This window comes from Anguilla anguilla, chromosome 11 (genome assembly GCF_013347855.1).
Source record: "Anguilla anguilla isolate fAngAng1 chromosome 11, fAngAng1.pri, whole genome shotgun sequence".
In the NCBI taxonomy this organism is placed as follows: domain Eukaryota; kingdom Metazoa; phylum Chordata; class Actinopteri; order Anguilliformes; family Anguillidae; genus Anguilla; species Anguilla anguilla.
In genome coordinates, this window is record NC_049211.1 from 38,613,406 (window position 1) to 38,901,763 (window position 288,358).

The 288,358-nt window shown below is 42.4% G+C and overlaps 3 protein-coding genes across 10 annotated transcripts in view; all 3 read right to left on the minus strand.

Annotated features, from left to right (window-relative positions):
- Positions 1-464: 464 nt before the first annotated feature.
- LOC118207480 (transmembrane protein 263-like) lies at positions 465-12,790 on the minus strand. Of its 3 annotated transcripts, none has more exons than XM_035381104.1 (3): positions 12,703-12,790; positions 3,729-3,804; positions 465-1,885 (listed from the first exon to the last, which is right to left on the minus strand). In XM_035381104.1, exons 1-3 carry the CDS (start codon positions 12,724-12,726, stop codon positions 1,599-1,601), a joined length of 387 nt encoding a protein of 128 aa, XP_035236995.1. In that variant the 5' UTR covers positions 12,727-12,790; the 3' UTR covers positions 465-1,598. The 3 variants fall into 3 exon arrangements, with proteins under 3 accessions (XP_035236995.1, XP_035236996.1, XP_035236994.1); XM_035381105.1 differs by lacking the exon at positions 12,703-12,790 and adding an exon at positions 7,036-7,336; XM_035381103.1 differs by lacking the exon at positions 12,703-12,790 and adding an exon at positions 5,954-6,200.
- A 5,561-nt stretch (positions 12,791-18,351) lies between these two features.
- Positions 18,352-232,048, minus strand: LOC118208131 (copine-5). 2 transcript variants are annotated; one of them, XM_035382495.1, is made up of 22 exons: positions 231,989-232,048; positions 228,384-228,557; positions 171,001-171,041; positions 169,808-169,854; positions 154,592-154,695; positions 152,865-152,904; positions 151,908-151,922; positions 151,573-151,649; positions 105,989-106,052; positions 83,719-83,822; positions 77,918-78,022; positions 71,094-71,135; positions 70,576-70,651; positions 57,544-57,597; positions 56,430-56,491; positions 40,109-40,155; positions 39,298-39,479; positions 37,995-38,122; positions 36,497-36,599; positions 25,912-25,969; positions 22,841-22,914; positions 18,352-20,581 (listed from the first exon to the last, which is right to left on the minus strand). In XM_035382495.1, exons 2-22 carry the CDS (start codon positions 228,491-228,493, stop codon positions 20,393-20,395), a joined length of 1,722 nt encoding a protein of 573 aa, XP_035238386.1. In that variant the 5' UTR covers positions 228,494-228,557; positions 231,989-232,048; the 3' UTR covers positions 18,352-20,392. The 2 variants fall into 2 exon arrangements, with proteins under 2 accessions (XP_035238386.1, XP_035238387.1); XM_035382496.1 differs by lacking the exons at positions 151,908-151,922; positions 231,989-232,048 and having other exon boundaries at positions 228,384-229,444.
- A 27,304-nt stretch (positions 232,049-259,352) lies between these two features.
- Positions 259,353-288,358, minus strand: part of LOC118208123 (kinesin-like protein KIF21B) — an 89,086-nt gene continuing 60,080 nt past the window's right edge. For 4 of the 5 annotated variants that reach the window (XM_035382469.1, XM_035382468.1, XM_035382470.1 and 1 more), the window contains 7 exons: positions 281,140-281,276; positions 279,316-279,496; positions 276,385-276,549; positions 275,571-275,688; positions 275,174-275,344; positions 263,768-263,967; positions 259,353-260,856 (listed from right to left, as the gene is read on the minus strand). In XM_035382469.1, coding sequence (XP_035238360.1) covers positions 260,808-260,856; positions 263,768-263,967; positions 275,174-275,344; positions 275,571-275,688; positions 276,385-276,549; positions 279,316-279,496; positions 281,140-281,276 — 1,021 coding nt within the window. In that variant the 3' untranslated portion in view covers positions 259,353-260,807. Of the gene's footprint in view, positions 260,857-263,767; positions 263,968-275,173; positions 275,345-275,570; positions 275,689-276,384; positions 276,550-279,315; positions 279,497-281,139; positions 281,277-285,567; positions 285,955-288,358 lie in introns of those variants that run through there. The other variant, XM_035382471.1, reaches the window with a different exon arrangement.

Here is a 288,358-nt window from a genome sequence, read left to right on the forward strand (position 1 = left end):
AATTCACGACATTGACAGCCAAAAGTCCATGCACCTTGTTTCCTAGACCTAAACTTGCTGCCGATTGAAAAGAAAACACAAAAACCTCTAGACACAGCAACCCTCCAGAACTGGAGTTAAATCTGCAGGCGCTGCTTCCCTCCACAACTGGAGTTAAACCCACAGACACAGCAGCAGTCCAGCACTGTTGATCAGGGTTGCACAACAAGGACTGATTAATTTCAGAATTTTGTGCCAACTTCTGCTCACAATTATTTAATTGGCTCAATCGTATCTTGATCTGACATTTGTATCAGTGCCAGCTACAGCCACAGGCTGCAAGGTGTATCCTTACGCTTTTACTGTGGTCAAGAACAGGAGTGTACCAGCACTGTTTATACAGCGGTCAGAACACTGAAACTAGAAGTAATTGGTTGGAACAAAAACCAGCACGCAGACCTGCCCTTCGGGACCGGAGTTAACTTAAGCACCCCTGCGGCGGACTGACTCCCCGGGTCTTGGAGGAGACAAACCCCAACATTTGCACTGAAAAAGCAGACTGTGTATGGAAATCTCAAATACAAATATAATGGAAAACATGTCAGTTTACCCTGAGCAGGTCTGCACGAGAAAAGCCTGAAATTATTTCGCTTTGAGAATAATAGTATGCCAATCCGAGATGCTAAGCTCACGCAGTCAGCAAATAAGCCGCTGATCCAGGAACAGCCACACCACGCAAGGCCTCAGCTCTGCTCTCTCCATTTGGCCACTGCTGATGAAAAGGGCATAAAGGAAACGGGGTCCTGTCTGTTCATTTATTTACTGATGGGTTTCTTTATGAGAGAAAACACTCCCTACGCAGTGTCACATGTAGATCACTTGGCTTTTCATTTTAACATGTACCATGATGTGAAGCACCAGCAGCACCAGGCCAGGTCAGGTCAGAGCTAGAAAGGCGTCCAGGGTTCAGAAAGTAAAAGTCCTGCCGTGCGTTTCTTCCTCCCATGAACTCACTTCAACCATTGATTTAACCAATTAGTTCCACCTCCTGGCTGAAGAATTGAGCTAATCCAGTTGATTGGAACAAAATACTGGGTATGACTTTATGACATACTGAACCTCACCTCTGGTCAGGCCCAAACGCACAGAAACCCCATTAGTGTCCAATTAGACCACAGAGCTCACATCTGTGACTCACATCCATAGCCCGAAGCTCACATCTGTGACTCACATCCGTAGCCCAGAGCTCAAACATCTCGGAGATGAGTAATCAGATTGCACCTCTGTCGGTTGCTAACAGGTGTTTGTTTGTTGCTGGGAACGAATGGCAGTGAATTATGCATATAACTCCCATATTGCACAAAAACAGTCAAAGCCGCCTTTGAAAAAAATAACACACAGACACACAAACTGCAGGGGAGAGCGACTGCATGAGCGCACACACACTGACACGAACACACACACGCAAACAGAAGAGTTCTGCTTCGTTTCTGATTGGTTGCAGAGAGACCATGAGTCTTAAGGCACAGGAGACTGGGGGCAGGGGGCAGGGTGCTGGGGCAGGGGCAGGGGCAGAAGGCTGAGGCAGGGGGCAGGGGGCTGGGGCATGGGGCAGATCCTCACTCTGCTTTGTCCTTTGCTTTTTTTGTGAACGGAACCTTGTTGGCCACCGTAGATCCCACCGAGAACACGCCTCCTGCCACCGCAGACACGCCCCCTTTCACCAGGCCAATCCCCACGGACGGAGCGGAGGTCACGGCTGATTTGGTGATCTCCAGGCCCTTCCCGCCCAGCCAGGCCACGCCGCCCGCTGTGGCGCCCACCACCCCCTTGGTGGCGCTGAGGAGGCCGCCTGTCACTCTCCAGACCACGCCCGGCGGCGTCTGAGGGTGCTCCTTCCCGTCATCTGCACACAGACAAGCGGACACCAGGGCTAAGGGCACTGAATGCTACAGACAGGCGATGGTGGCAAAGCTCGTTCAAAAAATGATTTTGGAACTTTTAATCCTTGTGGCACGCAAGCGCAGGGCCACACCTGATTAAATTTGCATGTTTTGCCGAATCTCTGAGTGAAAAAAAAAAAAAGTTAGAACCTCTGCAGAGTAGAAACCTAAACATGACATGTTTCTACAGATTTTAATGCACAATTGCTGTTTATTTGCCGGATCAGCAGTTTTGGGAAAAAGAAAAACAGAAAATGCGGAATGTGCGGTTTAAGCACCCTTCCAGTTGATCCATTAATGCCCTTTTTTAAGGCCTCAAAACTTGATTGATTCCAGTTTAGGTGTTAACTTAAGCCAGGGGAAGACTCAATAAATTCTCTGACTCTTCTGGCCTCTTGGTGTTGTCCTTACTCACAACAAACATGGGCTCCTCTAAGCACCCGACCGCAAGCTTGAAAATGAAGATAACTGACAAAGGACGGGAAGGCTATAAGAAGACGCGTAAATTCTTCCAGCTCGGGATTTCCACGGACTGAAAATTCAGTGGAAAATTAAAAATTGCACGTGAAGGGGAACTGTTGAAGTCTAGGAAAAATGTGGAAGACCAAGAAACAGACAGAGCTGCTCGTAGACTGGCCAGGTAACGCAAAGAAAAACCCACACATCCCTGCACGGGCCCCGCAGACAGGTCAGCTGACCTGACTGCACTGGTGCACCAGTCGGCGGTGCAGTGTTGCGTACACACAAAAAAAAAAAACACTGGCGTGGAAGAGTTGGCAAATTTTCACTCTGAAAATCAACAAAACATGACATTTGACCAGGGGGTGCCCGGACCTGTGCACACCACTGTACCCAGCATCACAGCTCAGCTGGTGAAAGGCTGGTGATGCAGGAGGACAGACAGGCCTGGCAGAGGGGTGACCCCAGCACGGCCCCGCTGTACAGGATAATCTCATCGGCTGTGCCAGACCCTGTATCCCTGGTTTCCCAACCTAATCAGTAAATGCCCTCCGTCTGGAAAGACCGTGTGGCAAAGTCCGTGGAGCAGCCAGCTCTCATACATGAATCTCCCATATGGCCAGGTGTACAATTACCATGATGCTTTCTGTACGGTTATCCCACCTCTACCTGTAACCCTCTCTGCTTCCCTTTGAATACAGCGAGAAAAAAAATATAAGGAGGGAAGACTATCTACTACAATACACAAACAGCACTCTGTTAAAGACAAACGTTCTAAACTGATTTTCCAGATCACTTTAATTTGTAAACTTGTTCCTGCAGGATTATTTTCTTGCTACGTCTGTATCTGGGCGAGAGTGCGTAGAGAATCATTAGACATGTTATATTACTTTGCATTTTGTAATTGTTAGCGATATAATTCCACTCCTGGCCAGCCCTCAGCATACACAGATCCAGCACAGACTTACGCCTGTGATTTCTGATTTGTGGCTACAGCAGGTTGAGTAAAACCAAAAAGCATTTTGCAGGACTGTGTCACTGCACTTTCATATGTTGACCACCAGATGGCGCCCATGTATTTGGAGACAAATTAATTTGTACACGGCTTAAAGGGCTCACTCGCTTTCTGTACTGACCCAGTGTAGCAAAGATGTATGCACAAAGTCAAAAATAGCTCCCATAAAGGGCTCACAGAAACACTGCAGTTACATATGAAGGGAGTGCCATTTGCCCTGGAATACCAGCTGCAATACTGGATACGGTAAATGTGATGAGAATGTTTTCAGTAGTCAGCTGTAATCAGATTGCCCTTCTGAAATTTACACCAGCATATAAAGCACACATTACCTGTAGCTTCACCAGCTGACATCTCAGGCCCCACTTGAGTATTACTGCTTCCGTGCTGAGTATCTGCGATGGCGTTCTGAAAAAATAAAAAAACCATGGATGTTCCACAACACACTTTCTCCAACAATATGTCCGCATATGAAGCTGAAGAATTCAACAGCGCTACTAACTTCTTGGTTCATACACCCACTATGACTCGTTTTTAGCTGGCACAGGTTTTCCGTATGTTGACCATAGGGGGACGCTATTGCATGACGAGGTATGGAAAAGTAACCCTTCCTCCCTGGGTGACTGTGGCCAGCCATGTAATCAACCTAAGGACTCAGTCCCTGTGGGGACCCATGCCACAGCTGGAACTGGCATGGTAAGGACTCAATCCCAGTGGGGACCCATGCAACAGCTGGAACTGGCATGGTAAGGACTCAATCCCAGTGGGGACCCATGCAACAGCTGGAACTGGCATGATAAGGACTCAATCCCAGTGGGGACCCATGCCATTCAAGAGCCTCTAACTGGATCCACCAGCCATTCCACCCTGTACACTTCACCTGTTTTAAACTGCTCGTGCTAAACAAGCTGGCTCTTGATTTGGACATGTAATCCCTGGGGCAGCTACTGCTAAAGCAGGTCTTGGTGAGCTGTGCTGTGCTGTGCTGTGCTGTAGAAGGCATTACTCTGTGCAACATTAAACCAAGGTCCTGTCTCACACTAATATCCCATGACATGCAGAGACATGTTAACCACATTGTCCGGGCAAATGTTCCACAAACAGGCTCTGTGCATGGTCATATTTATCACATATATATGATTAATTAGCATATTATTATATGCAGTTTTCATCACACACTCTTGAAGTTCTTGTAAAACTTTCAATTTTTGGTGAATTTCTCATAGTTCAATACATTGGATGATGTTCTATCCTAAAGATAACACAATAATGAACTCCCCATGTCTAAATTGTATGGAAAAGTGGGTGGGTTTGATTGTTTTTTTATGATACCTAATGTAAGCAACCAAGCATTTAATAAAACCTGAAACAAGTAAGAGGGGGGGCCTTTAACTCACCTAGTGCCTCAGGTTTAAACCAGGCGTGAGAGGGGAAGAATGGAAACCAGCAGTACTACTGGCTTCAAGGGCCAAATTTGAGTATCCTTGCTCTACATTTTACACAATGCAAATATTTATGCGCTGCAATAACTATTTCAATATTAACAAATCATTCTTTTCTTAATACAATACTTGAATCAATTTTTGGCCCAATCTGACAACCCTAAATCCAACAGAGGCTAAATTTCAGTGTCTTTCTTTTCTCTCAAACAAATGGTTGTATTTAGCCATTTGCCAAGATTCCTTTCATCTTGGGAGTCAAATTAAAACTCTTTCCTGGCCCTATAAATAACTGCCATCTTAAATTGCTACATTTTTATTTACATTTGAAATATTTTTGGTACAATATTTCTAATATAAAAATAATTTTTATTGGCATGTATCAAAGCTGTGTCATACAACCTGATCAGCCTGTAATTCTGTCTTCAAAAAGCAAGATGTCAACAGAGCCATCTTATCAAGTCACATATGTTCACTGCTCACTAAATGTTTGTAAATTTGTGATTGCTTGCAGTTTTATCCATGGTGTTAAAATACATACTAGATCAAAATGGCCAATGAAAGAATAAAATATTTGAACATTATGCTTTGAATAACTATATAATTAAAGTACTGTTAAATGAAATAGTCTACTTAATATATTCTAAATCAGTCAAAAAAAAAAAAAAAACTCAATAGGTAGGCTATTTTTGTTCTCCCTTGAACATTGAAACATTCATGCTTTCCTGTTGATTACAGTTCTTAAAATCCCTCCAGAAACAGAATCCCTCAGAACCTATTTCATAATTGCACAATTAATTAAACTGATGCACTACTGTTTGGTTAACCCATTGTTCTGTGGCAAACCAGCATCAGTAGGCTACCAGACTGATAAGGAAATTTGTGTACTGCTCACAGTACTACACTCTCAGAAATAAAGGTACAGTTGGGGTACATTTTTCTTCTTTAAGGAACAAATTTTCCAAACGTACCCTTAATTTACAATAATGTTCTGTTTGGGTACTAATAAGTACCTTTTACAAGCGAAAAGGGTACAAATTAATTGAGTAGCGTACTGCAGGTCAGGGATACTATTTTATGTACTTACAGGGTACCACCCCAATGACAAATGTTGTTACCTTTTTTTGGGACTTCCTGCACATTTTTTGTTCTGAGAGTGTCCTCCACATGTCGGTATGTAAAATCATTCACTTCACTGAATAATTTGATGGATTGCTCGAAACCATTATGATCCTCTTGATAGTAATGAAGGATTTATCTGCGCCAGTCGACTGGTTCTGTATTCAGCAGGAATGGCTGAACAAAAACACGAAGTATGCTACTTAAGAAAAACTTAGGCAACATTTGGAAGTGAAATCTGACTTCAACGTGTCCCCCCACGCCACGTAATGCACAGTTTATAAAGAATAGATCGCCTACTTCTGGGGAAGAGAAGCCATCTTAGCAATAATTACACACAGTGAAATCGCATTTATTCTAAAAAGCAGCCCATGTCCGGGGGGATAGACTACTTAATGGGACCATCTATTTTCATTATTAAGCCTCTGTAAGCTTTCGAAAAGTTATCCTCAGTGTTCAGTTAGTTTTCCTGTTGCTAGGTCTCCAAAGAAACAGACCATCTCGTGATATCTCATCCCGCAGTGTTAGCTATAGGCTATGTTCGTTTGCTTGCTGAAGCAGTTAATTCGGTCATCTATGAAAATATACGACCACACAACTATACACTGAAATCTTAAAATACGAAAAGACAACCACCTCCATTATGAATAGTTTGTACAATTACGCCCATATAGATTATCGGCAAACTTTTTTCTTTGATCTATCTTCATAATGGTGTGACGTTTTAACATTGAATTAACAGGACGGTCTGATCATAAAATGTGAATAACAGCTAATATCGAGAATGAGCCAAATAAACGAGGTTCTAAAACAATTAAGAATTCAGTATCTCTGTACAGCCGAACGCCGACGTATTTCACGCAACTTCAGCCTTTTCGACGTTAGGCTACTTTTCTTTATTTCGTAAAATTGAACATGCAAGTTCGAAGATCAATATATTCTATGCTAGTGCAGATAATTTCGGTTATTTCAGGTGAATATCCTAAGGCCACCGCAAGAACACTTTAGAACAACTACAACGTAGCAAAACAATTTCGATATAGTAGTAGAGGAATGATTAACGTTAGTATCGAGCTCCTACCTTCACCATTTTTCAGGAAATATCCCAGCTCAAACAGTGGAGACAGACAACTACACCAAACTCTCACAAATGTTCCAAATAAAGACAGCACCTCTACACTTAATGCTGCAATCGAAAGCTAGTTTTTTTTTTTTTTAAGCTAACCCAACACGTCAACATTCAATGAGTCTCTATTTATCATCACAGTAGGCTGACTATCCACTCTGCCGACGTGGCGCTGCAACTAGGGGTCCCGGAGATTGCTACCACGCTCTCGTCTATGTTCAATCTTGCGTCACACGGGAGTAGCCTACTGAACGAACTCACAGTAAATAACGAGGTATAATTTCATCAGGCTGTCCGTTTGCTCTTGTTTTATTTGCCCTGTTTATTATTATAGTTTATAGGCCTAGGTTATTTCTTTTAGAACTCAACATGTATTTCGCTCGCTCCAATTAACCGCAAGTATTGACATACTCATGTTGATCATTCACGCAGGCAATCTGCACCTCATGTGCTCTGAGTGCGATTTTAAGATTAAAACGTAACCATGCTTCATTGTGTTCATTTGTTCTGGGTCCACAGCCAATTACCCACACGCGGGAGCAAAATTCTTAATATGACTCTGGATTTTCCTGGTATTACAGTAAATGTCGTCTCACAGTTGGCACATTTGTCAGACATAGGCTAAACTAACTGGAACTTGCAATATTTGCACATTTTGCATGACAAGCAACTCTCAGTTCAGGGAAAACATGGACATTTCCGCTTTTTAATTTGCATATAATGTTGAGAGTTTGGGGAATCATGATTTTCCATCACATGCACTCAGCCATAATGACTAAACATTGAAACGTGGCAGGACTGTTACGCACTCCAAAAGCTATGACTTGATACTGCTGGAATTTTCTGGGGTCACAAATGCTGAGGTTTCTTTTGCACGTGGAGTTAATGGCACCTGCCAATGTCCTTTCAGTAAGCCAAACTTACTCACAAACATGGCAGATCCGATGCGATCAACACAATCATTGATGTGTGTCAATGGAAAACTGTCAGGTTTTGTGACTTCATTCTGCTTCCGATAGTCTGTACAGAAACTGAAACTACCATCAGATTTATCAACTAGGAGGGAGGATGAACTCCAAGCACTACAGCTGGGATCTGCTATTGTCAAGCATGTACCAAACTGCCAAGTGAAATTAACTGCCAAGGAACAAACCAAAACAGAACTAAATGGCCCACAAACTTAACGTTAACGCTACCCCATAGTAGAGGACTACATTGGGGTGGGATACCTGTGGGTCCTGTGGGACTTGTAGTAATTTGTGCAGCAGCAGGCAATATTTAGCCTATAGCAGGGGCGAGTGAGCAGTTAGTAAAAAAGCTGCAAGTACCACAACCATGGAAATTGCACTAAAGCATGGTGAATAGCATGCAGTCACCAAAACTCCAAAGGGGAATTCAGACATTTGGAAATACTTATAAAACACCCCCCCCCCCCCCCCCCCCCAAATGTAAATCAGAGACAGTATACACATTGGATCTTTAATCTGATTGGTTATCGTACCATGATCCCCGTCTACCCGGTAGCTCCAACCACTAGCCACAATGGCTGGTGAGAAAAATAATTAATGTCAAGCCCTGGTTACGTTTAATGCTAGCACCGGACCAGTTTCTGCTAAAACTCTTTGACCTGCATATTTTCTATAGTGCCTCCTAATGGCGGACTGATCTCAAATTTTACATGGTGGTACCAAGTCAACAAGTGTTATCCTCACCAAGTTTCATGATGAGTGGCCATTACTAAGCCTATCAAATGGCTGCTGATAACTGATTGGATTATGGTGGCCATGTATTTTAAGATAACTTTTGATCTTGGGACCCTCTATTGGGTAATGTCACAGATGTAGTATAGTAAATTTCAACCTGATTTGTCAAACAGTTGAAGAGTTATAGGCATTTAAACTTGTTACAGCACCACCTATTGGAAGAGAGGTGCCAACACTTATGTTTGCTCTCAGAAATGAATACCGCCATTGTTCACCAAATTTGGTGAGGATTGGACATAGTGTTCACAAGTTACAACTGTTTTAGTAAAAATGACCACACCCACAACAATTAATTGACATGTCATGGACAAATGGTTTGAAGTATCAAAAAAGAGGTGAAAACTTTTTTCCCGCTTTCGCTAGGCATGCTCTGTTTGGTGACGGGGACTAATTCTGCTTACTGGTTCCATGGATTCCTATGGGAGCTGCTCGTTGGCACATGAAGCCAATTCATGGAGGCTACCATGACTGTGGGGTTTTTTAGCCCCAGAGCATGCACACCTGGGCACCTAAACATGAAGGATCATGGGAAACGCAAGGCAATGACGTTAACTCGCGGGGTTACGCTCAGCGAAAGCTTTCAAATGGGTTAAGAAACTGTGACTTTGCTGGCTAGCAACAGGTCTATTCGTTTTCTTAGGTAATTACTCAGTCATCATCAACACCATCATCATGTAAAGACAGAAATACAGTAACTAATAACATTTTGATGACTGTTGGCTACTAGTAGCAAATATCAAAATGACAATGTAGTCAAAATAACATGGTGGAATCAGCATAACAGCACCTTAATTTAGGAGCTACATATGCCAGCTTTATTACTTATTATATCTCTGTCATGATTCATCACCATGAACAATGGGCACAAGAAAGTAATGACAAGTAACATTATTCTTAGAAATATTAATAGTAAAAATTAAAATAATAATGTAATCAAAACAATAAGGACGGCGGATTCATGTAATCCTAGGTCGTGGTTTAATACTCTACATATTCTGATACATCGGTTTAGTGCAGGCAACTCTCAGTTCAACAATTTTCTACATGGATGAATAAATCAGAGCCTCATACTCGTTCATGCGCAGGTGTGCGCATGTAAGCAGTTGCGCATACTGTCATCTAAAACCATGCAGACTAAAGTGGAATTAAATAAATGTTATATTTTCTTCTGTGGTGCCTGGAGAGTGATTCGTTCAGTGTGAAAAAACTGTAAATAAAACTTTAAAAGTACCAACTAAAATGATTTAATTTGGCCAGTGTGAATTCGTAATTTTAAATGGAATTCAATGGGGAAATTTGCTGTTCGACACAAGACGCTTAATAAACTGCAATACCCCGAGTAACCACTGGAGTCTATGAGCTTAATGGAGAATGGCAATCTGTTGAATGAAGTGGAAAAAGAGATTTTATGTGAATATTTCAATAGCTTGAGGAATGAGGAATTTCAATAGCTTTTTGAACAAATTACAGATAACAAATACTTTCAATTTCAATAGCTCCCAGATAAAATGACCTAGGAACGTCAAACCATTTTTAAATTGTTCACACACAATGAACACAGGTTGCACAGCCTTTGCTTTGTGCATTTTTACCTCATGCAATTTTATATGAATATTTCAAATTAGGAATTTCAATAGCTTTTTGAACAAATTGCAGATGACAAATTCTTTCAATATCAATAGCTCCTAGACAAAAGGATCTAGGATCCATCAAACCACTTTTACAAATTAAAGATGACAAATGATTTCAAGTTCAATAGCTCCTAGAGAATCAGACCCAGGACCTTCAAACCACTTTTAAATTGTTCACAAACAATGGCCACAGGATGCACAGCCTTTGCTTTGTGCATTGGTACCTCATGCAATTTAATATGAATATTTCCAAATAGGGACTTCAATATATTTTTGAATAAATTACAGATGACAAATGGTTTCAAATTCAATAGCTCCTAGAGAATAGGACCTTGGACCTTCAAACCACTTTAAAATTGTTAAAAAAAAATAAAATAAAAAAGGATGCACAGCCTTTGAGTTGTATCATTTTTATCTCATGCAATTTTATATGAATATTTCAAATTAGGAATTTCAATATCATTTTGAAAAAATTACAGAAGACCAATTCTTTCAAGTTCAATAGCTCCTAGAGAAAAGGACCTAGGACCTTCAACAACTTTTAAATTGTTCATAAACAATGTACACAGGAAGCACAGCCTTTTTGCTTTGTGCATTTTTACCTCATGAAATTTTATATGAATATTTCCAATTAGATATTTCAATAGATTTTTGAAGAAAATACAGATTACAATTCCTTTCATGTTCAGTAGCTCCTAGAGAATAGGGCCTAGGACCTTCAAACCACTTTTTGAATTGTTCACAAACAATGACCACAGGATGCACAGCCTTTGCTTTGTGCATTTTTACCTCATGCAAATTTACACTAATATTTCCAATGAGATATTTCAATAGATTTTTGAAGATATTACAGATGACAAATGCTTTCAAGTTCAATAGCACCTAGAGAATAGGACCTTGGACCTTCAAACCACTTTCAAATTCTTCGCAAACAATGGCCATATGATGCACAGCCTTTGCTTTGTGCATTTATACTTCATGAAATTTTATACAAATATTTCCAATTTGGTAATTCAATAGATATTTGAGTTAATTACAGATGACAAATGCTTTCAAGTTCAATAGCACCTAGAGAATAGGACCTTGGACCTTCAAACCACTTTCAAATTCTTCGCAAACAATGGCCATATGATGCACAGCCTTTGCTTTGTGCATTTATACTTCATGAAAGTTTATACAAATATTTCCAATTTGGTAATTCAATAGATATTTGAGTTAATTACAGATGACAAATGCTTTCAAGTTCAATAGCACCTAGAGAATAGGGCCTAGGACCTTCAAACCACTTTTAAATTCTTCACAAACAATGGCCACAGGATGCACAGCCTTTGCTTTGTGCATTTTTACCTTATACAATTTTACACAAATATATCCAATTAGGTATTTCAATAGATTTTTGAAGAAATTATAGATGACAAATTATTTCAAATTCAATAGGTCCTAGAGAATAGGACCTTGGACCTTCAAACCACTTTAAAATTGTTCAAAAAAAAAAAAAGGAAGGACACAGGATGCACAGCCTTTGAGTTGTGCATTTTTACCTCATGCAACTTTATACGAATATTTCCAATTTGGTATTTCAATAGATTTTTGAAGATATTACAGATGACAAATGCTTTCAAGTTCAATATCTCCTGGAGAATAGGACCTAGGACCTTCAAACCACTTTGAAATTGTTCACAAACAATGGCCACAGGATGCACACACAGCCTTTGCTTTGTGCATTTTTACCTCATGCAACTTTATACAAATATTTCCAATTAGGTATTTTAATAGATTTTTGAAGATATTACAGATGACAAATGCTTTGAAGTTCAATAGCTCCTAGAGAAAAGGACCTAGAACCTTAAATCTATTTTTATATTGTTCACAAACAATGGCCACAGGATTCACAGCATTTGCTTTGTGAATATTTACTTCATGCAATTTTATACGAATATTTCCAGTGAGGTATTTCAATAGATTTTTGAAGAAATTACAGATGACAAATGCTTTCAATTTCAATAGCTCCTAGAGAAAAGGACCTTCAAACCATTTTTATATTGTTCACAAACAATGGCCACAGGATGCAGAGCCTATGTTTTGTGCATTTTTACAATGGCATTGCTGTTAGCTTGTACACGATACACAAAACCGTTTTTTAAATAACTAATCAAGCATCATTTTTTAACAAACTACGTTCTAATATATTATCTTTAACATGTCTAATGTCAAATAAATCAACTTACAGTATTGCCTCTATGATGCTTCATAGTGGATGGAGTGGATTGCTTTCAGAGCATGCGCCGCACGTCTGTCTCTTTCTTCTGGTTGCTAAACAGGAAGTCACTATACAGGAAGTGACTAAATAGGAAGTGACACCATCACCATTCCAGTGATGAGGGAAAGTTAAACAAATGCCTTAAAGGCAACACAATAGGACCTACACTATAAAAAATGATTCCGTGGTCATGTAGATTTTACAAAAATATAAAATATGTAAAATACATTCAATTGAATTGTGTACATGATTTTGTTGCAATGATTTGTGTTAATACAAACTACTTTGTCCTTACGTTTTGGGATAAGACAACACAGGGTGCTTTTTTGTATAATAATGTAGCGTCAGCGATGCTGCGTGTACTTCCGGGCTTGGTTTCCCAGCATGCCTTGCAACTGCTCTAAAAGAGACTGTAACAGCGATTATCACAGCTGAGAGAGACTGTAACAGCGATGATCACAGCTGAGAGTGACTGTAACAGCGATGATCACAGCTGAGAGCGACTGTGATGATCACAGCTGAGAGAGACTGTGCCAGCAAAGATCACAGCTGAGAGAGACTGTGCCAGTGATGATCTCAGCTGAGAGTGACTGTAACAGCGATGATCACAGCTGAAAGTGACTGTGACAGCAATGATCACAGCTGAGAGAGATTGTAACAGTGATGATCACAGCTAAGAGTGACTGTGACAGGTGGGAGCGGGGGGATGTTTTGCAATTGCTCTGCCTATCCAGAGGCGGTAAGGAAGCCAAGGACACCTCCGGGGATGAGTGGGGGGAGCAGCTGGGCAGCACTCAGGGGCAATGGAGGCAGAGAGGAGCCCACACTAGCAACAGCAATAGCAGAACATTCACGCTCATCCAGAACACAAAATCTGTTCCTTAGCTGGATATTCTGAGGAGAAGGGGGCCTACTGGAGCGCCATTTGCCACGCTTCCCACCAAGAGCTATGGACCATGGCTTCAGGCCAGGAGAGCTGGAACGTGCTAGGGACTGTGCCACCACAGTCAAGCCAGGAGGCGGCTGCTAGAGACGAGGCAAGCTCAGAGACCAGTGGCATCGGAAGCAGTGGCAGTAAAGAAGTCAAGGACCTGCTCATCCTGCCTCATCTGATGGAGGATGGATATTTGAATTTCCAATTCAGCGATCCTCTGGCAGCTTCATGGACTGGTAAATGGACTGCATTTATATAGCCCTTTTATCCAAAGCGCTTTACAATTGATGCCTCTCATTCACCAGAGCAGTTAGGGGTTAGGTGTCTTGCTCACGCCCAGGGCGGGGATCAAACCAGCAACCCTCCAACTGCCGGACAACCGCTCTTACCTCCTGAGCTATGTCGCCCCTATGTGGTAACTCACGCATTCAGGATGGGAGGTGAGTGGTGGTCTGATTGGCTGGCTGTTAGTTAGCATCCTGCTGTTTAAAAAGCTCATTTAGCAGACAAAGGCAGCCAAAATGGCAAAGATGTCCTCCTTGATATGTATATATTATATATATATCATTTCTTTCCACTCCACCTTTGCCTGTGCCATATTTTTTATTTTGTTATATTCACATTGGTCATAATCGACAACTGTTAGCCTTTGCTAATTCTCAGCATATTTGTATTGGGATCATCTCAGGTAATGGCTAATCACTGTTTCTGTAGCTCATGTTATGTTAGATGAACTGATTTTCTGTGAAGTTAGAACATTGGCAGCATTTTCCTGATGGTGGAATATTATCTTTTTATCGTACATAAGGTAGACTATGTGGTATTAGAATCTCCATGGGCGTGGAAAGTACTTATTAAAATTTACTGTGTGCTGATAAGCGCTAGATGAATATAAAATTTCCCTTTGACTGATTATAAATAGCAACATTTGTGAAACACACTACAGAGAAATGTCATCCTTGGGCATGCAGAGTACAAAAGAGTACATGAGTGTACTGATGAAAAGTAGTAGTTTCCTCTTGATAAGGATGTAAAAGTGAGTCTCATGAATCAAAACTGTAGATTCTTGTGATACCTTATATGAAAGGTATACCTTTAAAAGGGTGGTCTGAGGCACTCGTAAGCTGTCCCTTAGTGATGCGCTCCGCTCATCCTGCCACAGTTTTAGCCTTTTTATGCCAACATTTTGCTTTTCAAATTGACAGTTGTACTACAGTGCGGATCTAGTAGCACATCTGCATGCGAAAATGACAGATAGTTTAATATTAACTTTACAAAAATTAAAAAAAAGAGAATACAATCCCACTTACCTCAGAAAATCTGCATTCTGGGCAGAGGCCATCAACAGTCTGCCATTCAGGCAAAAGAAATGTGCCCGCTGCTCTAGAGTGTGGGTTGCAGATGGGCGCTGTCTGGGTTCACTGAAGGCTGTGCTGTTGTGCTGCAGTCAGACCAGATGAGGGCACTGAAGACTACTCATCTAATGAGGATCCATTGGGTTGGCAACAGCCCAACCACACCAGCCTATTCTTTGTGCAAGAGCATTTGTTAGAATAGGCTGTGTTTGGCATTACAGTGGCAATGTGGTCTTACACAACACAGCTGAATTTACATGACGGTTTCAACATTTCACACAGAGCAACTTGATTTTTTTGTGCTTAAACAGAGTTCTGCACATTTTATACAATGAAATATTGGCTTGGTCTAGAATTAAGGCAGAAAGGCCAGATTCAGCAAATGGGGTTCTTCACAATAAAACTGCACATGTAGCTTTCTGTAAAAGTAGCCATTTCTTTTTATTAATTTTATTAATTTAATTTAAGGCAATCCAATACAAAGCATTTCACAACCCACCATATGACGACAATAATGTACAACAAAGTTTGGTTTGAAAAAATTCACCATGCAAAATAGACTGAGAGAGGTAAATGAGCAAGATGAAAAGGAAAGGAAAAAACTATTAGATAATAACAAGGAAAACAATAAATGGTAACTTAGACATGCTGGGTGGCTACAGGTTTCAAATAGAATAATCTTTGTCATAAACAAACCAATTACTCAGCGTATTGTAGGGCATAAGTAAAGAGAAATTACACAGTCCACTGAACTTCCTGCCTTTTTGGCACTAACATGCACACTGTCCAGATGGGAGGATGTTTATATGTTACAGATGCTGGCACTGGATACTGAGCGTGCTCTTCACATATGGCTCCATGTACACCATGTACAGAGCTCAGCAAGAGCCTTTAGGGGTGACACTGTCTACTATACTTTTCGCATACAGTTCCAAAAAGAAAAAAAAATCTGCCTAAAAAATTCAACTATTAACTAGTACAACCAGCAGATGCTTCACTTATAAACAAACGATTGCTCTGTTTTAAGCGGTTACTATGGCAACAGAGTAGAATGCACATGGAAAATGGTGCACAGCATAAAAGCAGGTTCAAAACAGCTGTGAAAATTTTCAAGTACTATAGATATTAGAACAAGTAGGACAGGTGCAACTTAATGACATCCTCTATTGATCAGCAGGTTAAAAACATTCCTGAAAAATTAAATCTCTCGATGGATTCACATTTGTTTCTTGTATAGGGTGTTACTAGCAGTACCTCAATCTGGGGAAGGTTGTGTGCTCTTGAGTCCAGATCCCTTAACCCTTTAAGGGGATAGTTCACTTTGGTATAACAAGTAATTCTGTGGTGGTTACCCTATTGTATTTGCATAGCATGCATATTATTAATGACATTGCTGTTCCTCTCGGTTTTCAGGTTCCCAATTCTCTCCCATTCATTTTCAGGACCTCACCAAAATTCATAGTTTTAAAGCACAAACTAACTATGGAGGATAACAGATTGATAAGAGTACTTGCCGCAACAATGGGACAAGTGCCACAAAATGACTTGTGTTATATCAAAGTGGATATCCCTTTAAGGTCACAAGAAATCACAAATATGTGAATAGAACAACAACATTATAATGCTGATGTCACCATCACCACTGGTATAAACAATGCAGTTATAGAACAATGACTTTAGAAAAGAACATTCCAAAATACCTACTCTTCAAATGGTTAAAGAGAGTACATTAGCAAAGATTTTTGAGTGCATTTCTTTAGCCAGCAACCATTATCACTTTTTGCTGTTACCCTTTTGAAATTATACCCTGAAATAACCTGACAGAGTTACATGGATAATGACTTTCCAGAAACTATAAGAAAGAATCAGTTGATCAAGACTGATCAAAGTGCCCAATAGATCAAGGAAGTGAATGACCAGTTGATACCATCTTTCATTAAAATGTACTCTTTAAGATGCCAAATAGACAAGGCATGAATAAATCATTGCAGTTAATTTTCATTTTGGCAAAAACCCAGATTATTTATTCCTGACAAATTATTCCTGAACTGAGGAGTCATGCTAAATCAGCAAGCTTTTCAAAGTGTTGCTTTAATAATTATTAATTATTTAATAATTATCAAAGCAACATTTGAAAAGCTTGCTGTTTCATCATCTTTAAAACCATTCAAACAGATCAGTTCCCTTACTCAACGAGAAAAGGAAGCTTGAGAGCTATTCCTGTCAACTGCTTGTCAGCCCCCTTTCCCTCTTCTGTGGCTTCAGCGGGCTAGGTCACCACTCCTGTAACCCAAAATGCACCAGTAGAAAGATTCATTTAAATCAAGTCCGTAAAAATCGCACCATCGCTTGAAAACACAGGAAAGAACAAATATGCTAATAAAAATAGAAAAGGGGGGGGGGGCATTGTGCCCAGTTTTCTGGCTAAATACCATTAGTTTGTTCACAATTATTTGTTTCATTAAAGATTTAATACATTTAGAAATAAATGCTCCGATAGAAACAGGCCCACCTTGGAAACTGGGCATATCCCTCTGCATATTGGATGAAAGAAGATTGCAGTGTGTGTGAGCTCAACCTCATTGAAAATGATTGCCTGTTAGTTCCCTTCAAAGATTTGAAAACACCATTAACCCCTTTGCACAAGCCCCCTAGTGGCCAGAATGCCGGCATGAGTTTCATGAATCAAAACAGTTGATTTGTAGTGAAATATATTGTTATGTTATGATTTACAGCAATGCTCAATTTAGACATTTTGGATAGATTTGGAGACACTAAGGGACACCAGAGTATGCTGATCGCTTATTGTTTCATAGATCTTTAGTAGATCTGAGCATATCACCCTCAGATTTTGTACACTTGTGGTCAAGGAGTTTATGATCCAGAATCTATAGAATGTATAGTTTTATCAGTTATACTATATATGTGATTTCAGTATTTCATTTCAAAGTGAAGAGAACTTTTTCACCAAGATACATGTATGTGCATTTGTGACGCTTTATATATACCTATATCAGGAATATAATCCAATCTAGATAGTTGGTTTGATTAGTAGTAGTTAGTATTGTAAATAGTACATATGTCTTGCTTCATTTGAGCCATTTTCAAATTCTCTGTGATGTTCACATCTGGATTTAAAAAGCCTTAAATAGAACACCCCCTAAATGGATAAAGATTGTCCAGATTTGGCAATCTGTGCAAAGGGACTAACATGCTCATCAAGTCTACACAGAAGAATACATGGGTTTGTACTAATACACAATGCATATAAAATGCTCCAGCAAGTAACCATCACCATTTGTTCCTCTTCAACTTTCTTCTAGTTATAGTTTCTCTTTGGGGAGGGGGGGGGGGGGGGGCTGTACAGACAAACATGCTTGGTAATGCAGTTTAAATCAAGCCCCCAAGGAACAGCAAGAAGTTTAAGTCAGTTAAATTTTCACAGCTTCAGCAACAATGGGACTAGTTGAAGGACACTGCAATTTTTTTCTCTTCCAATCGTCTTCTGACTAACTATTCCAGCCACTACGATTCCAAACCAGATGTGGGCCAACTATTTCAACTAAGACGCTATTGAAAGTCCATTTGAATTGTTCATGAAACGTTATTCACCAGATTGTAACAATCATACAAAAGAAGAATTCTGTTCAAAATATTGTTAAAAACGTCCACACTCCGTGGGGAATTTATCAATGTCTGATGGGTGTGATAAACAAACAAATAAAAGAGAGTCGATATAGTCTGCATTCTCTAACACAGAACACCTTTAGTTAAAACTCCCAGATTTTCTTAAATATGAAAATACAGAGCAGCAAGTAGTGAGGTTTCTATCAGAAAGTGAGATGGGGAGGGGGCATTTTTAAATGAAGTGTGGTCAGTATTAGATGAAGCCAATTTTGGTTCCCCTACAATGTTGTCATTGTCGAGCCCCATGTAAACTGGTTTGGTATATCTCAGAAAGAGGACATCAAAATTAATTTGGATTCATTTCATTTGTGAAATGGAAAAGTGGTAGCCACAAAGCAGAACAGACACACGTCTAATGTTCTCAGGATAAAACCCATAAAAGCGTGGCAGAGCAATTTGCATGGCCACGTAGCCCAGTGCAGCTACCCAGCTCAGCCTGGCTATTTTGGTTTGCCTGGCGTCTTAGCCTAGTTTGGCCTCTTAGCTTTATGTAATTACTTAGCCACTCAGGCTAGCCATTCCCCAGCATGAAAGCTAACACAACTTATGGCATCTCCTGTTTGTGCTAAAGGCTGGGGAAAGGACTGCCCACAGGGCACAAGCCTGGTTCTCTGTCCAGCAATGCAGGTATTGTGGGTCCAAAATGTGGCAGAGCTTTTCATGCTTTCAAATGGAGGGGTTGGGCCACTACAAGGCTTGCCCTCAATGGACTAAAAGGAAAAACAGCACAACTAATTTCCATGCTTCTACAATTGTACCTCAGCTTGCAAAGATGGATACACACTATCATTAATCTAAATCATCATTGTGCCAGCTGCTGGTTTGGAATATTCCCATTATAATGCATGTAAGGTTAGGTTTGTGCTTCTCATCTCAGTCAGTGTGTTCTTTTAAGTCATCTTCAAAAGGGCAAAATTCACTGAGGTGGACAGTAAAAATATTCACAGCTGGTTTCCACCAGAACAATTCCCTGTGCTGTGGACTTCGCCTTTTGTCCATGGAATCTAAAGACAAAGGCAAATATGTACTGTATACAAAAGTAGGAATTTCGATTCTACCCACACCCTCATGCTGTTATATCCATGTTATATATGGAAATAAAGATAGCTCACTGACAAAAAAGAAAGAGCAAAGACCAAAAGCTATGATGAAAAACAGACCTGCACTTCCCCCACCCCCATAATAAATAGTTTATAAATTTGTAAAGTCATAATGTGGACGCTTCATAAATTACCATTCAGAAAGTTATCTAGAAACATCACCCAAACGCACACGCTCTAATACAATGAATCTGCTTGGAGGAGTCAAGCAGGGATGCGCCACCCAGGACATTTAGACGACCACAGACGCCACAACTCTAAATCGCTAATACCATTCTTCTTTTTCATTCCGTTCTGGTGTTCCTCTTCTCTGCATGCACTTCACCCAGGAAAGAATACTAAAGGAACCTCTCCACGGTCCTGGCATCTCTCAGCTGCACATCAAACCTCTTTTTTGTTTCTTTCAACCGAGAAAAACAAAATGATTGTTAGAAACAGAAAACCGTGCCTTTGGATGTTTAGGTCAGGCCAGAGTTCAAGAAGGCAGGAACTTGTTTTCAAATTCTGCAGTAAGTTCAAAAGTAGTTTCCACCCCCCATTGCAGCCCTGGGACCTCCCTATTGCCAGTCCCGATAGGTGGGCTTAAATCTGTGTGTGCATGGTGTGTCCTGGGGGTGTGTAGGGGGGTGGGGCTGGGTTGGGCTTGATGCCGCGTGACTTCATGTAGGAGATGAACTGATCCGGAATCTCAGCAAGGACATCCTTGGCCAGTCGGGCCATGCTCAGCACGTGGTTACCTGTCCGGTCCATGTAATCCCGAAATGGAACAAACTACAGGGACAGCAAGGAGAGCAGTCAAGGCATCAACAAGCTTAAAAACAGACGAACAAAGTAACAAGATATAAATACACAAACAAATGAACAACACCATAACACAATAGGCACAAGGTAAGTATATTAGGTAACACAATGTGATCAAGTTAATAACAAGGTAACAAATAAGAAAAAGGAAATGAGATAAGGTAACCAAGCAAGAACAATGTAACAACACAAGGTATCAACAATATAAACAATATAACAATATGAAAACACAATGTAACAAAAACCAATGTCACCACACAAGGCAACAAGATACGAACAAGGTAAAAGTGTCAGTTAACAATATAAGAACAAGTTGACAACATAAGTAACGCGATACGAATATGGTAACAAGGTCATGTGACCATCAGCGATATAAAGTGGAGTTTTGCTGTCCCTTTGGAGTTTAGTGAAGGTGATAAATGTTAGATAATTAAAGACCAATAAACCAAGGACACTGGAGGACACAATCGCATTGTTTTTAAGTAGTGAAATGATGCTTGTTGTGGAGCTACTGAACTCAAATCCATAAAGCACTGCACGTCCCTGCAACCCTGGTTCCTAATGACACTGCTTGCACACCGCATGGATCCATTTCTCATCAATACTGAATGAGTTCCTGTTGTTCGTTTCTTGACTCTTGGTGCTTGTACACTATCGACGTCCATGTTGAATCACACAGTCAATTTGCATGAGTTAATCTGGAAAATCCAGGCTGTGAGGTGTCAGCTCTCACTGTGGGGGTGCGGGGGGGGGGGGGGGGGAGGGTAATTTAGACAGGACTGGAGTGCACAGAAGAGGAGAACAAGCCTTACCCAAGAAGGGTGCAAGCTACCGTTCCAGCCTGCCGCTAAAACATCCAAAATGACTAACCATTTTCTTTTTTTTTTTTGCTCTAGCTGGGAAAGATAAAAAGCCTGCATGCATGCCAGCCCTTCTCAGATAAGACTGGGTACCCCAGGGATACCACAAATGAGCCATTCTACCATTCTTTCACAGAGATGTTCTGTCCCCCCCCCCCCCCCCACTCCCACCCCACTGCCTAGGCAACCAAGAAAACATGACACAATGCTATTGCCCTGGGGAAATGGAAGCATTATTCGTGAAATGACTGCTCCAAAATCCGCTGGTAAAAAGTTTGACCCGGTTACTGAAGGTACATTTCAAAGCTGAGATAAGCTCTTAGATAAATGAGCCAGCCTAAGAGCTCCCAGCCGGGAACTCCCCTTAGTAACAGGTTTATAATTTCAAGGTTTTAATACTATTTGTGAAGTGGGATGAGAAAACAATTAGAAAAAGTACCGCATGAAATCGGCAAATGTTCATGTTCTGTATATTTTTAAGATAAATATATGTCCCATGTCTTGCATACATCTTTGAAAAAGAAAATACAGTGTAACAAGAGAGTTATTTATTAACATTAACTCTCACATGGCTTAAAAACTGAACAGTCGCATTTTGTTTTAAACCAGCCTCAAATATGTTGGTTTTGTAACAAATCTGATGACCTCATGTCCTTCATGAGCTCATCTGCTTGACATTTGCTGAGCCCAAGAGGGAGCTTTAAATAAGTCAATACAGCACAGTTCGACTAACCGACATCATGCCTTAGAGTAAGATTGAATATTGTTGTTCAAATAATGCTTGTGATAACTGGACAGCCAATACTGCACATTTTACAGGTGCCATGACATTTTGCTATGAACAATCTGTAAGATATTTTGTAAACTAAACAACAAAGTTACACTTAAGGTGATGCACAGAAACATGCACCTGCAAACACTAAATAAGTATCATATATAATCATGCCGGGGCGACATAGCTCAGGAGGTAAGAGCGGTTGTCTGGCAGTCGGAGGGGTGCCAGTTCGATTCCCTGCCCTGGGCGTGTCAAAGTATCCCTGAGCAAGACACCTAACCCCTAATTGCTCCCAACGAGCTGACTGGTACCTTGCATGGCAGCCTTTCACCATTGGTGTGTGAGTATGTGACTGAATGGGTGAATGAGAGGCATCAATTGTAAAGCGCTTTGGTTAAATGCGCCATATAAATGCAGTCCATTTACCATTTACCATGCCCCAATGAGGCCCTTGCATGGTACGATTGCAATGCTTCATTTTTACAACCACATTCATTTAAGAGTCATTCTCAGTCAGCCAGTGGTAGTGGTCCATAGATTTGTACCGGCCACATGCTCATGTCGGCTAACCCAGTGGACACTCTGAAAATTCACCTGGACGATGTCGCGCTCCGCCAGCTTCCCTCGAGAGGAGATCCTCACATCATCGCCATCCAGCTCCACCATGGCTGAAAAAACACAAGACACCATGTATATTAGCCACCTTAAGGGCAGGTGCCACTACCGTGACTTCTGCCTCAGAAACAGACAGACTTTGGTCAAACAATTATTTCAAATACTGAGATAGCAGTAAGATTTCTGCAGACTACTAACAGCTCTAAAAGGAACATACTGTATTTTTTTAAATATTCAGAATAAAATTTGTATTTCATGTAACTGTGCCTTTTGATTGGTTTTATTGAACATTCTCAGTGATCTGTGGCAGTGGTTTCAAATTTTGCTGACATCTCAATATTTACCAAGAGTTGAAGTATTTCAAATACACAGCCTGTCTGGAAAGCATCATGTCTGTGTCATGTCTGCACCTCATCTTTGAAAACATGCAAGAAAACACCTGTGTAAAATCAAAGCAAGCAGAAGGACTGAGATAAAGACTTGGGCACACCCACAGACTCTCAACAGCAGCTGCGAACAGTTGGTCTAAATTCACGTCACGAAACGTGTTCGAGGCGCATCACTGGTGGGATGACATCCGTTTATTATCCAGACAGTTTGGCACTGATAATTACTCTGCACCCGCCAATTAACCCCAGCCACTCTCACCAAAATCTCCCAACTCCAGACCCCCCCCCCCCCTCCGGGTCCCCATGCATCAGCTGAGGGTATAATTACAACAATGTGTTGATCTGGTTCAAACCCTGAAAAAGAGGAGTGTTCAACACCAGAGTGGAGTGTGGAATGGTTGTTCTGGCATGAATATGTATTTCACAGCATTAAAGTTGTATTTTGTGATAATGATGAAGTTGTAAGAATATATATGTGAGCTAACTGGTATGTGATGAAGATGTTATGATATGTGAGGAATATTTAGCAATAAAATATGTGTGCAGCACAAATTGTGATAAAAATGCTATATGTTGTGACAATGTGTGATGCATATGTTTTGATATATGGTAAATACATGGGGTGTATTTTGTGATATAAGGAATATATTAGAGGTGTTTGCTATGGTATGGATATGTTGTGATATAATGTACATACATGGGGTATTTTGTGATATAAGGCACATATTAGAGGTGTTTGCTATGGTATGGATATGTTGTGATATAATGTACATACATGGGGTATTTTGTGATACAAGGCACATATTAGAGCTGTTTCTTATGGTATGGATATGTTGTGATATAATGTACATACATGGGGTATTTTGTGATATAAGGCACATATTAGAGGTGTTTGCTATGGTATGGATATGTTGTGATATAATGTACATACATGGGGTGTATTTTGTGATATAAGGAATATATTAGAGGTGTTGGTTATGGTATGGATATGTTGTGATATAATGTACACACATGGGGTGCAATTTGTGATATAAGGAATATATGAAGGTGTTCGTTATGGTATGGATATGTTGTGATATAATGTACATACATGGGGTGTATTTTGTGATATAAGGAATATATTAGAGGTGTTTGTTATGGTATGGATATGTTGTGATATAATGTACACACATGGGGTGCAATTTGTGATATAAGGCATATATGAAGGTGTTCGTTATGGTATGGATATGTTGTGATATAATGTACATACATATGGTGTATTTTGTGATATAAGGCATATATTGGAGCTGTTTGTTATGGTATGGATATGTTGTGATATAATGTACATACATGGGGTGTATTTTGTGATATAAGGCATATATCAGAACTGTTTGTTATGGTATGGATATGTTGTGATATAATGTGCATACATGGGGTGTATTTTGTGATATAAGGCATATATCAGAACTGTGTGTTATGGTATGGATATGTTGTGATATAATGTACATACATAGGGTGTATTTTGTGATATAAGGCATATATCGGAGCTGTTTGTTATGGTATGGATATGTTGGGTCCAGAAGGGATGAGACGGGAGCAGACGGCTGCTCCTGTGTGCTGGAGGGGCACTGTCCGTTCAGCACCGCAAGAATTCCTGACAGACAGAAGAGCTGCAGGACCATGGACAGCGACACCGCCACTCTCTGCAGCTACTGTAGCTCTTCCCTAATCACCCAGCAGATACCCATTATACCAGGACAGGGGCCTCTATATAAGACCTTGTTTTCAAGTCTGAAGGGGGGAGACCTTTTTCCGTTTTGCCACCATATGCCCTGGGTCGTATCTGTCTGAATTATTTTTGTAATGCCTTTATGTTAGCAGGGCCTGTTGTCATTTTGTAAATACCTTCCCTTGGTTTCCCTGAAAGGGGCTAATAAAACCACCAGCTAAGTCTCTTCCTGGAGGTAGTATTTTCCATTCATCACATGACAGTGACCACCCCTATGTGACCATGCGATGTTACAATGTATAGAATGTATTCTGTGATCATTTACAAGGGGAAGCAACTGTTGAACAAAGGTCTGTGGTGACGGAAGATGAAATACAAAATTGTTGTTCGCTGTTCAATGCTATCAATAAACAATAAGTACCCAAGGAAGTTGGGTACACAGTGAAAGAATTTAGCTACTTAGTCATCTGTCTGATAGCCTGCAGGGAGAGCTTTAATGCAAATATGTACTCTGGGTAATTTGAAAAGGAAAAGCTCTCTCGTAGAGGGTTCTATCAACTCCATTAACAGACGTTACAATGGCGAACATGACTCAGGGGCCCCCATTAACAAAACAAAGCCTTTTTTGTGAGCATGAACTCAACCTGGGGTCATCATTCTTTTCATAAAGCAGAATACAAAAATATCCACACAGGGCAAAGGCCAAGGACACCACCCACACAGCGAGAGCACTGGTGCGGTACAATGGCTTGGAACTCAGAGGTTGTCCTTAACTGTCACTGTAGCCTCGAGCAAAGTACATACAGAATTGCTTCAGTTAGACATTCAGCTGCATAAATGCCTTGCGTGAGTGGCCCTGGATAAGAGTGTCTACTAAAGGCCCACATGTATATAGTGCATTAAGTCAGGCTGAAGCAAACTGTGTCAAGACGATTTAGAGGATCGTCTCTTACCATCAAACTCAGCCTGGCCAACTCCAACAATGATGATCGACATCGGAAGCTTAGCTGCCTGAAGGAAAGAGAAGAACAACGTCCATTAAGTGCAGGAGAAAAAAAAGTTGAGACAGCTCGTGTCAGCCTTAAAAAGGAAGGAACATGTCTCTATTCTAGCTGCGCGCCCCAAGTGTTCTGACATGGACAATCAGGAGAGAGCTGTGGTCCCATGATGGTGCTGTTGCCAGCTCTAAAACCACAAAACCACAAATGCTTTAACCAATCGCTGATCCATATATTCAATTTATCACCAAGGACACAAATGCACACTTGCATACTAAACTGAGTATGCCCTGACATGCTGTAGAGACAAGCTTCCATCCTCCATGCTGCACATTATATACTGCATTTGGCTACTGTCACATTTTAGTGTGTAATGAAGCTATGAAGAATTTATATTCCAGTGTCACATGACGGGGATAAGCAGGCACAGAGATGAATCAGTAATCCCTGGATAGAGAGCGACTGTTCTGTCTACAGTGTTTGTGTGCAGGACTCAACAGGCAGACAGACAGACAGACAGACATGCAGACTCACGAGATACACAGCTCTGTTGCATGTTTACGAAATTCTTTAAAGGGTAGGATGGCACTAGGGCAATGGATGTTCCAAGATGTAATACAACACTGAAGACTCATGTTATGAATCTAGAACCTCCTATAGTTACGAAGCAGAGAACATGGAAGGAACTTATGAGCTAAGGTAAATCTATTGAATCTGAGGCCTTTATCACTTTAAAAGTTTAAAAACCCAGTTTAGACTGACAAGACTTTCACATTGCACTTCATTCAGAATTCTGGATAGGGACAAATCCAGGGCTGCAGTATGAGTGCTGAGGACGGGGCGTGGGGTGTGGCTTTGGGCTGGATTTTGTTTCATTTACTGAATGCGTTCTTCTTCCAGCTCTGTGGATGACTGGCTTTGGTTGCTGAGCTGCAGTGGAAGCATTGCTGTAACAGGTCCAGGTGGAGGCACTGCTCTCCCTCCAAGGCAGCCATAACAGGGTCATAAGGCTAAATTTATAAAGCTGATTTGGAGTGGGAGTGGCAAGCCAATGATGGGGCTCGCCAGACACTCCCACACCCTCCTTCACTTCAGGACTGGGGAAGTTCAGGACTGGGGAATGCAATTCCGATGGGAAAAAAGCATTGGAATCTGCAGAAGGAACCCATGGCGGAAGAAACTTCCAAGTTGGCCTACAAAAAGACCTCATCGCTGTAACACTCTACTGCAGACTGGGGGAGGTCTGTGTTGAACATCTAATAATTACACTTGAGGGAGGGAGGGCTGTTGGCTAGGTCGTTGCTCAGATGGACGCTCTTATTTTCTCTGGATAAAAGTACCATCTCCTAAATGAATGTAATGCAATTTGCACATCTGTTCAGATCTGGCTTTTAAAATCCTCTGCGTGTCTTCCCTCTTCTGCTCCAGGCTTTCTCAGAGCTGGGGGGGGGGGGGGGCCGCGCTGCAAGGGGGGAGAAAGCCACCTGTCTCGCCTCCAATGAGCCAAAAGTGACCACACCTCCCAGCACCGCCCAGCACCTCCCAGCACCTCCGCAGAAGAGCCATTCCACAAACCCCATGCAGTAATTAATTATTCAACCACCCTGCCATTTGCATGCCCGTCTCCCACTGTGACTGGCAGCCCAGATTTCCAGTGGATAATTAGGAAATGAAAAAAAGACATGCCTTTCTCTGTGGAATACTGCAGTAAGGCGACGAGCTGGGGCATCCGCGCCGGCTCCAGACGTTACTCTGAACTGGCACACGCTCACAGCGTTAGCTTAGGCACACCTTCCTGGGGACGACCACCTGAGCTTTCAAAGGTCAACTGACGCGATGTACCTTGACGACATTTCTTATGATTCATTCATTTGAGCAAACCTCAGCCACGTTTCCACAGACAGGCCTGCCAGTTTGAGTCAAAAGCTCAACCAGGTTTGTGCATAGGGCTTCAAGCCGAAGACTCAATCTGCCAGTCCGTTTGCTTATCTACTGCATGAAGCTGCATCAAACGGATTACCCCCCCCCCCCCACAAAGATTCTTTCATTAAAGGATGGGGGCTCCAAAAATGCACTGATACTGTAAAAGAAGAGTGCGCGTTTGTATATCTGGTGTGGATGAGGACACTGAGGAGGGGTGAGCAGGGAGCTAAGCCCATAATCACGGCAGGTGACATTTGTTTCAGCCACCGAACTAATGGGCCGTGGCGGATAATCCTTTTGGTGGGAAACAAACGGGACTGGCGGACTTTGGGATGGTGTTCCGATGGAGGGTGGAGCCCCCCCCCCCCGTGTAAGAGAGCCACAGCCAGCTTCTCAAGAGCAGGGGTGAAGGTTCAGGGGTCAGGGGCCAGACTCTATGTGTTTCAGCACCTAAGAGATTCATTTAACCCTTTAAGGTGTAAGTGTGTTGGGGGGAGGGGGATCTGAAAGCTATCCACATGGGGTGGAGTAACCACAAGCTCTCGAAAGACTAGAGGAAGGGGACAAAGAAAACAAACAGAAAAATAAATACTCCTAAGGGAGAATATCCCAGGTATACAGGACTAAGTAGACTACCCGTGAAAGGGTGCTTAAGGACAAGGAGTATTCAAACTGGACAGAACAGAAAAATATACTCCTCTGGGCGATAAATCCTGCCGTTAAATACTAACAAAAAACTACCCAGCGAAAAGGGCAAAACTGAACAGAAAAAAGGAGTATAATAAAACTGTCTCATAAAAAGAACTGAGAGTGTAAAGAAGGCGAAAACTAAAGAAAACAGCCCTCAAACGAGGATCGATAGAAAAGCACCCAAAATGTAACGCCGAGTAAGAGATTACTGTGCAATTTTAGCGAATAATCCCTCAAGTCTGAGCATTCAATACAACAGAGATCTCTTCAAAATAAGAAGAGAGACTGTTACAGCACTGAAACGTTACAAACACACTGACAGAATACCGGCTTAGGTGTAACAAAAGTTGACACAAAAGCATTAACTCTCAGGCCAGCAAGAGCTTGAATAGGCACTACAACAGGTGAACCCAATTAGCCCAAACAGGGGAACTACAGCAGGTGGACCCAATTAGCCAAATCAGGGGGAAGAAGTGACAAGGATAGCCACTACCACCCAGAACCATGACAGTAAGATCATAAATATGTCATTAGAATGTTCTTAACTGAACATTCTGATGCTGATGGTAATTGGGAGCAACTGAGTTCTAGAATACTGACTAGAATTTTGAAAAAAAAACCTCTTCAAAGCTTAAATAAGCTTTGGAATCTTTCGAGTCCACACAGCCTGCTTCCAAAACCTAAACTCATTCCCTGCTCTAAATGATATAAAAATGCAGAGGTACTGCACCAGCCAGGTCAGGGAGCTCAGGTGCGTTTGGGTTCATGAGATAAACCACTCTTGATCAACACTGGTGAAGATCAGGGACAGTCAGAATGCTGCTGACCTGCTCCAGACACAAGGACCAGGGCACACTGGAGGGGTGTGAGGGCACAATGAGGCCACAGTGTGGAGACTACTGAGGAGCCCTCTGAGATGAACAGTGGGGTCCTGCACTGCAGAAAATTCAGCTTGTAATCAGATCTTATTTTTGTCTCACAAGTAGAAAATATTAGCTTGTTTTAAGTTACTTTTTCTTGTCAAGTGAAATTGTCTTACCCCATTGGCAAATCTTGAAATGCGTAGAACTGTCTCACCTCATTGGCAAACGTTTTGACTTATTATGAAAAAAATATAATAGAGTCTTAATATAAGGCTAAAATACTTATTAAGATTGACTATTGTTGTGCAGTGTGAGCAGACATGAAGAGGAGAAGGGTACTGGTCAAACTGGACTAAAACCAGTACACTGAGTGCCTGTGGGAAAGCAAGCGGTCCGTGCCCCTGGCGGTAGTGGGAGTGGGGATGGCCCATGGTCAGTGTCACACTGCCTGAAATAAGCAGACGAGCCGATGCAGGGCTGGGGCAAGTGAGGCCAGGAGAAGGGGGCCAGGCTGGCTAACGGCGGCTGGGGGTTTTCTAACGGCAGGCAGGGAGAGAAGTGTGCGGCGGGCCGAAATGTGCCAGGATGGGGGGAAAGCAGGTCAGCGTTCCTGAAAAGGCAAACACTAGGAGAGGCGGAAAACACACACACGTTCACTACGCGGCATCTGCAACATGCAAGCCAATGCACATGCAAACATACACACAAGGGCACACACACTCACACGTGCACACTCACACACACAAACACACCTAGGACAGACATCAGACCTGAGCCAAATAAAATGCTTTAAATACTTTCTCCACAATTTATTGGCTAATTACTAGTTACTAACTAACTACTAATTTTAACAGTGTCACCTATTTTCACAAAAATTCTGAACAAAATTCTCCTTTGTGCAATTTGTGTCTGTAATATATCGTCTTTAAAACTCTCAGGGATTTATACGAGAGTTTTCACATTTTATCACACAAAGCCCAATATCTCATTAATTCATAGTCACATCAGTGTGTGTTAAGTGTGGATATGTACACTAAATCATCACGGAGAGAAGAAATGCAGCCATGCTTGGGCTACCCCTCTAATAATATAACCGGCTGCATTGCTAAACTCTAGTTTCAGTCATGCTCATGTGCAATTATTCTGTGCCTGATACCTACAACGAAGTATTTATTGAGAGCCATTGATAGTGACAATCCCCCAGAGAGGATAAAACCTGTATTGGGTTACATAACATGAAACTGAAAGCAGATAAAATTATCAATTACTATGCTGTGTTCAGTAATTGAAACTATGTAGTAGACTGCAGTCACATACAGTCAACATAATTACCAAGGATTAGTTATACATTACAAGGCATTGCCCAGTATTAAGCTTTTCAGCATTAACGATAGGATTTATTTATTTATTTAGGATCCCCATTAGCAATACACAGTGTGCAGCTAATCTTCCTGGGGTCCGAACATAAAATACCTACAATACATACAAGATTATATAGTGAGACATAAAATCAAACAAACAGACAGAATAATACGAAACAGTAACATTAGAAAAAATAAATAAAAATAGTAATAAATGAAGAAGAATAATAATTTAAAATATATATATATACACTGTTCAGATGCTTACACAAGGACAACTGAGTTAAGCCACCTTACGTAAAAAATCCGTAATATTTATCCTATTATAATAGGATATCTTATGATATGTTCCACATAAGCCAATGTGTGTAAAAAGATAGACTAGGTCGTTCCCTGCTCTGTAAATCTACACAGTAGAGGGGACTCCTCCAAATAAATATGTATAGATCCCCTTTTTATTGAAAGTTTGTGTGCATGTTTGGCAAGAGTGAGTATATGAGGTAGTATACTGTGTTTCCCTACAGGGACTGCAAACATTACCCTGAAATGAAAGAAAGCTCTGGTCAACAGTTGAATTTTCATTACACATAGGAATTACAGAAAGCCATTCTGCCTGTCCAAGCGTTTGGTCTCTGGGGAAATCTGGCTCCATAATTTATAGGTGTGAGTGCACGGTTTTTAAGGGGACCGCTCCCACAGTACGTGAGGAGAATTCAAGAGTCGAGCACTCCGTTCTCACAAAAATATCAAAGAGGGAGACCCTTTGATCAGAAATTCAACGCATGCATAGTGACTACCCACTTAGCGCACACTTGGTCTGACCCACTGGGGATTGAAATAAGCCTCACATTCTGAACACACAGGTCCAAATCATAGACTTCTTTTGATGAAAGTGAACCATCAGGAGCTATGGAATTCTACAGTGCAAGGAAAATGCTGCCATTTGCTCCTACTCTTTAAAAAAAAATGCAAATTACACTTTAAATTCAGGGTCACTGGAGGGAAGGAGAATTGGGCCAGTGCTGCGCTTAACTCTTAACTGGTTGTTCAATTAATTACTCGTGTGTACTCTTTACAGTCTTGTCCATAGCACTATGAGCTCGCTTGTGTGAATGTCAGTGAATAAAATCAAACTGATCTGTATCAAGGAGGCATGACAAAATAATTACCCTGAGATGATGAGGGTCCATGCCAAATCTTTTCGAACTCGTCATCTACTGTTAGTGTGCCACCACTAGTGTGCTACCGTTAGTGTGCCACCGCTAGTGTGCTACCGCTAGTGTGCCACCGCTAGTGTGCTACCGTTAGTGTGCTACCGCTAGTGTGCTACCGTTAATGTGCTACCATTAGTGTGCTACAATTAGTGCGCTACCGCTAGTGTGCCACCGCTAGTGTGCTACCGTTAGTGTGCCATCGCTAGTGTGCTACCGCTAGTGTGCCACTGTCAGTGTGCCACTGCTAGTGTGCTACCGTTAGTGTGCCACCGCTAGTGTGCTACCGCTAGTGTGCCACCGCTAGTGTGCTACCGTTAGTGTGCTACCGCTAGTGTGCTACCGTTAATGTGCTACCATTAGTGTGCTACAATTAGTGCGCTACCGCTAGTGTGCCACCGCTAGTGTGCTACCGTTAGTGTGCCATCGCTAGTGTGCTACCGCTAGTGTGCCACTGTCAGTGTGCCACTGCTAGTGTGCTACCATTAGTGTGCTACTGTTAGCAAGGACCTGAAGATCTTCGCAAAAGAGGAGTGGTCCAAAATCCCAGTGGAGACGTGCAAAAAGCTTGTTGGCAATTATAAGAACCGCTTGACTGCTGTGATGGCAAATAAAGGCTTTGCCATTGATTACTGAGAATAATTTTGGACATGGAATGTTTTGTTATAATGTTAAAAAAAAAACATAAAAATAGGTAATATATTTAATTAATAGCTCTAACACAATGTCTTACCGTCTTTTGTCACCTGTCACTTCCAGCCAGAAGCAACCTATTCGTCAAATAAAAATGCGCTATAACTCAAAGCCGCAAACCACCGTGCTGCCAGATATGCAGTAGATACTACAAGCATTGTTTGTCCTGATTCATTTTCCTGTTGAACTCAATGGAAAAAATATTCAGGAGACACAATGCTTGTAATATCTACTGCATAGCTGGCAGCAGCACGGTGGTTTGAGGCTCACTTGATACCTTGGACCCTTGATGACTTAAAGCCATTTAGCCAACAAATGTGTTCCATACTGTATCAGCATAATTTACAGCTGAATCTAGTCCCACCCCCCAATTCCCATAGAGATCCATTCGAATGCAAAGAGTATTGCTTGTAGGACAACCTGAAAATAGGATATCCAGACTCTCATGATGTTAATAGGTCACAGACATCAGGAAGAGATTGCATGCAAATGATATGCAACCAAATACAAAACATAAGTCTTTTATTTGACATTATGTTAATTTGTCTACTGCATAAGTGAATTTCCCTGCTTCTAGCTTTTCCCCGAACAGTCCACTGCAGCAAAAGTAAATGAGCAAATGGTGGCACAGAAGGTCTCAGGAGTGCATTTGTTTAATTCTTGCTAATTTTCTGACCAATGATTTGTTGTTAAGACAATTAAAAGCTTAATATTTAGCCATTTTGGGCTTGGCCCATTTTTTCCCCCAGGAGTGTGTATATATATATATATATATATATATATATATATATATATACACTCACCGGCCTCGTAATTAGGTGACAGGAGTGGCACCCGGTGTGGTCTTCTGCTGCTGTAGCCCATCTGCTTCAAGGTTTGACGTGGTGTGCGTTCAGAGATGCTCTTCTGCATACCTCGGTTGTAACGTGTGGTTATTTGAGTTACTGTTGCCTTTCTATCAGCTCGAACTAGTCTGGCCATTCTCCTCTGACCTCTGCCATCAACAAGACATTTTTGCCCAGAGAACTCGCTGGATATTTTCTCTTTTTCGGACCATTCTCTGTAAACCCTAGAGATGGTTGTGCATGAAAATCCCAGCAGTATATCAGCAGTTTCTGAAATACTCAAACCAGCCCATCTGGCACCAACAACCATGGCACGTTCAAAGTCACTTAAATCACCTTCCTTCCCCATTCTGATGCTTGGCTTGAATTTCAGAAGATCGTCTTGACCATGTCAACGTGCCTGAATGCACTGAGTTGCTGCCACATGATTGGCTGATTAGATATTTGCGTTAACGGGTGCAGTTTGCAGTTGAACAGGTGTACCTAATGAAGTGGCCAGAGAGTGTATACAGTCCCCTCCAAAAGTATTGGAACAGCAAGGTCAATTCCTTTGTTTTGCTATACACTGAAGACAATTGAATTTGAGGTCAAAAGATGTACATGAGATGACAGATCCGAATTTCAGCTTTTATTTCCTGGTATTTTTTTATCTAGATTTGTTAAACAACTTAGAACATATCACCTTTTGTATCAGACAACACAATTTTTAGGTGAGCAAAAGTATTGGAACATGTGACTGGCAGGTGTTTCTTGTTGCCCAGTCCTGTTAGATTGAAGTCCTGTTTGTCCTGTTAGATTGATTGGTTAAACAATAAATAGTTCTGAATGTCTGCTCTTGGTTTTAGCCTTGGGTTTTGCCTGTGAAAACTGCATTTGTGTTATAAAAGATAAACTAACATGAAGACTAGAGAGCTGTCTTTGGGAGAAAAGCAAGCTTAGAAAAGAGGGGAAATTGATCAGAGCCATTGCACAAGCATTGGGGATAGCTTGTACGACAACTTGGAATGTCGAACAGGTCGACCAAGGAAAAGTTGATGACAGAAACAATGTTAAAGTGAAAGCTGTGAAGAAAAACCTCAAAACATCAGTCAGTGACATCACAAACAATCTCCACAGGACAGGGGTGAAGGTATCTCAATCAACTGTTCGAAGAAGACTTAGAGAACAGCAATATAGAGGCTACACCACAAGATGCAAACCACTCATCAGTGGTAAGAATCGGAAGACGAGATTACAATTTGCAAAGAAGTACAGAGATGAGCCACAAAAGTTCTGGAACAAAGTTTTCTGGACTGATGAGACCAAGATTAACCTCTACCAAAGTGATGGAAAGGCCAAAGTGTGGAGAAAGAAGGGATCTGCTCATGATCCAAAACATATAAGCTCATCTGTGGAGGAAATGTCATGGCTTGGGCTTGCATGGCTGCTTCTGGAGTGGGCTCACTAATCTTTATTGATGATGTAACTCATGATGGTAGCAGCAGGATGAATTCAGAAGTCTACAAAAACATTCTGTCTGCCAACTTACGGAGAAATGCGTCCAAACTAATTGGGAGGAACTTCATCATGCAGCAAGACAATGACCCAAAACACACTGCCAACACAACAAAGGATTTCATTAGGGAGAAAAAGTCAAAGGTTTTAGACTGGCCAAGTCAATCACCAGACCTTAACCCAATTGAGCATGCATTTCACCTCCTGGAGAGGAGATTGAAAGGAAAACCCCCCCGAAACAAACGACAACAGTAAAAGCCTGGAAAAGCATCACAAAAGAAGAATGCAACAGTTTGGTGATGTCAATGGGTCGCAGGCTTGATGCAGTTATTGCAAGCAAGAGATATGCTACCAAATATTAAGTGTTATTTGCTTTCATTTACTTAAATACTCTCTGTTCCAATACTTTTGCTCACCTAAAAATTGGGTGGTCTGATACCAAAGGTGCTATGTTCTAAGTAGTTTAACACATCTAGGTGTAAATACCAGGAAATAAAAGCTGAAATTCTGAACTCTTGTCTCATGTTCATCTTTTTATCTCAACCCCAAATGTATTCAGTGTATTGCAAAAACAAAGGAATTGGCCTTGCTGTTCCAATACTTTTGGAGGGGCTGTATATATATATGTATATATATATATATAATCTTGCACACTCACAAAAGCAGCTACAAACAGAAGACAGACAAACAGTAGAGTACATTTAACATTGTTAACCGTCTGTGGAGCCTGACCAGGGGGAGATAGAGCAGCAGACAAGATCTTAAAAGGAAGGTGTGGCTGTTCTAACAGTTTGACTAACAGTCGCAAATTCCCTTTAAATCCAGTCTGCTGTGTGGTCGCGGCCTGCGGCCGGTGGAGACGCAACGCTGGCGGAGTGCCGGAGACCTCCGGAAGGGAGAGAAGCTGCGGGTGGGCCGCACGCCGGCTCGGGGCAAGCGGCCCACACATGCTCACAAAGACTCTGGAAATACAAAGTGCGCAGCCGAGCTCACTGTCATCAGGGAGTCAGCAGGACTCCCAGCTCACTGGCTGCACGCTGGTAAAGAGAGACATCGTTGTCTTTGGTGGATATGCTTTTAAATGCGATAAGGAAGGAGGTTTCAGCGTAACGCCCGCAGCAACTCAATAAAGAACTGCAATTAAAAAATTCAATTGAAAATTTTTTTTTTCAAACGGGGAAACATGAGTCATTCTGCATTGTACTTCTTGTTAGAAGATCAAGCATTTATTAGATCTTTAAAAAAACAGAATCTATTATGAGTCACATAAAAAAAAGAGTCAACTGTAAAGCAGTTGTGTAAAGACAGTTGACACTCAAGACTAACTGTATTATGATGTGTAGCAGTTAACTAGTGATTTTAAATGGCTGTTCTTTCTATGCGGAGAGGGAGAAGAGGTACACCAAGAATGATCATTTTTGTTTTCCCACTTTGCATTGTCCTGTTTCCCCAACACTCACATTCACGATGGCCTCCTTGGTCTGGGCCATGTCTGATATGACTCCATCGGTGATGATGAGGAGGACGAAGTATTGTGAGCCGTCCTGCACAGCAGCCGCGTACCTGGGAGAGAGGAGAACGTCGGGGTAGTGACATTTGGGATTCAATCAGACACGGTGGACATCAAAGATGGTGGAGGAAATGACAAGATAGGCATGTGAGGCAAATCAATGGCATGCTGAAGTCTGGAGTAGTCCACTGGGGAACTCAATGGACATGTTCTGAGATTATTAATGACTACAGAGAGTCAGGACCTAGGTATTAAAATCTCATCCAAAGAAAAGCTCGGTCTACAACATTGTCCCCATTCACTCTGTTGGGGCACTGGGGGTAAACTCGGGGCATAGAGCAATGCTGATCAACTGAATCCTCGTTGAAGTCTTGCCACTACCGGAATAAGAGGCACCAGGCAAACTTCAGAAAGACCAACCCATCCTTCATTACAGGTGTTCACATTCACACATTGCGCAGGGTGAGGATGATCCTTTCCCCCTTTCTAAGGGCTCAAGCTGCTTGTGCTCCTCCCTGCCACCTGGTGGCTTGGGAAGCAAACTGCGCTCATGCTTAGCAAGTCTAACCATGTCAAAATGGAACTCCTAATTACCCTGGAGAATGACAGAGTGATCAGATGGAGAGAGATTCACTGCAGTTTGCACTAAAGAGGTGCCCTCTTCTTCATGCAAACATAGACCATGCACTTAGGAGTCAACAAGTATGTACACATACACACACACACACACGTACACACACACACGCACACACACATACACACACACACACACACACAGACATAACACACACACCGACATAACAGTCACATATGCATGCATTCAACATACACACACACACACAGACCACACACACACACACACGCACACACATGCACACACACAGACACACACACACACACACACACGCGCACACACACACACATGCATTATAAAGTTATTGGGAGTAAATTATAATGTGATGGGGCTGTTCTATGGTCAAAGCAATATGAGGACATTATCAGAGATCAGATATATTCATGTTTATTACTAACAATTTTAGCTACCACGAAACATCAATTTTCATATTCATAATAATAATCTTCCGTAGTGATTGCATATTATGGCCATTCTGGAATATTTTCTAATTTTTCATTTTACCAGCATCTAAAGAGTTATTTAAAAAGTATTTTAAAAATGCACATCTGACACACAAACCCACACTTCACACACACACACGCTGTGCCTCCCACACAAACACACACAAATACCTCAGGCTACCAGTGTGAAGCAACCTTACTCTAATAATAAAGGTTGTTTTCGCGTTTTTATCAATATCTAAATAACTGCATTCCAAAATACATGTTTGCCCCACATTTGGTAGTTATTGCGCTTTGGTACAAACTATGATCTCTTGTGGTTGAAGGGAATTATGGGAAAAGGCACAGCATTGGTGGTCTGGTGATTGTACCTGGCCACGTGATTGACGACTGGGGCGAAATTGGTCGGGCCGTAAAGCTGAACGGTCTTCAGGCTCTGGTGGTAGGCCTCGAGAATCCCCTCCATCCCATTGCAGTACGGGTTTTCAATATTGCCATTCTGAAAAAAAAAAAGTAAAATGACGCCTGTAACAATCCATCACTTCAGTACACTCTGCCTTAATAATGAGTAACGTTTTATCTCAGCTTTCAATTAGAAGGAGCTTCTTTATGAAAAGCCTTTCCAATTAAAACTATTGCACCTCTTACTGTAGAATCCAACACCTGGAACAAGGTTGAGATTTGCTGCATTAAAATCTAGGTCAGGCAGAGATGTGGAAATGATGACTGGATTCCCGCAGGCCCAAAGGGGTTTTACTGTGAGAAATGCAAGCGGCAAATGAGTGATTGCAACGAAGAGCAATGGGAAGTCAGGCAGCTTGGAGGCTGTGAAAATATCAATATGAAGATACAGGGTGCAGACTATAACTGGCAGTTTAACAGCTTATTAGTTCTGTACAGTGGCCAGCAAACATTCTGCTGACTGAGAATAATCAGACTGAGAGCTTAGAAGAACCGTGCGCTCCTGGGAAAGGCAGCACGAATTGGGCTTTAGCACAACAAACTGAAAAGGCTGTGAGGCTTAGGGCATCCAATTTACACTTCAAAAATAAAATGTGAAATAAGTTTCAGCAGGATTTAGCCCCTGATTTATAACCAGAAACACAAAAGCCAACGCACAAACATTCACGCTGATTCATGTGAATGGGTCAAACAAACACCCGTAATAGACAACTTTTCCTCCTGTTTTCTTGTCAGGATCTTCAACATGTACAGTATTTGAATTTTGGTGTGAGAGAATTCCTGTTCTTCCCAATCAGATGGTGCATATCTTTCCTGTATCTCTGGCATTTTGAGGGGGGTGGGGTGTGTGTGTGTGTGTGCTTGTTTGCGTGTGTGTGGATGCCTGTGTTTGTGTGTGTGTGGGTGTGTCTACGTGTACATGCATGAGCATTTGTGTGTGCGTATGTGTGTGCATACGCATAGGTGTATGCATTTGTGCATGTGCATATGTATGTGTTCAGTACATGGGTGTGTACTTGTGTGCATATGCGTGTGTGCGTGTGCTCGCCAGAGATGCAGGAAAAATATGCACCATCTGATTGGGAAGAACAGGAATTCTCTCACACCAAAATTCAAATACTGTACATGTGTGCGTGTGAGTGAGTGTGCTCGTGTGCACACGTGTGTGTGTGTGAGTGAGTGAGTGTGCGTGTGTACACAGTAGAGCGTTACCAGGGGGAATTCGTGTGAAACACGCCCGTCGGGCGGTAGCTTTGCACCAAAGCCGAGCGCGGGGAACATCTTGTCGCTGTCGTAGTCCTGGATGATCTCGCCCACTGCCTTCAGCGCCATGGCATAGGCGTTCATCTGGTACGGGTTCATATAGTGCAGCGACGTGGACTGGGATGGATTACCTGTGGGAGGGCAAAGGTCAGGCGTCAGGGGTCAACAGCTAGGGTCTGATTGGAGTAAAGATACAGATGCCGGCTTGAAAGCACTAAGCCAGGCTACCTGATCAGGGTCGTCTACACGGCATGGAGTCCTCAGGGGTGTAAGAGTCAATGCTACAGAATCAATAACCGATAATAGTTCAGAAATTCCATGGTGGCTCTGATAGGCACAAAGCCCTTCCAGGTATGATCACCCATATCAGTATTGCGGAAGGTAATTATTATTATGTGTAACCTTTCAAACCACTGGAATGGCAAAAGGGTTTAGATGTCTCATTTCCTTTCCCGGAACCGAAAGGTCACTGGTTTCATTCCCGTAGCAGGACATGAGCCCGGTACTTAAGCAGCCCTATTTCCATACCCAGCAATATGGACGCTCGCTAATGAATGTCACCCTTGTTAAGGGCAGCTGCTAAAGCAAACAAACAATTTGAAGTATCCAAGAGTGCCTGTGCTGGTAGCACAAGAGCCCACTGAAACAGTGAGGGGAGAGATTGGGAGACAGAGGTGCCTCTCCCTCAAGCGCACTTGTGTGAGAGTCGAGAGCCATTGTGATGCTTTTATTCTAACAGTGCACGCGAGAGAGCACTCACCGTTAGAGGCGGTGAAATCAATAGCCACTGTGAAGTGGATCTGGGTCCTGGAAGAGAGGAGAGAGGCGACAGAGAGGGAGAGTTTGTTTGTGGGTGTGTGTGTGCACCCATTCAGAGGAAGGTCTTGGAGGAGAGTGGTGGAATGAGGGGTGTGCTCCAGGGAGGAGGGTTGTGCTAGCTGCAGCCGCTAGCACTGCACAGGCTGAGCAGAGGGCTCACACAAGCTAAGCCATAGAGAGCCCACTCGCCTTCTGTAATTAGGGTGCTGTAACATTAGCCCAGCCGCTCCACAGAGAACCCCAAACCAGCCCAACAGCTCCACAGAGAACCCCAAACCAGCCCCACAGCTCCACAGAGAACCCCAAACCAGCCCAACAGCTCCATCCACAGAGAACCCCAAACCGGCCAAACAGCTCCATCCACAGAGAACCCCAAACCGGCCCAACAGCTCCACAGAGAACCCCAAACCAGCCCAACAGCTCCATCCACAGAGAACCCCAAACCGGCCAAACAGCTCCATCCACAGAGAACCCCAAACCGGCCCAACAGCTCCACAGAGAACCCCAAACCAGCCAAACAGCTCCATCCACAGAGAACCCCAAACCGGTCACACAGCTCCATCCAAAGAGAACCCCAAACCGGCCAAACAGCTCCATCCACAGAGAACCCCAAACCGGCCAAACACTCTCAGAAAAAAAGGTACCATTAAGTACCTAGAAAGGCACAATCGCTTGTCACTAGTACCTTTAGACGTACAGTTTTGTACTCGTACGGAATTTGTACCTTTGTGTACCTTCATTTCTGAGAGTGCACAGAGAACCCCAAACTGGCCCAACAGCTCCACAGAGAACCCCAAACCAGCCCAACAGCTCCACAGAGAACCCCAAACCGGCCAAACCATCCAGCTACTCCACACACCTCGCCATCCCCTACAGGCAGAAAGTGCCAGAATCCCCCAGCTCCACAGCGCACAATCTGCCCGTCAATCACGCCGGACTCTGCCTTCTCTCCTCCACTGCAAAACCTTCCAAACACCAGGGAAGAAATAATATGGGTGAAAGTTGTGTTGAATATTAAAAGCTAAATATGCTAAAAGCTAATTACACTTTTTATGGAAAAGAGGCTTTTATAGATCCAGGGGGAACGGATGGGGCACTTTTGCAAGTTGTGCAGTTATACAAAATGCAGTTTGTTTAGTGCTGATGCAATGCATTTACTGAGCTTATGAAGATGTACATTAAACTCCATCATATACATTTGTAAATCACACAAAGTTCATTCTGGCAAAAGAGTGCAAGATATTTTTCACGAAGAAACTTGGTACAAAAGAGAAAAAAAAAATACACACAAAAGCACACAAACACATAAAAAAGAAAAAAAAAAAACACAATGGCTATCACTGCAGGAATAGTTTTGAGACAGTGAAGAGAATAATGTGCAAAACAAAAACATGGTCTTTCTTTAACCCTAAAGCTGCATTGACCTGAGTGGCTTTATTTGCATTCATTCAGTTTTTTTATGGAGAAATTTTCAATCAGTCTGGTCACACAATATACCTTTACAAGTGTTAAAGGTCACAATTTTACTGTTTTAGAGACAACGGTTCCATATTTTGTAACATGGGGTGGCAAAACATGCTTGGGGTCCTCACCTTCTATTCATTTTGGAAATCCACGGACATGAATAACTGCAAAGTCAGTGTTTTTATCACAGCAAGAATCCAGAAAACAAAATCCACAGCAATTTTTTATTGGAGAAGCAATGATAGAATGTTCATTGTTTACCTAGCAATTCTCCTGAGGAATTATCGTTGTTGTCCATTTCACCATTATAAACACGCCAAAAGTATTGTGTACATATGAGTGTTATTTTCTCCGGTTCAGATAGACCCTGAAACAAGATGAGTGCACCTACAAGCTTCTCTGATTGAGTACTGGCCATGCAGTTTCTCAGTATAGCCGATGGGATCCACCATGCACCAGTAATGACTCAAGCTGGACAGTGTAATTTCTGTCCAGTACATAGCCAGCCAGCAGTGAGATCTAGTGCCAAATGAAAAGCATTTTGGCTAATGAAATTACATGTCAAACGGTGTATAGTTTGTTAGCCTTGCATGGAAGGACACGTATTGTTTCTCCTATGTAAACAAAACATAAGGTTTTGAGTATGCAAGCTGAAAATGTTATGTACAGAAAGATTCTTGAGGCTTTATGCCTAAAAAGGTTGTTGTTTTATAACAAGTCTAGAGAGAAGACGAAAAATTTGGAGCTAACTATTATGAGGCCTTGGAAGAAATCACTTCTGTGAGTAATTTTTTTCTGAGGAGGACAGTGTTCTGGAAGTTCCCAATGACCAAATTTGCTGTTGATATCCTTGGACTACTTTCAGCTGCCATCTTTCTTTTTCAGAAAAGGTAGTACACACGCATCAAACTCCCCTTTCACTTTTTATTGGTCTTGTTTCCATATTGTCTTTTTTAGGTTTCTTCTTTTTTCTCAGTGTCCAGGTTGTTTTATATTTCGATATCTTCACTGGCCATAGTGACCTTTACTGACATTTTCACTCAGATGAGTTTTCCCACAGACTGAAAGATACCTAGTAGGAGAGTGTGTTTGCGAGCCCCTAGGTGAAATCTTGAAAATGGGCCCCAAAATGTTAAATAAAAAAACACCACAGGAGCCTCTTAACCACGATGGGGCCCCAGGCCCTAACCCTAACCCTAAGTGGTGCCTATGATGGTGCCAGATGAGGCTGGAAAGGAAAGAAACAGAAACATGCCACTCTGCTCAGCGGAGCTCAGTCAGGGTTAGCTGCAGGACTGGGAAAGGCCTGAAGGCAGCCAAAGAGACCGCGCTGAGCTCCTACCAGCTCAAAGGCTAACAGATACTTCAGACAAATGCACCAGGCTTTGTTCCCAAAACTAAAATGTGTCATTTGAATTTAACTCTTACGTAACTGAGTTTATATGAGTCAGAGGGGCCTCAAATGCATTCGGTCAAAGTCAAATGTTCTCTGTCAAGAATGTATTTATCACTAAACATTTTACTATGTACCATCAAACTGTAACTGCAACAGAACACCAAAACTAAAATAAAATGACAGATCCTTACAATGCTAACTATTACGATTATAGAAACTTCTAGAACGCATCGCTGAAATGAGGTCTTTACCAAATTAGATCTATTGTATTTAACATCTAGGTCAAGATACTAAAAAATTGATTTGATCCCTGAAGGCTAAAATGGGTTTTAATGGGGGAAATGAAAGACATGAGTGAGTGAGGGATGAAATTCATCGAGCTTGACAGCTTAGAGGAAGAGAAAATATTAATGTGAAGTTGCAAAGTGGAGATTATTGCCAGCAGTTTAACTAAAAGGACCACAGGTCTGAGACCGGGTAAAACCGATGAATTCTTATTTGGAAAGTGACGGAACTGGGCTTGTACCTCAGTGGTTTGCTTCCCAGATGGGGCATAGCTGAAATACCCATGAGGAAACTATGAATAGACTATAAAAAACTGCAGCAGTTTTTCACTCTGGAGAAAGATGCCTGCCAAATAGCTAAATGTATGTGAATGTAATAAGCTCAGCCTGTATTTCCCGCACAAGCACATAAAGGCACCACACAAAGACAGCACTGAGAGCAGTAAAATGCTGCGCCTGCCTGGCTTATCAGAAGCGTTGATGGCGGTTTTTTTTAAGGAGATAAGGAGAAAATCTCCATGTTAATGAATAAGGCAGTGAGGAATACAGCATAAGCAGCAATGTCTGTTCGCCATTTCAGTTCAGCCCAAATAACTGTGCTGTGAGTCAAGTCAAAATTATTTGTACCCCTCAGTATTTTGTCTTTCCTTCATTGTCATGAGTTTCCATTCCGGATATCCATAATCAGTAAATAGCATCACGCCTCGCCAAAGAAAACCTCCGGCCATATTTTATTCATGAGAATTTAAAGAACCAAAACCAGAAGACCTCGAGGCACAGCAGAATGAAGACTTTCACCCCCTTCAAAAAAAAGTGTGTGTGTGTGTGTGCACAAGCTGCTGCAGGCGTGCATGTGCACGTGTACATGAGTATGTCTGAGCATATGTGTGTGTGTGTGTGCGCCTGTGGATATCTGAGTGTGTGTGTGCGTGTGTGTCTCTCAGCACAGCCAGGAATATGCGCTGTAGCAATATATAGTTTAAGACATAGATAGAACAATCTATCTGTGCTTTGGTTAAAACGAATAGAGGTGAAGGATTGATATTTCAATACCCTGAAGTTCTGAGTCTACAAATTCAAATGCAGTTTGAATACAGGTGAATAATATGTATCTTAATGTGTAGTATACTTGCCTAGTTCCAGGGATCTATATTTCACTGTGGATTACCAGTTGAGCATGGCTATTTTGGGCTACCTTTGAATAGTACTACAAGGCAAGGTGCTTATGTCAGCCCCATATTATAGAATAACAGCAGCACAGAGCCTGCTCAAAAACAATAATACCTGCCAATGACAGATCAGTACTCTTTCTCTTTGGACCTCCCAGTGTAGCCATGCAGGCATGCTCACATGCACATATGTGCACACATACACCCCCACACATACAATCACACACACCCACACACTCCTACACACAAACACAGTGCACACACACCCGCACACACACACACCCCACACGTACAATCACACACCACACATACACCCCCACACGTACAACCACACACACACACCCACACACATACACCCCCACACGTACAATCACACACACACCCACACACATACACCCCCACACGTACAATCACGCACACACCCACGCACATACACCCCCACACGTACAATCACGCACACACCCACGCACATACACCCCCACACGTACAATCACACACACACATCCACACACACACACACACACAAACACACAAACACACACTCTTACACACACACACACACACCCACATGTACAATCACACAAACACCCACACATACACACACACACACGAACACACAATCTTACACACACACACACACACATACACACATACACACACGAACACACACTCTTACACACGCACACATACACCCCCACACGTACAATCACACACACCCACACATACACACACTCCTACACACACACACGCTCACACACACACACTCCCACACGTACAATCACACACACACCCACACACACATGAACACACACTCCTACACATACACACATTGCACACACACCCGTACAGACACCTCCATACGTAAAAACAGGCACACGCATGTGCACACAATCACACACACACATAAATACATGTATACACACACACATACACAAAAACACACACAAACACAGACACGTACATTCATGTACTCACAGGCATTCAATATAACATGCAACAAACACACAAACACAGAGGCCAAGACAAACAAGCATGCACACACATCGAAAAACAAACACATCTGTATTTACACATACACACATGCACACCAACACACACACACGAACACACCAATTCTAAACTAGAACCAGAATACATAAGAGCTCTTTTAACCTCCCCACCCTGTGAATTTCATCCTGATGCTGGCTTTAGACATCGATACACTCACATAACCTCCTGGTCATACACACTGTACTGATGAGAGGTCTTATTTGCTACAGTGATGCAGCCTATTTCACAATTAGTATTCCTAGTGGAGCTACTACGCAGATGCAGCATCGTATCATTTATTAACAATGAAACAGCCTGCACCACTTTGCTTTAATTGTTTGCATGGCAGACGCTTCCTGAAAAACTACTTATGAAACCCTGTCACCGAAGCACATGCATTAATAAAGGGAAGGATGTCAGTGCAGAGTAAGGCTGGCACCTCTTAGTCTTGTTAAAAATGAAAGCTACAGACCTGTTATATGCTTGCACTGAATGACCCAAGCCGACATTATTAAAGCAGCTTATTATATCAGGAGCATGTTCTCTCTGCCCCATTAGTGTGAAATCACCAGTAATGATCTTTTTCTCCACAGACTATCTGAGCAGTTCCTCCTCATGTTTACATTCCAGAAAAGTATGATATGTCAACTCTGCTCGCCCCTCTCTCTCTCTGATACACTGCAGTGTCACACAATTTATAAAAGATTCATTTCCAGCCACAAGGGAGAAGACTGCCATTATCTGCAAATTAACTTTAGCATTTAAAAAACAATAATGACATTTTCTGCTGAGGTTAATGACCCATTTATATCAAAGCCCGCTGTCGTGCACCACTCATAATAAACTCCAATGCCAGATCCATGCATACACTCCAGCCATCCCCCTCAATCTCCAGGCCCTGCTGACTGACAGGGCCCAAAAGGATGGAGGGTTGGGGGAGGGGGATGGAGTACTGGGGGTCTCAATAGATATGCACGTAAAGAATGCACGCAGGGCTAATTATGAGTAATGAGAATGTTCTTAATTAATGCCAAAGCCTTTAAAGTGAATGATAATCTCATTTTCTCAATTGGAAAACATCCATTTCTTGATCCATGAATCATTAATAGCACGCCTACTGCAGCTTTGAAAGAACCAGGGCCTGGGGCACATTCATCTGAGATTTCATTAAAAAAATATTTGATATACCTTAATGAAAAGGTGATAAATTTTGCATTAACCTTTCAAATTGTGGAAGTCTTCGTGACTTCTGCCCTTCGCTGACCTGGTTTCCATTACCCCCCTAAACACATCCTGTAAAAATCCATGAAAAGCAATTCACCCAGAACCCTATAAGGATGCGCCAATTAATTCACAGAAAAATTCTATTTAATCACAATTCAGGAAATCATAAAAAAGGTTCATGTTACTTTCATTATATTTCTGACTGTATGGCAAAGACTCAATCCTGTTAGGAAATAAGTATGGTATGCAAAATGAATCCTAAAAACCTTCAAGTAACAACGAGTCAGACTCTCTGGCACCATGCCTTTCAGACCTGAGTGAAATAACAATCCATAAGACACCCTTACGGAAATGTAATATAACATGTATACATGGACTTTTTTTGAAAATGTGTTATATAATAAAACATATTTCACATATTACACACACACACGCACGCACACGCACACAAACACTTTTTATCTGAAGATACAGTATCTTATTCTGGTTTTATCTCAGTGTGAATTCCATTTCCATTTCCAAACATTTTAAAAGATCTATTTCCAACAATACTCAGAAAAAAATTATATATATATATATATATATATATATATATATATATATATATATATAATTTTTGTGCATTCTAGTTAGCAAAATGTTTCACTGCTCTGTGAGAAGTAAGACTGTTTTCATTTTTTTATGGACGTAATGCATTTCAATGTGTACTCGACCCAGGTCTACTGTCTAAGGAAGCACAGGAAACTGCATCGTCCGGGGACCACCGTAATGTTGTCACTCACATTTGCACTCCTCAGAGAGATGGCAAAGCACCTCAGCTTCCAGGATATGGACTGGGGGGCAGGGCTCAGCCTTGTCCGATAAGAGTACGGGTAGAGCCCAGGCCAGCCAATGATTGTCAAAGGAAGTAGCTGCCACAAACAATCTAGCTCTCATTCATCAGGCCGAATGTGAAAGGACCACACCCCCTCACACAAGAAATTAACATTATTGTCTCATTGTCCAGAGCCGGGAAATCACACAGATTGTATAATGAGCCAGGCTGTGAATCCGTCTTTCTGAATTAGCATCAGTGCCCTCGCTCCTGGGTTTTTGATTGTAAACCTTTTTTTTCTCTCATTCTTTAGGTCTATCAAAATTAAACATTAAAAAAAACGGTGAGAGACAAAAACTGCTAAATAATTCCAATAATGTTCACAAAAATGAAAAAGTGCATCCACTTTTTGTACTGATTTCCATATATTTAAATATTGATACTGCGATAGTACTATTATACTATTTTAATTTAAATATTGATACTGAATTATTTAATGCATGACAATACAATGTGTTTTTCTTCATACATTTTGTTTAGTCATATTCAAGGAAGCTGAGATCAAATAATTGATGCATTGTATATAATTATGGATTGTATCTCAGTTATGAAGGCAGGGGCAGTTATGAGGTTTGAGGCAGTTATAAAGTCTGGGACAGTTATGAAGGCTGGGAAAGTTATGAAGTTTGAGGCAGTTATGAAGGCTGGGACAGTTATGAAGTTTGAGGTAGTTATAAAGTCTGGGACAGTTACGAAGGCTGGGAAAGTTATGAAGTTTGAGGCAGTTATTAAGACTGGGACAGTTATGAAGTTTGAGGCAGTTATGAAGTCTGGGAGAGTTATGAAGTTTGAGGCAGTTATAAAGTCTGGGAGAGTTATGAAGTTCGAGGCAGTTATAAAGTCTGGGACAGTTATGAAGGCTGGGAAAGTTATGAAGTTTGAGGCAGTTATGAAGACTGGGACAATTAACTCCAGTCTCTACAAAACAAACAAAACAACTTTGCCCTTCACCCTCATGGGATCCGGTTAAAATATAATAAAGCAACACAACAAACTAAAATAACAAAGACAAAATAACCAAAACTACAAAACATTTTCCAGCCTTTTTTGTGCCGGTATGTTCCTCTCAAGGATTAAAAATAAGCATACAACTCATGTGACAACTCATGTGCCCAGCACTACAGTACTGATTCTACAACAGCCACTAGCCATTCATCCAAGCATCCATTTTATAAACCTCTTATTCCTAGTCCGGGGCACGATGAGGAGGGGGGAGGGGGGAGGGGGGAGGGGGGGAGGGGGGGATCTGGAGCCCGTCCCAGCAAGCATTGGATGAAAGGCCCTGGACAGGTCACCAATCCATCAAAGGGCCCACACAACATGCTCTCACACATGTACACTCTCCTATTAAACCAACAAGCATGTCTTTGGACTGTGGGAGGAAACACATGTGGACACAGGGAGAACATGCAAACTCAACACGGAAAGGTCCCAGGCACTAGCTGTGTTTACTCATTTCTGATTACTAATGTGGGGTAATATAGTGCGTTCAGACGCCTCTTGCCTTCAGCATGGAACGATCAATGGATGTTTGCGGCCATATTTCAATGCAACTAAGCAGGCACTCTACGGACGGGATTCACAGTGACTGCAGCACCGAGGCACAACAATGAACAAGCCACTGGCCCAGCAGTCTGAGTCTTTGGTGTTAAACGTGTAGGCACAAATTCATTCAAGCTTCTGGTTCAAGCTGGACGGCCTGACTGTGGCTAATGTGGCTAATGAATCAATTCTGTGTCAAAGATGGTCCTCTATTGTAACAGCAACCTCGTTTTCTACAGAAATCAGGGAATCACAGAAGAACAACAAGAGTAGGCAGAACAATGCTATGGACCTCTTTTTAAGATGAGGCTTGAATAAAGTTGAAATGAAATGAATGAAAATCAGGAGCAGAAATATAACCTTAACTAAACTCCCTTGTCACCGTCTGGAGCAATGACAAATATAGCCCCAAGCGGCGATGATCAGGGTCCAAGCAGATTGGGAGCATTTGGATGCTTGTTTGTTATTTAATTGTTAATGAAATGTGGTTTTCATGAATGCAAGCTGAAATGACGAGACACAATCAGCCCAAGAACTTGAAGATTTAGCATTAAGACCAGGTGAAGTAAGGCAAAGGCAGGGTTTGAACCCTCAACCTTTGGATAGGGAAACAAAGTCCTTTTCACTGAGTTACTGGCAAAGTCAGTGTTGAGTGCATGTATGCATGAACAAAAAATATGAAAGTGTATAATTAAGCAAGTTTTTGAAACACATGAGATACATTATGAATTGAATGAATTTTACAGTTTAGATACTTAGGTTAATTGTATACTTTTAGCACAATTTGATGCAATTATTTTAAAATAGAGATGAATGGAGCATTTCTTAAATTGTCTGTATTCATTCATGTGTTCACTGGAAAGGTCTTAAATATTTAACAAATTAAATGATATGTATGTACATGTATGTCTATTTATTTATTTTACCAAGACAAAAATACTCCAAAGGACCATTTCCACATTCAGTAAGCTATTACTGCTCTTTAATCACAGCAAAATGATTACTATGAAAATATATTTAGTTTACGAATTCACACACTTAAACTGTTGAATTGTCAAGGCTCCAAGCAATGTAAACATTTCTTAAGAAAAATATTAATAATAAAGGCAATGAATGATAACTATTAACAAACATCTAACAATTATGATGTCGTACACCTTTATATTAAATAACATGTTGATTACACATTCAGAGTGGCTTATTTAGCCTACTGAAAATTAATTGCCTCATGACAAAATTGAATCTGAAAAAATATGTCAAATGGTTTGACGTATCCAACTTTCTTTGATAACTTTTGGTAAGCATGGTCTGTAGATGTTTCACACTGAATTTCAAAAGAATCTGACAGGTGAGATGATAAAAGTAGGTATTTCAGACAGTGTGAATAGGCAGGAAGACTAACTTGTAAAAAGTCAAATTTATGATGCAAATTGATAAAAGTCCATTGTAGGAAATAGAATAAAAAGGAATTTTGAATTTAGGTCAAGTAATTCCTGAGATACAGGCTAAAAGGTAAACATCCTTGCTGTAGCGCCACCTTTTGGCTGTTTGCTCCAAGATTGTACACCCCTTCTTCATGATGTCATAAACGTCTGTACCAATTTTCATGTCGATTGGACGTTCACAATGGAAATTAGAAGCTGCTGAATTTTGATTGGCTGCTGGCAGCCACATTGATTAAGTTATCAAAGCAATATTTTGACAAAAATGTTACCATGAGCCACTGTACCAAATTTTAACATTTCCTGAAAATTTGTCACCGAAAAAAAAGCAGTTTTTAGTTATAGCACCTCCTAGTGGTCTGTTTGTATGAAATTTGGGGATCGTCCACAGAATGTAGTGAAGATCGTACGTGTGAAGTTTTGTGAAAATTAGACAATGCGTTGACGATACGAAAGACATCTACTGCACTTAGGCATTTTGATAAAAATTGATTGGCTCGTATATTGGAAACGGATTGACGTATCAAAATTTCTTTAACAACCTAAGATCAGGGAAATCTGTAGATGATCCTGACTATGTTTTGGGACGATTGGGCCAACGGTTTCTGACGAGATGTTGAAAATATGTTTTTGAGAAAATTGAAAATAAAGTTGCAAAATTTGACATTTTTAGAGCAGAAGACCATTGGAGCAAAGATGCACATGACTTGAGAGATTGACATGAAGAAAAGCCACACTGTTCTTGAGATATGAGCCAAAACGCAAACTTGATTATTACAGCGCCACCTATGGGCACAGTACATCAGGTTTTGGGGCTTGAGTAGCCGGGGGAATTTGGGACCAAGTTGTGAAGTTTCATGTTCATACGTCTTACGGTTTTTTCTGCACAAACACTTTTAGGGGAGAAAAATAAATAAGAATAATCGGAACAATAACAATAGAGTTCCCACAGCTTCGCTGCTTGGACCCCTAAAAATGAGTACACACTGTACTTCGTTATTTATCATTATTACAGATGGTTAACCATGGCATCTAAGATGAATTTTAGAATCTATGCAAATCTCTGTACAAGCCTCATGCAAATGAGGAAACTGCAATTAGCCAACAGCAATCTCACTGAGCATTAACTCACTGAGCAAGTGATGATGTGCTTGTGCTTGCTCTTAGCTCATGATTTTATCCTAGTGGCCCCTTTGTAATTAGCAAAAAGCAAAGAGACAGAATCATCACCCAACTTGCCCCCCCCCCCCCCAAAAAAAATAAAAATAAAATTAAAAAAATTAAAAGCAAAATGAAAATGAAAAACAATCATAATGAATGTCAGCATGCAGAGGCAGGCAAAGACAAACTAGGGTAGCGATTACTTTTCAGCAGGATAAGAACAAAACAAATGCCCTCAACAAGAGTGGTTGTTGGAGAGGAGTGGGGCTAATGCACAGACTAGGCCCAGAGGCAGCACTGTGGATGCGAGTGCTCAATCAGGCCTGCTGGATAAAACAAAACAACGGATTGCTTATCTATTACAGAACAAGGAAATCCCATTGAAACCATTATTATTATTGATATTTTGGCCAAGACAGCAGTAGCAAACGCATTATAATTTCAGTCAAGATACAATGCAGAACTGCAATATGTAATATTCCAATATACAGGGAACAACTTCCTGCTGAGGAAAATTCAGCATTTTAAAGATTTATGTTTCACTAAAGCACAAAATAGAACAGAATGAAGGTTCAAAACAATGCATTAGAGATCATTCCTTCATTCCGATTTTTAGAAAAGTGCCAAGTGTACAAATGTTTCAGTCAAACAACTTCCTTCAGAGTCCCCACATCACTACCGCACATGACACACATTTAGACTTATCCAGTGAGAAGTACAAGTGTAAGAGACCATAAGTGAATGCAATGAATTCAAGTACTTTTTCAACAGTGCCAGAACAGTGGCCATCAGTATTCACATTGTATGTACAGCATCACTAAGCTAACTTAAGCCAACCTAGGACCATAACACAAGTCACAAATTTAAAAAAAGGGGGAGGGAGGGTAAGGGAGGGGAGTGGAAATCCAGTCTGACAAGGTGGGTTTTCAGTCTACGTTTGAAGATGGCTAGTGATTCTGTTGTCCTGACCTCCATGGGAAGTCCTTTCCACTACTGTGGGGCCAGCACAGACAGATATTATATTTGGGGGAAGCAGCCATGCAGGGAGGGGGTGGCCAGTCACCCTGAGCTTGGAATACAGGAAGATCTGGCTGGCTTGTAAGGTTTATGGGCATATAGAGGCATGGTGGGGCTATTCTGTCTCCTGCCCTGTAGCTGAATACCAAAGTTCTATTCCCCAATAACACCCCCCACCTCCCCCACCATATCACCCTGCATTGTCCTCTCCCTGCCCCACACTCGCCTTTCTCTCACCCCGGCCTGCCTGCATGTTACCCCACGGTTGCCCCAAAGGTGGCAACGGTCTCTCCGGGGAAACCAACAGAAGCACCCAACTGAGTGCACCTTAAAACAACACAGCCTCCCTCTGTGACCACACTGGCACCCTGCCCTCACAACAGACCTTAAGCTACGGTGGCCTGCCCCCCCCCCCCCCCATCCTCTGTGGTGTGTATAGGTGGGGGGGACAGGCTACCGTTTTGAGGAAGAGCCTCGCACCTGAACACTATTGTAATGACACATGAGACCAATAGTACAGAGGACTTAAAGGTCAACTCTGTCGTGTTTCATGAAAAATTAATAGCAGCAAGGCCAGGGGCTCTGTTCCCCCCACCATAGCTTAAGGTGCTGTTTGTTAGCTTTGCTAGGTTCCAGAACAGAGGTTTAATAACAGTGCACCATAAAGAGACAGTATGGCTGCCTCCCTTTCACCACTGCTCTTTCTGCTGCTCCTGTCACTCTAACAAGACTCTTCAGGTGCAGAGGCATATTCACATGCACAGCGTATAAATACCAGAGGGAGTGTAAGATAAATGCCCTCATCACATACTGTATTCAGAATGCAAGTAAATAGCATAAAAAATAATACAGTGTTCAAATGGGCGTTCTTACAGCAGAGCCACAGTGTTCGACCTGTCCAGTGCTCAGTATCTGTACCTGTGGTTGCGATTAGTTCTGCAATTTGTCCGTGGAAGGTAATGCTGATAACCATATTGTGATTTAATTCCCTACTCACACTAAGTCAACAGGTCACATAATAAAAACACTGTGTCAACTGGTCACGTAGTAAAAAAATGAGAATATTCAGTCCAGTAAGCAACCCTGTACAAAAACTTCTATACCAAATTATTTACTGCTAACAATAGCTCACTGAAGCACCAATGAGCGTGGAACAGTAATACTGGTACACTCATTTAAATGTTAGGGGTACATGGTTTTTTAAAATTTTTTAATTAAAAAAAATTAAACTGTTTAAAAATTAAACAGGCCTCAACTGTTTTTCTAGATCAATGCAGCTCTCCAGAGGAGTTACTGGTTTACTAAAAATTAAAGCTGCTGTAGGTGAAAAAATAATAATAAAACAAGAATACACATCAGAACATTGGCTGTTGCAACACATGCTCCGCCACAAAACTGTCTGACTTGACAGCTGATTATAAAATTACAATAGCATATGAAGTTTGAAACATAGAGTAAGTAGCCACTGTAGCTGGTAACCTACAGAAACACTGTGCAGTGTCAGGAAGTCCTGAGTATACTGTAGGCCCAATTCAGCAGTCTGCCAGACTCTTTACAATAGGACCCTCCTGAGAGAACCTTCGCCAGCAGTCGCCTGCTGTCAGAGAAGTCCTAGTGTAAACTGTCCAGCAGAGTACCACACTGGGGCTAGGAGTATCTGGGGCTATGAGTACTAAACTGGGGCTAGGAGTATCTGGGGCTATGAGTACCACACTGGGGCTAGGAGTATCTGGGGCTATGAGTACCACACTGGGGCTAGGAGTATCTGGGGCTATAAAGCAGCTTTAGACAAGCAAGTGAACTTACTGAAACCATCACTTCATTAGCCAACAAACTCAGTGACTAAATGGAAAATGTTTTATTGTGTTACCGGTAGGCTGTGAAATAACAAAAAAGATTCCACTAGTTTTATCTGGACTCTTGTACCAGACATTTTTAGTGTTTAGTGCAGCTGACATCATGCCAGTCAGTCCTGTAATCCTCCTTGCAGAAATGTTTATTGCGCCTTCACAACTCGGTGTGCGAAGAAGCACAGGGGGTGAGAGAATCTCTCTTTCTCTGTGGGCAGGGCCAACGGGTGTTATGATTTTAAAAATATTTCCTCAACATTGTTACCATTACCTACTGCAGCATTAATGAGCATAGTAAATTTATGCGCTCAAACGTATTTCATCTCAAAAGTATTGTACTCATGGCTGATGTCAAAATTCAACAGCCCTAAATCATTTCCAGTATGGTGAGCAAGCATGTGACTCACTGGATTACACTGCATCCACTGCCGACCCAGTCATTGCAATCAACTCCTGAAGAGTTCAGAGAGGGGTAAAGCCTGCCCCCTTCCTCCTCTTCTGGGTGATATCCATTTCTATTTTACCTGTGCAGCAAGGTCACAGATTATGAAGTCTTACCCAGCCAACTCTGATAATGAACATAATGTTGACCTCGAATGAGTAGTATGTTCTTGGAAGTGTCCTCATCTTTTCTGTTCCTGCACTTCATTTAAACCCTTTGCAGTCATGGGTTTCCCCACTTAATTGCAGCCACAAGGGAACTGGAATGATAAGGGAACTAAATTCACAATAAACTCCTTAGGGATTAGAATGTGACTCACAGAGAAGGGAATGTTTCAATGGTGCGTAGAGGTCAGCATCCTGAGCTGAACCCAACGGGCCTGAAGGTATGCTGTGATGTTTTCAGGTATCAGGCCTATTTTTAGCTCAGTGACATCGGGTCAAATCGAGCACAAACTGGCTGCCATCCTGAAAGTTCACAAATAGTCGTGTAGCAACACTTCAACCAGCTCTTAACAATGATTGGCAACAATGGCACAATTCTTCCAGTTTTTGTAGTGCACCATAATGCTCAACTTGCAGATAAAAACTGCTGTATTTGACTGCACAAGAGTGGCAAAGGTATTAATGTCACATTTAAAAAAAGAATAAACGGCAATACATATATCTAGCTAACCTGTTCTTATTATAAATGATTAATTATTACACCATTTTACGAACATATGTTGTGCAAGCACGTTCTGAAAGAGAAAGTTGCTCCTGTGTCATTTGTTAGTGCAAGCCACACACTTAACTTCAAGTAAACAGAAGAGAAATTACGTGTGAAAACTGTTTTATGGCTGTTTTAAGTTTCTAGGTGAGCATAACAGTAAACTAAAAAAAACTGGAAGCTTTGGTTTGTGCTGCCAGAAATGTTGGTCAGCACCTTCACTAACAGAATTCCTGCAGGAAACACTGCATCATTTCCTATTGTGCTGTATGGTGTGTTTGGCTTGTTATTTCAGCCAGCCCCAACCTCTACACACAAACACACAGCCTCACCCCCTCTTTTACACACGCATATGCAAACACACATACAATTGGATCTTTAATTGGAGGTTTATAAAGGAACTGCGGGGAGACCAGATCCTGAGGAATGGAAATTCAGTGTCTATTTGCTTATTTATATAAGAAGAACAATTCATTGTAATTCAGAACACAGATGGCAAAACGCTTAGCCGATTAAAAGCATTAAGTCCATGCTGGTGTTTACAGATCAGACAGGCACATTTGATTGAGCTGTTGAGTAGTACATGAATAGTACTGCGTGTGCACGCGCGTGTGTGTGTGTGTTTCACAGCTGTAATTGTACGAGGCTTTTCCTACTCACCCTCCTTTGATGTAGTCGAGGAAAGTATATTCAGATTCCACAGTAAATGACAATAGAGTCACCTTGGGAATAAATAAATGACTGGTTACCAACCAAACAGGCAGCAAACAGCAATTTGGACACAGCGCACAGGCCAAAACATGCATTATGAGTCTGCTTTAATTTCAATATAGAACAGCTCATTCAAATACTGTACAGGATCATTTTTACCCACAGCCAAAGGACAAATACAGACTTGTTCATTAACATCTCCATCACATATTGAATATCTCACTCTGTGCACTGATAAAGAAGGATGATTGATTTCTGCAACAGAATTTTAATCATGTACAATATAACAGAGCATTTTCTCTGCTTTCTCTGGGAGTACCTGGAGGACAATAGAATCTCACCTACTCGTAGCACCAAAAAAGCCAAACTTTTGTTTTCTTGTGAGAAAGTGAACTGCTTTTTCAGGTTGGGTGTAGTTTGTGCTCTGATATTATTTGCATCTAAGGGAGAATAGGGAATAGATGGCAGAGGCTAGACATATAGTAGCTCACAGAGAATCCGCTACTCAAGAGGAATGCTGAGCCTCTCCACTAAATCAAAGTGTTTTGAAAAACCATTTCTCGATCAAATTTGACAAACTTTGCTTGTTTTTCAGTGCATTATTTCAAAACTCAGATGCTGAATTTGGTGCATGGTGCACATAGAGCACTCTAGGCTCTGATGTGAGATAAGTCATCTTGCAATTCAGGGGGTGTGCTTTACTAAAAAATCAATGACCAGTTCATTCTTCAGGAAAATTTTGAGCAGGTGCAGCTCCTATTAAGCATCAATGCAAGCCAACTCAATCCATCACCTATTACCTAACACTGGTCCAATCCTGGTAGATACCATCCAATGCAAGATACTCATTTTGGAAACTGTAGCTCTCCTTTCCATAATGCGAGACTACAAGATCTATGACCTTCATGATAGGATCATAGCCTTGTTTATGAACCCCACTAAGAGGTGGAGCTATAATGCGCTAACCAATAAAATGCATTGAATTCAACAGCATGATTCCTTGATTTGTCAAAATCGGTGCCACTGAAAGCATTATGATTAATCTGTGCTGATGGTCACTTACCGTTCCAGAATTGACATACTTCTTTTTCTTCATTTTCTTTTTAGGATTCACCACCTAAATCCAAAAACAGAGATAGAAAAGCAAGTCAATGAAACTCAAACTCCTCAGTCCAAACCTTGAAAGAGAGGAACAAGCAAACTGGAATTTCAAAACATGGTGGTGGAGCATGTTTGCCTTAGGAGATGCAGCAGAGGCACAAGACAAAGGGACCAGGGCATGTTTTACATGAATTAAATGGTGGAAATGGTGGAATGTGGTTATTACACTGAGCGTGGTACTGGCTCAGGGTATCTTTGCATTTGTAAGCTCTCCAACGTGAACCTTGATATTTCACATAACATAACATAACAGAACATAATGATGGGAACAAGCCAGTCAGTCCAACAATGCTTGCCATTTTCCTGACTAAATTACTGCTTTGATTACCTACAAACTAGACAGTATCTATCACCATATCAAGCCTAGTTTTGAAAACCCCCTGAGTTTCTGCCTCTACTACATTACCTAGCAGGCTATTTCATTCACTGCCTACTCTCTGCGTGAAAAATTCTCCCTAATGTCTGTACAGAATTTACCTTTTGCTAATTTCCATTAATGTCCCCTCATTCTACTAACAGAACTCAATCTGAACAATCTCTTGAAGTTCACTTTGTTGATCCCCTTTATGAATTTAAAAGCCTCAATCAATTGACCCCTGACTCTCCTTTTACTAAGCTTGAAGAGATTAACACCTTAGGTCTTTCCTCATAGTGTTTATCTTCATACCAGGAATCAATTTGGTTGCTCTTCTTTGAACCTTTTCTAGAGCCCCTAGATATTTCTTGTAGTATGGTCCCCAGAACTGCACACAATAGTCTCAGTGTGGTCTACCAAATGTATTGTACCAGATAAGTATAACTTCCTTAGATTTCTACTGAGTACTTTTGGCTATACAGTATACCCAGCATCCTGTTGGCCTTTTTTACTGCTACAGAACCTGAACGGCTTTGACCAACCATTACTCCCAAGTCTTTTTCAACATTCCAAATAGGGATGGGAATTGATAAGATTTTATTGATACCGATTCCATTACCGATTCTGCTTATTGATCCGATTCTTTATCAATTCCTTTATCGATGCCTGATACATTTTCTGGGTGTAAAAAGAGTAGGCCTACATTGTTTTCAGCATCAACTTACTTTATTTTACAGCCTGAAATACGATCGTGTCATGTAACGTGCAAGTAGTTGTCCATGGATATGAATGAAATGTTTTTAACAGAAAATAAAATGACTGTGATTTTATCCACAAAAATAGCTATACAAAAAGGCAAAATAAATGTTGTGGTCACGATCGCCGTCGTAGAAACCTTCAGTCAAATGAATTTGCATAATAAAATTAACCAAACACAGGCTTACATTTTCTGAACCCCGGTGATATAGTGGCGATATAAGCAGACTATTTAACAATTAGCTAGTCTAGCACTAGCCAGCGGTACACTTCTATCAACACAACGCACACAGCACTCGTCATACACTGATATGCACTTATAGCTAGCCACCGCTACAGCATTTTCCGTAATATGGGAGCATGCAGCTGAAATCCTCTATGGAAAGCATCCTCACAGCGATCTTATCTACAATCAGTAGGCAGTGTTGTGCATATCCCGCTCTTACAGCTTGTTTCCAGCCCAAACCACTGCAGAGAGCAAACTTTTTTTTTTTGTCAGTGACATTTCCTTCTGACATCTACGATGGCAATCGCAACTACGACATTTATTTTGCCTTTTTGTATAGCTATTTCCATGGATAAAATCGCATTTATTATTATAATTTATCGGTAAAAACATTTACTTCATATCCAGGGAGATAGCCAACTACTTGCATGTTACATGACATGTGTAGCCATTTAGTAATACAATCGCATTTCAGGCAAGAAAATAACCTGTTAATCCAGAGAAATTGCTGAGTTGTCTTAGAATCTTTATCGCAACAGAATGTATCAAGGCTGGCAGTGTCCGCATAGCAACGGACGCTGTAATGACACTTTAAGTACGTCACAATGGGTATAGCAGCTGTTTTAGAATGTCAATGTCACCTGGACCATTTTTGCAGCCCGAATCAAAGCGTTATGTCATTGTTTTGCAATGCGCAGCTATCATAAAAACATGCTGGCATCGATAAGCGGAATCGATAAGCTTGGAGACATACGATTCCAATAAATAAGACAACTTGGAACCAGTTCTCAATGGGAACCGGTTCTCGATTCCCATCCCTGCCATAAAGTAATCCTGTTTTTATTTCCCACATGCAGAACCTTACATTTGGCTATATAAAATTTCATCTGCCAGGTTTCCGCCCACTTCTGTATTTTATTTAGTAGCTTCCAAACTATTAGCTGGGCCTCCCAGTTCTGTATCATCTGCAAATTTGATTAATGTACTTCCCACGTCCCTGTCAAGGTTGTTCATATATATGAGTAAGAACAGTGGTCCCAGCACCAATCCTTTTGGGACTCCACTTCCAACAGTTCCCTTCTCAGAAAATATACCTCCTACTACTCTTTGTGTTCTATCCTGTAGCCAGTTACAAATCCATTCTGAAATAGCTCCTCTAATTCCTACTGTCTTCATTTTGCTAACAAATCTCTCATGTGTTACTAAATCTAAGTATATAATATCATAAGCCTTGATATAATCAAAACACTTGGTAGCTTCTTTAAAAAATACCAGAAGGTGTGTCAGGCATGACCTTCCCTTGAGAAACCCATGCTGGATGTCGCTATTTTCAAGATGTTAAACTGACAGGCCTGTTGTTTTCTTGGATCATCACGGCCCCCTTTCTTATATATTGCTATTATATTAACTTGCTTCCAGTCCTCAGGTATTTCTCCAGTTTCTAAGGATTGTCTGAAAATATCTGCCAGTGGTTTAAAAATGATCTCACTTAACTCATTTAGTACCCTTGGGTATATGCCATCAGGACCTGTTGCCTATACAGACTTTTACATGCAAACGAACGAACAAATGGCCAAATGCGTCTCCTGGTGTTGAGTGTACCCCCTTCAGCATGGTGAACTAATATTATCTTTTTTTTTCAGCCTAGATTAGCTACCCAGCTCTTTTGTCAAAGATCTGTGCTGATACACCTTGATGGAGAGCGAGCTGATGTTATCGTTAGGTCTGATCAGTTTATTCACCTTTCTTTTGAGACCTTTCAGCAAATGCAAAACATTTCACTTAAAATTTAGTTTTTTGTGATTAATTATACATTCAGTGGTGGACCGTGTAACATGGCATGCTCCATTTGTCAGGAAAATTAACACATTTATGTCTCTAGCCAGAGAAATAATCCTTTCATGGGAGGCCTCTAGATCTGCATACAGCATGTAAAAACATTACAATGGATCCAGAAGGGCTTATTGAACATTCCTTCAAAGAGATTTACTAAAATTAATGAGCCTCGTAAAGTTCTGTGCTCAATTTAATCTCAAAAGTATTGCAATCATGCCTGATTTTATGCCCACCCCCACCCCACCCCCATGCCCGCATGCACACACACACACACACAGAACTGCATACACACACACACACACACACACACACAACACAATCCCATATACAAATAATAGCCCCAAATAAAGCAGCTATGCACCTGTAGCCCCAAATAAAGCAGACATGCACCTGTAGCCCCAAATAAAGCAGCTATGCACCTGTAGCCCCAAATACAGCAGGCATGCACCTGTAGCCTCAAATAAAGCAGACATGCACCTGCAGCCTCAAATACAGCAGGCATGCACCTGTAGCCCCAAATAAAGCAGCTATGCACATGTAGCCCCAAATAAAGCAGCTATGCACATGTAGCCCCAAATAAAGCAGACATGTACCTGTAGCCCCAAATAAAGCAGCTATGCACCTGTAGCCCCAAATAAAGCAGGTATAGAATCTTTAGCCCCAAATAAAGCAGGTATATAATCTTTAGCCCCATATATAGTAGGCATGGATCCCGAAGCCCCAAGTAAAGCAGTTTGACACCAGTGGCCCATATAAAACAGGTATAGAACCTGTAGGCCAGACAGAAGCAATGTATGGAAAACTAAAGAATGGCTCATCCTCATATACATGGAGAAGAAACAACCTAATAGTCTGAAAGAATCAGACGTCAGCTTATCTGAGCCCATAGAAGGCCCACTCAGCCCTGTCCTGTGGTCCTACTGTGGATTCCACATGCAATCCCAAATGCTTTTAATTAATCACGTTTGACTTTGCTACTAATTGAATACTGATCTGTATTTAAATCTTGACAGTTCATCAGCTTCAAGTCCCATGGGTAAAATAGATTTAAGATGTGTTTTTGCCGGTCCATTTATAGACATCATGGGTACCATACAAGCTTAGTCAAGATATTTTTTAATTTTAAAGCTCAATTTCTCTTGGCTCGAGACCAGTTTATGAAACCACAAATTAATCTTATTAAGTTGCATGCCTGGTTGTTTACCAGTCAGTTTCTCCAGCAATTTATGCACCCCATGAGTGCTTCTGGGACCATGGTTGAGAAAAGAGAATTCACCTGACTGTTGAAGCCTATTCTTGAGCATTCTGAAATCAGCAGACCTATTAGAATTAAGGAACAAAACGAAACAAAACGATATGTTTTCTACATGACATATGTTGCCAGAGGCTTATTGCATTATACTCTACCATAACAAACATTAAAATTTCAAATTAGCATTTGCACAGCGTTCTTGTTCATGTATATTCCTAGAGACTTCCTCCGACTGCCAATGGTGCTTCCCATTCCAATTTATTTCCAGAAAGCCCATTAGCTACCAGCCCTGATGCACAAAGCGAATAAACATGGAGAGAAAACTATTTCCTCATCCACAGCAAGAGAACTCGGTGCCACCCTAAAGGCTCACATTCACAGAGTACACGGCCTGGTTGGCTACAGTGTGAGCGTGCGTGAAGAGTCAGAAGAGAAGGGGGAAAAACACAGCAGCAGCAGCAGCAGCAGCAGCAGCAGCAGCAGCATGCATTTCTCTCTTTACAGAGCTGTACAATAATGTACTCAACCCATGTAATAATGTGCAGACAAATCCCAAGGTCCCTCGCGGTAAATTTCAGACCAGTATGCCCCAGGTCTTTTTGTAGTGACATGTTATTTCACCTGTCATGTGACCGGCAAAATTACCGCACTAATCTCTCTCAGAGTCTCTAAAAGGTTAACACCTCTGAATAACGGAATTAACTAGCAGCCTTACCTACACCAAAATCTGGCTCTTGGGGGAAAACACAGATGCAATGAAAAGGAAATTCCAGTCAGAAGGAGGGTATTATGAGAATGATGAGAATAAAGAGGTGCGGCTTACATTACAACTGGGGGTACTGAGGGATGGTTCTGCAGGCTAATAGCTAGACAGGTAAAATGGCATTCATTTTCAGAGCAAAAGGAATATGACAATTCTGTAGAAAATACATGGGAGAGTGGAGAGTGTGTTTATTGATTTCTCAGAACTGTCACGTTTTTCACATTCATGCAATATTCCATTCTGAGCATCAGTCACAGCTGCTAAAGGCGGAGTTCAATCCACCCTGCTGAAATACTTGCCCATTAAATTGGTGCAACACCTCTCTCTCACTCACACACACGTACACATGAACACGTGCACACAGATACGCAAAGAAACACACACACAGGCACACGCACAAACACACAGAGATGCACACACAGGCACACACACACATGCACGCATACATGCAAGCGCACACACGCACGCAAGCGCACATGGACAAACACGCACGCACACACACACACATACTCACAGGCACACACACACACACACACATACAGACGCATGAACACACACACACACACAATAAATCCCACATGTTGGAGTTCTTTTAATGGTATAAAAAGGCAATCCAGTTCAAGACAAAATATGTTTTTAGAGTGAGGCTTATCAAAAAGCAACGAGGACAAATCATGTGTTGATGAGAGCACTTGTTCCAGAGGATTCGGCACACATTGAAAATGTGATTAAAAAACTCTCCAGCCATCAGATGGACAGCTAACATACTTCATTCTTTAAAGTCAGTGACACACAAGGGAAGAAATATCACCTGTCCCACTCTATTCCACAAGAGATCTCAACCCCACTTTCTAATGCCATGGAGGTGACACCCTTAATCTAACATGGTACGTGCTGCAGAGTAAAGTGAGTAAAAGCTTTCGTTGAAAGAAACACCATTCCTCTGGCCCCATTAGCGGCAGACTTGGCTCTAATACTTTATTTCAATTGATTTCCTCTTTTAAAATGAGGAGAAATTATTAAATCAGACGGATCATAAGTAGGAGGTGTGATGTGAGATCTTATACTGTCAATCTCATCAGCAAAGAAGTTCAAAAAGACTTCACACACCTCTGGAGTTGGGTCAGGACAGGCAGTGACAACAGGGTTAATAGCTTTGTTGATTATGCTAAAAAGAACTCTGGGACTATGGGAATTTTTAGAAATAATATTAGAAAAATATATGGCCCTCGCTGATTTGACAGAGTGCTGGTATTTAGCTAATCAGTCACTTAGGATTTCATAGGACACTTGCAGCTTGTCTTTTTATCCATTTATGTTCAGATTTCCGGCACGAGTGGCCTTATTTAGCCAGGGCTGAGCTCTAACTTTAGGTCTCCTAGTTTTTTGCGGGGCAACACAGTTTAAAATATCAGCACAGGTGGAATTAAACAGAGTGAACATCTCTTCTGTGCCCAGGCAGGGACACACACACACACACACCAGGCAGACTGTATCCCGACACACACACACACACCAGGGACAGTCGGAGGACAGTCTGCTTGGTGTGTGTGTGTCGAAGTACAGTCTGCCTGGTGTGTGTGTGTGTGTGTGTGTGTGTGTGGGTGTCGGGGTACAGTCTGCCTGGTGTGTGTTTGTGTCAGGGTATAGTCTGCCTGGTGTGTGTGTGTGTGTGTGTCAGAGTACAGTCTGCCTGGTGTGTGTGTGTGGTTGGGGGACAATTCTCAAGCCAATCAGCGTGCAGAGTGGGGGGCGTGGGGCAGAAGTGTCAAACAGCAACAAAAAGGCTGGTGTCTCTGCAGCGGCACTTTCAAAACATACAGTGATCTGACTGGGTGGTGCTGTGTTGTCTCCTGTTGCCATGGCATTTTGGATTGAGGACAGAGAAGACAGGTTGGTGTCTCTGATCGAGGACAGGACACCATTGCATAATATTGAAGACTAGGCCAACAGCGATAAGACGATTCGATCCAGGCTGTGGCAAGAAACAGAGGAGGCTCTTGGATGTTCGGGTCGACCCTAATCCTGGTGTTTTCTGGTGATAATGGGATGTGTCCACCTCCACATGAATTGCTTGTAATGTAACCTTGAGCAAAGAATGCAAACAGGTGTAGTGGGTGAATGCAGTGTGAATACAGTGTGAATGCAGCGTGAATGCAGTGTGAATACAATGTGAATGCAGAGTGAATACAGTGTGAATACAGTGTGAATGCAGAGTGAATACAGTGTGAATAGTGTGAATGCAGAGTGAATGCAGAGTGAATACAGTGTGAATGCAGAGTGAATGCAGTGTGAATGCAGAGTGAATTCAGTGTGACTGCAGAGTGAATGCAGAGTGAATGCAGAGTGCAGTGTGAATACAGTCTGAATGCAGTGTGAATACAGTGTGAATACAGTGTGAATGCAGAATGAATGCAGTGTGAATGCAGAGTGAATGCAGCATGAATACAGTGTGAATGCAGAGTGAATGCAGAGTGAATGAAGTGTGAATACAATGTGAATGCAGTGTGAATGCAGAGTGAATGCTAGGGCTGTGCCATATCGTATCGTCCATGATATACCGGTACAATTCCTCCCCGTGATAAGAATTTGTCATCCTGCGATATTGACGATATAGTTGATGACGTGTTTGGGCATCTCACCATCTAGTAACGTTAAGCAAACTCCTTTAATTCAGAAGGGTATTGTCAGCGCGTTTGCCAGTGGAACTCTCTATGATAAAAAAAAGTAAACGCTGCAACGAACTGACGGAGGTGGTGGCATTTTTCTTAGCCAAAGACATGTTGCCAATCCAAACTGTTGACAAGGAGGGATTCAGGCTAATGATCCAGAAAATGGACCGTAACATTTTGATTAATAGAGGACGGGTTGCGGGTGGGTGAAATAATACATCATTAATGAGGAAAATATTAAATACATTCTCTAAAATGTGAACATATTTTAAGCTTCATTTTTCGTCAGGCATGAATTTGCAGACTAGACTCTCATTGCGCCAACTGCGGCGTCCATTTGTCTTAAGCAGCAATGGAGGCAAAAAAAGATCCGAGAGAAAATTCAAAAAGAAGAATTAAAAACAAACAACAAAAAAGGAAGGGCAGAAAAGTTCCGTGTGGGAACGATTCAGTGAAATACTTAACCATGACGGGTCAAGTGCTGGGTATGTCATATGCAACAGCTGCGAAAATAACGGTAATGTGTGATAGGGTGCGGGTCTCTAAATCGGAGAAAATAATTTGTTCGGGTGGGTGGCGGGTGGATGGTTTATGCGTACATGCGGATTCGGATGATGTCAGAGCCGATCGGCGCATCACTAGTAGACACAACGTGCCGTCAATGAAATATTTTTCAAGAAACAGCCCTGCCAGTTATGTACGAAGACAGAGGGTCACGGTAGGTTACAAACAACGCTGTTTACAGTGGAGTTTTATGCCTCAACCACAGGCATGCGGAGTAGCCGAGTGACGGAGCCATACATTAGCCTCACGTTCCACTACATAACCAGCGACTGGAGTATGAACAGCTCTTGCCTCGAGACAAGTTTTTTCCCAGATGATTTCCCAGAAGTGTTTACGTTTTCATTTGTTGTACGTAGTTTATGGATAAAGTCAGAATCGGTGTTTACATTTCAAACTTGTACTTGATTTAAATCATTATTGTGTTTATATACTGTTTTGATGTTTTGCAGCAAAGTATTTTTACAACATTTCCATTTGTTTTTCCAGGGTTAGATTATGAATCCTGCGAGTATTGGTGTTTGCATTTTCACTGGAATTTTAATTTTCATATTCTATTTTTTAGCCTACTTAATTGGTATAGTTTAGTATTTGATAGTGGTCAGGATTAAGTTTTGCTTTTTTGGATCAATGTTTGTGCTTGCACAGCTCTCAAGACTGTATGCTGATGTGATTTGTGGCCAAAAAGATAGTGTTGAATGGTACTATTTTCATATCGCCATTTATATCGTTACCGCAAAAAATACCATGAAATATCATGCTATAGTTTTAAGACTATTTCGCCCACCCCTAGTGAATGCAGTGTGCAGTGTGGATGCAGAGTGAATGCAGAGTGAATACAGTGTGAATGCAGTGTGCAGAGTGAATACAGTGTGCAGAGTGAATACAGTGTACAGTGTGAATGCAGAGTGAATGCAGTGTGAATGCAGAGGGAATACAGTGTGCAGTGTGAATGCAGAGTGAATACAGTATGCAGTGTGAATACAGTGTGGATGCAGAGTGAATACAGTGTACAGTGTGAATGCAGAGTGAATGCAGTGTGAATGCAGAGTGAATACAGTATGCAGTGTGAATGTAGTTCTTCAGAGAGTTGGGAAAGATCACTCCTGATCAGTGCTGATGGGACCCCCCCCCTGCTGGCTGTTGTTGGCAGACTATCGAGTGTCTGTCGGCTTAAAGCTAGAAAATACACTTCAGGGAACTCAAAGGAGCTTGGACAGCGATGTTATTTACCATGAGGCTGTATATACCAACAGATACATTTAACAGTGTTTGTTGAAGCCATTTTGCAGATTTGCCTTATTGATTCATAATTATGTTGAGAAATCATGCATTTCCTGTTGTGAATTACGCTGATCATGTGTTGGAATGTCCTGTGTTGAGGTTTTGTTCTTTTGTTAGTTGTTGCTATATATTGTGATAATTATGATGATCTGATGTCTGATAGGGTGACGTGATCTGCAGGCGTGCTGTGCCCTTTGATTTAGGACAGGTGAACCGGTGTTGACGGAAACGGAAGGGCAAACGATTTTCAACCGCACAACTACGAATCATTTGTTACACAGGGTACGAAACGAATCCTTTTGTTCGAAGTTGAACTTATTTGTTTGTTTTCGGTTCGTCCTTCAATAAAAGGCCGAATCGTGACATCGAAAACACGAGAATGCGTGTTGATTTACTGACCGCTCCTAACAGTGTTTGTTCACAATTACAGGTATCTGTTTTTATATCACGTCATGGATGTAAAGTTCTTTCATTCTCAGCTGGCAAGCAGCGCGGGCTCTTCACTCCCAGAGAGCCGTGCTGCAGTGCTGAAACAGGAAGCTGTGCCACACTTTTCTTCAGCACAGCACTCTCAAGTTGTATGAGCCGCAATTTCCAACAGAAAATAAGATTAAACCACAGCCCCCGGAGGCAGAAAATTGCTGCACAAGCTTCTTTGGAGTTTCCTGAAGTGTGTTTTTTCTCGCTTTATGCCACAGTCACCCAAATGCTCTGACGCCAGCCATTGTGATGTCAACATGTCATCAGAAACTTCTGTAAATACAGTATATATATTATCTACTAAAAAAACAGCGTGAGCCAGTGTAAAACACACACTAAAATTAAAATAATAAAACAGATAACTTTGTGAAATTTAAGTGAATATCAGTACTAGTGCTTATTGATTTCAGATAATAAAAAAAGCTTTTCACAAAACTTTTGTCTGCCTAACAGCGCTTGCCATTTTCCTGACTAAATCACTGCTCTGATTACCTACAGACTAGATAGTATCTAACACTGTATCACACAAGTCTAGTCTTTAAAATTCCCCGTCTCTACTATGTGACTTGGCGAGCTATTCCACACATTGACTACTCTGCGTGAAAAAATTCTTCATAATGACTGTATGGAATTTACCTTTTGCTAATTTCCCTTGTTCTGCTAACAGAACCTAACCTGAAGAATCTCTTGTAGTTCACTTTGTTGATTCCCTTTATGAATTTAAAGGCCTCAGTCAAATCACCCCTGAGTCTCCTTTTATACTTGCCAGTGATGATAAAGATGAGTAAAGATGATTACACCTACCTCTTCGAGTACTCCTGGGTATATGCCATCAGGGCCTGTTGCCTTATTTGTCTTCAGTTTATGTAATTCATCCAGTATTTCTTTATCTTCTATCTCAATATCTGATAAGACATTCTGAGTACTGAATATGCCTTCCAGTCTATTAGTAACCACTTCTCTAGTAAAACTCTCCACAAAATCACTAAGAAATCAGCAATATCTTTATTCTCAGAAAGCAAGGCTCCTTCTTCATTCCTGCTGCACCTGATATCCTCTTTGACTTTTATTTTCCTACTGTTGTATTGAAAGAAACGTTTAGGATTACTTTTTGCAACTTTGGCAAATTTAACCTTCAATACAGCAACTTGGCTTCCCGTAGTTCTTTTTTTAACCGTAGCACGCATAATATTCAGCCTTATTACTCATTTTGATATATCTTATACAATTTTCTTTTCCTCAAAGTCTCACGTATGGCTTTTTCATCCACTGGGGAGACCGCTTCTTCAACTTACTTTTCCTTCCCTTTGAAATAAATTTATATTGTGACTCAAGAATAACCCTTTTCATTGACAGACTTGCAGTTCAGAAGTTGCACCTAGTTAATATTACTTACATTTTCCAGCATCTTGTTGAAATTGGCTCGTCCAAAATGAAAAATTCTGGCCATAGAGGAGGCATTGTTAATTTGCCACAATACATCAAAACTAACTGCAGCATGATCACTAGACCAAAGTGGCTCAATTATCTCTATGCTACAAATTCTGTTTGGGTCATTACATAGCACCAGATCCAGAACTGATTTCCCTCTTGTAGGCTGACTGACAGCCTGTCCCAAAGGGGAGAGGGTTTGTATACTGGCAGTTTTCAGGGATCTGCTTGACTGTTCAGAATTTACTGGCAGTATTTTAAATACACATTTATCCCAGGTATGATCAGGATATGTAGTAAATAACCACCATCTTTATCAATCCCTATTATGGTGGGATTGATGGCGGAAATGGGGAACAGGCATGAGGAATGGAGAATCACCAATGGGAGTTGGGGCAGAGTGCATGAGGAATGGAAAACTGGAATTGAGATTTGACACACAATGTACAATCTGATACACACCTGGTACACACTGAACTGACTCAGCCCACTAACCCTAATGGGTAGGCCTACTCACCTCACACACACTGAAGTGATTCCCTCCAACCCTAGTGAACGCTCACCTCACACACACTGAACTGACTCCACCCCCTAACCCTAGTGAACACTCACCTCACACACACTGAAGTGACTCCCTCCAACCCTAGTGAACACTCACCTCACACACACTGAACTGACTCCACCCCCTAACCCTAGTGAACTCACCTCACACACACTGAACTGACTCCCTCTAACACTAGTGAACACTCACCTCACACACACTGAACTGACTCCCTCTAACACTAGTGGACACTCACTTCACACACACTGAACTGACTCCACCCCCTAACCCTAGTGAACACTCACCTCACACACACTGAACTGACTCCCTCTAACACTAGTGGATACTCACCTCACACACACTGAACTGACTCCACCCCCTAACCCTAGTGAACACTCACCTCACACACACTGAAGTGACTCCCTCTAACCCTTGTGGACACTAACCTCACACACACTGAACTGACACTGCCCCCTAACCCTAGTGGACACTCACCTCACACACACTGAAGTGACTCACTCTAACCCTAGTGAACACTCACCTCACACACACTGAACTGACTCCACCCCCTAACCCTAGTGAACACTCACCTCACACACACTGAAGTGACTCCCCCTAACCCTAGTGAACACTCACCTCACACACACTGAACTGACTCCCTCTAACCCTAGTGAACACTCACCTCACACACACTGAACTGACTCCCTCTAACCCTAGTGAACACTCACCTCACACACACTGAACTGACTCCACCCCCTAACCCTAGTGGGCACTCACCTCGTACACATTGAACTGACTCTGCCCCCGTGCCAGCTCTCGGTAGCTGGTGGTGAACTCCCCGATGAAATCATGGCTGAAAACACACAAAATTACACACACATCACAATACAGAATGTCCACAGCCAGATATGACTGCACTAAATAATAGTCTCAAGAATAATCTGTAGTGACAGGCCCCATTGGCCAGAAGTAAATCCAGACCAGGCCAGTGGGGTGATACAGATTTGGTCTGCCAGCAGGATCCAGTCAAAGTGACTGATCAGCTCAGCTGTAGGACTGCAGAGCAAAAAAAGAAGATTCTGGCCAGACACTGTTTGAGGATGCGCCTGACCCCATCCCAGAGTGGAGGACAGCACTATGGATGAGATGCTGTTCACATATTCCAAATAGAATAAAAAACAAAGGGGGGATCCAAAAGGTTGTTTAAAAACAAGAATAGACTGCTGGGTTTTACTAAACCCAACCACAATGGCTTAACTCAGTCACACCTCCATCTTCACATTCACACCCCTCACCTGCCATCACGGTCCCAGTCATACACCTCCACCTTGATCGTCCTGCAAGAGAGATGGACAGAGAAAGCGTCAAAACCTGACCTGAGATTAACCTCTTCATCGTGGCGCGCTGGGCGGCCCGCCAGTCGACTAACTTAACACTCTGCATTCCTCTGGGCTCGATTCAGTCAGAAGCGTTTTAATTATTTGCAATTAGCCGTTATTTCGGACAGATCCACTATCATTCGTGGAAAGAGGAGACGCGTCTCGACTGCTCAACGGAACCTGAAGCATGAAACGTCCATTAAAGCCCATTACATGACATTAGAGGACATTAAAAACCTCCACCGGAACAGAGCAGCCAATGACTTACAACAGTAGAGTCACTGACCACTTCAGCATTGCACTTCATCGAGACAAGTTGAAAACAAATACATGTACAGATAGATGTTTGAAAAGTGAGGGAATTAATCATCATTGAAAGATATATTGATTTATTTACATGAATAATTTACTAATCTTTATTTACCCGGGAGATCAAAACAGAACTCAGATCTCATTTCCAGGGATGACCAGATCAAAACATGTAGGATATGTCTGGAATTGTGTGATTAACCATGGTAGAGGATAATTAGGTAGCTTGATTAAGAGAGCTGGGTAGGGAATTTGAGTAGAACAGCTCTTTCATAAATTTCTTAGGGAATCTATAATGACCACAGTGAGTCAGGACTTCCGCTCAACGTCTCATTGAATTCATGGGTCACTAACAGCGAACGAGAAATGAAACCAAACACTTGAAATCACATGAAATCGGACTGCTTTCAGTAAATACTAGTCAAAACATGTTTAATAACATATTTTTGGGGGGACATCTGTCATGCTAATTTCTTTTCTAAAATAAGAAAATCTGTCCCTTCAATAAATCTGGGATCGCATAAATTAATCAAACAATATACATGGCCTCACTGAACAACAAATTGCTATAAATTAATTAATGCAATTTAAATAAAGGATCTTACATGTATGCAAGTAATTCACACAAACAACTTTACTTTTTATTAATTTTTACCTAAATCCCAGCCACTGGTACCTGCAATAATGAACTAAAATTGGACCTCCGTTACTTTAAGCGGTGCCAAATCCAAACGAGTATCCAATTAACAGCTCTGTAACACTTCATTTACATAAATAACTGAGACCTCAGCTGAGGGAAAACTGTGCGCTCCTAGGACCAGGATTTGGAAGCACTGAAAGAGCCAGATGATGTAATGAGAGAGTCAGGCATAATAAACCGCAGGACCTGTGGAGCTTCCGCCCACTGCACAGTGCAATGACTGATTTTAAAACCACAAAGATTATGAAAAATCGGCAAGACCATTAATTCCAATGTGGAAACACATATTAAACAGGAGGGGTTTTCAACTGTGTCATCAAACATAATTTGTCAAAATTTTGCTTTCTGTCTTGCACTGTACATCATTAATCATCTGCATCTAGCACAAATTCCGTGTTTGTTGCTTTTTGGTGAATGCGTGCTCAAAAGGCAGCCAAAGTCAAACTATGGTGTAAATCATGAAGCACCAGACAGTCTGGCATATATTGAAGATTTGCATAACATAATGAAGAAATTATGCATGCTAAAATGAAACCTTTCACTACCAGATGACAGAGCTTATGTTACGAGCATAGTTTATCATTTTTTTTTTGCTGTTGCCATTTTTCTCCCATTTTCTCCCCAATTTAGTCCTTATACCAATTCCCCGTGTGTATCACAGTCCTGGTCGATGCGCTATCCTCTGTCGGTCTGGGGAGGGTGTAGACTACCACATGCCTCCTCCTATACATGTGGAGTCGCCAGCCGCTTCTTTTTCACCTGACAGTGAGGAGTTTCACTGGGAGAGCGTAACGCATGAGGAAGTTCACGCTATCTCTCCCAGATCCCCTCCCTGCTGAACAGGCACCCCGACCAACCAGTATGTGTTGCTAATGCAACGATCAGCACTAATACCCTCACCGGCTTCCCACCTGCAAACACTGCCAATTGTGTTAGTAGAAATGTCTGACCAAGCCGGGAGTACCGCTGCCGGGGATTGAACCCGGGTCTCTGCTGTGGTAGGTGAGTGCTTATACTTCTACACTACCCAGACAGCCCTATAGTTTATAATTTAAGGGAAAACTGGGTCAGATGTGTCAAAAACTACAAACTCTAATGGAAGGAAGTCAAAAAAGTTTGCTTAGCTCTGAGGCGTGTTATCATCAGAAATCTTCAGACATTTCCCTTCAAAGCCAGGAGCTGGCATCCCCCGCACTGAGCGCGGTGTTAGACTCACAAACATGCACACACACACACACACACACACATGCACACACACATACACACAAACATGCACACACACACACACACACACACACACACACACACACACTCACAAACATGCACACACACACACACACACACACACTCACAAACATGCACACACACACACAGACACACACTCACAAACATGCATGCACACACACACACACACACACACGCACTCACAAACATGCACACACACACACACACACTCACAAACATGCACACACACACACACTCACACACATGCACACACACACACAAACATGCACACACACACACACACACTCACAAACATGCACACACACACACACACACACAAACATGCACACACACACACACACACACAAACATGCACACACACACACACACAAACATGCACACACACACACACACAAACATGCACACACACACACTCACAAACATGCACACACACACACACACTCACAAACATGCACACACACACATACACTCACAAACATGCACACACATACACACACACACACACACACTCACAAACATGCACACACACACTCACTCCCACAAACATGCACACACACACACACACACACACTCACAAACATGCACACACACACACTCACAAATATGCACACACAAAAACACACTCACAAACATACATTTGCACGCACACACAAAGTCACAAACACACGCACACAAACATACATGTGCACACACACACACACACAGTCACAAACATACACACACACTAACAAACGTATGCAAACACACAGATACACACTCACAAAAACATACACACTCACACCCACACACATACACAAACATATACAAGCAAGCATGCACGCATGTGTACACATATGCACATGCATGCACGCACATGCATACATGCACACACGCACGCACAAGCATGCACAGGTGAAGAAGAGTTTTCCACACCGGATATTTATATTGTCCAATCAGTACCACAAACAGGTACTGTACAAATAATTAGAAAACCAGACAGTCCAGACCAAGACCGGGCATCTGGCAACCCTGGTATGTGTGCCTGCATCAAAGAAGGAAATTGCATCAATCTTTTCAAAGCTTCTGAGCTAACAGGTGTGTCAGAAGCAATTTTTCACACCCACACTGTGTGATGCAAGACTACATTTACACAGACCATACAAACATCCACTTAACTGCAGCAATATTTATTTTAAGTACTTTATCAATGGACATATAGTATGGACATTAGGCCTCTTTCTAAAGATGATTCAGAATTGAAAATCAGCATCATATCCTTCAACCCTGCCCATGTTGTACTGACAAAAGTAAAAAAACAACCACTTTTCCATAGCTGTCTGTAACCAAGGCAACCAAGCACAGCAGGAAAACAGCATGATGAAGAGGGGGGAGGGGAGGAGGGGGGAGGGGTGCATTGGGATGGGGTGAACGTAAGGCCAGAAAATATTGAAACAGACACAAAGATAAAAGGGAAAGGAGGAGTGGCTGCAACCTTAATCAAACCGAAGCTCATCTGTGGTGTGTGTTCCCAACCCAAAATAGAACACAAGGCGCTCTGACTGGCGTGTTAATGGAACGCCAGGGTGCTGACCCATAATTCCACACTGCCAGAGTCAATGGGGTGCAGGGAACTGGCAACCGCCTTCAGACACCCTCTCAGGAAAGGCTGGATTTAGCTGCAGCTATTTAGCCGTCAACCAGACACAAGCCACCACAGCTGTGTAGTACGTGAAGAGAGACAGAGAGACAGATGGGGGGTGGGGTGTCAGTGATAGAGAGAGGAAGAGCGCAAAGGGGAAAAACAGAAAATAGAGATTGAAAGAAAGGAAGAGAAAAAGAGAAATAGATATTGAAAGGAAGACGGAGGAAGAGAGGAAAATGAAAAGAGATGGAGAGAGACAGGGAAAGAGGAATGGACAGAAAAGAGGATACACAGAGAGAGAAGCCTTCTTTCACCAGGACGTTTGTGGGTGTTTTCCCTTCTTGTTCTCCTGCTCAGTCTGCGGCCACGGTAGCGCCCTGCTAAATTCCCCAGGCTAGGCAGCGAACTCGGAGATAAGACCAGCAGTGCGGGAGAAGGGAATAAACAGGGTCTGGTCTTCAGATTAACGTGAAATGACTGACTGGCGAAAGCGAAGATCGCTTGATGCATTAACACTGTTGGCAGATCCTAATTTCAGAACAAGGGAAATGCAGGTCACCACCAGGTGAATGGGTCCAGGATGAGCTGAGACAGCGTGCTGATTGGTTAACGCCGCAGAGGGAAAGAGCCCTGGGAAGGATTTCCCCGACTTGTTCCGAGCCCGTTCCCCATTGCGGCGCATTTGTATAGCGCAGTGCCCGTGAGCGCGCTCCGAATCCTGCGCCTGCCACATCACGTTACCCTGTTTGAGGGGAGCGGCAGGACATCGCACCGGGGCGGACACAAACCCTCAGCCCTGATTGGACCTGACAGGACAGTCTGGACCGCCACTGCCCACGTCTTCTCTGTGAAGACCCTGGGGCTCCTCATTGCTCCCTACAGAGGGTTTATCCCCATATGGGGGAGGGGCCCCTCATTGCTCCCTACAGAGGGTTTATCCCCATATGGGGGAGGGGCCCCTCATTGCTCCCTACAGAGGGTTTATCCCCATGTGGGGGAGGGGCCCCTCATTGCTCCCTACAGAGGGTTTATCCCCATATGGGGGAGGGGCCCCTCATTGCTCCCTACAGAGGGTTTATCCCCATGTGGGGGAGGGGCTCCTCATTACTCCCTACAGAGGGTTTATCCTAATATGGGGGAGGGGCTCCACATTGCTCCCTACAGAGGGTTTATCCCCATATGGGGGAGGGGCTCCTCATTGCTCCCTACAGAGGGTTTATCCCCATATGGGGGAGGGCCCCTCATTGCTCCCTACAGAGGGTTTATCATTTTATGGGGGCCCCTCATTGCTCAGTGGTTTGCAACTTTGAATACAACGTATAGTGCTAATTGGTGAAATAATTCTGTGGAAAAGTTGTAATCTCCATTTAGCCCATGGGTTCAGAGATTGCCCAAGGGGGCACAGGTTTTGTACCTGCAACAAGGTACTTCACCTACACTGGCTTGGTTCATCCTGCGGTATAAATTGATGGCACATAGGAGAAATCATTGGAGAAAAGCATCTGATAAATGTGAGCATAACATTAACATGCTCAGGGCAAACATCAGACGTGGGAGGTGGAAGGTCCATTTCTATAACCATAACCATCATAGTCATTATAATCATAATCATCACCCTGGACCTGTAAGTCAGAGGTTCAAAGCCCAGGTGAGAAACTGCTGTTGTAACCTCAGGTCTGAGTTACTTTGTTGTGAACAATATTACATTTAACATGGCATCACAATATAATGCTGTGGCTCTCCATTACATTACTTTGCATTCCCTTAATTTATCAGATGCTCTTATCAAGAGCATCTGAAAAGACAAGAGAAACTGAATTGCTCTCATCTTTCTATTTTACTAACAACATTACCAGAACAGCGAGTAAAGATGCAACTGTTAAATACACTAAATGAGGACCAAAGTAGAAATTCTAAATTCACACAGACTGCATGGCAAGCCCTAAGAAGAGAAACACAAAACCATGAACAATGAAGCCTAAAACCATAGAAATGCCAGCACAAAACTGGTACTGGTACAAAAGGAGGGAGTGCTATGGGCAGGAGAAGCAGTCTGAGGAGGTGGGTCTTCAGTTGGAACGTGGCCAATGAGTGCTGTCGGACCACTTTGGGAAGTTCGTTCAGTCACCGTGAGGCCAGGAGAGCCCGGCATCCTGACCCGGAAAAGCGAGCACACAGGTATGTGAAAGCCGGTCCCCCCCAGGCTGCGGAACGGAGAGGTCTGGCTGAGGTGTAGGATGTGAAGTTCGGTTGAAGGAGTTCCATTAACTTCCCTGAAGGCCAATACCAAGATTTCAAACTCGATGCAGGATGCAATTTATCGCACAGCCTAATTGTTTTCCACCTGGTTCCCACAGAGGACACAACTCAGATAACACGTCTTCCAGTACCAGGGATTAGATACTCCATACAGGTGGCAAATCAGCATTTTATCAGGGACGCTCTTGTTCGCCACACAAATCGATGGCAAGGCAGGGGCCTCCACCATCAGCTCACTCAGAGGTTGCACTGTGACCAATCAATAGTGACCCAATTAAGCCAGGCTGTCCCTGTCACTAACCATTACTGCACACTCGAAGGGGACATGTGCCTAGGGTAGACGGCTGTGTAAGGTTCTTCGCACCACTGTTTGAGTGTGTTTCTCATTCCCACTGGGGAGTGGGATGGGGCTGTCGGGTGAACGTGTGGTGTAGGTGGGGTGAGTTTCTGGGGTGAACGAGAGGTGCAGTTTGGTGGGGGTGGGGTTCTGGGGTGAATGTGTGGTGCAGGTGGGGGTGGGGTACTGGGGTGAATGAGTGGTGCAGTTTGGTGGGGGTGGGGTACTGGGGTGAATGCCGTGTCAGCAGGTGGAGAGGTGAAGCTTACCTGTCGAAGTCTCCGTTGCAGAGCGCCCGGACGGGGATGGAGAAAGCCTGCCACACAGGGTTCAGTGTGTTCTTCACCACCTCTGTCTTATGGCAGATAGTGAACCTGCTCACAGAGTGGGAAACAGAGAATAGAGAGATTACTGTCTATATCCACACCTGCAGGCACACACACACACTCATATACACATACACTCATACACGCACACACTCATATACACATACACTCATACACACACAAACACACACATACACACACACACACACACACACACACACACACACACACACACACGCACATACACACACACGCACACACACACATACACAGGTACACACACACACACACACACGCACATACACTCATACACACACACACACACACGCACATACACTCGTACACACACACACGCACATACACACACATGCACATACAGGCGCACACATACACATACGCTTACACACACGCACAGAAATCATGCACACACACACACACACCTACACACACGCTTGCACGCACACAAGCAAGTGCACACACACACTCATATACACACACGCACGCCTACCTACACACACGTGCACCTACACACACACATGCAAACACACACACATGCGCGCACACACATACAATCTTATACACACAAACACATGCACACACACATTCACACACATGCACACATGCAAACACACACACACACACACACACACACACGCGCATGCACACACACACATACACACACATGCGCACAAACACACACATGCGCAGTGTGTTTCCCTCTCTGTGAGCAGGTTCACTATCTGCACACACGCAGCACACACACACACAAACACACACACATGCACGCACACATTCAAATACAGACACACACATGAACGCACACACACATTATGCTATATGTAACTCTTCTCTGCCAGTAGCAATTGGAAAATAAGACTTAAGAATTTTCAACAAATCATGTTGCCATGTCTAATCATGTCTAATCAAAATGTTTAATCAAAAATGTAGAAAATTACCTACCCGCTAGGGGTGGGCGACATGGCCTAAAAATAATATCACAATATCTAAAATGTTTTTATATTGTCAAGGATATGCATGACAATATGAAAATATGCTCAAAAATATTACTACTTCAAGAAGTTTTATTCACGACTGCAGGTGGTTGTTTTATATACAGTAAAATATAAAAATAGAACAACTGCCTGCTTTCAAGCTACTAAGGCTACGTTTTCCCTTGAAGTTCAATTTAAGTAACCCCTGAGAAAAAAATGAGTTGCATATAATCAGCCGAAGTGTTTCCATAACATGATTGTAAGGAACCTTTAAGGTCAGATTTACTAAGCCTTTTGCAGCTGGTTTCGTGTGCAGATATGACACCAGAATCATGTCTCATGCAGGCGCATGGAGCTGGGAGCACAGTATGTGCATCATCTGCATGAGTCACCCCAAGGTGCACTTCTCTCCTTAATGCTTATGCAGGAGGAGGAGGTATTGAAATAACATATGTAACTGTAGCAACACCAAGAAGTGCCTGAAGTTTCAAAAAATCAGTGGGCAGTTTCTGCAAGTAAAAAAAAAAAAAGAGTGAATGCATTGATAGGCTGGTGGATTTAATTTCTTTTGGCCATCACAGAAAGACCTTTTTTCTGCCTTTAACATCAGGCCCTTATTCCCTATTCCCAAGTGTTGTTATGCCTGGCGAAACACTCCCCCATTTTAAGGTTGCCAACCTATGTCATTTAGTAAAATTTAACAGTAATATTTTCATATTTTGACAAGCTCCAAGCATTCTACAGCATTTCTTGGGTAGATTTTTATTGGTTATTTTAAGCCATTTCTATGGCTGATGAATTTTTTTTTGTTTTCTGGCCTACTCCTAAGAGTATTCCTGTCCTCCATCCAGAAACCAAAGTGTTTCCTTTTTTCTTTTGTTATTATCGTTTTTCTCAATTTTTAAAATGCGATTGGCCTACTTTGCAAAAGCTAGACTATATCAAGGGGATTTAGAGATTGTTGATATGTAAAATAGAGAGGACAGATGTGCTCGACTCAAAATAGCCTGTATATAAGACAGTCTTAAATAGCACAGCAGCAAATAAATCGTACACCAAGGGCTAAAACGCATACTTCTTTGCTGCTTTGTGTCTAAAATATATAGCCTAATATCGTATGAGAGTGGATATTTTTCTGCAGGTGATATGTAACCACAATATCCAACTGAGAGGCTTTATGCATCTCTCCTAAAGATCTCCCTCACCTTAGGGAAATAGGATATTTGACATGAGTGACTAACTTCAGTTTGAATCACAAGTTGTTTTACGCAACCAGGCACAGAATTTATTTAACGGTTTATTTTTAACCTACATTGCGTCAAAAGCAGTCTTACCGGTATTTCCATTAACAATATAACATCGCACACCGCCCACTATCGGCAGGCGTTTTTAAGGTGTCTAAAGGGTTGCAGCGTTTCCGAAGCAGAAATGATTCGATGCAGGTCTGACGCACACGCACAGCACACCGCAGCCGTTTGCACCTCCGTCTCAGCGAGGGGGAGCCCTGTCTGTGCTCTCTCCCTCCCTTGCAGCAGTGAGGCGTGTGTTCCTCTCACCCTTTCACCGGGGCCAAATCAGTAAGGATGCAAATTAACAAAGCCCTCCCGATCGCTGGGAGGCGGCTGCAGACCTCAGGGCCGTGAAGCGAGTTGAATCTCCATGCCGTCCACACAGAGTTACAAAGGACAGATCATACACGGCTAACTGCAGGCAACATCAAATATTCATAATGGTGTCACAGTGTCAACAGGGCAGAGAGAGAGAGAGAGAGAGGTGACAGAACGTGAGAAATAAATCAGCCAAAACATGAACACTGAACTGAGCCTCCCCCAAATTACATAGGAGAGGACTGAATCGTATCGCTAATGTGGGCTGAGCCTAGCCAAGCATATTAGCACACATGCTGTGTATACACCACGGCACACACAAACAAGCTGAAAGGTGATATCTTTACATCAGGCCTCACTACAGTCTCCTACAGGGAAACAGGTGAGGACGGGGGCATCAAGATACCGCTGCAAAACTGCTGCTCATTTGCAATTATATTTTGTTGGACCGTGTCTGGGAAGGAGAGCTAGTCATGGGGTTGATTAGGCCTGCTCATTCATTACCCGGCAGTGGGCTAGTTGCTGTGATACAGCTGGTGGAGTGCTATGATACAGTCAGCGGGTTGCTATGACCCAGTCAGCAGGTTGCTAAGATACAGTCAGTAGGTTGCTGTGATACAGTCAGCGGGGCTGCTATGATACAATCAGAGGATTGCTATTGCAGAATTCAAACAAATGACTAATAACTGACTTTGCCGTGCTAAAATTAATTTACCATTTCATTCATCTAATCTGGTGTGGTTGTCACACCTGACATATAATGACTGTCTAGAATTTCATTCTAAATATGGCCTGTGTGGGAAATGAAAGGAAAAGGAAAAATCCACTATATTAAGACCAATGAACCGCCCAAAGCTTGACTGTACAAAAGTTGGAAGACTGCAGTAAAACTGAGTAAACACAAAACACATTTTATTTCATTTATTTAATGAAAAAAGTTATCAAACACCCATTAACCAATTAACCAAATTTAATTGATAATTGTATTCAGCTGACTGAACACAGCCAGGCTTGATTGCAGCCAGCCGTTTTGAATCTAAAACTCACTCCTACTGAACCATGCCATTACAGTGAAGTAGTCACCACAAAGTTTCTATAAGCACACTAAGCCACGATCAAAGGAAATTCCAGAAAAAATGTGAAAAAAAAGTTGAAATATATCAGTCTGAAATGGGTTACAAAGCCATTTCTAAGGCTCTGTGACTTTAGTGAACTACAGTGAGAGCCATTATCTCAAAAATGAAGAACACTTGGAGCAGCCTTCCAAAATTTATCCAAGGGCACAGCATCAACTCATCCAGGAAGTCATAAAAGATCTCAGAAAGAACTGCAGGCCTCTCTAGCCGCAGCTGAAGTCAGTGTTCGTGACTCCACAATAAGAAAGAGATTGGGGCAAAAATTGGATTCATGGGAGAGTAGCAAGGCAGGAATCCAGTGTTAACCAAGTGAAACATCAGTGCTTGTCTCACAGTTGCCAAAAAATAACTGGCTGGTCCCCAAGTCTTTGGGATAATGGACAGATGAGTTAAAAGAGAAACTTTTCAGAAGACACAGGTCCCATTATGTCTTCTGTAATGCAAATACAGCATTTCACAGTGAGAAGAGCATACCAGCAGTCCAACATGGTGGTGGTAGTGTGAGCTACTGTATATGCACCTGAGATACTGAATGTGCACCTGGGGTATATGTACCTGAGATACCGAATGTGCACCTGAGATACTGAATATGCACCTGGGGTATATGCACCTGAGATACTGAATGTGCACCTGAGGTATATGCACCTGAGATACTGTTTGTGCACCTGAGGTATATGCACCTGAGATACTGAATGTGCACCTGAGATACCGAATGTGCATCTGGGGTATATGCACCTGAGATACTGAATGTGCACCTGGGGTATATGCACCTGAGATACTGTTTGTGCACCTGAGGTATATGCACCTGAGATACTGAATGTGCACCTGAGATACCGAATGTGCATCTGGGGTATATGCACCTGAGATACTGAATGTGCACCTGCGGTATATGCACCTGCGATACTGAATGTGCACCTGAGGTATATGCACCTGAGATACTGAATGTGCACCGGAGATACCAAATGTGCATCTGGGGTATATGCACCTGAGATACTGAATGTGCACCTGAGATACTGTATGTGCACCTGAGGTATATGCACCTTCACTTCAGATACAATCGTGACTCTGAAATGATCTAAATTGCCAAATGAAAATGTGGCTCAGAAGAAACAATGGGCCCAGGCAAAAGCTGAAGCATGCATCTTACAAGCCACTATTTAATTTGGGCATTTAGGATACGAAAAGGAAACAAAAATAAGCCCTGTTCACTGGAAATAGACATATACAGTTAATGGAAATAATTGTGTAATTTATTTCCAGAGTGAAAGTGTGTTGTCTTTGCAATGATCACACTGGTTTTACTCAACTGTCATATTTGTTAATCAAGCAAATGAAACACAAACATGCAGAGAACATTGAGTCTTTGCGGTTATTTTTGCAGATATCATAAATATTTTAAAAGTGTTGGGTTTAATAGCATTCACTTTAGAAGCTGGCCAAATTAGGCTATCAATGGCACCACTACTCAGTGCTATATATCCATATAAATATACACGCTTGGTTAATTCTGTTGTAAGCCAAATAATGATGACAAAGAAGGAAATGAGACAGAAGCACAGAAGAGCTCTTAGTGCTGGCGTGAACAGCAGCAACACTGCACGTTTTGGGTCATACCCATTAAGAGAACTATGAATGTGCTGATTAGATTCTAGGTTTAAATGACAGAAGCGTATAATATTTACCACTGAACAGTAATGGGCTACCACATGTGCTGAAGTCAAAACATTTATTAAAACACACTATTTTAATTTGGCTTTGTATTATTCACTGAACGTAAAGAACCAAAATTGCCGTAAACTGACATTGGTTTGAAAAAATCAGTATTACATGCAAACTCATGTCATCCACTGATAAAATCCACTGAAGTGTAATTGCATATGCTGGCCTATAGGTGTTCCTTATTTTTATTGCACTCGCTCCATACAAGCAAAGGCTGCGCAGTTAAAACTATATTTTAGTGGCGTCTTTGATCTTTGGCCAGGCTAAGAGGAAAAGCAGAAGAAACTCACGTTCCATCCTCGTTGCTCCTGTAAAACACCATAAACGGGTCTGACTTCCCGAAGAAGTCCTTCTTGTCCAACTTGTTGGCGCAGAACTGCATGGTGGCACTATCCTGGAGGAGAGAGACCAGAGTCACAAATCAAATCGCAGAGAGACCAGATTCACCAATCAAATCGCAGAGAGACCAGATTCACCAATCAAATCACAGAGAGACCAGATTCACCAACCAAATCACATCAGTGGCAGTGATGTTGGTCAGCCGGCAGGGGACGGAGTTAACCTCATTGTCCTCCTTTCTTTAAATATCTCAGATTGGGGCAAAGATAGGTGGATGATATTCTCTGGATTTTCCAGGCCCCTAAAGGTCTGTTAATGGAATTCCCTGCATATCCAAATGAATGTCATTATCTTCACTATTAGTATTACAATACATTTTCTAGACATTCTCATAAAAAGAGAAGGCAAGGCTGCTGACCTATAAAGAAAGCTGACTGACAGGTGTTAATTTTTGCATGTAAGCTCATGCCATCCCACACATTTAAAAAAAGCCTGGCCATGGGTCAGCATACCTGCACCCACAGAATATGCAGCAACCCAACAGATCGTGAGAAAAGAACAAATTCACTTGAAAACAGATTTAGGCAGAAAGGGAACCCTGAAAAGGGAATTAGCACCACCAGAAATAAGTACGAAACACAGGAAGTCTCTTTCAAAAGCCCAAAACCCCCTCAAAAGCCACCTTCCACTAACTGCTTCCTACAATATTCACCTCTAAGAAAAGAATTTTGAGAAAATCTTGAGACAGTACCGGCATGTGATCAGCACAGACACACAACTTCACAATATTTTCAAGAACCCGCTAGAGTTATATATATATATATATATATCAGATGTACTGCCTGCAATCACCTACATACAGGAAAACCTATAAAATTGAAAGGGACCATCACAAGTACACAAAATAATGTAATTTATTTGATCGCTCATCCACGTGGCCTGGTTTATGTGGGGAAAACAAGGAGAGCACTAAACATGGGCAGCAGAAGACAGAAGTGCCATGAGAATGGACGTTATGCACAATCCAGGTGCACTACCTTTCAGGTGAAGACATTTCCTCCTCAAGATACCCATGCATAGAACAGGTAAAGGTAAAGAGAACCAACATCTAAGGAGGGAAATGTACTACATTTACACCTTGCAGACACTGCACCCTAAGGGATTGAACCAAGAAAATGAACATATACATTTTTTGCAGATGGTGGGAAAACGTATGCTTTAATTTTTAATGTAATAATTAAAATGTTTAGTGCACTGTATATGGTTTACTGCATGTGCCTATGTCATCATAACCTTTATTTAATTCTCAGAGGTACAATTAAGGGCCAGGCCCTCATTTTCAATGTAGCCAAGATTACAAAAACATAACATAACATAACATAAGACACAATAAGTATAATAAAAGATCACAGAATATAGCAACAGTAAAACCAACATAGTATATAATAATAATAACTAGAATAAAATAAAATTAAATATAATTAAAAAATAAAATAAATAAAATCAAGCACAGATAAGATAAAAAACAGGAACAATCATGAATGTATATTGATGATTGATGTTACCTGTGATTATCTTGCACATTATTATTATAGAATTCTATGGAGGGATACTGTTTAACTACTTTAACCTATACCAGTTTGCCTCCATATGTTATGTCATATGCCTGGATTGATCAGATATCAGGTGACCTATACCAGGTGACCTACTAGTCTAAATATATCGGTGGGGACTAGGGTACTTAGACCTGAGTTAGTGAGAGTTGACAAAGATCAACCATGGCTCAGAACGTTGTTTGATGTTTGATGCCAATATCAGATTTTATATGAAGTTCTGGTATGCAGGCTCTACTTCAGCTCTAATCTCAGTGTATTGGTAAAATTAACAAATTGGCTTTAAATGAAGTTTGTTTGGTTGAATTCCCTCCCTCACCACCTAATGTTATGTGTGGTGAGTGTCCCGGTACAAAATGGCGGTGGTTCATGTTTGAGATACTTTCAGATCAGGAGATGAAGGGAGCTATATAAATGCAGTCCATTATAATTTACATCAGGATTTCCCTGCTAACGTTGTCTGTGATTAGATATAAAACAGCAGCGGGTTCACGGAATGAAACACGTTCTGCATGTGAATGAGTGTGTACAGTAAACTGATCCCAGCTCTTTTCATTATGCCAAGCAGCCAGCAGCAGGTCATTCTCATTAAGTGCGTACAGCAGCGCAGAAGCAGGGGATCTTCAGACGCACATAAAGGCACAGACAGATCAGATCTTCAGACGCACATAAGGGCACAGACAGATCAGATCTTCAGATGCACATAAGGGCACAGCCAGATCAGATCTTCAGACACACAAGGGCACAGACAGCCTTGGATTCACATAAAGGCACAGACAGATCAGATCTTCAGACGTACATAAGGGCACAGACAGATCAGATCTTCAGACGTACATAAGGGCACAGACAGATCAGATCTTCAGAGGGACATAAGGGCACAGACAGCCTTGGATTCCGTGCGACACGCATATGATTTAAATGCATAATATCCTGCATATTATTATGAGACTGGGGGCAGGGAGATGGGACATTAACGCTGACAGTTTTACTTAGAGGATGCGCAGTGAAGGAAGTGCAGTCATTATGAGGTGTTTAGATGGCTGGTTTTGCAGATGAAATGGATGATTGCGCAGACACGGAGATGGCCTCCTGATCCTGTACCCCCAGCCGTCAGGGCACTGGTGGTACAGGAAGCTGTGGGAGTGTGAGAGCAGTGTCTGTCAGTGCAGCACTGCTGATAAATAACACTGGGGCTTATACTCACGCCAGGCACACCATCCATTCTGCAAACACATCAGCAGTGAAGATAAACAGGCAATGCAGCACTTTCTATCTTAAGCAACAAAGAGCTCTCTCCAGTTCTCTTTATCTCTCAATCATCTCTATTTTTATCTATCTCACATTCTCTCTGTATATCTTTCTTGGTCACTTTTTCTCTTTTACTCACTCTCTTTATGTCTCTCGCACTCTCTCTTACGAGTTTTTAAACGTCTCGTCGTGCTTGAATTTGAGCCCACATCTCCATAACCATGATGATCTGTTATGGATTTTATGATTTTCCAGATCACCATCAAAATTTTCCTCTGACACCAAAAATGGATAATTGAATCCAACACTGCAGGTGGCCCAGAAACTTCAGCAAGCAGCCAATGATGGGCAGACTGCTAATGAAGGGGCGGAGCAATGGGGCCAGCCATTGCCTCTGACCCACATGGACCCGCCCAGCTCACAACGAAATATCTCTTTTGAGCGGAAAATAAATATTGCATTCAAATAAATTTGATTTTATTGCCAGTGACATATGCTAATAACACTTTTTACAGAAACACTATCACAAAAATGCTTTACAGGAAAACAGAAAAACAAAAAAATTAGGAAAGACCCAGCCTGATCCTCTAAAAATAGAAAGTGAGGTAAAACTCCCCAGTGGTGAGAAAAAAAACATGCAAGCAGTGGTAAACAAAAACTAAACTCTGTGGGGACGAAATCTAAATAGGATCCCACGAGTCCATTTTAAAAGATATGAAAACCCCACGACTGAAAGCTATCCCCTCACAAAACTGAAAACCGGGCAAGCAGCTGTGGGGAAGAGCAGCTGTGTGGGGAAATGAATTTATATCCATCTAAATGGGGAATGCAGATGAAATGAAAAGCTATTAAATTCCCAAAACATGGCCGCTCTGGTGTCTGGTGATGGGCCTACTCTCACCAATACACATTCATCAATCCCACTGTAGTGTACAAGTATTACCCTTCGCTTAGGGCTACCAAGGAGACGTAAGAACACCTTGAGAATTTAGATCAGGAAAAGTGATGTCAGTGAAGGGGATGACAAACACGAATTTCCAAAACCTGTAAAACGCCACTATATCTTGGTTAGTCAAGCAGGGAGAACCTAGACTGTACATTCCTTCCACTCACACACAACTTGTTATGTCCATACCCATGCGGGTATGTGGAGAACATGCTAACTCCGCACAGAAGGAACGTGAACCTGGGACCTCCTGACGTGCGGTGACGGTGCTATCCACTTCACCACCCCCCAATGGACAAGCTGGACAGTCTGGGAATCTAAGCAGGTGCCAAGCCATACAAATGAGGCAAGCAAGGCACTGCTGCTGGGTGGCCCATCCTGGTAAGGCACTGTTCTGTGCCCGACGGTGTGGTATTGACTCTGGGCCATGCCAAAGCTGGCTGGTAAGGCACTGTTCTGTGCCCCATGGTCTGGTATGGACTCAGGGCCATGCCAATGCTGGCAGCACTGAAGGGTAACACACAGCTGCCTCTTTAGGTAGCTGCACTTAGCATGCCATGCAAGTGTTCAGACCAATGTGCAGAGATGCTGGGGGTTTTAACCCCCCACTGAATGCCACAGATAAATATACACATTAAATGTGCAGCAGTTGATCACAAAGAACAAATGCACATGAAAGAGGATTACAGGAAGACTGCCATCATTCACACTCTACAATCCAGCTGTACAATGGTCTTTGGGAATATGCAATACAACCACCTATATTTCCTGACAATTATACTCCAGGGGCATTGTAGTCGAGTCCTGTAATTCTCTTAAGTACTACTATTGAACAGCTGGAGCCCACAATAAGCCTGCAACAATAATTCTTCATGTAAAACCAAACCAATAACCTCCTTGAGGTAGATTGATACACATGCTCCCCACAAATCTTTATTAGGTATAGTCCAAATCCCAGAAGCAGCAGTGGTGATAAATCTGGTGTATGAAAGTTGTGTGGTGCTCAGCATTTCCCTTGTCCCTGCCACTGTTTTCCTTCCTTAATCTCACCCGGAGCAAAGCTGTTATTTGGCAGTGTCAGCCCGGCCCTTATCTGAAAAAACACATAATGCTGGCAACCTCGGCTCCTGGGCCTGAAATAGCTCTATGCCACACTTGCTGGTCTCACTCACGGATCCATCGCCACTGGAGCTTTTCCCCTTTTGTTCCTGAACATGTGTTCCCACCCTCCCTCACTAGCACTGAAGGCCATTCAGATGGCACCATGGGGGTCAAACCTGGCCCACCGTATTCATAGCCTTTTTTAGCACTAAGAAAAGTGTTGTTCAAAAAATCGAGCAACTTCCAGGTCTGTATCTGCACAATGTTCAGCCAGGAGGTAGAACTAATCAGTGAAATCAGCCAGTTCACAAGTGGAGGAAAAGCATAACAGGACTTTTATTTTCTGACCACAGGAGGTTCCACCTCTGTTGCAATGTCTGAAAGTGGCACTAATTTTTATATTTATGTCATTTCTATATTTGCTCATACAGTGTGAAGTGCCTTTATCTTTATAATTGTTTTTTTTTTTTTCAAATATTTCAGTGTTTCGTATCTGAAAGAGAAGTGACTGTAAAGGAAAACTTTCCCTCCCACCTCCCCCTTTCTCTAGAATAAAAATAGAATTGATGTTGAAATCCTTTAAAGACCAGAGTGTGGGTTCTACTGTGGATGGAAACCAGTCAGAAAAAGTCAGATTTCTCAACAGTCCCTGTTAAGTGGGGTTAGAATAATCAACAGGCACAGGCTGATCAGACTCTTAACATCTGCATTTCCTGAATGGATGAGAAAACATTTGCACCCAGCCAAGCTTTGTTTATCACACTGTTGCTTGTATTTAACCTGTTCAGTTTGAATTTTGTTATCTGTCTGATTGTCTTTTTAAACATCCTGGAATATTCCAGAAAATATTGTAATGACTTTTTAGAAGCTTCTGATTGGTGAATTGTCAAAATTAGGAGTTAATTGGCACCTGTGGTACCATGACCATCAATTGTATGCAAATATAAAAATTTTGGGACCATACAGACACCGCATTGTTCAGGAAGGAGGCACAAATTAACTCTCAGGGCTGAACGAACTTTGGTCCGAAAGGTTCAACTGAACCCCAAGACAACAACAAAGGAACTGGTGAAGGAGTTGAAGGCATCAGTATCTATATCCACCATTAAGAGAATCCTACATCGCCATGGCCTGAAAGGCTGTCGTGCAAGGAAAAAGTCCCATATAGAAGATCAGCATAAAAAGCCAGAATGAAGTTTACAGGTGATCACCAGGATGAAGACCTAGCCTTTTGGAGGAGTGTTCTCAGGTCAGATGAAACTAAAATGTGAGCTGTTTGGCCATAATTATCAGTGTTATGTATGGAAGAAAGAGGGGGAGGCTTTAAAGAACACCATCTCAACTGTGAAACATGGGGGTGGCAGAATCATGGTGTTGGGGTGTTTTGCTAGAAAAGGGACTGGGGCACTTCAGAAAATAGATGGCATCATGTGGACAGATGATTATCTAAAAATACTGAAGCAACACCTCAAGACACCCGCTAGAAAGTTAAAACTTGGTCAACTGGGTCTTCCAGCAGGACAATGATCCTAAGCAGACCTCCAAAGTTGTAACAAAATGACCTCCAAAGTTGTGACAAAAAAAGACAACAGAGTGGCCATCACGAAGCCCTGACCTGAATCACATAAAAAATTTGTGGACTGAACTGAAAAAGCGTGTCCGAGCAAGGAGGCCAACAAACCTGACAGAGGTGCACCAGTTCTGTCAGGAGGAATGGGCAAAAATTACGGAAAAGTATTGTGAGAAGCTTGTGGAAGGCTACCCCAAGCGTTTGATTCAAGTTAAGCAATAAAAAGGCAATGCCACAAAATACTAAGAAAGTGTATGCAAACGTTTGACCCACTGAAAGTCTGATATAGTACATAAAAGCTTAAATAAAGCTTTAAATAAATAAAATAAATAAATGAAAATACCTCTTATGGAAATGAAGTAGATGCCCTAATTTACTTAACACAGGAAATGTATGGCAACATGAAATGTGTGGAGTTCTGAAAAACTGAGTTTGAATGTCTTTAGCCTAGGTGCATGTAAACGTTTGGCCTCAACTGTAGAAACCTTTTTGCATAAAACCAAATCTAGATTATGAAGTAGGTAGATATTACCAAAAATAAATATAAAGATTACAGCACAATGTGTTCCCCATAACCCTATTCTTAAATTCACTGAACTAACTATATTAGGGCAACCGCATGGCTTGCTCTGTGCTGATTAATGTCAATGTTATTTCACTGCAGATATTTCCAAGTGGTGAAATGAGCTAACAGATGAAATATGGACTCCTGAGACACCTGCCATTTTAAACTCAGATGGTTACACTTCACCTGCACCTATTCAGTTAAAATATATGCTCCGCTTGCCCCAATTCCTTTCTCTACAAAACGCTATGTGTAGAGAATAATCACTCATTTGAATCTAGACTTAACTACCAGCTTGACGAACCAGGCACCTGTCTTCCCTTTTTCTGAATAGCTATACTAGCTAGATCACAGTTATAACTTGTAGCATGTCACTATGAACTAAAATCGAGGTTTCAGTCCTCCCCACTGACATTGCATACTTCAAAACAGCAAACTCCAACACTTCAGCTAACCTGGTGTGGCTGAGATCTTCATCAAAGGATTCAAATAAAATATCCAGGATATTCCCTGACAGACATTGGAAAATGGGCATGGTCACAAATGACTGGTCTCCTTTTTGAAAGAACAGATGTAAGCTACCCTCCATGTAGACTATGGTATTATTGAACTCTATACATTTAAAAGTATTGGGTCAGTGACAATTTTGTTGTTTTGGCTCTGTACACTAACACGTTCGATTTGAAATAAGACAATGAATATGAATAAAGTACAGACTATCAGCTTTAATTTGAGGGTATTCACATAAATAACAGGTCATAGGTGTAGGAATTGCAACCGTTTTTATATATAGTCCCTTCATTTTAGGGGTGCTCTTCACAAGATAAAAGCACAGTAAACAATCAAAAACAGATCATAAATTAGAGGATATTATATTATCCAAAACTAGCACAGTTCCGTTTGCCAGAGATCAAACACTCACAATCTAGTGACTCACCAGAGACTACAAAGTAGGTGAATTAAAAAGAATGATAAATATCCAAACAAAAACCTGCACTTATAAATTCATTACAGAATGATTTTACGGCCATCTGGGCACACTGAGTGTCAGAAGCCCAGACTGACCACTGGAAAGATAAATGACCTGCAGTATAGTTGAGCAATAAGGCACGACAGGCCGTGCTGTATGGTGGACACAGTCACGGCTAAAGGGCATTGTTAGGCGCAGCGCAAAGCAAAAGTGGATTGAAGGACAGTTTCGTATTCAGTGAAGAGCCCATACAGATGCAGATGGCAGGGCAGATATTGGCCTCTGACAGGCCAGAAAGAGACAGAAGGACCCGGGAGATTGTTTAACCGGGAGCTCAAAGCCCAGTGCACTCTGCCCTTCAGACAGCCTGAGTTTGAGACCCTCAGTCAGCTGCCCATGTAAAGCAGGGTAATCAGCCTGTTATCACCACTTCCAATGGGTAATAACATGCTAATAGTACTTTAAATCAGGAATTCATAAGAAATACAAGTCTGTTTATCACCCCATAGCAGATGGGCATTTTGCAGATGATTCATCACAAGGCCAAACCACCCCCCACCCCCCCCCCCCACCCCCTCCCCAGGAAAACTTTCTGTCCCATAGCTGTTGTTTACCACCCACTACACTCTACTGCAATGGGGCAACCTAGGCCAACATGTGGGAGCAGTACAACTCTACCACTGCTGAGGGGCCATTCCTGTACCCTCTGACAGACCTGCCCCCGCCACCACCGTGGGCTTGAAAATGGAGTCCTGTTTGTGAATGGCGTCCTGTCTGTAAATGGAATCCTGTTTGTTCTACACAACAAACAATATTGGCTATCATAGCTCACACAAATGAAACAACATAACATAACCTAACATAATGCTGAGAACAGACCATTCAGCCCAACAATGCTCACCAATTTTCCCGACTAAATTAAAACTGGAAAATAAAAGCTTGGAATAAAAAATTATTTTATGCTTCCTAAATTATTTTATGCAACTTGGACTAAGTAGCCAGCCAGCTGTATGAATGAAACTAATATGAATGAAACTAATGTGGCTATGTTGCTGGCTACACCATGTTGGTAAAAGAGTTATGTTAATGTTACAAATTTAGTTTTATGGCCTTGTAATCATGTAGCTGTCAACAATGAAACAATATTATGTTGGGTTTGCATGTGAAATATTAGAGAATGCATTTAAATGAAATACAAATGACCTTCCCAAAAAGATTATAAAGATCATGCAGCTGTACGGGCTGCATGGTAACAGTGTTAGCTCTATCAATAGCTGCAGATGGACAGCACTAGTTAGCTTAGCTGCTACCTGATCTACTCTAATCCACCTCTAGCGAGCGAATTAGCCAAGCATCATATGTCGATTTAACTTGTTTTCCATTAGCATCGCTGGGCTATGTCAACACAGGGTTCTTGGTGATGCAGACACCATCGTCCACCACCTTGCCCCCAGCCGGGCATCTTAACCCTTTGAAGAGTTGGTTTATTGGAATGTTTTTCAAAATTATAAGTCAGTGTTCTAGAATGCCATTTCTTTTGATTAGCTGTAGTGATTGTTATATCAGCATTAGAATGGTCAGTTAAGAACATTCTTATCTCATATGCGATCCGGGCAGAAAATATCTGATTATTCCTATATAATGGGGCTTCAAAATGCAGTTATCAGCCCTCCCCTGCACGCACAGTGTTGGGGACGAGGGAGGTAGGGGGAGTTTACTGTGTACAGAAAGACCTTCCAGATAATTACCTGATAAACCTATAAAGAAACTCAACTAAATCCACAATGCTCATATTTATGATTCATGATAATTTGATTCAATTAAAAACCCACTGTGTTCAGTTACATGGACTTTTGTTGCATATTCTGGGCTGCAGTCTGTCCCCACAAGGGCAGGCTGGCTCTTGAAAAAAATATACCATAAGACATAAGTCTATATCAGAAACTGAGGCACATAACCTTTCATATCACACCTTCAATGAAATGCTCTACTGCATTAATGAAATTAATTCACTTCAATAGTTATTTAAAGGAATGAGATCAGTGGATAATTAAATTAAAGAATCTCTCACTCTATCCCCTTCCATGCTCTCTTTCCCTTCATCTCCCATCTCTCTCCACATGGTTTTTCCTGCATTGAAATTGAAAGTGTTTCAAGCCGCCTAAGAAGACTATAGGAGAAATCACGCAAAAAAAAACCTGCAAATCGATTAGAAATGGCACATGAATTTATTGTCTTAATAAGGTAATTGTGTTTTTAAAATATATTTCTTGGGCTTTTTCAGCTTTATTTCAGCTTTTTTATATAGAACAGTGTAGAGAGGCAGGAAGAATTAGGAGTAGAGAGAGGGAGAGACGTGCAACAAAGGTTGGCGATCGGATTCGAACCACCAACGTCGCTGCTCACATTGAGCATGTGGATAGCACTCTACGGGCTGCGCCACTAGAGGCCCCAATAAGATAATTGTTGATTTATTTATGCCACATCTGGCTTTTAACATACAGAACAGCATGGTCTGTTGTGACATGCTGTCCATTTTTACGCATTTTGCCCAATCAGAAAGCTAGCATGCTGTCAATCATGTTGGACACCCCCATAAAGACCCTCTTTCACCTTGGATTTCAACAGACCGGCTTCTAGTGAATTTCTTACTTATTTAAGAAGGTGAAAAATGTTTATGTCACGGTTATTTTTCAGCTACTGTCATGTGTTTGTAAACAAATCTTAATGTGTATAATTTTAAACTACAATCTGTGAGCTATCAGTAGATATTAGTACTGACTGTCAAAGTTGTTGTGTGAAGCGAACATGACCCAGTAAAGCATGGCTGAGTGAGCTGGGGGCTCAGTTTCTTCATGTATTATATATACTTCACATGTAGCCGTAATCAACTGAAAACACACATGCAATTAAAACCATATAATTAGCCTACTGTAAGTAGCCTAATCTCACGTACTGTATGAGGTAACTCCAGTGTGATTTGAATAAAAATAACAGGGCTGGACCTTGCATTATCCTCATCTTTACCAGCACAGTGAGGAAACATGAACCATGATCACTAAACCTTTTTTCATTTGAAAAATGTGGTAACACTTTACAATAAGGTCACATGTTTTTAACTAATATAGTTATGTTAACATGAATTAATGATGTACAAATACAACAAAGCTGTACAGATTAATTTTCCAGTAGTAAGTAGTTAACAACTATATTAGTTAATGCCAATGTATGTGACCTTATTGAAAAGTGTTACCAAACATTGTACATCTGACCCCGCCCATCATAACAAATGACCTCGCCAGTGGGGTCTGTTGTTATGATGTAAGTGTTTAGTTTGAAGTCAAACTGGACCTTTCACATTTCCAATCGAGTTTAATAAACATCATCAATAGTTTACGAAGAGGCATAAGATATTCAGTTCAAAATCTTGTCATTGTTATTCAAGCTGTCTCTTAGCAATCCAGTAAAAGCAAAATGTGTCACAATGGCCCCCTGCTCTCCCCTATATCTATAGATCATTATGTAATGTAATTGGACATAATTCCATGAAAATGTCTGAAATATGTACTAATGGGTTATGCAAATAGGCAATCTTTTCAAGATGGAATGAATGGGAAATGGTTCAGGATTTGACTATTTTATGTAAACACCCAAAATATGCGATAACCCATAATGCAATTAAGTGGATTACACTGTATTAACCCGCGCTGCCTTTGCATATCTGTGCAGACTGAATTGAGAAATGACATTCTGGAAAGCCTTTAATGTTGTGTAGGGTACAATTAACACCAATGACTAAAAGGATGGTGCAAGCATTTTTGAGCTAATGTATAAAATTATTTAAATACAGGTAACTGGCATTTGTGTGGATTCATTAATTTAAAAGATTAATTAATATTGTACAATTTTTACATTTTGTCACGTTTAATTTTTTAAACCCTCCTGAAGACCAGAACTTTACATTGTAATTGTAGCTAAATAAAGTGAGATGACTCTGAGCTGACGGTGCCAGTGACAGTGCTGGTGACGTTGCCAGTGACAGTGCCAGTAACGGTGCCAGTGACAATGCCAGTGACGGTGCCAGTGCCACTGATGGTGCCAGTGATGGTGACGTTGCCAGTGACAGTGCCAGTAATGGTGCCAGTGACAATGCCAGTGCCAGTGATGGTGACGGTGCCAGTGCCAGTGATGGTGACAGTGATGGTGCCGGTGACAGTGCCAGTGACGGTGCCAGTGCCGGACCGACTGCAGCTGCTGTCACACAAAGTCAGCACCTACTGTAAGCCTTATTTAAATTCTGCTCCCTGACTACTCCCTCCTTCTCTCTCACACACTTTCTCTCTCCTCACTTCCCCCAATCCCTCCCCCTTTTTCTCAGACACAAATTTTCTTTTACCCTCTGTGTTTAGTCTCTTGTGAAATTGTAGCTTCATTGAAATGTATGACCTATAGATGCGAATTGATTTTAATGTTCAGTACAGGACTACGAAGTCATTCTAAAATTTGACATACTTTACTGGCAGGAAATAATTTATGAATAATTACGTACAGAAATACATTTGAATATTTTTGCAGATTAATAAGTAAACGTTCTACATAACTTTGACTACAACAACAGCAATAACAATAATAAAAGAATAAAGAATTCTTATTCTTATTAGGCAAAAATAGCTTTCTCACTGTGCTCATTTTAAGTACATACTACAGAAATTTGTACACGCACAGTCACACACAAATGCTAAATATTGTACAGTATATACAGATGTGAATGCACACACAGTTAAGTACAAGCACACCCATGCACACACACATGCATGCACATGCACACACACACACACACTCAGGCTCACAGACAGACATACACACACACACACACACAAAAGGTAACCCCATTCACAGGATCTACACACAGCCTACAGCCATAGAAAAGTAACCCCATCCACAGGATCTACACACAGCTTGCGGCCGTAAAAAGCCATAGCCACGGTAGGAAAACATCACAGGCTGCTCACGCAAACAAATAAGTCAAACTGCAATTACACAGGGCCAGTGCCTTCAGTGAGTTATTACACATGCAAACATTATTCATGTTTATCATGTTTACCAACATGCAGTAAAGCACAGATAGTTCTGATGCCGGAGTGGTTTAGCGAGGCCTGGATTCCCACGGGCACGCTGGCTATGTTCCACCCTCCGGGGAGTCTCACTGCTTCCATTCCAGTTTTATTCATGAAGCAGAGCAAAGTAACCAGATGCATGGTGTATGTCATGATAATTTAATAGTTTTAACACTCTGACTAACTCGATAAAGGAGCAGAACACATTTCTATTGATATCATTTAAACATTAAAAAATTAACATCATCATTTAGCTACAAAGAAATGGAAATTAAAACTTTAATTAAAATAAATAAACTGCATTTCTGCACTCCGGTGTTATCTCAAGTGGTAAGGTAGACTGTGTTTATAAGCAGGTTTGTTTATGACCAGCATAAGCTGTTTTTTTTAATACTTTAGATTCGGGCATCTCTTTCTGAAAGCCTTCAGCCACACACATGATTTACCAGGTTGATTTTTACTCGACCCAGAGGGTGTTTAAATCTAATACTGCTCTCTGAAATTCTGATAACTGTGTCCCTGTAAAACATTTTAATACTGCCCTGCTTCCCTTGCATTCTCAGCTTGCTTTGATTGCTGAGAGTATTAAAAATGTTCCCTCTGCCTCAACAAATTGAAAATGAAACTAAGAGTAATAGCTGTCAATACATAGCCACTTCCAGAGATGTGAGAAATGGCCTCCAATTAAAATGCAGGGATCATAATTACTTTCCAGCTCTTCTGATGAATGATCACTGATATAACTGAAATGTTTATTCAAGAGATAAATTCATTCATAAATTTGTCATAACTCTTATTCTTTGTTACATCTTTGTTCATTTCAGAATTTTTAAGTAGCCTTTTGTTGTCCAAAAGCATTATCAAGATATACTGCATATACGTGAGGCTTTCTCATGAACTGACAAGGGCTTTATATTCTTTCTAATCAAGTTCAAAAGGCATAAGCCCTACGTCACCCATTGCCCTAATTATGTACATACACAAGTCGGTTTAGGAGAGATATTATTCTTTTGAAATGTTAAAATGCTTCCAAAGGCTGCCACAGTTACTTTACAGTATACTGAACATGTATTCCACCTTGGATACCATAACAAAGCATGTTTACAGTGAGCTCAAAAGGTTAATTACCTATCAATATCGTTTAAATGAGATTGTCCATGCCAGTAATGTTGATCATTCAACTTCACTGCTTTTCAATTAAAAATATTTAATTCTTACATTCGATCCAAAAAGTCCACTGATTGAGTTTGCTAAAAAAAAGAAGGTGAAAATGACCAGAGTGCAGGCTGGGAGACCAGACTTAGATTGACTAAAACCATGACTAATCCTCATTTATTATATTTACAGAACTCTGAGACATTTACAGAATTCTCATTTACAGAACTCTCAGTCACATCTAGACACACCTCAGAAATGACTCAGCCCCTCTGTTCTAATTTTGTTTCAAGCTGATCTGCAACCTCTGAGCCTCTGTCAATTTGTTTTGAGGAGTTTGTGCTCTTCTGAAGCCTGCAGTTCACCCGGCAGCTTCTCATCATTCTGCAGTGCACTGGCCCCAGCGGTGCATCCACAGCCACACAGCTGGAGGAGGACCCTGCATGTGCGGCTTGTGCAGCCTGCGGAAAACTCTGGCTTAAACCAGTTCACAATCCCAGCTGGGCAATACCCCATCCCATGAGGCTGCTGGATGCAGTCAGCCCTGGCAAACTTCTGGATTGGATGAAAGAGGAAAGGCAGCACTCCTTTTATTTATAAAATTTTAAAAAACCATTTATTCAAATGTTCTGGCCTTACTGTCAGGCCTTTATCAGAATGCTTAGAAGTCTAAAAGGGACAGAATGTATATCATTCGGCTTAATTGGAGGCAGCTCAAGCTAATCAGCAGGGAAGGCCATCCTGCAGAGCCTATCCATACCAGAGCCTTAACAGATACCAGACTATGGAGCCTATCCACACCCTGAATCAGAACCTTAACAGATAACAGACCCTGGGTCCCATCCACTCACTGGAACAGAGTCTTAACAGATATCAGACAATGGGACCTATCCACACCATGAAACAGATCCTTAACAGATACCAGACTATGGGGCCCATCCACACCTTGAAACAGAGCCTTAACAGATACCAGACCATGGAGCCCATCCACACACTGGAACAAAGCCTTAACAGATACCAGACCATGGAGCCCATCCACACACTGGAACAAAGCCTTAACAGATACCAGACCAAGGAGCCCATCCACACACTGGAACAGAGCCTTAACAGATACCAGACCATGGAGCCCAACCACACACTGAAACAGAGCCTTAACAGATACCAGACCATGAAGCCCATCCACACCCTGAAACAGAGCCTTAACAGATACCAGACCATGGGGCCTATCCACACACTGGAACAAAGCCTTAACAGATACCAGACCATGGGGCCCATCCAGACACTGGAACAGAGCCTTAACAGATATCAGACCATGGCGCCCATCCACACACTGAAACAGAGCCTTAACAGATACCAGACCAAGGAGCCCATCCACACAATGGAACAGAGCCTAAACAGATACCAGACCATGGAGCCCATCCACACACTGAAACAGAGCCTTAACAGATATCAGACAATGGGACCTATCCACACCCTGAAACAGAGCCTTAACCGATACCAGACTATGGGGCCCATCCACACACTGGAACAAAGCCTTAACAGATACCAGACCAAGGAGCCCATCCACACACTGGAACAGAGCCTTAACAGATACCAGACCAAGGAGCCCATCCACACACTGGAACAGAGCCTTAACAGATACCAGACCATGGAGCCCAACCACACACTGAAACAGAGCCTTAACAGATACCAGACCACAGAGCCCATCCACACCCCAAAACAGAGCCTTAACAGATACCAGACCATGGAGCCCATCCACACAATGGAACAGAGGCGAGGAAAGGAGGCAAGGAAAGGACTCACGGTCGGAGGAATCAAAGTGTGTTCAAGTCAGTACAGAGTTTTTGAGTGATTCGAGTTACTTTCTCAGAATTAACCGTAAACACACACACACATGCACACTTGGCCGAATATACTACAGTATTTACTTTTTATTTCTGCCTGCCTGGCTTGCGCTTGAGCCACTCAGTTGTATTGTATTGTAACAGTTGGAAAACACTGCTTTCCTCTTTCTAATGTTTTAGGTTCTGCATTTCAAATGTCTCGCTGCTAAAAGATGTATGCTCTTTATTCAGCACAATTCAACGGCTTATTTCCCCCACAAAGCAAACTCTCACATGGTGTGAATTCACCCCAGTTCAATAAATATTTACACAGAATGGTAAATGGACTGCATTTATATAGTTGTACTTGACATAAAGACTTGCAGTGAAGTCAGTGAACATCATTTAATTGTTTAATATCAATTAAGTCAAATTTAATAGCCCTCAGCACTGTTTAAAAAGTTCAGTTATCACCAACATTGTCATTAACGTCATTATAAAGATCCACACAATATTATTTTTCCAAAAACCTTCTTTTACCAAACATACCATTTCCTGTTTCTGTTTGTCTCACTGCTATTTGCAGAGGGCATTAGTACATTATATACACTCTGTGAATCTTTCCACTTTCAGTAGGCTACTTTTTAAAAGTTTTTGTACTCATTGTACATTGTTTTAGTACATTCAGTACGATCAGTACATTTTGTACGAGTATTCCGTTTGAACTTTCAGTAGATGAATAGAATGAAACAAACAAAAGACTAGTCAAACGCGCTTGCACTTCAGCACAGTCTACACGAGTGATTTTGTATTGACGATTTAATGACATAGTATTCGCAACGCCTACAGTGCAAATATGAAGAAAAAAAAACATTTGTACAGTGATTGCAGTATGCCTGATGCTTTGCTCATTTTGTGAAATGCCTGGTCATTATGTCGCTGGTAGTACAGAGCATAGGGAAAATGTGAGTTACTCAGGGCAGCACACAAACCAATAGGGACGATGATGGGGAGTTCACGTCATTTGGCGAATTGAATCAGTACAGGAGCTGAAAGCTACATTCAGTACATACCATTGATAGTTTGGTATGTACACAGTTAAAAATGAACGATTCAAAAATATTTGTTCTTTCAATTCAGAACAATAGTAGTATCCTAGCTGAAGCATCCACTGGGAGCCTCCTCGCTCCTCCAAGGAGCACGTAACAGAATGTCCTTAAAGATGGCAGACCTCAATCGATTTTCCAGGTCAGGCAAAGACCAAGGAGATGAGGACGGACAAAATAAATAATTGGAATGAGCCCTTTGCGTCTGTGAACCTGGTACTGTCATTTTCAACATATATTCATGAAGCCCACAGTAGTCTGGAAGATTAATTCACAGGGAAAGAAGTCTGTAGAGGGGCAGGCTGAGAAATTCAGAGATGACAAACCAATGGCAATGGATGAATGTCTAAGTATAGACCTTGATAAGCCATAATAGATGTCCGAATTATGAAAGAAGCATTGCACCTGCACCTGCACCTGCTTTTTTAATGTGCGAAAGAAAAAGAAGAAGAGGAAGATTAATGGTCCGGGATGGAGAGAACGTGCATCCAGGCAATTAGAGGGGTCGTGTAGGGGGGCAGAGTCAGGGGTAGCGACGAGCAGTTTATCATTCAATTGACGTTCAAGTCGGTGCTCGATACGTCCCTGTGAGCTGCTGAAAGCCTGCGGGACACCCTTGCGTGTAAAACACACAGTGCAGCAGCGAAGCCACTGATAAGATCCGCCATTGATCTGGGGGTTGGGGGATGGGGGATTGGAGGGGGGGGGGGGGCTGAGAGCAGCGTTTCGAGCTGTAACGAGCACGGCCCGGTATGCGTGCTGCTGCATGGGTTATTTACGCATTCCTTCAACTAACAATATCAACACGTGACGGGGGAAAATGGCAAGTTGGATGATGGATCCAAATGAACACTATAGAAGGTACTCATACATATACTCAGAAACTGACCCAGCAATTAACTTATGCCCAATATGCCCAAATGGTCTTCATTTATTACCACTATACTGAAACCTACATGGTCAATAAAACTAAAACAATATTTTTGAAAATATTTTCACTACCACATGTTTTTGTCAGCCATGAAACTCATAAAACACGTAAATGCACTTTTTTCAGCTGGGTCTTAAGAACACTGTGTCCCAATATAAAGTACCCTGCCTGAGTATTTTTCACACTTTTCCTTCGTAGACATGTCCCAAACTGAAGCCACCAAAAATGCGTCCTTCTAAGGTGCCTTATTTTGGTTAAATTTGAAGACAACGTCTGATGCATCCTTTAGCTGGAAGGCTATCCCATAGGTCTTTGCGATTTCCTCTGACTTCTCACTTCCATTAAATGAATGGCGCCTGAAACCAGTGAAGTGGTGGAAATGTAAATATATAGTGAAATCGATAATTTGTTGTAGAAGTACATTTGAATTATTTATTACACTGGAATAATGTATTTAATGTTCTTTAAGTAGCTGAACTAGTGGCTAGTTATGTAGTTAACTGAATGTCAAACTAATTTTGTTTTCCCTGAATCAGAACAATTGTGGCTACAGCGACAGAATCCGTCTTTATTTGCGTTTAGTCTTTCTGTTGGAAAGTTAAAGCCGTCAGCTGTAACGGTAAACACTGATCTCGTGTGGGTATGTGAACTCTCTGTGACGGCTTTTTGTCTTCAAAGTGCGTCCAAAATTTGTTTCCTTTTGAGGTTCCTTTACCGTTAAGACGCTGCCTTTAGAGGGAGCAGCCTTCTAAGGATGCAGGCAGTGAGGCAGCGAGGCAGCTGCCTTCTAAGGATGCAGGCAGTGAGGCAGCGAGGCAGCTGCCTACATATTGGGACACAGCCATACTTCATCACTTTTCAAGCTTTAGTGCTACTTTTTAAGAAGCCCTGGACATGCTCATAATTTGGAAAGATTATTTAATTAAAATCCACCGTGGTCTTGAAACTTGTCACAAAAACTTGAAAATGGTGGTGCCTGTGACCTTAGCTGAAATTGCAGGCTTGTTTTATTCTGAGAAGCATCCCTGTCACATTTCTATAGTCATGAATGATATCCAAGTATGTACAGAACATTGTTATTATATTTAATAACTGCTAAATCCTCTGTGGAATGCCTTTTTATCTGATACTGCCTCCAGTGAGATTTCATATATCATATTTGAGAGATTTCATATCTCAGTGTGCTCTTCCCAGTAAAAGAAAGAATGGCTGAATAAAAAGTGCAGACATGCTCCCACTTGGGCTCACTGCTGCAGGTGATCGCTGAGATCCTCTAGCCTCCCATCGCCCTCCTGTGCTCACTTCAGTCAGATAAATGACTGCGATGACGGCAGAATTTCATTTTTTGGAATTCAAAACATAAAATTCACAATTGATTCGAGATAAAAGCTTCTAAACTGAATAATCTTCAACAGAGCATTTAGTTTCAGACAGCACAAATGCATTTGCAACAGTGGAAAAAAAATGCAGTAAAAAAATATTGATACTAAAATTGAAAAGCCCAAATGTTGTTTGATCTTTTCAGGGAAATATGAAATGGAGCATGGTTAATGTACAAATACTACACTGCTCTTACCCCTCTCAATGGTCATTTAAATGCACTGAACTACAGTGAAGAAGCCACACTCCCATCACACGTCTATCACACTTCTATCATACCCCATGACATGTGTATCACACCTCTGTCACACCCCATCACATGTGTTTCACACCCCTATCACATGTTTATAACACCCCCATCACATGTGTATCACTCCCCTATCACACATCGATCACACCCCTATCACACATCTATGACACCCCTATGACATGTCTATGACACCCCATCACATGTGTATCACACCCTTATCACACGTCTATCACACCACATGTCTATCACACCCCTATCACGTGTATCACACCCCTATCACACCACACGTCTTTCACACCCCTATCACACCACATGTCTATCACACCCCTATCACAACACATGTTTATCACACCCCTATCACGTGTATCACACCCCTATCACACATCTGTCACCCCCTATCACATGTGTATCACACCCCTATCACACCACACGTCTATCACACCCCTATCACATGTGTATCACACCCATCACACATCTATCACACCCCTATCACACCACACGTCTATCACACCCCTATCACGTGTATCGCACCCTTATCACACCACACGTCTATCACACCCCTATCACATGTGTATCACACCCCTATCACACCACATGTCTATCACACCCCTATCACACCACACAGCTATCACATCCCTATCACATATGTATCACACCCCATCACACATCTATCACACCCCATCACATGTTTATTACATGCCTATCACATGTCTATGACACCCCATCATGTGTTTATCACACCCCTATCACACGTCTATCACACCCCTATCACATGCGTATCACACCCTTAACACGTCTATGACACCCCATCACGTGTTTATCACACACCTATCACATGTTTATCACACCCCTATCACAAATCTATCACACCCCTATCACATGTCTATCACACATCTATCACACCCCATCACATGTGTATCACACCCTTATCACATGTCTATCACACCACATGTCTATCACACCCCTATCACGTGTATCACACCCCTATCACACCACACGTCTTTCACACCCCTATCACACCACATGTCTATCACACCCCTATCACGTGTATCACACCCCTATCACAACACACGTTTATCACACCCCTATCACGTGTATCAAACCCCTATCACACATCTGTCACCCCCTATCACATGTGTATCACACCCCTATCACACCACACGTCTATCACACCCCTATCACACATCTATCACACCCCTATCACACCACACGTCTATCACACCCCTATCACGTGTATCGCACCCTTATCACACCACACGTCTATCACACCCCTATCACATGTGTATCACACCCCTATCACACCACATGTCTATCACACCCCTATCACACCACACAGCTATCACATCCCTATCACATATGTATCACACCCCATCACACATCTATCACACCCCATCACATGTTTATTACATGCCTATCACATGTCTATGACACCCCATCATGTGTTTATCACACCCCTATCACACGTCTATCACACCCCTATCACATGCGTATCACACCCTTAACACGTCTATGACACCCCATCACGTGTTTATCACACACCTATCACATGTTTATCACACCCCTATCACAAATCTATCACACCCCTATCACATGTCTATCACACATCTATCACACCCCTACCACATATTTATAACACCCCTATCACACGTCTATCACACCTCATCACATGTTTATCACACGCCTATCACATGTTTATCACACCCCATCACAAATCTATCACACCCCTATCACATGTCTATCACACCCCTACCACATATTTATAACACCCCTATCACATGTCTATCACACCTCATCACATGTTTATCACACGACTATCACATGTTTAACACACCCCATCACAAATCTATCACACGTCTATCACACCCCTATCACATGTTTATAATACCCCATCACACGTCTATCACCCCATCACGTTTATCACACGCCCATCATATGTGTATCACACCCTTATCACATGTCTATGACACCCCATCACGTGTTTATCACACCCCCATCACACTTCTATCACACCCCATCACACATCTATCACACCCCTATCACGTTTATAACACCCCTATCACACGTCTATCACACCACGTTCACATGTTTATCATGTCTATGTCACGTGTCTATGCTAATGGAATTTCCAGAGCTCTGACACTAACAGCCTAGTCTTACAGAAAAATAAACGGCCAGCACCTCTTTCCCGAGGCCTTATTTTGTATGTGCTGTACTGGCACCAGCCATCAGCCTCGCAAATCAAGCAGGACAGAGAAACAGTAATGAGCAAACGTGACGAGAAAAATCAATTAAAATGGGTCATCCAGGTTACAGCACAGTACAAGAGATTTACAGTTACCGTGCTGGAAAGCTGGCACCCTGAATCTGATGAGCCAGTCGAGTGAGAACAGTGCGATTTGGACAGACTGTCAGTCATGCACTGCCAAGCTAGGGAAGCAGTACTCACCCTGCAGTTCCCCAGCTCTTCAGCAGACAGAATGATGGAGCCACATTTCTTCCCCGGAATCCCACTGGGAAAAATACAGGAAAAGCAGCACACAGGAGTATTAAGATCACCGAAGGCAAGGCGATGTGCCAACACTGCAGCCGTCAGAGACAATACCCAAAAGTTTCTCATCATGAATAATAACCGGTACATTCATTATTAAAGCTACAACATTCACCCATTGGTGAGGTAACCTTCCATGCCTAAATATTAAAAGATTTAAAAAATGACTATATGATTCAAATGAACAGTTTTACTGACAAAAGGCTTGCACTACACACAAAAGCATTATTTTAAATGACAAATGGAACAATATATATCATAAAGGTAGGTGTATTAAATGCATAATTTATCATGTATGTGGTGGAAACCCTCAGTCAGACTGATCTATATCTGCAGCATTTTCATGTGCTATCTGTGGACATCAGAGGTGACAGACCCTGTGGCTCCCTAGGACCAGGGCTGGCTCCTTCTAGGGTATACGGAACTGTTGGATCATGACGAGCAATGCTAACTACATCAGTCAAGCGTAATCCAACAATGCTCCACTTGGGGATCAAACCAACATCCTCCTGGTCATAAGCTCATTGCTACCCTACCACACAGTCATTTTTCTAGGACAGTTACACAAACATGTTTATATTTTGAGCTAGATGTTCACAGGTCTTCAAAAAGGTACCTTCTTGTAATTGAAACACTGACTGGGTTTTGTTACACTTTTTATAAACTTGCAAAAAAAAAAAAAAAACCCCAAAAAAACTTGTTTTGCTATTTTCAGATCACAATGCCATAGGCTCTCTGGAAGAGACAGCTCAGATGACACTTATTGTTAGGGCTGACAAGAGAATAATGGAGAATATTCTGGAGATTAAGCGATAACAGGTGCTAGTTGCTCTGATCATTCAGAGTTCCCCAGTACTGTGACAGACGTCAAAATCTCACTTCAGTTCTGAGTGGAAATATATTTATTTTCTTATTTTTGGGATAATGGAATAAAGTGCAGCACAAGTTATTGCAGTAATTGTGCATAGAGAACAAATAAATGCTAAAGCGCCACATCCACATATTTTTGTTATGAAACAACTGGAGTCATGAAGGACTGCAGTACCTGCAGGTTTTTGTGGTTTCCTTTTAATTGGCATCCATTTTAAGCTGCAGATACCAGGTGTGTGGACTCCTGAGCCAATCAAATTTTAATTAAACACTTAAGTGCCAAAACACATCAAAACCCAGCAGACACTGTGACTTTCCAGGACTTGAGTTTTGCATCACAGTGGTAAATATAAGATATATTTCTAACCATCTGAACGATAGGGGCGTGAATGCTGTCAGAAACCAGAATAAAATGATGCCAACTACCAACAAACCTAGAGAGAAAATTGGTATTGTGGGCATGCCAGAACAGTGCATAATGTGCTGAAATTAATGAGGAAGACTGTGAAAGTGACAGCTCACACCTCAGGTCTGTGTATTCACACAATATGGATCTGCATTTCATTTAAATGATAGAATCCAATATGTTCAGTTGAATCAGACCTGTTGTTTACCCAGTAATAGCAGTTGTATTGGGGAAAAAAATCAACTAAAGGACTACCCAATTCCATGGGCCTCATTTATAAAAATGTTCTTAGATTTATACTTGAACTTAGTCTTAAGATCATTTCCGACGGTGTCCTTACGTTCAATTCATAAAAGATACTAGCATAAAAAAACCTTGCTTACGCAGGTTCTAAGAAGCCCATTTGTAACTTACGCACCTGTGATCTATAAATCTCAAATTAACTTAAAATTGACGGCACCTGAGCGTGCCTTACAATCAGCGATTTCCCCTTATGTAATGCTGGCACAAATGAGGGTTTAGTTAGGAATAACCATGGACCAAAAGAGAAAAGCAAACTTTCTGGAAGACGAGATCACGGCGATGGTAGAGGAGATTGAAGACAGGCAACACGTATTATTCGGTGGACTAAATAGTGGGTTGACAAACAAAGCCAAACAGGTAGCCTGGGAGTGTGTTGCTGCTGCAGTGAACCAGGTGGGGCAGCAAAAAGCTAATGCAAAGTTCACCACAGGCTTGGACGCATATGCATCCCAAACTGCAATACCCCTAGATGACCAGCAGGAAAATCACTTGCGTCAAGTCTAGACTTTGCATAGAGATAAGATCATTTCCACGTCAAAGTAAGGTTTTATAAATAACTACTAATATGTGGTTTTCTGCGTAAGTCATACTTAGTCCGTTTGATAAATGAGGCCCCAAGTCTCTAAATATGGGCAGGTATTGGTGGACATAATAGTACTTTATGTAGGTACTCAATAAGACCAAACTTCAGTACTTGATGTCAAGTATCCAATATGGTTGAGCTTCAGTGCTTTATGCTAAGTATTAAATATGACCAAGCACCCTTACTTTATGCTAAGTATTAAATATGACCAAGCACCCTTACTTTATGCTAAATATTAAATATGACCAAGCATGCTTACTTTATGCTAAGTATTAAATATGGTCAAGCTTCAGTACTTGATGCAAAGTACTCAATATGACCAAGCTTCAGTGCTGTACGCTCAGTACTCAATACGAAAAGCTTCAGAATTTTATGCCAGGTACTCCAAATGACCGAACTTCAGTACTTTACGCCAAGCATAAATAAATAAATCATACTTCCTCTCACAAACACCATCATACTCTCTCACACACACCACTATATCCTCTCACATACACCATGATACTCTCTCACACACACCATTATACTCTCTTACACATACCATTATACTCTCTCAGAACACACCACCATAGAGAACAGTAGTGTGTGAGACAGAATGATTATATGTGCGAGACTATAGTAATATGCGTGAGAGAGTATGATTGTCAGTATACAAGAGAATACTAGTATGTGTGAGAGAGTTTTATTTTCTGTGTGCGAGAGAATACTAGTATGTGTGAGAGAGTTTGATTGTCTGGCAGGTGGGCAGGTGCGTCCCCAGGTTGATAAGACAGCAGCTATTGCGGCCTGCCTACGACGCAAGACAAAAAAAAGAGGTTAGACGGTTCTCGGGACTGGCAGGTTACGATAGATTTATTCCAGCTTTCTCTTAGCTGACCAGTCCTCTGACCGATCTGACCTGTAAGGGTGCCTCAGATCCGGCCAGTGGATGGAGCAGTGCCAGCAGGCATTTGAGAGGGTAAAACAGGCTCCCTGTCGTGAACCGCTCCTCTATACGCTTAACTTTGCTCTCCCTTTTTGTCTGCTTACGGACGCATCGAGCAGCGGGCTGGGGGCTGTATTGACCCAGGAGGTTGAGGGGGTCAACCGCCCTGTGCTGTACATTAGCCGGAAGCTGTCACAGCGGGAGGCGAAGTACAGCACTGTGGTTAAGGAGTGTCTGGCCACCAAGTGGGCGGTCGGCGCTCTCCGCTATCATCTCCTGGGATGCCCTTTCACCCTCTGTTCGGACCACGCGCCCCTTCAGTGGCACCACCGCATGAAAGATACCAACTCGCGGATCACTCGTTGGTATCTGGCATCACAACCATATAAGTTCAAGGTGATCCATAGCCCGAGGGCTCATATGGGGGTGGCTGACTTCCTCTCCCGCTTGGTGGGGGGGGGGGGGGGGTGGTTGGCTGGTGGCCGGACGGTTCCCTGGCCTAAGTTGGGCAGTAGGGGTATGTGGAGCGGTGGTGTGGTTAGGGTGCCATCTGCAGGCGGAGATGGAGGGGTTTAGCTAGTTTGCAATCACAGCTGTTGACAATGTTTTTGATTGCTAACCCTTTTTCTGCTTTTGTTAGCAGGGAGACCCGGAAGCTGGAATGAGATGCACACAGGAGCTATATCGCGTATTCCCTTTGCCTATAGTGTGTTGTTTGTTTGTTTGTAAGTACGTCACTAATGAACGCTCAGTAAAGCCTGTGTGCGTCGAAAACTGAGAACTACCTGGTTTGTGGAGAGAGGAACAACCAGACTTTGCTCCATCGCACTTTCTGGAACAGCAGTGAAAGTGGTGGTCACAACACTTGCTTGTTGTCAGTGATCGTACTGCACCTGAGCCCGCGTCAGCTGGTCACAACAGAATCACAGAGTGTGTGCCACAGATTTTATTTTATTTATTTTTTGGCTTTACCATTTCGTTTGGATTTGCCAGCCTTGTTCGATGAGGTTTTTTCGAACATAAAAATTCATAATGAGAACAAGCAGTTCAACCCATCTAGCCTTGCTGTTTACCTATTGTGCAGAAAAAGCCCAGCGCTGCCTTAAGCTTGGACTTGAACATCCCAAGAGGCTGTATTACTTAACCTGATCCGTTGGTCAAGGCTGACAATTCAGTGAATGAAACATACTTCCTGTTATCCAGGCAGAATCCCTTCATTACATGCACATTTAACAGTTTTATGCATAGATCTCTTTGTCATTGAAACTCAATAAATGTATTTTTCAGGTGTCACAATACAATATTCAAAATGGGGAGGCATTTGGTTTTAATGTTTTATTTATTAGATTATTAAACCTGTATACTTTAAATATGGTCATAGCTCTCTGACTTGGCATTGATGGTGCAGCTCAAAAGGGAGTTCCCTTGTTCCCCCATTAAAATATATATCTTTCACACTTTGTCACAATTTGAGTCTTTTATTTTCAATTTTTAAATTATTTAAATCATTTCCTCTATTGCTGGCTTTTGGTTTAACAATGAATAAATTATTTTTAAAGTTGTCTTAGCACATTGTGTGAACCTGAAAAGAAGCCCAGAATAAAGCTCTTATTATCATTAGTATTGTTATTCCGCTTCCCTTCTGTGTCCCAGAAGAAGCCAATGGTTTATAAAGGTCAGAGGGGAGCAGCAACTGGAGACACAATCCCCCCACCCCCCCACCCCCCCACCCCCCTACCACTCTGGCTGCTCTGGAGGAACAGCTTGCAGCGGGTTCGCCGAGTTGCTACTTGTGGGAGACTGTGGTGGCATTACCGGCAAATGTTTGGGGGGTCCTGCTGCGCTTCCTCCCACCCTTCTAGACACAAGCTTCTCCTTCGCCATGAAATGAGAGAAACTGCGCAGGCCCCACCCACCAGCTGTGCAGCATATAAACAAAGCGTGCCCCATCCTCCTGCCAGGGCCGGTTCTAGGCTGAGTTGATACAGGCGGTTGCCTAGGGCACCATCTGTAAGAGGGGGAGGGGCACCAACCATCTGGGGGGCAGCAAATGAAAGGAAAAATGTGGAAACGGGACATGTTGCGTTCATCATAGAATCTTCTTAATTTGCCAAGTATGTTTACACATGCAAGGAATTTGACTCCGGTTTAGTGGCTCTCAATGTCCTTACACAAAAGAAAGAGAGTAAGAACACAACAATCTTCAGAGACATACACAAGGAATGACTATATACAGGCGAAACCATTCCTATGAGCTATAAACAGGATACAAATAGTGAAAAGGAGTGAAGAGAAAAATATTAAATGGTAACAAAAAAGAAAAATGACGTTACTTTATATACATATAGTTGCTGGTTATGTACAGTATGTACAACCTGTTCAGATATACAAAAGTGAGTGAAATGTATTGCGCATTTTGTATTTTAGACTAAAATAAGTATAGTCTGGGAACCCCCCTCAAACCCGCTCTGCAACCACTACCCCCCACCCCACAACTGCTATCTAACCTTCCTCCACTCCTCCAGTTTGTGATCACTATCTATCTCTCATACCGCCTCCCCCTTCCCGGAAAAATGGGGTACAAATGCTGTAGCCAGCCGTGCTTCCAGCTATGCAGTGTGCAATCAGAGCAGGCTCAACACTCCAGCTATGCAGTGTCCGATCAGTGCAGGCTCTACACTCCAGCTATGCAGTGTCCGATCAGAGAAGGCTCCACACTCCAGCTATGCAGTGTCCGATCAGAGAAGGCTCCACACTCCAGCTATGCAGTGTCCGATCAGAGAAGGCTCCACACTCCAGCTATGCAGTGTCCGATCAGAGAAGGCTCCACACTCCAGCTATGCAGTGTCCGATCAGAGCAGGCTCTACACTCCAGATGTGCAGTGTTCTGTCAGAACATGTCCTGCTTCTAGCAATACAGTGTCTAATCCGAGCAGGCCCCACCTCCAGCTATGCAGTGTCCAATCAGAGCAGGCCCTGCGCTCCAGCTATGCAGTGTCCAATCAGAACATGCTCTGCGCTCCAGCTATGCAGTGTCCAATCAGAACATGCTCTGCGCTCCAGCTATGCAGTGTCCAATCAGAACATGCTCTATGCTCCAGCTATGCAGTGTCCAATCAGAACATGCTCTATGCTCCAGCTATGCAGTGTCCAATCAGAGCAACCCCTTCCTCCAGCTATGCAGTGTCCAATCAGAACAGGCTCTGCGCTCCAGCTATGCAGAGTCCAGTCGGAACATGCTTTAAGCTCCAGCTACGCGGAGTCCAATCAGACAGCTCTATGCTCCAGCTATGCAGCATCTGAACAGAACAGACCCTCCCCATCAGCTGTCAGTCAGGACATGCCCTGCACCCCAGCAGTGCTGCTGACCCCCGTGGCCAGAGGTGAGAGGAGAGTGAGTCATTCCTCTGCCGCACTGTGGGGCGCCATTTTCTCGAACAAAAGCTCTACCAAAAGAAAAGAGAGAGACGATAAATCTCACCACGTCGAGCTGGCGAGAGCTTTCCCCCATTCTTGGTATTTAATAGGGGGTGTTAAACGTGAGACTCCTCTCACGCCTGCCAATTCTATCATCAAAAGGTCAGGCCTATAGAAAAAGACTCCTGCAGCAGGACCTCAGTCTATAGCGATCGATCCAACGTGACATTTCACTTTGAAGACGCTTTTGTCTCCTTAAAAGGGAGCCATTGTTGAATAGGTGCACAGGGAGTAGGTATGAGTAAGTTGCAGGTTGAGAAGGTGGAGATGTACAGTAGCTTTGCACTGAGGAGGCATTGAACTGGACATACAGACACTTCCCACTTTCTGTCCCAAATCACTGGCAGCTATAGCACCATAACTCAAACGCCCTGTAAAAGCCTCATTCCTGCCCCCTGTTTTAACCTTCACCATACACACACCCTGAGACCTATAGTGGCCATATATCTATCCCTTCAATATATGCCGTTAAGTCTGAAAGAGGCATCTTTTAATGTCTGCTCTAATAACATCTACGTTGCTGACCCTGGAACCTCGCTCTCAGGGGAAGTCAAAAGACAGCTGACTGTTCGGTGATTTGCTACACCTTCCCTTCTCACATGGGTCACTGCACAGCAAAGAGACAGTCCATCACCTCCAATATCTCTCTGCACGTCTATCTGTCAATAAAGAGCAATTATGCAGCCCGAGTCTCCTCCGATCACATCTCGCGCTGGGCCATATCTGCAACAAATACTCAATCTGCAATAATCTTTAACCCTTTAGACACAAGAAAAATTCCTGCAGAATTTTTGATTCCTGCTGAAAATTTTGAAAGGAAGATATATTTTTTTAACCAGAATTATGATAGAATCCACAGGCACTGTAAGGTTGTTTTCAAATTTTTACCAGCATATAATGTTAAATTATGTTGAACAAGGTATGGGGAGTATTTGTGTGTGTGTGTGTGTGTGTGTGTGTGTGCACGCATGTGCGTGTGTTTGTGCGTGTGTGTACGCAAATGCGTGTGTGTGTGTGTGCGCCTGTGTGGGTGTGTGTGCGTGTGTGCCTGTGTGTGTGCGTGCACCTGTGTGTGTGTGCCTGTGTGTGTGTGCACGCCTGTGTGTGTGTGTGTGTGCGTGCACCTGTGTGTACCTGTGTATGTGTGTGTGCGTGTGTGTGTGTGCGTCTGTGTGTGTGGGTGTGTGTGTGCGCCTGTGTAGGGGCAGAGTTGCTGCCAGTCTGGACTCCCTGCCTTTGACCTGACTGATCCCTCTCTGTGCTCAGAAAATGCTGAGACATTCTGTCCCTTCCCAACCTCATCTTTACACTCCCTACACCACACAGCAGCACTGAGCTCACATCTATCCACCCCATCTTTACACCATTTCACCTCTGCACTCTCTCTACACCACACAGCAGCACTGAGCTCACATCTATCACCCCATCTTTACAACATTTCACCTCTGCGCCCTCTCTACACCACACAGCAGCACTGAGCTCACATTTATCCACACCATCTTTACACCATTTCACCTCTGCACTCTCTCTACAGTACACAGCAGCACTGAGCTCACATCTGTCCACCCCATCTTTACACCATTTCACCTCTGAGCTCTCTCTACACCACATAGCAGCACTGAGGTCACATCTATCACCCCATCTTTACACCATTTCACCTCTGAGCTCTCTCTACACCACACAGCAGCACTGAGCTCACATCTATCCACACCATTTTTACAGGATCTTTTACCCACCTTTTTACCATTAAGTCACAGATGGGTAGAAAAACGGTAATCTAAGCTGGCATGCCCAGCCCCCTGCCCTCTCTGAAATAATGCAATGGGTATATGAGAAACCAATGTTATGTAACCTCTTGAATTCAACTCATTCAAACATGTCTTCAGTCAGCAGTGTGATCCCCATAGAGGCAGACAGGGAACACTCAACTACAGTGATGAAACCTCTTGAAATTAGCTGTCCGGCATGCCAAAGCAACCGATGGTGCTCCTTCAAGTGCAGCCCCGATTTATTTACTATCAATATGGCCATCACTAATGCAGATTGACTGAGCCTCCATGCCCCCAGTTATTGATTGCCCCCAACTGAACGTTATATTTTCCTATTGGCTGCTACTCACACAATGCCATGCTCAACACGGAAAGCTATTGACTAATGGCAACTCAATCATGAATAGAGTACAGTCACCGTGTCAACAGTTTAAAAATTGATAAATAAACAACTAAATGAAGGTACTAATGTCTGCAGCTTGTATATCAGTGAAAGTCATGAAAATTCAGCTCTCTGCTTCACACTATATTAGCGCTGTTGAGAATCTCAGTGGTGCAGTTAGGCTTGCACACTGCCACAGCGCCAAATTAATTGTACATCCAGAGGCCCTGTGGAACGGCGAGCCAAAAAAAAAAAGGCAGGAACTGATGGACACAATACTACAGCACCCTGTGTGGGCAGGAAGGACTGTCGGCTTCTAGGCCAGAGGTGGGCAAGGAGGGCTGCATCTCTTTCTGATTTTCAGGGCATTTTCTGCTCTTAAGCATTGAATTTTTAAGCGGTTAATTTATTGATAAGGCCATAAAAGATAACTGTAACCTAGCGCAGCGCTGTCGCAGGTGACCCTGTGTTGGTGTGTACAGCTGATCAGCTGAGTCTGAGTGATTGGTGAAAACAAAAGCCTCCATACATCCCCCAGTCCACCACTGTTCAGGAATTATTCAAATCAATTTGTATGGAGACTCAGTTGCTGCCAGGGAAGATTATTTTAAACTACAATGTTATGCAGACTGTATTATTAAAATGTTAAACAACACAAGGGCTCAATCGGTTAGAAACTGCTTAAGGATGTTTAAAACTTTACAATAACTTTAATTTCAGAGCTGCACGCAAAATTTACACAAAAACCACAATGCACACACTCACTCCTGGTGTTTTCCAGGCCAGCAGAAGTGATGTTTCTCAGTAGGACTGATACTAATTAAAACCAGAATCCAAACTGCTGTTCCTTCAGACCGCAAGTGCGTTCCTCCCACAGCTTGATTAACCCCAACATGGTTCTCTCTGCCAAGAAAGCCTGGATAATTAACCAACCCTCAGAGAAAAACTGAGAAAACAAAAAATGGCTAATGAATAAGGAATATTTTTACATTCTAATCACGCAGAAATGAATGTGAGAAGGGAGGGGTGATGGGGGAAGGGGAAAAGAACTCAACCCTAGCTTTCCTGGCTCAAGGCAATTTGACTTTGGACCACACAGGTCATGCAGTTTTAATTTATGCAAGAGCACAGGCACATCGATTTATCAGATCACGCAAGCCCCCTTCAGAAGCTTCTAGAATTGATGGATGTGCGTGTTCAACCAGGGTGACAGTCGACGGGACGTTCAGGAGCACATGTATGAGGGAAATGGACACTGAACAACCAGTGGTCTCTGCACATGCCAATATTACCCAGAAGGGAAAAAAGTATAATGTATAATGCATAAAAAAGAAACTCATATAATCCATTTTCTCAGTCAAATCTATAATGGTGCAAATGCAGTACCGCACCAACAGTAGACCCAACACAAATCTTAAGACATTTTAGGCTTTTTGAGCCTTCTAAAAAAACATTCTAACCTCCATTGTAACCCAACCTTCCGGGTGATGATCACATTTTGTATGAAATAAAGCCATGCACAGTGCCCTGCAAAATATGGTAATGGCAAAGTGAAGTTTATTTTTGCTATAGACTTCAGGCATTTGGATCTGAACTCAAAAGATGAATATGAGTACAGACAATACAATACAATATAATACAAATCATCACTATGATGGATTACAAAACCAAAGGGTATAAAATATTGTAGCATGCTTGTTTAAATAGCATGCTTGTATGTTGGTGAAATGCATAATAACATGTCTGTTTATGAGGCTCTATTTAGGCAATATGTATTTATAGAATACAGTGAAGTGCATATTTGGACAGAGACACAATTTTTGTTGTTTTGACTCTGTACTACAATACATTGGATTTGAAATGAAACAATGAATACGAGGTTAAAGTGCAGACTCTCAGCTTTAATCAAAGGGTATTTATGTCAATATTGGGTAATCCGTGCAGGAATTACAGCCCTTTTAATACACAGCCAACCCATTTTAAAAGAGTAAAAGTAATTGGACCAAATTAACATAATCTCAATAGTGTCAGGAAGTCAGCCTGATTCTCCATTGTGTTCCTGTTTCTTTTTTATTTATTTCATTTTTATTATTATTTTCGGTTTACTTTGTTCCGTTTGCGTGTTTGCTTTCTGTGTTCGTGTGAGTGCTTGGGTGTGCGTTGGTTTATTTTTCCCCCCCTTAGGTTCCTGGTTCCTGCCCACGCTCCGCCCCAGCCCCGCCTGCTCACCTCATCATCAATCAAGCCTCTCCAGCCATCTTCACCTGCGTCTCATCATCCACTTATCACTGTTGCTATTTAGCTTCTGTTAGCCCTTTAGTTTTTGCCAGATTGGGCCTCTGTTCTTCTCAGTTGCCGTTCGAGCCTTTCTTGTGTGTTGTGGTATCTCCGGTTTTGACTTTTTGCCTGTTCCTGTCGACTACGAGTTTAGCCTGCCTGCTCTGTTCCTTGATTCAGATTTTCGACTCTCGCCTGTTTTCTCTGACCTGTTCTCGGCTCCTGTTTTTGTACCTCTGCCTGATTGTTTTGGTTTCCTGGATTTCGACCCGTGCCTGTACCCCGACTACGAGACTGTCTCTGATTCTGTACTTACCTTGGAAATAAATCGCCACGTCTTTTCTAACTCTGGTCTGCTTCTGAGTCCAACCCCAGACCCTGACAAATAGCACTTGTATGCCACTTTTTACAGAGACCTGTCACAGTCCCAGTGACAACCATACACGCCCAAGCCATGTTTCACAGATTAAGGAGGGGGGGGGGGGGGGTGCTTTGGATCATGAGCAGTTCTTTTCTTTCTCCACACTTTTCTTTCTCCACACTTTTCTTTTTCCATCACATTAGTACTTTGTTCCAGAACACTATTACTTTTTCTTGTACTTCTTAGCAAACTCTAACATGGCCATTCTGTTCTAGGGGTTTACCAGTAGTATGCATCTTGCAGTGAACCCTCTGAAGCAATGCTAGTGTAGTCTTCTCTTTATGGTAGTCTTTGACAGATCTACTGCATGCCTACATCCTTTAGAATGTTCTTCATCTGTTCGGCAAAGGGGGTTTTCTTCACAATTGAAAGTATTTGTTGGTCATCCAGTACAGTGGTCTTCTGTGGTCTACCAGATTGTTTGCTATTGCTGAGCTCACCAGTGCATTCTTGCTTCAGGATAATGTATTAAAGTACATCATAAGGCATTATTAATTCAGCCATTATATGTGTGTGCCTCATATCCACTCTTATACAAGGCATTCTGACGTATAGCTGCTTGTGATATTTAAATTGATAAGTTCTTGGTAGTCTTCATTTGAATAATTACTTTAAATAAATACCCAGCTAAATTTAGAAAACGAGCAAGCAAATTGTCACAAAAACACAGTAATTTTCCCCCTTAATGTGTACTTGTAACATGTAAAGGGCGATAATATGGTACGTGGGTGGTTACAAAACCAAAGTAAGCAGTTTAGCAATTACACGATTTTTCACTGGGGATTTTAATGTATCAATAATGCATTATTAGTGTGCAGTAATGAGACATTAATGCAACATTTACACATTCATTTAAAAGAAATCTCCCAAAATGATGATGATATGTTATGTGACAGAGGGGGAAGGTGTCAGACTGGAAAGAGACACCAAAACATCAAATTATCAACAGGCCCTGCTGAATGTGGCCATGCAGAAAGCCATTAGTGAGCATCTAATTTCACAGACATTTGCTGCATGACTTGAATGGATGTGTTCATGCTGCCATGATAGAAGTGCTCAGCAGCCTAATAAGATGCCTTGGAATGGCCATTAACTCCAATGCATTTGAGTCAAAGGCCATTTTCCCCTCAGGGTAGTGAAACTAAAATACCCAAACCTCCATCACTACACAAACAGTCCTGTGCCACCATCTGCAAAGGATTCTGGGAAGCTAGTGACTTTGCCTATCATCATTTCATTAACTACTGTTAGATTTAGAATAGATCCACACATTTTTTTTTTAAGATGAACTAAAAGATTCAAATATTACAGTATTTTGTATAAGTGAAATGGTGTTGTTTATATAACTATTTTAGTGTCATTACAGATCTACAAGCTAACAAGAGGAAAACTACCAATCAGAGTCAATATTTTCAGCTAAGCTATTAGCAAGTACTTAACTTGTGGCAGCAAATAAACTATACATTTTAAATAGAAATGGATTCTGCCAAAGACAGAGCACAGGAGGTGTGTTACCTTGTGCTGTTATTGAACTAATTGCAACTCTCAAGTGAACAGAAAAACAAATTGATTAAGTCTGTACTCCGAGTGATCTGAAAACAAAAGAGAGCTGAGGAAGAACCAATCAGGATACGTCATGCAGAACCTGTATATTCGCCTGGGTTTAGTGCTCACTGGTTTCTCTTTCAAGTTGTCGTCTGACTCACACACCTTTAACTGGCAGATTGGTAATGATCTCTTATAAAAAGGCAACATTCTGGTCTCGGTTAGAGCTGTCTTTATGCTTGAATCCTGGACAATCTGAAGGACTCTACCCAAAAGGCACAGGTTTAATGAGCGTGATATTTCAGGACCCCTGTGATTATCATTCTCCCCTCCTTACCGAACTCACACCAACACAAGCATACATGTGGTTTAGCATCACATAACCTTTAAAACTGAAAATTCCTGACTGGATAGATCACAAACAGAACAGGTTTGGTATTACTCCAGGACTACGCAGGAGCTGTCAGAAAACATGAATTATGCCAGCCAAAGTAAAATAAAAAATGAAATAAAATAAATAAATACCATCTGACGGTAACATCACAACATGAAGAAATTGGAACACTTCAGTTATGCCAAGCTGGCACTGTGGAGCCGGTGGCAGCAGAGACCCAGCCTGCTTTTATTACCCAGATCTGGTGAGACTGTGCCACTAATCAAATAAAAGAGCATATTCATCCTACTGCGGAGCGGTGGGGAGCTGGGGGGGGGGGGGGGGGTGGCAGGGATTCCGTTTTTGCTGAGCAGTTACGAAACGTTCAAGGGTGTACTTCGAAGGGCAGTGACCTGCATGTGGAGCACGTCTGTGGGCTCATGCTGAGAAATAGGAACTCTTAAAAATAACAGCCGCACGCGACTGACATGGGCACCGTCACGTCTGCTGTGATGACGCATTCACCCTTTGAAAGTCTACAGCCATTATTTTAAAGAGGCTTATTATTACTATTGCAACCAATTACTTTAACAGGTGCTTTGGAGCAGTTTTTAAAATATTATAATGTTACCTCTTAGGTACACTTTCATAGAAAAGCTGGGATCACTGAGCGGAGATGCAAGACATTCCTCATAACCAGGCCCTAGTGTGTGGCTTATGAACGGAAACCCAAACACTGCACTCAATATGCAGGCCCATAACTAAAACTCTGTCTGCCATTAGTCTTCAGAAGCAAATATCCATTTATTCAGCATTTCAACAAATGGGAATAACAGGAAAACTTAGTTCTTTCCAATGTGTGACAGACAGGCAGAAAAATGAACAGCTTTCCAAGCTTTCCATCAGTGGTGCGCTTCAAACAAGCAGCTTTAAACACAGGCCGAATCCTGGAAAGAGCCAGGCACAACAGACACCTCCCTTTGGATGAAGGAGTGAGCTCAGAACTTATCAAAAGGAACTCAGCCATTTGGTAGAAGGTTCCACGGCCGTCCATGCAATATGGCTTTGATCCAGTAAAACAGGTATGAAAAAAGAGGGCCATAGGTATTTCTGGATTTCATGTCAAATTCTGCTCTTACAGTGTCTGACGGCTTGTTTTCTTAATAAACTGTGACCTCTTTTCTGAGTGGACCAGCATTGGTCTAGCATATTAGTGAATTGAACAAAAGTAATTGACAGAAACAAAACCCCGCATACACACCGGCCCGCCAGGAACAGAACTGCCGATGGCAGCAATAAAGCAATGACCGCTACCCAGAAGTCCTATGGAGAGTGACCACACATACACAAACACACTGCTCACCCATATACCCTAACAGGACTGTGAACCATGGAAGGCTCCCTGCCGAGGGAGAGGGGGAGGGGGTGGGGGGGAGAGAGAGAGAGAGAGATCGATATCGATCTGGCCAGTCTTTTGCAATCCTGACATGCAGTGAATGAAGAATGTGCCGGAAGTAAGCACAGGGTATTAGGCAGAGGCAGTTACTTGCTATATGGTGTGATAAATGTCCCTGACTGCCACAGCTGATCAAGCAACTTCTCTGTTTTTCCAGGTACAGAAAATTTAGATCCTATGTAGTCTCCCCTCAGGAAATGAGAAATGGGTCTCCTACGACCACCAATCATGGGACCCCAACAATGCCCAGATCTGACAGACTTTCTGCCTCGTAAATCACCTTTACTAATTTAACCATCTGACAAAAAAGCCGTAGATTAACCAAGAGGATTCTGTCCAGGTGCCCTACATTCATGCGCCCAATCCCAGCATCCAGTGCATTTACAGCCACAGTTTCAGGAGCTTGAGGCAAAAATACATTCCGAGAAGTCACTCTGGACCCTCCCCTGGAAAAGGGATCTTCTGGGAGTACAATACTGTGCCTGAATGATGAGACATGGACTTACGAGCGATTGACTGGTTTTTTCTTCACAATTGGCAGTGGTGGTAAGTAACAAAATACACGTACTTTGTTACTGTACTTAAGTAGGATATTGGCGACTTTGTACTTTTGCTGAGTATAAACAATATTAGCCACATTCACTTTCAAAATTATTTTGCTGGCTGATGAAGGGTGATTCCGCCATCTATAGGGCATTGTATTATTAGGCGAGAAGTAGTACAGGTAGGACTTAATAGAGATTGTGTGCCATCATGTACACCAACTATGTATGGTGTACACTAACTTGACTTGCCCTCGCATCTACGCTGCACAGCGCCAACATTAGTGCATTGGCTAGCAAATCTCATTCTGTGCCTGCATAGCAGCTAAAACTCTCTGATTGTAGCTATATGCTAAAGTCAGTAGCCAGAGACTTCGAAAGGGCAGAAGCAGGGATGGCTGCAGAGAGCGACGACGAACCCACCATTTCCAGTGCCAGTGCACTGACGACCACCCATGGACTTATTTAAATGAAATGTTAGCATACAAAACGACTCAAACAAGATGACGTGTCTACTTTGTTTGCCAACACTCAGGGAAATAAGTGGCATCAAATTTGAGGACGCACATCCAGGTAAGCTAAATAATGTTGGCATACTTCTTATCATGCTTAACCCAAGATGAACTAAGCTAGCTAGCTAGTTAACGTTAGCAGGATTAGCCAAGTGTTTGCTGCTGCTGTCTGTAACCATGAAGATTTTTTGAATGGAGATTCCCATGGGATTTGCTACAACACATTAAGTTAATCAGTGATTGTCCTTAACATACAGCACATTCATTGATGACGATACATTTTTTAACTTACAGTAGCGCAAACATTAACTAGCTAAAGGTTGAGACAACACCAGGCTCTCAACTATTAGCTAGCTAACATTAGGTTAACATTACATTTGCGTGGACTCAAAGAAATTAATCATAATCTTGCCACAACCTGCCTTACCTTGTTGGAGGGCACATGAAGAGTGAATGTGCAGTCAGTGGCTTGGGTCGGGCACGCGTATGACTGTCATACCAATTCATTTAGCAAGGGCAAAAAGGAAGTGGCTCTAAAGGTAGGCCCTTAAAATACAGCCACAGGTGCCAATTAACTCCCAATTAACTCCCAATTATGACAATTAGCCAATCAGAAACTTCTAAAAAGTTATTACATCAATTTCAGGAATTTTCCAGACTGTTTAAAGAGAGAGTCAACTTAGTGTATGTAAACTTTTGACCTACTGGAATTCTGATATAGTTAATTAAAGATGAAATAAATATTTCTCTTAGCTATTATTTTGAAATGACCTCTTATGGAAATAAAGTGGATACCCTAATACTTAACAGACTTAACCTAAGACTTAACACAGGAAATGTATGGTTGAGTGAAAAATTGAGTTTGAATGTCTTTAGCCTAGGCCAGGGGTGGGCAATTCCAGTCCTGGAGGGCTGGTGTGTTTGCAGGTTTTTTTCCCCCACCAATTACTCTGGCTAAATGAGCTAATTGGCTTTATACACCAACACTGGTTCACTCGTAGATTAGATCTCAGTAAAATGTCTTGTATACAGACACAGCAGCAGTCTTCGGCTGTCATTCATGCGCTTATCAAGAAATGTGGCTAAAATGCCAGATGGCGTAAACGTTTGGGGTAATTAAGCAATTAAGGCCAGAAGTTGACTGGAAAACCAGAAACAGATACGGCCCTCATTGCCCACCCCTGGCCTAGGTGTACGTAAACTTTTGGCCCCAACTGTAGCTCCCATCTCGGGGTAAACAGAGAAGGCACTAGAGTATTCAAACGTGCCTGCCCCCTTTTTCACCTGGCAATGTGGCACCTTACGTCTTTACGCTATACAGAGATGTTAGATCAGAGACGTTGTATAAAATGGTTGGTTTTGTTTTATTGCAAAATGTTTTGTTTTTTTCAAATTGCACTTTTGACAACTTGAGTACATTAAAACCGTGATACTTGGAGACTCAAGTTTTATTTTAAATAGGTCACTTGCACTTCTACTTGAGTAATTATTTTATGGTTGTATCTTTACTTTAACTCAAGTATAATATTTGAGTACTTTTACCACCACTGACAAACAGTCAATGATCACCACATTACTGAATTGAAATCCTTGTGTTTGATTTGAAAAAGGAGCAGTTGTAATCAAAACATCAAAGTAAATGGTAAATTCAAGGGGTTGTACTACACATCAAGAGGCCATATAGGAGAAAGCCTTTCTTTTTCCCCTTCTCTCACTCCCTCTGTATAATACAATCACATATCCTCAATTCTGCAGAAGGTGTATGAGAATATTATAAATGTTACAAATGTTATCTGTAAAATGATACACAAAGATATACAAACCTGGTGCGGAGGCAAGCTTGTTTTTTGAAACCATAAGATAACAAGCATTATACCGTTTCATTTTCAGTTTTTAGTTCATCCTACCCACCCCTTGAAGATCCCTGAAAAATAAAAAAGGTGCTTTCATTAACGTTAGCCATCCTGCCAAATATTTGAAGCTCACAGTGAGACTTGGGCAGTCACCCAATTTCCTTCACGTCCTTCGGTATTGGGTTTTTAAGAGTTTAATTTTATTTTCACTTCAAAGCATTTACTTGCTGTAAACAATTAAACTAGAGGTGGGAAAACTCTGTAGGGTAAAATGACCTTGGCTCAGTGATCTGACTGATAGGTTTCAGTTTAGTGCTTTTATCAGGGTTTCGCTCAGCGTTGGGGTTTTCTTAGAGTTTAGCTCAGTGCTGGGTTTGGTTCAATGTTGGGTTTGATAGGGTTTATATCTCAGTGCTGGGTTTGAAAGAGATTGAGTGAATGCTGGATTTGACAGGGTTTGGCTCAGTGCTGAGTTTGATAGGGTTTGGCTCAGTGCTGGGTTTGATAGGGTTTGGCTCAGTGCTGGGTTTGATAGGGTTTGGCTCAGTGCTGGGTTTGATAGGGTTTGGCTCGGTGCTGGGTTTGATAGGGTTTGGCTTAGTGCTGGGTTTGATAAGGTTTGGCTTAGTGCTGGGTTTGATAAGGTTTGGCTCAGTGCTGGGTTTGATATGGTTTGGCTCAGTGCTGGGTTTGATAGGGTTTGGCTTGGTGCTGGGTTTGATAGGGTTTGGCTCTGTGCTGGGTTTGATAGGGTTTGGCTCTGTGCTGGGTTTGATAGGGTTTGGCTTAGTGCTGGGTTTGATAGGGTTTGGCTCGGTGCTGGGTTTGATAGGGTTTGGCTCGGTGCTGGGTTTGGTAGGGTTTGGCTCGGTGCTGGGTTTGATAGGTGTGTCATGAGGTTTATCACTTTAATTCCCCAGGATTGTTTGGCACTGAATCCGCCCCGCAGCTCTTCCTTCCCACTACCTGTGTGCAGCAGCCTGATCAACATGAGGATCGTATCAAAGCCCCCCCCCCCCCCCCCCCCCCAGCAAGAGATATCCCACTGCTTTCACAAAGAACAACAACAGGGGTCTTAATCCTCCAGTGTGTTTGGTTTTCAGACAGTCCTTTGAGTCCACAAAATCAGGCATGACACCCCTATAAAAAACACACTGTAAATCTGACTCAGCCAAACTGCTGCAACATAAAAAGGAAGAAATACAATCAGTGTGTGCTGTTGTGATACAGAGGACACCAAGCCAGAAACAAAGCATGACGAACAGTCCTTGTGAGGCGTACACTGTTTCCAAAGAATAAGTAAATTAAACCTTTAAGCACAGCTCTGGAACAGCTTGTGATATGCAGTATGGCTGAGTCATGAAATTAATTACATAAAATTAATTTGAGACAATTCTTTGAACAAAGTCCAGTGATGTATACACCATTATTAACTGCAAGATAACTATACCAACCAAGAGAAGTACACATTTTAAATACATATAGATTATGTATAGAACAAGCCTTAAGAAAATAATACAATAAATACCTGAACCCGAATTAGTACAGAAAGCCTGGGTGCTACAGGGCTGGGGCTGGGAGGGGAACAGTCTGGAGACGCGAGTCTTCTGGTGTCATTAGAGGTAGAAAATACATGTTCAGAGAGACCTCCCTAGTATTTTGTTCTAATCTCCGGGATTGGCTAATTAGCTAAATTTTTCAGCCAGGAGGTAGAACTAATTAGTGAAATCAGCTGGTTGAGTTCATGGGTGGAGGAAACACGACAGGTCTTTTACTTTCTGACCCTTGGACTTTCCACCTGCTTGTCAGAAGATGGCCAGTAATGCTGCTGTTGATTTACTTTGGAAAGCTCTCCCCACCACTGCGGGCCCAATATGGGCCATGTGTGGGGAGAACTGGTCACCTCCAGGCTGTGAAACAGACAAACCAGTCTGGGGTGCAGGTTATGAATCTGTTTGTGCTCAAACTGGAGACTATTCTTATTGCAAGCTAGTCTTTTAGATGTATTTTATTCTGAACAGATAGCATTTGGGGAAATGGAGAGCTGTGCACTGTCCTCAGACTGAACTGAAGGAAAATACAAAAAAGGAATATGTTCCCATGCAGAAATATTAATGCAGGATGTGCTGTACCCCATAGAGAGGGAGTGATGACATTCAGGGTGATGACAGAGCAACTGGAAGAGGACAATACCTGTTTTCCATTACATTTCTTTGATATGATGAAAATAAACTGACTCAGCATGTCTTTATACTGCAAATGGGCAGTTACACATAATACCCACTTTTTTAGTTCTTGAAAAGCAAACAAACCCTGTGAGAAATAGTTACAGCTTGTACATCATATTTAGCAAATATTTAAAAAACCTCAATATTGTAAAATCAATCTGATAAAAATATGTTTTCAACATAAAAAAATGGCTAGTTACTCACATATACAAAGACCTGACTGTAAGTCATTAAAAGTATTGATATCAAATTGTTATACTGATACAAATTGTGCCAGGTTACATGAAACAATATTGGCTCTCTTATCTCACAGAAATTAAACAAGCTGCATTCCAAAGCAATGCTACCCAGGGTTTAATATTGTTTCTTGTACAGTAACTTGGCGTAATATTAATATCAATACTTTTAATGGCAGGCCAAGATTTGAATTCATGAATTGTAGACAGTGTTTTGTATGTGTGGATAACTTGGCATTTTTGTGCATTGAAAACATGTTTTTCATCAGATGTCATGTCTTTTTGTACTGTGTTTGTTATGAGCAAGTGATAATAGTAATGCATATAAATGTAGGCTATGAGAAACATGCATACACATAAATGCACGTCAACGCACACTGTAGCTGAAAGAAACACACTGGCATGGATTCAGTCATTTTTTGTTTACCATGAATGACGAATAAATGAAAGTGTATGTCATATTTCTAAATGGAAGTGCTTTTAATGGGCTATTGTACATGACAGACCTACTAATTGTCTGTACGTCAGTAGAGGATATATAGGGCTAGCTAATTTTAATTTAGAAATGTGGCGTTGCAAGGTAGCTACAGTAGCCTATTTAAAAAGTAGTTTTCAGTACAGGTACAATGTGATCGTTTTGACTTAAATAATCTATATGTACTTGCCGTAAGGAAGTCATTATCTTGCGCCAGTTTCTCTACGACCAGTAACGTCGCCTACCGGACCAAAGTGCAAAGCTGATATTAGTGCTTAATTTCAGAGCCGTCTGTAATAACGTTGTACACTCGGTCTGTCATCTCATAAGCAAGGTAGCTAATGTTAAACTCGGTCAAAATGGCTAGACCAGAACTGTCTAAGGTGTGGGTGTATTTTATTTGGATTTTATAAATATAAATGAGTTTCACCCAAAGATTTGACAGATGCAAAGGCAAAAGTTTAAATGCTAGCCAATTTACTTGATGTTGATGATTTTGTGCTACAAAATCCAAAATGAGTCATAATTGTTTAGACAGATTCATGTATCAATTGTCCGTCATACAGCCCACTAGAGAAACAAAGCCCAGAAAAGAGAAGGAGGGAGAGAAATAAAAGGAGAGAGAAAGGGGAAGTATGTCCCTCTGGAAGCAATTACTTGCAAAATTAGCTCAAAGAGCCAGGAATGGGCTTGGTGACTCTGCTCTGCTATGTCCCACCTCTGAGTGACCCCCTGGCTACTGCAGAGACTGTGGGCCCTGGTGCCTGAGGAGGTGTATATCTTACAGACACTCATTCTGCCTTACACCGAGTGTGCAGATGAGTCGGGACAAGAGGGGGTGGTGAGAGGGGCTAAGCTCCCGGTGGACATACAGCGGTACTGCATGGCTATGCAACGTAGAGGCACAGCCAATAAGATAACATAACATAAGACGAGAATAGGCCATTCAGCCCAACACTGCTTGTCTATTCCTCCACTAAACTGTACTTAATGCTTAGTTTACCTAAAAGCTAAATAGTATCTAACACTGTATCAAGCCGGGTGTTTCTGCCTCCACTACATGTCCAGGCAAGCTATTCCACACATTGACCACTCTGTGTGAAAAAATATTTCCTAATGTCTGTGTGAAATTTACCTGTTGCCAGTTTCCATTTATGCCCCCTCATTCTGCTAACTGAACTCAACTTGAATAATTTCCTGTAGTTCACTTTGTTAATCCCTTTAATAAATTTCAAAGTCTCAATGAAATCTCCCCTAAGTCTCCTTTTACTAAGCTAGAAAAGTCCAAGCATCTCAAGCCTTTCCTCATAACACTTATCTTTTATACCCGGAATCAATCTGATTGCCCGTCTTTGGACCTTTTCCAGCGCCTCTATATCTTTCTTGTAGTACGGTCCCCAGAACTGCACACAATACTCTAAGTGTGGTCTGACAAGGGTACTGTATAAGGTGAGTATGATCTCCTTAGATTTATACTCAATACTCCTGGCTATGTATCCCAGTATCCTGTTGGCTTTTTTTTTTTTTTTTTTTTTACTGCTACAGCACATTGACCAGACCCCGATAGGCTTTGATCAACTATTACTCTTTTTCTACATGTGCACATTCTAATTTTGTACCACCCATAAAGTAATCCTGCCCTATGTTTTTATTCCCCACATGTAGAACTTTACATCTAGTTATATTGAATTTCATTTGCCAGGTTTCTGCCCACTTCTGGATTCTGTTTAAATCTTATTGGATTACTTTAGTAGATTCCAAACTGTTGGCTAAACCTCCCAGTTTTGTATCATCTGAAAATTTAACTAGTGTACTTTCAATGTCCGTGTCAAGGTCATTTATGTAAATGAGGAAGAGCAGTGGACCCAGCACCGATCCCTGTGGAACTCCACTTCCCATAATACCCTGCTCAGATAATATCCCTCCTACTACTACCCTTTGTGTTCTATCCCGTAACCAGTTCCGAACCCACTCTGAAATGCCTCCTGTAATTCCTACTGTCCTCATTGTGATAATGAGTTTGTCATGTGGCACCTTATCAAAAGGTTTGTCAGGCATGACCTTCCTTTGCAGAAACCATGTTGGCTATCCCTTAGGATGTTATCATTTTCAAGAAATATTTCTAGTTTGTCTCTAATGATAGATTCAAGTATTTTACATGTGATGCAAGTTAAACTGACAGGCCTGTAGTTTCCTGGATCAGTACGGTCCCCTTTCTTATATATTAGTATTACAATACCCTGTTTCCAGTCATTCGGTATTTATCCAGTTTCTAAAGACTGTCTAAAAATACTTGCCAGAGGTTTAAAAATGATCGCACTTAAAGGAGAATTGCACTTTATAACACTTCTGCTTCTCATGACTGATATTGTCCTTCTAATGAATGTGTCACCCTTCATTTTTCGATTAGTTCTTTCATTATGTTTATATTTTACGCTGTTTTGTTGCTTTCCTTTACAAATGCAGGAAGTAGACCCACGCAGTTTAGTGTCAACTATGTACTACTATGTGGACTTGCGCTAAATAGGTCTTTGTTTCTAATATTAGACATTTAAAATGAAATAACTAATTGACAAATGAAGGGCGGAACATTCATTAGAAGGACAATATCAGTCATGAGAAGCAGAAGTGTTATAAAGTGCAATTCCCCTTTAACTCCTTTAGTACCCTTGGGTATATGCCATCAGGGCCTGCTGCTTTATTTGTTTTTAGTTTATGTAATTTATCTAATACTTATATATCCCCTATCTCAATATCTGCCAAGACATTCTGAGTATTAGGCCTATTAGTAACGTCTTCTCTGGTAAAACTCTCAACAAAGTAGCCATTTAGGGCATCAGCAATATCCTTATTATTATAAAGCAGTGCTCCGTCATTATTTTTAATGCCCTTAACTTCCTCTTTAACTTTCCTTTTCCTACTACAGTATTGAAAGAAACGCTTAAGATTACTTTTAGCATCTTCTGCAATTTGCCTTTCATAGAGCCTTTTGGCTACCCTTAGCTCTTTTTTAACCTTAGCGCATATATTACAATATTCAGCCTTATTACTCTCAGTACTGTCATTTTTATATATCATAAACAGTTTATTCTTTTCCCTCAAACTCTTCCGTATAGCTATATTCATCCACTGTGGAGACTGCTTTTTCAACTTACTTTTCTGCACCTTTGGAATGAATTTACACTGAGCATCAAGTATAACGCTTTTGAACCTGCCCCACTTTTCAGTCACAGTCCTGCAATCAAGAAGTTGCACCCAGTCTACCTTACTTAGTTCTGATCACATCTTTTTAAAGTTGGCCCAAAATCGTGGAGTTAGATGGGGCCCTCTTAGTTTGCCAAAATACATCAAACCTAATTGTGGAATGATCACTTGTCCCAAGTGGTTCCATTACCTCTATACTACATATTCTGTCAGTCATTACATAGCACCAGATCTAGAATTGATTTCCCTCTTGTAGGCTGTCTGACATATTGTGCTAAAAAATGTCATTTATATTATAACATATAAAAATTCCTCCTCCCTTTTTCCTTGTCCAGTCACCAATTCCCAATTAATACTGGGGTAATTGAAGTCGCCCATGATAATAGTCTCACCTCCTCTGCAAGCTTGTTTTATATTTTCAAAGAGCACTGTATTCACACTCCTATGTTAAGCCCCTTCTCATGTTCCCCTATGAGTTTAATCCAAATATCCTCACTAGGCATGAGCTGGTCAATTTCTGGAATTTCTTGCACAATCACGTCTCCCCCAACACTGACGTCCTGGCTGGGATGAAGTTACAATTTTACAGTATATTTTTTGCACAGGGGTGTCCAGTCTTATCCAAGAAGGGCTGGCGAGGGGGCAGGTTTTCGTTCTAACCCAGCACTTAAAAACATCTGATTCAATAAATTAAGGAATTTAATGCTGGGTTAAAAAAAACAGCCTACATCTATACAAAACTTCAACACTGTGGAGAGATGCCAGCATTCCTATCCAGAAATGCAAGACAATGTGAACCCTGGTGTCCCTTATGCTCCCTTCTGTGATGCTGCCAATAAGAATCGTTAATCGCACCTTGCAAAGCTGGGTGAGTGCCACGGACAAATCAAAATTCAAGGCCTGAAACCCCCCTTAAGTCTTCAAATTGTCAAAACAGTACACATTCCAATTACTACAAGTGCCCCCAACAAACAACATATGACCTCCCTGCATTATCTTTTCATTATATAACAACACAAATCAGAGGTTTTGATCAAGATTACTTGAAGTGAGTCATTTTTCACAGTTTTAATACACTTCTCAAGTTTATAGTTTTATGAACAGCTCTTAATAACATTTTATTGATGTTATGTATTGATGTGTTCTATTATCCTTATGATGTGATGTCTTGTTTGCGGTTTTAACCTACACTGGGACTAGCTTGTCAACTCCGCCCCGAATACACCAATGTGGAAACTCAAATGTTAATCTATGTGCACAGTGCACCGTCTCTGAGAAAAAATAGCATAAATAAATTAAGTATCTGTATATCCATCTCCCTGTTCTGCAGCAGAGACTTCATCAGTATGCATTTCATCTGCGACAGTCAAAAGACACAGCTGAGGAAATGTAAAGCACGGCCAGGGGAAAAGAGAAACTGTGGAGCAGCACATCCAGAGGCTCAGGGGACAGTCTGAGGAGTCCTGGCCCTGGTTGTGAAATGGCTTTCATTATCCTTGAAGTGGGGATTTGATCATTAAGAGCTTGGATCAATATCACAAAGATCAGTCAACTCGGAGGGTCTTTTCCCCACAGCCACGCAAGGGGATGAGGGGGGCTGTGCACAGCAGGTGTTTTAAGAGGAGGTGGAAGAATGACAAAATATGACCTCAGATCAGATTTTGCAATCTATAGATACTGAATTGTGAGAGCTTGCAATAGAGTACACTAGGTCATTAGTCACTAGCGGAACATTCAATAAAGCCAAAATAATGCAATAATGTGTGGCACACTTCATAAAGAAAGCTACAATGGTTATTTATTGCCATACATAAATCCCACATGCATCATTTAGTTTCTCTACTTGTACACAAGCCTATAAACACACACTAATACATTGATGCTTCATGGTCCCGTAGAACATGTAAGAAGAATGGAACTCTTGTATTCAGAGGGATTTTCTCTAATGCACTGTTAAATTGGGAATGAAGAAAGGCTGCTTTCCAGAGCCAGTATGTCACAAATAGTGCCGTATCAGTACACTTAAACTCTCCAAAAATGACAGAGGCTGAACAGGTGGCTCTTTGTATGCCTAAAATTTGTGCACTCAACCCTGACACATGGCAGCTGACCATGGTTAAAGCCAAAGCTTGAAAAGTGTTTACAGCTGTGATCTACTGAGAGGTTTTGAAGGCCAAAGGAAGAAAGCCTGCAGCCACACCATCCTGGATCCTTCTAATGCCAAACTTGGTCTTGGTCAAGGACCAAGGACATCCTGGAAAAACTAACGTGGCTGTTGGATGAGGTACCCAGTTGGACTGGTCTCTCTGCCTCAAAGAGAACATCCCAGCAGAGTTATGGGGACACTGTGTGGGAGGAGCAGTTGTTGAGGTGAGATGCGAAAGCTGGTTCCTGTCTCCCTGTGGCAGCTAACCCCATAGCGCTGATGCCAAATCTGGCCAAACCGTGCCCATTTAGGGGGTACCCTATTTAAAGCTTTATAACTCCAGATGTGAACACCACAGAGACTTGGAAAAATGGCTTAAATGAAGCAAGACATTTGTACCATTTACAATGCTAAGTTAGATTAGTTTATATTCATAATTTTGGAAGAAATAAAGTGCCACAAATGCAATTGTCTAGACAAAAAATCAAAAATGAATTTGCTCTTTTTTAGTTTGCAATGTAATACTGAGAGATTGCATATATACAGCAGCTTAAACTATACATTTCCTGGATCGAAAACTCCTTGACCACAAGTTCATAAAATCTAAGGGTGGATATGTAGAACTACTGAAGCAAAAACTAAGCAGCGTACCCAACGTCTCCAATTCTATCAAAAATGTCTGAATTATGCATTGCTGTAAATCACAACATATTCACGTACTGTATTTCACTAAAAATCAACTGTTTTGACTCAAGAAACTCATTGTTGCATCATTTTCAAGTGGGAATTACAAGCTTTCCATCAGTACAGTGGTTTAAAATATCTAGGGGTCCATAAACAGATCCAAAATCTCTCCAAAAATGATTTAAATGCTTTTTGTCCATTACAAAGCATATAAATGAACCCCTTATGAAGGTTTAAGATGAAACATTGATATCAGATTGAAAAATAATGAAAAAACATTGTCACACAATGTGGTACACTCAATTTAAAAAATAACGTATATAGCCGAAATATTTTGAGAAGTAATAATTGCATAGCAATTATGAAATCTGTGTTCAGTAGATAGAGACAGAGACAGTAAATCAATGATACAGTTCTCCCCGCTTCTGTCTTACTCCAGAAAATGATGTCAGGGTCTATCACAAACATATGCCTAAGCCATGCTTAGAATTTCTCAAGAATAATAACATTTTTCAAGAAACGTCTAAAGTCATTGATAAAATTTTGCCAGGTGCAGTGTCTTCGACTGCTACCACAGACTGAAAGCGTAATACATCTATAATGACAACAATTTTGGTTACGCTAATCTAAAAAACTCTATTACAAAAGTAAAATTAGACATATTATACATTGTTAGAAAGCTTATTCTGTCACCTATTGGATTGACTAACTATCAATCAAGCCAGATTGTACTACATAGGACGGCAACACCGAAAACAACGCATGTGGTATTACGCACAGTTATTTTGGAAGGTACCCAGGCGTCACAAATGAGCGTATATTTCACAAATGGATCGTCCAAGACAATGTATGACCACTCTGTCTGGAATGGGACATATCTACGCATAAAACCAATGGTAAGGTTGTATATTTATTCAATATTTATTCCCAGATATTGACTGTAGAATGACATGGTATCATTTTTGTTAATTTCATTATTCAGTGAGTAGCATTTTCACTGCTGGATTGGCATATCTTAGGGCTATTGTCGGGTTTATCTTGTTGCTATGACGGAATATGATTTTTAAATGGATTAAAAATAAACTGTCAAAACTGTTTTCTGAAAAATCGGTTTGACCTCCCTAGAGGTATGCATCATCACACACTGGCAGCAGGTTGGGAACTGGGAATAGAAAAAACACATCTCCTTTTCACTGTAATTAAAAAATAAAAATAAAAAACACCCATTTGTAAAACTAAAATGCTTTATACCACACTGCAGACATGATCTTAAGCCTACATGACCATGACCGATAGATGGCCTAATGTAAAACTGTCCAATTTATGCCTCTAATTACTCATTTGCGAAACAGAAGGGTCTCAGAGGGTCTTCCCTGTATGAATAAAGGAAAATAATAATCTGAGGAAAAAGGATTTTAATGATATTGAAACAGCAACACCAGACCACAGATAGTGGGATGAAATTTGCTCCAATGAAATTACAAAGGCTACATTCCAGTTGGTCCACCTTGCAATTCCACAACTCGGCGCAACACTTTATTCAGATGATCAATGTATCTGTTGCAGAGCTCTGTGTGTTGATACGGAATGCGGATGTGCGAGTGTGTCTGAACGATCCAACATCAAACATTATCAGTGGAATAAACTATATTCACAATGTAAGCTACAGTGCTACTGAGGATAAATCAACAATACATTTTCCCAAGACTTCTGGACCACAACAACCATTGTTTCAGAAACTGCTGCACATAATGAAATTTATAATCACAAAAAAATGGACAGATGAGGTTTTCCTTGGTTGTTAAATCACCTTGGATTTCTACATTAACTTCAATGAGCAGCAAGCGCTTTTGCCCTGAAGTATGCGCAGTAGAGACGGTTTCCCCGTTACTCCCTAGGCTTCAACGCCTGGCCCCTCCTACCATCTCCAGTTCTTGCAATATGGTCTGAGCACATCTTTGCCGGTCTCTCTCAAAAGTGCCTCAAAAAAAAAAAAAGAAAAACATCAGACAAAACAAATCACGGGAATGCCGAGGTAGAGACAGCGGTGATGAACCGACATTATCTACGCTCGCTTCCTTCATTTCCCCTTTAATCATGAGCAAATACTCAAATGTTAAACAACGATGGTTTATTTAAATGATTCAGTAATTTCAATAATTGTCCATTCCCCTATTCAGTAAACGAGGAACTAGACGCTGGCAGGAGAGAAACGACTACGGGAAATGTGCCTTGAATACATTCCAATTTAAAACAATTCACACAAAACCAAATAGCTAAAGCAGACCAATCTGGTGTGTGATTATAATAAATGTGTGTGATAAATGCTGTTTCTTTTCCATTAATCATTTGGTACAGGACTGAATTGTGCATATACAATTTTCAAATGACAACTAGCAGCAGTGAACAAATTAGTTATTTATCGTGTTACATTTATGATGCGTCACATTTATACAAACTCTACCCTATATCCTAAGTGAAACTAACATGGATGACTTTAGACTGTGCTCAAAATGATATGACTATTAAGTTTCACAGTCTGACCACGAAGTTCGTTGAATAACCGTTTATAGACGTAAATGTCACTCAAATACACACAAAAATGTTATGGGTAACAAGCATGTCCCTATTTTCAGCTTATCTTTAAAATGTATTTTCCTTTCCTGTTAAAATAAGAGTGGCGATAACACTGTTCTACTTTGCTTGTGAGTGCCACAGTTGAAGTTTTAACAGCCAGATATGGTTTTGAGTGCTCATATTCGCCGCCCGGTGGTGGTTTTGCAAACAAAAGTAGTTCCTGTAGAAATAAAAATAAAATATATACAAATTTGCCGCTGCCGGGAAGATCTCTTGCGGCAGAAGCATCATCTGAAACCAGTGACTGTACAGCATTTATTTGTGGTCAAAAGTAAGAAAATACACTTCAAGTAACTCCAAAGCAGCTTGCCCAAAAGCACAGCACAAAACTGTCTGGGCCAACTGAAAACATGCAAAAAATAAAAAATAAAAAAACAAAGTAAACTGTAAATAGTCTCATATTTAAAACAATATATATTTTCCCAAGCACTGTCACTTAGCAGCTGTAAATAGGCTGTGGTTCAGCATTAAAAGTAATAAGAAAAAAGGTAGAATACAAGGCTGAGGGAGAAACTTGTTAAGAGATAGCAATGTACTCGGGGTTTTACTGGAGATTAACCTCACTGCCAGATTTCCCAAAGGACACATCTAGGGCTAACGGACGGTGATAATGAATCTTTATGTTTTCTTTGATTCGACAGTGAGTACATTTGAAGGCAAGGGAGCCACATGGAGAATGTGTTCAAATGGGATGATCCAGGAGTTTTTATCTCTGCCTCCCCACCTTACACTCAGTGGTTCAACCCAGTAGATGCAAATGCAATAAACAAGCCTTCATGCCACTATCACAGTCAATTAACTTCATTACCCTGCAATTATATTTAAATATCTTCTGCTGAGAACAGTTTTAGATTTGCTTCTGTCAATGAAAGATGTTAGAAAAACTGTAAGTAATAAGTTCAGCAACTGAGTCTGCTGTCAAACATCTTTAGCTAACATGCATTCCCATGCCACAGCCCACACGCACGCTCTGCCAAATGAGTCTGCTAACGCACTTTCCCATGCCACAGCCCACACACACGCACGCTCTGCCAAATAAGTCTGCTAACGCGCATTCCCATGCCACAGCCCACACACACGCACACTCTGCCAAATAAGTCTGCTAACGCACATTCCACAGCCCACACACACGCACACTCTGCCAAATAAGTCTGCTAACGCACATTCCACAGCCCACACACACGCACGCTCTGCCAAATAAGACTGCTAACGCACATTCCACAGCCCACACGCACGCTCTGCCAAATAAGTCTGCTAACGCACATTCCCATGCCACAGCCCGCACGCTCTGCCAAATAAGTCTGCAAACGCACATCCCACAGCCCACACGCACGCACGCACGCTCTGCCAAATAAGTCTGCTAACGCACATCCCACAGCCCACACGCACGCACGCACGCTCTGCCAAATAAGTCTGCTAACGCACATCCCACAGCCCACACGCACGCATGCACGCTCTGCCAAATAAGTCTGCTAACGCACATCCCACAGCCCACACGCACGCACGCACGCTCTGCCAAATAAGTCTGCTAACGCACATTCCACAGCACGCACGCACGCACGCACGCTCTGCCAAATAAGTCTGCTAACGCACATTCCACAGCCCGCACGCACGCATGCTCTGCCAAATAAGTCTGCTAATGCACATTCCACAGCCCGCACGCACGCATGCTCTGCCTAGCCAAATGATGTTTATATTCTCACATCTGTGGCAATAGTGAGATGGTAATTTGCAAAACTATGGTCCCTATTTTATGGAGATACCAAAATATTTTGTAAGTGATGTAATCCATGCTCTCATGGTCAGGGTGGGCGACTAAACAGCCATAAGCTAATGTGTGGCTCAAAGCATGTGATAAAAGGGCTGTCAGTTGAAGCAGGTATGCATTCAGGTGGAAATGTTGAGTATTCCCATCGCAGGAAAAGCAGAGGAACTTTGACCTTGCATTACCTTAGCACCTCTCAAATTCTCCCAGGTAATTTAAGTCTCTGACATATCCATAATTAAAGATTCACTTCCCTTGCTGAGTTCTGCTGTAAGCTAATCAGAGTGTTCCATTTGCGAAGGCTTCTGATTCTGTGTATTAAAAAAGAATTCCATCGAGCGCACTCACAGAAGGCAGGTTAGCAGAAGGTGAAACGTTCTCAAACCCATTTTAATGTTTCTTGCTCTGATCTTAATACAAAATCTTTATTTTCCAAGTAGGCACAGACCTGTGAGTTGGAGGCTCAGTACAGATTGACTCATCTGTCATTAAGCACACACTGCCAATTACAGGAGCGCTATTATGCAGTTATCACAAGGTCGAAAACTTCTGAAGCAACTACCCAAGTGTCTGGTTCAATAATAATCAGTCTTCAGTAATAATACTGATACTGATACACATGGGTCAAAATAATGGACAAAATCAATTTTATAATTCATATACAAATAAACCACAATACACACCAAGTACACTCCGAGTCAAATGGATGCTACATAACATCAGTTTCCAATAAGTTCACACTAACTGAGTCTTTAATATAGATAGATAGGGGGTACAGATTTTATATTAGATTGACTATTATTATCCATGCTATAATGAGCGTAACATAACTTTGGTGTAATGTTATTATAATAGCGTGCTCCTAATGGTTGCTACACTTATTGCATTGCACTAGAGTGCACGCTGTTTCTGCAATAACTCTGTAGCGACTAAATTGCAGCGAACGTGTTTACCTACATCTTTGAAGCCATGGGTTATCCTAACAGAACTGTTTGTGACTTTGAAATCACATTGTTACCACGTTACGCGCATTTACAGCGTGGATATTGAGCACAAGGACCAGTGCGCATGCACACGCTAACGAGGCTTTGCTAATGTGGCATGTCAAAGCACGTGCACAGAACAAGGAATCTCTACTTCTTCGCCTCCACTCCATTAAAGATTGTGTCAGGCGGCCAGCGATAACGATCGTCAGACCGGTGCGCTTCATGGAAAATGCCGCCGTCTTCGCCCAACGCGAGCAGCAGCGGCTGGCAGGCTTCCTTCCCGTCACAATATGGCTTAATTAAAACTGCCCAATAACTAAATGAATAATTACAGCTTTGCTTCGTAATTATCCACTGCTTGGTAATGAACACTGGAGTGTCTCCAGGAAAGCTACGCCATATTCAGAGTTCTGAAAACTTTTCGCAAGGAGGCACTCCATCGTTTGGCTATTCCTCCTGGCAAATCGCACACACTTGACAGATAATGACTTCCTGAATCTCTCTGTCATAATTTAAATACTGAAACCACTTATTAATGTCTCAATGATAAAAAAGTCACAAATAGCCTTGAGTCAGACAACCCAATTGTCCTAATCCCATGACCGTGAAAGAGTTTGGAGCTTCTGATGTAAAGAAGCATAAATAACCTGTCACAGCATTGTGTCCTTCACTTATTTCAAAATTGTGCTTCCTGCGCCAGTCCTGTCACTGCATTTGTGTTCATCACAGAAGTTATGACACCATCTGTTCCTAAAAATATGCACTAGCATCCTGGCCATGTGGAACCTGGACCTTGTGGTGGCCGATTATTCATTTTAGCTGAAAGAGAAATCAATACAGCTGTCTTTCACTCCATTGATGGTGTCAAGTTGTCGCATTGGCTCTATCTGTAGAGAGGAATGACTTATTGCAGAGGGTATGGAGAAGGAGGGTGTCTGGCAGGCCACCGCTCAACTGCCTTCAGGTCACACAGTCGGGTTCCTGTGGGGGAAGGCTAATCTGCTCCAATAAGCACCATTAGTGGGTTTGCGTCTGGTGGTAGTAGAAGCTATGAACCGCGCAGTAGAAGCGATGAACCTCGCACTCTCATTGGACATGGGTGAGATGGCCACCAACACTTGCTGCTCACCCAGTTGTGCATCAGCTATGAAATTGAGAAGGTTTTTTTTTTTTACAAAAATCAATAAATCAGGGGGTATTTTTATTGTGTAGTCATGCAAAGAAATTATCACTATGCAGCTGAACAAAGCAGAGTTTTCTGGAGGGAAAGGAAGAAAACGAATGATGAAATAATGAAAGGGAAAAAAAACCAACCCACAGTAATTCCCTGGCACCCCCAGCAAAGGATTCAATAAACACTTGCAGGAAATGCAAGGCCAATAGAGCAAAGACTGGCTGCAGCAGCTAGTCTGGGATAAAGCACTTTCACGGTGGATCTGTGAATAACACGCAGATCTGTGAATAACACAGAGGATCTGTGGATAACACAGTGGATCTGTGGATAACACAGTGGATCTGTGAATAACACAGTGGATCTGTGAATAACACAGTGGATCTGAATAACACAGATGATCTGTGAATAACACAGTGGATCTGAATAACACAGATGATCTGTGAATAACACAGTGGATCTGTGAATAACACAGTGGATCTGAATAACACAGATGATCTGTGAATAACACAGTGGATCTGAATAACACAGATGATCTGTGAATAACACAGTGGATCTGTGAATAACGCAGAGGATCTGTGAATAACGCAGAGGATCTGTGAATAACGCAGAGGATCTGTGAACACAACACAATTTTCTCTCTCTCACTCCCTCTTTCCCCCTCTTTTTCTCTTCACTCTTTCAAGATCAAACCCACAGGCTAATAATGGAGAACTCTCATTTCCACAAGATTAAAGGGAAATGCAATGAGATGCTTTGAAACGGAGGAAATGAAACAAAACAAAAATGCTTTTCCTGATCTATGCAATGGAAAAGGCAGGGGGACAGGGTGCTACTGAATTATTAAGCTGAGAGGGAAGAAGAGAAGGAGAAACAGAGAGAGATAGAAGGAAAGAAAGGGGAGAAAGGGGAATAAAACCAAAACATAAATGGAGAGAGAAAAAGAAAAGAAGATCAATGGGAAGGAAAGAGAGAGAAAACAGATAAAGGGAGAGAGACAGAGGGAGAAACAGAGGAAGATGGGAGAGAAAGAGAGAGAAAGGGAGAGAGACAGAAGGAGAAACTGAGGGAAAGAGAGAGAAAGGGAGAGAGACAGAGGGAGAAACTGAGGAAGATGGGACAGAAAGAGATAGAAAGGGAGAGACAGAGGGAGAAACTGAGGGAAAGAGAGAAAGGGAAAGAAACAGAGGGAGAAACTGAGGAAGATGGGGCAGAAAGAGAGAGAAAGGGAGAGAGACAGAGGGAGAAACTGAGGGAAAGAGAGAGAAAGGGAGAGAGACAGAGGGAGAAACTGAGGGAAAGTGAGTGAAAGGGAGAGAGACAGAGGGAAGTAAACCAGAGGACAGAGATGAGAGTTGTGACTGTGAGAACAGGGGAACAAAAGAAGAAAAGAATCTATTTAAGTGCCTTTTTTCTGCCACATTTCTGCTTTGGCACGAAAGTGAATACTTGCCATGCCGGTAAAGCACATTTGAACTTGAACCTGAAGGGGAAAGAGACTGACAGAGAAAGAGAGCGAGAGCACTGTAAAGTGTTGTTAGGACAAGTCTAAGAGAGAGAGAGTGAAAGATAGGGAGAGACACAGAGAGATAAGGGAGAGTGTAGTGTCTGAGTGATTGCACGTAAGTGGATCAGTCAATGCACTCTGGCTTGGCAAAGCCTTTTAAAGTGTAGCAAACAGATTATCGGTGAGCATGTGCTCTCCAAGGCCAGGCATATTGTACATACGTATGATGGAGGGGAAAAGCCTGTACCAAAAGCATCAAACCTTTTGGGTGCAAGGCATGATGAGCACTTAAAAAATATAATACATTTCAACATCATAATGTACATATTTGTTTTTTAATGCAAACAAAATACAAAACTGAACAAGGTATTTCATGAAATAAGCCTAAGTTGATGTCTATGTTTGGGTACTCAGGGGGTCCCCCTGGCTGCTCATACGGTTACGCCACCCCCTTAATTCCGCTTCTGCCCCAGCTCCATCATGGTCATTATTAGACGTCCTGACAACTGAACACACACTGCCATACGCTGCCTGGCCAAAATAAAATAGTCGCACACTCTAATATTTAATTGGACCGCCTTTAGCTTTCATTATGGCGCACATTCGTCGCGGCATTGTTTCGACAACCTTATGCAACGTCACAACATTTATTTCCGTCCAGAATAGCATTAACTTTTGGCCGAGATCTTGTGTTGACGACAGGAGAGTCGAACCACTCTGTAAAGTCTCCTCCAGCACATCCCAAAGGCTTTCAATGGGGTTAAGGTCAGGACTCTGGTGGCCAATTCATGTGTGAAAATGATTGCTCCCAGAACCACTCTTTCACAATTTGAGCCCGATGAATCTTGGCCAGGGGTGGCCAACCCTGGTCCTGGGGAGCCGCAGGGTCTGCTGGTTTTTGTTTTCACCTTAAATACAACAACCGCTTAGACAAAAGAAACCAGGTGAGGTGAGTTAACTGTGTAATCAACTGCTTCAATTGATCAATGAAGTGCCGAGTGAAAACAAAAGCCAGCAGACCCTGCGGCTCCCCAGGACCAGGGTTGGCCACCCCTGGCCAAGATTCATCGGGCTCAAATTATGAAAGAGTGGTTCTGGGAGCATGCACGTGCCATCAGGGAAGAAAAAATCCACTGATGGGATAACCTGGTCATTCAGTACATTCAGGTACTCAGCTGACTTTTTTTTTTGACATTTTATTGCTGCATAACGTTTCTGAGCCTAGACCTGACCAACTGAAGCAACCCCAGATCATAACACTGCCTCCAGAGGCTTGTACAGTGGGCACTGTCCAAAAAAATCCAAACGGCGACTTTTTTTTGGCCAGGCAGTGTATGTAATTAGAGACATTGCAGGAGGGTCCGTTTAGCTGGTCTGGGGTTCCCAAACTTATAGAGCTCAAGATTCACTTCATGACTGAATAAGTTTTAATGTGACCATCCTCGTCTTAAAATATAGCCTACCGGATGTTCATGAATGCTATTCATAATTTTAATTCATGTTTTAAAATGTTTTTTTTTGTTTTGTTTTGTTTTTTTGAATGTGTCAAAACAACTGCACGTGCACTGTAAATCTGCAGCTGATTTACCATCAATCTCAGGACCCACAGGAGCCACTGATCTGGTGAAGGGGGTTGGTTTGACATTGACTGAGCACATGGAGCAGAGTCACTTCAGGGCCAGAGTCGCTGCCATCGGTGTCATGAGAGACTATACAGGCCTGACACCCAAGAGGCACAATCAGGGCAATACAAACACAAGGGCCAGGACAGCACTTGCTTTCAGTACCACAGGGATATGTGCACTGATCTGACAGAGATGGGGATAAATATGATAAGCAGGTGGTTGACAGGGCGGCCCCGTGGGAGACTCTGGGGCGTCTGATTCAGCATGTGCCTGCGTCCCCGGCCCAGGTACACATTTACACAGGTTTATAAATCATTGGCAGATGCTCTCAGTCAACACAATTCTGATCCCATTCAAACAGGAGGGGCGAGAACAGAATCTCCACTTTAGGGGCAGACCAGTCCATCGCTCTGGGACAGATGTACACTTGAACCTTATCTCTCCTGAGCAGGGTGTGATTAACTGGAGGGAAACTGCACTTGTAAGGAGGCTGCAGGTTCAAATTTCAACTGCTGCACTATTGAGCCGCTCTTGTATTTGTCTGCATTTTTTTTTTGTCATTTTCAGAATCTGTGTTTTTTTTCTCCCAGACGAACAAGCACAGAATCTCTGAGAATACTGCCAGTAAAACAGCCACTGGCATTGTAAGCCAGCTCCTACCATTATCACAAGCTGTGTAGACACACAGTCATTTTTCAATTTTTTGGCACAAGTGGTCTTGTGTTCTAGCATAAAACAGCAGACACACTTCAGGTTCTCAAATAGACTGAATGGTCAAAGTTTGTATTTATGGACACAAGAGAACTGATGCTGCTAAACTCACAGGTAAAAAAAAAGCTGAATGTGCAAAAAAAAAAAAAAAAAAAGACGAGCAAGAACTAGAAGAGAACAGGCTAGACATTCTGTAAAACAAGCAAGATGACTACACTACCAGTCAAAAGTTTTAGAACACCCACATTTCTCCTGAAATTTAAGCAGTTCGAGTCCAGTGAATGACCTGAAATGGTACAAAGGTAAGTGGTAAACTGCCAGAGGTAAAAAATAAAAATAAAATAAAATAAGTTTAGGTTACCAAAAACTGAAAAAAAAATTTCACTGTTATAAAGAAAGTTATAAAAAAGGTCTTCCTCAGCTAACATGTAATGGGTTAACAACTTACAGCTTTTCTGCAGCAATGGAAGTAAATTAAGTCTTGAAAGTTGAATTCCTACAGGTGTCCCAACTTTTGCTGATTTCTTACAAACCCTCTGTCTGTATAAAATCAGTGTTGGAACAGACTGTATTACTACACCCTCTGAAGCATTATTTGGACAATACTGCACTGCAGGAAGTAGTATATTGCTGTCATAATGGCGAGAAAAGGGCAATTAACAAAGGAAGACAGACATACCATTATAACCCTTTAAAGTGTAGGTCTTCCCTTTTCAGGAATGCAAACTCATCAGGGGTGAAAAAGGTGACAAAGATGTGAACCCCCTAGAGGGGTCCCGGGGCATGCCCCCTCAGGAAGACTGAAGGGTTTAAGCTTTAAAATGTGGATCTACAGTCGATTTTAGCATGAGGATATAGGGAAAAACTCACCCTAGAATTAATGTAATCTTACTGCTACAAAAGTAACATAAGGGGGACATCAGTTCAGGGCAAAAAAAAAAAAAACCAGCAAGAGAGCGCAGAGCCGGATCCAAAATTGTATTAAAGTGCATTGCATCCACTATACAATAAAGTTCATCAAACAAAACAAAAACACAATATGCACAACAACTGACAAATCAAATGAAAAACACAGCTCATGTTATATTTTGGTAGAGAGAGAGAGAGAGAGATTATTATTATTATTATAGATATTATTATTAATGTTAATGACATGAATAATAATAAGAAGAAGGAATGTGGGTCATGCTCAAAAAGATAGTTGTATTAATATATGCAACTCAGTGAAACAGTAGATAGAATCAATACAAGATGTTAAAGGCTAAAAGTCTTTTTCTGCTCTACTGATAAAGTCACAGATCTCAGTCCAGAGCTGAAAAAGTTCACAAAAAAAACCAAAAAGTATGAGGAACAAAAAAAGAAAAAGGATAGATCTCACCACTCTGTTGTATGGAAGTCCACCATTTCAGTTCATAAACTCCAGTAATCCATGAGAGCAAAAGAAAAAAAGGTCTTCGGAATCCATTGGGCCTTTGTCTTTCTTAATCCCAATGGTTCAAGCAGTCCAGCAAAGCAAACAGAGAGATTGCCTGAACTATATGAGCAGTGATATAGAAAACAAGCCAAAGAGAATCATTTTACTGGTTTTAAAGTGATCAAAATGCCATAACTAGGCCTTAGCCAAAACCATGCTCCTAGTTTTCTTCCTTACTCCACCAAACATTTTTTCCTTTGTCCTCTCTCTAGCACACCCACTTCCTGTCTCCTGGTGGTGTCAAAAGGTATCGCAATCAAGAGATAGGGGAGAGTTTACAGGCCCTGTTAATTGATGGAACCCTGTTCATTTTGTGGGTTACATTTACCCCCCAGCCCCCTTCAAGGCGAGGCTCAGATGGGACGAAATACAGTTTCGTATCCTGCACATGGTAAACATCACTGTTATCTGGCTGGTCAGTGAAGGCTACTTTGTAATTAACTGGACCAAGTTTTTTCAAACCCGTGCAGGACCTTTCCATTTTGGTGCCAGTTTGGCCATGTAGCCTGCTTCACCCCTAGACAGTGGATGGTCTCTGACCCACCCCAGATCATCGCATTGAAAGGACACCTGCTGGCACTTGAGATTATAGTAATGCTTCAGTATATATATCCAGCTGTATAAATGGATACAATGTAAAAATGCTATGTAAAAAGTTGTGTAAGTCGCTCTGGATAAGAGCGTCTGCTAAATGCCTGTAATGTAATGTAATGCCCTTGCTTTTCCTGTGCCTTCAACACATTGCGTTTAACTTGCTCTACTCTGTTGTTTTTCAAGGAGGGAGTAGGCACTTTGGTCAGGGTCAGGTGACTTGCTGATGAGTCTTTCCAAGGGACCCTTTAATCGCCGCCCAAAGGCTATTTCTGCAGGGGTGAAACCAGTGGATCCTGCACACGGCAGATGGGTTCCCCCTCTGAGTCCGCTTCTGCTCAAAGTTTCCTCCTGCTATCAGTCAGGGAGTTTTTCCTTGCCACTGTTGCCCTAGGCTTACTCTTTAGGGGCCGGTTCTCTTTAAAGCTGCTTTGTGACAAAGCTCCTTTGTTAAAAGCGCTATACAAATAAAACTGATTGATTGAAAAATTGATTGATTCTTGCCAGGTCAAATTGATGGCATATCGAAACTCAGGCAACCATTGATCCCAGGTGTTGTGTTTGTCTTTGACGAAGGAAGCAATCATGGTTTTTAGGGTACGATTAGTGCATTCAGTCAGGTTTGTCTGAGGGTGCTAAGCAGTGGTGAGTTTTTGTTCTATACCCCATTGATGACACACTTGGTTTAGGAGATGGGAGGTGAACTGCCCAATCAATGTCTGCCCAATCAACAGGAAGTGTACATTTATGTTCCTTGGCCACTTGATACACCATAAGTTGTGGTGTAAGTCCCACTGGGGCACGTGACAAAGCATCTGGCACCATATTGCATTAACCTTTTCAATAGGTCACATGGAAGTCAAATTCTTGCAGTCTGATTGTCCATCTCACCAACCTGGAGTTAGGCTTCGGGTGATTAAACACCCAGGTAAGTGCAGAGTGGTCAGAGACGACTTCAAAATGTCTACAGTCAAGGAACTGACGCCACTTCTCTACAGACCAAACAACGGCAAGACACTCTCGTTCAGAGACAGTAGTTTTTTTCTGCTGGGTTGAGGAGACGGGATGCATAAGCAATGACACGCTCGTTGCCATCCACCTCTTGAGTCAAAACAGCGCCAAGACCAACATCACTGGCATCGGTTTGCACTTTAAAGGGTAGCTGGAAGTTGGGGGCTAGCAGCACAGGTGCATTTGCCAGATCCCTCTTAAGACCATCAAAAGCCTCCTGGCACTCTGTTGTCCAAACCCAAGGAGTGTTCTTTCTCTTCAGTGCATTAAGTGGAGTGGAGTGTTCAGCAAATTGTGGTATGAAACGATTTTACCACCCTGTCATTCCCAAGAATAGTTGAACATCTTTGACTGTTTGTGGCGTAGGAAAGGATATAACAGCTTCAACCTTCTTGGCTTCTGTCACTATGCCTTCCGAGGAGACCATGTGCCCCAGAAATGAGACTGATGGATGGAGGAGGTTGCATTTTTTTAGGTTCACAGTTAGCCCAGCTTTGTGTAGACGGGCGAACACAGCTCTAAGATGCTCCAGGTGCCGTTGTTCTGATTGAGAGTATACCACAATGTCATCAATATACACAAAGCAGAATTTCCCCTTGTCCCCTTTCCCCTGTCTTCCAGAACAGCCTCCATGAGCTGTTGAAATGAAGCAGCAGCTTTCTTGAGACCAACAGGGAGAGACACAAATTCAAAAAACCCATGGCAGGTTACAAAATCTGTTTTCTGGATACTGTCAGGGTCCATGCCAACTTGCCAGTAGCCACTTTTAAGGTTGATTGTTCTGAACACTGTAGCACCTTTAAGCAACTACAATATCTCTTGGACCTGTGGCACTGGATAAGCATCCAGATGAGTTTTTGCATTAATGCTGCAATAGTCAATGCAGAACCGTGTACCTCCATCTTTCTTCTTCACCAGATTACTGGCGAAGCCCAGGGCGAGGTGGAAGGTTGAATGACACCTTTGCTCAGCATGTCTTTTATTTCAGCACCCAGAAAGTCTTGCTTCTCCCTTGACACCCGATATGCTTTCTTTCTTATGGGGACCTCATCTGTTGTGATGATGCGGTGAGTGACCACTGTAGTGTGCCCCAAAGAATCTGTGCACACCGAAGGCCACTCATGCAACAGGTCATCTAACCTGCTTCCGGACTGGCTCAGAGGTGGCAGCCCTTTCAACCAAATTGGCAACGAGGTCCTCAGTAGCAGGAGGGGGTGGTGGTGTTGTAGGCATTGCCAAATACATTTGCATATGCACTTTACTGTTAGTGACATTCCCTTGGTGGGTGAAAGGGAAAAAAACCACCTCATCTTCACATGGTAAGGCATAACAGTCTCGCATGAAGTCAATGGTGAGACCTGACAGAGACAAAAGATCAAGCCCAATTATCACAGAAAAGGCCATGTGACTGTCTTTCATGACATACACATCAATATTCCACTTTTGGCTTTGCAGGGAAATCTCCATCTCTGCATACCCTACGGCATGATTGGCCTGCCCATTAGCCAGAAATAACAAACAGTCTTGACTTGGATTCGGTTCTTCTTTTGGCCTTTTCACCCGATGCCACAAAGACTCCTGTATTAGGGTGTAGGTGCTGCCTGTATCCAGTAATGCGTGACAATGATATGAACGCAGCAACAGAGGCAGTGTGAGTTGGTTGGAGTTATGACTCTGTCCCTGTGGAGATTGGCACATGCTGACGCTATCTGGATTTCTTTCCCCCTTGAGGACTGGCGAGGGGATGCTTCCCTTCTGCCTTGTTAGCTTGAGCCCAGTATGTCTTTGATTCCTGTAAATATTTTTCAATGAGTGTTTCAATTCTCACCAAATCATCAACAGTATGCACTGTCCCCCGAAGGAGGCTTGCCAGCCTTGGGTTGCAGTTTCGCAGAATGTGTTGAAGTATGTCCTTTTCAGAGATATCAGAACGCCACCTCAGACATAATGCTCTAAACTGAAAAGCAAAATCTCTGGTGCTTTCTTGAGGTGCTTGTCTCTGATCTCTAATACGTTTCTCTGCTTCAGCCTCATAATCTTCAGAGGAAAGACTTCAGGAATGCAGCTTTAAACTGAGTCCAATTTTTCACCTTGCTCGGCTCAGCTTTCCACCAATCCTTGGCTGTGCCTTTCAAGACAGAGTTCAGTGCTACTAGGCGCAATGCAAGGAATTCCTCACATTTTTCTGTGTAAGAGATTGGGTCTGCTTCACTGTTTTTGTCACCAAAACATGGGAATTCAATCTTTACTGGTGGTTTGAAATGATACACAGGGCAGCTGCTGCTATTAAGACCGTCTTTGGAAGTTTCTCTCGAGGAAAATTGCAGAAAGTTGACATGGGCTTCCTGGGAGAGAGCAGCCAAAGGTGTGGAGGTGATGGGAGGTTTACAAGCATTTATCATCAACTCAAGCTTTACATCCCTTCGTTGAAGACAATCTACCATGGTTTTTCCAAGATCTTGTACAGAGAGCTCCAATGTTTGCTTTACTTTGAAACATTCTCTTTCTATGTGGTAATGTAGCATCTCTTCCAATCTCTTCATATTCTGATCCACAGAGGCAACATTAGACTGTAGATTCTCTTCCATGGTAGCCACAAGGTTAGTTAACTCAGTAACACTGACACATGATTTTAGAGCATTTTCTACAGAAAGGACCCGTGCATCAAGGTTGTCATAGCGATCATAAAATGCTGCTATGAGGGGCAGTGACTCAGTGTCAGGAAGAGGAGGAGGCAAATCAGGGTCAGGATCATATAATGGTTGCTTTGTACATTGACCAAGACCGTTAATTACATTATTAATAATAATAATAATAATAATAATAAGAAGAAGAAGAAGAAGAAAAAGGAACGTGGGTCATGCTCAAAAAGATAGTTGTATTAATATATGCAACTCAGGATAGATAGAATCAATACAAGATGTTAAAGGCTAAAAGTCTTTGTCTGCTCTACTGATAAAGTCACAGATCTCAGTCCACAGCTGAAAAAGTTCACAAAAAAAAACAAAAAGATGAAAAAATCCAAAATGTGAGGAACAAAAAAAGAAAAAGGATAGATCTCACCACTCTGTTGTATGGAAGTCCATCATTTCAGTTCATAAACTCCAGTAATCCATGACAGCAAAAGAAAAAAAGGTCTTCAGAATCCATTGGGCCTTTGTCTTTCTTAATCCCAATAGTTCAAGCAGTCCAGCAAAGCAAACAGAGAGACTGCCTGAACTATATGAGCAGTGATATAAAAAACAAGCCAAAAAGAATCGTTTTACTTGTTTTAAAGTGATCAAAATGCCATAACTAGGCCTTTCCCAAAACCATGCTCCTAGTTTTCTTCCTCACTCCACCAAACACTTTTTCCTTTGTCCTCTCTCTAGCACACCCACTTCCTGTCTCCTGGTGGTGTCAAAAGGTATCGCAATCAAGAGATAGGGGAGAATTTACAGGCCATGCTAATTGATGGAACCCTGTTCATTCTGTGGGTTACAATATTTAGTAATTTGTCATTTCTAATTAAGCACAATAATTAAAAACAAGTTGACACCAATAATAATGTTGATCAGTTCAAGGGATTTTCTGCTTGCTAATTTTTTTCACTTTGACAATTAGGACGTTGGCTCTTCTCCATTGCTTTTAATGGTCTACAAGAAAATACAAATAATTCAAAATTCACGCGTGCAAATCCATTATTAAAATACGTGGTAGATTTGTTAATCACCGCTGATGGCATTAATTTCTACGAGTTTAACGTGACTTGCGAAAGGTTAGCTAGCATCACCCAGCGAGTGAACACCACAAACTGTGGAGTAACAGGTATTGGTTCATTACTAACTGATTGTGGCGAAAACCTTTGGTGAAAACTAGCAGTTCTATGGGACATTTATTGCTAATGCGTGAGCTAACCATGGCTAGCCTACCTAGCTCTGGCAAGCTGGTATGCTAGCTAGCATATTTGCTGATGTTTAGCTGAGAAACATAAATCGAAGATAATTGAACATAATTATATTATTAATTTCACACATATAACGCGATGAAATAACACAGTACAGTCACAGATGGAAATTAATCTCTGTAAACATTTGATAATAAATTATAAAACATAACATCAGACAGCCAGCTTACCTCGAGTTCGTTCAGAAATCAATTTAGAAGATGGGGAAGTGAAGTAAGTCTGAAGGTCAATGGCTTTTCCACTCTGGACTGTCAATCACACTGTGTTGGGCTGGTCTATGGTTCAGACCATGAACTCTATGGTTTTGGCTCCAAATAGACGACAATGGCGGCGCCCACAAACAGGCGTCAAAACGTTTTTTTCAGACCCACGGAGAGTCAATGGGTGACATAACAGTAGCTTTGTTGATATTTTTATACGGTCTATGATCTTTTCTCGCATGATGATGATGAGCCAACAAATTCGAATAAATTGTGTTAAACAGAACGATTCCATGATTTGTTTTTTTATCTTCAATTGTTTATTTGTTATATGCTTTAATTTCAGAGTACGTTGAGACAACTGCATAAATTTCAATAAAAACTGGAAAAATGGAGGTGTTCTAAAACTTTTGACCGGTGGTGTATGTGTGCGAGATATTGCAGAACTGACCCATTTAAAATGAAATCTACTGTAGAAAAAAGGTCCCAAGCGAAGGTAGTTGCCCTTATTATGCAATGAAATTATTCAAAAACATAATCATGGGGCTATTCGTGTTGTGTCTATGAGATAGGCATTAACAATGGCCAATAAGTCTCTAATTCAACAAGATAATTGTTTATTCTCCCCTGATTTCAGTTCCTGTCAGGTCAGAATATGCCGTTTAGAAACAGAGTAAGCGCAGTTGTTTTCCTGTCTTTGAACTGTACACAACATGGAGGATGGAGAGGGGCAGACCCTTTCATTTGGGCAGTCTGGCACGAGGGACGGCGCACTCAGCAGAGAGACGCTGACTCGGGCTCCATGCTGATGGGGACATCTGTGAGGTCAATGAGGGCCGCGACTGGAACGGGAACGGAGGAGGGAGATCACCCGCCCCTCGACAGACACGAGAGCGAGGGCCTTTCGAACAAAATGCCACACGAGTAGAGCCAGGCTGCTGCAAATGTTTAGCTTAAGCACCTCTTCAGGTGTTGGCAAAATGTAAACATGCTCCTGCAGATCCCTGAGAATTTTCCTCAGAAACAATATTACCGTATGATATTTTTCATTTACAATTTGAACTGAAATTGACCCGCAACTACTGTGACAGATATCACACACCTGTTACTGCTAAAACATGAGCACATCTTTTTGACTCCAGGAGAGCTTCCACCAGGGTCGCTACACAACATGCATCGCTCCGCACTCACCCAAGCGGCTTCTCCAAACGGCTCCCTGGGGACCCCACAATCTCCCCCAGGGTGCAGAACACCTGGCCCAGGAAGTCCTACAGGGAGGGTGGGGAGAAAGGGAAGGGGAATGAGAGGGATTTCAGAACGAGATGGGAGTGGGGAACGAGAGGGATTTCAGAAGGAGATGGGAGTGGAGAATGAGAGGGATTTCAGAAGGAGATGGGAGTGGAGAATGAGAGGGATTTCAGAAGGAGATGGGAGTGGGGAGGAGGGAAGACAAGGCATTTCAGATGGATGCGGGGCGTGATCAGTCTGTGGTACAGTATTGAAGGATTACGGAGGCAGAGACGTACGCTGAGTTCGGAGGGCTTCCAGGGGAGCGGAGCAGGCAGCAGCGTTAACGCAACAGAGCACATCATGGAACAGAAATCACAGGACACAGGTACCAGACGGTCATCAAACAAAGTGCAAGGAGAAATGGGGAGAGAGAAAAAAGAGAGGGAAGCAAAAAGAGAGGGAGAGGGAGGGGATAGAAGCGGAGAGGGAGGGGTTAGAGGCCGAGAGGGAGGGAGGGAAGGGGGGGTGGAAAGAGGGTGAAGAGGAAGGAAAGAGGGAGTGAAAGAAACGGGGGAGAAGGAGGGAGAGAGATGTAAGGCAGAGGGAGAGAAAGAAAGAGAAAGAACTAGATGTGCTTTGCGTGGCAGCTATTAGTAACACCAATGTGAAATCATTCAAACATGAGAAATCATTCAATACACATACGCACTTGTTGGAAATATGCAGTCCATTGACCGCACCCAAATATATTTCAGTAACCTATGGGTGGATTACACGGATTAACTGGCTTAAAGGTTTTCTTTAGCTAAACACATGACCACAATATACCAAACTACACATTAATTATACTATAACATTTCTATTTTAATTCTACACATGTATTAATGTAAAATAGGGAATACTGAACAAAGGATTGAAAAACTGTGATAATGACATGAAAGGTGGTATCACTTCTTTATTGAATGTGTACACACAACACAAGTTACTGTGCAATGATACTGTAGGCTCAAAACAAAATACAGAATGATAGAACTGAAAAGGAGGGACTAAAATCCTTTTAAAAAACTGAGATTGTATGTATTTACATTCAAAAATATATTTGGATGGAGATATTTGGACTAAATTTGATTTGCAGAGAACCAAAATAAGGTACCATGCATATCATGAAATGAATGATTCCATTCCAAAGCATGCAACAGGCAAAAATCAGGCAATGTTAAACGTGCCAGGCCCACAATCTGAGTATCACTCACATGCTTTGACAGATCAGGGCTTTTGGAATCGACATCATATCTGAAATCACAGGGAAAACAATTTCACAAGTGTTAAAAAGGTAATGGGGTCCAAGCTTCCTTTTTTATTTTTCCCATATTTCTCTATTTGGAGAGTCCAATCTGTATGTATCTCTGGTCATCACAACAACCTCCTCTGTCAATTTGGAAAAGCACAGACAACCACACACTCTCCTCCAAAACACATTTCTTTAACCCTGTAGACTGCTGTAACTCAAATCACAGCCCTCCAGGTCAAATAACTGCTGGTTTTCCACCCTCCCTTTACCTGGAAGTCAGTTGTGAATACAGTCTGGCCAATCAGTAGCACTAATTGTTCAGTGGGGAAAAGAAAACCAGGGCTGGATTTGGATTTGAGATCCAGATTTGAGTATCCATGTAGCAGAGCAACAGTTAAGCTTGCACAGACATTGTGTTAGAGGAGAACGCTGTATGTGTAGCTTGTACTGGCTGATTGTGTCCAGAGGGAGGTGCTGGTGAGTGCGGAGATGCAGACAACCTAAGGCCAATTAAGGGCTGCCAGGCAAAGTTGGCACAGAACCTGGAGGGCCTCCACACCCCGGAACAGAACCTTCGCAGGACAAGCCATCCAGAGACCTCCAGCTTCCCCTTTGAACCCAGTTAAGATTCATGGGGACCACCATGAGCACGTTTGGCTACCTAAAGCAAACTCAAAAAGAAGACTTTTACTAAATTACTAAATAGTAAATAACCAAAAATAGAAAATTAATTTTAAAATTTCATTAATGCATAATGCTCCATTATCAGAGAGGTTTAAACAAAAGAATTTGCCAATATTTCTTTCCTCTTCCAGTTAATTTACATCACTTGATCCCGAGGCCCATTAAAACAGCTTGTTTTCTCTTCTTTTGTCACATTTAACTGCCTGTGTTCCTAAAAAAAACCATTCCAGCGGCAGTTAGAAGCCACATGAGAGGCAGCTCAATGTGTGTCAGTGCTAACCTGCAGCCGTACACGAAGTGGCTCTGACAAAGTGGGCTGTGATGGAGCGGCACCTGAGGTCCCGCCAGGCTGCAGCTATTCAAGTGTCCTCACAAGTAATTAAACCCGGGTGGAAGGAAAGAATCATCTTGAAAACACAATTTCTCCTCTCCTTTCATCCCCCGGCACGGGCGTAATTCACAGCACAACCGACAAGGCAAGGTTGGCCAATAACAGATCTAAGCGAAGGGCCGGCCCGAATCCGGAGAACGCGTCTTATGATGAGGTGTCTTGTTTCCGCCGTCCATTGAAGTGAAAATCAGGGCGACACTCTCTCTCTCGTTCTCTCTTCTTATCTTCTTATTAAAGTGCAGAGTGATGGTGGAGATGGTGGCTGGGCTCCAGCTTTAAAGGGACCATAATTAACTCTCACACCTCCCCCATTCACTAGATCCCCTTTCATGGTGAGAACGAGTGTGAAACAAAGACAGGAACAGATTGATGGAGACAGCAGCCTGGCTAATTTATACACTGCAGGCCTGTACTTCAGATGCTCGCTTTGCATGGGTACAAAATAAAACTGTCAACTGAGATGACGCGTATGAATTGTTTATTATGTTTAAAACAGCAATTCCCCTCCCAGGAAGTCTTCACAGCTGAGGGATGGATGCAGAAGAAAAAGTGCCAGACTCCAAAATCTTACACCCACAGAATCCTCAGGACAGACATCAAAGGGAATAACTCACAAGTCAAAGCGAAGATTCTGTTTCTCCTCAAAGAAGTAGTCCAGTATGTACTTTCTGACAAAGTCCGGGTTTAGGGTGTTGTCAATCACCTCAGTTCTTCCAAACTAGAAGTGGAGAGGGATAAAAGGAGGGGACGCAGGGAGAAAAGAAGGAGACGCAGGGAGAAAAGGAGGAGACGCAGGGAGAAAAGGAGGAGACGCAGGGAGAAAAGAAGGAGACATGGGGAGAAAAGGAGGAGATGTAGGGAGAAAAGGAGGAGACGCAGGGAGAAAAGGAGGAGACGCAGGGAGAAAAGGAGGAGACATAGGGAGAAAAGGAGGAGACGTGGGGAGAAAAGGAGGAGACGCAGGGAGAAAAGAAGGAGATGTGGGGGAGAAAAGGAAGAAATGCAGGGTGAAAAAGGAGGAAGGAGACAGAGTCACATGACCAAAGCAGCTAAAGAACACTCCTCTCCATGCCCAAATTTTAGAAGAAATGCTTATTTAAACATTACTGTACATTTTGCTTATTTCTCAGAAAATTCTCAGGGATCTGCCAGGAGTGAATTTAAATATTATTTAACACTATTTATACAAATACACAGTATAGCATATAACAATATATAATTGTATATAAATATAGAATTATATAGAATTGTATAACTGGTATACGTGCGTGTGTGTGAACGTGCATGTGTGCGCGCATGCGTGTGTGCATGCGTACGGGTGTGTGTAACCCAGGTCTGCCTCTCCTTCCCACTAGAGATACACACAGCTAGACACATCCCTGAGAGCACTGGAACAGAGAGCACTGGAAGGGACCAACGAGTTCTGCTCTCCTTATCACTAGTGTGAGCAGCACCACTCGTTATGCACAAGTGCAGAAAAGATGAGTACCATCGCTAGTAATTAGATTCAGTTAATTAACAGGATTTTCTTTTATCATGTCTCAGTCTAAGGCATGCCAAGTATGCACCACTTTGTTTGTTAAGGAAGATGCTACTATGATTTTCACTAGGTAGAGGGTCTATCTTGGAATAAATACCAACTTTATGGGGGTGGTCCACCACAAAAAAACAACGCTGAGCACTGAATATTTTCTATGGCAAGTCCAGTCATCTGTATCTAAAGTGTACTACTATAGGTCATACAGAGGAAATCGCATAACAGAAGTCACCAAAGTTGGTGGTTTGACACATCTTTGAATAATCCAGGAGCATAAATGCACAAAGACCCATCCTGGCAATACAGAGCAATTACATATTATTAAACACAGGGTACATGAGAGCAAATTCAGCGTTATGTAATCACATTCACCGGTTAAAGACATCCCCCAAGTCATACATATGAAGAAAGAAAGCATTTGCCATTACACCAAAATCATTCAAATACTGGCATTAACCAACCGAACCGAAGAGTATGTTTTTTAGAATGTTTTTTTTATTTATTTAAAAATTCTAAGTCAGTGTCACAGAACTCCATTGCTTTCAATTAGTAGCAGTGACTAACGTCAGCATTAGAATGTACAGTTAAGAGCATTCTAATCACATATTTGGGATTGTGCATTTTATAGGGTTAATCTGATAAGAAGGGAGCAGTGAAGAATAATTTTTGGATTCCATTTTTGCACCTTGGGAATTCTAATGTAGTTCTACAGGATGCAACCAGGGGAGCACCACATAGCCCAAAACAAATTCTGCAAGATGAGAGGCCCTTTCATGCGTCTATTTCACCTAAACTTTCAATATGAATGTCATGAAAATGTGTGTAAACACCATTTTGAACATTAGGCACATTGCCGCTTGGTAGAAGATCTTCTATGCAGAGAGTTCATCTTCCCCTGAATGGGAAGCTCGCAGTATGAAGACACTCCAAGCTACTTCAACTCTACAGAATGTGCACTTTACTCATTAAGATTACAATGAATAATACAGGGACAGAAGATGATTGGAAAGCGCATGAATAAGTGATCCCGTCCCATGTGGAAACGTTACCTTAAACTGACACTGCGAGTAAAGAAATGTGACATTCATTTATAATGACGAGAAGGAACTGCAGGATCACAGTGCGTTTTGAAAGCTCTGGAAGTCAGGCCTACAACATGGGTCAGTGAAGCGTACCCAAAGTAATGGCACTGGTCCAGGTGATCTAAACCAGCGCAGACCTGCCACGGCACATCTGCAGAACATGTCACCTTCATATTTTCATCTTGCGAGGCCACACAGCTAAGTGTTCATATACTTTCTTTATCCATTTTATACTTTATAAACTTATACTGCTTACATATTTTACATGTATAAAGCAAACATTGCTTTATACATTTGCTACAAATGCTGGATATATATGAACTAATGTGCACCATCATATTACTACAGGTCTGTCCCTTTTGCCTCTATGCAGCAGTAGAGAATGGCAGGTATATTAATAAGCAGGTCAAATACTGAAGGAGAAGCCTTTATATTTCGGTGTTGTCCTGTCACAATACACACGTGACAAAATTCTCAGGAACGGGGCTTGTGCAGTGACCATTCAAGGGGCAGGTGCTCAAAGTGAGGAAAAGGCCACACCCAGTTATTCTGCAAAATCCATTTTACCAAATATGAACGAATGAAAGTTAACCAAAGCACTAGTAATAACAAACTTTTATTGTTTTTATGAAATCAAAGGGGGCATGTGGGGCAACAGGGGCTGAGGCCCGAGCACCAAGAAAAAGGCTGAGGAGTCACCATTACATTTTGGGGTGGAGTGTATTTGAAAATACATAACAAAAATGCTGATCAAATGATGTATACAAGAACTGAAGGGCAGAAGCAGGCAGAGGTGAAGTGGACATGTATTTGTGAAGGAGTGAGGAATCTCGGAGACCAAAAGCGACTGAGCAGGGATTCTCTAAGCTATCCACCTGACCGGAATAACCACTAAGTCTCGAAGAGACAAAAGAATAGTGGAAAAAAACTAAAAAAACAATACTCCTAGGGGAGACTATCCCAAAGAAAAAGCTGTAGGGGCCCGAGAACTGGGTGAAAAAAAACTAAGGCTTAAGGAGTATTGAGTAAAACAAAAACAACATTCTGAAATAAAGGAGAACGTGAAAACTTAAGACAGCCCTCGCCCAGAGAACTGTCAAAATAATTCACTAGAGAGTAGTACAAAGGAGCAAGGACAGTGGTGCTAACTTTGTAGCCCACAATCCAATCACTTCCAAGTTCAGTTCCGCAGTAACTCTTTGCGTGAACAAAGGACGCAAAAGAGGAACTGATCTAGTACTGAACAAACACAGAATCTCTTACCAACCAGACCAAGTTACCGACTTTCGTGTAAAGCAAGTGACACTAAAGCAAGGCTTAATGGTTTGCTTGGGGTTTAAATAGAGTGCCAACAGGAGCAAATCGTAAACACAGATTTGCATGTCCATAATTCACTCCTGTAGCACAGTGGGTAAGGAACTGGGCTTGTAACCGAAAGGTTGCAGGTTCGATTCCCGGGTAAGGACACTGCCGTTGTACCCTTGAGCAAGGTACTTAACCGGAATTGCTTCAGTATATATCCAGCTGCATAAATGGATACAATGTAAAATGCTATGTAAAAAGTTGTGTAAGTCGCTCTGGATAAGAGCGTCTGCTAAATGCCTGTAATGTAATGTAATGTAATAATTCAATCAAGGAAAAAGGCTGTAATAACTGAAGAAATGACAGAGGATGGAAAAGGATGGAAAAGAAATGGTGATAACACCCAAAACCATGACAGTAGAAAGCTGAACTGAAACTTTAAACTTCAGTTCACAGCTCGTTTCATTTCTCAGAAGTATTCGCTCTCATTGTTTGAAACAAAGGCTTTTGGACAACACAATTTAATGTGAAAATAGGCTGACTACCACCTAACTAGGAGGATGATATATGATGGAGATTAAGATTCCCTAACATCCACACTTTTTGAATGGTGGTTGCATTCCAATAGTAATTTTTGTGGAGGAAAAAATGTATATATAATAAAAAAAACAATAAATTGCCACGGAATTTATGTACACGACTTGTGTCTTACTCATGATTGAGTGTCACAAATGCAGCGTATTGGGTTAACCCAGTGGAGAAAGAACACATAGGAAGGCCAAAAAAACGGCACAGGTGTACCCATGGGGCAACAAGCTGTGCTGCTTTGTGAGCAGCTTGGATGCCACAGCAGCCACACCCGCCACAGCCGCCACAGCCGCCATGCGTGCCCTGCAGATGCTGTCCGAGTACGGTGACCTCACACACTCTGAGCTAACTACAGCTCACAAGTGCATTCTGGGAAGTGTTTATACTCAGATCGTGTCAGTGCATTCCACACATCCTAAGCAATGGGCCTGCCAGCTGTACTGCCATCAGAATGTTGGCCTGGTTTCTCTTTCAGGTCTCCTGGCAGAAACTGTAATCGCCAACTTGATTATCGTTGTGGAAAATGTATTCTCCCGCAAGTGAAGGGTTGGACTATCAGCGTTTCATTCACACCTGACCATGAAAATGACCCCTTAATGGAGCCCGAACATACAGTACAGTCCATTTTACTCCACAGAGAACCAGAGTTTTAGGTGAACATGCTGTAAAACACAACAAAGAGGGATGGGCAAAGTTGTGCAAAAATATATTGTTACAAAATAGAAATAACTCTCAAAAATATGTATATAAACTATAACCAAAATGACGATATAAACTGAGGATCATATGAAGTGCTATTTGATCACAAAAAAGAGGCTAGTAAATGCAAATGCATATTTCAAATACTTGCATTTGAAATCCTGTTCATCCCGGACAGCAGACAGTCATTAATCTTTTCTGATGGACCTTTTCTGAGCTCTCATTAGTATAGCTTTGTAAATCAAAACTCAAGTCTCCAGTTACTTGCATATTCATTTTTTGATTGCCATTGCACCTGATTGCTTGCAAGCAGACGCTGTCAGAATCTGTCAAACGGGAGGATTTTTTCTCTCCCTCTCCTCATCTAGCACTGTTCTACTTACAATTGCATATTCTGATTGCGCCCTGGTCGAATGCATCACCATGGTTGATTTTTTCATTTTCCCAATATAGCTAATTATAGTTTTCGACAAAAATGGAAATAGGTGTGTGTACAAAAGCATATAAAATGGTATGTGGGAACAGATACTGGATGCACTACTTGATTAAAAGGCTTGAAAAATCATTGGAGCTTATTGGCCACAGATCCAAGAATCAGGAATCTACCATATTATTACGGCAATTAAAGTCTCCGAGGGAAGTGTCTGAATAAGAAGATTAAATGAGTGAATCCCTAGACTGAGACAGGCTAAACTTAACCTCATTTAACGACCGATTTTGTTAAATAACATCCCTTGGGGAAACAACATTTTTGATCTCCTTTTATTGCTAATTAACAGTAATAAGTGTATATATGCACATTCACCTGCATTCAACTCAGATTTCAGGTGTCCCAATAAGAAAATAAGAACCTGTTCTTGACTATTTTGTGAGAGCTGAGAGTAACTGTTTCATATTAACCTCTTAGAGAAATCCCCCTAGTGGTTGGCACGCCGGCGTGCCTAGATTGCTCAACTCAGACATCCATTGCTCCTGCTACTAAAGTATGACTTGAAAACAGAAACTCTGTGTTCTGGTTTCATTAGTAGATGATACACGGCAACTATGCCGAATGCGGAGTCTCGCAGCAGCACCATTGTCGCGCGGGCTGTTCATTTAACACACCCCCCTCCCTGCAGTCCCATCTGCAACTACACCCCTCACCCATGACATAATAGACAATGTTGCCTATCTGGGCATTCATAAAAATATTCTTTCACCACTCAAAAATTGTATTCAGTCATAGCAACATGATAAATCCAACAATAGCCCTAAGATGCAGTATACCAATACAGCAATGAAAATGCTGCTCATTGATTAACAAAATAAACAAGACAATTAAAAAAAAATTATACCATGCCATTCTACAGTCAATATTTGGGACTAAATATTGAATAAATATACAACCTTACCATTGGTTTTACCCGTAGAGATGTCCCTTTTGAGGCTGAGTGGTCACATATTGTCTTGGATAATCCGTTTGTGTAATATACGTGCATTTGTGATGCCTGGGTACCTTCCAAATCTGTGCATAATAGGCTACTGCACAAGCTGTTTACGGTGTTGTCGCTCTTTCTGGTACGGTCTGGCTTGATCGACAATTAATCGATCGAATAGGTGACAGAATAAGCTTTCTAACAATGTATAACATTTCTAAGCTTGCTTTTGGAATAGCGTTTTATAGCTCAACGTAACCGCAAGTTTTCTCATAATCGCATTCACTCTGTGGTAGCAGTAAAAAACACGGCACCTGACGAAACTTTATCAATGATTTTTGTAATTTCTTGGAAAATATTATTATTATTGAGGACTTCTGTGCATAGCTAAGCCATATGTTTGCTGATAGTCCTAGCTGACATCGTTTTCTGGAGTAAGACAGAACAGGAGAGAACGACTGGACTGATTTACTGTCTCTGTCTCCATCTACTCAATAGAGTAGTAACATTTCAACATTTCTACGTAAGTATTATTGCTCAAAATATTTTGGTTATATACGTTATTTTTGAAATTGAGTGTCTTTAAATAGCTTATTGGTATTTTATAATGAGGATATATGCATTATTTTTTAATCTGATTTCAATGTTTCATCTTAAACCTTCATAAGGAGCTCATTTATATGCTTTATAATGGGCAAAAAGCATTTTATTCATTTTTGGAGAGATTTTGGATATGTTTCTGGACCCCTAGATATTTTAGACCACTGTACTGACGGAAAGTCTATAATTCCTACTTGAAAATGATGCAACAGTGAGGTTACTGAGTCAAAACAGTTGATTTTTAGTGAAATACGTAAATATGTTGTAATTTACAGCAATGAATAATTTAGAAATTTTGGATAGATTTGGAGACACTGGGTACACAGCTTAGTTTTTGCTTCATGGATCTTTTGTAGTTCTACATACCCACCCTTAGATTTTATGAACTTGTGGTCAAGAAGTTTTTGATTGAGGACATGTATAGTTTAACCTGTTATATATATGCAATCTCTCTCAGTATTTTATTGCAAACTAAAAAAGAGCAAATTCATTTTTGATTTTTTGCCTAGACAATTGCATTTGTGGCACTTTTGTTCTTCCAAAATTATGAATTTAAACTACTCTAAGTTAGCATCGTAAATTATATAAATGTCTTGCATCATTTAAGTCATTTCTTAAGTCTCTGTGGTGTTCACATCTGGAGTTATAAAGCTTTAAGTAGGGTACCCCTATTTAATCCTACCAAGGATTGGCCAGATTTGGCATGTGCGCTAAGGGGTTCATTGTAGCATAGGATTTGCATCTAAATGCAATATGAGAATATAGGCATCAATTGCCTACTGTACATTAAGCTGAAGGTTCTTTTGGCTTTAAAAGCACATTCTCTGTGAAATAGTTAGCCACCACTGTTAGCATGTGTATGCCTGTTATGTATCTGTTTCTTTACTTAACACAGAAGTGCATCCTGTTCCTGTTGGGCTAGCATGTATGGAGCCTTGCTTTTCTACTAATTACTCTGAATCAGTTATCTAATTAGCTGTATATACCAATACTGGTTCACTACCGTCTATATAGGGACACAAGAACAGTGTTCAAAGACTGCCATTGTGATTCACACACTTATCAGTGCAGCTAAAATGTCAGATCACATACGACTGGGCTAATTCATTAACTGCAGAAGCTGGCATAAAGTAGCACTTTCTGAGACTGGTTTTTCATAAGAGCTTTATAACTCCCTTATAGGCACTATCTTGGATCTTCATAAACATTACCTAGACAATTATAAAAGCTCACTGTATGCCAGTAGCTCCAAAAAAGCACATGGTGTCTATAACTTTATATGCCATGGTAGTGTCACTTGTTGTAGCACGGGTAATGTCACTTCACATATCAAGGTTGCTGACATAAGCTTTTATAACTGTCTTTGTAGTGTTTATGAAGGTATGAAGGTTTATATGCCATGGTAATGTCACGTGCTGTAGCACTGGTGATATCACACAGTACATGCCTATTTGTGGTTACAAATCGTATAGGCTATATGTACTTAATGTACTTCTCATGTAGGACTTATATGAAGGACTACTCCAGTGGTTCCAAACCATGTTCTTGGAGAGCTACCTTCCTATAGGCTTTATTTTCAACCTTAATTTGGCGCACCTGATTCTACTAATCAGCAGCTGAACAAGATCTCTCGCAGCTGAACAAGATGTGTTTTGTTAGGGTTGGAGCAAAGATCTACAGGAAGGTAGATCTACAGGGCTGGGAACCACTGGACTAGTCACAAAACATGTTACCGGTTTTTACCCAGGGCAAGTAGCGTAGCTTATAATTACTTGCTCATCGATTTTATACAGAAGTGTTTGAATTTTAATGTACAACAGCATGTGCACAACAATGCCAACAATACCACACTGCTTTAGCAATTTACTCATTTCTTCTGTCCCAAACAGATTCTACTCATTTACATATTTAAAAATATTGAAGCGTATTTAATGAAACAGAAGATGATAAAGGGTTTTCCCAGCTTGCAACACTGTATACTTTAGAATTAGCATTGGAGAAAAATAAGCTTCATATTACTGGTGTCCCAGAAGATGATGATTTAGGATCAGGTCTTCCCTGTCTACACCAAGGTATTATTGCTGGATTATCACTCTTACTTTGAGATGTTTTATGAATATAAGATTTGGTATTGAATTTGCATGACACAGCTCAAAAAAATTCAACCTGAAAGCCGAATCTAGGACTGCAGTGCAGAACATTGCATTAATGTCATCAGCTGGGCAGTCAGTTTGGATGGGAACTGAAGCTAGTAGCATTGGAGAGCATTGGATGCAAACGCAGAGTATATTTCCTTGGTCAATGTTATGTGCACAAACAATACCTACAGCCAAGAAAGTGCCTATCTTCCCTGTACATGCACAAAAGTGTCTTTGCCAGCCAAATCCAACCATTTGAGCAGTCTGAATGTGGACTCTGGTTATGGCATCATGGCTTCCAGCACTTGGAAGCAGTTTATTTACCATTTACTTGCCTTTGGTTTTTGTACGGACCTGGGTCAAGTAATTATTTGAAACAATTTAACTCTTTAGATGCTAGTAAAAAATAATTTTAAAATTTAAAACACTCCAGCAGGTCCCTTAGAATTTTCATTAAAACAAATTATGTGTTTGGTAATGTCACTAACCCAAACTACATGAAAAAAGAATATTGTTGTGAATATTGATGAAAACATGTTTCACGCACACTGTCAGTAATCTACAGAAATGCACCTGGTGCATAAAGGGTTAACCCTTTAGACACTAAATGTATTTCATACATAGTATCAGAGCTGGGTCAAATATGTGTTTGTTTTGGATTCAAATACTTTTCTGTGCTTTATTGATTTTGCCTGGTGTAATTGAGCCTGCCAATATGACCAGCAGGCAGGTTTGCACTTTTTGAGAGTATTTCATTGGTTCCAATACACCAGACAAGATCAGTAAAGCATAAAAAGTATTTGAATCCAAAACAAATACGTATTTGCCCCAGGTCTGCATATTATTAAAGTTTACAGTACAATGCTACACCTGTACATAATTTGCATTGTACAGCAACATCAATTCCAGTGCCATTCAGCAACACTGAGTATCTTTATCACCACTGCTCTGTTGGGATGCCTTCAAAAACAACCACAGCAGAATTTGCAGGACTTTGTCCTTCAAGCTAATAAGAAACCTAAAAAATCCAGAGTGATGTCCTTTCTATGTAAAAAATCCAACAGGTTCTGGCTCCTCACTCAAAAATAAAAAATATAACATTCAATCTCTCTTTCCACAACCCATACATGACAGAAAATAACCGGATACAATTTTAGGCTGTCTAGATCAGATCATGCAAAACGTGCGTTTTTTTAAATACAGATTCTTCCATTTAGGAAATTAAGACAGGAAAGTCATATGAATGTATGCAGATTGAAACATTTGCATTCTATTACACAATTTTGTATTGAATTATGTGTATCACTTTACATTGCAATAGAAACATTATATCCATTATTTTATTTTCCCAAGTCTCATTCCCCACGTGTGGTTTTTGCATTTGTAAAATGTTGCTTTTGTTCATTTTTACCGAAATAGTTCTTACACATGCACAAATTTTGTATATGCATTAGCATGAACCCCACAGTGAATGGAGCTACCATTAGTCAATCAAAAACTGAATGAATCTAAATATTTTTTCTTTCCACATGTCAGCAGAAGTCAGGAAGTCATTGTCGACGCACAGTACATCTCCGCCCATTTTGGGATTGATGGGGTGGCGGGGCACTCTCTAATCACCAATAAGAAGCAGCTAAGATTCCATTATCTTAAATGTAATTACTGCACTGGCTCAGATTACATCAGAATTACAAGCCAGAGACGGTTGAGTGGAGAGCAGGCGAGTGTCAGGAGAAGAGGCCCAGCAGCACTCCCAGCCTGAAATGAGTGCACTTCTCAAGGCCCAGCAGCACTCCCAGCCTGAAATGAGTGCACTTCTCAAGGCCCCGCAGCACTCCCAGACTGAAATGAGTGCACTTCTCAAGGCCCAGCAGCACTCCCAGCCTGAAATGAGTGCACTTCTCAAGGCCCAGCAGCACTCCCAGCCTGAAATGAGTACACTTCTCAAGGCCCAGCAGCACTCCCAGCATGAAATGAGTACACTTCTCAAGGCCCAGCAGCACTCCCAGCCTGAAATGAGTACACTTCTCAAGGCCCAGCAGCACTCCCAGCATGAAATGAGTGCACTTCAAGGCCCCGCAGCACTCCCAGCCTGAAATGAGTGCACTGCTCAAGGCCCCGCAGCACTCCCAGCCTCGCATCAAATTCAAAACATTGGTTCTAGCATACCAGGCAGTCAAGGGATCAGCCCCAGCATACCTTCACAAGATTTTCAAACCCTACATGCCAGCCAGATCCCTCCGTTCTGCTACCTCAGGACGCCTAGCACCTCCCCCTCTTCGCACCTGCACTTCCAGAACACGTCTCCTGTCTGTTCTGGCCCCACGATGGTGGAATGACCTCCCTGTGGAGGTCAGAACAGCTGAGACTGTGACCCATTTCAAACGACGACTGAAGACCCACCTCTTCAGGCTGCACCTCTCCCCATCCCTCCCTTCCCCCCCTGTAAATGACTAAACTTAGGGGTGTAACTAGGCAGCTGTTTAATAGGTGACTTAGTTGATGCGCCAGTCTTAACGACTACTTGTATTTTTATTTATTTTTATTTTTTCCATAGATTGCGTTGTTGCCGTTCTCGTTGTTAGTGTTAATCAGTTTAACCACCAGGGTCCAAGTTGAACTATGCGGTTGTTCCCTGTACTTGGACCGGTACTTCTCTCTAGGGGTTTCGTCATACTTGTTCTTGGTTATGGTTATACACTTTGTTGTACGTCGCTCTGGATAAGAGCGTCTGCCAAATGCCTGTAATGTAATGTAATGTAATGAAATGAGTGCACTGCTCAAGGCCCAGCAGCACTCCCAGCATGAAATGAGTGCACTTCTCAAGGCCCCGCAGCACTCCCAGCCTGAAATGAGTGCACTTCTCAAGGCCCAGCAGCACTCCCAGCCTGAAATGAGTGCACTTCTCAAGGACATGAGAGGGAGGGAGGTGGCAGGAGACCAGGACGGGGCTGGCAGGGGTTTCAGTTGAAAGGGAGAACACTGGGGATAATATAAGAGAAATAATGTCCCTTGTGTTTCTGCAGGAAGCAGAACTACATTCTAATGCACAGCAGTCCTAGGGGACGCTAACACAGGTACCCCCATAGGAAAACACAGTAGGCACCCTGCCTACTTAAAATCTAACCAAATTTTCAGGCCCACAAATAAGATTATATATACATATACAGTACAGGCCAGAAGAATTAGGCCACCTGGGTAAAAAATAAATAAATAAAATTTTAGGTATTGAAGATTTCAGTTAATCTATGAGTATTTATTGAATAACAAACCCAAGTACCAACTTTTTTTTTCAATATCTACCTACAATAACACAAAAATATGAGTTTTACTTAAAAATAATCTTAGACATTACCTTACTCAAGATAGCCTCCTTTGGCATTAATTACAATTAAATGAATTATTGAAAGTCTATCCGATAATTTTGCAGTGGCAGATGGAGTGGTGGGTGGGAGGTGGAAGGGCAATTAATTTGACTGAAATTTTATCTTATCTAAAAGGATGTGTATCTGCCATTTCTCGGTCCAGTGTTGATGGCACTTGGCCTACTGGAGTCTTTTCTTCTTGTTAACAGCCGGGCTTTTTTGCAGATACACATCTTTTTAGACGAGCAGGTCATCAACAAATCAGCAATTTATTTAATATTTGATATCTTTGATAATAATGAACAAATTAAATTGACTAAATTTATTTTAAATGTTGGATAAGTGAAGGTTTTTTATTGTTGATGCATTCGTGTTTGGTATTCAGAGTGCCGGACGTCAAACAAGGATGTTAGGGACTAAAGCTACTGGATTCTGAAAATGAGACATATTTGACTTAATCCTCACTCGCCCCGACACCCCTTAGCTGTGATATAATCCCAATATACCACAGCCTGGGGTGAGTAATTGCTTTTATCAAACAGTTACCACATATGATAATATAGACACAATCCACTTAAAACAACTTTTAACCCCTTAGCGCACATGCCAAATCTGGCCAATCCTTGCCCATTTAGGGGGTACCCTATTTAAAGCTTTATAACTCCAGATGTGAACACCACAGAGACTTGAGAAATGACTTAAATGAAGCAAGACATTTGTAACATTTACAATACTAGCTTAGATTAGTTTATATTCATAATTTTGGAAGAAAAGTGCCACAAATGCAATTGTCTGGGCAAAAAATCTAAAATTAATTTGCTCTTTTTTTTAGTTTGCAATGAAATACTGAGAGATTGCATATATACAGCAGGTTAAAGTATACATGTCCTGGATCAAAAACTGTGTACCCAGCGTCTCCAAATCTACCCAAAGTGTGCATTGCTGTAAATCACAACAACTCACAGTTGCATCATTTTCAAGTGGGAATTACAAGCTTTCCATCAGTACAGTGGTATAAAATGACTAGGGGTCCAGAAACATATCCAAAATCTCTCCAAAAAGGAATATAATGCTTTTTGTCTATTGTAAAGCATTTAAATAAGCCCCTTATGAAGGTTTAAGATGAAACATTGATATCAGATTAAAACATAATGCAAAAATATTGTCACACAATGCTGTACAGTACCTAAATGTGTAATAATGAACTCTTGTATGTATTTCTATACTCTGTACTCTCGTATGTTTTCTTGTATGGGACGACATGAAAACAATTTTCAACCGTCCACCACATTTTGGCAATGTTCCAACACTTTCCTCATCACTGTTGCATGCATCACAAAAACTACTAGACTACCAACAAACGCTTACATTACATTGTGAAATATCCTCATTATAAAATACCAATAGACACTCAATTTCAAAAAGAACGTATATAACTGAAATATTATGAGCAGTAATACATACATAGCAATGATGAAATCTTATGTTTTCCGTAGATAGAGACAGAGACAGTAAATCAATGATACAGTTCTAAAAATGTTTCTAAAAAACATTGACAATGTTTTGTTATGCGCAGCATCTTTTACTGCTACCACAGAGTGAATGTGTAAGTGAAAGCGATGATAAGAAAACCTTTGGTTATGCTGACCTATACAACGCTATTCCAAAAGTAAAATTAGACATGTTATACATTGTTAGAAATCTTATACTCTCACCTACTGAGTAAATGAATTGTCAATCAAGCCAGACTGTACTAAAAAGGGCGAAAATGGCGTAAACAACACGTGTGGTATTACGCACAGATATTTTGGAAGGTACCCAGGCATCACAAATGCACGTATATTTCACAAACGGATTGTCCAAGACACTATATGACTACTCAGTCTCAAAAGGGACATCTCTATGCGTAAAACCAATGGTAAGGTTGTATATTTATTCAATATTTAGTCCCAGACTGTAGAATGACATGGTATCATTTTTTAAAACTTTGTCTCGTTTACTTCGTTATTCAGTGAGCAGCGTTTTCACTGCTGTATTGACATATTTTAGGGCTATTGTTGGGTTTATCTTGTTGCTATGACGGAATACAATTTTTGCGTGGTGAAAGAATATTTTTATGAATGCCCACATAGAAAATATTGTCCATTATGTCATGGGTGGGGGGTGTAGTTTCAGATGAGACTGCAGGGAGGGGGTTAAATGAACGACCAGAGCGACAATGGTGGCACTGCGAAACTGCGTATTCAGCATAGTTGTCATGTATCGTCTACTAATGAAACTAAAACAGAGCGTTTCTATTTTTAACTCATACTTTGGCTGCAGTAGCACTGAATGTCTGAGTTCAGTAATCTAGGCATGCTGGCATGCTGACCACTAGGGGCTTTGTGCTAAGAAGTTAATAACAATTTCATTACAAGAATAAATTACCTGAAAGTATTATTCTGCTGTATGCACATAGTACCAGGTGGTTGCTATACAATGCCAGCAAATTCCATTTGTTCTGCCAAACTAGCTAGCTAGCGAGCAAGCTAGAGTTAGTGAGTTAACAAGAGTTTATGCCTTATTTATGTTTATTTTGTACATCCCCATTGATTGTGCAACCACTGAAAAACTGTCCAACATCAGTGGGCTCTCGAACACGTAGGGTGCTGTCAGCATAGACGTCGGCATACAGAACCATTTTATTTATTTTCCCATAGCAAGCTCACGGATTAAATGCCTCAATCAATTGCAGTTCAGATATGACTACCCTCACCAACGAAGTTGAAGGAACAAAACATTTTTCCCCATCCATCGACTATATGTCAACAGGGAGAAGTCCCCGATTGGTCAAACCCAAAGGATCCACTGATAATATATGGATAAGCATTCATATATTACCAGCAAGACCTTGACTTTTTCGGATCATTATCAATATGGACAAAATCCCTCAAACAGCCAGTCCCCCACACTAAAAATGCACACCAAGCTTGCATCCTATACATATTCATAGGTATAATGACAGAGCAATCAGCAATGACGGTCATCGGCCAAACTTTTTAGCATCGTGTGGAATTTTTCAGCTGGGACAGGGAGTACCATAGAATAAGCTGAGGGTGCCTTACCTCTCTCCACTGTTTGGTTTCCACTCCCTGGGTGTACAAGACACACACTAGAAGAAGAGAGAGAGCAGATGGAGAACAGACTCATTAGCCAGGCCATATGCACAGAGGCAGTAAAGACACAGCCAAAATGCCACACACAGCACAGCATACTTTTTCTCAGTGGGGTATTAAACAGAAACAAGATAATAAAATATATGACTTTGCTCAAGAACCAGGGCTTGACTTCTTTCTTGAAGCCCCTTATGCTGTTCGTGAATATTCTTTCATTAGCGCAGATTTCACAAATGGAACAGTGGGAACAGGGGGTCTCTCACCCTGGGCGACCCAGGCCTGACCCCGGCACTGATGAATTATAGACTTGGCATGGATGGGAGTTCCTGACTGCGGCGGAATGGTGCATCATGGGAAGCTGCAGCCATTGACGGAGAGTTGGCAGGCAGGTCACGCTGCTGATTTAATCGAGGGCCCTGGGCAATGTAAGAGCCAGATACCTGCCCTGGGGGCCACAGGGCGGGGGACACCTGAGATGCCTGTAAATAACCAGCACTCTTCCTGACTTGGGGCAGGGGACCTATTTGAGCAGTTAATTTAAAAGCAATGGGCTCAGCGGGGGGGAGGGGCTTAAGGGGTGAACAGGCCTATCGATACAGAGTCTACAGTTATAATGCTTGGGCTTGGCAACTTTGGCAATCTCTCAGCACTTCAGAGTCGTTTCCCTCCTCTCGAGCGAGGCTTCCAACACCCCAGCGAGGCCATTAGCATTCGGTGGGCCACACGGGAGCTGCGCATGCATTGTGGGAGCTGCCGCAGACGCACGAGAAGAGGCGCTGCTTCATTTTGCAAATGAGATGCTGGTTTTGCAGGATGCTCGGAAATAGCAGCATAATCAAAATCACAACCAAGTTTGGCAGAAGTGGGGAAAAGTTAGGAAGGTGCAAGAAATGAGAGTAATATAGCAGACCAAAAAACTTTTGAAGCAATGTAGAAAACGCCTGTGGGAAGGTTTAATACAGGTTTAAGAACTGTACATCGTGTTCCACCATATAGGCAGAATTTCATCAACAGGGATTCATCCACATTCATGTTTTCATAGGCAATAAGTTCAAAAAGAATCAAACATGACTGCAACCACTGTATCAGGATGAGGCCACATTTTACCACAAAGGCACAAAAGAGCAGTACACTGTACTCACATGGGTCTGATTTGGAGAATGTGTCTTTGTCCAAAAGATTCCTGGAAAAAAAAGATGTGAATCAGTACAAAAGTACATGATTATTATTGATTGTGCATAGTTACATTTTGATATAAACCAATAAGGCTTTTATAAATACATACATCATAAATACAGATTAATCATGAGCAAAAAAAAATTTTCCTTCAAAAAAAAAAAAAAAATCAAGGCACTGATTGGATTCAACTCAAGAATTAACAAAGTATTAGCCGTCCACGTGGATGGTCACTCACCAGTCTAGCTTAGGCCTACTCTATTCTGTCATTGGCGGCATACAAGTAATCGCACACTGCTACTACTAGTACTACTTTCTATCACTGGGGGCGTAAATTAGGTTTAACCCACTTGGGGTGCATCTGCACTTCATACAGTAGCAATCCCAGCAAGCTAGCATGCTACATTAAAACTATGCAATCTGTTAGCCGCTAAAAGACTGTTCATGTTTACATAGCCTACCCCCATCGTGTTCGTTTTTTCCCCACCCACGGGGTTAAATGTAACATTTCACTCCATACTTTCGGTTAAATTGCTAGTGAATCTAGCTCTAATAATATACTTAGAAGTGAGCCAAATACAGAAACTGTTGGTTATTTCCCCTACCTACTGGACTGAATCACAACACAGATTTTGGTACTTCATTTCAGTGCTGTCTTTTTCTTCACTAACATTATACTCACTTTGTCGACTAACAGCAGGTTTCGTTAGCAAGCTAGCTAATGTTAGCCTTGTAAATCCCACTTAAAACCCAAGGCTTTTTGTCATCTTAAATAAACCCCATTATCTCCAAAATTATATACAGTACAGACATGGTTCAAGGCTTGAAATGAAGAGCAAATCCCCTGATCCTATAGGAGTTTCACTCTGTAAAATACAGGAAATATTTATTCTGAAACACAAAAAAGAAATACAAAAAAAGTTTCTGTATTTTCTTTCCTCTATAGTGATTATATGTACTTCTGATACTGGACGAAACCAAATTTATTTTTCCAATTATACCCCAGGATTTGTACAACACCACAATAAATGTTTGGAGTGGATTTTTCACTGTAAGATAACATAACATAATGACGAGAACAGGCCATTCAGCCCAACAATGCTCACCATTTTACTGACTAAATTGTACCGAGTGCACTGATTAACTACAGACTAGAGAGTATCTAACACTGTATCAAGCCTGGTCTTCAAAACTCCCAGGGTTTCTGCCTCTTCTACATGACCCGGCAGGCTATTCCACACATTCAGCCATGTTCACAAAACATTTCTTAAATTATTCTTACTTTTGTTCTTAAAAATTTTTCTATGAAAAACCTATATGAGATTCATGACACATGTGCAGACCTTTGTTTTTGTGCATATATCCCAGGTATATGAGATGATGAATGCTAAATTTTATGCACAATCCAAATTTTTTTTATACTTCTAGCAATTAATCACAGACATTTCAGATTATTAGTTCTACACATCCTCTTCCATTCCCTCACCCCCAGTCATCCAAAGCCACCCTTACAAAAATTTTGTGTTAAAAAGATTTAATTGGCGGTCGCAATATAATAAGAAGTCTTGACAGCTTCCATCTGGGCAGTCTGCACCTCCCCACCCATTTCACTCTCTGACCTTCCTGCCCCACCATTCCCTAGTTTAAATAATCCTGTGCTACTTTAAGTATATGCTGGCCCAGTGCAGCAGTACCCCTCTGGTTCAGGTGCAGCCCATCACGCTTGTACAGGTCACCTCTCTCCCAAAAGGAGTCCCAGTCCCCCATAAACCTGTACCCCTCTTTTTTACACTTGGTTCATCACCACATGTTAAACCTCCAAATAAAACGTTGCTTGCACGTGGCACCAGTAGTATACCAGAAAATACTACCGTGGAGGTTCTGCTCCTAATATTTTCTGACAGCTCAACTAATTTCTCCTGCAGAACATCAAACCTACCCTTACCTATGTAATTGGTTCCTATAGTAACTAACCAAATGCTTCTAGGGAATCAAATATGTTGTTGTGTCATCTTTATTTCTTTCTTTTTGTGCTCCCACATTCTTTGAGGTCAGAGCAGTGCAAGCTACTTTTCTCCCAATGTCACTATTTGACACCACAGACACCAGAGACTCCAGTATGCAGTCCAAGGTTATATTAATGATATAACAAGTAATATGGAAAATATTAGCACATAATGTGTTAGTAACCTTATAGTCTTTGGTCATAATATAAGTATTTTAAAATCATGATTTTGACTGCACAGGGTCTTTAATAATGATGCTCAGATAGCCCCATGGGGGAGTGTTCTGTTCACAAATAAATAATCTGACTCACCTTTGCATTAAATTGAAAAGATGCTCTTTTCTAGAGCCACTTAAAAAGTGCATTCCTAGAGGTTTAAACAAGGAAAAGAGAGAATGCCAAGCAATCGATGTTATAATAGATAGCAGTAGTCAGCACATAAACCTGCAAGTACTTTAAAGTAGCAAATGGGTTTGAGGGCACTGTGGTAGTTCTAGGTAGAGCTGGTAAAATTATATTCGCTCAGTTAACCCCTGCGTGCAGATGTCAAACGTGGCCAATAGTCACTCATTTAGGAGGTGCCATATTTAAAGCTTTATAACTCCAGGTTTGAGCATCACAGAGACTTGGAAAATGGCTCAAATGAAGCAAGACCCTTGTACCATTTGCAATGCAATTACTAAAACGATATTAGTTTATATTCATAATTTAGGTAGAAATAAAAAGCCACAAATGCAATTAGCAATAATGCAAAAGTGAAGCCCTTTAGTTTGAAATTAAACACCGAGAGATTACATATAAAATAGGTGAACGTATACATGTCCAGGATCATAAACTCTTTGACGACAAGTGCAAAGAGGGTGATATGTGGAAATACTAAAGATAGACAAAATTGTGCATCACTGTAAATCTTACTATAGTCATATATCACTATAAATAAACTGTTTTGACTCATTAAACTCACCTTTGCATCATTTTCAAGTGCTATCCTTCCAACAATATAGGGCATTGAGGAGGCAAAAACCATATCCAAAACCTCTCCAAAAATGAATAAAATGCTTTTTGTCCATAATAAAGCATATAAAGTTGCCCTAATACAAAAAGATTGCGACGCACTGTGGTACACATATCTAAATATGTAAGAATTCAGTCTTTTATGTATTTTTGCACGCTATGTAATGTTTGTTTGCATGGGGATGGGATGACATTTTACAAATGTTACTATTTATGATCACTCGAAGTGAAATTTTTCATTCATCTAGCACATATCAGAACGCAGTAAATTTGAATGACTATTTTCCATGCCCTAAGTGACAAGTTTAGCCCATGGAGATACTAATATTCAAAACAATAAATGACAACTGAATATTGAAAGGGACATCTTTACATATAAAACCAATGGTAAGACTGTATATTTATTCCATATTAAGTCACAGATATAGATAGTCGAATGACATGGTATAATAACACAAGAATTCCTCTAGTTTATTTTGCTATTCAGTGAGTTTTTCACTATTGTGTCAGCATACCTTCAGGTTATTGTTGGCTTTATCTTGTTGCTAATTTTTGGTGAAAGAATATTTTTACAAAATCTCACATGGATGCTAGTGTTCAGTGTGTCATGCATGGGGGGTATAGTTGCAGATGAGACAGCAGGGAGTGGTGCTTGTTACAAAGACGACCTACGTGACAATGGTGACACTTAGAAATTCCATATTTGGCACAATTGTTTTGTATCATCTACTAATGCTAGAACACAGAGTTTGTTGTTGACACTCATAATTCGGTTGCAGGGACACCGAATGTCTGAGTCAAGCAATCTCGGTAAACCAGTGTCCTGGCCACTAGTGGGCTTGTGCAAAGGGGTTAATTGAGAAAAGATGCAGTGTAAACAGTTGTGTCTCAAGTCAAGCTAGACAGTGACTCAGTTGTCCTCTCAGCTGGTTCACTGTTACAAAAATGCAACTTATCCTGAGAGTACACAATAATAACATCATCAGGGTCATGGTGGGGCTGAAGCCAATCTTAGCAGACATTGGGGGAAAGGCAGGAATGCACCCTGGACAGGTCACCAATCCATCACAGGGCCTACACACAATTTACTCACATTCATATCTGAAGGACAATTTAGATTATTTAGACTGTTGGAGGAAGCTGCAGCACCTGGAAGAAATCAACGTGGTCAAAGGAAGACCATGCAACCCTACACAGAAAGGCCCTCGACCTGGATCGGCACCTTCGGCCCCTTCTCGCTGTGAGGCAGCACTGCTCATTAATCCACCATGTTGTCCCAACAAAACCATAATCTTAATCCATTTTTGTTTTTCACCTGGCACTATATGACATGATTAGTCATTTTGATTACATTCAGACAATGAAATTAAAATAATTCTTATATCTCCCTGAAAATCCAATTTTTCATCTTCATCTACTCAAGACCACACATGACCAGATGAGCTATTTTAACGCCAATATGTTCAACTTCAATGAACGACTGTTATAATGGAATGCAAATCAGGAAAAAGCAATTGAATTTTGTTTTCAAATCAAAGATTAAACCCAGGTTTTCAGTTTTATGCACCTATAAACAATTGTCTGTGTTTCACTCCTTTGTGTTTAATTCATGCATCTACATGTCATAAGACACATAAATTCTGTGGAATAGCATATTAATTGGAATGGCATATTTTCAGCCAAGTTTCTTGTTGATGGGGCATAACCCATGAAAACAGAGTAGAGTTCATCCCAACAGTTTTTTAGGAGAGTTTTGCTGTAACCGGCATAAGAATTTTAAGAATAAGAGAATATGCTTTTCATTAATAGCTTGTTTTTTTTATAATGAAAAGTAGTTTGTTGCGATGGTTACATTACTGGTCTGTATAGTTATACATCAGAAATGCTTCCTTTGTGCTTTGGGATTAATCTGGGCAATTGCTAAATCAATGTGCATTAAAGGTCAATTAGGGAATTTTGTATTCTAACTTTGCAATTACACTTCCATTTAATATCATCATATCCTCCTTACAAAATCCCATTTTTCATCACTTTTCATCATATTAAGACCCCAAAGGAAAGGGTCGTTCAGAAGAAAATGGAACCAGAATCACAAGCCATGACTTCATAAATTTCACACTGATTTGTTTATTTTTCAATTTCAAGAAAGCAATTTACTCATTTTTAGATTTCCTCCAGTTATCCTCATACGCAGTAAATGTGCTGGTATTCTGCTTCAGGAAAAACAGCCAATGGGGAAGAGCCCTCAGTGCCCATGCTCCAGCATATTACTTTCTATAAAATGGCTCTGGCACTGTCTCTGAAAGAGCTGCAGACAGCCAGATGTGAAATCACACCCTTAAACCCGAAACAAGGAAAATGCATTCCTCTGGATTTTGTTATGGAACAGAGCCAACAAGGATCTATAAGCATATGGATGGGGTACAACCTGTTATTTTAACCTTAAACTTAAGCATTTATAAAAGGCGGTTCACCATGGTTTGTGCTTTTAGATAAGAATACACTTTGGAGACGGCCCTTGTGTGTGCACCTCTGGCCTTCATTCCCCTTTACTGAGTGGCCTGTGAGGGTGACAGCTCAGTCAAACCAGAGGCAGATCATATGGAGATGCCAACACCAGCAATGTTCAGAGGAGGCAGGAATAGCACTCGCCCTGCTTAGATATGCGTCAGACCCCATTCAACTAACTTCCTGCCAATACTCTGCTAATGTGTGACTGCACCTACAACTGAACACCTCTTCCCTAGTGCCTTAGTCTTGTGATTTTTTTTGTAATTCCCCCCAAAATACTCATGTGATCCATTTAAAAAAAGCGAGTGAAAAGCGAGTAAATGGCCAAACTGGAAATCCATCAGTATTTGCATCACACGTAATTGTTGGGAGATATGAAGACTGCAAGTGTAAACAGACCACTGGGTGTGAATTGTGGAGACAAACCACTGACTGCTTTACCTCAGGGAAATGGAGAGCTCAGATGCAGTTCACTTATGGCAGCATGGCTGCAGTCATTTGTCCTGGTTTTTGTACTTAATGTATTCTAATGCTTCACATTCTTACTTTCTAAAACATTCACAAAGAAGGTCTTCCGTTTCAGTGTAGAGCAGAAAAACTGCAAGCAATTAAAAAAAAAAAAACTGCACCTCATTGGGATTAAAACTAAGTACATTTGAGCGTGTTACACTACTCAAAGATTTTTTTCTCATTTTTAACATGGAAAACCGGAATCCTTCATCTTGGCATGATCTGAAAATGTTGCACTCTTGCAGCTGTTCATCTGCCAATTAATGTCTCCTGCTTAGTATGCACTTGCAATTAGCTCATATTTTACCACACTCTCCCCTGGAGACATTACGCCAGCGTTCTCTCATCTTTCCGAGTCCAGATGTGAATGGTGGATGGCAAATCATTTTCAGTCAGTGTCAAAAGATGATTGAATCCCTGTCAGTGCTAAAACCAAATGTTTACAAGCGCTGTCGTTCCAAAGGGCAGTTCATTCTGTTTTCTTTCATGTGAATCCAGCAGCCTCCAAAAGGCAGGAACCTTCAAGCTAAATTATCGCTCACCTAACACAAGCAAGGAAGAAAGTTGACTTCTTGAAAGTTACAGCAATATTACTTGACGAGGGACTGGTGATTTAACGCAAAGATTCTTCCTTGAGTTCCACTGGGAAATTGTGGTTTTGGAAGAAGGGTGGACCCCCTAATTGAATAACCTAACTATACCAGAGATTCAATTCACTGAAGCTGTCCGCTTCATTGAATCCCAATGAGTCTTCATTAAATGTGAATAGAACTTTTTTTAGTACAAGCACAATATATTTTTCATGCATTTTTATGATCACTATTGTAATAGATTGAGCTTAAGGGGTTAATGTTCTAGCTTAACACAGACCGTTGTGATTGGTTAGTCAGGTCACATGTTGTTTTGGAGAAGTTCAGTGGAAGACGAGCCTAGCACGTAAGAGAGTCTTGTGCTGTACCGGCTAAAAGTTTTGCAGTAAAGTACGTTTACTTATAACCCGCCTGCTGTCTGGAGTGCCTCATTTAAAAAGCCCGCAAGATATCACAAATTGGCGACGACGATGACCCGTCTGCAGTGAGAGGAAGCGACGGAGCAGAGCTGTGAAAGAAAGGCCCGAATTTCCCTAGCTGCGGAACAGGCTGAGCGTGGCGCTTATTGGACGAGGGGAGGAGATCAAAGAGTCGCGAGAGGACTTCGTGTCCTACCTGGAAAGGTGTGAACTGTGGCTGGTGGCGAACGAAATTGCGGAGGAAAAAACGGTCAGTGTTTTTCTAGCAGTCATTGGTCCCGAAGCATACGGACTTCTGAAGAATTTAGTCACGCCACAAAAGCCGGTGGCCATGACTTATGCACAGTTAACAGCGGCGTTGCAATCTCATTACCAGCCGAAGACCTTGGTAATTGCGGAGAGATTCCGTTTTCAGAAGCGCAATCAAAGGGAAGGAGAGTCAGTGGCAGATTATATAGTGGCATTCAGACAATTGTCAACGCATTGTGAGTTTGGGGCACATTTAAGTGAAGCTTTGAGAGATCGCTTAGTGAGTGGGCTGGCCTCCAAGGCGATACAGCGTAAACTGTTGACGGAGAAAGACCTTACGTTTACACGAGCATGTGAGATAGCACAGTCAATGAAAATGGCGTCAAAAAATTATCTGGAAATCTTAGGGAAGTCACAAAATGCGGCTGTAAATCAAGTCTCTAAAAAAATGTGCAGACAAGGGGAAAAGGCAGTTTAGATATGGAGGTGAGAACTCAAACAGAGAAAATCAGACATTCACCACGGGAGTGTAAAGTTAAAAATGAGAAATGTCATGCCTGCTTCAAAACTGGACACATTGCAAGAGCATGTAGAAATAAGAAACAAACAGCAAGGGCCCAGTATGTGGAAACTGGGGATCAGACAGTAGACAAAGAAGAGGACACCTAAGGAGTGTTCACGGTGTATACAGCGTCCAGTGGTAAAGGGGGCATCACAGTGAATGTGAAAGTGGATGATAAAGACATTAGCATGCAGTGTCCCTGGCGTCTGAAGTTTTGCACCAAAGCAAATTCCCACATTTACCCATAAAAGGGTCCAACATTAAACTGAAATCTTACTCTGGAGAAAACACTCCATTGCGCGGTTATGTCTTGGCACCAGTACAATATGGTGACCAAAAGGCAACTTTGCCTCTTGTTATAGTTCAAGGCGATAGGCCTGCCCAGATGGGGAGGAACTGGCTTGAAAAATTTAAGCTAGATTGGAAGAGCATGTTCACAGTAGAAAAAGAAACAACTCACAGTGATCCCGAGTTGCAATCAGTGCTGAAGCGCCACTCACTGGTGTTTTCTGAGAATGTTGGTGCAATTGAGGATTTCAAAGCAACCATACAAATGCGGCTTGGTGCACAACCAATATTTTCCAAAGCCCGCCCTGTGCCTTACTCTCTGAAGTATGCGGTGGAAAAAGAACTGGATAGGTTAGATAGAGAGGGGATAGTTTCAAAGGTGGAACAAAGTGAATGGGCGGCACCGACTGTGATTGTTCCGAAGGCTGACAAGTCCATCCGCATCTGCGGGGGTTACAAAGTCACAATAAACAGCCAATTGGAAGAGGAAATGTACCTACTGCCCAATGCGGAAGATTTATTTGCGACCTTGGCGGGAGCGAAATGGTTCACCAAGTTAGACCTTTCTCATGCTTACCAGCAACTCAGACTAAACAAAGACTCTGAAAAGTATTTAACCATAAAGACACATGAGGGACTATATCGTTGCCATCGCCTCAGCTACGGCGTTGCAAGTGCACCATCAATATTCCAAGCTGTGATGGACCAGATTCCTCAGGGGCAAGGAGGGGTCACCTGTTTTCTGGATGATATTTTGATAGCACGAAGGAGGAACACTTAAAAAGGCTGAATGCAGTGTTAAGCCGTCGATATGGCGTACAACGATATGGCGTGAGGGCAAAGCTGGCAAGATGCAGATTCTTGCAGAGAAACGTGCAGTATTTGGGGCACCTGATAGACTAAGATGGCCTGCACCCCACACAGAAAAAGGTGGAGGCGATCACACATGCCCCAAAGCCCTAAAATGTCACAGAGTTGCGGTCGTACTTAGGCTTGTTGAATTATTACGGCCGGTTCCTGAAGAATATTTCCAGCGTGCTCCAGCCATTGCATGCACTGTTAAGAAAGGAAGAGAAGTGAAGTTGGACACCAGCCTGTGATGAGGCTTTCAGGAAGGGAAAGGAGATGCTGCTGAACAGTACAGTCCCGGTGCGTTATGATACTGAAAAACCGCTGAGGTTGGCTTGTGAAGCCTCCCCATATGGGGTGGGGACAGTTATTTCCCATGTTATGAACAATGGAGAGGATCGTCCTATCGCATTTGCATCGCGCACTCTAACAGAGGCCGAAAAAAAAGTATGCGCAGATAGAAAAAGAGGCGCTGGAAATCATTTATGGAGTGAGGAAATTCCATAAATATTTATATGGACGCAAGTTTACCCTTATCACAGATCACAGATCTCTTGCTGGCAATACTGGGGCCAAAAGCAGCAGTTCCCACACTAGCCGCCCCACGGATGCAGCGCTGGGAGTTGATTCTGATGGCCTACAGTTGAGATTGAATATAAGAAGTCGGCAGATCACTTCAATGCAGATGCCATGTCCAGACGTCCTCTAGGGGAGACAGATAAAACAGCCCAGGAGTCCAGCATATTTTACTTCTCTAATGTGGAAACCTTACCAGTGTCAGCCCATGACATGAAGGTAAGCACAAGCAGGGATCCTGTGCTGAGCAAAGTCTGGAGCTACCGATGAATGGTTGGCCTGGTCACCTGGAAGAAGAAAATCTAAAGCCTTACTTAGTGAGGGGACATGAACTGTCTGAAGACCAGGGATGTATCTTGTGGGGTCTCAGGGTTATTGTTCCACCAACCTACAGCGTTAGCGTAGCGTTAGCTAGCGTTTTTTCTAATTGTTAGCTAACATTAGATTATGTTAATTACATTAGCTAGCTAGCTAACGCAATGTTACCTGATATGAGAGATGGCTACTGACTGTGCACAACATTGTCTAAACTAATGTTGCCTTTCCTGACATGGTCCAGTAGCTAGCGTTATCTGTGCAAATAACTACGTAATTTAATAACGTTACATTGTCATCAAATGTAATACGAAATCTGCATCAACAAATAATATGACCTCTCATGTTACACAAAAACATTTTAGGGTTCCATAACGCTAGCAGACACCGAGAAAAAAACACCGCCTACCCTCTCTGGCGGACCAACCACTGATGGGTGATGGAAAACGTGTCACTAACTGAGCGCCGCTTGTGCTTTTTTCCCGGGAATGTCGCCACAGGCACCCAGTTTTTTAATCATAAATTATAATAATAATAACAATATAAATTAATATAATAATAGGCACAATCACCATTGTGTTACCTAATTCAGCGATATATTGTGACTTAACAGACATTTATTTTAATGAAAATCTTTAAGAATAATTTTCACAGATGCCTCAAATGTGAGGAGAACAACAGTTCATCACTTCATAACTAAACTGAATAGCCGTGAACTCATCAAAATAAAAAAATCAAGACAGAAACCTTCAAGCAGACAAAGAAAAGCTTTTTTTTTCCTACAGAAACTCCACGCTCACCACTGATTGGCTAAGGCCCCTTGTTGAAGTTGATAATCATGCTTAAAGCCTGTTCATGTGTGAAATTGCAACAGCACCTCTCTGACCTACCAGGCCTCTCTGCTGAGTAAAGCACCACCCTTTGAGTCTGCGATCCTGCAGCTCTACTGCTGTGGAGGCCAGGAGAGTTCAGATTTAACAGCGACCAGGTCACCATCCACTCTTTAAGCAAGCAATGTTACAATTAACAACAAGAACACAAATACTCCAAATGAGCCTGCTGAAAATGTCTAAATTGCTGAAAGCAATTTAGACATTTTCTAGAAAATTGTTTTCCTCCTTAAATGAATCTATTACTTCATAAAATATGAACTGATTTTTGTAGCATGATAACTTTGCGCAAGAACTGGCAACGATCCATAGAAAAGGAGAGGATTAAGAGGACACTGTATTAATGCATCCAAGCAGTTCTTCGCTGAGAGAATATGTAGATCATTCCCTGATACGATCATCTCATACAATATTACCCGGCACCTATTAAGAAAAGGTTATTGGTCAGAAGTATTAACAGCACCATGCATTTCATGATGCATTCTCAAAGAGGGCACCATGAAATGCAGTTATGGGTATGGCTAAACTGAGAAAACACAGATTCAATCAACACTTGTCCATAAGCCTTAAATTAAAATTTTAAACCATTTTTGGTCACAAGCGCAGGTGATGTAATGGTCAATGGTGATTAAATGGTGTGTTGATCACCAAACTGCTCAAATTGTGTCTGAAAAAAAGAAAGTAAAAAGTCATAGTTAAGGAAAAATATTGAGTGAATACAGATTTTTCTTCTAATATGGCAGACACAAAATGACATTTATAATCTTGGCGAAGGACAGCGCTGTTTCTCTGGGCTCCTTTCAACTGTCCAGAATTGGCTTAACTGGCACTGTACACCATTCATAAAGGTTGCAGCTTGAGTACTATAAACACAGCTGAACCTGATACAGATTGTGATTATCTCCACCATTCCCACTTCTTTTTTTCAATTTTAATACACTGTTAGCAAAATCTGGTTTTATACTTCAGAGGGGGAAGATAATTGACATATGATACCATAAATGCGGAAATTGTTCCTGGAGATGGATTCGCCAGTAATTAAAGATTCCCCTTAATGGTTTTAATATTCACTTAGTCCAATGGTGAGCTCAGTAAATAAGCAATGAGTTTAGGCAATATTCACACACAGCTAATTCAGTTATTTATAAATTCAACATTCTCCCTTGTGTGAAAAACAGGGTGCACTGTCTCACATAGGTGCAGGTGCAGGCTACCATATGAAAATTTCCATACACACCAGGTGAATGTGAATAGCAAGTGATTAAGTAAATAATTACATACCTTGTTTAAATAGCACAAACAACATTACGGTCGTTTATTCTTTGTTAATGAATCGGAATACAATTATTCAATGCGCTTCACCAAACTAACCAAAATCAGTCTCCTGGGTTTATGTATCATGACCATACCTCTGTTTGGCCCTGTGGATTGAAGGGGTGCTCATCTTTTACTCTCTTGAATCTTTTGATTCGTTTGCTCATCACGTCAAATTAAATAACACGCCCCTGCATTTTAATGAGCTCTACTTCTGAAGAGTGAATGGAAAGATTCTGTGGAATAAAATGGGAAATCAAACAGACGGGCATGGGTAGTTCGGCCTGCACCCAGCAGACCAAGCCATGCCTGGGGATCAGAAGTATGAAAGGGGAGGGATCAGAATGGGGCCTAATTGCATCCATTCAGAGGCCGACGCCAGTGTAAAAATAGAAATAATTGAAACGGTTCTGCTGAACAGCCTGGACAATCACTATTGCATCTAATTCTCCCTCACAATCTGCATTTATTATCCCCCTTAAGAAGCTATGAGAAATTACAGTTTAAATGTGTTCCAGTAGGGGGAGGGGGGAGGGTGTCTTATTGTAACAACCATGTCTAATCCTCCAACCTTCATGTTCTCATTACAGTCCTAGACAGAAATGGCTCAGACAGGCTGCTCTTAGGACTGGGAACGCCTCTCCAGACCTGCATTACCAGCTCATCCCCAGAGAGTTGGAGTAATCGTACTGAAGCAGGTTCACACTGAGGCAGCTGTGGAATGAGATGGATGCACACACTGGCCATTTCTCCTTTTCCAGAATGGGAGGGTACTGCCGCTGTCTAAAATCATGTCATCCAAAACATTCAAGTTGTTCTCGCTCCCCTCATCTTCCAGGTTGAATCTAAATATTTTAACATATCAATCTGGCCCCGCACCATGGAGAACCTTCCCACTGTCAGCCGATGTGCGCCGTGCTCTGATCTGGGGAAGCAGGCTTGGCAGAGTGATGAACGAACGTCCAAATGCAAAATTCAATCTGTCACTGACTGACACTGACAGACTGACAGGAGAAAAGATCTGTGTGCTGAGAACTTTTCCCTGCTGGGACACAGCTCAGAAACACACACATCCCAACATTACCATTCAGCTGTAACGGAACGCTTCTCAACACCGCCTTCCAGCTGTAATGGAAAACTTCCCAAGACTACCATTCAGCTGTAATGAAACACTTCCCAACACTACCATTCAGCTGTAATGGAACACTTCCCAACACTACCATTCAGTTGTAATGGAACACTTCCGAACACTACCCTTCAGCTGTAATAGAACACGTCCCAACACTACCATTCAGCTGTAATGGAACACTTCCCAACACTACCATTCAGTGTAATGGAACACTTCCCAACATCACTGTCCAGCTGTAATGGAACACTTCCCAACATTATCAGTCCGCTGTAATGAAACATTTCCCAACATTATCGGCCAACTGTAATGGAAAACTTCCCAACATTACTGTCCAGTTGGAATGGAACACTTCCTACTATTACTGTCCAGCTGAATTATTAACATTTAACAGATTGAATAACTTGTTGTTTTCTATTAGTTTATTTGTCTGCTGTCATTTTCAACTCTGCTTTAAACTAAAGAAATTATCTGAGACCACAGTGTCAGCCTGCAATTTCAGCCTGACTTTTAATTTTGATTAACCACCTGCCAATATTCCTTGACGACAAGGGTTTATTTTTTCAGCCAGGGCAGCAGTGTCTGAGAAAAAACCTCAAAAATGAAAAGGGGGGGGGGGGGGGGGGGGGGGGGAAGTACATTCAGAGAAAAATGGCCAGTCGCAGAGAATATTTCTATTATTGAAGTATCAATTTTGAATGAGAATCCTGGATGGATTCTTCAGACAGCCTAACTGCAGCTCTGAAACTCAGTTTCACAGTTTCATAGTAATTCAGCAAATCATGGTGGGCTGAGGATCCTTTTCTGGTGAAGTCGTACAGAAAGAGCACCCGGCGACCCAGAGTCTTTAAATAGAGACGTTTCTCCCTCCCGTATAATGTGATTGACCTACAGTATCTGGAGGGAGCAGGGGATCAGTCGCAATTGTGTATCTCGTGACTCACGTCACTGATCAATTACATCCCGAAGGCTCTTCAGTCACGTCTCATAATTCAGTGCCTAATGAACAAAGGGGTTGGAGTATGGTAATGTGGCTCAGTGACAAATGCTATTACAGAACATCTGGTGGCTTCCCTGTGTATTCTGACCCCATCACAAACAGTGCAAAGGCACCGGAGAAAAATAGCATTTCGACGGCGTGTGCCCATGACTGAGCTGCCGCGCTGTTTTTAATTACAAACGACTGCAGGACTCCTGACATCGGTCCTCCGTTTCTCCTTTGGTGGGGAAGCAGTGTGTATGTGTGTGTGTGTGTATCTGTCTGTGTGTGTGTGTGTGTGTGTATGTGTCTATGCGTATGTCTGTGTGTATGTGTGTGTATGTGTGTGTGTGCCTGTGTGTATTTGTGTGTTGTGTGCGTGTGCGTGAGAGTGAGAGATGTTGTTATTTGTTTGTAATTATACTCTGTGGTTGTAGATGCTAAATCACAAAAAGGCGGACGTTATCTCATTCTTAGAACAAGCTGACCAAGGCCGGGTTTATGAGAATGACAAAACTAAAAATTATTGGCTGTTTTCACAGGAGCCCAGTTGTGATGCAGAAAACCAATTCTGAATGGACCATTTAGCCTGGTGATTTATTTTCTCATAAAACAAAAAAGAAATGTTAAGTAAAAACTAGTTCATATTTTACCAACAGACAGGCATCATGCCACACAGTACCACCAATGGCAAGACTAAATAAACCCTGATTTTTAACGTATGGGACCTTCAAGTATGCACAGGTTACCTTTTTAATATTATAAGACTGTAGTGGATGATGAAAAGCAGTTTGGACACTACAGAATCTCAACACAGAAGTCTCATAAGGGAACTGTTACGGCTGCATACAGTACAACCACCGTAAACATAGAGAGGCCGACACCTTGTTTGTACGAAGACTAATTTTTTATTTACAAAGAGGAAAAAGGTTACATCAAAAAAACTAGGAGCATACCCCAGCTACAAGGCCTGTGTGCTCCCCAGTGGGGGTGAAGCAAAGGAAGCAATCGAAGAGAGAGAGAGCCGCGTCCTCCTTCTGAAGAGGTCCTTATATAGGGAAAGCATCACCTCAGAGCTCCGTGCATAGGTCTCCCGCAGGTGAGCGCAGTACCCTACAAACAGACCGGTCCATACAGATGGAGGCAATCAGTGCCCCCACTTGGGGCAGAGGGACGTAATTGGAATATTTAATTACTTTAGCATTCTTAATAAGGAGATATATGACCAGTCCTTTGGTATGAAATTTGTTTTGGGTGCAGAAGGCAAAACCACTGATTCAGGTAGAACACCCTGCACCATCCCATCCAGTGAAAAATATTTACAATAGCCAGGCAAATTAATTTGTTTTGTTTTTCTGGAATTTTCTTTGCATTAACCAAAGACAGTGGCTCACCCACACTTAAGTATATTAATATAAGTATATAACTTGCACTTTGCATTGTGCCTTGATTGCCATGTAGCTAATGAGAGACCATCTAACAGGGAACTGAACCACAATAATATTGTTTCGCATATGTAAACAGTTTATGTCTAAAAACATGATAATCAAATAATATATGAAATTCTGGTTTCCTGTACTGCCAGGTTAGCTTTGATTCATTGCAACACATTATTGCATTCCTACCAAACTATCAAAGATGACTTGATTACTGTAAGCGTGAATTAAAATGGTGTTTCTTAATCGGAGTGCTGGTTTTTATATATATTTTCCCTTAATTTACCCATAATTAAATTTTCCCAGTCAATGGACAATTATGCCATAGTCATTAATGATGGGAGAACAATACTTTAAGAAGCTAAATTTATGTGCAGCTCATGGTCACTAGCTACATTCACTGAAAAAAAAAAAAACAAAAAAAAAAAAATGTTTCATTGAATAATTTCAATTGCAATGTCAATTTGTTACACCTATTTTTTGAGTTCATAATTGAATTTTTAGTAGATTTGTTTGAATGAAACTAAAATAATTTAATTGAGAAAACCCAAAATATGTTGGTGTAACAAGCTGAAGTAAAATTTTTGCTTTATCCAATGAAGGATTTTTTTCCCTCAGTGTTGCCTTTAAAGCCTATCAATTAAAGCATACAAATTAAATGTATTCCCTTTATTATTAGAATGGATATAAAAATGACACAGGATAGCACTATCCATTGGGTTTACGAAACCTTACTTAACCTAATCTACTGATAATAAGCACTGGAATTTAAAAAAAAACAGAACTCAGAGACTCTTTAAGACCAGAGGGAAGACACAGCAGAAAAGACTACCTCAGGTGGAGACCACACTGTTCTTCAGAGCTGTGGCTGTGCATTAATGTGGAGCAGTACTGGCTGAGATCACTACACCTCTCAATCTAGTGAAAAACACTAACCACCTCCACTCTCTCTGTGAAAAACATTAGCAGCCTCCACTCCCTCAGTGAAAAACACTACTCACCTCCACTCTCTCTGTGAAAAACACTACTCACCTCCACTCTCTGTGTGAAAAACACTACTCACCTCCACTCTCTCTGTGAAAAACATTACCAGCCTCCACTCTCTCTGTGAAAAACACTACCAGCCTCCACTCTCTGTGTGAAAAACACTACCAGCCTCCACTCTCTCTGTGAAAAACCCTACCAGCCTCCAATCTCTGTGAAAAACACTACCAGCCTCCACTCTCTGTGTGAAAAACACTACCAGCCTCCACTCTCTGTGTGAAAAACCCTACCAGCCTCCACTCTCTCTGTGAAAAACATTAGCAGCCTCCACTCTCTGTGACAAACTCTACCAACCTCCACTACCCACCTCCACTCCCTCTGTGAAAAACACTACCAGCCTCCACTCTCTCTGTGAAAAACCCTACCAGCCTCCAATCTCTGTGAAAAACACTACCAGCCTCCACTCTCTGTGTGAAAAACACTACCAGCCTCCACTCTCTGTGTGAAAAACCCTACCAGCCTCCACTCTCTCTGTGAAAAACATTAGCAGCCTCCACTCTCTGTGACAAACTCTACCAACCTCCACTACCCACCTCCACTCCCTCTGTGAAAAACCCTACCAGCCTCCACTCTCTCTGTGAAAAACATTAGCAGCCTCCACTCTCTGTGACAAACTCTACCCACCTCCACTCTCTGTGTGAAAAACACTACCAGCCTCCACTCCCTCTGTGACAAACTCTACCCACCTCCACTACCCACCTCCACTCCCTCTGTGACAAACACTACCAGTCTCCACTCCCTCTGTGAAAAACTTTAGCAGCCTCCACTCCCTCTGTGACAAACCCTACCCACCTCCACTCTCTGTGTGAAAAACACTACTCACCTCCACTCCCTCTGTGACAAACCTTACCCACCTCCACTCTCTCTGTGAAAAACACTACTCACCTCCACTCTCTGTGTGAAAAACACTACTCACCTCCACTTTCCATTTCAGACAAAATATTGAACTTCAATTGAAACTATGAATGATTCTTATGATTGTGCATATAACTATAGAGCTGTTTCAAAACTATGCATAATATATACTAAAATTTAAAAGGTGAAGTGTCACATGCATCCAAGTTCACAAGTGAATTTTGAGAAAATTTAACAGAATTAATCAAGAACCTAGCCACCTTATGCATGACCCTTGACCTTTACCTTGGCTATGAGTATTTTGTGGAGAAACTCCCAGTCCAATCAGATTTTCCTTTTGTTAACATTGGCTAATTAGCCAACATGAATGTCTGCTTGGCGACTTACATGAAAATTTTATCAGATGGATGGAAAATCTCCAGATTCAGGATTGGAAGGATCATTTGAACATATGAACAGAAATGATATATGAGTACATTTTGAACTATTTAGTGTACTCCCCTGGCATTGATGGCTCCACAATACTACAATGCAGTAATCATATATGGAATGTCACTATAAATACCCATCCACCTGGCAAACTAACTGCCAATGAATATGCTATGGATCTAGTCTGCATGCATTTGGAATTTGCACTTTGGTTTATTGCATCCCAACTCACTGAGACACACAGACAAACATCCACATTTAGCTTCTGGTCTCCAAAAGCTCCTAGCCAATACAGGAACCGGCATGAACCTGGAATCACTGATTATGCTTGGCATAGTCTTCCCACTCCCAACAGCGAATTCAGAACTTACTGAACAACATCTGTACCCAACCAACAAGGGTTGCTGCAATATCATTATCTTATCCACTAGTGCATTTATCATGTATCATTGATTTATTCTTGAGCCACCTGTATTATCAGTTTATTGCATTTTGGGCAATAGGTAGTCACATTAGCAGTATACAATTAGATGTTGGCAATTGGCAATTTCCACTGGCAACCACACACAAACCCAAAGCAACTATGCACACAAACCATGTGACCGTCTCTATCGGCACCATAGCCACTATGACTTCCATCTCCTGCAGTTCCTCTTCCCACAGCTGGGCTCCGAGCCTGTTGGAACACAGTCTACATATGTTTGGAAACCATTGAGATTAAGCACCTTGCCAAAGGGTAAAAGAATATGAACATCAATGCCACTCCCTGGATTCCAACCCGGAGCCTTCTGGATACAAGTTTCCAACACGTTAACCCTTGGGCTGGGCAATTCTCTTCCTAGACGGCAAGTGCATGCAGGGTTTTGCTTCCAGAAATTTCCAAACACAATTAGGAAACTATCTCTATGTACCATCTCCAGTTAATTCGCACATTAGACCACAGTAAAATGCTCAGCTAACATTCGTAAGTTTTCCCATAAATGCTGCTAACATATCCAATTATACGAATGACTGACCTAATTAAATAGTTACAGTCCTCTGTGCCCAACCGATGCTCTACACCATAATGCCACCAAACTGGCCATGCCACAACCAACCTTTTAATGCTGACTATCTCTTCCTTATCACATTACATCTCTATTAATTTAGAAAATCTGTTAAATACCACCACACTGCTGTACTGCCCTTTCCAGATTTTTCAACATGAAATTGCACAGCTGTCCATGCTAAAACAATGGAGCTCACTGGTTTTTAAAAAGCTGTGCTTTGTTTTGTTTTTATATCCAACATTTTTTAATGGTTTGAATTAGTTTTTGTTTTAAACAAACTTTACCTACACTCATTTTCAAGACAAACATTTGAACATTGTTAGGAAAAAGACAGCAGCATAAATGAGGGGTTTAAAACAGACAAAAAAGACTGCTGCAACAGATGTGGCTTCAAACAGCAGGGTCATTAATTATTTAAAGGAGGCTGTCTCCGGCAAGTGACAGCAAAGAAAATGCACTGCCAGACAAGAACTCTCGCTTCAAAAATGCAAAAATGAAACTGCACCCTTAGTTACTGAACCTCTCTTAATAAACCCTGAGACTGCACCCTTAGTTACTGAACTTCTCTTATTGAACCCTGAAACTGCACCCTTAGTTAGTGCACCTCTCTTATTGAACCCTGAAACTGCACCTGTACTCACAGTAGCTCATTTACTCCATTATTGAAGGTAGGAAAGTATTATTAATAATTACAGTAATTATTAGCTGTAGTATTATTTATATAAATATTATAATGGTATTAATCTTCTAAATGCTTTAAAAAAAAAATGAAATTAATATAATGAATCATAAAATTGATATCATTTTCATTCAATCAAAAGAAAAAATATTATCAAAATGTAAAGTATACAAAAGAAAAGGGGGGAAAAGGGAAAACATAAAAATGTCAACAAAAATAATAATAATGGCAGTGCATTACAGTCAAAATAGAGTAATTCTGGGATAATCAACTCAAAGAAGGGTTCTGGGGTTGACAAAACGTAAATTAATTTCTAATCTCGACTTCAAAGTAACAAGGCTAAGGCTAAAGGCTAAGTTAGGCAACAAACATCAGATTTACAGGCATGTCATTCTTGGACATCAAACCGAAGGGCTGCTCATTTTAGGTTTGTGAGACACAAGAGAGAGAAAGAACTTGAAGGTTTGGATCTTGTGAGCGGCCTTGTGAGTGGTCTCTGTGTGATCGGTCTCGCCCCCCCCCCCCCCCCATCGCCGAGCCGCTGTGGCTCAGGGGGATCCCTCATTCCCAGGCCTCCTCATTAAACGGAAACCCCTGCCCTCCACGTTGCCCGCCCAGCGTTCGCGCGTGAGGCCGAGAGCCCAGGGATGCAGAGGCGAGCCAGAGCTGAATCCCTGCTCCTTCACGCGGAGTCTGTGGGGACAGGGTCGGGGAACGCTTTTCAAGGCGGCCGACTGGCGCTGCACGCTGAAGCTAGAGCTGGGGTAGCTCTCTTCACTGAACTCTTCACCTTTACTTTACCTGCCTGCGTGTCACACCCGCCTCCATATAACAATCTGGACTGGGCTTACGTTAACAGCACAGCTTAAAATGTTTGGTGCATTCAATCAATATACAGCGGGGCACAGTCTCGTCAGCTGCCAATGAAAACAAGTTATTTGCATCCTAGAAGGATGGAAAGAGCGGAGAGATTCTTTAGATATTCTAAGTTCTGTATGCACTGATCAAATCATATTCAGCATTCAGATCCCAATATATATAACGAATTGCACCACAAACATAAATCGTGGTACAGGGACAACAGTGTAGTATAATGAGTAAGGAGATGGTCTTTTAACCTAAAGGTCACTGTTTTGGTTCCCAGGTAGGACCACTGCCATTGTACCCTTGAGCAAGGTACTTAACCTGCATTGCTCTAGCATATATCCAGCTGCATAAATGGATGCAATGTAAAAGTTGTGTAAGTAACTCAGGATAAGAGCATCTGCTAAATGCCTTTAATGTAATGTAATGTAGTCTTGCAACCAACATGCAGGTTACATTTTTTACTTAACTTAGGTTACAATTTTACCCATAAGTGTTCGTTCAGAAAATAACATTTCCATATCCTTATATTACAATGTAAGAATGTTTTTCCACCGCTTACTCCTCCTTATTTTGAAAGCATGAAGGCTTAGTTCACAATAATTCACCTGACTGAAATTAAATTACATTACATTATCGTGTAACTTTGATGTAAATCATACACACCGTTGATACAAGTGAGAGCATTCTGGTTTTTGTGTGTTCATTTAGGAGCAGCTCCAAATAAATAAATGTCAATAAATGAGGCCAAATCTGGCCAATCCTTGCCCATTTATAGGGGGTACCCTATTTAAAGTTTTATAACTCCAGATGTGAACACCAAAGAGACTTGAAAAATGGCTTAAATGAAGCAAGACATTTGTCCCATTTACAATACTAGATATTAGACATTAGATACAATATTAGATTTGTTTATATTAATTATGTTGGAAGAAATAAAGTGCCACAAATGCAAAAAATCTGGGCAAAAAATCTAAAATGAATTTGCCCTTTTTTTTTTAGTTTGCAATGAAATACTGAGAGATTGCATATACAGCAGATTAAAGTATATGTCCTGGACCAAAAACTTCTTTACCACAAGTTCATTAAATCTAAGGGTGGATATGTAGAACTACTTAAGATCTATGAAGCAAAAACTAAGCAGTGTACCCAGTGTCTCCATATCTACCCAAAATGTGCATTGCTGTAAAGTATGCATTGCTGTAAATCACAACATATTCATGTATTTCACTACAAATCAACTGTTTTTACTCAAGAAACTCACTGTTGCATCATTTTCAAGTGGGAATTACAGGCTTTCCATCAGTACAGTGGTATAAAATAACTAGGGGTCCAGAAACATATCCAAAATCTCACCAAAATGGAGTATAATGCTTTTGTCTATTGTAAAACATATAAATGAGCCCCTTATGCGCTGAGATTAATCAGTAACAGAATTAAATTTATCTTCATCTTCATCACCTGCGGAGCATCAACGGGCTACACTCAACACTCACCAGCCATTAAAGACACTAACTCTTAGCTCGAGCTCTCCTCGGTGAGCTCCACAAGGTGACGCAAGCATTGCCGGTTTCTCGTTAGCCCTTGATGTAATTATCCAAAGGCGTCCGGCAGGGAAGCCACCAGATGGGCCTTCTCCCCCCTCTGTCCTCGCAGGCAAACTTTCCAAACGTCAGTTTGACGTGCTCGGGGCAGAACACACAGCGCCCGAGATGCATTGTAAACTGCCAGCTCTAATTCTCCTCAATTTTTCCCGTAATGAGTAGGCCCGTGGAGGGCAGTTACCTGCCCATTAGAAAAGCACTGAGGTAGCAGTAAAGCCTATTAAAAGAGAAGTGAAGTAAGTTCCTGCGCCGAGTCAATTAGCTGAGCATTAGCAATATTAGGGCACAACACCTGAGCCCCAGTTCAGTGGCCATGTGGGTGCTCAGGAAACAACCACATTTCTAATATGTTCTGAGTGACATGCTCAACCCTGCTACCGTCCTCCCCCACCACCCCTGGACTGGCAACCAACATTTCAAGGGTTAGGGGGAGTCGGGGGAGTACAGACAAGTGGCAACTAATAATCTGGGGCTTTGAGGTAGGTTGGGGGAATTGGAAACTAACTTGGGGGAAGTGGGTGGCCAAGTGCCAACCTCCAGAACACACTGGCCAATGGGCTTCCTGGTAGAGACAGAGGGGCAGTCTCCAGTAGTCATGTGACGATCATTCAAACTAGGAGGGCAGCATTAGCTGAAGTACTACCAGCAAACCAATGTTTCTGGAAAGTAAATTCCATTTGTCAGACATTTTCCTTTGCAAGTACTGATATAAATGTGAAATTTCTGTCTTGACATTTGTGCATCACAGCAGATTACTCATAAAAAAACACTGCCATTTATCAGATAAAAAGGTGGATTTTCTATCTAGCCGTCACACCTCATGGCACAATAAAACACTACTGACATAATTTACAATAAATGGCACTTACAGCTTACCACTTATACTTTACATTCACACCTTACATTTTCCTGTCAAAATCGTCTGAAAAATGTCATCTTCAGAAGGATGCTTTCAGAGGAAATATTTGTGTAACTCAAAACAGGAGATTTGTGTGCATGACTATCCGCAATGCCTTAACTATTAATCAGGTTGGCTTAAAAGAAAAACTGCCATGGATATCACAGTTTAACAATTGGTTTTGACATTAAATACCTCTATAATGACTTCAACAATAATCTTCTTTATTTAAAAAAAATTGGAATTTGGCTGAACATGTACATGTAAACCTGTGCATATTTGGGAATTGGGAAAGCCTTTCTTCAATTTCTAAAACTTGAGTTCAAAGAGCCTGTTCTGTTTCTTTCTCCATGCAGTAGTGGTCTGAACAACTGTAATATTGACATTCTTCAAACAAAGATGACTCATAGATAAAAAGATGTCATTTTCATCATGATTTGAGCTGAAACAGGCTTCTCTGCACTTGTGAAAGCACTCAACCATCATGATTAACCTGGTATGAGACCATTTTGACATAGGAGACTCAACATATGCTGCCTAGTGATTTTGTTACTGTTGCTATGGGTGACCAATCCACCTCCAAGCAGGAAAAAAAAAACATACTGTGTGCTCCCACAGCTGTACAAATAAATGCATGCCAGCACATATTAATATTTATGATCGCACAAACACATCTAATATCTTAAAGCATTTTAGTTCAACTGTAATACTGTTATGCATGAAATTCATATTAAATTGAGGCCTGACACCATATGCCACCTCCATATGGAGAGGAACGTGAAACAGTGGTGATAGAATTACTCACAAATTAAAACCAATCATCTGTTTAATAGACAATTGATTAGCAAACTCAAGTTGGCACTACCCTGTTGATCGTCTTGGACGTAGTGTGGGTGGGTACCAAGTAGGACTGTATAAATAATGTATTATCATTCTAATAATGAACATTATTTGTAGAACATACAACATTTGTAGCCAAAGTGCCAGAAAATTATTTTAAAAATAAGATAATTGCCAACAAGACGTGAAAATAAAAACACAATAGTACAAGATAAAGGGACAGCATAAACTAAACTGAAATTGATCACGTACTGCAACACTTGCCCATTTTGATTGGTTGCTCCATCTCTCGAGTCACAATTTTTGGAAATGTTTGTGTGAGTTAAAATCCTCAAAGTGTCTAATCCTCAAAGCGCACCTGAATCATGGCGGAGATTGGGGTGCCAGGCCATTTTGGCAAAGCAGCAGCCGAGGGTGTGTCGAGCTGCTCTCCCATGCACTGGGAGAGTGCGATAAGCAAAAGAGAGCAGCTCGATCAATGGCATCCCAAAGGGGGTGGGGGGAGAAGCAGAACGCAGGTGCCAAAGTGCCTTTTTAACTTCTTAATAAAACACTCCTCCACCCCACCATCCCTTCCTCCGCCCTCACATTATACCCCATCTGTAATCTGGACCCAACATTACAGCCCATCCCAGAACATACAAAAGTTTTATTCAGCCTCCAGGGGGCGCTGCAGGAATCACAGGCAGGTGCATGGCCTGGCCCACTAGGGTAAAGAACTCTGTCGGACTGAATCGTACTTCAGGAGCGAGAGCCACAAAACAAGCTGCTGTCAAACTCTGTAAGCCCCTCACTCCTTCCCTCAGCAATCACTATTCCACACCAAGTTAAATACTGTACAGGGCTTTTTAAGCATGGACACACACACACATACACACACACACACAGACACACACAAAATCAGGCGCGTACACACACACACGCACGCACGCACACACACAATCAGGCACGCACAGACACGCACACACACACACACACACAATCAGGCACGCACAAACACGCACATACACACACCCACGCACGCACGCACACACACAATCAGGCACGCGCACGCACACGCACACTCATCTGGTCTCTGATGATACCTTTGATCTTTGTTCAGCTACATACATCGAAGTCCTTCAGTCTTAAGAAACAAGTCAGGTGCTTCTGTACTCAAACCACGACCAAGCTTTTGATGAACAGTAATTGTATGAGCCTTTTTTTTATTGCCTTATGGGGCTGTACACTGTGGTAGTTCACCTTGCGCTGTTCTCTGAACTTGTTATTATTTTTATTCACGGAAGTCACCCAGTGGTGACTTGAGTTATCTAATGAACCGGTTATCTAAATGAATCTCATTATCTAAATGAACATTAAAAATAAACACAGCAGCAAGTGATACGGGAATCAAACAAAGGATTCAGCCTGGAAAAACAAGCCTTGGGCAAGACTTAAACTGGGAATCCACAGTGCTGCACAACGATACACAAACAAACCAACCGCGTTACGGTTAGGATTCCTGCCAGATGCAATACTGAGTGCTTCATTTCTGCATGGAAAAACAAAGCAGCAGATGTCTCTCTGCCTTCCAGATGGTCAGGTGATCTCTCTACTACAGACATACTCCAACATGCACAAAATTCACACTAATTACTCTCGCCAAGAAAGCGTAATTGTCTACGGCGGGGAGAAACGCTTCCTCAACGGCTAATTATTAAACACTGCGCCTTCGAAAGCTGTCTCATTAAAACAATAACGGCACATTCCGCTAAAACTGAATCATATTTCTTAAGGGAGAGTTATTGCCAGTAAGAGCTTTCATATGGTAATAATTCTTTAACTGGTTGTTTTGCCAGACAATAACATCACAGCCTTAAACTGAATACTGAAGGTCATAAAATTCACGGTCACAACACTGCAAGAGAGAAACAAGGCTGGTCTTCTATGTCTTTGATCCTTAGCCTAGTTTGTAAACTGCATTATAACATAATATATAGTCCATTCAATTTTCCTTTTTTAAAATAGTCCTAGGCCAGTCAGGACTCTTGGAATCATCCTAAACACCCCCGCCCACCCCCACCACCCCCATCCCCATCCAGCGCTCCTGCCTAGTAACCCTGCCAATATTCAAGATATAATATAGCCTCTTGAAATGCAGCCAAAGATAAGTCCAAATGGACAGGTTTTAAATATATGGCAGAGCAAACAGCTACATGTGCACCATACCTAGAGCAACACATTGTACTGCAGTAGTGTTTAATTTGACTCATATGAACTTACTGGAATGTGTATAACATACATCTGGTTATTTTCTCCCCACATCTCTCACAATACAAAAACCCCTCTCACTACTGGGTCCTTAGCCGTAGTTTGAGCACTATTCTGTGGCGCCCCCACAATCACAATTCCTAAGAATCAGAAAGTACACCCTGGAATTCCAAAATGTAATGATGTCCACAATCCTGGCATTACTTTATCATTGCCGCAGTAATCAACTAAACTGCATCAGCAGTTTGACAATAAGTGACAATCATCCAGACAGTGAGTAAGGGATAATCCACAATGAGGTGCTCAGCTATCAGGAAATAATGACTGACGCGGAATTGGAGAACCTTGGCGAAGGTCATTATTCCCCGATAGCAGTCCGTCACAGAGTGGATTATCCCACCTATTATGCGGCTAATTTCCTTACTAAACAAATCAAATGATTTTAAGTGATTTTGTTCATTCAAATAAATGTAATCGTGTTCTCATAGATACTATAGGCCTTGGTAGTATTGGCTAATGGAGGCATTGCAGTGAGATACATGATGTTACGTGCTGGTGACTAACTAAACCCCTGCAGGTGATCTGTGCTTCTCTCTCTCTACCTGTGCCTCTGTGCTCCTCCTTCACCTGCTACTGATCGCCTGATTGGCCTCACCTGTCTGTGGCTCTACATAAGCCTGCTGCAGCTTTACCTGCATGTGGCCCTACATAAGCCTGCTGCAGCTTCACCTGCCTGTGGCTCTACATAAGCCTGCTGCAGCTTCACCTGCCTGTGGCCCTACATAAGCCTGCTTACAGGTGAAGAGGAGGTGCTTCTGCTGAGCAGTTTTGTGGCTGGGCCCTGCACCATGATGCAGACTTGTGGTTTGGTCGGTTATTTCTTTGACTTTTTGTGTTATGTTGGACAGGGAATGTTTTTGTTTTTGTTTTTGGTTTTAGGTCAGAGTAGGAAACCAAGAAGACTCTCTTGGTGTCGACCCTCCTGTTTGTCATCTCGCTCGGAAATTCAACCGACACCAGAGCGTCTACCACTGGCTCTGATACTTTCACTACAGCATTCTGAAGTGTACATAAGCTCGTCATCTCACCCACATACAGATCACAGATCAGTTGAGTTTTCTAAATCGCATGAGGAATAACAATCGAAAACTTACGCGGTGGAGTTTGATTTTGCAGGCTTTTAATTTGGTTCTTAAACACATTCGTGGCAAAGACAGCGTAATAGCGGATACCCTCTCACGGGCATATCAATGAATAAATCATTTGTTTTCTTCATCCAAGTCTGCTTTCATGACCCGCTTGTAATGGTAAGAATCAAAAACATTACCTTAAAATGAGAATGTATGATTAAAAGTTGATTTATTCATTGTTTTAGGGTGGGGGCGTTACACTCTCCTGCCCTTCCGTGTTCTGTTCTCTTCCTCCCCCCATCTTCCATCCTCTATCCACTGATGTGGATAATTCTCAGCCAATTAAACAACATGCCTATAGGGTTCATCCAGAGAAAGGCTCGCTACTGCAGAGAGGTTGCCTATACCGTATGCTACAATATAACATTGCTGAGCCAAGTTTTATTTGGTGTTCCTCCGTGTTTATTGATTAGTAAGCCTGATGGCACCTTTTGGGTTTGCACCAATTATAGGAGGCGAATGCAGAAAATGAGAAAAGCTGTATCGATAGCCAAAAAATGATGATTTGTTGCTCTGCCTCTGTACTTTTGGCTCGCTGTCACTCTCCTCACACTGTCAGCGTCATTGACATTCACTTCCTCCCCAGCGTCTCATCCAGCCTCACGCCTCTTGTGACATCGCTAACACCAGGTCATTGCAAATCTTTGTATGACTGTCAACTTTATATGACTGGGTTGTCGGTAACATTAACTAATCGAATATACTGCGTAGCTAGCATATGTCATACAGTAATAACTGTAATAACGTTTAAATGTACTAGGCAACATCAGCGCGTATGAGGGCAGATTTAGTGATTTTCTTAAAATGGCAACGATCAAATTTGCTGCTGCGGCACCTTTCTGCCGAGGGAAGAGTTTCAAAGTTAAAGCGGTCCATTACCCAAGCAGTCATTATACACGAATATCTGACTGCAGAACGCCTGAACAAAGCCGAGTAATAATAGTTTCTCTAACATCCTACCTGTATGAACTCTAGAGGCATTAAAATCCTATTTGTGGACCAGTGTTGATTCTTCAGTCTTCCTGCAGCTTAATTTATTGTGGAAAGTCTGCAGATCTCTTTTAGCTCAAACTACAGCCAAAGCTACTCACAACAAAAAGGTACAGCACAGCTATGAGGGCAGAATGGACCTGTGGGCAGGTACGCTTCTGGACAAAGACATTTGATTCTAGTACCAAAAATGTATTGCTGGCAAAATGACTATCAGTCAGTTCTGCTCAAGAAGTCTAGAGCATATAAACCACAAAACCCCTATTTTTGTCAGCTGACTTCAATTACTTATAAAACGATTGTGCCGAAGTACTGGTACATGTTACAGGGTGACGCTCCATTCAAAGACAGAAAGGGGCAAAAAGAGATTTTTTTTTTAGCCTGGAAAGCAATCTAAAAGATAAACCAGTGGATTTGTTCACTTCAAATGTATGCGGTAAGGGGGTCCTCCCAGAGGGGGAATTAAAATGGCCACTCTCCCCACACTGCTGGAACACCAACAACTGCAAAATGAGCTAACACATAAAAATGTGGTTTCACAAACTGCAATGCAGCATAAATGGATCTAAATAGGTCAGAATTCACAAACCGCACCGAGCAGGGCACACGTAAAAGACAAAAGCAGAAATGGGAACTGAAACATCTCAGGTTAAAACACTGACCCCTCAATCTCTCACTCCTCTGAAGGTGCAGCATGGGTAAGATGTCAACCAGAGGAGACATCTGTAGAAAAGCACATAAAAACAAACAAAACGCACACCCATATCCTCAGCTTTGAGCTACTAGAGCTGAATGCATATGGCCACAGTAAGACTGCATTCTGTTCTCTTTCCTTTCCCTGTTTGTGTTTAACCTGTCCTTTCCTCAATTCAACAGCTTTAAAGAGCCAGTGCAAACAATGGTCAGTTTGTTTAAGTCATATGTGTTAATTGAATAATTGGAATTAGAAGTACTGACTGACATATTTGCCTGCCCCTTTCATTTTTTGCCTTTTCCAGTGTGCCGTCAAACCCTTTCGTTTTAAAATTACTCGCACTCTAATCAGGCACTCCCTACAACTCCTGAGCAAAAGGGCTTTTCGCGGGATTGACACTTACTGTATGCTTTTAAATGTTAATAGGGCACTTTTAACAAAACAGAAAATGCACAATGACTAGGAAATAAGAAAAAAATAACCCTGAAAATTTGTTAAAATCTCATTCGCAATGGCACTTACTGTATGTTTTGCATTTGTTCATATAGCACTTATAACACGGGAGTTTTTGCAATGGAGAATTTTTAATAAATGCCTGGTTTAAAAGCGGTAGCCGCACGCCCGAGAAGCGTATTTGCAGGCGCTAATAAATGGAGCATGAAAGGTAAGAATCTAGCGAGGAAAGCTGTAACACTGGTTGCTTGCAACACAGAAACTTCATTACTGACGTGCCAGTCAGAGACCTCCGTCAGAGCGAACAGGTGTGAAAGAAGAAACGCCAACATATATACACAGAAACACATGCAAGTAGTAAGGACTAACAAAGTGGCACAGTGGAAGGAGTTTTTAACCCAATCGGTCTAAACTCTGAATACTAAATGAACATTAGCCTATAGAGGTAAAGGGGTGTGCCCATCAGTCTTCCAATTGACCACGGATAGCTCATGGTTGAGATATTGTCCAAAATAGTATGCCAGTACTATTTTTTTCTCACTCACTTCATAAATGCACAGTAAAATTTCAAGAGATAAAAGGATAATAGAAAATAACAAAAACAAGATACAATCACATAAATGGATAATGTTACTAAGCATAATGAGGTATACAGAGGACAGATATTACAGTGCCTACTGCAGTCACAGGATATTAAAATGTCAGGTTTTAAAACAGGTCTATGATTGGGATGGCAGGTGTGCCATTCCGCCAAGTTACGCCTTGGCGGGGTGGCATGCCCCATACCCATACAGCACCGAGTCGGCCACTTTTCAGTGTTCCCTACAAAGGGGGAGCCATATGCATTTAATGACGGCAGATTTATAAATTTTCTGAAAGTGACAACGGCCAAATTGACCCCGGTGGCATCTCTACTGTTTTTTAACTAGGCCACTGTAACTACCTGCAAACCCCACATTTCTAAATTAATGTTTGCTAGCCATAACCTCTACCGACATACAAACAATTAGTAGGTCTGTTGTGTACACAATACCCCATTAAAACACTTCCATTTAAAAATATGAGAAACACTTTCATTTATTTGTCATAAATGGTGAAGGAAAATGACTGAATCCATGCCTGTGTGTTTCTTTCAGCTAGAATGAATGTGTGTTTACATGTATGTATGTGTATGCATATCGCTCATAACCTACATTTATAAGCATTACTATTATAAGTTACTCATAAAAGTTACTCACAGTACAAAAAGAAATGATACCTGAAGAAAAACACATTTTCAACATACAAAAATGGCAAGTTACACATACAAAGCGCTGCAAAATTTAAGCCTGCCATTAAAAGTACTGATACCAAAATTAGGTAACAATAAAAAAAGAAACAATATTGGAAACACATAAACTTTGAATGACCACATTCTCATCAGATGGTAAGATGAAAAAACACATGGCCAAGTTACTTGAAATAATTTAGGAAACACTGGGTAGCACCATTGCTTTGGAATATAAATGCTTGTTTAAATTGCGTGAGCTAAAATAGCCAATATTGTATTAATGACTTATAGACCGTGCTTTGTATGCCTGACTAACTTTGTTTTGCATGTTAAACACGTGTTTTTCTTCAGAAAAAACACTGACTACGCTGAGAGAAAATAGGTTTGACAGGTTGAGCTAGGCCTGATTAAGGGTGAAAGGAAGCAGGTAGACTTGGCTGGTCCAGTTTGAAGTGCAGCAGGTTGATTCATAATAATGGCAGTGATGGACCGGTCCAGTAACAGCACCTGCCCTCTGGGGTTAAAGGGCCCAGAGAGGGCAATAACACACCTCAGAGGTCTGTCTCCATAACTGGCCACTGGACCACTCCTCTCCTTCCCTTCCTGGTCAGGGTGCTCGTAATCAGCACCATGCCAAATTCTCACCCAATCACTTTGCAAATAACAGTTTCGCTAAAGAAGTTTCCATACAAAAGAAATGCTTTTAAATTAGCTTCACAGACAAAACATATTTAGCATTTGATATCGGCACTGGAGTTCGGGGTGGTTCGGCACCTGGTCATAAGCACCACATCCTGAAATAACAAACAAGCCCAGGGAAAGCTAGATGATAAAAGGCAGACATGAGTTATGCCAGAAACAGCTGGTGTGAAACGCTGAACCTGTGTAGTATATTTATACTACAGCAAACTTTATTAGGTAGAGTGAACAGTATCAGGGGTGGTTTTCTGCAAAAACTTAATTTCCGGGTCTTTGCTGAAAACTCCAATTTGCTGAATTCATCAAAACCTTGAATAACCCACATCCTAGTCCTCGTGAGCATACATCCCAAACCTCCAACTGCAGAAAACAGGGTAAGAAGGATACAGTTTCTGTTCTGCAGGGAGCAGGCCAGGGTGGAATAGACAGTATCCACAGCCATTATCCCTATTTTCATCCCTATCTACAGCAGTCCAGCAGTTATTAACCACGCTGAGGACAGAGGACGAGACTCCTTCCCATAATGCCAAATCTAATGGCTCTAATCTGTCTCTATGAGCAGAAAAATGAGAAGGACAGTTTGCATATCCTACTCCTTCCTGTGAACATATGTTGCCCATGATGTATGGCACCATTAGAAACCGCAATTCGCTCAGTCACAATCCTTTCCATTAATGATGTCGACACAGCCAGCTTTTCACCAGCACAAAAACATCAAGGCAAAACTCCACATCCATCCTGACACATCAAATACAACAAGGCCAAGATTATGTGCTTTAAGAGGTAAAATCTTCAGGAAGGAATCTTTGCCATGAACTTACTTTAATGTAATCCTGAAAAGCCAGACACCCCCTCCAAAAAAAAACAACTTGTCTCTAAAATGCATTCGCACATGCACAGTCCCAATGCTATTTTCAACAGAGAAATAACCATTTTCAAGGGTTTAGTGGAATAAACAAACAGGCGCCAGGAATTTAGATATTGTTGGGTTCGAACAATGGAAGCGTGTCAATTCCATTTAAATAGTGTGAATGGGCCAGATTAGGACAACAGAAATTTGAAGAATGAGGGTGGAGAGGTGGGGGCTTGGGAGGGAGGGACTCTAGTGTGGGAGCTGGCTGAGACAGGGGCACATCTGGATACCCCCACCCTACTCACAAGTGGGCAGGCATTCTGCAAGCTCATATCCTTACGGCACCATGATTTTGGACAGGGTACATTGAGTTATATTTGCTAAAATGTACAAGAACCAATCTGTTCACAGGAAATTAATCTCACAGTCTTTAACTTACCTTTCCAGAAACTCTCAAACGGGATTCACAAGCCCACAGAGACAGGTGGTTTTCATCATTACTCTGAACTTAACTGATTAGCAGACTGCTCTATATCTACTGCTGGCTGTTGTGGATGAGAACAAGCTGCACGTTGATGACATTTCCACAGGCCCGCAAAGTTGTTTACAGCACAATGATGACTGATTGGAAAGAGTATGCATAATTAGCCATTCTTTATTTTCAGCTCTGGTGCTCGCAGCTTCATGACCCAGACATCCTCGGCATTTGCAGGATGTCTAAAGCTGCAGCTTTCAGTGTAAAGGTGACAAACTCAAATGGGAGCGGAGCCACACTCTGAATAATTGAACTCATGCAAAACAACTCCAGCCTTCAATTTCCAAAGTTCAGTTAAGAAGTGGCAACATTTTTCAGTCGTACACACACACACGATCACCAGTGGGGGTTTCTAAGGCTTTTGGGCAGTTTCATGAACAAAAAATGGCTTTCAAAGCTTCAATCTCTGAAGTAGAGCATGAGTCAGACAGACTTCATGATTTTGAACAATTGAGAGCTGGTTCTGGGGGCCAGGGAAATTCCAAAACCGGCTCATCGAAGCAGAAACTGTGAAATTCAAACAGCTCCAAAAAAGCAAGGCTGTCCCATCGCCAAAACAGCAGTTCTCTGAAATAAGCAGTTGCATGGTTCATCCCAGTCCTATTCGCATTAACACCCTTTCCTGTCTACAGTCTGCCACTGTGCTCGACTGTGGCAGCTGACAAGCGCGTGAAGACTCCCTAGCATTAACAGTATACACACAGACGACAGGACGCCGCTATTTTCAATGGGCGAGATGAGCGGCCGATCGTATCACTTCCTGATCGGCCTCTCGTGCGGTGGACACTGGGAACACACAAGACTGCGCAGGTGTCTCCAGCATGTGATGATAAATATGTACTCCTTGTATAGCTGTTCTGCAGAATTAGATTACAGCATTGAGTTTAGCATCGAGTTTAGCACGATCCACAAATCATTTGATGTATGAAATTATTCCTCATATTCTGAAAACTACTCACTTTTAAACCTAGTGTGGATGATAGTTTCTCACTTTCCATACACCAAACCTTTATCAGAGGCTGCAGGCTTATGACATCATTATTTGCGCCAAGAAGGCCAAAAATCCTTACTCATGCTGGCACATGCTAAGAGAGAAATTCTGGCCCCCTGCTCCCTAAAGGCAGAGCAGTATTGTCAGGAAAATCCCAGGATTCCTTGCGATCGGTGGGCATTGTGGGTAATGTAGTGTTCCGAGCTCCTCTGCATTCCACTAGTAATGTATACCTTAGGAACCCTGCTATATCCAAGCCTTATTAATATCCTAGTTTAGGAATCTGTGCTTCAAGCAGTGAGCATATTTGTGCACATACATCCATCAATGATATAAGGCATCTTGTATTATGTATGCTCTTATAGGTATTTATTTATGTAAATATATGTTTGATACCACTGACATTACTTACCCTGACTGCTATGTGTTTGGGTTAATGTGCATGCACATTAGTGGCCCTGAGCTGACAGCAGCTGACAAAAGCAGAGTTTACCCACTATCAAATATTCTGCTAGAAACAGCATTTAGTGAATGGTAGTAAATAGAACTGTCGTGGACAGCAAATGCGATCCAAGCTTCTTGGACTGACTCATGCTACTGGCGATCAAATCAATCTGTGAATCCTGAAAAGAGGCTGCTAATTACATATCGCTTCAGTCACCAGAAGCACAATAAAGCAGCCTGTTTGGGCACACATGCTATTCCTCACTCATCAATAATATTTTTTAGACTTATTATGCAGATATACAATCATCATTGGTAAGGCCATCTTGAATGTTTCCACATTTCACTCGAAAGGATTTTAATAGTTCAGCCACAGGCAGCACTCTATTATGAGATCGCCTGAAAGACATGACAGAACGTGCCATAGTAGCCATCAATTATGCATAAAGCACTTACTGTAAAAATAAATAAATACATTTATGTGGCATCTCAGCGTTCCCCACTTTGCAATTAAGCTTACAGCCGTACATATTGTCCAGTTTTGACAAATTCTAAATCCGGCAGCCCTACTGTGGTGTGTAGCATTTTGTTGCAGGTTTATGTAGGAGTTCTGCTATCGGTCCAATTCCCTCAGAATGCTGGCTGAGGGAGGTCTGTGCTACTGTAGCTCTGAGACTGGGCTGAGGAAGGTCTATGCTACTGTAGCTCTGAGTCTGGACTGAGGGAGGTCTATGCTACTGTAGCTCTGAGTCTGGGCTGAGGGAGGTCTGTGCTACTGTAGCTCTGAGTCTGGGCTGAGAGAGGTCTATGCTACTGTAGCTCTGAGTCTGGACTGAGGGAGGTCTATGCTACTGTAGCTCTGAGTCTGGGCTGAGGGAGGTCTATGCTACTGTAGCTCTGAGTCTGGACTGAGGGAGGTCTGTGCTACTGTGGCTCTGAGTCTGGGCTGAGGGAGGTCTATGCTACCGTAGCTCTTAGTCTGGACTGAGGGAGGTTTGTGCTACTGTAGCTCTGAGACTGGGCTGAGGGAGGTCTATGCTACTGTAGCTCTGAGACTGGGCTGAGGGAGGTCTATGCTGCTGTAGCTCTGAGTCTGGCCTGAGGGAGGTCTATGCTGCTGTAGCTCTGAGTCTGGGCTGAGGGAGGTCTGTTCTACTATAGCTCTGAGTCTGGGCTGAGAGAGGTCTATGTAGCTTTGAGTCTGGACTGAGGGAGGTCTGGGCCTAGACAGAGGTCCACCTTTTCGCTTCAGCCTTAAATTCTGAAGCCTTACTAGATTATTTACATCACACAAGCAGCCCAAGTACAGTTCACCATTTATCCAAATATGTTCCATGACACTTCAACCTCTCACTTTGAAACTCCACATACAAAGTCTTGTTCATCCCTTTTCGTCAAATTATTATGGTGTATGTAAAAACACACACACACACACACACACACATATATATATATATATAATTTTCAAAGCCTTAGTTCAACACTGTGTCTCAGGGTAAAGAGGTCCCATGATCAGATAAAAGGCACATTGCCTTTGCTCCCAATTATGCTATTTTAATTATGCAATCATAAGGGCAACATATTCACACAAGAGTTATCCAGCAAAGAACAGTGTGGTTGAAAGGCTGTTAAATAGACTTTCACACTCAAGAGCAACTGCAGTGAGCTGGTACCATTTCCCCTCATTGTTCATTCTGCATTTGCCATGCACCTGTGTTTATTTTCAATGTTCCAACAACATACATACCGTTCCAAATTAGTCTGAAGGCACAGTCCATCTGCTCCAGTCCAGAAACCAACACGTTTCTCAGTCCAGCTCTGTGCATGCGCTTCATGTTTTTGTTTCAACATTGTCATGCGAGCAAACTCAGCTGAAAGCTAAACTTGCCAGCTTTTGCGAGACAACGTTTCGTGCCGTTTCACCATCTGAAAGGTGAGCTCAGCTGTCCCCCTGTTCGACGCTACCCCATAGGGAAATTCACTGCGTGCAGTCAGTCTTGTTTTTCAGCCTTGTCCTTCCTCTCCCTTCTGTGGCTCATCCTTAATTCTCCTGTTATTTCCCTAACCTCAGTGGGATAGCCATGTGCTTAGAAAGGATGTGTTTCTTCAGTAGGATAGCCATGTGCTTAGAAAGGATGTGTTTCTTCAGCGGGATAGCCATGTGCTTAGAAAGGATGTGTTTCTTCAGTAGGATAGCCATGTGCTTAGAAAGGATGCGTTTCTTCAGTAGGATAGCCATGTGCTTAGAAAGGATGCGTTTCTTCAGTGGGATAGCCATGCTTTTAATGGATGGGTATTGACTGAATACCAATCTTCCCCTCCCTCTCAGAACTGAAGAAGGCATTAATGGTGTGGTAATTACCACCACATTAATGTAATTATACATAATTGTCAATTAATTTTGGTGTTTTGCTCTGGGGAAATGGGAAAAGAAGCTAAATAACTGTCTGTAATTACCAGGGGAGAAGCACTGGAGTGGCAGTCTGAATTTATGGTGATGTTGAGAGACTGTGGTGATGTTTGCGTGTCTCCTGGCCCAGATCCACATTGCAGATTAGGCTGTGGACTTGTCAGGACTTCCACAGCCAGCTGAGAACTCTCTGCTCCACGAGACTTTGAGTCTCGAAAACTGGGGTTTTGTCATCAAGAAGACCACAAGGTGGGGCAAGCATGTTCCACCTTATGCCCAGGTGGCTAGACTCCCCCTGGGGCAGGAGAATCAGTTAAGCAGTGGTCCTCCATTCACACTTACATGCTTTTGCAACTGGTGCTTGATGAACGCACCAAACTAACACCATTGCTAAAGAACCTTAAAAGAAATTATGTGAACTTCAGTTTTTCTTCTTCAAATTAAAATGCGTTGCATTAGCAACTCCTTAGTGACTGCCAAACTGTTTCACCCTCAAGCCTTCACCCATTCCTTCCATTCAGTATGTCAGTCCATCCTTTGCCACAAGCTGGCTCCTAAAACCAAGCTGTACAGTGCCTGCCAATGGAGTCTGAGTTGTCTTATGGGTTTCTTTCCCAGGGAAAGGGAAAGAAACCCATAAGACAACTAAATTAGACAATTGGTCAACAGTATTGGTCTCATTTTGACCAAAACTACCAAATTATAAGAAAAAGCAAGGGCCACACTCTGACCAAAACTGCAAAATCATAGGTAAAATTTGGTTTTGCCATGAGCAAAGCTACCAGATTAGAGAATTAAATCACTGGTCTCACCCTGTCTAAAACATCCAAATATGAGGCAAGATCTCTGGTCTCACCCTGACCAAAACATCTGAATTAGAGGGTAAAATTATTGGTCTTTCCCTGCCCAAAATAACCAGATTCAAAATAAGAGCATCGATCACATCCAGATAAAAAAGTAGCAGATTTAAATATTTAAAACGATTAAACATCACTCTGACCAAAACTACCAAATTAGAAGTAAAAGCATTGGTTTGACTGTGACCTTAACTACCAGATCAGAGTAAAATCACTAGTCCTGCTCAAGCCAAAGCTACAAAATTAGAGGTGAATTCAGTCTCACCCTGAACTAAACTACCACATTACAGATTAAAATCACTGGCATCACCTTGACGAAACATATAAATTAGAGGATAAATGCCTTGATCTCACCCTGACTAAAACAACCAAATTCAATATCTTCAAAATATTTGTCTCATCCAGATCAGATTACTTGATGAAAGAATTGACCCTGACCAAATCTTCCAAATTAGAGGTCAAACTCTCAAACTTATGTCCTGTATCAGTGGCCCTTTTTTGGGGGAGAGGAGAAAGCAGAAAGAAAAGAGCCCCCTGTAGGATGTGAAATGCAGTGACATCTCAGGATTTGGAATGACCTTTCCCAGACCGCATGGGGAGCAAACCATTTTGTCTTTAAATCAAAGTTCAGAAGTATCCTTTTTAGAGACTCATTCAAAAACTTCCTCCTATAATCAAATCTATGACCTACTTTATCAGTGTTGTTTTTAAACTACAGCTTAAGAATGATTGTAGTCACCAGAGGTTTAAACTGCAGCTAAGCATACTGCAGTTAAGCCATGACGTTTATTTTGGCCTTGAATACAAGTAAAGTTTTGTTTGGATTGATGATACACCAGCTCCATTTCTGGTTTTACCTGCATTTCTTGTGTTTGGTTCTTTTTCTATTATCACTCAACACTTCTCTCCTGTGTGCCAAATGATGCTACCTCACACTAATCCTTTAGACACCAGTCAGGCTCCTGCAGATTACTGACCATTTTAAAAAGAAAACAACTTCCATTAATAGTCATGCCAACATTATTCTTTAATGATTTCTCCTTTCGGTTCAAAATCTACTTTCTGCAAAATCCTGGGATTTACACAGAACACTTTAGATTGTGTTAAAAATTCTATTTAAAAATGTCAATTTTACTCAGATCTGATATGGGACCCCCAGGCACTCACAAGGTGCTTACAGGTTACCAGTTGCCATGGCGACAGATTCCCCCTCCCCTCAGGTCAGCACTAGCTCTCCGATAGCAGGGGGAGGTTTTTAGTGAGGTTTGTGTAGTGACTGGTTCACTAAAGCTCAGTGCAGTTATGGCACTCCCTGTATGACATAGTGTTGGCATTACATCAGGTCATATGGCCCACCAGTCCAACGTCCCTTCCAGATTTTACCCATGAATATCCTACTCACCAGAGCAGGTGTACCAGGACAAAATTTGGGCTGGCCCAAAATGGTAGGAGAATTTGTAAATCAAACTTAAGGGAAATGTAATGTAATGCAGTTCAATTTTCTGTTCTATCTAGATCCAGATAATTGAAGGAGAAGGCTGGGGGTGAGATGGGATTTGGAGTCGCGTAAGTACAGGACCACAAGCCGTTCCGGAATCAGCTCAGCAGTAAGAAGAGAAACAATCCCAGGTGCTGACGGCACACAATTAAAGTGATGGATAACGCCTGACAGCGTTGCCTTAATGACATTCTTCTGAGTTTCCGCACAGGAGCTGGGACCTGGCACACTACACTCCTACAAGCACCCAACACCCCAGAGTTAGCTACTGCTCTAGTTGTAAAACTCATACAACTGGGTTACAGTATTTTAATAAAGCAGTTCTAAAAATCTGTCAGAACTGCATAGCTGCCCTGGATATTTCTGCATTATTCGTATCGTTGGCTGACTCCGTGGGACAAAGAGAAAAAATAACGCTTAATGTCCCACAGGGGATGGGCAGCCAGTCAGAGGTTACCCCCGGCAACTGTCACTCACACATTCTAAGCCGTGGGGGGCGGAGAAGGGAGCTCCATTTCATTGGTATTCCTGTTCCCATCCTGCCTAATTGGCCAGGCACTTCCAGAACCAGGCCACGCCCTCTAGCCTCATCTGACATATACAATTGTGTGTCTCTGTGCAGGTCATCCCTCCACATCCTGAAGCCATAATTAAAAACCTTATGGAGGGGGAGAGCACACCCTGAGAGCTCCGCCTGGACCGCAGGGTCAAAGGTCGAGAGGAGGAGCACAGCACTGCTGTAGACTCCCTTTCCTTCATCTCCTCTGCAAACAGCTGATCTTTTGCACTGCAGCAAGAATGTGTCTGTGTGAAAAATGTGAATTTTTTCTCTCACCGTTTTACCTGCTTGCATCCAGTTCAAAGCAGACGAGCATCCAGAGTAAAAAGGTGAGGGATTCTCAGGGATCTAAGCACGTATTATAAGGTACAGATTCGTTTTGTCTAGTTGCTAGTGTGTTACTGATATTGTGAGTGTACTTCTATACCTCCCCATATTTGGGAACTGGGGATGTGCTTTAGCTTTATCTATGTTTGTGAATTGATCCTTTAGTGACAAAGCATGCCACAATATGTTATACTATTATTAAATACTGGTGACCATGAAGGCATAACCTCCAAAGCTGAGGAGATCCCTTCAACATTACTTAAATAGCAGTTAAATTCCTATGGCAGTTTTTTCTTAACAAAAACAGTTTAAGTTTAGCAGGAAGGTGTGAGGGAGGTGTTTTTGTAGGGTGAGGTAAGTTGCGAGTGTGTGAAATAAGATGCCCCAAACGAACCTGACTTCCTGTGTTAAGAAGCACCAAACCACAATCATCCAGCATCAATGAGAGCACCCATCCAGTACTCACACTCACACTCCCATCCAGGCTATGACACACAGTTGAGGCCTAGGCTAAAAACTAAATTTTTCACAACTCCACACATTTCATGTTACCATACATTTCCTATGTTAACTCAATTAGGGTATCTACTTTATTTCCATAAGAGGCCATTTCAAAATAATAGCTAAGAGATAAGTTAATTTAAGCTTTTACCTACTATATCATATTTTCAGTGGGTCAAGAGTTTACATACACTATGTTAGTATTTGGTGGCATTGCCTTTTAATTGCTTAACTTGAATGTCTTTAAGCCATTTTGTTACAACTTTGGAGATATGCTTAGGATCATGGTCCTGTTGGAAGGCCCAGTTACGACCAAGTTTTACCTTTCTAGCTGATGTCTTGAGGTGTTGCTTCAGTATTTCTAGATAATCCTCCTTCCTCATGATGCCATCTATTTTCTGAAGTGCACCAGTCCCTTTCCAGAAGAACAGCCAAACAACATGATACTGCCACCCCGATGCTTCGCAGTTGGGATGGTGTTCTTCGGGTTAAAAGCCTCACCCCTTTTCTTCCATACATAGCGCTGATCATTATGGCCAAAAAGTACAATTTCTGTTTCATCTGACCAACACTCCAAAAGGCTAGGTCTTCATCCTGGTGATCACCTGCAAACTTCATTCTGGCCTTTTTATGCCGGTCTTGGAGTAGGGGCTTCTTCCTTGCGCGACAGCCTTCCAGGCCATGACGATGTAGCATTCTTTTAATGGTATGGTAGATGTAGATACTTTGGTACCTGATGCCTCCAACTCCTTCACCAGTTCCTTTGTTGTTGTCGTGGGGCTCAGTTGAACCTTTCAGACCAAAGTTCATTTAGTCCTGGGAGTTAATTTGCGCCTCCTTCCTGAACTATGCAGTGTCAGTGTGGTCCCAAGATTTATATATTTGCACACAATTGTTTGTACAGATGCTTGTGGTATCTTCAGTTGTTTGGAAATTGCTCCTAAGGAGGAACCGAACTTGTGGAGGTCCACAATATGTTTTCTGAGGTCTTGGCTGAGTTACTTGGATTTTCCCATGGTATCAAGGGCAAAAAGGCAGTGGCTCTAAATGTAGGCCCTTAAATACAGCCACAGGTGCCAGTTAACTCCTAATTGTGACAATTGGCCAATCAGAAGCTTCTAAAAAGTCATTACATCAATTTCTAGAATCTTCCAGACTGTTTAAAGAGACAGTCACCTTTATGTATGTAAACATTTCACCCACCAGAATTCTGATATAGTGAATTAAAGCTGAAATAAATCTGTCTCTAATCGATTGTTTTAAAATTACCTCTGATGTGAACAAAGCAGATGCCCTAATTGACTTGCCAAAAAATACGAATGGCAACATGAAATGTGCGGAGTTGTGCAAAACTGAGTTTGAATATCTTTAGCCTAGGTGTATGTAAAATGTTGATGATGATGATGATTATTGTTATTATTATTATTATTATTATTATTATTATATTCATCCATATTATAACCAATTGGTGCCCTAAGAAGTTAGAAGTTGGCGACATCAAGAATTATAAAATGGCGGCCATTTCAATTTGAGGCTGGCATCTTTACTTAGTTCACAAAATGATACCCCTCAGAGCCTCCCCATTGTTTGTCCTGAATTTGTCCCACTTGGCTTACACTGGACATTTTTTCCCCAAAGTACCCATAAACTATGCCTAAAATATTTTGTTGCCATTATGCATTTTTGTGTAACCCACTGTAAAATTGCATACAAGACGAGGGTTGATAATATTTTGCTCGGTGCATGTGTGCTGCCAATAGTCATTCCCTTTCCCTGCAAAGACTGAGCATACCATCCACAAAATATTACACTCTGAACAAATTAAGTGTTTGAACATAATTCTTGAATCATTCTCGGTGCCAAACGGCTATTGAACTATTGCGGATATGTAGCTGATGCAAGCCTGAGATTTCTTTGAGACCAAATCTTCGTCAAAATGAGTTTTATTGAGTTTGAAAACTTCAGTGAGTTAAGTTTCCTTTCACCATGCCGTACAGCTAGCTAGCATATATACGGATGAAGCCAGATTGGGACACTCACAATCTAGCATCTCTGTGAAAGTGTATTGTTCGCATGTAATGAAATTTGTTCACTGATGTTATCTAAAAATTTTTAAAAAACATATTTTTAGGAGATAGGAGCTTTGTGAACTGAGGTTGGTAATGTTGCATAGTGTTGCTGCCATTATAGCGGCCATATCAACGAGTGAATTACGGTGTTACAATCCTAGGTATAGCTAGCAAGCTAGCAAGCTAGCCAGCCAGAAAGCCTGTGCATTCATCATGCTTGTACATTTATCAAGCCTGTGCTTTTAGCTAGATGAGGTGTGACTGTAAAAAAATATGGAGTGTACATTGGTAAAGCTCTCATGTTTGTAAATGCATTGTAGTACTGTTATGTCTCAAATCTGCCCACAGCACAATAACAAGGACAACACAAAGTTGAACGCAAAACAAATTTCCCCCAACATACTATAAACATACACGTTTATTATAAAACACACACACACAAAAAAAAACTATAATGTGCAGTTGTATGTGCTGGACAAAACAGCTAAGGCCAAAGCAGGGCCTACAGAAAACTACTAACCCGAGTCTGCAACAAAGTCATCTCTCTCCCTATGAAAAGAAATGGTGATTTTTCTGCAGGTGTCCTATTCTGACCTAAAACAAAACAAAAACAAAATTCCAAAAAAAAAAAAAGTCTGCGTCAAAGTCCAGCCACAAAACTGCTCCACAAAAGCCTCTTCCATTCTTAAGCTGCAGCAGGCTTATGTAGGGCCATAGGCAGGTGAAGCCAATCAGGCAATTAGCAGCTCATTAAGGTGGAGCACAGGTAGAGAGAGAAGCACAGATCACACGCGGGGGGTTCATTCAAGTACATGCACGGGACATTTATAGAATAAGAGTTGTAATTCTGAATGTAATATGAACATGGAAAATGTTTAGAATTGGCCAAATAGAACCCCACGATACTGCAGGTTGTTTTTTTTATCTTTTTTTTTTACTTGTATATGTGTATGTGAGATCCAAGATGGTGATCGAGATTGCACACAATTTGTATACTCAATAGAGGGCTGAACTTAGCAAGCAAGCTAGCCAGCCATGCAGCTAGTTTCACAAATCTGTGTAGCAAAGTAGCCAGCCAGCTGTATAAATGAAAACAAACACGACTATGTAGCTGGCTACAGCAGGTTTTAAGGCCTACCTTATAATCATGTAGAGTCATGAAACAATACTATGAGGGGTTAGCATGTAAAATGATAGAGAATGCATTTAATGAAATATACATAAGCTTCCCAAAAAGATTATACTGCTGTAAAAGCAACATTAATAATTTTTTTTGGCAAGTAGCCAATTACACTCGATACACGGGCAAAAGGATGCCATAAAAACATTGACTACGTTTACATGCACACTAATTTTACACTATTATTCGGAATATGACAATATTCCGAATTTGATACAGGTCATGTAAACAGCATATTCTGTTTGGATATTCCAAATTAGGCCTTATTCCGAATGTAGCATTTTTCGATTAAGACATGCGGGATATGCCGATATTATTCGGGTTTTAGGAGCATTCTTTGGACATGTATACAGCGCATTCGGAATATGAGTCTCTATTGGGGTTTTTACTGCAGTTTGCACACAGCCTCTCGCCTGTTTACGGTCAACTCTGTGCGTTGTAAACAAACCAACTAGCCAACAGTTTGAAAGGCTGGGGTAGAGATGCATGCACAAAATAAAAGCACATATTTCTGGTCGGAAGGAGAAACAAACTTACTTTTAAACATTATGAAAGACTTGGATATCAACAGGTTTTTGGATATGCGCAAATATCGCAACGCCAACCTTTTCAAGAAGGTGGTTGAACGAATGGAAGAGGGAGGCTGTGTTCGCACGGTCGAACAAGTCCGCCTCCGGTGGAAAACTTTGAAAAAATCCTATTTTGACGCAAAGAAGCAAAATGGCTCAAGCGGCTCCAGCCGTAGGACGTACGTCATTACGCTAATCGGAGTATGCACGGCTGCATGTAAACGGGAATATTAGTGGAATATTCATTTTCATTAGCCATGTAAACAGCTTAGTAGGAATATTGTCTTTTTCGGAATAAGGGCAAAAACCAGAATATTGTGTGCATGTAAACATAGTCATTGTGGTCACCATCTTGGTTTTGATAGCTTTGATAGCTTGAAGATAGCTTGCTTGCAACATAATAATTAAAATAACATAACGTGACGAGAACAGGCCAACACGTTATATTTACCTCAAATTATGTTACTTCTAAACTGATTAACATGCATTCCCACAAGCTACATTTAGAAATACCTTCAAAAACCTCATCTTGAACCGTATATGTCCGTAGGACCTTAACTTTGTGCATGAAACGAACAGAAAATGGCTGAAATCATAAAGAAATATTCATTTTTGAAATGGTCCCAAACCCCAGGTTGGGAACCACTGCTATATAATGGCATAAATGTTGAACAATCACCCTTGTCACTCCATTTGAACCACAATAGGAGAACAGGTTGTTTCAATATCATTATGGTTAAGAATTTTCCACGAGGACAAATAGGTTCCACACATTCTTTTTTTTCACGATTTCAGCCGTTCTCAATATTGCAGTAGAACTCGGCGCACTGCAGCCCATGCAGCTACAGTATTTCACTGTTATTATTCTCGGATAATAATTGGTGCAAAGAGGGTTGAAAATAACTGCAGAAACAGCCAACATAAGGGCTTGAAGGCATCTGGTGAATGTATACCGATCCGGCAGAGCAGGGCCCAGCGGTTGTTTGAATCGTCTACCCCCGGAGGCTCCGTTTGAAGGCCCATTTTGTCACATTAGCATCAACTATGACCGAGGGAGGCGGGCAATGTCAGGGGCAACCCCGTCCTGCACACAAGGTGTGAAAGCATTTCAGGAATCTTTCACTGTTATTTGTGTTCCTTAAAGGCAGCGCTTCGACACAGACCTGGGGAGACGCGGCTTCACAACGGCTGACGCTCCACGCTGACAGGTGTGCGAACCAGGGCGAGGGAAGGGTGTCAGAGTTCGCCTTCGGGAAGCAGTCAGACACGCAGCGCCGAGAGCTGACAGGCACGAGAGGCCCCAGCCGAAATCCTCTGTTATCCATGAATCTGGGTCAGTGCCACAGAGAACAACACGCTGCCCCCCCCCCCCCCCCGCTGCCCCAAGCCCCCCCCCCCCCCCCCTCCCGCCCTCGCCTGAATACAGCCACTCCGGAATACAGTGATAAACATATCAGCCAGCTTCTCTGCGCAGCTTCGATTAGGCTGTTTAAGGCCAGGACCTGCCTCCGGTGCCCTTTCCAAACCCAGATTTCTGCCAGCCAATCGGCCGCACACGGGCACAATGCAGTCACACTTCTACCCCAGCCAATCGGCCGCACACAAGCACAATGCAGACACACTTCTACCCCAGCCAACCGCCCGCACACGGGCACAATGCAGTCAGACTTCTACCCCAGCCAATCGGCCGCACACGGGCACAATGCAGGCACACTTCTACCCCATCCAACCGCCCGCACACGGGCACAATGCAGTCACACCCCATCCAACCGCCCGCACACGGGCACAATGCAGTCACACCCCAGCCAACCGGCCGCACACGGGCACAATGCAGACACACCCCAGCCAATCGGCCGCACACGAGCACAATGCAGTCAGACTTCTACCCCAGCCAATCGGCCGCACACGGGCACAATGCAGTCACACCCCAGCCAACCGCCCGCACACGGGCACAATGCAGTCACACCCCAGCCAACCGCCCGCACACGGGCACAATGCAGTCACACTTCTACCCCATCCAACCGCCCGCACACGGGCACAATGCAGTCACACATCTACCCCAGCCAGCCGGCCGCACACGAGCACAATGCAGTCACACTTCTACCCCATCCAACCGGCCGCACACGGGCACAATGCAGTCACACTTCTACCCTTTCCAATTCAAAGACAGGTCACAGAAAGAAGAAATGATTAAATCCAGCCCAAGATAAATGCTCCCGATGCAGTGCTACTTTGGACAGCATTATCGCACAACAGCAGAGTTTCTCCTGCTACAGCGAGAGTCGAGCGTGGAGTGTGGGCACGTGATCTCACCATATGAATAATTCTAACATCTACAGACCAGAACAGAAAGTGGTAAGAGGTAAATTAGTCATGGGTGTGAGTTTTCTGTGCTCTGGTGACAGATCAGAAGATGGTATTCTACTGCAGCTGTGCCCCCTCTCACCCATTTCCCAGAGTGAGTGACCTCAACAAACAGATGTCAATGCGCTGTGTGCGAATTGCCCGTGTGTGAGTGCGGATGCGCCGGTGTGGATCAGGACAGGATGCGCGTTCAGACTCAATCCCGCTAGCACATTTGGGAAATTCCTTACAAAAGCTCCGGCAATTGAAAAATGAATTGTGTATGAAAAGGACAGTATTATTCTACCAAGACTGATGGGGCAAGGATCTGGGGTTAGAAATTTTTAATGCGCCTTCCTAACAGTGATGTGTCACCGGGGATCCAAATAAAGAACCGAATGCAAACTTTAGATCCACGGAGGACTCCAAAAGCCTGGGGAAAGCTCACGATTTTGCTCAGTCCAAGCAATGTTTTTATACTGATGTTGTTCTACAACCTGGTAGGAAAATAAAATCCTCCAAAAGGTGATTTTAATCTCACATGGCAAACCCTGGAACACATTCTTTTCTGCTTGGGATATGGCCGTGGCATTGTTTATATGCAGATGCATACTATGCATACTATTATTAAAAAGGTGATTTTCAAAGGGGTACTGAAGAACCCCTCTCTCAAATGTTTCAGGTTCCTAAGACTTAAAGAACCATGCATATACAGATCCGTGTACAACAATGTATATACAGTATGTAAAAAAAAAACACAGACATATGTATGTATACTGTGTGTGCATCCATGCGTGCATGTAGAACAAATGCTTTCTGAGGCTGTGGAGAACTTCTAAATGAACAAGAGAATTGAGAATTTCATGTACCTTTCATTTTGAAAATAGTTTTATATATTTGAAAAGATGAATAGACCATTTCTCTGGGGTGAAATTTATTGCGCATTTCCTGGATGTGGGAATTACAAGCTTCCCATCAGCACAACAGTCTAAAATATCTAGGGGTCCAGAAACATATCCAAAATCTCTCCAAAAATGAACAATATGCTTTTTGTCCATTATAAATCACATCACATGCGCCCCTTATGATGGTTTAAGATGAATGGTTGATATCATATTAAAGATAATGCAAAAACATTGTGACACAATGAGGTACACGTACCTAAATGTGTAATCATTAACTGTCGTACGTTTTTCTGTACTCTACAGTATGTAACATTTTTTTGCATGGGGATGGGACGACATTAAAACAATATTCCACTGTCCAACATACATAACCAAATTATTTGGAGCAGGAATACTTGCATATTGAGGATGAAATCTTATCTGTGTTCTGAATTACTCCTGAAAACAATATAAGCTAGGTCTATCAGCAAACATATGGCTTAGCTATGCTCAGAATTCTCAATAATAATAATATTTTCCAAAGAATGATAGAACTTAATGATTACATTTCACCAGGTGCAGTGTCTTTTACTGCTATCACAGAGTGAATATGTAAGGCAACAATCACGAGACAAAATCTATTCCAAAAGTAAAATTAGACATGTTATACATCGTTAGAGAGCTTATACTGTCACCTACTGGATAGAATAATTGTCAGTAAAGCCAGAATGTACTAGAAAGGGGCGACAATCAGGGGTTAAATTGGGGGTGGACGTGGGTGGACAGCGTCCAGTCTATGTGTTCCCTCTAGCCAGAACTCGCTCAACCAATCAAAAATCCGAAGGAAAAAAACTCAGGAGGAACAGTCGTTTATATAGACAGGCACAGGGAGAAAAATATTGTTGATTGTCTTGATTGTTTGGAAGCGGACGCGGTAGGTAATTTCATTAACATGTAATTTCATCTATGCAACATTTTAAAGAGAGATGAATAAACAGCCCCCACGAACGCCAACTATTATGGCAAGTAGCCTAACACACAGCGTCTTCATACCGTGTTAGGGGGATTAAATTAAATTTATCCCTTAAAAAGTCTGTAGTCACCAAGTAGTCTACACTTAACAAACAAGATACGCCAGTCTGTTATCTACCGTGTTAGCTTTCAGAATAACCAGCAAAAACAAAAAACCTGCACTTCAATTTTGTTTACAATCTACGCATTGCAGATATTTGCCATGAATAAGAGTGCGGAGAAAGAAGTGCATGTATCCGCAAATAATGTTGATTTTAAATGTGCACAATTTCGTATTGCAAATGAAAATAAATGTAGGCTATAAGGCCTAGGCTACTCGCTAAAACTGCCTATTTGGGGAGAGCTGGCTATATATGATAGTATTGAGTAGCCTATTTTGTGGATTAATTGTATTGATACTCAAGGAAAATCAGGGGAAGATTCCGCCACTGCTTAGTGATTAAAACGGATTTTTCTAAATCGCATTTGTCATTTAATCTCCCTAACACAATGCAAAGAAGCTGTGCGTCCCTTTCCAATTGCTTAGTCAGATCGTTTGCATGTTTGTTAATAACTGAAAATTAATTAAAACAGTTTGAGATCAATGATTAGTTTAAAGGAAAGTTTTGAGCCCCACCAGTCGCCGAAAAAAATCTAAGAAAGATGGATAAAGGAGGAAGAAAGGGAGGACAAAAGAGGAGGATGACTGATCATTTTCGAGGGAAAAGAAATTCTCAGCATTAATGACACTCAATAAACTTGAAATATATTATGTAAAAGCTTGCATCAATAGTATACATTCTTTTTAAAACATTGTTTTCATTAATTACAATTATGTGCACAATACATTAAACATACAACTATTTTGAGCTGAGACATTCATTGGTTTGTACCTTTTTTCACCCACCTCCCACCGGATCTCAGGGTCCACCCACTTACAAAATCCCAATTTAACCCCTGGCGACAATGCTGTAAACAGAACATGTGGTATTACGCACAGCTATTTTGGAAGGTACCCAGGCATCACAAATTAGTGCATATTTCACAAATGGATTGTCCAAGACAATATATGACCACTTAGTCTTGAAAGGAATATTTCTACGTGTAAAACCAATGGTACGGTTGTATATTTAGTCCATATTTAGTTGCAGATACTGACAGTAAAATGATATGGTATCATGAAAGAATATTTTTATGAATGCCCAGACAGACACTACTGCCCAGTGTCATTGGTGGGGGTGTAGTTGCAGATGGGACTGCAGGGAGGGGGTGCTTGTTAAATGGACGACCTGTGCAACAACGTTTATGCTTCGAAGCTCCGTATTCAGCATAGTTGTCATGTATCGTCTACTAATAAAGCGAGAACACAGAGTTTGTGTTTTCAACACATAGTTTGGTCACAGGAGCAATGAATGTCTGAGTTTAGCAATCTAGGCACGCCGGCGTTCCGACCAATAGGGGGATTGCACATAGGGGTTAATATAAATAATATATTATTTTAAAATCTGCCTGTGGAAAGGAACTGCAGAAAGAGCTTAACCCTACAGGGGACGGTTGAAAGTAAAGGAAAATGCATTGATCCTCTGCTTTTTCTTAAAATAAGATATTTAGGTGGTGAGAGAGGGGAAGAGGGGAGAGAGACTCATGGTGAGTGAAGACAGTACAAGCATTTGTGAACATACTATGACATTACATATTTTTTTCCATGTGGCAGCCTTGACCCGAGCTAAAAGTGCTTAGTAATACAGTATTCTTCGCTGTGAATCACTACTCAATGGATCATTTAGTTTAACTTACAATCTTTTAATCCACTCAAATACCTAAAGACAGCAATACAATTATTTCAGAAGACTGGCCATTTTAAAAGAAACCTATTTTCATCATGTTCAGAGCAAAATTTTACTTCCACACGATTGTACGTTTTTGGTTAACATGTTTCATTGAATATTCTCAGTGATTTGCATGAATGGCTTCATATTTTACAGGCATCTTAAGAGTTTGTGTTTCAAACACATAATTGAAGGGTCTTTTGATAGGTCTTCTCAAAGGCAATACCACTCAGGACGGGCACTCAAAAAGGGAACGCAGACATATTAACACTTTTGATGAACCTGAAGTACTACAGCTACTGACTAGGGGGTGAAGAGATGTCATTATATGTATTTGTATCTGTTCAACCAACAAAATAATCTGTCTCTGTATCTGTATTTGAATAGAAGACCGGAAGTGGGCGTGGTTTATAGATAGTCATGTTAAATCGGGCAAATGTTGTGTTTTTACATTACATTACATTACATTACAGGCATTTAGCAGGCGCTCTTATCCAGAGCGATGTACAACAAGTGCATTAGTTCAAGGTGCAGAGGTGCAAAAGAAACACACTAGAGTGAAGTAAAGATCGTAGTGCCAGAAGTGACCACATAGATCAGGACTCCAACCCTGTAGGGTAACCTGTTCAGCAAACAAACAAACAATCCTGCCAAGTACAAACTAGTACTAGTATTAGGTTTTCTAACCTAATATTCATTGGCAATGCAATTGTTGTGCCTTTAAAGCATCAAATTGATTTAATATTGGCATATTATTAATTATGAAATATATTTCAACATCCTCATACTGTACTTTTCATCTCTCTCTCTCTTTTTATTTTTATTTTTAACTAAACTAAGTTTTATGAACTGTCTGAACCCCACCACCACCCCCGCTTTAACTGGGGGACATCAGAACAATCAGAAACTGAAAAAAATGTTTTATAAATCGAAAGATTTTGTTTTGCATTGGAAACTATTTACAGTAAAGATATATAGAAAAATATCCTTCAGTTGAAGGGAGTAATCTTAAATTCCAATGATGCTGTGTTCGTGTTTCTTAACGTTACTGCAGTTCGCTAGGGAAACGTGAATTACTACTTTACAACAGTAATTACATAACAGTAATACATAAACTATTTTTGCCTGTTTTATTGTTTTTTTTTTTTTTTTCGCCAACTGAACTAAGTTAAGATGTAACATACAACATGTTACATCTTAAACGGATGAACATTGACTGAAATATAAGGTAAAATGAAGGTTTTTTCAATATTTTGACTGGGTTTTTTTTTTTTAAATGGAGGATTAACACATTACAAATTAATACATACAAACTACAGGTTCTAAGCTTCATTTTGATGTATAGGTTGCGGGGGTTTGAAAGAAATCCAGCTGCCACACCAGGCTTTTGTCTCGCTAGCTCCCGCACCTGACGCCTCCTCCTCCTCGATGCGGGAGTTTCCCTGACTCTCAGCCCGCTGTGCGCTGCCTCGGTGGGGGCGACTACAGAATATAGCGATCACTTTTCAATAATGTGTAGTAAAGGAAACAACTAGTTAGTGAAATCAAAGTCCTACGTTGTTAACAGAATGGGCATTTTTATCTTGTGGCCATCCACAATGATATGAATCGATTTGAAGAAACATAATGGCTGACACACAGAACTTATTTATTAAACGTTTTGCAGCACAGTGGCTCAAAGTTTGTTGGTGTGTGTGTGTGTGTGTGTGTGTGAGTTGTAGTGAGAGAGGCAGCTGCTATGTGCCGGAGTTCCAGATACAGCTAACAGCCGTGCGTAACTGGTGCCGCCCCCCACTACCCCATCTCTCTCTCTCTCTCTCTCAATTCAATTCAAAATGCTTTATTGGCATGACAAGATACAACTTATGTTGCCAAAGCACAGAAAAGAACATATATAATAAACATACACCATTGAACCCATGAACATATACATGGACATACAGTTTACAGACATATAGGCTTACCCAAATAGGCTCACTGGTTGTCCCTCTGTTTATGGCAAGCTGTGATGTAATTTGCCGCTAGTCTGATGCATTTTTTGTGTTCTCCTAATAAATAGGGGACCTTTTGGTGGTCATTTAGAGTTCAAATTCAGGGCATTTTTTTGTGAATTTCTGGTAGAAATTTTCCCTTATGTCCAGGTATTTTCCACATGTTGTGAGAAAGTGTAGCTCTGTCTCCACCACTCCTTGACTGCAGTGTGAGCACAGTCTGTCCACTCTGGACAGCCAGGTCTGCCTGTGTCGGCCTTTTTCGATGGCCAGGCTGTGCTCACATTGTCAAGGTTTTTCTCTGTTTGCTATCTGTCACCGTGGTTAGATAGTCAGCCATGGTGTACAGCCTGTTTAGGGCCAAATAGAAATTAAGTTTATTTTGAGTTTTTGTAATTTCTTTCCAATAGGTCAAATATTTTTCATTTTGTTTCATTATAATTGTGTTTGGTCGAATTCTCTGAGCTAGGAGGATGTCACTGTCCTGGGACTGACTATTATTAGTGGTGTTAGGATTTTCTTCTCCAATTTCAATTTATGATCGGTGTGTTTTAGCATCTCGTTTAGGATGCCATCTGCACCGTGGGCTTTTCAGGGCTGTAGGTCCTTCAGTTTTTCGAATAGCTCTTTTTCAGTTATTGGGGACTCTAAAGGGTTTTGGTAATCTTTTATAGTCTGTTCAAGCTTTTCCAATTCTTTACATATTCGCTTTTGCTCTGGGCTTTTTCTGGTATAAATTTTCAAAGTGGTTTTGCCAAATGTCTCCATTTTGAATTGACAATTCATAATGGTCCTTTTTGTGTAATCTCTCTCTCTCTCTCTCTCTCTCTCTCTGCCCGTGTAACGTTTGATAGAGGCTATGAGAACTCGACATGGAACTGACCTCTTTTTTTTTCCCGAATCCGAATAATAACGAGCAACTTCGGGTAGAATAAATATCTGCTTCCATCACATTATTCTTGCTTTCCCGAATACAGTATTCGGATTCGGATACATCCTACTACTGACAGAGAAAGGAACGGAGAAGGTTCTCTCAAAGGTATGTGTATTATATGCACACGGATTCTTCGATCACTCAGCTCTGTAAGTCTTAATGCTGCATGCTGTCTGACAAATATTTTACATAGGCAGGCAGAGCTGTGACCAAGAACAAAACTATGGAAATGGATGTCCTGTATTATAATAGAGCACCATAAACTGTCTATATCAACCAAAATCTCCTGCAGTTAGTAAGCTTAGAAGACAGAAGGAACACATTGGCTATCTGAAGATGCAAAACAGCCTGGTGAATATGTCTGAAGTCCAATATAATCACATAGCGCAGGAAAAACAGATTTTTTTTGCCTGTTTTTATGACTGGTAGGCCACAGCTAGTAGTGTGGGGAGAGTAGGAAAATAAAAGCTACAGACACAAAGAAGGCATGATATCACACACAGTATTCAGCCAGCCAGCCCTGAAAGGAGAGGTCTATTGACAGCAGCGCCAGGAAAATTATGATCTACAAACAACATGATGAAAGACCCAACCTCCTGCAGTAAATGACATGGCTCATCAAACAAGGCTGTTCTGAAGCTCTCTCTCTCTCACACACACACACACACACACAGGCACAACTGCAACCACAGACACACACACTGGCACAACCACACACACATACACAAAACTGAAACGTAACACATGACCCCCTTCAGTAACAGTGCTGGTAACCATGTCACTGATACCGAAGGAAGAATGCCCCTCACACAGCCTCTAATGAATCTCAGCAGCAGCCCTACAGCAGGAAGCAGCTGTACAGCACAAAGCAGGAATCAGCCCTACAGCAGGAAGCAGCTATACAGCACAAAGGAGGAAGCAGCTATACAGCACAAAGGAGGAAGCAGCTATACAGCACAAAGGAGGAAGCAGCTATACAGCACAAAGCAGGAATCAGCCCTACAGCAAAAGCAGCTGTACAGCAGGAATCAGCCCTATAGCAGGAATCAGCTCTACAGCAGGAAGCAGCCGTACAGCAGGAAGCAACTGTACAGCAGAAGCAGCCGTACAGCAGGAAGCAGCCATACAGAACAAATCAGCCTTACACAGCAGGAAGCAACTGTACAGCTGAAGCAACCTTACAGCAGGAAGCAGCCATACAGAACAAATCAGCCTTACACAGCAGAAAGCAGCCCTACAGCAGGAAGCAGCTGTACAGAAGAATCAGCTGTACAACAGAAGCAGCCCAACTGCAGGAAGCAGCTATACAGCAAGAATCAGCCATACAGAACAAATCAGCCTTACACAGCGGGAAGCAGCCCTACAACAGGAAGCAGCCTTACAGCAGGATAAGCCCAATAGCAGGAAGCAGGCATACAGCAGGAAGCAGCCCTACAGCAGGAAGTAGCCATACAGCAGGAAGCAGCTGTACAGCAGAATAAGCCCTACAGAATGAAGCAGCCGTACAGCAGGAAGCAGCCCTACAGAATGAAGCAGCCTTACACAGTAGGAAGCAGCTGTACAGCGAGAATCAGCCATACAGCAGAAGCAGCCCAACAGCAGAATCAGCCTTACAGAATGAAGCAGCCGTACAGCAGAATCAGCCTTATAGAATGAAGCAGCTGTACACAGCAGGAAGCAGCCTTACACAGCAGGAAGCAGCCCTACAGCAGGAATCAGCCGTACGGAACGAATCAGCTGTACAGAACGAAGCAGCCATAGAGCATGAATCAGCCATGCAGAATGAAGCAGCCCTACAGCAGGAATCAGCCATACAGAATGAAGCAGCCATACAGTAGGAAGCAACCCTACAGCAGCAATCAGCCATACAGAATGAAGCAGCCATGCAGCATGAAGCAGCCTTACACAGCAGGAAGCAGCCCTACAGCACAAGTTGCTTCAGACAGCACACAGGGATAAGACCACAAACAAGGGCAATCTGCAGCCATTTCTAACCGTCCTTAAAGAACATTATAAGTTCTGTTTTCTAAAGGGTGGGGACAATGCTGCCCATTCTGAGCTAATCACCCCTTTTTCTCATTCAGAAGCACTTATCCAAGAGAACCATCCAGAGGGTCATTCAGTCTATACTCGGGATCTATCTCTTCCACTTTTGGAATAATGTCACAGATTAACTATCATTTCATGTTTTTCTTTCACTGAAGAAATGTAATCTGGCATCTAATTTATATTATTTTCTTCATGACCAAATGCATTTCCATTGCTTGAACATAAAAATAAAAATACATTTAAAAAAAAGGGGGGGGGGGGGGGTGAGATATCTGGTCTCTCCCTGAAATAAGGTCTTTTAAAGAAGGCAAAATTAATGGATTCCTTTAAGACTGTTGTGTTGAAGATCAATACCATGCCTGCCAATTTATGTTTGAGGGTGAGGGGAAGTCACTGCAGTGTATGCTAGCCTTTGCACCTAGGTGGATTAATTCCAAAATACCAGAGAAACAAAAGTCCTCACAGTGCAATTCCTCTGTGGTCATTTCAATAACTAAAAATGTCAGACCAATGTGCACGTGGCACACCGATAATGGCGTTTTGAATCTGTCTTACCTCTTTGTTCATTCATCAATTTCAAGACGACCAAAGCCACACTAATGATGAGAAAATAAACACAAAAAGGAACCGGCTCGAATAATTTTTTTCGTCTTTCGTGACAAAAGGGCAGGCGGAGTTTGGTTGGTTAAGCTCAATTGGTTCGAGATCATATTGACAGCTGCTGGAAAAAATACGGATTATCAATCTATTCTATTAATTTAAAACGGGGAGGAATAAACGCAACGACTGAATAAACAAGTCCGTTACGTCGGATATTTTACGTTGCATAGAGCACTTCTAATAATATGTGTCTCTGACAAATCAATTATAACTGAATAACTGATGAATAAAAACGTCACACATCCAGCCCAGCAAAATCCATGTGGGGTCCTTTGGAAAGAAAACCAACACGAAAGTTCGCCCGTGCGGGGTACTAAGGAGCGCACTCGTACGTCGAGTATTGCCCGGCTCCCTGCTCTGTAGACTTGCTTTAAGATATCCAGTGACGAAAATGGTCCGTGCGTCTATCAAACGTGTCATTATGGTGGAGACTACACCTGCGCAATAGCAGAAAGGAAATACGTTCTGACTATTAGACACTTCGATCTTGAGCAGCAATAGTCGGAATTACATTAATGCACACAAACCACACCGACACACACGTTTTCCGAACTGTTAAAAGTGGCAAGGGATAGGCGAGGCCAGCTCACTACTCGCTTAGGTGTGCACACAGCGTCTGACTCGCGTGTAGAATACTACCCCCTGATCGACTTCATTAATACAGCACAAGAATACCTAAGAACGCAAGAACCATTATAATCAACAGCATTTTACTGAATAATGACGGTTTCAACTTGCTCCACGTGCATTCCATAAAACGTCGCCTAATGTCGCTTGTAAACTAATGAGAGGACTATTAAAACCGACGGTTTTTCGAATATACATTGAGGAGGCAAGTGAAACTGTCGGAGATATTGTCCCTCCCAAAGCCATACCACTGCACTTAAAACGAAACATAATATAACTGCTAATTTGTGTACTTAAACAAATGTAGCACAGTAAAAAAATAATAAATAAATAAATGAAGATCAGACTGCACGCGTTGTGTCTCCACGCATGTTCGGTTTGTGTTGAACTTTACAATCTGTTTCTCAATCAAAGCATTACACGTGCACTCTATTTAATGTGAGGGTAACTTTTAACTCATAATTTCAATTTCAAACAAAAGTCAATAAAAAGTGGTTTTCAGAAATTTTACAGCAATGTTGCCAACACACAACCGCGCATTGGGTATACAGGTTGTGTTTACACGGAAAACCCCATTCTTGCACTTGCAGTATGCTACAGTTTACGCGAATACGTACAATACACAACTATTAACGTACAAATCACAGAAAAACGCAGTGGAGATAAACTTCCTTCGCGAAACTGTGTTGCAGTTGTGGCCATGATCCGAAGTAACCACTGTTCCTATATCAAAAGATTTGGAGAAGACATCGTTGTTTGACTACCGGAATGACCACATCAGACTTGCCTGCAAGACACGGTGATCTCCACTTTCGTGGCAGGGATGCTGCCCGAAACTGGGTCGAACTCGCAGACTGAAGCCATGTCCTCCAGTTTGTCCATAACGTCTCCCTCCATGAGCGCCCGAGAGTCGGGGCAACCCCCTGATTCGCACAGCCTGGCTCCGCGTGTGTCTCCCAAGCTGATCCAAAGAGCCCCAAGACGAGCGTGCGAAGAAAAAACCGGCAAAGGCAAAGTGTTAAGTTGTACGACTGGACCTCACAAAAAGTGCTCACAGGAAGCAGAGATCATTTAGAACTGTCAATCAGAAACTCAGGGCTCTTTTGATAGGAACCTGCAAAAGGACAGTAATTCAAGACATGGGGGCGAGGTCGTAGCCTGCTCTCGCGCCAAGTACTTGAGCGTCTTCTGCACAGAAAGCGATCTCCTCTCGCAATGAGCCGTGAGGGAGCTGCGAACTCCGCCCCCTTTGCATTCTTTTACATGCTGGCTGCTTCCGCTTGCCGCTTGTGTCTCCGTTGGTTATTCAAGAATGATCGCAGCTCGTTTCCGCTCCATTTCCATGTGATTTTCGAGTGATAACCGGAGCAATAATTCTTCAAACAATTGTACGTGTTTTTTATTTATTTTACAGGACACATTAATTCCCCCTGCAATCGTTTCACAGACAAAGCGTAATTACTGCCAATGAAATATGGCCTACGTGAATTTGATTTAGTTGCCAACTTCGTAGGTTTTGTCTTTTTTAATCCAAAATTGGGGAAAGGGTAGACCTATATTTTCAAATGATTTCCATCAAACAGGTCAGGTCTGGTCTTTGTTTTCCTTATGTTTCCATATGTTTCTACAGTGTTGTGGAAGAAAATGATAACTGTAACTATAATAATTCACAAAAAGGTGAAGAAATTGCATAAAAAGAGAAACATTTAAGAAATTCCATATTTGATTACAATAGGTTCCTGTCAAGCATGGTCGGGACAGTCTTCATGAACATAAAGACCTAGCTAATGTCTTAATGATGTGTGGAGCCTCTTCCCCGTAAGCGATGTAAAGAGCAGCAGCACGCGCAGTGCAGCGGCGCGCGACCGAGCGCTTAGTTCTCCAGATCGAAAATGATGAAGGACTTTTCAGAACCTACTTGCTGGACAGCTCCTCCGAATCGGTTTCATGAATTCACAGCTGTTATGCTCTACTTTCATGTGGTTCAAGGGAAGAAACGGAGGAATATATGGGTGCCCTTTACATTCCGGGCAACATAATGCTTTCAGCTTTACTGAAAATGAGATAGGCTACGTATTTTAACGTTTATTATGACATACTGCAGTAGGCTACTACAACCTTTTCAAAAACGTAGGTTGAACTCCAATATTTGAGTGAAGCGTCTTCATTTTTCCGATGGGAATGTATGGTGTCTGTTATATAAATTATATTTTAATTTGTGGAAGTTAATTCACACGCTTCATAACAATTTATAGTACTTCCACGACACGTTTTATGGCCTGTATAAAAAGGTAGAAGTAGCAGAAGACACAAGGGTGAACTAAAGATAGGTCGCTAGACGTGTTGTCCAATAATGTACATTCGGCTACAGCCTTCGTATGCATCTATTTTATTAAAAGACATCGATCTGGACTATTTACTCCATGTCTTCGGTTCAGTGATTTTAATGAACAGCTCCTTGTCTGACCTGTGAAATTTAAATTTATCTCACGCGCCCAAAGATTCGTGATAATTATACCCCACCCATTCTTCCCCGGTCAGGAAGACATAACCCGAATTTAACTCGTCAGGGCGTTCGTGATTTATGAAGCTGGCAAAGCTAATGTGTGTATTTTTTATTATTTTAATCTGATCAAACCGCTGTAATTGTACTAATTAATCCTATACTTAAATTCTTGTGTGCGTCGCCCTCGTTTTCCTAGCCATATGCTGGAACTGATCTTGCGGCGGACAGAGGGCGGTAGGAGGAGGTAGTAGATGATAAACCATGCTGTGGTCCTGAATTTATACAGCAGGCAATATTCCTCCCTGCTGTACCCCAGGCGGTGTTCGCGCTGGTGCGAGGCAACAAGATCATTTATTCCCCTTGATGCCGCGTTATTGACGTCTCTCCCGTTTGCCTCTTGCATTCCTTCCAACCTCGGCCGGCTCGAGAGTAAGCAACCGTCGTGTTTCAGCGACATGTTTATGGCCGTGACCGTCATTCTTCAAGAATGGAAACGTATTATTTTTCTATGTAGAAGTCTTTCGGGGCTGCAACAGACGCTTTTATTTCTTTTATTTCTAATCTATAAAAGGCACGCCAATATACAAAAAAGAGAGCAGTCTCATTTAAAAATGCGGATGCCTGGTCAATTACACAAAGCGTCATAGCTGCTGTTCTTGATGGCCAGTGCAGCCATGTATATAGATATATACATGCATACATACATACATACATTTGTGTTTTCTCTCCAAGCTAACGACTATGAAAATGTATTGTATACATTAGTTGTTATTGTATGTGTGTGCGGGGAGGGTAGGATGATGACATATTTATTGATGTCACACCCGCAAACGGGTTGATGCATGCACAGGTTTACTTATCAAGAACACCGTGAGGACCACAGATGATTCCTTGATTGCCATTCATTCTTTCAGTTCTCCAAGATGCGCGTGCATAACCTTGTATGACTGCCGAATTATTTCTTGAGGTTTTCAGACAGTGCAACTGCTGAAATCTGCTGTGAATCATTGCTCACATTATCTATGTATCTGCCGGGAACTTCTTAAACTTCTATAATAAAGATGAACATGAAACATAAGCTACAACTGAGTTGCAGTGTGAAAAATGTGATTGTTTTCATGCATGCATCGGGGGACAGTTGAGCATCATGATAATGATGCAAGACAAATTATTTAAATAAAAATTTAAATAAAGTCCTAACCTCTATGAAATACTGTTACGAGGATAAATTATGTAGATGTGGCATGCCTTTGGATGTACATCTCTTCTCTGCCATTTTTATTTTATATTTATTTATTTATTTATTTATTTTATGTTGTTAAAGAAACCCAGAATACTTCCATTTGAATCACACCATACAAACCCTGGCATCGACAGGTTAAAAGCAGAATTGATATTTAAAATATGCCCAGTTGTTTTGGCTAAAACTTATTAACTATTGTTAAACTGTAAACTTGAATATCACTCGAGAAAGGACAGTACGTCTGCCTTGCAAAGCTGCTATGACTGATATTGGCTCCGCACAATTCTGCATCAGTAATAGTCTCATTATTTTTCTAACGTTGTTCATCGATAAGAGAGGGGTTTTGGATCTACTAGATTTACTGGAGTATGGAACCAGGGCCCTTGCATGCCGTTCCTTAAAGCAAGAAGCATGATTAGCCCGCTGTGGTGAACAGCGAGGTCCTCGAGCAAAGGGAACTAATCACACCCTTATTACGTCTCTGTGGGTGACATCGCAGTCGGTAGCAGACATGGGCGTGCGCAGGATTTTAAAATCTGCCTGTCATGGGGCTGCCGAAGAAAAGAGATTAGCGACCGCCGGGGCGCGGGGAGGGGGGAATTTATGATCGGACATAGCAATAAAAAAATTATTCTTGACTTACCCAGGTCCTGGTGTGCTGCTGAATTCAATTTCCCCTGCACGTTCCCCCGGTACTTCGCATGTAGACTGCAGATATCAAACGAACGTTTGCATGTCTTACTGCTTTTTATAGTTGTATGGTTTTAAAATACGGTCGGTATTTCTAATAAAGAATTTTAATGATCAACCAGCTATGGTACAGCAGAGAATGTAAATCGGTAAATAATGACGCAAGGATGAGCACAATGAATAAGAACGATGCCTCTCATTCTGAAGACTTCGTGTGGCAATGCAATTGGAATTATCTCTAAACTTTGCCGAAATTTAAGTAGCCAACTCTTGCTGTTTATGTATTGTTAATACGATTACTTCTCGACAGATACGGACCATACGGTTAATGTTGGGATAAATTCACCAGAACACCTGTCTGGGAATCTAGACAAGGGGAACAGTGGTTTAAGTGAAATAAATTACATCCATCTGAATGAATTCAGAGGCTCAAACCGCTATCCACTTTCAACGAAAGCCGTTGCTGATGCCTTTTCTACTCTGGCTAAAGTGAAAAGTACGCTGCATGATTAACGTAAGCATTATATTATCAACGCTTCATTTTAAACAGACATCTGAAACGACTGTTTTCAGCTGCTGGACCTTTGTTTGTGTGTTAAGTAGCCTATAGGCAGGCGAACTACGAATGTGGACTCTGGCCAAATCCGTTAACAAAAGTTAGCTCAAACAATTTCAAACAGACGATCGAAATTCTCATCGTCAGCAGCTCCATCTTTGTTAATGTGTTGTAGGCTATCATATTTGCCCAATTTTAAGTTATCAAAAGTCACAACGACGTCTAACGCTGTATGCTATATTGCCTATAACTCAGCAAAGATGAAAGTGATATAAAGAAAAAAAACAAATGCAAAATGCACTTCGTAAGTTATTGTTGATGATCAAGTCCGCCGCATTGTGATAGCCAACCACGGTAATATAGCCTACTGTTTGCCCCGATGTTGCGGGAGCATGCTCTTCTGTTTACAAACATGAAGTAGGTCTATTAGCGAGCCGGGCCAGCCTGTTTACTTCAGGCTAGCAGCGACAGCTACTGCTTCGATGGCGATTTCACTAGATGTCGGAAATATCAGCCGAGAATTACAGTGAACGACGTTCACAAGACAATCCCTTCAATCACTAGTGCCCCCACTTGTAGAAAGGAAAGTAGGCTAACCCCTGACACGCTCTGCTGACATTACAATGCGTGAAATTCCGCCAAAATGAAATAAAAACGTCTGTTTTGTAGAGAAAAGTCATAGAAGCATAAAGCATCTTTTTAAAAGAATCTAATTAATTATTTCAGGGTAAAACGAATACGTAACTAAATAACATAGGGAGATTGCGATTCATTAGCCTACATTACATTGTAGGCATTTAGCAGAGCTTATCCAGAGCGATTTAGCAACTTTTTACTTACATAAAGCAGTTACATAAAATTTATACAGCTAGATATTCGTGGGGGAGCAACACCACCCCCTGGTTACAATGACTGCACGGCCCTGGTAGCAGGTGTCAACTCTGAACACTGTTATGCACCTGCTTGTGCTACATTCTGCATGATAGCCGCCCAGTCAGGTGATATGTTATTTATTTTATTTTTTTCCCAGAAGATCAGCATTTTAAAAAGCCTATTAGTCCAGACTTTAGTTGAATATCAGCTTGATTCTCACATAAAGAAAACCTGACAAAAATGCAGAGAAGGAAATACAGAAATAAAAACACTCATGGTTCAGTATAAATTAATAACATAAAGAATATTTGCCACAAAGCTATTCTAATCCATTGTATATTGAAATCCCAAACCTATAATACACAGTAAAATGTTCGGTGTCAAATCAACTCTCACAGAGCACATTTCCGTCCAATACAGTACATGTAATCCCTACTGGACTCATACATTCTGTTAAAATTAAATTGAATTTTAATTTATTATCAAAATTAGCAAAAACTTTTTTAGTTTTTGTTTCAGTTTTTAAACCGTTTTTACATTTTATTTCCATGTTCTGGATTTTCAGAGGATGACCTGGCTGTGTAGGATACAGGATAGAATATACATTGCAGTCACCGGCTGTAGGCTATAACGTGCTAGGCAGCATCTCCATACTTGGGTTTCATCATGAAGTGTGTGTGTGTGTGTGTGTGCGCGTGTTGTAGTAGTTGTTGTTCTTGTTGTTGTTGTTCAAGAGCATCGATTTTCGGGGAGATGAAGTTGGAATGAGACCGAAATTAATATTGCGCAATGGGGCATTAAATTCACACAGGGTGAGAGACGCAAGGCCTACCGGCTTATCTAAACTTGCGAAATTGCCTATAATATCTTGAAAATGCATCTTAATCGCTACGAATTTGAACTGTGGTGTGTTGGAAGTGGATCGTTATTTAATCACTGCCACGTATATTATTTTATTGTTCGATAAATGTGGGGATAGAAAGAGAAAAGTTGTACTCACCTGATCTGTTTGTTTTGTTTTTTGTTTTTAAAAGAAGCGCGGGCGAAGCCAAACGACATAAAAAGAGGGGCTTCACAACGGTTAAGCCGAGTGAAGATATTTAGGAGGGGAGGAAGGTGAATTATTAATTGCAATTGCATTGTTTAATTGTTTATACAGTGCCCTAAATGGAAACATTTCATATAACTTGTTAACTGTATTGTTTCTGAGTTTTATTTTTTGTGGTGTACAACCATACATACTGATGTACACTGAACAAAAATATAAATGCTTTTATTTTTGCAGCCATTTTTAATGCATTTAAATAATACCTCAGATATTTGTTCTATGTGCACAAAGATTTTATTTACCTCAAATTTTGCCCGCAGATGTGTTTATATCACTGTTAGCTAGCATTTCTCCTTTGTCAAGATAATCCATCTCCTGCACAGGTGTGGAATATCAAGATGCTGATTAAAAGCCATGATCACCACACAAGTGTTCCTTATGATGGGGTCAATAAAAGACCACCCTGAGTTTTTTGTTGTTTAACACCATGTCACTGATGTCTCAAGAGTTAAGAGATCATGCATGCTGACTGCAGGAATGTCCTGTAGAGCTGTTGCCAGATTAATGGGTGTTCATTTATCCACCATAAGCCACCTCCAGCGTTGTTTCAGAGATTTTGGAAGTTCGTCCAACAGGCCTCACAACCGCAGACCACGTGTAACCACGCCAGCCCAGGACCGCCACATCCAGCTTCTTCCCCTGCGGGATAGTCTGAAGCCAGCCACACATTTCAGCACAAACTGTAAGAAATCGATTCAGGGAAGCTCATCTGCATGCTCGACGTCCTTACCGGGGTCATGATTTGTCTGCAGTTCGGTGTCACAATCGACGTGAGTGGGCAAGAGCTCACCTTCGATGGCCACCTCTTCCATGTTCTCCCAGTTCTTCCATGGCCTGCATACTCACCAGACATTGTAGCCCATTCAGCATGTTTGGGATGCTCTGGATCGGTGCATATGACAGCGCGTTCCAGTTCCCACCAATATTCAACAAGTTTGTAGATCAGTGGGACAATATTCCACAGGCTACAATCAGCAGCTTGATCAATTCAATGTGAAGGAGATGTGTTGCTTTGCATGAGGCAAATGGTGGTCACACAAGATACTGATTGGTATTCTGTTAATTTCATGGTATCTTCTTTTTTGGGAAATCTGTGACTAACAAATGCATATCTGTATCCCCAATCACATGAAATCTATAGATAAGTGCTTAATGAATCTATTTCAGTTGACTGATTTACGTTTATTACCTTTGAACTCAATAAAATCTTTGAAATTGTTAAGTGTTGCATTTGTATTTTTGTTCAGTATACATAAGGGGCTTCTGGAAAAAAGCCACACTTCAAAGGCAGTGAGAATTACCATTGAAGGGGGAAAAAACAACACATGAGCAAAAACTGTGTTCCTTTTGAACAAATCTTTTTGGTGAATGAAAAGAACTGACTCAACTCCATGTAAGGATTTGTTCCTTTCGTTCAGCTCTCAGTAAGTTAAATTGGGAACTTGCCATTCACTGGAGCTGCAGCTACTCCTCCTATTTAACCATTTCCACCGTTGTTTTCAGTTGTTTCTAGTAGCCATTAGCCAATGACAGCACTGATTCGCTTGAGCAGGGCGTGCTTTGCTGACCGAAACAACTGCAGTTTGGTTCCTGAACTTAAAACGTTGAGGACAAAATCCAGGAAGGAACTGGACCTGTCGTTGAAGACCTAATTCGAGAAGGAACTGGACATCCTGATTCCTTGGTTCAGGGTCCGGATCTGGAACGAGTTTAAGACTAGTAGCTGTAGCTGTACACACACGTACACGCATGCACACACACAGACCACACACATACACGTACATGCACCACACACACACACGTACATGCATGCACTCCACACACACACATACACGCATGCACACGCATGCACTCCACACACACACATACACGCATGCACACACACACCACACACACATACACGCACGCGCACCACACACACATACACGTACACGCACTACACACACACACACGTACACGCACGCACACCACACAGACGTACACATACACGTACACGTACCACACACACACACCACACACACACACGCACACACACACCACACGCACGCACACACACACACCACACATACACGTACGCACATGCACACACACACCACACACATACATACAAGTCCACACGTACACGCACGCACGCACACACACACCTCACACACACATTCACGTGCACACACACACAGTATACACACACATTCACACACATGCGCACATGCACAGACACGCACACGCACTTTGATTCATGTCCACATACCAAAGTAACATCACAGAACATAAACAATAGAGACACAGTACATTACAATGACATGGGAACTTGCAGGTTAATTAGGGACAGCATTTGTAGCAGCATCACCACTAAATATGGTGGCTACCTATTATTACTGATGAGATATAAAAAATGCTCGCACACTGATATTAAACAAAAGGAATGTCCACACTGAGGTTCAAGGATGCAAAATTTTTCTCAAATATTTAATGGTCCATAGTATTGTACAAAACAAATGTTCCATCAAGAAGGTGTAGGGTGAGAAAAGAAAGAAAGAAAAATTTTGGTATGATACCTTCTTCAGTCTGCCATAAAGAAGGCAGGGCACACACCTGAGTCCTATTTATAAGGGGCAGGGTTACCAATCACCAGATACTTAAAGGTACAGGGCCAAGAAAATACAATATAGTCAAATCAGATAGCAGTAATACCTATTATTACTGACATGGAACAGCATCTTGCCAGCTGCTTTGCCCGTAGCATGCAGACACACACACACACACACACTACACACACACACACACACGCACACACACACACAGTGAACACAAATACACACACACACACACGTATGTACGCGCACACACACACACACACACACACACACACACAGTGAACACAAATACACACACACACGTACTCACACGCACACACACACACACACACACACACACACAATCTCTCAGCACCACGCTGTGAGCCCCCACTGTGCTTGTCACTCTTTCTCCATCAGCAGGCTTTGGCTGGTGAATCATCTCAATGCAGGATGGTAGCTGGGTGCTGGGGAGATCCCTCCCCAAGAGCGCCTTCTGGAACAGAACCCCCTGCTTTCCCACTGCAACCACAGCAGGAACAAGTCTGGCTCGGTTTTCCTGGGTTATCTGCCCAAACTCCCAGAAAAGTTACTTGCTTCTAAGTACTGTAAGTGAGCAGTTATTTCTTCTAACAAACCACAATCTCTCAAAAATGGTGTTGGAATTTGGTATAAAATTAAATCTGTTAAAAGACTGACTTCACTAACTTAATTTTAACTTAACAACAAGAGCATAAGCATAATAAATGATGAAGAGGCCATTCAGCTTTCCTGCCAGATTCATTTTTGTAATGTCTAAACTCGTCAGACAGTCTTGGTGACAAAAACCAGCACTAGCATTAAATGCTGGATAAACCTGTGCCTTTGCTTCTGCACAACGGTTCACACACAATTACGCTGCAAGGCAATTGCAACTCGACACTAATTGCAAGTTAGCAGCACAAGATTACCAGAATTTTACCAAATTATTATTCTTTTTTCCTTTGTTGTAATGTTTAGCCGAAAACAGAAACCAGTCGGTGTGTGCCAGGCATTCCACCATATGCAGTTAAAATATTTCCTGTGTTCCATACTGAATCAAAGCTACGCCTGTCGCTTTTTGGTTTTCCTGTGTTCCTGTCAGGTTCCGGGGTAGGACTCAGAAACAGACCTGAAAAATCCGAGAAATACCGCTGGAGCCGATGTAGCTGAGCGGTGACCTCCGTCATAGTACCGGCGAAGGACTCCAGCGCTTGCTTTACCGACTCCAGCTGGTGCTGGTGTTCGCCCAGCAGGGCTCCCTGCCGTCCCAGGGCTGATTGCAGCTGACGTAGGTCTGCTGAGTCCATATTGGCCAGATCGTAGTGTCAGGTTCCCGGGGTAGGACTCAGAAGCAGACACAAAAAATCTGAGAAATACTTGGCGATTTATTATCACAAAACAGAGTAACAGAACCAGCAAAACAAAAGTCTTGTAAATCACAATCCAGGTGAAGGTCGATAATTCGAAACAATCCCAAAATCCAAACAGGCAAAGGTACAAAAATGGGATCTGAGACCAGGTCAGTTAAACAGGCAATAATCCAAAACCAGAAGCAATAATTAACAGAGCAGGCAGGCTAAATTTGTAGTTGGCGAAAGCAGGCAAAATTTGAAAACCAGGAAGTACAGCCCCCCCCCCCCCCCCACCATGGACACCTCCTGGTGTCTCAGAATGAGGGCGCCGGTGGTAGAAATCCCAGATGAGTGACTGGTCCTGGATGTCACGGGCAGGGACCCAGCTTCTCTCCTCCGGACCATAACCCTCCCAATCAACGAGGTACTGGAAACGTACCTGTATAGGCGGGCGTGCCATCGATGAGTCGTGGGGGGGGGGGGGGTGGAGCTGGGGTAGGGGGCGAATGAGGATCTTGACGTATGGGCTTCATCCGGGAGACGTGGAAGGAAGGGTGTACTCGGCAGAGGGAACTTGGCAGCTTGAGGGCGGGCTACTGATGGGCTGGTGACTTTGGAAATGAGGTAAGGGCCGATGAACCGGGATGCTAGTTTACGGGAGCCCTCCCTCAGCGGAAGGTCCCTGGTGGACAACCATACCCTCTGCCCACGTCGGTAACGGGGAACCTTGGTCCTATACCGGTCTGCTGCCCTCCTCACCCGTTCACCGGACCGAAGCAAGACCTCCCGAGCTTGCCTCCAGGTACGCCGACACCGCTGGATAAATGCCTGGACAGAAGGAACACTGGCCTCCTCCTCCTGAGAGGGGAACAGAGGGGGCTGATAACCAAGACAATATTGGAACGGGGACAAACCAGTGGAAGCCACAATAAGGGAGTTGTGAGCATATTCTGCCCAGGCCAAGTGCTGACTCCAGGAGGATGGGTTCAGGGAGGCTAGGCAGCGCAGCATGCGCTCCAGGTCTTGATTGGCCCGCTCCGTCTGGCCATTGGTTTGGGGGTGAAAACCAGAGGACAGGCTGACGGAAGCTCCAATGAGTCTGCAAAACTCTCTCCAAAAGTTATAAACAAACTGAGGGCCTCTGTCAGAAACAATGTCTATAGGTAAACCGTGAATTTTAAAGACGTGAATGACCAGAAGTTCAGCAGTCTCTTTAGCAGATGGGAGTTTGACCAGTGGAATAAAGTGAACTGACTTAGAAAAACGATCAATTACTGTAAGGATGGTGGTGTTACCTTCGGATGGGGGAAGACCAGTCACAAAGTCCAGGGCTAGGTGGGACCATGGGCGTCTAGGCACCGGCAGGGGTTGAAGCAGACCAGCAGGGGGCTGGTTGGAGGACTTGTTACGGGCACAGAGTAGGCAGCTACAAAGCTGTTCATTTCCTCAGCTATTGCGGGCCACCAGAACCACTGTCGAATGAAGGCCAGTGTTGTTCTAGCTCCTGGGTTGCAGGTAAACTGGGAAGAGTGCCCCCACTGGAGAACCTGAGAATGTACAGATCTGGAGACAAACAACAAGTTAGCCCGACAGTTATTAGGAGAGGGTTCTTTCTGCTGGGCATTACACACTGCGCTTTCAACGTCCCACACCACTGCGGCCGCTAAACATTTAGCTGGTAAGATGGTCTCCTGTTTGGGGCTCTCCTCAGAGGTGCAGAACTGGCGGGAGAGGGCATCGTGTTTGGTGTTCTTGGAGCCTGGTCTGTAAGACAATGTGAAATTAAAACAGGCAAAAAACAGGGCCCAGCGAGCCTGATGCAAGTTGAGGCGTTTAGGGTGTACAGTGTGGTTTAACTTTCTGTGTGGGTGTATAGTGTGGTTTAACTCGCTGTGTGGGTGTACAGTGTGGTTTTAACTCGCTGTGTGGGTGTACAGTGTGGTTTAACTCTCTGTGTGGGTGTACAGTGTGGTTTAACTCTCTGTGTGGGTTTACAGTGTGGTTTAACTCTCTGTGTGGGTGTACAGTGTGGTTTAACTTCTTGTGTGGGTGTACAGTGTGGTTTAACTCTCTATGTGGGTGTACAGTGTGGTTTAACTCTCTGAGTGGGTGTACAGTGTTGTTTAACTCTATGAGTGGGTGTACAGTGTGGTTTAACTTCTTGTGTGGGTGTACAGTGTGGTTTAACTCTCTATGTGGGTGTACAGTGTGGTTTAACTCTCTGAGTGGGTGTACAGTGTTGTTTAACTCTATGAGTGGGTGTACAGTGTGGTTTAACTCTCTGTGTGGGTGTACAGTGTGGATTTAACTCTCTGTGTGGGTGTACAGTGTGGTTTAACTCTCTGTGTGGGTGTACAGTGTGGTTTAACTCTCTGTGTGGGTGTACAGTGTGGATTTAACTCTCTGTGTGGGTGTACAGTGTGGTTTAACTCTCTGTGTGGGTGTACAGTGTGATTTAACTCTCTGTGTGGGTGTACAGTGTGGTTTAACTTCCTGTGTGGGTGTACAGTGTGGATTTAACTTTCTGTGTGGGTGTACAGTGTGGTTTTAACTCTCTGTGTGGGTGTACAGTGTGATTTAACTCTCTGTGTGGGTGTACAGTGTGATTTAACTCTCTGTGTGGGTGTACAGTGTGATTTAACTCTCTGTGTGGGTGTACAGTGTGGTTTAATTTCCTGTGTGGGTATACAGTGTGGTTTATAGATGGCTTATAGTTGGCTATGGCTTTCTCTAATACCTGCAATAAAATAATTATTAGACTGGCAGGAAGTATTGCCCCTGACCCCACTCATGTCCTTCACAGGAGATGTGAACTCTCGTCTACAGGAAGGTGTTTTAGGGTTCTGAACTGTAATAAGAGAAAATACAGAGAGACAAATAAGAGAAAAGAGAAGAGAAAAAACTCTTCTGTCCCACTCTGTCTGAGAACGCTTAACCAGCACTGGGGGTCAGACCGATGACCCATACGCACATGCATACACCCATCCATCCTTCCATCCATCCATCCATACACGTATGTACATACATATATACATACATACACACACACATGCATACACCCATCCATCCATTGGTACACACATACATGCACCCATCCATCAATCCGTACGTACATACGTCCATGCATACACCCATCCATCAGTCTGTACGTACGTGCGTACGTACATACATACATATACGCACACACACACACGTATGTACTTACATACATACGTACGTACATACATACACTCACCCCCAGTTCTGGGGTGGGGATTTCCAAGGTAAATTGAGAACTGTATGAATTGGAAAATGGAACTCACTTAATGCAATTATACAGTGCTTGATGTATTTTTGGTAATATGTACAGTATATGCGATAATGTGCAATATGTGTATTGGACAAATAAGGTGCAATATGTACATGAATCGACATATGATATTTGTGCAGTTATGGTCGTAATTCTGTATTCTTGCTGCATATATAGGGGTGTACGGATGATGAATTTGTTTGTACTTGTTGTTTTTCTTCTTGTTTCTTTTTGCTCTGTGGGTGTAAGTGTTGTTTTTGGGCAGTGGAGGCAAAATAAACAGATAATAAAATACAAATTGTATCTCACCAAAGAGAACATATATGGCTGAAAAAGGCCTTCTTCAGGGATTTTCTTCATTTAATTCAATATCCCTTAATAGTTACACTTAACCTACACATAAATAAAAAATAAATAAACAATAAGATATGTCTCTCTCTCTCTCTCTCTCTCCATTTCATATACAAATACATAGATACTTAATACATGCAGGATCATTCAGTGGCTCTATGGAAGTGCTTGCGTTTGTTTGTCTTTTAAATAACTGCCCCCAAATGAGCAGTGTGCTGGTTCTCGTTTTGGAGGAAGGACAGGTTTACCTGGCTATCGGCAGATAGTGACAGCAGTGATAAAAATGAAGGATTTGATAGAACACACAGAGGGAGAATGTCGACAAGAAAAAAGTAGATTGATTTCAAACCTCTTGAGGCAAGAGGAGTGACTCCAATGTTTTATTACATTTCCTATACTACCGTCTACATCAGTGCTGTCAGAGTCTTAACACATGTATTTGATCAGATCTAAACATAACTGATAGAGAGAATGAAATGTTTGTATGTATTTGCTTATTAAAATAGTTTTTTTGACTACTGTAAGGTTTGGGAAAGTCCATGAAAAAAAAACCTTGAAAATGATCAGGGTCTGAATGATGTTTAGTTTGGAAGTAACTAAAAGGAGGTGAGGACCCGGTGTCCAGTGATGCAACCATTGCATGAAAATGAGTGGGTGTAGCTATTGGTTCCTGACAGTACTTACCTGACTTTGGTGAAATATTCCTTTGAAATATGGTACTTTGGTTTTACTCTTCATATACCAGTAACATTTGAAAACACTCCTGTGGATCCATGGGAGCTAAAAATGCTCAATCATGTAAAGAATGTTTGTTTGACGCTGGCCTGGTGCCTCCATAACTCACCCAGCTGTGTACACCTCAACCCCCCTGTCTACAATAAAGCCCAGGTCTAGGGTGTCAGATACTTCCACAAGGCATTCAAGTGTATTCAGATTTTAACCTGAATCTGAAGCGTTAAACTATTGCCAATACGTATTGGACAGTTTATAAATAGAACCACTTCAGTTCCCTATCATTTCCTCATCAACCTACAAGTTCCCTTATGAAGTACGAGGAGAAACTAGACAGGTGACAGGTAGGAATTTCAGCTGAACACAGGGCATTCTAAAAGGTCACTCTGAGTTACTTTATGAGCATTTGACCAGGCTTTCAACAAGACAAGGATAAGATGCTTTTTAAAAAAAATTTTTTTACTTCTGCCACCTATTTTCTCATTTGAGTTGACCTGAATGGTTGTTCTTGGCATCAGCTGGAATCAGCTGCATTCAAACTTTGGGGCATATGTAGATAATTGAAGCATAATGTTTTAATACCTTCTGGTGACATATAGCGACAGCCTGGTTAAGAACACAGAGTCATTTATCTGGGGAGTCGTGTGGAGGTAAAATATGACAGTTTGGGAAGCGTCAATATCTGAACTGTTCCAGTCTTTCCTTTGAGGGGAAATATTGATTTCTATTCTCCAGGTCCTCAAAAATAAGGGGACATAATTTAATCAGAACTACCTCTCCAGGGTCTATTCGAATTTGCAGATATCTCATTTTGTTGATGGGAAGATGATTAGTATCCCAGGAACCCGAGTATCCCAGTTAAATTTGTTTGATGGCGGTTACATTCACTCTGATTTATTCTGCATCCTCATATGATACAATTTACAAGCGTGGTCCCTGAAGTATTTGAAGCTGTGCTGTGACTGTACTCATCTGAATGTTCAATAAATGATCAGAAGCCATTCTGCCTTACTTTCAGACCTCATTTTTTGTGGAAGGCTATGAAAGTGATCAATGTACCCCGATTAAAAAAAATAATAATAATAATAATAAAAAAATAACATTTATTTCATGATTTTGATTTACAGAGAGAGCAGGTCTGGCTCATTGCACTTGCACAGGACTCCAATGTGATTGTGCCTCTGGCAATCAATAATTTAATTAGAGTCCACTGCATCTGTGACCACCAAAGTCGGGTCAGTGATTACAAACACTACAGAGCTGTATGTGCACGCTTTTATGGAGCCGATTCAGACTTTGTGTAATTATGACCTTTGGGGCTAAAGATCTGCATCTAGATCAGAACCCTATGGGGCGTGAAGGCACGCTGTGACTTTATTGGGCAATGAGCCTATTAGCTCAGTAACATTGGGTCAGGTTGGGTATGTCCCAAGCACTGCCAAACAGGAAGTGTACAAATAGTTGCACAGCAACACTTAGACTAACTGTTAACAATGATTGACAACAATGGCACACAACAGTACACTACATATGTAGATAATTGAAGCATAATGTTTTAATACCTTCTGGTGATGTATAGCGACAGGAAGTGAGCTATTTTGTTCCTCGTGTAGAGTGAAGTCAGTACAAAAGGACAACATTATATATTGACTGAGAGGAGGTACAGATACTCTCCCTTGGCCAAACTGGCAAGCAAGGTCCATTCCATTTCAGTTCAGACAATTCAGGGAAGGTATTGAAATTCAATTAATCAACTGGAAAATGGTTGACACGGCTTTGTTGTTATCATTTTGCATGGGTTTCCTCCCGGTACAGGTTAGGGTACTTGAGGGGACATTACCAGGGTGTCGCTGTAAAAGCGCATGTGTGCTCAGTCAACCTACCCTGTATAAATAAAGGTTATAATAAATAAATAAGTACATTTTAAATGCCCTATGACAGGGGTCTGTAATACTGGTCCTTGAGATCCACAGGGTCTGCAGGTTTTTGTTTTTACTCAACAACCAAATCAGACCTAAGAAAGTAGTTAAAGTAAGTTAATTGTTCAATCAGCTGCTTTATTGATCACTTAAGTGCTGAGTAATAACAAAATTTATAGACCTCCATGAAGCCAGGTTATAGACCCCTGCCAGAAGGGATTCCAAACTGGGGTAAGAAACACAGGAACAAAGACTCATAGTAGCTACATTTGTGTACAGTATCATCGCTCTTTGATACACATTCATTACATGAAGTACCAAAAATGGCATGGAACACGAGTGCAGCAAGTGCACGTTTGGAGTTTCAGAGCCAAAATGGAGATAGCAGTGGATTCAGCGGGTTTGACAGGGAGAGGTCCCTCCCACCACTAAACTCTCCGCTGCTTTCCCTCCCAATTTCACTGCAGACCACAGAGATCAAACCAATCACAAAGGCCGCCAGGACTGCCAGTGTTTTCCTGATGACCCTTGGGGATTTCCGAGTGGCAGGAAATAGCCCCAGCTCCCATGTACAGGCCAATCAGCACAGAGCGCTCCTACACCCGGCGTGGCTCTACGGCTCCCAGGGCACCCAGGCAGTCAGACTCGAGGGTGTAGAGTTCGTGGGGTGCAGAGAGGTCCGTCTATTGCCAGCTGTAAACGAATGTTGGCCATTCCCATCAGTCAATTATGCACCTGAGCTCCTGGCTGTTCCACAGCTTGTTCCATTCTTATTTTTAGGTTTTCGCTCTCATGCACACTACCTTTAACCAGACACATTGTTCACCCCTTTATTTCCCATTTTTCACCCCAATTTTGAAAGCATAATTGCTTTTAGGTTCCATTTTTTCACCCCAATTCAGAATGCCTGATGGCTTTTCCACAGTTTACCCTCAGATTAGAGCAACCCGATCACAACTGTGGCCCTCCCCATTTCCGTATTTCCTGCCCGCCCAGGAGGGTTCACTCACATGCACCTCCATCTTCTGAAATACACACGGCTGGCAAACCGCCTTTTTCCGCCCTGCAGTCAGGTAGCAGGGCAGCTGCAGCTGCAGCTACTGCGCAGCTGACGCAGGCTGGTCCTCGGGCATGGGGAGAAGTGATGATGGGACTCTGAAGTGGGTACATGACATCTGCGCACCTGTATCAGCCGAAAGCCCTGAGCTGCACAGGTTCAGCTGGAGGACTTCACAGCATCGGCCTGACCAGCGGAGGCACTGACCAAGGCGGGGGGCCTGAAATCCAGACCTGGAGAGCCAGAGATCTGCCAAGCTTTAGATCAGCAACCAATTCAGTCTCATAAAACCGAAGTGAGGTGAGTGAAATATGGACTCAGCTGCTCCAGCTGATCAAAAACAGGCTGAGAACCAAGAAAAAGCAGCAGATCCAGTGGCTTTCCAAGATCAGGCCCGTGGACCAGAGGAATCACTGCTCCCCTCTCAGCAGAAAGCCCTCCATCCCAGGTTAGTGCAAAAGTGAGCCTTTCCTCCCACAGGACGTCTGGCCAAAGTCAGCTGCAGGGCCAGTAGTGGCTTGAGGCAGTGATGGGAGAACAGGCGGTTAGGCCCAGAATTTGAGTCATTTCACCGGCACAGAGAAAAGGGCCTGTCATGTTTCCAAAGTGGCCAGCTAACCGGCACCTGCTTAACACCATATGGGATAAAAAGGTTTCAAGAAACTACAAATAAGACAAGCTATGCTCGGTCACTCACTAATTAGATTCATAGTGTTTCTATTGGTTCAAGCAAGTCACTGACTCACAGCTCATTAAGGCCAAACCCATTACAAGGTCATGAAACCTCACTCTCCCTTCACTATCATGAAGGAACACACCACTTGGGAGCTGCACCCATGTTTAATTTTACTGCTTAGAACCATATGCTAATTTCACATCTTGTTTTATTCATTAGGGCCAAACCTGCAAGGAATATCCTTCACCGTTATCCAAACAGCAAATGCTCTGCTTATTACAAGCAATAAATCAATATTTCCCTCATGAAAAAATATAAGATGCTAATTTAAATGTGTTTGGAGAAAGCAAATGCAATTTCAAGTCTATTTTATGTCCTGAGTCTAAGAATGGGAAAACAAAATGGGTGGATTTTTACAGTAGGTAGTAATAATTATTGTTTAATTCCCTCTTCACCTAAATTAAAACTGAGACTCGAGTACTCCTGTATACTTACATCATAAAGCAGTTTGCATATTTTTTACAGATACTGGTGGAAATGCCATTTTGAGATATATGTTCATGAAAACACCATATGCTGTGTGTTGGGGAGCAGGTAAGTTTAGGAAGTTGGGATTCAGTGATCTGGCAGCCTTTGAAGAAGCAGTGGAAAATATTACTGTCGAGACAATGCATTGATCCCACGGCTCAAAAATCCAACGCACAAAGTGTGGACGGGTGGGTGGGGGCGTCCATATTTTCAAGGCACCCACATTTAAGAATGAGTGGAATTATCCATCAGAGCCATGGAAAAGCCAGCACAGTCGACTGGAACGAAACGTATGATTCCCGGAGTTGTGCGTGTGAGCGTGAGATTGGTGCTTCAGGCACGATTCTCACGCATCATGAGGGCTGGAGCTCTCCGCTATTGTACTGCAGCTGCACCAAGCTAGCTTCAGAGCAGCTTATCACAGCTTTCCATTTGACCTACACTGGTAATTCAAAGTGCATTAGATTCGGTGAATTTGACAATTTCAGTAAAGCTCTGAACACCAAATTGTGCAAACAATTAAGGGACGACTGAAGTACAGTGAAAGAAGATGGGCTAGGCATGCATGCTCATACGTTAGAGTTTCATAGCCTATAGGCGTAACCTGTAGATGTGTTACAGAAGCCTCAAATACACTTTCTATACATATTGTACAGCCACCTTCTCATGAGTTGGTTGAGTCGATTAATTATGTGGCAGTGAAAGTAAATGATATGATCCCAGTGTTCAGAAAGCCAAAGCATAGATGAGCTGGCTGGGTCATATGATCAGAAAACATAATGTTAACTTCCACTGTAATGCTGATGAACCAGTCTCAATTTGACTATCCATTCTTTAAAACTGTATTTTCGATGTTCAAAACTGGATGTCTTCAAATGACCTACAGCAGGAGTAAATCTGAAGTAATTCTAATTGGCCCCTCACCTCTTGAACTGTTATTCAAAATATGATGCCCAGCTGCAGAAATCTGGGAATCATATTTGACTGTAATCTAAACTTGAACAAACATTTCAAGTCAGTAGCACATTGATGTTTCCTCCAACTCAGGAGGCTTTCCAAAATGTAACCGTTTTTATCAACTGGAAACTGTATCATGTCTTGAGTATCACAATTCGCTTTACAATCTAAGCCAAAAAAGTATGGATAGATTACAAACAGTTCAAAACACTGCAGACAGACTCTTGATAAGGGCAGAACATACTGCACCCATTTTAGCTTTTCTCCTTTGGCGGCCTGTAAAATCCAGGATTGATTTAAAAGTTTTATTGATTATCTTTGAAGCGTTCTCATGTCCAGCTCCCATCTGTATCTCTGAGCTTTTAAACCTCTACGAGCCTTCATAGAGCCAGAGATCCTCGAGTTATGCCTCTCTGGCTGCTCCTCAGGGTCTCTGGCAGCTCCTCAAGCTCTCTGCCTGCTGTTCATGCTCTCTGGTTGTTCCTCAGGCTCTCTGGTTGTTGCTCAGGCTCTCTGGCTGATCCTCTGTCTCTCCTGCTGCTCCTCAATCTCTCTGGCTGCTCCTCAGGCTCTCTGGCTGTTCCACTGTCTCTCTGGCTGCTCCTCAGTCTCTCTGGCTGTTCCACTGTCTCTATGGCTGCTCCTCAGGCTCTCTGGCTGCTCGTCGAGCTCTCCGGCTGTTCCTCTGTCTCTGGTTGCTCCTCAGACTCTATGGCTGTTCCTCTGTCTCTCTGACTGGTCCATAGCCTCTCTGGCTGTTCCTCTGTCTCTCTGGCTGCTCCTCAAGTTCTCTGGCTGTTCCCCAGGCTCTCTGGCTACTCTTCGGGCACTCTGGCTGTTCCTCAGGCTCTCTTGCTTCTCCTCAGGGTCTCTGGCTGTTCCTCAGGCTCTCTGGCTGCTCCTCTGGCTCTCAAGCTCTCTGGCTGTTCCTCAGGCTCTCTGGAGCCTCCTCAGGCTCTCTGGCTGTTCCTCAGGCTCTCTGACTGCTCCTCAGTCTCTCTGGCTGTTCCTCTGGCTCTCGGGCTCTCTGGCTGCTCCTCAGGCTCTCTTGCTGCTCCTTGGGCTCTCAGGCTCTCTGGCTGCTCCTCAGGCTCTCTGGCTGCTCATCAGGCTCTCTGGCTGTTGCTCTGTCTCTCTGGCTGCTCCTCAGGCTCTCTGGCTGTTCCTCTGTCTCTGGCTGCTCCTCGGACTCTCTGGCTGTTCCTCAGGCTCTCTGGCTGTTCCTCTGTCTCTCTGGCTGCTCCTCTGTCTCTCTGGCTGCTCCTCAAGCTCTCTGGCTGTTCCTCAGGATCTCTGGAGCCTCCTCAGGCTCTCTGACTGCTCCTCAGTCTCTCTTGCTTCTCCTCAGGCTCTCTGGCTGTTCCTTAGGCTCTCTGGCTGCTCCTCTGGCTCTCAGGTTCTCTGGCTGTTCCTCAGGCTCTCTGGAGCCTCCTCAGGCTCTCTGACTGCTCCTCAGTCTCTCTGGCTGCTCCTCAGGCTCTCTTGCTGCTCCCTGGGCTCTCAGACTCTCTGGCTGCTCCTCAGGCTCTCTGGCTGCTCATCGGGCTCTCTGGTTGCTCATCGGGCTCTCTGGCTGTTCCTCTGTCTCTGGCTGCTCCTCAGACTCTCTGGCTGTTCCTCTGTCTCTCTGACTGGTCCTCAGGCTCTCTGGCTGCTCCTCAAGCTCTCTGGCTGTTCCTCAGGCTCTCTGGCTGTTCCTCAAGCTCTGTTGCTTCTCCTCAGGCTCTCTGGCTGTTCCTCAGACTCTCTGGCTGTTCCTCAGGCTCTCTGGCTGCTCCTCTGGCTCTCAGGCTCTCTGGCTGTTCCTCAGGCTCTCTGGCAGTTCTTCAAGCTTTCTGGCTGCTCCTCAGGCTCTTTGGCTGTTCTTCAGGCTCTCTGGCTGCTCCTCTGTCTCTCTGGCTGCTCCTCAAGTTCTCTGGCTGTTCCCCAGGCTCTCTGGCTACTCTTCGGGCACTCTGGCTGTTCCTCAGGCTCTCTTGCTTCTCCTCAGGGTCTCTGGCTGTTCCTCAGGCTCTCTGGCTGCTCCTCTGGCTCTCAAGCTCTCTGGCTGTTCCTCAGGCTCTCTGGAGCCTCCTCAGGCTCTCTGGCTGTTCCTCAGGCTCTCTGACTGCTCCTCAGTCTCTCTGGCTGTTCCCCAGGCTCTCGGGCTACTCTTCGGGCACTCTGGCTGTTCCTCAGGCTCTCTTGCTTCTCCTCAGGGTCTCTGGCTGTTCCTCAGGCTCTCTGGCTGCTCCTCTGGCTCTCAAGCTCTCTGGCTGTTCCTCAGGCTCTCTGGAGCCTCCTCAGGCTCTCTGGCTGTTCCTCAGGCTCTCTGACTGCTCCTCAGTCTCTCTGGCTGTTCCTCTGGCTCTCGGGCTCTCTGGCTGCTCCTCAGGCTCTCTTGCTGCTCCTTGGGCTCTCAGGCTCTCTGGCTGCTCCTCAGGCTCTCTGGCTGCTCATCAGGCTCTCTGGCTGTTGCTCTGTCTCTCTGGCTGCTCCTCAGGCTCTCTGGCTGTTCCTCTGTCTCTGGCTGCTCCTCGGACTCTCTGGCTGTTCCTCAGGCTCTCTGGCTGTTCCTCTGTCTCTCTGGCTGCTCCTCTGTCTCTCTGGCTGCTCCTCAAGCTCTCTGGCTGTTCCTCAGGATCTCTGGAGCCTCCTCAGGCTCTCTGACTGCTCCTCAGTCTCTCTTGCTTCTCCTCAGGCTCTCTGGCTGTTCCTTAGGCTCTCTGGCTGCTCCTCTGGCTCTCAGGTTCTCTGGCTGTTCCTCAGGCTCTCTGGAGCCTCCTCAGGCTCTCTGACTGCTCCTCAGTCTCTCTGGCTGCTCCTCAGGCTCTCTTGCTGCTCCCTGGGCTCTCAGACTCTCTGGCTGCTCCTCAGGCTCTCTGGCTGCTCATCGGGCTCTCTGGTTGCTCATCGGGCTCTCTGGCTGTTCCTCTGTCTCTGGCTGCTCCTCAGACTCTCTGGCTGTTCCTCTGTCTCTCTGACTGGTCCTCAGGCTCTCTGGCTGCTCCTCAAGCTCTCTGGCTGTTCCTCAGGCTCTCTGGCTGTTCCTCAAGCTCTGTTGCTTCTCCTCAGGCTCTCTGGCTGTTCCTCAGACTCTCTGGCTGTTCCTCAGGCTCTCTGGCTGCTCCTCTGGCTGGCTCTCAGGCTCTCTGGCTGTTCCTCAGGCTCTCTGGCAGTTCTTCAAGCTTTCTGGCTGCTCCTCAGGCTCTTTGGCTGTTCTTCAGGCTCTCTGGCTGCTCCTCGGGCTCTCAAGCTGCTCCTCAGGCTCTCTGGCTGCTCCTCAGGCTCTCAGGCTCTCTGGCTGCTCCTCGGGATCTCATGCTCTCTGGCTGCTCCTCGGGCTCTCAAGGCTCTCTGGCTGCTCCTCTGTCTCTCCTGCTGCTCCTCAGTCTCTCTGGCTGCTCCTCAGGCTCTCTGGCTGTTCCACTGTCTCTCTGGCTGCTGCTCAGTCTCTCTGGCTGCTCCACTGTCTCTCTGGCTGCTCCTCAGGCTCTCTTGCTGCTCCTTGGGCTCTCAGGCTCTCTGGCTGCTCCTCAGGCTCTCTGGCTGTTCCTCAGGCTCTCTGACTGATCCTCAGGCTCTCTGGCTGCTCCTCTGGCTCTCAGGCTCTCTGGCTGTTCCTCAGGCTCTCTGGCAGTTCTTCAAGCTTTCTGGCTGCTCCTCAGGATCTCATGCTCTCTGGCTGCTCCTCGGGATCTCAAGGCTCTCTGGCTGCTCCTCTGTCTCTCCTGCTGCTCCACTGTCTCTCTGGCTGCTCCTCAGGCTCTCTTGCTGCTCCTTGGGCTCTCAGGCTCTCTGGCTGCTCCTCAGGCTCTCTGGCTGTCCCTCGGGCTCTCAGGCTCTCTGGCTGCTCCTCAGGCTCTCTGGCTGTTCCTCAGGCTCTCTGGCTGCTCCTCAGGCTCTCTGGCTGCTCCTCGGGCTCTCTGGCTCTCTGGCTGCTCCTCGGGATCTCATGCTCTCTGGCTGCTCCTCGGGATCTCAAGGCTCTCTGGCTGCTCCTCTGTCTCTCCTGCTGCTCCTCAGTCTCTCTGGCTGCTCCTCAGGCTCTCTGGCTGTTCCACTGTCTCTCTGGCTGCTGCTCAGTCTCTCTGGCTGCTCCACTGTCTCTCTGGCTGCTCCTCAGGCTCTCTTGCTGCTCCTTGGGCTCTCAGGCTCTCTGGCTGCTCCTCAGGCTCTCTGGCTGTCCCTCGGGCTCTCAGGCTCTCTGGCTGCTCCTCAGGCTCTCTGGCTGTTCCTCAGGCTCTCTGGCTGTTCCTCAGGCTCTCTGGCTACTCCTCAGGCTCTCTGGCTGTTCCTCGGGATCTCATGCTCTCTGGCTGCTCCTCGGGCTCTCAAGGCTCTCTGGCTGCTCCTCAGGCTCTCTGGCTGTTCCTCGGGCTCTCAGGCTCTCAGGCTGCTCCTCAGGCTCTCTGGCTGTTCCTCGGGCTCTCAGGCTCTCTGGCTGCTCCTCAGGCTCTCTGGCTGTTCCTCGGGCTCTCAGGCTCTCTGGCTGCTCCTCAGGCTCTCTGGCTGTTCCTTGGGCTCTCAGGCTCTCTGGCTGCTCCTCAGGCTCTCTGGCTGTTCTTTGGGCTCTCAGGCTCTCTGGCTGCTCCTCAGGCTCTCTGGCTGTTCCTTGGGCTCTCGGGCTCTCTGGCTGTTCCTCTGGCTCTCGGGCTCTCAGGCTGCTCCTCAGGCTACACTGAAAGCCGAGGGGAATCGAGCCTCTTCAGAGGCCCGAGGCTCTGGAGCAACCTGCCCAGTCTGTCTTCCTTTAAATCACTTTTAAAAACTCATTTTCACTCATTTTTATAGGCTAGCCTTTCCTTCATTATTACTTTCTCAATTTGTTTTTTAGATTTTGTTCTAATGTTTTTTTTTTTGCTGTATTGTATCCAAGTTTTTTTTTCACTTTCAATTTCCGTGTTCTTATCTCGCTTCAGTTTTATGATTTTATTATTGTCTGTTTTTTAATCTATATGTTTTAACTCCTTGTTTTAAACTTTTGTGAGTCACTTTGTAACTATGCTTTGATAAGTGCTATATAAATAAAGTTTATTATTATAATGGAGGTGAGGGTAACAGCAAAGAAAACAGAAGAAAAATTATATTCAGCATATACAGTATAATATGCTTTCTAGGTGCAAAGAATGCTGCCAAGCAAATCCTCAAGAGAAGCAGCAGAATTGAATTGGATGCCACACATTTATGTGAATCTATTACAGCCGGAAAGCGAGTTTGCGGTTGAGCTAGGGCAAACGAAGACGGCGAGATCTATCATTGCACATTGTGCAGGCAGGAAGAGCTACATTTACAACCTCATTTGTTTTCTCTAAGCTAATGTACAATTTATTGTGTGTCCCGGTGATCTTGCAAATAGCGTAAATTGACCTTATCTTTGTAACGATGGGTTTTTTTTGAGCGAACACAATGTAGATCTGGATCAAGATGTCGGTTTCAATCATATTTAAAGTGCAACCCTGTCCAAAAGACCAGCGTGTTTCTCCCGTTTCTAAAACATGGACACTACTGCACGAGAGCAGATAAGCGCTCCCTTGTTTGCTCGAAGGCACTCTAGTGATCAGAGGGAGAAATAAAGCCGACAGACCCTACCCTGAAGTTCCGCGTTCATTTACAACCACCGCAGCTGAAGTCGAACCCTGTCACGGCAGACTCAACCGCTCAGGGCTGAGCCAAAACGCTGGAACTTATTTTCTAATTCCAAAAAGTTGAACAACGTCGGGTTCACATACGGCAGGACGTGGTTCATGAAGGGAAACAGAGCTGGGTGGCATTCCTCATTTTCTTTGATAGATACTGTGGTTACCAGCACACGACAGAACCGAGGGACTCAGCTGTGCTCCAGACCGGCAGTGATGACGGATGATTAAGGTCTGTAACTGCAGGCGTTTTCTCTGCGCGTCAGCCCATGTCCATCACCAGCCCGAATACAGACACCCTCTTTGCTCTGCCTGGTACAGCCAGCACAAGCATTTTCAATAATTACTCTCCTGCTCCTTTAATTGAGTTATTTGCAGATACACAGGTAAAATATTCCTTAATAACAGAGCAAGGCCGCAGGCACAAATCCGGAAGTGCTTTAGCTAAATCGCTTTTGTAAAGGTTACATGAATGAGTGTTGATTTAGCCATTGGTAATGTCATCAGGAAACAAAAAAAGTGTTCTACAGGTCTGAAACGACTTTTGACAGGCACGCCTCTTCACTGTAATCGCATATTTTACTGCAAATTACTTCTCATATTACCATCGCTGCCAAGACATGAAAGGCTCCAGGGCATGTATATCACTCTCTCTAAATCTACCGAACATTTACACCCCCCCCCCCCCCACCTACCTGCCCCACACACACAAGATAAGCGCACACCCACACAACCGTGCGCAAGCACACACAAACAATGAAAAACTATATCTGAAGACGGAGAGGGGGAAATCACACAAAGAGTCTCACATTCTTTTTGATTTATGATTTTAATTTGCAGGAGACAGTGAATCCCTCCTTAAATAAAGCAGCTTTTTACAATGAAGTATTTTACACAGGTTTGGTCACATGTACATTTAAAAAAATAACTGATATTTACACTCTACTACTGAAATACACCTGTGTGTGAAAAGGCACATCTGACCCAGTGAACTCCAGCAGTGTGGCTGCAGCAGTGGGGCTCACCAGTGGGGCTGTAGCAGTGGGGCCACAGCAGTGGGGCCCACCAGTGGGGCTGCAGCAGTGGGGCCCACCAGTGGGGCTTACCAGTGAGGGCCAGCAGTGGGGCTGCAGCAGTGGGGCCCACCAGTGGGGCTCACCAGTGAGGGCCAGCAGTGGGGCTGCAGCAGTGCTTCCCACCAGTGGGGCTGCAGCAGCGAGGGCCGGCAGTGGGGCCCACCAGTGGGGCCACAGCAGCGGGGCTGCAGCAGTGGGGCCCACCATTGGGGCTGCAGCAGTGCTGCCCACCAGTGGGGCTGCAGCAGCGAGGGCCGGCAGTGGGGCTGTAGTAGTGGGGCCACCAGTAGGGCTGCCGCAGTGGGGCTACAGCAGTGGGGCCCACCAGCGGGACCCAGCAGTGGGGCCCCCCAGTGCACAGCACTACGGCTGTTCTGCTCAGCTCTTCTGTGAAGAAGAGACGCCAGTGTGTGGCCAGCGCACCTGAGATGCTCCAGAAAGGCACTTAGGCAGCAAAAGTCATAAAGTCCAGTACAGTTCTGTACACACATCTAGAGGGACTTCCAGTTCCTTAGTTGGATGACACTTCTGCTGAGCATCACCAAGGAATTGTCTGATGAAAAAATGTTTCTTTGAGGTAAAGAAAATAATGATATTTTTAAAAGTAAATCCTCTGCAAAGCTGTAATACCTTAAAATCTGGTCAGTTTGGGCAACGAAATTCGAGGGCTGCATTTTTTACAGATGTGTCACTAAAGTGCATGCTAACATAAGACTTACATCATACAGTATGAAGTGAGAAGCTTTGTTTTCAAGAAAGTTTTTTTTTTTTTTTTAAAGGGTTTGTGCCCATTTCAAAACTAAACCCATTGTTAAGAATATACCTGAACGTACACATAAAATGCAACTTTAAATAGTCTTTTTTTTTTAAATTTAGTAAAAAGATTATGAAGCAGTCGATTCTCGAGAATATTTATCCTCAGACCTCAAGTAAAAGCTTTCATAACCAGTGGACGGTTGCACATTTTGGAAGCCCAGAAGTTCCTGCACCAGATTTTTCATTACTTCCCCTTTTCTCTCTGCAGATCAGTGTTCACAGTGCGCACATTCGCAGGATGTGGAGAAAAGGTATTACCTCATCCCTCCATGCAGAAAACCAGGCCTCTCCTGTTCCCACTCATGCCCAGGAGAGGCCAGGTAAGGCACAGGAGTGCTCCCAAGAGGTCAGGGGTCACCAACACAGAGACAAGGATGAGCCTCGGAGAGAGAGAGCTTTGCTAAGGTGAGAGGAGGGGCTGCTTTTCAGACACAGTTACACAGCCTCTTATCCCACTGTGCTTACAGAGACTTAGCACAAGCAATGCATCATAAAATAACAATGATTATAATATCATTACTGGGGCCCTGTAGGAGAGGGGAGACAGATTATAGTACCGTCAGTCAACCACTGACTGTTTATTCCCTGAGTATTGTCTCCCCTTCACACACAGCCCCACACACCCTCCTGTCTGACCAAAGGAGAGGCCAGGCCTGGAAAAAGCATTACTTCAAATATGTTAACACTTCAGATACCAGGAAGGTAACTGCAGATTACTGACAATTAAAAAAGAAACATCTATTTGCAGTAATATTCAGTACAATATTACTTTCATGTTTTATTGAACCTAGAAATTTGAAGGGATTTGCAGGAGCATTTTCAAGTTTTACTGGCATCTAAAGTGTTAAATAATTTCAAATACTTCTGTGACCCAGGTCTGGTAGAAACTCAATGCATGTATACACATGCCCACACATGGCTATATATACACATATACTTGACACAGTCAGAAATGTTCCCTATATACACAGTTACCATTATGCCACTAGCTAATACTGAGAGGAGTTAAAACTATGGCCAACCTTCCCAACAGCTCTGAGTAACTGGAAAAGAACACACCGAGCAGGCAAATAGAGGGCTTAAATGTAGCCAAAGACTGCCTTTCTAAAGCATCTAAAGATAAGATTTATTGGCAAGGCCATGATAACAGTCACTGGGGTTACAGAAAGCTCAATCCAAACCCCCTGTTATGAGACTTGTGTGTTAGCATGGATCAAACTGCCTCTATCAACAGTGCCACCTTCGAGATAAATGAGTTGTTTGAGCGAAGCTGTCAAGAGTGGGTTCCATGGCACCCCCCACCCCAAGCATGTTTGTGCCCCCTACATTTTAAATACTTGGTATTGGTAAAATCTGAAAACACTCAGAAGCTTGACCAAGGTTCTAGTATGTCACATAAGGAATTTGACCCAGGTCTGGTGTGTGTGTGTGTGTTTGTGTGTGTGTGTGTGTGTGTGTGTGTGTGTGTTTCTGTGCACTCCTAGTAACACAATCCCGGATATCAGCAAGCACAAAAGGAACTGACAGATTTCATAAGTCTTGCAATTTCACTCAAAGGAACTAGCACAATATAAAATCCACCAGTTACACCTGACATATCAATAGAGCTGTGATTAATGTGGCCTCTCCTGGTTGCAATAACTCCTCAACCCATGTTTACAATACCCTCCCGTTCCTCGGAACTGTAAAAGCCCAGAGATGCCTCTGACAACTCCAAGGTGAAAGGAAAAGAGTCCAGGTATAAAATGGAATTAAAATGTGCCGGAGTGTTCGATCACATAGACATCGCCTCATTAACCATATGCTCTAAGGAAAGGGCCAAGAGGGTCATTTAAGAAGAGTACAGCATGCAGGAGCTGCTTTCTGTGTTGTAAATTTCAGAAGAGTACAGCATGCAGGAGCTGCTTTCTGTGCTGTACATTTCAATGAGATGCACACATCTCACCTGTTCGTTAGTCATGCCAAGCCTCCCGATTTAAGACAGAAATATTATGGGAAGGGCACACAGTCATTCACACATCTCACAGCAGGCCCACCCAGCAGAAGACATATAGTACAAATACAGAATACAGTCAATATCATTAAACAGCCTTCCATATCCCTTTTTGTCATTTTTAAAATAACACATATGGAAAGACCTTATCGAGCTCTATGTGCCCTCAGTGTTTCATAACTCAATAACTAATAAAGTTGGTTTTAAACACCACATGACTGAAGTATACTGCTATGTTGGTCAATGGAACAGAAGCATTTTTTTGATATATTTAGTGATAAGGTTTTTCCATGGCACCAGTTTTATGTTTGACTATAATAATTACTGCTGCACACAAATCTCTCACGTCCAGAAAAATGACATTCTCAGCAAGAGCAAACTCATACTCATACTTTCCATCTACCATGAGCATAGTGTTTCATAGAACTTTACTAGTCCTTGAGTTAGGAAACTCTGAAAGCACATAGAGCCAGATGTAGAGATGAATATGTGTTTAAAACATATTTTTAAATGAAATAAAATAAAAGCATCTGTAAGAGTAGGACTGCTGATCTAGGACAGATTTCCCGTATCCTAACCTCATCTATCATTAGCTAAAGGCAAAACTGGTCAGAGACCAGCCGGCCTATTCCAGCATGCTTTACTGCATTCAGACCCAGTCTTTATGTGGAAGTTAGATTGGGTTTTCCTGCAGCAGTGCAGCCTCCCTCTCATGCCATAAACGGCTGTAAATCTGGGCACTGAGAGGAAACTGCTCACATTAGCCAGGTGAGCAGGCAGCCATAAATCCACGGATGTGCTGTCCCACGATGCCATGGGAAGCCCAGGCAGGCCCGGGTGTGGCGGCTGGGTTATCTTGACTCCAATCTGTGTTCTGACAGAGCTCTGCTTCAGTTAACAAGGAGCTTAGCATCCAACGCCCACCTGAGCCAATTCCAACCACCATCGCCACTGCAAATATATATATTCACCAGTCCTTAATCACCAGGCAGCAATGAGCCGTAACAACCTACTACTGGACCCCACTTTTCCCCAGACACAGACTAGCTGTTACCCAGCACTGTGTCCAGCCACCGCCACTAATGTGCAACACACCCAGCACATTTCACTGGCTGCCAAAGGAAGGAGAGGACTCAGATGCATCAGCAAGGAGTCCTGTCACTTAGCAAACTGGGGATGTGGGGGGAGAGGGAGTCCTGTCACTTAGCAAACTGGGGATGTGGGGGGAGAGGGAGTCCTGTCACTAAGCAAACTGGGGATGTGGGGGGCGGGGGAGTCCTGTCACTTAGCAAACTGGGGATGTGGGGGGAGAGGGAGTCCTGTCACTTAGCAAACTGGGGATGTGGGAGGAGAGGGAGTCCTGTCACTAAGCAAACTGGGGATGTGGGGGGAGAGGGAGTCCTGTCACTTAGCAAACTGGGGATGTGGGGGGAGAGGGAGTCCTGTCACTAAGCAAACTGGGGATGTGGGGGGAGAGGGAGTCCTGTCACTTAGCAAACTGGGGATGTGGGGGGAGAGGGAGTCCTGTCACTAAGCAAACTGGGGATGTGGGGGGAGAGGGAGTCCTGTCACTTAGCAAACTGGGGATGTGGGGGGCGGGGGAGTCCTGTCACTTAGCAAACTGGGGATGTGGGGGGAGAGGGAGTCCTGTCACTTAGCAAACTGGGGATGTGGGGGGAGAGGGAGTCCTGTCACTAAGCAAACTGGGGATGTGGGGGGCGGGGGAGTCCTGTCACTTAGCAAACTGGGGATGTGGGGGGAGGGAGTCCTGTCACTAAGCAAACTGGGGATGTGGGGGGAGAGGGAGTCCTGTCACTTAGCAAACTGGGGATGTGGGGGGAGAGGGAGTCCTGTCACTAAGCAAACTGGGGATGTGGGGGGAGAGGGAGTCCTGTCACTAAGCAAACTGGGGATGTGGGGGGAGGGAGTCCTGTCACTAAGCAAACTGGGGATGTGGGGGTTGGGGAGTCCTGTCACTAAGCATACTAGGGATGTGGGGGAGGGGTAATGGAGTCACTAACACAGAAAACTGGCTCTGATCTCTGCCCCCGCTGGAGCATGATGACTGACACCCCCATCCCATCCCAAAGAGCGTTAGTTTCAACGACCTGTTCTCAGCTGAGGTAGCGAACATAAAACTGGCAGGAAGAGGGTGGATTTGGATGCTGACTGCGGACTTACGGAAAGAGTCCACAGTCAGTCCTCCCAGAGAGAGGCGGGTAATTACACGAGGAGCGTGAGCTCTACAGCAGGTCTGCGTGTGACACGAAGAGCATTTAAAGTGCATTATGTGCATTCCAGCATTGGCATGCCAGGAGTACACCTGGACAGCAGGTATCACACACCACATCGGAGAAACCCTGCCTGCTCTCACAGTTATAATTTATATATCGGCAGAGAGACCGTTAATAGCACTTAGATAGTGAATAGATAGTTATAGCAGTTACTGGTTGCCACACCGCTTGTTCCCTGAAGTTAATCCCAACCTGTGGAACCTACAAATGACCCTCAAATCCCCAAAGGCGGTTAAAAGGTGAGGGAGTTGGGATCAATTGCGCCGTCTAGTCCAGAGATGTCTTAAAGGAGGAAAAACACCACCTGTGACACTGCCACAAGCACAAACACAGAACGAGTGGGTGGATTTTCAGGTCTGAGCAGAGTCACACCGAGAGATGCTTTAAAATCGTTTGAAGGCAACGGGGAGCAAAGACATCCTACATCTACACTCTCTCACTCGCATTGTCTTTGGAGACAATTGCTTGCCACAGGTTGCCACAACCTTGGTGAGTCATAGCATAGGCAGCGATAAAAAAACAACTGTTCATAGAAAAACAAATGGCTGGAGAAAAGGTTTCAGTGAAAGATTATACAGTTGGACAAGATACTAGTCTCAGTACTGTTAACATTGTAAATTCTGTCTCTCTGCCATTGATGTAGAAAGATTGTTAATCTTAGGAGTATTCCTGAAGGGGCTTGGCTAAGTGCAGTACAGTGGAAAGGGATGCTGTGTACTTTAATATAGCAGTTTTATATCGTGTGATATAACAGTCCTATGCTGCAAGCTCTCGTTTCCAAGAAGAACCTCCTCCCGTTAGGACTGGAGAGTATCTGGAAAGCCCATCGAATCCGTGCAGGCTCTCCCCAGCACATGCAGGCCTCCCTGCTCCCCATGGGAATTAAATCAGGCCATCTCTCATCTGGAGACAGTTCCAAAGGCTCTCCTGTAGCGAAGAGCGCCCCCTGGGGGTCGCTGGGACGATGCTGTTCAGCCAGAGCATCACCTTTTCCTCCCCACTTTGGCTAGCCAGATCTTCACAGACATGTCACTGTAGAGGGAGGGAGAGAAAGAGATTGAAAGAAAGAGGGAGGCAGAGTGACAGAAACAGACAGAGAAAGAAAAACAAAAAGACAGAGAGAGAGAGAGACAGAGAGAGAGAGAAAGGAAAGCAGATTACACAATTGCCAGCAGTTGTAAAGCATCACTGTAGTTTCCACACAGCAATAAAAAACCTTGGGAGTCAGACACCAAACACAAACACCGTCAATACAAGGAACTGTGACATTTCCCTCCCCAATTAGCAATCTGGGCCTGGATCCAAAACCAACACCAGAATAATGCAGCCCAAGTGTGAAACTACATCACGGAGCCATATTTCTCTTTTCCCATCAAAACAGGACAAAAATCCCACTCCGCACACAGAGCAAAATGACAAAATTAAGGAGATTATAACACTGGCGAACATTTCAACTTCCCAGAAACTTCATTCACTGTTCCTCCAAAGAATTGCAGCTGTCAGGTTAATCTTCCTTTGCAGCACAGTGAGTTTGTGCAATGGGAGCAGCAGGCACTAATCCCGTTACCTTTTGGATAAACTGACTGACAGCGCGACGCAGCGAGTGCCACAGACAACGGCTGCTGCTCACTCAACTTCAAATACGAGGATTTATGTCGCTGGGGCATACAAACCAATTAGGAACAGACCGTGTTTGTGCAACAGAAGATTCTACACATACTCAACCGGGATGGGGAGGGGTGTTGAGGGTGGGCAGGAAGGTAAGAGGAAAAGAAGAAGACAGGAGAAGAGAAGGGAAGGGGCAATTGACTGCAGTCACTGCAGAAACAGGGCCCAGCACACACACACACACACACACACACACGCACACACACACACACACACATATACAAACATACACACACACATACACAGACATACACACACACACATACACAGATATACACACAAACACACAAACACAGACACACACACACACACACACAAACACAGACACACACACACATACACAGACATACACACACACACATTTTGCTACGTTACAGCCTTACGTTTTTAGACTCATCAATCTACATACAATACTCCATAATGACAAAGTTTTTTTTAATTTTAGCAAATTTATTAAAAATAAATGACTGAAATCTCATTTACATAAGTATTCAGACCCTTTACTCAGTACTTTGTTGAAGCACCTTTGGCAGCGATTACAGCCTCAAGTCTTGGGTATGATGCTACAAGCTTGGCACACCTGTATTTGGGGTATTTCTCCCATTCTTTTCTTCAGATCCTCTCAAGCTCTGTCAGGTTGGATGGGGAGCGTTGCTGCATAGCTATTTTCATGTCTCTCCAGAGATGTTTGATCGGGTTCAAGTCCGGGCTCTGGCTGGGCCACTCAAGGACATTCACAGACTTGTCCTGAAGCCACTCCTGTGTTGTCTTGGCTGTATGCTTAGGGTCGTTGTCCTGTTGGAAGGTGAACCTTCACCCCAGTCTGAGGTCCTGAGCACTCTGGCGCAGGTTTTCATCAAGGATCTCTCTGTACTTTGCTCCGTTCATCTTTCCCTCGATCCTGACTAGTCTCCCAGTTCCTGCCGCTGAAAAACATCCCCACAGCATGATGCTGCCACCACCATGCTTCACCGTAGGGATGGTATTGGCCAGGTGGTGAGCAGTGCCTGGTTTTCTCCACACTCAATCTTGGTTCCATCAGACCAGAGAATCTTGTTTCTCATGGTCTGAGAGTCCGAGAGTCTTAGGACTTTACTATGATATCCCTATGTCATTATCGACGGACTGTTCTTTCTGACAAAGTCTGATATCACTCCTTGACATTCTCAGTCATCTGAGGCAGTTGCTCTTCTGTTTTTCCTTGTATCTCACGAGCATCACCGCCATCGAATGTGTACTTTCAACCAAATTTTCCGACCCTATTTACTGATGTTTATCCCATATGTCTAAAAGCAGATGTCACTTTAGTCACTTCCTATTGAAACACTAGCCAGCTGAACAGTCTTTGAGACTGAAGCTCCTGCCATCCCTGCCCCAATAATTAACCCTCTTTCAAAGTCAATTAGATCTTTTCCTCTTGCCATTTTGATGCAAAATTGAGGTCAACTGGGCCGGCTCAGCATTTTTATACAAGCCACAGAGCATGATAGGATGTTAATTGTTTAATTGTATCATGCAGTAAACCTGTATGGAAGCATCTGCATTTGTTACATTTCTCCATTCGTTTATTCAGATTTTCCTTTAATTTGTCACTAGTCTGTACATGCGGAGATACAGACTAGTAACCAAGGTGACATGACTCTGAGGACCTTACAGTAGGCGGCACCTACTCACGGCAGAATTATCTCAAATGAAACATTCTAATATTTACGCTAAGATCATCTAACACCTTACACGACAGGTCTTCCTTGCATGGATGATGTTTTAATTTTTTTCCCCATCAATCGCTGCCATATTAACACAAACATTAATTCAATTTTATTTCTGTCATGAAAAACCCTGCTCCTCTTCAGCCAATCATGCGGATTCTTCTAGTCCCCAGTAGCAACTGCACATCCGCTTTATCTGAAATCTAATCAGGCCAAAACCGCAGTGTTTCACATTGACGTGTCATAGGACCTCCATGACTGGCCTGCCAGCTCAGATGACGCTTCACACCTCCTGTGTGAATCATTTCAGAGGAATCCTGCTAAAACTCGGCAACCCTCACTTTTCAGTTGACCCCCATTATGACATCACTGAGAGGCCGGTGATTGTTATGTAATGGCTTTAACCCCACTCCTGTACTGTACAGCACTCACAGGGGTCTAAAGCGTTATTGTTTAACCTCCAGGGTCTAAAGAGACGAACTCTGCTTACTGCAGGTTGCCACGGCATTCCAGGAAAACCCTCAATCCCAGCCTAAGTGACCCTCTGCCCCCCCCCCCCCCCTTACCTTGAGGCAGTGAAGATCTGTCTGGAGTTGGTGCAGATGGCATTGATTGGGCTGTCGTGACCTTTGACCTCTCCAATAGGGGTGAAGTTGTCCACGTTCCAGACCTTCAGCGTGCCCCCCCGGCAGCCGCTGAGCAGCATGGGACGGTTCGGCACGTGGGCCAGGGCACACACCCAGTCCTTGTGCGCGTTGGGGATTTGCTGGAAGAAGAGAGGGAAGAAGGAAGAGCTCTGTCAAACAGGGTCAGGGATCACTTCCCCCAAAACCCAGAATCCCAATTCTCTTTTCCTCTCTGCTGAACGAACCTCTTCGAATCTTTCAGATCTTAAAGACCCTGTGCAGTCAAAATCATGATTTTGAAATGCTTATGACCAAAGACTATAAGGTTACTTACACATTGATGTTAAAAGTATTTCATACATGTATGTAATGTATTAGATATTTTTTCATGAAAACTATACAATGCTCGACATTGCTGCCTGGTGGAGTATTTGGTATTGGTGGTTTTCAGACCAAATTTGTGACGTTACGAATGTTTCTAATTCGCATTGACCAATGTGGGGTGGCCAAAACACTCACCCAGTATGAATATTTAAGTAGTGTGCACTCAAAGCCATGATCAAATTCTCAAATACATGTTGCGCGGGTCTGCTGCTAACATTAACTATCCAGTTCAACAATGCCTTATTGTGTGATTAAAGATTGCAGAGATAGGAATGCATCTTTTCACGCCTTGCCAAAAAGATCCAAGTCTCCGAAAGGTTTGGAGCGATTATATAGAAAAACAAAACGGTGCAGAGTTAGAAATATCAAAGGTGACAAGATTGTGCAGTACACATTTTACAATTATGAACAGAAGAGGATGGGTTTTGCCAAGACAACGTTTCTAAAGCCAGATGCTGTGCCAACTATCAATCAAGATCAAGATAAGGTCTGTTTGTCTTTTTACTTTAGGTGTTTTACGCATATGCTACCTAGCTCAATGTGCATGAAACCCAACGCAGCTAACTAACCCAACCAGGGAATCCTAGATAGCTTTGATGCTATCGATAATCTAATTAAGCCTTTGCTTAATACGATCAGTTAATGTTAAAGTTACTTAACGTTGACATAGATTATATTACAAATCATAATGTTAGCCGTCCTAACCTCACTTTACTTCGCTGTCGATAATGTCTAGCCCGAACGGACGCTTACTGGTTGAACGGACCGGTTCCGGTAAGCATCCATTCGGGCTAGATGACGTTCTGCTATTAATCTAATCAAGCCTGCAAACTATAACGTTACCGTTAACCTCATCTCCCCAATTTACTTGCTGTCTGGCTGTCGATAATTTTGCTAATGTAGCAATGAGCTTACTTATCTTGTTTAAATATAGCTAACGTTAGCTAGCGAGTGTAACGTTACTATATTCGCCAGACTGTTATAACGTTACTGCAGCAAAAAAATAATGTTATGTGCTAACGTAGGTTATCCTATAACGTTAGGGTCCTATATTGTAGGCTGTAAGCGATGGGCTCATACATATACGGCTCAATATATCTAATGCTGTTATTGCTGTACTCGTAATCCATTATTACGGTCGTATGATAACTAGCTTTAAAAACTGACGTTACGTGGAGTGAGTGCTGATCCAGGTCAGTGGGAGTGAGCGGCCCGGTGTGAGGGAGGGGAAGTGTGAAGACCAGACACGACCAAACAGGGGATCTATAAGTTACCAAAGGGGCACTCCAGTAACCACTGAGTCTCGTGAGAGACGAAATGAGAAGGGGGTGCTATACTCCTAAGGGACGTATCCCAAAAAATGAATAAACCCCTAAACGGGTAACTGAGGAAGAAGGAGTATATAAGGAAAATAAAGGAACAGGGAAAAGAAAAGAAGAAAAAACGACTTCAACCCGAAGCAGAGAAAAAGAAAATGTCTTTTCAAAAACAAACAGAAGACGTTCTGAGGCCAACTAAAACCAGGGGGGAAACTGGTTAGTAAGGGGTAGAAATAACAATAACCCCTTAAAACCGCCAGCCTCAGAATCTGGACATATACAGTCCTAATACCTTTTTCCCAAAAAACAAACAAACTGAAGTCAGAATTCTTTTTAAATTTCTTTGTTCTTAAATTCCTTACACCTTGCTCAGAAATACGACAGGGAACTGGCTAGAGCAAAACACGTTACACTCAAGCACCGTTCCACTGCCTACTGACGCTTTAAATACCCAGCCACAGGTGTGGCTGGTAATCAGCGGAAGATGTGAGCAACTCACAGGTGAAACAGATCAGAGATAACCCTGCAGGAATGCACGGAATGTTCAAGCAGGAACAATCCTCCCACAGGAACCAAAAATAACGATTAGCCGAGTGGCTAATCTGCAAGCTCGAACTAATCGTCCCCACACACCAAAATAACGATTAGCCGAGTGGCTAATCGGAATGCTAACCACTGAGCCGGTGTGGGCACAGAAAAATGATCTACCCTGCACAGAATCCGTGACACCCGGGCTGTCAATCAAAAGTGAATGCATAAATAATTAGGACAGAACTGACACGCCCAGTCAGTCTTGAATCTGCTGTATTAAGAAATTCAGGTTTTACATCAAAGCAGGTTTTTTATCTTTTCAAAGTCTAATAAGTAGAAAAAATACATGTATATTGTAATTTAGTAACTAAATGAACAATTTAAATGTAATAAAAGGGAGGCTGCACAGGGACTTTAAAAATAAAAATTTTTAAATCACACAAGCAAAGTATTATCTTTATTTTAGAATGAATGCACTTTTCCCGTTTGATTTATAATATCACACCCCTGTTTGCTTGTAGTAATGCAAGTGACAGCACATTTTAATGGATGTGACTAACCTGCTACCTCGCCTGTTGCCGACTTCAATGGATTGTGTTTTACGGATGACAATGTTCTCCTCATTTCAAAAAATGATGCAAAATTGCAGGGATAATTTTCGGGCTATTACTCGGTCAGTTCAAAGAACCCTAACAAATTAAAGAGCAAGTAACTGCCTCTAAAATATCCAAGTTACAGGAATACTATTTTAAGGTCTGTAGAGTGCTGTAAATTACATTTTACATTTACATTTCTCCATGCAGAATTGAGTAAAATAAAATACTTAAAAATGATCTATTTAAGAAGGAACAACGATAATTTCAATGTTGTGAATGTCAAAAACTGCACAGACCTATTTCCATGTGTGCAGACTCTAGCCAATTAATTAACATAAATTAAGTCTGTAGTGCTGACACACACCAAGACCCAGCATACAGTCCAAAAATGGAGCTCTGCATCCATGTTCCATACCCCCCCACCCCCCCTCACAGGCCTCAGGGGTGTCAAGTCAAAGCATTTACTTACATTATGCAGAGCTAATGGGCTTGTAGCACGCCATTCCGGCTCCAGAGGAGGCAGTCGCATAAACTTGCCTCCAGTCTCTGGTACTCAGCGAGGTGGCACTTGCATGCATGCCCATAAAGCACATTAAACACGTGTGTGAAACGCTTTAACTCTTTCACAACCCCACAAACGTGGAAAAAAACATTTCCGCAGACCCCTGAGATTTTTCAACGTGAGTTATTAACTGAAACGCCACAATAAAAAAAAATGCATTTTGTTTTGAATGAATTGATGGAGAAGCTTCCTCTTTAGACACTGTCAGGAATTGTCCTGCCAGTTAAAGGGTTAAAGTGTTTGAGGTGCTGCTGTCAGGAGGGCAGATCAGGCCCAGTGTGCGTGGGGGTGTGACTGCCCCCCCTGCCTCTGCATAGTGCTGCTCTGGCGGTTAATGTGCATCTGCAGAGCCCCGGCGGGGGCCATCTCCACAGGAAGTGTGGCTCACACGCTGCTGCGAGCCCTGGGGCCAGGGAGGGCAGTGCCACTGCTGCTCCTGTACACAGGCTCCCCATCCCTGCGATGCTCAGGATCCTCCTGTGATCCTCTTTCAAAAGCAGCATGCCCCCTCCCCTTCTCCAGGACTCCCTACGGCCAGCCTCCTCACAAACTAGGGTTGCCAGATCTAAAAATAGTCAAAACCAGACAATATACACAGCTGGGGGTGTAATCGGGAACAAGGCCAGCTCCGGCATCGAACGAACCAGCGGCTCACAGGGGAGCCATTCTTTCGGACCGGGGAGTCACTGACACGCATATTCATTACACACTACCACAGAATCTCTCACATCGATTACTCAGACTGGACATCTCCCTAAATGGCACAGGAATCATCGGAATCCCAGCAGCTACAGTATGGGGCATATGAACACATACCCTTGCACAATATTGCGAGACAAGAAGCCTATCAATAACAATTTGTTTCTAATTTTCTACAACACGAACATTGCATTGTCCAGTCAGGAACATACAGGACCTGTACGGATTATTTAAAAACCATACATTCCGGTTGTAAACCAGACATCTGGGAACTCCCAACCTACTGTCAACTGGTAGCCAACAGCTATAGTATCTTCTACCTGGCCAAGACATGCCCATGCAGCCTCTCGCTAATGCATTTATACACATTTCACTGTCATACTTTCTTATTTTCTTTTTCAGTGGATAGATATTTCTGGACTGGATTACTGTGACCTGAATTATAAACTTTGAAGCGTAGGTAAAGGACGTGACACCAGGGACCACACCTCACACTGCAGTGGAAGGTGAAGGATGTGACACCTGGATCCACCTCACACTGCAGTGGAATGTGAAGGATGTGACACCTGGGTCTACCTCATACTGCAGTAGAATGTGAAGGATGTGACACCTGGGTCTACCTCACACTGCAGTGGAAGGTAAAGGACGTGACACCTGGGTCTACCTCACACTGCAGTAGAATGTGAAGGATGTGACACCAGGGACCACACCTCACACTGAGAGAAGGTGCCAGGGCCAGGGAATAAAGACCAGGACGAGAGGGAGTAGATGATGAAGCGCACAAAGCATACATAGAACCCCCACACTCAGAGAGCGAGTAACCTTTTCTCTCTGACACTTACACTGACAAGCGTACATTCAAGGACGAGAACCAGAACCACCGCTGACCCAAAGTAGAGGTTCATTTTCAAAAGGAGATGAACTATGACCACCCTTCAAATCATGTGCTGTTTTTTGTTATTGTTTCTAAACTAGCACCCACCTCTAAGATCTCTAGGGTAGTTGTGAATGTTGAACATCGTGGTCATTATACAGCAAAATACAGGTGGCTTCCCCTATACTGCTCAAACATGGCAATGGTGAGATGGAGGAAGTGGTGTGCTCAGAAAGAAGAGAGAACGACGAAGGTGTGCTTAAAAGCACAAAAGGGGGAGTGTGGAGGCCAGGTGAGGGACAGATAGCTAAATATGCAGAAGTAGGTTGCTCAGATGATGAAATTATGAATGTACCTGTGTTCCAGGGCAAAAAATAAAGGTCTTTCATAAGCACGTTGTGCTTTACATAACAGCTGTAGGAAATTCTAGCCTGTAGTGTGACCTAATCTTGAGCTATGAAGGGAGGCAGAAAACCTTTGTTAGTCAGAGAATCGCAGACTCTGTTCCTGTGTACTCTCTCCAAGCTGCATGAATAAACAACACATCGCTTTTTGAAGTGCCAACCAAAATTAGATGGAATGTTTTTCCACAACAGTACACAGCTTAAAATATATTTTTAAAGCAGCCAAAGCTTGGACATAATACATACAACCTCTACAGAGATATTGATGCCTACTGTATATCAAATTTGCATATCGACATATAAGTGAACCTGAAGGCAATATCTCTCTCATTGGAAAAAAACAGAGAAAAAGGCTCAAAATTAATTACAGCATGGCACATCTATTCCTGTCAAACCCCCAAAATCCCCAGAGATCCTGTCACAGACCAGATCTATGTTTCCTACAAAAGAGAAAAACTGAATTCACAATGGAAAGGTTCTTCCCACATACAAAATTTTTTTTATTTAATTTGCCATCAATTCTGGAAAGTGGATTAAAGTCTGAATGAAATCAGAAGCCAGCCATCACCTGTGTAAAGGCCTTAATCAAAAACAGAGGAGAGAAGATCAGGGAAAGGACAGTAACATGAGTTCTGCCATTGCCCAAGGTTCTCAAGAACAGAAATTCATGTACTATTCACCCTGCTGCCACTTGTAATAATTCACTGGTGGATTTCTACACCGTGCCAGAAGGGATTTGTCAGATCTTATCCTAAAACTCTATTAATATCTTCCTAGCTTATGAGATACAGTTCTGGTCTCGCTGGACATGGTCAGTTTATATTAATATCCCACTGGGGAAAAGTTTCGCGGCACTGGAGGAGGCACTGTTCTGAAGAACGTACCACTAGCACACTCTAAATAAGCTCGATTAGCACACTACCGGAGACAACGCTTGATTAAGCAAATTCTCACCAAAGGTAACAGGGGCAGACATGTATGCGAAGCTGGCATCCCAAGTGTTTAAAAAGATCAAACTGATATCCCTGTTTGTTTGCACTACGCTTGCGCCATACATTGTTTGTGCTGCTATGGCTTTTTAGATATAGCAAATTACATTTTATGGGCTATGATGTCACCCAGTACCCCAACCATCTCCAGATTCCTCTAAAATGGTCTCATTCATTTGTGCAACATCGTTAACTGCATTTTTTAAAATCATTATTTAGATCTATTTAGAGGCTACAGTATTTTCTTAAGCAAAGATGAAATGTTTTTAAATTACTCAGCAGATTTCTGTGCTAAATAAACTTTAACAAAGTGTATATAATCCTAGTTAAAATGTTATATACTCCATTACATTAAAATACTCTCTCAAAATAGATTTTGTTAAACTGAACATTTTGCTGAGTCAGGCTAATTAAATCCATTTCTTCCCCCGCAAGGTCTAAAACCAAAGCAAACCTGTCATATCACAACCCTCAGACTCCCCTGCAGCACTTTGGATGGGAACACATCTGTCATTAAATGCCCTCTTGCACCTCTTTTCTTAACAACGTACAACCGAAGCATTTTGCTTTGAGGCTAAAGAGCTCAACTTCAGCCTCATCAGACCACAGAGCCATCTTTCAGAGGAACTGTCACACAGCTTCTGGTGAACTCAAGGCCTGACTTTCTGAAGTGCTGAACAGACTGTTGATCTCTTTACACTTTCTCCCATTTGATCCTATGAACTCTGTCAGTGCTGCATTCGGTCTTTTCTTAATTTCTCAGACTTACCAGTACTCTTAGGTAGGTTCAGGGCTTTTCTAGTGTTTTAATATCTTTTTTTTTTGCTGCATTTTGCCTCCTAAAAAACTCCATCTCAAGGGTCCACAGGCATTTCTTTATTCTTTATGACAGCGTGATTGATCAGATCAAATTGTGAGTGAAACCTCACAAAGTTGGTGAAATTTAATCACACAATTGAACACAAGATACTACATTTAACATAGGTAGACCTCAGTAACCTATTTAATGTGATCTCTCAATAAAAATGGAATACACATTTAGGTTGCTAATACATAGGGTTGAATACAGTTGAGGCCAAAATTTTACATACACCTAGGCTAAAGATATTCAAACTCAGTTATTCACAACCCCGGACATTTCATGTAACCCTACATTTCTTTTGGCAAGTCAATAAGGGCCTGTACTTTGTTCACATCAATGGTCATTTTAAAACAATCGATTAGAGACAAATTTATTTCAGCTTTAATTCACTATATCAAAATTCCAGTGGGTCAAAAGTTTACATACACCAAGTTGACTGTCTCTTTAAACAGTCTGGAAGATTCCAGAAATTTATGTAAAGACTTTTTAGAAGCTTCTGATTGGCCAATTATCGTAATTAGGAGTTAATTGGCACCTGTGACTGTGTTTAAGAGCCTACCTTTTTGCCCTTGATACCATGGGAAAATCCAAGCAACTCAGCCAAGACCTCGGAAAGAAAACTGTGGACCTCCACAAGTCCGGTTCCTCCTTAGGAGCAATTTCCAAACGACTGAACATACCACGAGCATCTTTAAAAACAACTGTATGCAAATATAAAAATCTTGGGACCACACAAACACAGCATCGTTCAGGAAGGAGGCACAAATTAACTCCCACAGCTGAACGAACTTTGGTCCGAAAGGTTAAAATGAACCCCAAGACAACATCAAAAGAACTGGTGAACTAGTTGGAGGCATCAGGTACTAAAGTATCTATATCCACCATTAAGAGAATCCTACATCGCCATGGCCTGAAAGGCTGTCGCGCAAGGAAGAAGCCTCTACTCGGAATTAAAAAGCCAGAGTGAAGTTTGCAGGTGATCACCAGGGTGAAGACCTAGCCATTTGGAGGAGTGTTCTCTGGTCAGATGAAACAAAAATTGAACTATTTGGCCAAAACTATTTTGGGTGTTGGCCAAAATGATGTACTTTTTAATAATTCTGAATACATCTAAACACTGCATTTCATTTTGACATTACAGACTTCACAGTGCAACAAAATGAGAAACGGCGGGGGTGAAAGCTTTCTGAAGGTACACAATTAAAACCTCACAAACATCAGAAAACATAACAGGCGAGGCAGGGGTTCCTGGCATTCCTTCTCCATGCACTCTCTCATGCTGTATGGCTCCCTCCCACTTTAAAGAAACAACCATCAGAACAAAAGGCCCCCAAGCTGCTGGTTCCACACACAGCGGCTGATGCTACATGCTTCTGTGCCAACCGGAAAGCAGCTAAAAGCACCGTGGAGGCAGATAATTATGATCAAGCATCGCTTCAGTGGCCTGCCACATCAACACTTGGATTGGGCACCAGGGATCTGGTAGGTCTTAATGAGGACCTAGGTTTACTCTGCTTTCTGTAATGACATCCCTAAGGCAGCCTGTATTTTGGTCTTCTTTCCCCCTGATACTCTAAAGCTTATATGTTAGCTTCTTGATCTTATGTACAATACTGCACAATATTGTACCATTACACATCAGAAGGGAAATATTTTAATCATGCATTCTTAGCTTGAGCACTTTGTTATTCTCTATAATCCCTGTATAATATTTCATCTGCTTACATATTTTCAAACATGCGCTCAAACGATGTAGGCATTCTTGGATTTCGGCAAGGCGTCCCACAATTGGATTTGTTTTTAGTTAGTTGTGCCTGCTGGCCAGAGGGCGTTTTCATTCTCATATTACCCACAATGCCTCAGGAATGCCTCGAGTACAGGTGTACCAGTCTTCTGTAGAAAAGGTAGTTTCAAGTGTTGAAGAGAAGCTCTGTGCCTTTATGTGCCTCTATTAAGTGAAGTTGCTCTCTCCTGTCTAACTTTACTTTTGTTGTAAAACATTTAACAAACTCATGTGCTGATTAGTAACTACGTCACCATTTCCCACAAGGTAGCAAGGCAGGCAATCTGAATACTTAAAAAAGATCCACCAGTACAAAAATCAAATTAAGAGAAGCCTAGAAAAGAGGAAAGAGTGTTGACTATACTAGCAATGCAACACTGCTCCACGGCAGCCATACAGAACATCAGGGGGCTCTCACTACAATTCCAAAGCATAAATGATGTGGGTCTCTTAGAACGAACTTCCTCAGAAAAACTGTTAACCTGGAACATACAACAGTTTCACAACCTCTTTTACTGCAAAGTTAGAAAGCAAGGTATTCTATCAACAGAAAACACCAGGGAACTCGACAGCTCATTCATGCGAATGTGAAATTGCTTTTTTAATTTACCATAATGGTATTTCTATGAAAGATTTTATTAAATGCATTCAGCAAATAATTCAGTCGTAAATATTGGGTTCTATGAAACTGCTTCACAAACACACAATCACAGATTTCAGAGAGAGGTTATTGCACTATTTATGGTATATAGAACAGTAATTTTACCATTCAAAATGAACATTTTAATTCTTTAAATCCCCAGCCAGCAATTACAGTACATTTTTTCTCACATATGTATACATATGGAAATATATTACAACTAATTACAATTAATCATATTTCAATCTACTGAGGACACAGTAATTTCACAACTGTAGAGAAACGTTCTGCCAGTGATATTCAGAACTTAAGAATATAAATTTATTACAACTTATAAATGTCTATAAATCGCACTGGGTTTTATATCTTTTACATGATTAAAAACTCATTACTCCTGATCTTATTTACCCAGAATACAGAATTACAGAATAACCTTAAGGGGGAAATATTTTGTAGTGCCATTGCAGCTTCAGTGCAAAAAATACAGAACAGCAATGACCTAAGTGTTTTTCTTACCCTGTTGGCCACCATCGATAAACCCCCAAACCTCATTTCAGAAGATGGATGCAGTTTCCTGCCTGCCCAAATACAGGCCTCTGTCACTGAGCACAAATGAAAATTGCTGATGGGGTCTTGACATACAGGGCTGTAAATTGCCAAAGAAACAATAATTGTGCACTAAACTGTCACTTCTTTCGATGTACTCTCCAATATCTACCGGGGAGTGCCACACGTAATGTATTGCTCTTTCTTATTGTCAGTGGTGAAGATAGAGGGAGAACAGGGAGTGTAATTGATGGTAGAACATCTGAAGTCAGCAGGTCTGGTGTAAGGCGGTGTGTGCTACTCTGTTTTACTCTCACGGTTCAGTGGTGGCTGAGCAGTGTAATGTTAGAGAACCTGGGATGGAGCTCTGACATCGCAGGTTTGATTCCCAGGCAGGGCACCATGACTGTACCCTTGAGCCAGGTACTTCAGTACATATCCAGCTATATGAATGAATACAACTGGATAAGAGTCTCTGCTAAAAGCCAGTGTCTGCAGGCATCAGGTCCACTGCACTTTAGTGCATCATGGATCATTGTTTCTATGATACGCTGTAAATAACCACACAGGCTCAAGCACACACACAGGCACATGTGCGTGCACGCACACTCACACACATACACATGCAAACATGCACATACTGTACTAGAGCCTGACCAATGCCAGATTTTTGGGTCCGATGCCGATCCCGAGAGTCCTAGCCCACCAATTACCAATGTTTTGACCGATATTTTGTCAAAAAGTGCAACATTTTCAAATCAATTTGAAAAACTTATATTTTATTAAAGTTTCTATATTTAAGAACATTTAACTTACAAGCAAACAAATAAAAATAAAAATAAACACACAAATCATCACAATCATACATTCACACACTCACACTCAGCGTCTCTTATCCATTACTGCCTCTCAGCATACAGGTTCAAGTTTAAGAGTCCAGGGGAAGAGCTCACAGTAAGTGAGACACAGGATGATTATAACTCCAAACATGAGACCTCAGGCAGAACACACTGTGGTTTCCCCCCATAGCCATGGTCCCTGATGTTACCGTACAGTGAAGTACTGTCTTGCCTGAGCAGAGGTCTAAAGTGCTAAGTCAATGCCTCAGGATCAGTTCATGACAGAGGTTAGACCTAAGGTGGCGACAGTCACTGTACCTGGATAAGTTCCTGTTGCTCCAGATCCCATTTCTTAATCCCATTGTCCCGGGAGCCACTGAAGAGCACATCCCCCTGGATAGCCAGGCACTCGATTCCGTCGTAGTGCGGAGGCTCAAAGTTATGAGCGGGGACTACATTTCCCAGCATGCCTTCTGCCGCATCAAAGACCTTGAGCAGAGCAAAAGCCAGAGAAGCACAGTCAGCACTAAAGCTTTAGAAGGGAAAAAACACCCCCAACACCAAGCATTTCTGCACGCACACACACACAGACAGACACTTGCACTTGCACACGCACACAAACACTCGCTCGCACATGCACATTCACACACATTCAAACATAAACAATAACACGGACCATAAACACAAAGATATTCCATCTGTTATGTCCCCCTACCTTGATGTAGTGGTCCTTAGACCCAGTGATAACCTGGTCTCTTCTGTCCGTGGAGCGCCCCACTGTCAGGCACATCACCGGTCCAATGTGCCCAGTAAGCTTCCCGATGGCCTGCATCCTGTACCACACACCAGCAGATTCAACATCGCACACAGAGAGGACATGAGGCTACAATCTGAGTACAGCGCTAATACCAGAGAATCAACCCAGCTGAGTACAGCGCTAACACCAGAGACTCAACCCATCTGAGTACAGCCCTAACACCAGAGACTCAACCCATCTGAGTACAGCGCTAACACCAGACTCAACCCATCTGAGTACAGCACTAACACCAGACTCAACCCATCTGAGTACAGCGCTAACACCAGAGACTCAACCCAGCTGAGTACAGAGCTAACACCAGAGACTCAACCCAGCTGAGTACAGAGCTAACACCAGAGACTCAACCCATCTGAGTACAGAGCTAACACCAGAGACTCAACCCTCTCTGAGTAGAGCGCTAACACCAGACTCAACCCATCTGAGTACAGCACTAACACCAGACTCAACCCATCTGAGTACAGCACTAACACCGGAGACTAAACCCTCTCTGAGTAGAGCGCTAATACCTGAGACTCAACACAGCTGAGTACAGCGCTAGCACAAGATACTCAACCCATCTGATTACAACACTGACACCACTGACTCAACCCATCAGACTGGAACACTGACTCAACCCATCAGACTGCATCATTGACACCACTGACTCAACCCATCTGACTATGGGGCTGACACTGAGCGCAGTGTGTGTTTAGGGCAGGTCTCTCCTGCTCACCTGCAGAGGTCCCAGGTCCTCACAGTGTTTCCTGCCGCAGCGTACATGGCAGAGCCGGCTGGATTGAGGGCGATCTGGTTGATCTGGAGCTCGCCCTGCGTGGCGGTGACGCTGCGGGAGGCCGTGCCGGCGCAGGCATCGCCAGATATCACCTGACCGGAGGAACTGCAGAGGCGAGGGGAAAAGGTAAAAGAAATCAAATCTTTAAATCAGTACTTGAACCAACTGCACCTAATGGCAGTGAGGTGTGGGCTCCACTAGCACAACGCAAATGTGCAAAATGGGACAAACATCCAATCTGGGTCAATTGGGTCAATATCCACAACTAATTAAAATTCAGAAAAGAGCCATCAAATTTTGGACACATTTAAAAATAAGGGGCGACATAGCTCAGGAGGTAAGAGCGGTTGTCTGGCAGTCGGAGGGTTGCCGGTTCGATCCCCCGCCCTAGGCATGTCGAAGTGTCCCTGAGCAAGACACCTAACCCCTAATTGCTCTGGTGAATGCGAGGCATCAATTGTAAAGCGCTTTGGATAAAAGCGCTATATAAATGCAGTCCATTTACCATTTACCATCTGTGCCAAAGGCTCGTACTGAGGCTGGCAAAAAAAGCGTTCCTTCAGCGTGGAATGAGCTCCAGAAAGATATTAATTTACAAGAGCTTGTACCATTAAATGATTTTTTAAAAAGGCTTAATGTTATGGAGGAAAGTGAAATTTGTAATTGCTTTGACCCTTAGTTGCACTACAGACTACTCATGTGTAACCAGATTGTGAAACTTTGAACATTGCTGTTTGTCTGGTTTTACAGTATGTTAAATGTTGCAATTTTGTTGTGTCTGTAATCGACTGCTGCTTTCTTGACCAGGTCTCTCTTGAAAAAGAGATTTCTAATCTCAATGAGACTAACCTGGTTAAATAAAGGTTAAATACAATAAAATAAAAATGAAGGCCCTGCGTGCAGCGTTTTGTAAAAGTATCCTCCAGAGTCAGAGGAAAATCACTAAAAATGCATGCATGGCAAAATTGGGTCAATATCCACAACTAATTAAAATTCAGAAAAGAGCCATCAAATATTGGACACATTTAAAAATAAGTGACCCCAACTGCTATCACTACAAATCCCTGAAATGCCAAGAGGTGAACACAGTCAACTGGTCCTGGGACTCCCTGAAGTAGATACTAACACAACTAATAATAGACAGTCCCAGTACAATGACTACAAGCTCAGAGAATTTGACAAAACACAATTATAATGAAACAGAAATAAAAATATTTGACCTATTGGAAAGAAATGACAAAACATTTTTTTGCTATTTGGCCCTAAACAGACTGTTCACCATGGCTGAGTACCTGACCATCGTGACAGATAGCAAGCAGACAGCCTTGGTAATATACAGACAGTCAGTGTTTGTCTAGATTTATGTTTCATTTGGGTTCCATTGTATATGTTCTTTTCTGTGCTTTGGCAACATAAGATATATCTTGTCACAACAAAAAAGCATTTCAAATTTGAATTTGAAATAAAAAATAATATTAGGCATGAAGAATGTGTAGGGAAAGCATGGAGATGCACAACCAATATTAAAACTATAGATGTGGTACTATACTACACAGAGACCAGTGTTGGGATCAATTCTGTCAATCCAGCAAACACAGTGAAATTCAATTCATTACTAGGAAAATCTCCAAAGAATATTACTGCCAATTTCTGAATCAATGAATTGAATTACATTGACTTCCTGAATGTGCCTTATTAAAAAGGTATTGACCCCTAGCCTGTCAGAGATTCAGGGCCCTATTTTCCGGCCCGTACATGGTGTGTTGGAACTGTAGCACTGGCAAAGTGCTATTTTTATCATGGATTTTGACGCGTCTGAGCCATTTGGTATTTACTGTGTTGAAGTGGGAGGAGAAGCAATGTGTGTACAATCATGGCCTATTCAAAATCCAATCAACAATTTCATATGCTGTCCAATTTGACTTTGATTTAAATCCCAGAAGTAGGAAAAATGCATACTTTGCATTTATTATTCATTGTCTTTTTTATCATTTTAATTCCTGTATTCATTTATATTTTTAATTGTTTATGGCTGGTCTTGCACTGCATGGTCCATAGGGTATTTTGTTTTTTTTCTTAAACCCTTCTGTGATGAGAAGAATAAAAATAGATGCAACTTGAATCTCATCATTTTAATTGACTGTAGTTAAAATGATAGCTACAGTACTGGTACAAATATGGATAGACTGCATTTATAAACAGTTGAATACAAAATTCGATATTTTGCAACAATCTCTCTTTTTGGCATTAGAAATGTCATATGTAGTAAAATTATTAACTTTTAACTGTACCTAGACAATTCCAGCAGAAATTGTGAAGTGTGGTTGCCGCCAATGCAAAGTCGACTTTGTGCTGAGTTGGTTCAACTTAAATTTTTTGAGTTGGTTCAACTTAAATTTTTAATTTATTTTGAGTTGGTTCAACTTTATTTATTTTTTTTGAGTTGGTTCAACTTAATTCATTTGGGTTGGTTCAACTTTATTTACTTGGGTTGGTTCAACTTAATTTACTTTGGTTGGTTCAACTTAATTTATTTGTGTTGGTTCAACTTAATTTATTGGGGTTGGTTCAACTTAATTTACTTGGGTTGGTTCATTAAACATTGCCAATTTAAATTAATGGTGGAATGCCAAAGGCAACCACACTAATTAAAATATGATGAAACTATAACTCAGTAATCTGACTCAGTTCAGTTAAACTAAGCCATTGTTGTGATTTAATCCAGCTGCAACACACCCACTTATATATTCTAAATTTTGGCGTCAATTGTGAGAACAGCTGATCTGATAGGCTGAAGGACTCCTGCAGGGCCGCTGGATTGGTGGGAGCAGCAGGTGAACCTTCAGTGTGACTGGTGAAGGGAACACTTACGTGAGGGTGCGCACACACTTGGCGGTGTCGCGGATGTCCCAAACTTTGATGAAGGAGGAGGAGACGGTGAAGACCAGACAGGAAGTGCTGCAGTACTTCACAGACACCACGTTGTTGGGGTGGCCCTTCAGCGTGACAACCTCCTGCCCCGTCACTAGGTTCCACATCTTACAGGTACGATCTGCAAGCACGCACCAGAGGCTTAAAGAACAGACGCTGCACCACCAAGTTCAGTTCCCAAGAGAGGAATGATGCATTTGAGACATTTCATAACCAGTGACCACATCGGTGTAAATTTGGTTCTTGTTTGGTGTTGCTGTTTGTTGGTTCATCATCTGTACTGTCTTTATGCCTTTATGGATTATTTGAATATAAAACATAATTATGAAAAATAATTGAGAATGTCAAATATCAATCATTTACTGCATGAAAGCCTTGTTTCATTTCAATTTTTCAGATTGTGTACGTGTTTGGAAGTCATAGATATTGAATAGTTTGTACAAAGTTTAGTTCTGTGTTACTTTAAAATCCCAATATGTCCTGGATATATTTGACCCAGGCTAACAGTTTCACAGGTGGTAATAAGCAAAAGGAACACAAGTGTTAATGTTCTGCTTTGCACAGTACCATTCATGCTGGGTTTGTGCTCTGATTGCTTAATCATTCAAGTATTCAAATAAATTGAGAAGAGCTCAGTTATTAAAAACCCCTTTCAATGTTTAATTCATCTGCAGTCCCTACAGAACTAATTTAAACTCGAAAGTGTTAAGTTGGGTGTAATAAAGATGAACTCATGGACCCTCCTTCATTCAGATCAGCTACAGAGCTCTCTGAAGGCTGCTGTAAGTGGAATGTGTGTAATTAACTGCAAATCTCCTGCTCCTCCCAGGGCCTCTGCCTCATAAACAGGATGTCCCATAATGCACTGGGGGGGGGGGGCTAAGGGAGTGAGAGAGTGAGTGTGTGAGAGAAAGAGAAAATGACAGAGTGAGGGGTTAGGGGTGAGAGAGTGAGAGTTATGCTTGAGAGGGTGAGAGTGAGGGGGTAAGAGAGAAAGGGGATGAGAGAGTGAGGGAGAAGAGAGGGAGAGAAGGGGTGAGAGAGTGGGGGAGAAGAAAGGAAGAGGAGAGGGGGTGAGAGAGTGAGGGAGAAGACAGTGAGGTGGACACAGGGAAGACCACATGGTGAATTTTCTACTAAATCAGGGTTGAAGTTGCACCAAGACCAGCAGCCTGCTGTCAAATCCACAGAACAAATGAACCAGCTCCGCTCCTCTAGGTTTGAGGGGGATCGTGGCTTAAGTACTGAGACTTTCTGATTGGCCCAATCTTCACTTTCCTGCTGCAGAAAATGCAATCAGCTGGACCAGCCTCAACTCCCAGGCCTCAGAAATATCATTGCGAGACTGGCAGATGTGGCTATCACTCCCCCATACTGTTCTCACTCTTCATTAAGACTGAATGCACTACACACTGCATGATTTCTCTCATGCCATTTATCTGCCAATAATGTTCCGACTGTCATAAAGACAAACATGCCTTTTTTCTTTACTGTGTGTATATGTGTGTGTGTGAATGCATGCTTGCATGTGTGCATGTGCGTGTGTATGCGTGTGAGCGTGTGTGTGTGGGTATGCCTGTGTGCGTGTGTATGCGTGTGTGCGTATGCGTGTGTGCGTGTGTGCGTGTGTGTATGCGTGCAAGCGCGTGTGCGTGTATGCGTGCAAGCGCGTGTGCGTGTATGCGTGCGAGTGTGTGTGTGTGTGTACGCATGTGTGCGTGTGTGCATGTATGTGTGAATGTGTGTGTGTGAGCAAGGCCTTACCTTTGGATCCAGTGAACAGCAGCTCATCTGTGGCATCCAAGCACAGTACAGGTTTGGAGTGTCCTGCAGCCACTGAAACACACTGCAGGGGGGCTGTCCTGGCTCCTTTCACTCCCCCAAATGAGCTGATCACCCCCCTGTCAAAAGCACACAGGAGCACTGACATCCTCTGACCAAAAACAGGCAGGAGCACTCACATCCAGGTACAACCACCCCCATCATAAAAACTGAATAACCTTTGACCAAGAAATTAGTCTCAAAGACAAATGTCCACAACAATTTCACCACACTGTGAACCAAAACAATGTCTTGTTTACGGTAGAATGAGGTTTGTCAATGCTGCCAATTTGTCCCAATTTATGCCTTGCAGTAATCTCATTAAATTGTGATTCTTTCAAGGATAGCAGCCAGTCTGTGCTACATGGGATGGCAGGTGGAATGTTTCCACTGTCGCAGAAGTTGAGTGATGACTACATTACGATCTGGGCTTTTTTCTCAAAACATCAATCTGGAAGCAAAAAAACGACACTAAATTAAAGGTCTGGGCAGCAAACATCTTTATAAAAGCATTCAATTTAAACCATGAAACAGAATGGCAGATATAGAACAGATTGTGATGTGGTGTGTGTGTGTGTCAGCAGTGAGTGTGTTTGTGTGTGTGTGTATACGTGTGTGTGTGTGTGTGTGTGAGAGAGAGAGAGAGAGAGAGAGTGTGTGTGTGTATGTGTGTGTGAGAAAGAGTGAGTGTGTGTGTGCGCGTGTGTGTGAGAAAGAGTGAGTGTGTGTGTGCGCGTGTGTGTGAGAAAGAGTGAGTGTGTGTGCTCAATGAGGTGTGTTGTAGTGTCCTAGATTTTTTTAAAGAGCGGAAATAAAAATAACAGAGGACATCTCCAGTTCTTAAAATACTGAATGATTTTTATCCCCCTCCCCCTTTTTTCTTGATAAATATTCAAACTCTGCCAGCCCTGCTTCAGTAGATAGCAGCCCCGTGTGCAGGATTTCTCCCCAATTAAATACCAACGCAGATCATTCCCAGGTCCCAGGAGACACTTAAAAGGGCCTCTCAAAATGTAAACCAGCGCAGGGTTAATGTGAGGGGAGGCATCGGCACAGTTCTCCAGGCACAGTGATGGCCGAACAAGAAACGGCACCAGCGGTTTCTGTGTCCCTTCAGTCTGACACCACGCGTCACAGTGCATTCGATGCTGGAGCTGAACCACATCGATTAAATCAGTTCCCAACCGTTTGTTTATTAGCGCTCCTTTATTTCTCCTTCAGGATGTGATGCAATCCTGCAGGGAATGCTGGGTATGGGAAACTCGCGCTCGAATCCAAAACCCGCCGCCCGCTGGTATCAAAACAACGGATCTTGCTGCAGCACAGAACACAGCATGGGGGGGCTCTACCCTACAAGAGATGTCTCAACACTGCCCCCTCCAGGCAGAACTGAGGGGCGACTACCAGGTGAGCCCGTGGAACTACGCAAAGGCAACATCTCACATTCTGAGAGAAAGAGCCAAACAGGCCATTACCGCTGCAGCTTGGCAGTTTCTCTGATGTCTGTCGATTTTTTCGCTGCTCTCCTATCGTCCACAAGCATGCAGGTATTCTGCAAACTGTCAGTTTCACCCCTAAGACTGTAATCTGATTGCCTCGACCCAGGAAAACCAAACCCCCCCAACCTTGTATTTTGTTAATATGGAATATCGAGCAGTTCCCGGAATGCCCACGAAGGTGAGCCGTGGCAGAATTCTGGGGAATGGGTCTGACTGCCGAAGCCCTAATGATCCAATCACAGGTGGCGAGCCGGCGAGCGTACCGGGGGGGGGGGGGGGGGTAACAGAGGCACAAAGCTCAGTCTGGGGGGGTATTTTCTGGAGTGATGATGTGGAAGAATAAGCAAGAGGCGCATCCCTGGACTGACTGTAGAAACAGTAATTAGGGTGTAAAACACACAATGAAGTGGCCAATCTAACTGTATTAAAACCGCAAGGGAGGCGCGTATGTCTGTGGAATGGAAGCCCTATAGTTTATCCTACTTCAGGCAGAACCATAATGCAAAGTCGCGCCCACTCAGGAAAAAGATCATTGAACATAAAAATTCACATGCACATTTTCAAAGACAGACGCTACTTTGACCATTACGTCATTCTAGAACGTCAGCAATGCAATGGGTGGATATAGGATTTCTTGCTGTTTTTGCTTTTTTCTACCATTCTGCAAAAAAAAACTCAACAACAAAAAAAAACTCAAACTTAAATTTAAAAAAAAAAGAATTCAAAACTTTAAAAAATTTAAATCCTTAAATCTCAAACTTTAAAGCTAAAAATAATAAATGGAAGCTGCATGCATTTCACTCCCCAAACAGCTAAAACACAAACTGCAACAACAACACAAGCCCACGCAAAACAGTGCATGCAGTGCTCTCAAAACATCCAGGCCAGTTCAGACACCCTTCTGTCCCAAACCCAGACTACACAGAGCAGCCCACTCTGTTCTGGAGGGGACAGAAGGTGATGCATGAAGGTGATGCCAGAAGAGGGTCTGTGTGCATAAGGGATAAAGGAGAAGGTTTTGAGGAGGGGACTGGGATGGGGATACCTGAATGAACCTTATCACGCAGGACCACGGTGAACCTCCACGGGTGAGATATCAAACGCCATCAGCACCATGGCGGGAAGGAGAGCCCTGCCCTCAGCACTCCGCTCAATGGGACTGGCTGAGAAATCACTGTTCCTTGGCTCAGGTTGTTAACCCAGGAGGCGTTAGCCCTTGTGTAAGGGTAGCAGCTAATGCTACAGACCTCCAGCAACCCAGGAGGTGTTAGCCCTTGTGTAAGGGTAGCAGCTAATGCTACAGACCTCCAGCAACCCAGGAGGTGTTAGCCCTTGCGTAAGGGTAGCAGCTAATGCTACGGACCTCCAGCGCCGCCTAACATACATGTGACTGTGCAGCAGTACTGTGCCCAGCTGGGAACACAGCAGGGACAAAGCCCACCCGAAATACTTCAGGAGTCCCTTAGATCATCTGGCACTGGTCTTTTAATTATTCAAAGAGATAAAGCTAAAACTGCAGGGCAAGCAGAATTCAGTTTCTATGCACTCCACCTCTGGAACAACGTGCTAGCTGACCTTAGTTGTATTGACACATTACAGGGTCTCAAGCCAAGACTGAAAACATCTTTTTATTAAAGGAATTCAATTGGTTTTATTTTGATTTTAGGGTATTTACTTTACTGTGACATCCTTTGTTGTATGGTTTCTATTGTTGTTATTTCTTTCTATTGCATCCAAACTACTTGTGTAAAACACATTGAGCTGCTTCCTGTATGAAATGTGCTCTATGAATAAAAAATTCAACAGAACTCATGAAGTTCCCAGAGAATTTTTAACCAAACATGTTACTAATCAACATGTACAGTGCAATCACATATAATTTAATTTGCTCTAAATACTGGTGGAAATAGAAGTTTCTTTTTAAGAATGCAGAAATGTTACCCGTTTCTAAAGAGCTGACGGGTTAATATATTGAGTATTTTTTGAAGTGTTTTTCGCAGGTCTGCCAGGAAGGAAGGCGAACCCCTAAGGTACACCATCCCTGCTGAATCTCTCAAATCAAATCAAAAATCAAATTATTTTATCTGTATTGCGCTTTTTACAGAGAACTGTCACAAAAACGCTCCCCAGAGTAACAGGCCAACCGGCCAGCTGACGACCTGGGCACCAGCAGACTGAGCAGCTCTGTTTCTCCCCTGCCTGGGCCTTCGCCAGTAATGCAATAAAGAAAATAAATCTATATACTAATGCTAAAACAATAAATGCAATAACTGCGCCGGGGTTATAGGAATGTGGGAGAGGTATGTGGTAATGGCCCGACGGTATTAGATTACCAGTCATAAAAATGTACAGCAAGACAGACAGAGCCTAGAGGCAAGGCTTTAAAGAGGCTTCCTGCCAAACTAATGGCCCTCAGAATATTGTATTCCTATATTGCGATGCTGCGAATTAAAATAAAAAACCCAGATTCGTTTTAAGTACGTAATGAGAACTCTGCTGGAAAATGAGCAAGATTCATGCTTTAATGTGCACTTGCCAGCACATATGCACAGTAAACTACACACCAGGTCTGCCACAGATGAGCAAGGGCAATATTATAATGGCATATATGCCTTGTGGTGTTTTACCAGAATGCAAAGCAGGGGTCTGAAACTCCAGTCCTATAGGGCTACAGCTGGGTTTGTGATTTCCTTTCCATCAGCAGATGCATTTGGGCTTGAAAACAAGGTATGCAGACTCCTTAGGAAAACAGTGACTTAAATTAAGCACAAAAATGCAAGAGCACATCAAAAACTAGCAGGCACAGTGGCCCTTCAGGATTTAGAATTAGAGCTCCCTGATGTGGGGAATCCAAAAATTAATTCTCATCTGCGGTCTGTTCATGTGCCATCTGGTGTTAAGCTGAGGTAGAGCACCAGCATGTAGCCAAGAAGAATAATATTCCTCTCCACACAATGCCATTGACATGGACGGAGTTAAAATGGCCTCAGGGGAGAAAAACAACAAACAAGTACCGAGCAAGCACAGTGCCTTTATCACCCACCAAGAGGTTCCCCAGGAATGTTCATTCAGTTAAGAAGGGGAAAGAGGAAACTCTGTGAAAGAAGGAAGGGGTGAAGGGATGACAGCAAGAGGTGCAGCATGCAAAAACCACGGCTCCGCCCCCTTACTGGGGCCAGGCTCAGAGTCAACCAATCAGGCAGCAGACAAAGATGTGTACCTGGGCAGCTCCGACAGAGAGGAGTCGCTGTCATCGGACCTAAAGGACAAAACAGCAGCACGGTTAGGGGAGGACCAGGGGCGGGGTCAGAGAGAGAGAGAGAGGAGGGACCAGGAGAGGAGGGGGTGGGGTCAGAGAGAGTAGGGCAGGGTCAGAGAGAGGGGAGGGACCAGGAGAGGAGGGGGCAGGGGTGGGGTCAGAGAGAGAGGGGAGGGACCAGGAGAGGAGAGGGCAGGGGCGGGGTCAGAGAGAGGAGGGGGCAGGGGTGGGGTCAGAGAGAGCGGGGCAGGGTCAGGAGAGGAGGGGGCAGGGCTTCCAGAAACCAGGAAGCAGGAAGCAGGAAGCAGGAAGCAGACAGACAAAGAGGAAGTCCGGTTGTGACCCATTCATGCTCGCCCTGCTTCTGAAAGCACTGCTGTAGTTACAGACGCTGAGCTAACGCCATGGCTGGGTGGTGAGGACACGGCTCGGACACGGCACTGTAAATCCCCCCCCCCTCCCCCCCTCCCCCCCCCCCCGTTCAACGCAGATTAAAGGGGGCATCCCCTAATTAGCGTACACTAGCCGTTGCCATCAGGCAGACGGTATAGGGAGCCATCCCTCCGAAACAAGCGGGCTCGCAGATCATTCGTGCCTACCAGTACTGCACTGCTGAACAAACTGTGAAACAAAATAACTGAGTGTGAGGATGCTGCACCTTATAATATGTAGAGCACTTTGGTGATATGTTGTGTATAGGTCTGTGATTAAGTTGAGGTGTTCTGTTGTTGTTTGTTGTTGGTGCTGTTGTCGTTGTGGTTGTTGGTGTTGTAGTTGTCTGTCTGTTTGTCTGAAGATTGCTGTATGGCACAAGATGAATTTCCGAAAGGACTAATAAATATCTATCTATGTATCTCATTACTATTGCATCTATAGGCCCTCTGATAAAGAGTCATTGTTCAACAGATTTCTGAGGAATGGGATATCAGCTTCCTGACTCTTTAATGGGAAAAGCCATAATTCACAATCAAGTTTGGGAGGGGAAAGCCATCAGCCAACATCGCTAAATAAACTGTGATTGAAACTGAGGTTAATTTAAGTTTACACCGATGCGGAGCCTTCGCCGGTAAATGGGTGATTCTCAGGGAATAATCCGAGCACTGAAATCTGCAGCTCCATCAGCATAAGTGCTTTCCACTTATGAATAAGTAATACACATAAGTCAACAGCTAAATTAAAAATAATAAATCTTCAGCTGTTTTCACATGCAGTCACGTGTTTGTACCATAAAGCGGCTTTTGTCACAAAATTATAATATATGCTACAGATTACACAATGAATAATGCATACTGCAAAATTGATACATAACACATTTCAATTTTAACAAGCATACTCCTTATGCAAGGCAGATATATTTTCAGGGGTTTTTCAAAAACCATGTCAGAATATAGTGAGCGTTCCTAGGTCTTGGCTCCTTGTCAAATCAAGCCTACACAGGAAAGATGTAACAAGTAACATCCTGCCATATGTTTGATGGTATGATGGGAAAACAGAAGTAAACATGATGGGTGCTATGAGCATTATTATACTCTCACCTCTCAAACTAAAAAAAGATTACTGAACATCAGCAAAGAGAGGGTCAAAGTTTCAATACTGCATAATGATAAGCAGCTAAAAGCAATCACAATATTTTGAGTTGATCTAAAGGAAGACATGTCTCATGTGATGTGCTGTGCTGCCTTCATAATGGAGGGTTCCTCTCTTATAAGTGTTGGGTGAAGCAGAATAACACATAGTAACATACACACATGCACAGACATACAGACACATAGACACATACACGTCGTAAGTTTGAGTTTGTATGTTTGAGTTTACATTTGTCACTGTTGCGTGTGTTTCTTCTTTCCGATTGTCATTTAATTGGTTGTTTCCGTATCCAGCGGAAACTAGCTCTTCGACCTGGTGGTTGGTGCGCTGTGTTCAGTGATTGCCTTCCATTGGGACACAGCTTTGCTTTTAGTTTCCGACTATCGGTTAATTGTCCGAAGTTCAGCGATCAAAGACACCTTGTGTCCAGTACGCTTTGAAGACCAGCCAGCGTTCAGCTAGATTTGGATAGGCAGATAGGGACCGGAGTTACTGATTGGTTCGCAGGACGTTTCCCTACCCATCTCCCTTATCATTTACCCTGTTACAGTCTGACCCTAGATCAGGTCGTAACAATACACAGACACACAGACACACAGACACACACACACACACAGACACACACACATGCACAGACATATGCACACATATGCACATGCACATGCGCGCACACACACACACACACAGACACACACACAAAGATACACAAAAATGTGCACACACACATACGCACCTGAATGCTCACGCACAAATAAAAACACACATACATATGCGCACGCACACACACACACACACACACACATATATATGCACATAT

Coding starts and splice junctions, on each gene's coding strand:
- LOC118207480 (XM_035381103.1), bottom strand. CDS start 6,022: ATGATTTTACATACCGACATGTGGAGGACACTCTCAGAACAAAAAATG. Junction 3,805..5,953: donor GCAGGAAGTCCCAAAAAAAG/GTAACAACATTT, acceptor TTATTTTTTCAG/AACGCCATCGCAGATACTCA. Junction 1,886..3,728: donor GTCAGCTGGTGAAGCTACAG/GTAATGTGTGCT, acceptor GTCTGTGTGCAG/ATGACGGGAAGGAGCACCCT.
- LOC118208131 (XM_035382495.1), bottom strand. CDS start 228,493: ATGGAGGGAGACGTTATGGACAAACTGGAGGACATGGCTTCAGTCTGC. Junction 83,823..105,988: donor AAGAGCTGGGGAACTGCAGG/GTGAGTACTGCT, acceptor TCTCTCCTCCAG/GATAGTGCCACCATGCAGTT. Junction 71,136..77,917: donor TGCAACGGAGACTTCGACAG/GTAAGCTTCACC, acceptor TCTCTCTTGCAG/GACGATCAAGGTGGAGGTGT.